The sequence below is a fragment of the Mesoplodon mirus genome (assembly GCF_964341445.2).
Source record: "Mesoplodon mirus genome assembly, chromosome: 2".
Classification (NCBI taxonomy): domain Eukaryota; kingdom Metazoa; phylum Chordata; class Mammalia; order Artiodactyla; family Ziphiidae; genus Mesoplodon; species Mesoplodon mirus.
In genome coordinates this window covers 219,314,644-219,603,001 of record NC_138977.1, presented here as the reverse complement: position 1 = coordinate 219,603,001, position 288,358 = coordinate 219,314,644, and the positions used below count along the sequence as shown (strand labels likewise).

General features: G+C 40.2%; 3 protein-coding genes and 2 pseudogenes across 8 annotated transcripts; 2 read left to right on the top strand and 3 right to left on the bottom strand.

Annotated features, from left to right (window-relative positions):
• Positions 1–56,656: 56,656 nt before the first annotated feature.
• On the bottom strand, positions 56,657–103,334 carry SEC23IP (SEC23 interacting protein). Of its 3 annotated transcripts, none has more exons than XM_082601676.1 (19): positions 103,108–103,334; positions 97,337–97,869; positions 93,726–93,948; positions 92,730–92,923; positions 88,256–88,345; positions 84,258–84,378; positions 83,179–83,268; positions 82,210–82,351; positions 80,780–80,988; positions 80,297–80,415; positions 79,746–79,898; positions 78,281–78,376; positions 73,712–73,906; positions 69,355–69,510; positions 68,867–68,969; positions 67,523–67,708; positions 66,677–66,839; positions 65,724–65,825; positions 56,657–58,182 (listed from the first exon to the last, which is right to left on the bottom strand). In XM_082601676.1, exons 1-18 carry the CDS (start codon positions 103,268–103,270, stop codon positions 65,744–65,746), a joined length of 3,018 nt encoding a protein of 1,005 aa, XP_082457802.1. In that variant the 5' UTR covers positions 103,271–103,334; the 3' UTR covers positions 56,657–58,182; positions 65,724–65,743. The 3 variants fall into 3 exon arrangements, with proteins under 3 accessions (XP_082457802.1, XP_082457801.1, XP_082457803.1); XM_082601675.1 differs by having other exon boundaries at positions 56,657–58,164; XM_082601677.1 differs by having other exon boundaries at positions 56,657–58,164; positions 66,677–66,836.
• Positions 103,335–106,573: 3,239 nt separating this feature from the next.
• LOC309798692 (metallothionein-1-like) lies at positions 106,574–106,849 on the top strand (annotated as a pseudogene). The gene has a single exon. The product of its transcript is annotated as a metallothionein-1-like (transcript).
• Positions 106,850–114,472: 7,623 nt separating this feature from the next.
• Positions 114,473–178,072, top strand: MCMBP (minichromosome maintenance complex binding protein). 2 transcript variants are annotated; one of them, XM_082601718.1, is made up of 16 exons: positions 114,473–114,823; positions 136,110–136,195; positions 136,810–136,950; positions 137,083–137,124; positions 142,282–142,383; positions 147,882–148,026; positions 150,689–150,840; positions 152,569–152,669; positions 158,666–158,838; positions 159,184–159,307; positions 160,481–160,598; positions 165,808–165,973; positions 166,920–167,053; positions 167,987–168,151; positions 175,455–175,543; positions 176,169–178,072. In XM_082601718.1, exons 1-16 carry the CDS (start codon positions 114,766–114,768, stop codon positions 176,293–176,295), a joined length of 1,923 nt encoding a protein of 640 aa, XP_082457844.1. In that variant the 5' UTR covers positions 114,473–114,765; the 3' UTR covers positions 176,296–178,072. The 2 variants fall into 2 exon arrangements, with proteins under 2 accessions (XP_082457844.1, XP_082457843.1); XM_082601717.1 differs by having other exon boundaries at positions 158,666–158,844.
• On the bottom strand, positions 152,679–155,379 carry LOC309792233 (Y-box-binding protein 1-like; annotated as a pseudogene). Its single transcript has one exon. The product of its transcript is annotated as a Y-box-binding protein 1-like (transcript).
• A 662-nt stretch (positions 178,073–178,734) lies between the features above and the next one.
• INPP5F (inositol polyphosphate-5-phosphatase F) lies at positions 178,735–276,341 on the bottom strand. The gene is made up of 20 exons (XM_082601673.1): positions 276,021–276,341; positions 255,428–255,508; positions 234,594–234,730; positions 213,656–213,784; positions 213,264–213,431; positions 212,196–212,252; positions 209,932–210,130; positions 209,209–209,388; positions 208,245–208,312; positions 203,046–203,170; positions 202,193–202,270; positions 201,169–201,289; positions 199,480–199,608; positions 193,648–193,765; positions 191,328–191,526; positions 185,116–185,187; positions 184,025–184,098; positions 183,474–183,602; positions 182,800–182,887; positions 178,735–181,001 (listed from the first exon to the last, which is right to left on the bottom strand). Exons 1-20 carry the CDS (start codon positions 276,115–276,117, stop codon positions 179,846–179,848), a joined length of 3,405 nt encoding a protein of 1,134 aa, XP_082457799.1. The 5' UTR covers positions 276,118–276,341; the 3' UTR covers positions 178,735–179,845.
• Positions 276,342–288,358: the final 12,017 nt, after the last annotated feature.

Sequence of the window (288,358 nt, the reverse complement as noted above, 5' to 3'; positions counted from 1 at the left end):
CCTGGGCATTTTCCAGTGACTGCCCCACTATTGCTTGGTACTTTGAGGAGGGTCTTAGAGGGGGCAACCCAGCAAAAAGGAAAAAATGAATGGCCAACAGCTGGGTTAACCCAGAAATTATTTTATGATACTTTTCTTATTATCACTCTGAGTGCAACCCCTGAACACAAGGAAGAACACAGTCTGACTCCACTTGAAAACTATTCCCTGGAATAACACATACCCCAAACGGCAAAGATGTTTGCTATATTCTGAAATCCACCCTTCTTTGGCAGGGAAGCTTATCTTACTTAAGGCTCACAAACACCATTTAAGGTGTGTAGCATCCTGCCCATTTTAAAGAAGAGGAAAGAGGGCCCAGGAGAGCCCAAGTCACTTGCCAAAGAGTGCAATGATGAACCTGTGACCTGCATTCTCACACCCCCCCACCTCCCATCCTCCCCCCCAAGCCAGGTCCCCTTTGTTCTGGAAGTGCCTGGCCAGCCCCTTCCTGCCCCACATTCAGTCCACCAAACTGGTAGTCACAAACGGTATTGTTTAAAACAAACATCCCAACAAATTTCCTGGGGGGGATGGGGGGCGGGTAGTTGGAGTGACTATAGATTTTTCTAGAATGAAAGCACCTCGGGTTCATGGACTTTGTAGTCACGTTCTCTCTGTTGGGTCACATCCCCGGAAGCACTGCTGAACATATTCTCCTCACTTTTGGACCCGTATACAGAAAGATGACCTTCAAAAGTTGCTTTTGTCACATTCGCCCAAATCTCCATTCACAGGGTGATGATTTTACAGCCCAGAGGATCCCAAATTTTTCCTCAGGTGGTGGAAATCTACTGAATGTCCAGTTTTGTTTTTGTTTTCATTTTTGTTTTTGTTTTTTTGCGGTACGCGGGCCTCTCACTGTTGTGGCCTCTCCCGTAGCGGAGCACAGACTCTGGACGCGCAGGCTCACCGGCCATGGCTCACGGGCCCAGCCGCTCTGCGGCATGTGGGATCTTCCCGGACCGGGGCACAAACCCGTGTCCCCTGCATCGGCAGGCGGACTCTCAACCACTGAGCCACCAGGGAAGCCCTGTTTTGTTTTTTTTAAGTAATTCAATGAGGAAGGCAGAATAATTCTTTATTTTATTTATTTATTTTTGCCGTGTTGGGTCTTCGTTTCTGTGCGAGGGCTTTCTCCAGTTGTGGCAAGCGGGGGCCACTCTTCATCGCGGTGCGCGGGCCTCTCACTATCACGGCCTCTCTTGTTGCGGAGCATGGGCTCCAGACGCGCAGGCTCATTAGTTGTGGCTCATGGGCCTAGCTGCTCCGCGGCGTGTGGGATCTTCCCAGACCAGGGCTCGAACCCGTGTCCCCTGCATTGGTAGGCAGATTCTCAACCACTGCGCCATGAGGGAAGCCCAGAATGTCCAGTTTTTTATGTTATGTGGTTTTCATTCCATCCAACTCAATAATAATTCTGTATGTATTAAGAGTTGCCCTCAGTCTTCAGGCTGCTGAATTATATTTTCTTAACAAAATTCATGAATTATGGTTTATATACAATGGATTTCTATGTAGCTATTAGAGTGCAGTAGATCTATGCATATTGAAGAGAAAATATGTCTATAGTAAGTATGTCAAATGGAACTAAGTAAGGATGAGAACAGTATATATAACATGTGCCTGTTTTTATTTACAAGACTCACACACAGCACAAAGCTGAAACTCGGGAAAGGAGCCCCAAAGGACAGAGGAGTTCGGTGGTCAGCTTTCAATAGAGCATCAAGGGAACATCCTGAGAAACTGCTACTTAGCCAATGGGCCAGCCAAACTGGCATCGTCAGTCTTCTGTTCACTAAGAATTTTTTTACCATGAACAGAAGTTTCATCAAATGCTTTTTTTGGCATGTGTTGAGATAATCCTAAAACAATTCTCCTTTAATCTGTTAATATGATAATTTATATTAATTTATTTTATAATGTTAAGTCAAACCCAACTTGTTCGTGATTTACACATTTAATTGATGAAGGATTTTGCTAATATTTTCTTTGGGATTTTTGTAACTATGTTTATGAATGATTTTCCTTTCCCATTCAGTCCTTATCCAAAGTTATCCAACTTTCAAAATGAGTTGAGGATTGTTCCCACTTTTTCTATATCTGGAATAATTTGTATAAAACTAGATTTATTTGTTTCTTGAATATCTGATAGAGCTTGCTAGTAAAAACCATCTGGAATATCCTTTTGGGGAAGATTTTTAACAAATGGTTCAGTTTCCTTAGATCATAAGCCTATTCAGTACACATTTTTTCTTGAATCAATTTTGGTTAGCTCTATCTTTCTACAAATTTTCCATTTCATCTAAACTTTCATTTTTATAGACTTAAAGTGGTTTATATTATTTTATTACATTTTAATGTCTGCATTTATAATCTTTTTCATTTCTGATACTATTTGTGTTCCTCTTGTTTTTTTCTAGATCATGCTTACAAAAAGCTTGAAAATTTTTTAGCCTTTTCAGAGAAACAAATTGACTTTGTTGATCCTCTCTATAAAAATGTTCTCCTATTCTTATTGTTATTCTAATGTTTTCTACGTTGTTAATATTTGTTCTTATGCTATTACTTCCATCATTGTGGTTCTTCCTATGAGTTTATTCTACTTTTCTTCTATTAACTTAAGTTCAATGGTTAGTTCATTCACTTTGAGCCCTCTTTTTTGTATATTAAATATTAATACATTAAATATATGATATATCACATATTATAGAAATATATCATATAAATAAACTATATTAATATATTATATTAAATATAGTATATTAAATATTAACACTATCAACTTCCTTCTAAGAAACACTAAGTCAGTTTTAATATTTTACCAGTTCCTCATGCACCACTTACCCCAAGTTGTTCTGGGGCAGCCTGCTGGGTAAGACTGACATCAGGGCATTTGGAGTGTCCATCAATGGCCTCCAAGCGCTTTGGCAGATCCTGATGCTTTCCCCCGCCCCTTCCTTGCTAATAGACCCCCAGTTTTGTTCAGGTATTGAGTGTCCTGGGCTTCACAAGCCATTCCCCAGCCCCAAGGGGTGAATGCTGATTCGTAAACCATAGTGGGAAACCAATTCCCTCTGCAGCAATTGGTACAACCCTGAATATGAGACTCCATCATGGTTGTTAGGATTGGAGGAAAGTCCAGGGTTGGAATGGGGGGATTCACAAAGTTTTCCTTCCCAATAAAAAGACATGCAAGGGAGAAAATGTTGCTCCCCTTTTCTGAATGTTGTTGCATTCAGAACCCAGACCTCCCAAGGTTAACTTGCAACTATGGGGAGAAATATTACCAACAAGCTGAGAATGGCAGAGCTGAAAGGTAGGAAGCAACAGAGACTTGATGACTTCACTGAAGCCCTATGTCTGCATTTCTTCTTATGTAAGATAAGAAGCTCCTTATTATTTAAGTTATTATTTGCAGCCAAAAGCGTCCTGCAGGTGCCACATGAGGCCAGCCTCCTGCCCGCTGAATGTCACTCGATGGCAGAGAGTTTTTCAGTGATACTGCACTGTGACCTTTGTATGCTTGCAATGGATCAGGCAACTGGACAAGACACTCATGTGTTATTACAGCACTCCTTCTGTCATCCTGGGAAAAGCACATCATTCTACATTTTTCCTTTGTTCTTAGGAAATCAAGAAAATTTTCTTTCGTAAATTCATATTAAAATGATAGAGGGTCAGATTAAGCCTGTGAGAAGAAAAGAAAAATAAATGAAATGAGGCCAGAGCTTGTGCTTGCTACTGTGGCGATCCAGAGCAAGTGGGCATCTCCACGTGGCCTGGAAGGTGGGAGCTGGCCCTTCACGCACACGTCACTACCTGCCAAGGAAACACAGGCACATTGGAGTGAACTTGGCTAAGTCGCTTTCTGGGAGATAGCGTTTCCATTTTAGGGTCCTTCCTCACAAAATCTTAGAACATCTTTAAATTGTATTATTTAGGGCCCTTTGGTTGAGAATGACTGAAAAATTATCTCACACTTTTTAAAATAAATTTATTTATTATTTTTGTCTGTGTTGGGTCTTTGTTGCTGTGCGCGGGTTTTCTCTAGTTGCGGCAAGCGGGGGCTACTCCTCATTGTGATGCACAGGCTTTCCATTGCGGTGGCTTCTCTTGTTGCAGAGCACGGGCCTCAGTGGTCGTGGCTCGCAGGATCTAGAGCCCAGGCTCAGTAGCTGAGGCACATGGGCTTAGTTGCTCCACAGCAGGTGGGATCTTCCCGGACCAGAGCTCGAACCCGTGTCCCCTGCATTGGCAGGCGGATTCTTAACAACTGAGCCACCAGGGAAGTCCTCAGACATGTTTAATGGCTCATGTGAGCAAACCAAGGAAAGGTGAGTCTGGATGTAATGATCTGAACATCGTCAAGACTGTCTCCTCCTCTCTCTGCTTTTCTCTGCTCCTGGGCTTCATTCTCTCAGACAAGTTTCTCCCCAGGCTGGAATCATGATGGCCAGCAGCATCATCATGTTTCTCTCAAGCAAAAAGCAAGAATGTCCCCCGAAGCTCCGATTAGAACCTTCAAGGGGGCGACTCCAACTGGCCCAGTTTGGGTACCATGATTATCATTGGACCAATCACTATGGGAAAAAAGGTGTGGTGGGTTGAATTGTGTCCCCCAAAAGACATGTTCAAGTCCTAATTCCTGGTATCATGTGAATCTGACCTTGTTTAGAAACAGGGTCATTGCAGATGTAATCAAGTTAAGATGAGGTCATACTGGATTCGAATGGGACCTAATCCAATGACTGGTGTCCTTATAAGATGAGGGAAATTTGGACACAGATATACACACACAGGGAGAACACCATGTGATGACAGAGGCAGAGATTAGAGTAATGAATCTACAAACCAAGGATTGCCAGCAACTACCGGAAGCTACATGAAAGGCGTGGAGCAGATTCTCCCTCAGTGCCTCCAGAAGGTGCCAACCTTGCCAACATCTTGATTTCCGACTTCTAACGGTGAGAGAGTAAGTTTCTGTTATGGTAAGCCACCTGGTTTGTGATATTTTGTTACAGCAGCCCTGGGAAACTCATACAGAGATGCAGGGCCCAGGTTGATCAGGTGCCCACTGCAGTGGTCAGGAAGGTGGAGTACTATGAAGGGCAGCCCTCAGTATTACGGTTGCAGGGGAGAAAGGGCTGTACCCCAAGGAAGGGGGAGGTGGTCCATTAACAGAGGAAGAGGTAAAGGGGGCAGGGCAGGCAAGTACAGCGGCCACTACATTAACATACACTGTCATCATTTTGGCTGGATTTCTTATAGGTGAAGAGAATGGAATACGGTCTTGCATTGCAGAAAATGTTTATTCCCTCTTCCAAAGACAGTACAGATTCCTTCTTCCAAAGTCAGGAATTTACAAGCCACTGCAATTTGAACAGTTTTATTCCTTAGATAAGGATTGAAGTAGTTTGATTTGCTTTGACACTCAGGGAGCTCATGAAATTGTGCAGTTGTGCAATTCTGCTGTAAGAAATGTTTTATTAATTACACCAAGGTATATAAAAAATTAAAATTTAAGTTCCTGTGAAGCACATATTCTATTTCAATTACCTATCAGATTTTTTTTAAATTTATTTATTTTATTTATTTATTTTTGGCTACATTGGGTCTTTGTTGCTGAACGCAGGCTTTCTCTAGCTGCAGTGAGCGGAGCGGGGGCTACTCTTCATTGAGGTACACAGGCTTCTCACTGCAGTGGCTTCTCTTGTTGCGGAGCATGGGCTCTAGGCTTGCAGGCTTCAGTAGTTGTCGCATACGGGCTTCGTTGCTCCGCAGCATGTGGCATCTTCCCGGACCAGAGCTCAAACCTGTGTCCCCTGCATTGGCAGGCGGCTTCTTAACCACTGTGCCACCAGGGAAGCCCTAACTATCAGATTTAAGCATTTATTTTGGCCATAAAATTCAAATTATGTATCAAATAAAATAAAGATCCATTTCAATGAATTAAAATTAGTTGTCCTTTTAACATGCTTTTAAACTATTTTTAATTGATAACATGCTTACATTAAATGGTCAGTTCAAAGATGGAAAAGCATTACTTATATAGAGTAATCTTCAAGCAGACGCTATGAGTCAGCCTTGTGCTTAAAGATTCTATTTCAAGGTAAGCCCCACTTAAGTTAGAATTCTAATGAGCCAGACACAAGTCTTTTTTTTTTCCCCACTTATTTTCTTTTTCTTTTTTTCTTTTAATGTCTTTATTGGAGTATAATTGCTTTACAATGGTGTGTTAGTTTCTGCTTGATAACAAAGTGAATCAGCTGTACATATACATATATCCCCATATTCTTTAACAGCCTGGAAAGCAAAGAGTGTTCTCCACAGCCAGGCTCACTTTTAAAATGCAAAGCTTGCAAGAGAAAGTTAAAGCGTAAGGGAATTAGCCATCTGAATATGCATTCAAATCAGTCAACATAGAATCTACTGAGACCTCACTCATAGCTGCTGATGTGCCATGTGTTGGGTGCTGCTGTATGCGATCTATGGGTATCGATTAATTCTCATGACACCCTTAGGGGTGGGCACTATTATCCTCCATTTTACAGAAGTAAACTGAGATCCAGAGAGGTTATGAGACTTGCCCAGATCACCTCACTAACAAAGTGCACAGCACCAGGGTTCCAACCCAGACGGGCTCCGGAGTCCATGATACTCACCTGCCCGGAACACGGTGGCCTGACATCCTGCTTCAAGGGTCTTACAAGATCTCTGATGAGATAAAACCCGTCCACATGAAATCATAGACAACGGTACTAGATGGCATAGGGTGAAATGATTTGTACAGAAATCGGTACTGCCGATCAGTGAGGTTTCTGGAAACCACTATACTGGTCAGGGAGGGTGGGAAAGGAGGTGACTGGGCCTGAAAGGACAGACAGGACTGGTTTTAGGGGAGCAGGATTTGGGTGCTCACAACCCAAAGAGAGTCACAGTTTGTCTCTTCTTTGCCATAGAACAGAGTCATCTGTTTCCTTTCATGTAGCATGGGCCAGAAGCCACATGTCACCAGGAAACATATGACAAAACCATTCAGGTGAAAAGCTCCAACCCTTGCAGTAGGGTCATCAAGTCATGCTGGTTTTTCTGGACTTCCCCAGTTTTAGCATAAAATCCTGAGTCCCAAAGACCCTGTGAGTCCCGGGCAAATAAGGATGGTAAGCCAAACTCTAATAGGAGAAAGATAGCTTTTTGAAAAGAAACAGTTTTAAACAAAGCCTATGCCATGCACATTTTACACAAGGTGAGGGAACCCCTAAAAAGACTAAAACCATGGAACTGAGCATCTCTGGCCACTGCCACGTAGAGGCTGTGGGACCTTAGGACAGTCACTTCATCACTCTGGACCATTTCCCTACCTATAAAATTAAAGGTTTTGGGCTTCCCTGGTGGCGCAGTGGTTGAGAGTCCGCCTGCCGATGCAGGGGACATGGGTTTGTGCCCTGGTCCGGGAAGATCCCACATGCCACGGAGCAGCTAGGCCCATGAGCCATGGCCGCTGAGCCTGCGCGTCCGGGGCCTGTGCTCCGCAACGGGAGAGGCCACAACAGTGAGAGGCCCGCATACCGCAAAAAAAAAATAAAAATAAAATTAAAGGTTTGATGTTAGGTGAACTTCAAGGTCAATTTCAGTGCTAATAACTAGCCTAATATTCTTGAGGTAACATCAGTGTTGGGGAGAGCCCCCTGACCGTAAACACACACACACACACACACACTCACACACATGCCCTGTACAAACACACACCTATGCACATCCATACGAAGTTTTTTATTTTAGGGGAAAACCTCATGCTACACATTATTTTTCATTTGAGATATAAATTCATTGGAAGTATACTCTAAGATAAATTTACTACTTGGGGGTTCTTTTTCCACCATGATTCGTTCAGAGTTTTAATGTTTCCTAATTTTACTTAGCCAGTCTTAATCAATTTCACAAAAAATGGGGGGTGGAAATGCTTTCAGAATAAACTGATTGATAACAATCAAAAGATAGTTTTCAGGAATGGTAACCCTCATCTCCCAGACATGCGCCTAGGGAAGGCTAGATAAGATAGGACAGGACACAAGCAAAAATGGGACTCTCTGCTCTAAAGAACAGAGCCCCTGTTAACTGTGCTACCACGTTGCCACTTGAAGACGGGGGTAGAATTTTGTGTAATGGATTGATTGGTGAAGGAATGCAGTGCAGGACAATTCAAGTCAACAAAAATCTATTAGCACGCTTCAGTAAGTGGAACAAAATGGTTGTGAATGCTCCATTTTCCATGTTGATGTTGGGGAAGGGAACAGCTGAGGCTCAGATAACTTGCCAAGTAGTATATCATGTGACCCGCCCACCTTTTCTGTGTGCCCTGCCGTGACACTCTTGCTCTGTGTTTTCCGAAGGAACCAGGGGCCAGCTTGGTTAATCATGTCTTTGTCTCCTGAAATAGACCATGTGCTCTGGGGAAATGGATTCAGACTATGAACACTGATGCCCTTCTGACCTGATTCAGCTTTGTACTCAGCTCCTGAGTTCAACCTGCTTCTATGAAAGGCAGGTGGCAAATAAATACACAATTATGTTGTCCTATCCACTGAAACTGGGATGCATCACAGGTAAGGGTCACACTGTCAATCAAAGACTGTAGAATTGGATCTTAGACATCTGGTAAACAGAGCAATAAATATTTTTACTTTTCATATCAGCAAGAGGGATACCTACCCCATCTTTCTTTACCTGATAAGAAGGAGTCCTGCAGAGAGGTTGAAATTTAACCCCTAACATGTCACCTCTGATGGGCAGCAAGCACTAACTTCCTGCCATTTCATATCTCCAAGCTCAGTGTCATTGTCTAAGGTTTGATTTATTTTAGGTGTCCCTAAATACACAGGTACCCCTGAGTTTGGATGTCACAGAGTCCCCTTATAGAAAAACTTACCTGAAGGTTTAATCCCAGACTAGAAATTCTCTTCACTGCAAATGAGATCATCAGTGTGATTTGGGATGCCCTGAAGTACACACCGGCCACTTGTCATTCATTCATTAGAGTTTTATTTCTGAGGTCCCTGAGGCTTTTTATTCTCCTGTTTAGTATCTTCCCAAACTTCAGTCATTTAAGATAGAGTAGCATTTACAAAAGGATAAACATAGATATCAATGAAATAAAATATGGTTCAGAATTATACATATACATATATGATCAGTTGGGTTTTAACAAAGTTGCCAAGGCAATTCAATGGGTAAAAAAGAACAATCTTTTCAGAAATGATCCTGGAGCAATTGGTCATCCATACGCAAAGAAAAAAAAAAACGCACACTTCAAACTTTACCTCGTACCACACAGAATAAAATAACTCAAAACATATCATAGACCTAAACATGAAGTCTAATGCTATAAAACTTATAAAAGAAAACAGAAGAAAATTTTAGGGTTTAAATTAGGCCAAGATTTCTTAAGACACAAAAAGCAGGAACTGTTTTTTAAATTTTAAAAAATCAAGGGATTTCCCTGGTGGTTCAATGGTAAAGAATTCTCCTTACAATGTAGGAAACTTGGGTTTGATCCCTGGTCAGGGAAATAAGATCCCACATGCCGCGGGGCAACTAAACCCACATGCCACAACTACTGAGCTCCACGCCACAACTACTGAGCTCTGAGCCTCACCTAGAGCCCATGTGCCACAAACTACAGAGTGAATGCGCTCTGGCACCTGCACTCCACAACTAGAGAAGAGAAAACCTGCATGCCACAACTAGAGAGAAGACTGCGCACCACAACGAAAGTTCCCGCATGTCTCAACAAAGATCCCGCGTGCTGCAACTAAGACCCGACACAGCCAAAAATAAATAAAATAAAATAAATAATAAATACATCTTTTAAAAAAATACAGCAAACCATTTTTTTAAAAATCGATAAAGGGGACTGCATCAAAATTTAAATATTTTGCTTCAAAAAACACTTTAAGACAATAAAAAGACAAGCCACAGGCTGCAAGAAAATATTTACAAAACTTATATCTCCCCAAAATATATAAAAGAGCCCTTACAACTCAATAAGAAGAAGACAAATGGTCAAAAGATTTGAATAGACACTTCACCAAAGAGGATATATGAGTGGCAGATAAGCACATTAATCATCAGGGAAATATAAATTAAAATCACAATGAGATATGACTACACACCCACTAAATGGCTAAAATTTAAAAAGATTGACAGTAACAAATGTTGACAAAGATGTGGAGCAACTTAACACTTACACATTGCTGATGAGAGTGTAAAATGATATAAGACAGTTTCTTATTAAGTTAATATACCAGATACTATAAGAACCAGCAATTCCAATCCTAGTTACTTACCCAAAAGAAATGAATGCATATGTTCACACAAAACTTGCATGCAGATGTTCAAAGTAGCTTTACTCACAAGAGCTCAAAACTCATAATATCCAAATAGCCATCAATAGGTGAACAGATCAACAAATTTTGGTATACCCATGCAAAAGACTACTAGTCTGCAATAAAAATGAGCAAACTTGGGAGTCTGGTTGCCTAGTGCTTAGGATTCCGGGCTTTCATTTCCGTGGCCCAGTTTCAATCCCTCGTCAGGGAACTGAAATCTGAAATCCTGCAAGCTGTGTGGTGTGGCCAAAAAAAAAAAAAAAAAAAAAAAAAAATTAGCAAACTACTGATACACACAGCATAGATGAATCTCAAAAATATTATGCAGGAAGAAAGAAGCCAGGCACAAAATACATATATCCTGCATGATTCCATATAATGTTAAATTCTAGAAAATGTAATCAAATCTATAGTGATAGAAACAGATCAGTTATTGCCTGGGGCTTGAGGTAGAGAGAGGAATTGACAATTAACGGCACAAGGAAGTTGGACGTGATGGAAATATTCTGTCTTGATCTTGGTGGTGGTTATTTGTATACATTCATAAAATTCACCGCAATTAAAATTGCTGCACTTTATTTTATGTAAATTTTTCTCAATAAAATTGATTTAATTAAAAGAAAACATTAAAATTTGAAAATTAAAATTATTTTTATGGTTTCAAAATAGGGTTTTTGAATAAAAACATTCCAAAGTGGTGGGGGAGTAGGGTATCTATAGACAAAATAAAACTTTTTTTTTTTTTTTTTTTTTTTTTTTTTTTCTTTTTGCGGTATGCGGGCCTCTCACTGTTGTGGCCTCTCCCGTTGCGGAGCACAGGCTCCGGACGCGCCGGCCCAGCGGCCGTGGCTCACGGGCCCAGCCGCTCCGCGGCATATGGGATCCTCCCAGACCGGGGCACGAACCCGCATCCCCTGCATCGGCAGGCGGACTCTCAACCACTGCGCCACCAGGGAGGCCCCAAAATAAAACTTTTAATTAATGAAGATAAAATTTTTAAGTCAAAAGTTCTTAAAACTAGTCATTTAATTTTTTGAAAATGTAATCAAAACATATTAAATATATTTTATAGAAGTAAAACTATTCATAATTCTAGCATTCAATTTCCATCTAGTTGCCTATATAAAAAATAGACATCATGCTTCATGATGTTATATCTAGACCGCCATATATACAAATTTAAGAATATATGCATTGTTTTAATATTGCAGAATATTCCTCAGCTGCCGTGCATAACTACTGCAAATACTGCGCTAATTTGTGAGTACCTCTGGAAGCAAGAATTGGAACACAAAGAGAAGCAAGAAAACAAATGCTGGCACTACTGGGAAACAATAACTCTTTATGCAAGAATCCATTATGTTAATTAAAGATAAATTAATTAAATTGTCTCTTCTTTACCTTACTGCTCTGCTGCTCAAATCATCCTTATGCAACAAAGCAGCTCCCACACAGGCAGCAGCACAAGCCTCACCCTTCCTGGCATTTGGGGGCAGTTGCCTTTGTTCAAGGGCAAGAGGCATGGAGAAGCGTTTCCCTGGGGCCTGAATGGAGCTAGTCACAAAAGCAGGTGTTTGGGTTTTTAATTAGCATTAAATCATACCATACCCATGTTGGGTACCAGTTCCTAAGTGGCAGAATTGCCCATGTGTTCTCTGAGATGCAGGACTCTCTAGAACACGGGGCTCAGGGCAGGATCCCCTCCGCCCAGGTCCAATGGCAGCCCTGCTTGTGATATATCTCTTAAATTTTTATTCAGGATATCTGCTTTTATTTTAAGATCTATTAAATTCCTTTTTAATTCTATAAGTAATTTGTGAACATATTTCCTTATTGCAAAAGTATTGAAACATTAAAGATCAGGCTACAGTCCAATCCATCCATCTACCCCACCCCACTGTTACAAGTTTGGCTACAAGTTCAGTACAAGTCATTCTAAATGCATTACATCATAGTAATAGCTAACACTTGTGACATATTTACACTGTGCTAGGCATTGTTCTAGGAATTTTATACCCATCATCTTTTTTTAATCCTCATAACAACCTCATGAGACAGCTGCTTTGCATACATATATTCAAGTATTTACTTATAGAGGATCTATAGCAGTGTGTGTGTGTGTGTGTGTGTGTATCATACTTAAGGCTTAGTCCTGAAACTTATTTTGTTGACTTAATATATCTTGGAGATCTACTTATGTTAGGACCTTTAGATCATACTTTCTTTCATAACAGAAAAAGGTAAAGGTAAGCAAAATTTGCCTAGGGAGGGAAACAAAAGTTTCCTAAAGACTTTCAGAATGTCCCATTTACTGAGATTTCTAATTAGCTTCAGCTTCTGAGATCCACAGGCAATTAGCCACCAGGTGAAAAGTTAATGGCACAGCTGGCCAGGGCAAAAGTTCCCCTGTGCAAACCTCTAATTTGCTGTGCATCATTTTTTCCCCCACCAGACAGCTCTTTAAATGAAAGGACAAAAGTCTCACCAGGCTATTTCAGGAGGATTTTCTAATAAACACACAGGATTACTATACATAGGATCTAATAAATACAAAGGAGCAGAAATTGTAATGTCCATACAATTATTTCTTAATTAAAGAAGCGCCTCTTACTCTGGACTAAATCACCAGCCTCCTCATCCCCCTCCCAGCGCCAGCATACCAGCTCCATCAGCAATTCTCTGGTGCCTTCTGACCTGCCAAAAGCTCCCCTGTGAGCCACAACGACCCCTTCCCCACTCACAAATAGATGAATCTCTTCCTAAGTGTAGCTTTCAACTTGGTGTTGGAAGAAAAACAGTCTAAGTGTTTCACACTCATAAGTGAGTGCCTGATACTTCCCTTTTCAGAACTGTCTCAAGGATGGCTTGGTTTTCTTGGTCTTTGTTTTTAGTTTTTTACTTTTATTGGAGTATAGTTGATTTACAATGTTGTGTTAGTTGCAGGTGTACAGCAAAGTGAATCAGTTTTATATATATATATATATATATATATATATATATCTCCACTTTTTTTTGGATCCTTTTCCCATATAGGTAAGGACGGCTTGTTTTAATCCAAAGCCTCTATTTGGTGAATTGAGACTCATTTGGGGAGACATTTAGAGACAGAGAGAAGACCCAAATACTTCCTCCTCTTCATTGTTTTCAGTAGGAAAGATTAGCTCATTAATATTTATGATGCATCAAACAAGTTGGGCCCAGAGAGAGGTACAGAGTGGAGCTCAAGATAAATAAACAAAGTGAGCATCAGGAAGTAATCAAGGCTGCTGGGACCATAAACCTGCAGGCAAGAGAGGAAGAGAGAAATGGGGCACAATATGCAGAGATTTATTCAAAATGGATATTTTTATCCTTTCTTCTTTGCAATAGCAAAGTAGAATTCAACCCCTTTATAAATCAGGGGTTTGGTTTTTAGCATGCTAGAACCTTTCTGTTTCTTCATGAAAAGAAGTACCAGGATAATTTTTTTAACACTTATTTGCCCCCAGATTCTCACTGGGGGCGTTTTCCACCCTCACCCAGAGTCAGTTAGGAAAAGAAAATTCCTGAACACCTCAGCCATCTAGGTCCTGTGTCTAGGTAATTCTCCATGGTTTTAAGGCTCTCTCACCTTTATGCATTGTTGGGGAGGGCAAATTTCCCCCTCTACCCCTCTTGAGTCCTTGTGGCTGCACTAATAATAAAATTGACACAAGACAGATTAACAGGAGAAAAAGAAACTAATTTTAATTTGTGCACACCAAGGTCTTATAGAAATGGGACCTAAGAAGTGGACAAAGCAGGCAGCTTTTATACTTTTTAGACGAAGAAACAATAAATTTGTGAGGAATTGACAGGACAAAGAAACTTAGGCTTTGGATGCTTAATGAGTGAAGAATCTAAACAGAATTGGGCATGGGGTATTAAATTAAAAGAATTATTCAATACTACCAAGCTGGGCAATTTGGACAAGTTGGTGAACTTCTGTACAGCTCTGTGAGAGAAAGAAAGAACACGAAGGAGAAGATAACTCAACAATACCTCAGGCTGCTTCCAACTCTAAAAACTCTACAATTCTCCATGTAGCCCTACCTAAACAGCTACAATCAAAAAACTCTTCCAAGTTTGGGGTTGATATGCACACACTACTATACTTAAAATGGATAACCAACAAAGACCTACTGTATAGCACAGGGAACTCTGCTCAATAGTATGTAACAACCTAAATGGGAAAAGAATTTGAGAAAGAATAGATACATGTACGTGTATAACTGAATCACTTTGCTGTACACCTGAAACTAGCACAACGTTGTTAACCAACTACACTCCAATATAAAATAAAACGTTAAAAAAAGGATTAAGCATAAAGTCAAGCAAGTAATAAACAGATTTTTAAAAATACTCTCCCAGGTAAGAATATATAACATACTTAATTGCAAAAAATTTGATATCTTACAAACATTTTTAAGAATGAAATTGCACCCTATTGAGGTGGTGCTAAAGAGAATGGAAACCAAAACCTCATTTTCAAGTGCCCTAACCTAGAGTTCCTCTAAAAGATTCCCAGGAGAAATATAGTTCTTTTTCTCGATATACAGACCATCATCCTAAAGTATTACACGTACTGTTTGAAATATTTGCCTTCAAGAATCCTGAGCTAATTTACATCACCATGTGAAGTAACCTTCTTTGTGCCAAGTCATAGTGAGAACCAGTGAAAAGAAATGCCTGTCAAATCTTTTTTTTTTTTTTAAAGTTTACAGGAGCTTTATTTCTTTTTTTTTTCTTTTTTTTTATTAGATTCTGCTTTATAACAAAGTGAATCAGTCATACATATACATCTGTTCCCACATCCCTTCCCTCATGCATCTCCCTCCCTCCCACCCTCCCCATCCCACCCCTCCAGGCGGTCACAAAGCACCGAGCTGATCTCCCTGTGCTCTGCGGCTGCTTCCCACTAGCTATCTACCTTACGTTTGGTAGTGTATATATGTCCATGCCTCTCTTTCGCTTTGTCACAGCTTACCCTTCCCCCTCCCCATATCCTCAAGTCCATTCTCAAGTAGGTCTGTGTCTTTATTCCCCTTTTACCCCTAGGTTCTTCATGACATTTTTTTTTAAATTCCGTATATATGTGTTAGCATACGGTATTTGTCTTTCTCTTTCTGACTTACTTCACTCTGTATGACAGACTCTAGGTCTATCCACCTCATTACAAATAGCTCAGTTTCGTCTCTTTTTATGGCTGAGTAATATTCCATTGTATATATGTGCCACATCTTCTTTATCCATTCATCCGATGATGGACACTTAGGTTGTTTCCAGCTCCGGGCTATTGTGAATAGAGCTGCAATGAACATTTTGGTACATGTCTCTTTTTGAATTATGGTTTTCTCAGGGTATATGCCCAGTAGTGGGATTGCTGGGTCATATGGTAGTTCTATTTGTAGTTTTTTAAGGAACCTCCATACTGTTCTCCATAGTGGCTGTACCAATTCACATTCCCACCAGCAGTGCAAGAGTGTTCCCTTTTCTGCACACCCTCTCCAGCATTTATTGTTTCTAGATTTCTTGATGATGGCCATTCTGACTGGTGTGAGATGATATCTCATTGTAGTTTTGATTTGCATTTCTCTAATGATTAATGATGTTGAGCATTCTTTCATGTGTTTGTTGGCAGTCTGTATATCTTCTTTGGAGAAATGCCTATTAAAGTTTTCTGCCCATTTTTGGATTGGGTTGTTTGTTTTTTTGCTATTGAGCTGCATGAGCTGTTGATAAATTTTGGAGATTAATCCTTTGTCAGTTGCTTCATTTGCAAATATTTTCTCCCATTCTGAGGGTTGTCTTTTGGTCTTGTTTATGGTTTCCTTTGCTGTGCAAAAGCTTTGAAGTTTCATTAGGTCCCATTTGTTTATCTTTGTTTTTATTTCCATTTCTCTAGGAGGTGGGTCCAAAAGGATCTTGCTGTGATTTATGTCATAGAGTGTTCTACCTATGTTTTCCTCTAAGAGTTTGATAGTGTCTGGCCTTACATTTAAGTCTTTAATCCATTTTGAGCTTATTTTTGTGTATGGTGTTAGGGAATGATCTAATCTCAACTTTTTACATGTCCCTGTCCAGTTTTCCCAGCACCACTTATTGAAGAGGCTGTCCTATCTCCACTGTACATTCCTGCCTCCTTTATCAAAGATAAGTTGGCCATATGTGCGTGGGTTTATCTCTGGGCTTTCTATCCTGAACCACTGATCTATCTTTCTGTTTTTATGCCAGTACCACACTGTCTTAATTACTGTAGCTTTGTAGTATAGTCTGAAGTCAGGGAGCCTGATTCCTCCAGCTCCGTTTTTCGTTCTCAAGATTGCTTTGGCTATTCGGGGTCTTTTGTTTTTCCAAACAAATTTTGAAATTTTTTGTTCTAGTTCTGTGAAAAATGCCAGTGGTAGTTTGATAGGGATTGCATTGAATCTGTAGATTGCTTTGGGTAGTAGAGTCATTTTCACAATATTGATTCTTCCAATCCAGGAGCATGGTATGTCTCTCCATCTATTTGTATCATCTTTAATTTCTTTCATCAGTGTCTTATAATTTTCTGCATACAGGTCTTTTGTCTCCTTAGGTAGGTTTATTCCTAGATATTTTATTCTTTTTGTGGCAATGGTAAATGTGAGTGTTTTCTTGATTTCATTTTCAGATTTTTCATCATTAGTGTACAGGAATGCCAGAGGTTTCTGTACATTAATTTTGTATCCTGCTACTTTACCAAATTCATTGATTAGCTCTAGTAGTTTTCTGGTAGCATCTTTAGGATTCTCTATGTATAGTATCATGTCATCTGCAAACAGTGACAGCTTTACTTCTTCTTTTCCAATTTGGATTCCTTTTATTTCCTTTTCTTCTCTGATTGCTGTGGCTAAAACTTCCAAAACTATGTTGAATAAGAGTGGTGAGAGTGGGCAGCCTTGTCTTGTTCCTGATCTTAGTGGAAATGGTTTTAGTTTTTCACCATTGAGGACAATGTTGGCTGTGGGTTTGTCATATATGGCCTTTATTATGTTGAGGAAAGTTCCCTCTATGCCTACTTTCTGCAGGGTTTTTATCATAAATGGGTGTTGAATTTTGTCGAAAGCTTTCTCTGCATCTATTGAGATGATCATATGGTTTTTCTCCTTCAACTTGTTAATATGGTGTATCACATTGATTGATTTGCGTATATTGAAGAATCCTTGCATTCCTGGAATAAACCCCACTTGATCATGGTGTATGATCCTTTTAATGTGCTGTTGGATTCTGTTTGCTAGTATTTTGTTGAGGATTTTTGCATCTATGTTCATCAGTGATATTGGCCTGTAGTTTTCTTTCTTTGTGACATCCTTGCCTGGTTTTGGTATCAAGGTGATGGTGGCCTCGTAGAATGAGTTTGGGAGTGTTCCTTCCTCTGCAAGTTCTTGGAAGAGTTCGAGAAGGATGGGTGTTAGTTCTTCTCTAAATGTTTGATAGAATTCGCCTGTGAAGCCACCTGGTCCTGGGCTTTTGTTTGATGGAAGATTTTTTATCACAGTTTCAATTTCAGTGCTTGTGATTGGTCTATTCATATTTTCTATTTCTTCCTGAGTCAGTCTTGGCAGGTTGTGCATTTCTAAGAATTTGTCCATTTCTTCCAGGTTGTCCATTTTATTGGCATAGAGTTGCTTATAGTAATCTCTCATGATCTTTTGTATTTCTGCAGTGTCAGTTGTTACTTCTCCTTTTTCATTTCTATTGATTTGAGTCTTCTCCCTTTTTTTCTTGATGAGTCTGGCTAATGGTTTGTCAATTTTGTTTATCTTCTCAAAGAACCAGCTTTTAGTTTGGTTGATCTTTGCTATCGTTTCCTTCATTTCTTTTTCATTTATTTCTGATCTGATCTTTATGATTTCTTTCCTTCTGCTAACTTTGGGGGTTTTTTGTTCTTCTTTCTCTAATTGCTTTAGGTGCAGGGTCAGGTTGTTTACTCGAAATGTTTCCTGTTTCTTAAGGTGGGATTGTATTGCTATAAACTTCCCCCTTAGAACTGCTTTTGCTGCATCCCATAGGTTTTGTGTCGTCGTGTCTCCATTGTCATTTGTTTCTAGGTATTTTTTAATTTCCTCTTTGATTTCTTCAGTGATCACTTCGTTATTGAGTAGTGTATTGTTTAGCCTCCATGTGTTTGTATTTTTTACATATCTTTTCCTGTAATTGATGTCTAGTCTCATAGCATTGTGGTCGGAAAAGATACTTGATACAATTTCAATTTTCTTAAATTTACCAAGGCTTGATTTGTGACCCAAGATATGATCTATCTTGGAGAATGTTCCATGAGCCCTTGAGAAAAATGTGTATTCTGTTGTTTTTGGATGGAATGTCCTATAAATATCAACTAAGTCCATCTTGTTTAATGTATCATTTAAAGCTTGTTTCCTTATTTATTTTCATTTTGGATGATCTGTCCATTGGTGAAAGTGGGGTGTTAAAGTCCCCTACTATGATTGTGTTACTGTCGATTTCCCCTTTTATGGCTGTTAGTATTTGCCTTATGTATTGAGGTGCTCCTATGTTGGGTGCATAAATATTTACAATTGTTATATCTTCTTCTTGGATCGATCCCTTGATCATTATGTAGTGTCCTTCTTTGTCTCTTCTAATAGTCTTTATTTTAAAGTCTATTTTGTCTGATATAAGAATTGCTACTCCAGCTTTCTTTTGATTTCCATTTGCATGGAATATCTTTTTCCATCCCCTTACTTTCAGTCTGTATGTGTCTCTAGGTCTGAAGTGGGTCTCTTGTAGACAGCATATATATGGGTCTTGTTTTTGTATCCATTCAGCCACTCTGTGTCTTTTGGTGGGAGCATTTAGTCCATTTACATTTAAGGTAATTATTTTTTTTTTTTTTCTTTTTGCGGTATGCGGGCCTCTCACTGTTGTGGCCTCTCCCGTTGCGGAGCACAGGCTCCGGACGCGCAGGCCCAGCGGCCATGGCTCACGGGCCCAGCCGCTCCGCGGCATATGGGATCCTCCCAGACCGGGGCACGAACCCGTATCCCCTGCATCGGCAGGCGGACTCTCAACCACTGCGCCACCAGGGAGGCCCTAAGGTAATTATTGATATGTATGTTCCTATTCCCATTTCCTTAATTGCTTTGGGTTCATTATTGTAGGTATATTCCTTCTGTTGTGTTTCTTGCCTAGAGAAGTTCCTTTAGCATTTGTTGTAAAGCTGGTTTGGTGGTGCTGAACTCTCTCAGCTTTTGCTTGTCTGTAAAGGTTTTAATTTCTCCATCAAATCTGAATGAGATCCTTGCTGGGTAGAGTAATCTTGGTTGCAGGTTTCTCTCCTTCATCACTTTAATTATGTCCTGCCACTCCCTTCTGGCTTGTAGAGTTTCTGCTGAGAGATCAGCTGTTATCCTGATGGGGATTCCCTTGTGTGTTATTTGTTGTTTTTCCCTTGCTGCTTTTAATATGATTTCTTTGTGTTTAATTTTTGACAGTTTGATTAATATGTGTCTTGGCGTATTTCTCCTTGGATTTATTCTGTATGGGACTCTCTGTGCCTCCTGGACTTGATTAACTATTTCCTTTCCCATATTAGGGAAGTTTTCAACTATAATCTCTTCAAATATTTTCTCAGTCCCTTTCTTTTTCTCTTCTTCTTCTGGAACCCCTATAATTCGAATGTTGGTGCGTTTAATGTTGTCCCAGAGGTCTCTGAGACTGTCCTCTGTTCTTTTCATTCTTTTTTCTTTATTTTGCTCTGCAGCAGTTATTTCCACTATTTTATCTTCCACGTCACTTCTCCGTTCTTCTGCCTCAGTTATTCTGCTATTGATCCCATCTAGAGTATTTTTCATTTCATTTATTGTGGTTTTAATCGATGCTTGATTCATCTTTAGTTCTTCTAGGTCCTTGTTAACTGTTTCTTGCATTTTGTCTATTCTATTTCCAAGATTATGGATCTTGGAAATAGAATCTTGGATCAGCTTTACTATCATTATTCTGAATTCTTTTTCAGGTAGACTGCCTATTACCTCTTCATTTGTTAGGTCTGGTAGGTTTTTATCTTGCTCCTTCACCTGCTGTGTGTTTTTCTGTCTTCTCATTTTGCTTATGTTACTGTGTTTGGGGTCTCCTTTTTGCAGGCTGCAGATTCGTAGTTCCTGTTGTTTTTGGTGTCTGTCCCCAGTGGCTAAGGTTGTTTCAGTAGGTTGTGTAGGCTTCCTGGTGGGGGGGACTAATGCCTGTGTTCTGGTGGTTGAGGCTCGATCTTGTCTTTCTGGTGGACAGGTCCACGTCTGGTGGTGTGTTTTGGGGTGCCTATGGCTTTATTATGTTTTTAGGTAGCCTCTCTGCTAATGGGTGGGGTTGTGTTCCTGCCTTGCTAGTTGCTTGGCATAGGGTGACTAGCACTGTAGCTTGCTGGTCGTTGAGTGAAGCTGGGTGCTGGTGTTGAGATGGAGATCTCTGGGAGATTTTCGCTGCTTGATATTATGTGGAGCTGGGAGGTCTCTTGTGGACCCGTGTCCTGAAGTTGGCTCTCCCACTTCAGAGGCACAGCACTGACTCCTGGCTGCAGCACCAAGAGCCTTTCATCCACCCGGCTCAGAATAACAGGGAGAAAAAGTAGAGAGAAAGAATTAGTAGAAGAAAGAAAGAGAGAGGGAAAGAAAGGAAGAAGGGAAGAAAGGAAGGAAGGACGGAAGAAAGAAAGAAAGGAGGGAGGGAGGGAGGAAGGATGGAAAGAAAGAAGGAAAGAAAGGAGGGAGGGAGGGAGGAATGAAAGCAAAAGGAAGAGTGAATGGAAGAAGGGAGGGAGGGAGGGAGGAAGGAAAGAAAGAAAGAAAGACAGGAGGGAGGGAGGGAGGAAGGAAAGAAAAAGAAAGTGGAAAGAAGAAGGGTGGGAGGGAGGGAGGGAGGAAAGAAAAAGAAAGAAGGAAAGGAGGAGCGGAGGGAGGGAGGGAGGGAGGGAGGGAAGGTAGGAAAAAAAGAAAGAGCAGGTAAAGTAAAATAGAATAAAGTATGAAATATAGTAGCGTTATTAAAATTAGAAAGTAATTATTGAAAAAAAAACGGACAGATAGAACCCTGGGACATATGGTGGAAGCAAAGCTATACAGAGAGAATCTTACACAGAAGATTACACATACACATTCACAAAAAGAGAGCAGGGGGAAAAATCAAAAATCTTGCTCTCCAAGTCCACCTCCTCAATTTGGGATAATTCGTTGTAAAAAGAGGAAAAGGGCGAGAAGTCTGAAATCTTGCTCTCTAAGTCCACCTCCTTAATTTGGAATAATTCGTTGTAAAAAGAGGAAAAGGGGGGAAAGTCTTAAATCTTGTCTTCAAAGTCCACTTCCTCAATTTGGGATGATTCGCTGTCCATTCATGCACTCCACAGACGCAGGGCACATCAAATGGACCGTGGAGCTTTAATCCGCTGCCTCCGAGGCTGCACAGAGAGATTTCTCTGTCTCTGCTCTCACAGCTCCCGGGTCTCCGCCTTGGACCTGGCCCCGCCTCTGCGCGTAGGTCGCCGGAGGGCGTCCGTTCTTCGCTCAGACAGGACGGGTTTAAAGGAGCCGCTGATTCGGGGGCTCTGGCTCACTCAGGCAGAGGGGAGGGAGGGGCGCGCAGTGTGGGGCGGGCCTGCGGCGGCAGAGGCCGGCGTGACGTTGCAGCAGCCCATGGCGCTCCGTGCGCTTTCCCGGGAAAGCCGTCCCCGGGTCCCGGGACCCCGGCAGTGGCGAGGTGCACAGGCCCCCCGGAAGGCGGGGCGGACAGTGACCCGCGCTCGCACACAGGCCCCGCGGCGGCGGCGGCGGCGGCGGCGGCGGCGGCCCACGCCCGTCTCCGAGGTCCGCGCCTTACCCGCGGCTCGCGCCTGTCTCCGGCGCTTCCCCAAGCAGCCCTCTTAATGCCCTCTCATCGCGCACCAGGAAACAAAAGGGAAAAAAGTCTCTTGCCTCTTCGGCAGCTCCAGACCCTTTCCCCGGACTCCCTCCGTGCTAGCCGTGGTGCACTAACCCCTTCAGGCTCTCTTCCTGCCGCCAGCCCCAGTCCTCTCCCTGCGCTCCGACTGAAAGCCGATACCCGAGCCTCAGCTCCCAGCCCCGCCCGCTGCCTGTCAAATCTTATAGGACTTAAATGTTTCCAAGAACAGCCTCACCCAGAGATGGAAACAACCTAAGTGTCCATCATCGAATGAATGGATAAAGAAGATGTGGCACATATATACAGTGGAATATTACTCAGCCATAAAAAGAAACGAAATTGAGCTATTTGTAATGAGGTGGATGGACCTAGAGTCTGTCATACAGAGTGAAGTAAGTCAGAAAGAGAAAGACAAATACTGTATGCCTACACGTATATATGGAATTTAAGAAAAAAAATGTCATGAAGAACCTAGGGGTAAAACAGGAATAAAGACACAGACCTACTAGAGAATGGACTTGAGGATATGGGGAGGGGGAAGGGTAAGCTGTGACAAAGTGAGAGAGTGGCATGGACATATATACACTACCAAATGTAAAATAGATAGCTAGGGGGAAGCAGCTGCATAGCACAGGGTGATCAGCTCGGTGCTTTGTGACCACCTAGAGGGGTGGGATAAGGAGGGTGGGAGGGAGGGAGACGCAAGAGGGAAGAGATATGGGAACATATGTATATGTATAACTGATTCACTTTGTTATAAAGCAGAAACTAACACATCATTGTAAAGCAATTATACTCCAATAAAGATGTAAAAAAAAAAAAAACACAGCCTCACATTCAACCCATTCCATCCAAAAATACAGATCTTAAAAAGCAGTACATTTCACAGTAATTCTTTGCTTCACAATGGGGCTCAACAAGCGTTTCTTTTCTTTTTTATACATTTATTTATTTATTTATTTGGCTGCATTGGGTCTTCGTTGCTATGTGCAGGCTTTCTCTAGTTGTGGTGAGCAGGGACTACTCTTCGTTGTGGTGCACGAGCTTCTCGTTGTGGTGGCTTCTCTTGCTGTGGAGCACAGGATCTAGGCACGAGGGCTTCAGTAGTTGTGGCACACAGGCTCAGTAGTTGTGGCCCACAGGTTTAGTTGCTCCATGGCATATGGGATCTTCCCGGACCAGAGATCGAACCCATGTCCCCTGCATTGGCAGGTGGATTCTTGACCACTGTGCCAGCAGGTAAGTCCCTAAACAGACTCTTCTGTGGCATGATAAATGAAATTTTTGGTGTAAACCACTATATTTACACAACCTTTCAGAAACGTAAACTAATAATAGCTAATATTTATTCAGTGCTTCATGAGGTAACAGCCTAAATCCTTAATGTGTTTTCATTTATTTAATCTTTAGAAGAACCTCCCAAGCCTGGTACTATTTTTTCCCCATTTTACAGGTGAGAAAAATAGATTCATAGCAGTTGAATAAATTTGAGTTCACACAAAAATTAAGTGGTAGAGTCAGGAGTCCAGAGTGTACACTGTTATATAACATAAGGTGCCTACAACAATAGAACCTAAGATACAAGATGGTAAAATAGGAAGCTAAGCTCAACAACTGACTTATTCTTTTCAGGCTCCATGTTAAATCATTAGGATTATCTATGTTAACCTTTGAGGTCCATCTAATCCTAATTTGATTGAAATTTTAAAGTTAAAAGATAGTATCATGCTGACAGACCAAGTGAGACTTCACTAATTCAGTTTCTCATGCTTCAATCATTTCTGAACCATCCATATGATTTTTTTTTTTTTTTAGGCTGCGTTGGGTCTTCCTTGCTGCACACAGGCTTTCTCTAGTTGCAGCGAGCGGGGGCTACTCTTCATTGTGGTGCATGGGCTTCTCATTGCAGTGGCTTCTCATGTTGTGGAGCACCGGTTCTAGGGCGTGTGGGCTTCAGTAGTTGTGGCACATAGGCTCAGTAGTTGTGGCTCGCAGTCTCTAGAGCGCAGGCTCAGTAGTTGTGGCACATGGGCTTAGTTGCTCCGTGGCATGTGGGATCTTCCCACATGACCAGGGCTCAAACCCATGTCCCCTGCATTGGCAGGCAGATTCTTAACCACTGCACCACCAGGGAAGCCCCATCCATATGATTTTTGCTGTATTTGTGTATCACCCAAACCATTATTTACTTAATAATTTCATTTAAATCATCTACTTTATGTCAAAAGAATGATATAAGATCTGAATTCACTGGTTTGGTGTGCTAGTTGTATTTTTTTCAACTACCTTAAAATAAATATATAGCCACTTAAATTTTAAAAAGCATTCATATATCTCCTAAGATTATTTCTTGTTATATTACTGGTAATATATATCACAGTAGGAACACACTGCAGTTGAAAACCTGTGACTTCTAGAACTATGATAGAGTTAAAAGAGCAACAACAAAGTTTTTATTGGACGCTGATAGGAACCTTGTATTTAGAGAATGTCTTTACCAATAGAGACAAGTTCAAGCACAAGTTCAGCCCAACCATCTGTGACTTTTAAGCCACAACTGATTGTCATGAAGAACTGTGAAAAAATAAATATGGTTCCAAGGAACAGGTTTTGTGACCCTCTGATATATGGTTTGTCCTTACATTAAATGTAATACGGCATATCATTCGGAATTAGATATTATTAAGCTCTACCCCCCCCAAAATTAGAAATTTTTTCTAATTGTAAGATATTCGAGTTGACTTTGGAAGGGAAACTTCCCGTTGTTCAATAGAGGGGCACAGATTCAAGGTCTCCACTGATCTGGGAACTGAGTTACTGACACATGGAGCCTCCAGACTCCTGTAAAAAGAAATTCCCATAAAAGAAATGGATTTTATCATAGTGTGTCACCCCAGTGACAAGAATATAAAGCAGTGAAGCCAGCAACTATCGCCAAATGCCATTCACTCATTTTTCTTATCATCCTACAGAATCAGCCTTCTTCTTAGTTCTTAGAGTCCTGAGAGCTGATTAATCCCTCCGAAGAAAAAGGCGATGAGCCAGAAAATAGATGAATCAGTAGTTAGTACTGACAGCTTGGAGACCACAATATATTTCCTGTGGACCCTGCAGGCAGTTTAGAACGTACTGAGGGGGACTTCCCTGGTGGTCCAGTGGGTAAGACTCCGTGCTCCCAATGCAGGGGCCCCAGGTTCGATCCCTGGTCAGGGAACTAGATCCCGCATGCTGCAACTAAAGAGTCCTCATGCCGCAACTAAGAATTCTGCATGCCACAACTAAAAGATTCCACATGCCGCAACAAAGATCTCATGTGCCGCAATTAAGAGAAAGATATGGGGGGTGGGGAGCAGGTAATAGGGAAAGCATCTGATGTTTTTCTGTATAATTGACATCTTTGTTCCACATAGAAAAAGGAGCTTTAGACTCTAATAATGGAGAAAAGAACTGAACAACCTTTTAATTTTGTCATGTATACTACCATTTTACTCTGTTCAAAGAGATAAATAGCATCATAACACTCGTAAATCAATGTAGGCTTGAATTTATATTATAGGAAGGTAAACATGCTCACTGATATTTCTATAATAAGTTTAATTTCCATTTAGCCTCTCTTTACAAAACCACAGAATTTGTTCCTTAAACCAAAATCCCTTTAGGGGCCTCCCTGGTGGCGCAGTGGTTGAGAGTCCGCCTGCCGATGCAGGGGATACGGGTTCGTGCCCCGGTCTGGGAGGATCCCATATGCCGCGGAGCGGCTGGGCCCGTGAGCCATGGCCGCTGGGCCTGCGCATCCGGAGCCTGTGCTCCGCAACGGGAGAGGCCACAACAGTGAGAGGCCCGCATACCGCAAAAAGAAAAAAAAAAAAAAAAAAAAATCCCTTTAGCATACATGAAAAGTATATCCAAAACAGCCACCTTTTAAGTGTTTTAAAGTCAGCCCCTTAATCCTCTTAAAGAGTAAGCTAAAGGGTGTTTAATATAACTACTTAGCTGACTGGCCTATAAATCACATGAGATAGGCAAGATAAGGACTTTGGGATTTCAGAGATAGATTTTTTTGAAATTATGAAAAGACAATGTAACTTGATGGGTAGGGTGGAATTTAGCCCTACCGTGCCATAGACGCCAAATGTAGCCCACAGATGTGGGTTTTTTCCACCTGCATGGAGTTTTGGAAAATTAAGTTAATGCCCTGCATTTAAAAATTGGGAGAGCATACAGAAAAATGTGGATTTCCAACTACACTAACCTCCAGCATGCCAGAGAGAGGCAGGGAGGGGAAGCAGGGAGGGGCGGGGGGCAGTGAGAGAGAGAGAGAAAGTCACCAGCTGGTGACAGAATTAAGAGAGCGCTGGGAATCACCCGTTCTTCTGTGAGTGGCCAAGCCAGCGTTAACACTTGCCACCATCCTTCTTAGGAGGTGGGTAATGTTTGTAAACAATGTGTTGCCAGGAGACATTAGACTGTCCAACTTGCCCATGCTTCCAGACACCACCAATACTTTTCAGACACGTTAGACGTCAACTCAGAAGCTATCTTTCCAGAGTTTCTGAGAAGCTGTACAAGTGTGGAATACACACGAATGTGCAACTACAAACGTTGAGACATAACATATCTTTCACTTCTTTAAGTCAACTTAACTGCAGGTAGCCTCTGCTAAGCAAGCCACAGTCACCACACAGAGGACCACTGTGACAGGGTGGGAATTACTGAGCACGACGGCAGTGCACAGGGATGACGGGGGTGGGGGAGCCTACCTTGTTCCTGGGGTCCTCTACAGACATCCCCGTGAGAAGTTCTTTCTCCCAGAAAAGAAAGTGGACTGTTGCTCTCATCTCGTGCCCTGGAAACCATCCCATCCATGTTCAGTGGCCAGGCCAGTGGGAGTGCCCTTATGGACTATGATTCCAAAGGGCACTAGCTGGGTATGGAACCAGTGGCCTCGTCTGCTCAGCATGGTGAGCTCATTAACTGAGCCAGTCAGGCACCAGCACAGGGAACTGGAAGAAGATACTGGAAATCTACGGCCAGGTGACTATGAGAAAGAATAGATAAGTGAATAAAATACTTTGCAGAGAGTACATGTGTGGACAAAATCTCTGGAAGGATTCACACCAAATGTTGACTCTGACCCTCCAGGAGGTGGTAGGGGAGACTGCTAGCTTACACGGTCTGCTCTGCTTGAGTTTTCTACAGCAAGCATGCATCGCTTTCATAATTATAAAATATTTATAAAATATTAAGTATAAGGTATTCTTATATAATATAATATATGCTACATGTAGGAATATGTGCATAGATAAAAGCTTATCTCTGGGTGGTGGAATGGTGAGTAATTGTTTTCTTCTTTATAATTAGCTGTATCCTCCAAATTTTCTACTTTTATTATCTGGGGAAAATAATAAACATTAACAGTAAAATTTAAGGTACATTTTGCACCTTAAATCATCTCTCAGCTTCATCCTCTCACTGCGAAATATCTTCATTAAAACGGAAAGCACCCATTGGCCTCCCCTCGCCCCATGCCAGTGATTTTCAAATCCTGTGTCCCACTACAACAGGTCATCATTCGCAGCTATCCGTCTCGTGACAACCTCTGTCGACATGGTCAGCAAGTGACAACTTTCAAACAGAATCTCAGTGTTAAGACAGGCTCAGAAGTAAAGCTTTAGAGGCAACTGGCTCAGGAATGTAGGGCTCATCAGGCTCTGTTCCTTGTCCCAAATGTCCACAGCCACTGTGTTCAGATCTGCGACTCAAAGCATATACTGAAGATGACTACAGACCATCAGTAAAGAGCATATCCCCCCAGAGCAGTCCTGTTTTGTGATATCCTCCAGTCAGGGGCTGTTGGAGTTTCACATGGCTTTATCTAGAGTAGATTCTGGATAAAAAGTGTATGGTAAACTTGCACTAGATAATACGGCTGAACGATGCACTACCCTCACTCATGAAACCTGTTGCTGGGACTTGTCCTACATTCTATAAAGCTCTGACGAATGTTTTTGGTATGAAAGATGGCCTATGGGTTCTTGGGAAAATGCCTCCAAAACTCTTTGACACAGAAAAATTCCTACGTGCTAAATCCTAATGGTTACAAAGTAAGAGAAACATATAGCCACACTAGTTTCTGTACAAAGCTGCGGGACTTGGTGGAATTTGTCTCATCATTTTAAGGATCCGTGAGGCAAAGGAAGAATTGAAACACACACACACATGCATACACACACATACACACTCCAAGCAAAGAAATGCAGCAGGATGATCTTGTGAGATAGGAATCACGTCCTTTGGCCTCATGCTCCCTCTATAACAGTCTCTTTGGATCATGAAAAGTGGCCCATGTTCATGTCCCAGGGGCTGTGACCAAGTCATGTCCAGAGAATGGAGACAACAAATTATTTGCTTCTAAGTGCACATGGCACAGTCCGAGTAAAAGAAAAAAAATTCTGAAAAGAGGTGCCATCTGGCAGAAGCGGTTCCCCATCCCATGCCCTCCCCAGCCCTCATGCATTCTCTTACCCTGGAGCTAGAAAAGGAGGGTGGCAGAGAGCCGGAGAGGAAGGAAGGGAACCGAAACAGTCTGGCTTTGGGCTTTGCTCCCAGAAGACAAGGTGTTGAAATCTGCTGGCAGAGACCCAGATGGATTAGAAATCCCAGAGTGGAGAGAACGAGCGTCACCTGTCCCACCTGAAACCCTGGGCACCTTCTACCTTGCCCCTTGTGCCATAAAAGCCAGGAAACAACAGCACAGGGAGGGCAGAGAGAATGGTTAGGAACTGAGAGGGTCCTCAGTCGGTCACAACCCTCCCAGAGACCCAGAAAGGCAAGAGAAAGAGAAGCATGCTTTCAAAGAGCTCCCGAAATGTGTGGTCAGCTCAGAGCCCTCTTCCCTCGATTGCAATGCTCCCAGTGACACCACGAGGCTGTGTGTGCCCCATGCTGGGAGACACCACAGTAAGAGTTCTCCCGCTCTAGCTGAGGAGGGAAAGGGGGTGTTTATCCCTAAATGACTTAGAGATGACCAGGGCCTGGAAGATCCAGGGGAATAGCCCCCAAGGGATCATCACAGGGTCTGGGATTATTTCGCTTGGGCACCTTCTGGGACAGTCGAAGGCTGTCAGAGGGGCAGGGGGGCTGCTGACACCCACAGGTGGGCAGGGACCTCCAGGTGAGGCAAGCTCACCGTCCACCATTCCTGCCTGGCTCCTTGGCCCTGCTACTGGCACTTCAGCCAGAACGAGACTGAACGGGAACGCAGAGAGTGTGGACAGTAAGTTCCAGGCCAGCTGGCTTACCTTCTCTGAACCTCACTTTTCTTGACCGTCAGAAGGGACACAGTCCCCTCCCAGGGCTTTGGTGAACCACAGAGAAGGCCTCAATAAAAGGCAGCTACTCCTATTTCCCTCCCCTGACACCAACTGAAATTCTCTGTACCTTTGCCGCAAAATCCTTACAAAGATCGCCAGTGCAGCAGAGTGTTTAGCCAAACACTTACTATTTCACTTGTGCCCATGGCTTCCTCCCTCCCTCAAGTCTGCATTTAACAAAACTGCGTGTGACTCCTTATTTGCCTTAGAAATACATAGGAAATGTATGGGGAAATATTGTTTGGAGACTAACTTCAAAAAGGGCTTAATAACGTGTTGATCCTACTGTTAAAACCTGGCATTTTGCGAAATGATAGACATAATCTTATGACCCTAATCTTATGACAAGAAGATTAGTATTATCACCTTTGTTTTACACACGCATAAAACTGAGGCCATTAAATCACAAGAAGTTATGTCATTAAAAACAACAGTCATAGGTAATATTCATTAAGTATTTACTATATACTATATACTATATATATTTACTATATATTTATATATTTACTATATACCAGACACTATTCTCTTTATATACATTAAATAAATATATAAATATATTTGTGTGCCTGGCACATACTAAACATTAAATATGTGTTAAAGACAATATTATTGGACTTCCTGGTGGTGCAGTGGTTAAGAATCCACCTGCCAATGCAGGGGACACGGGTTCGAGCCAATGCAGGGGACATGGGTTCGAGCCCTGGTCCGGGAAGATCCCACATGCCGCAGAGCAAGTAAGTGCATGCACCACAACTACTGAGCCTGCACTGTTAGCCCATGAGCCACAACTACTGAGCCTGCATACCACACCTGCTGAAGCCCGTGCGCCTAGAGCCCGTGCTCTGCAACAAGAGAAGCCACCACAATGAGAACCCCATGCATGCAACGCAGAGTAGCCCCCGCTGGACATAAATAGAGGAAGCCCACACACAGCAACAAAAAGCCAATACAGCTAAAAATAAATTAATTAATTGATTAATTTTTTTAAAAAGACAATATCATCAGGAGTTCTCACTTAATCTCCTCAACACTCCTCAACCAGTCCTAAGAACTGGGTACTTTTATCCCACAGGAAATCAGGTCACAGAGAGGTTAAACAAATTGCTGTAGTCACATAGGTCCTAAGTGGTGGAACAGAGATTTGAACCCAAAGAGCCAGATCTCAGCTCCTACAGTCTTTTGCTCACAGCTGGGAAGTAGTATAGGCAGAATCTAAACCCCAACATTTGTCTGACCCCAAACCTCCTGACCACCTCGATAATTTGTGAGGGCTGTAATTCATTTACCTAGAGAAAGCTCAGTCAGCCTCTTTGTCCTTGTGCAGGCTGAGTGCACACTGACACCCCCCACCCCACCCCAGACCCTCAGGAATATCTGTCTGCTTTTCCCAAGTCTGAAGGTGGCAACTCTGTGCCAGACAGACAAGGCAAGCCAGGCAGTTAGGGTACCATGAATAAGAATATCCATGGCCATCAGATACTAGAGTAATGCTGCTCTCAAAATTCAGATATCCTAGTATTTAAAGCACACCTGACTTGCTATCCTGATGGATGTGGACCCTCCCTCCTCCAAACCCTCAGAGCATTTACTGAACTCTCTCATGGAATTTCTCACATCCTGGCTTATATTATGGTTATTTGAGAACTTCTAACCCCTTCTAGAATTAAGTGCCTTGAGAACTGTATGGTTAAAAGACAGATCTGGCTGCTGCGTAAGAAACACCTCCAAATAACAATGGCTTTAAAAAGATGGGAGTTCATTTCTCTCTCACATAATGGTACAGATGCAGTGTGTGGGGCTGGAGAGCAGAGATCCAAGCACCTGCCACCTGTGACTCTGACATCCTCAGAGCATGGCCTTTATCTGTCTATAATGGCTCTACACCTTGTCTACATTCCAGCCAGTAAGAAGGGGGAATGGTGGCAAGGAGAGGGAAAGTCCCTTCCTTCTAAAGGCAGAGCAAGGGTAAAAGTTCTTTCACTATCAAAGAAAGGGAGAACATGTAGTGAAAGAAAACGAGCATCTCGTGCCATGGCTTAGGAAATACATTCAAAACGATGTTGTGTGCATGCAGACAATATTTTTTCATCCAAAAAATATGTATCCAATGCCACCATATGTCAGACACTGAGCTAATCACTGGGAATCCAATGTAAAGCGTTTACAGACAATGGGTGAATAAATGAATGAGACCTTTTATGGAAGAGCAATCTGAAAGTAAGGCTATGAAAATTTCATGAGGGCAAATAATTTAAAATACAGGCACATGTAATTTCTTCCCATAGAAGGTCATAGATAAAAACAGACATATTTAAAGATGAATTTTTGTGGCTTGCTGAAAAATATGGAAAATCAATTATAAAGAAACTAAACAAATAGACCTGATTTATTGGGCTATGCTGCTACTAGCAAAATATATTACAGAGTCCCAATCCTGAATTTTTACTTTAATGACTTTTCCTGTATTTTGCTCTGAAGCACATTTTTACTTTTTCCCTACACACACACACACACACACACACACACACAACAGACAAAAAGTGGTCACTCACTGCATTTAGATAAATATACAGGTCTAAAATTGAATTCTTTGTGTGTCTTCTATCAGATAAACATTAAACACTCAAGGGATTTAATCTGGGAGAGGAGCCAAAAGTTCAACTCCAATTTATTATTATTTCTGAATTATATATAAAGCACCACGTAAAGCTTTTCGTAATAATGTCAGTTGAGCTGCCACTGGAAAGCATTATTGTTTTCCGCCGTAGACATCACCAGCTCAGCTTTTCTTATTTCCCAATTCCATTAAGATGGAACTTCCCAGATGGTGCCATCAACCCTCCACTTCTCCCCACCATAAAAAAGTCCAACAAATGATATGCACTTATCATTTTAACTAAAATGCGAATAGTAATATGAATAGTAATACTAAAGAGTGAAATCTTAAAATTCAAATGTTAAGAGTTGGATGAAAGTTTTGCAGTGAATTAAAATGAAGTTGCATTTAATTAGAATAAAGTTTTCTGAACTTAGGCTTTAGGTTTCAAAGTAGCAGAGGTGAGTCCTAGGAATTTGTATTTTCTTCCCTTGTGTCATTAACTTGTGATGTTTTTCTCTGCATACATTGCTCCTGAGAAACTGACAATTTCTCCTTCTACTCCATGGCACCCAGACACACCATACTTACTCAGTGTGCTCTTTCTAGGAGAGCAGCCGCTGTGCCCATTCGGACATCTTTCTTCTCTTCAACTGCATTAGGCTTGACTGAAAGGAACAATTCATAGGCATTAAATAAGAGTGTCTCATCTGGAAGAGGCAGAGTATTGTCTTAGAATTTTGCAATTCTCATTTTATGTAACTTAATTTGTATGCTTATGTATTCAGCTAAGGTAGGTAAAGCATTTGGCAGTGGGTATGGCAAACAGTTATTATTTGTTTAGGACTTACTATAATTAAGGCACAATTCTAAGTCCTCTGAGGACTACTGAGACTCATTCATTCGTTAAAAATGCTTATGATGCGGGCTTCCCTGGTGGCGCAGTGGTTGAGAGTCCGCCTGCCAATGCAGGGGATACGGGTTTGTGCCCCGGTCTGGGAAGATCCCACATGCCGCGGAGAGGCTAGGCCCATGAGCCATGGCCGTTGAGCCTGCGTGTCCAGAGCCTGTGCTCCGCAACGGGAGAGGCCACAACAGTGAGGGGCCCGCGTACGGCAAAAAAAAAAAAAAAAAAAGATGATTATGATGAGATTTCCCTGGTAGTCCAGTGGTTAAGGCGTGGGTTTGATCCCTGGTTGGGGAACTAAGATCCCAAATGCTGCGTGGCCAAAAAAAAAAAAAACTTAAGGATCATTAACTCTGGATGTGTGTCAATATGTATAAGTGAACGTATTCATTCAACATATATTTATGGAGCAACTACTATGTGCCAGACATCATGTTGAGTTTACAAAAGCAAACATAGACCCTACCATCATGGATTTTACAGGTTACTGGGGAAGGCAGACAACCAAAGAATTGCACAAGTAAATATAAAACTAATTATCAAATGGGATAAGTGTTGTAATTCTTATAAAGCTTGGGTTCCTGTTGTTCATTTTCCTAGCAGTGTCACAAAGAGACACAACCCAACAAATGAAAGTAATTTCAATATAGCTCAGATCTCTGTCAAGGTGATGAAAAATAAGGAAAGATTGGGAAACTACATCTGGAGGCTGCGGGGATATGATAACTAAGTGCAATATGGTGTCCTGGATTTGGATCCTGGAACAGAAAGAGGATATTAATGGAAAAACTGGCAAATCTAAATAAAGTCTGGAGTTTGGTTAATGACAACGTACCCAAGTCAGTTTCTTAGTTTTGGCAAATGTACTGTGGCGATGTAAGATGTTAACAACAGTGGAAACTGGGTGAGAGGTATATGGAAACCTTCCCTGTCTTTGCAACTTTTTCATAGATCTAAAATTTTTCCAAAATAAAAAACTTAGTTAAAAAAATAGTTCATCTCTTTACTTGAATTCTCAAAAAAATTCATGATGGTATCTAAATACAGGGATAGTTAACATTTATAAAAGTCTCCATTTGTAATTTACCTCTTATATTAGTTGCCTGTTGCTGTATAACAAATCAACCCAAAACTTAGCAGCTTAAAATAGCAAATAATTATTACCTCACACAGATTCTGAGGATGAGGAATCTGAGAGTGGCTTGGCTGAGTGAATCTGTCTCAGTGTCTCTCATAAGGTTGCAGTCAAGCTGCACAGTCAAGCTGTACACTCATCCCAAGCCTCAACTGGGACTGGAGAATCAAATTCCAAGCTCATGTAATCGTTTTTAAGTTTCAGTTTCTTGCAGCTGTTGGCTGGAGGCATTAGCTCTTCACCACGCCAGCCTCTCCATAGGGATGCTCACAAAAATGGCAGCTGACTTCCCCCAAAGCACGTCATCCAAGAAAGCAAGAACACATATCCAAGACTGAGGCTACAGTCTTTTTATAACCTAATCTCCGAAGTGACATATCATCACTTCTGCCATGTTCTGTTTATTAGAGGCAAAATACTGAGTCCAGACTACATACGAGGAGAGAGGCATTCGGTTCCAACTCTTGAAGGGAACAGTATCAAAGAATTTGTAGACATGTTTTTAAAACTACTAGGTCTCTACTCCCTCCTGGTATCCTCACTAAAATTATAGAAAAGGATCCAAAAAAAAAAAAAACAGTATAAATCCAAAAGGACAAGGAAAACAGAAGAGACAACAGCAACAAAAATTCAGAACCAGGAAATCAAATCAAACAGCAGATAAAAGGAAGTTGAATCCTAAGTCAACACTGGGAGAAACAATGATGCCAGATAATTTGTGCTTCAGAACCTCAAGAAGTCTCATGAATTGGCAGCACCAGGTACTTGTGGAAGGGGAGTAGAGGTTGAAAGTCTGTTTAAGAACTAGTTAGGGTAGCTCCCACTCCATAGGCCTGGGCTATGCACGGTGCCTCCCTTCCCAAGTGCACAGTATGGAAATGGGGTGGGGCCAGCAGAAGCGTCACTTTACAATGAAGAAAGTTAATAGGGACTAGCTCATCCATGGGATCACGGGCAGCAACAAGAGTGACAAATCATGTTAATAGTACGTACGCTTGATATGATGCAACGAAAATGGCACGTTACCTGTGGTCTTCCTCCCAATAGCCAGTAACCCCAGCCTTATCATGAGAAAAACATCGAATTTCAATAGTGGGGCATCCTACAAAACACCTTATCAGTAGTGTTTATGCGAGATCATCAGAAACCAGGAAAGTCTGAGAAACTTCCATAGCCAAGCGGAGCCTAAAGAGATATGACAGCTAAATGTAACATGGTATTTTAAATAGGATCCTAGAATGGAAAAAGACATAAAAAAAAAAAAACTAAAGGAATCTAAACTATGGACTTTAGTTAATAATAATGTACCAGTATCAGTTTATTAACTGTAACAAATGTTCATACCAATGTAAGATGCTAATAGTAGTGGAAACTGAGTGCTGGGTGTAGGGAAACATTATACCACCATCTCAGTTTTGTTCAGATCCCCTAGATGCTCTCCCCGACTTGATGTATTTCAGCAGCTGCTCCTGCTCCACCCTGGCAGAAAATGAGAGGTTTATTCACTGGAGTGGGTAAAAAAGATGGAAGCACCAACCATAGTTGAGGGACAGAGTAAGATACTGAAAATAAGATTAAGTAAGAATTTACATATTAATGTTGAAACATTCAGCTCCCCTCCCTGACTCAGAACCCAGAGGAAACAAGGCTTCTACACCCCAAGAAGGAGATTTGAAAATTCTTCTCTGGCCAACTCAAGAGAAAAGACACCAAGATAGTCAGGAGAATAGGAGAAATTCCCCGATGAAATAGACCCTCCACCCACGGTGAGGCTCTCAATCAACAAGCCCAGTCTCACTGGGGTTCTTAGTGTCTCAATCTTCAAAATAATTACCAGATATTTGAGGAAAATCCTTAACATGAAAGACATCAAAAACAGTAAAAAGCAACTGAGAAGAAATAGACACCACAAGGACAAAAGCTTCAAAGCCATATTTAATATTCTCAGAGCAATAAGAAAATAGTTTGTCTCCATGAAATTAGAACAGGATGCTATAAAAATGAGCACAAAGAAGAAAAAAGGGGAGGTGCTCTTGGAAATTAAATTTTTAGCAGCCAAAATGAAAAACTCAGATGACAAAAAGCCAAAGGGATGAAAAAATATTAGAGAAATAGGAAAAGTAGTCCAGGAGGTTCAACACCCAAATGAGAGGGGTGCCCTCAGAAGGAGAGTACAGAAAAACCAAAGGGAAGAAAATGAATTTACTTCTGATTCAAGAACATTTTCCATAATTTAAAGAATGAGTCTGCAGGTTGAAAGGATCAACTGACAATGGATACAAATAGACCCACACCCAGACACAGGCTCATGACATTCTGAAACATGAGAGACATGGGCTAGCCAAACATATTAATTCCATTCCTCTCCTTGCCAATGACTGGCTCAGGACTGGGTGTACAGTGCAATTCTAGCCACTGAGACATGAAGGGAAGTGTGCATTAGCTTTCTGGGAAACGTCTCTTAATAACTCCCATAGATGCAGGAAGAAAGACTCCCTTTTGCTGCTTCTGGATGTTTGGAACTGCCTTAGCCATCTTTGAACCACAGAACACACAGCCCAAGAGGACACATTTGATAAGTGGAAGAGCTAGGTCTCAAGTCTACCTCCAAATCCCATGTTTTTTTTTCCCCCAAGGGGAAAAAAAAGGGGGAGCCTCCCCTTTTTTTTCTTCTTTGTGCTCATAGTTACAGCATCCTGTTCTAATTTCATGGAGATAAACTATTCTCTTATTGCTCTGAGAATATTAAATACGGCTTTGAAGCTTTTGTTCTTGTAGTGTCTATTTCTTCTAAATTGCTTTTTTTCCAAGCAGCATGTGGGAATCTTAGGTCCCTGACCAGGGATCAAACCCATGCTGCCTGCAGTGGAAGCGCAGAGTTTTAACCACTGGACCACCAGGGAAGTCCCAAATCCCATGTTCTTTATTTAGCTCATAGTCTACACTGAAAGACTATCCACAGAAAACAGCCTGAGGGAAAAATCATACCTGTGGCTCCTATTATGTCACAATAGTTTATACACCAAGTGCCTCTAATTAGCTGTTGGCACTTTTCTGGAACCTCTGCAACTTGAATTTGTATACTTATTAGTACTAGAAAGTAACCCTAGATCATAAATCTTTGAATATCAATAGCCTGGAAGTTTTAGCAACGGCAATTATCAGTTTAACCTACAACTCATTCAAAATGTCATCTAATAAACAAGTACATTAAGAAGGCTCTTTCACTTTCAAGTTCACTTATTTTCATGCCAGATACTGTATTCAGATATTAAGTCTCTGGCTTATTAAAGCAATAGTAGTAAAGAGGCCAAAGTCATGAATTTGAATCTCCAGGTAAACTGGTTTAATTATCTCCACCACTAACTTCAATCAGTAATATTTCAAAGAAATGAAGTTTGTTTGAAACAAGAGGCAAGTTTTATCATGTTACCAAAAAAAAAAAAAAATAAGGAGATGGTCAGATTGGGGGTGGAGGATCGTCGTATTCCGGCAAAAAAAAAAAAAAAAAAAAAAGAAAGAAAAAAAGTACTCATGCCAGTAATCAGAAAGCACCTTTATGGACAAAGGGAGCTATTGTGTTTTACGGTTCAGGTTACAGTCTCACTGAATCAATGGTGTTTACCACTTCCTATGGAGTGATGACACCCGTAACCAACACCTCTGTCTGGATCACCCTTCTAGATGCCAAGCCTTCATAGCCAACTGCAGCTGTACCTCTCCTCCTGAAGTTCCTATGGCTGTCTGAGCCTCAACATAGTCAACCCTGTTCTAGACTTTCTCCTTTCTCAATGCATGGCACCACCATGCAACAAGTTGCCCAAGACAAATCTTAGAAGCCATTCACAACCACTCCCTGCCACCCAACAAAGGTCTGTATATCCTTCCTTCTCTCTCAGTGTTTCTTCGCTTTGACCCCTCCTCTGTATCCCAATTCAGGCATCTCTTTCCTGGTCTATTTCAATGGTCTTCTAAGTAGTCATTCTTTTTCTCGTATCTTCTCTCTCCAATCTCCATAGTTATTAGAGTTATACTAAAATGCAAATCTGATGGGAGGAAGCAAAGGAGAAGACTGGAGAGGTGGGTGTGTGGTCCATCACACAGGCAACATGGGTGTGTGCTTTATCTCCTAAATAGGGAAACACTGAAAGCTTTTACACAGGGGAGTGAAGTAAGCATAAAGATTTTGTTTGTTTGTTTGGAGCTTTTTTTGCTATCAAATGGACATAGGATCCCATTACTATTTAAATTTGTGTTTTTCTGACTGATATTGAGCATCTCTTTGGATACTTATCATTCATTCAGGCTTCCCCCTCTGTAACTTGCCTATTCATATAATTCCCTTTTTAATTTTTTTCCCTAATATATTTCCCTTTTTTCCATACCGATTTTCAGATGTCTTTCTCCACACTCTAGAAGCTAAAGCTAATTTTTTTCAGTCATAGATATTGCACATACATTACCAGCTGTCACCTATTCATTTACTTTGATGACGGCATTTACCTGTTAACAGTAGCCAAAAAAAAGCCTATTTTTAATGTATTCAAATCTATTGTTTTCTTTATTGTATACACTTTGAGCATCTATTAAGAAATCCCCCCCACCCAAGATCACAAAGAATTATCTACATTTTTTTCTATAACGTTGCACTTTTATGTTTAAATTTAGGTCTTTAATCCACCAGAAGTTTACTTCTGGATATGGTAGAGATGAGGACCCAACTTTATTTTTCTCCAGATAACAACCCAATTTTCCCAAGATTATTTACCAAATCATCCAGCTCTTCCTTAGCTCTATAAAATACCAAATCCTCATTTATACAGGGTCAATTTCTGGATGCTTTTCTGTTCCATTGAGCCTGGTTTTATGCCTGGTTCTATATTAATACCTGGTAGTGCAAGTCCCCTTTCTCTGCTCTTTTTTTCTCCCCAAATGTCTTAGTTATTCTTGAAGTTTTATTCATCTATCTAATTTTCAGAATCAGTTTATTAAGTCCCCTTAGAATACTCTTGGAATTTTAATTGGAGTTGCATTGAATTTATAGATTAAGTGGAAATCAATAGTTTTATAATGTTGTCATCCCATCCACAGCTTTTCATTTATTCACATTTTATTTTATATCCTCTAATAGAGTTTCAGACTTTTCTTCATAAAGGTCTTGAGAATTTTTATTATGTTAATTCCTAGAAAATTTATAGGTTTGTGGAGTTTGAAGTTTTTTTCTGTATTTTAATTGGTTCTTTTTTCATTTTATAATGAGTTATCTCTAGAGTAAGGGAGATGCTATTAATATTGATTTTGTACCCCATTTCTTTCAAATTCACTGAGGTTTTCTTTGTGGTATGATACATAAATCTCTTTGTGCCTGCTCTGTGTGTGCTCAAAAGAATGTATATTCTGTGTTGCTTAAATTTATCTCTGCTAATCTGGGTTAAGTAATCATGTTATTAAACTCTTCTGTGTCCTTGGATATTTTTTCTGCTTAATTTATCAGCTTTTGAGTGTATGATAAAATCTCCGACTGTAATTCTTGATTTATCTATCTCTCATCTTAAATCTACCATATGTTGCTTTATATGTTGCAAAGGTATAATATTAGGGGCATATGTCTATGATCGTTAGATCTTCTTGGTCTATTGTGCCTTTTATCAGCATGCAACACCTTGCTTTGTCTTTGATTTTTTTTCCATAAGTTTGTTTTGTCTGACACTAAAATTGTTCCTTGAGCTTTATTTGCCTGGTGTATCTATTTTCACCTCTTTATTTTCGGTTTTCCTGTGTCCTTTTGTTTCAAGTGCAACTTGGTAGATAAAATGTCACTGGATCTCAGGATTCTCTCATTCAGCCCATCCCAGAGTCTCTGACTTTGGCAGTCATCCTTCTTTCACAGGGCTCCTGATCCTCAGATGTCAGTTAATTGTTCTTCTGAGTTCACCATTATTCCCTTAAGACTATTCATTGGCCAGTGATGGCTCTCTGGTAGTGAGAAGAGGCCCTACCTTGAGCTTCTCCAGGTGAGCTGGAGGTACAGACACAGAAAGCCCCAACTTGGGCTTTCCAAGCTCAAGCAATTCCTGGCTGGGCACCCGGTGGGGTGATAGAAGCTCTGGACACATGGAGGTGGGAATTCAATCAATTAGTGTGTTCATCTGCCTGCTAGTTTATGAGCTGCTTTAAATTTTAGGGTTTCAAGCACCCAAAGTTCTGGTCCAGCCATACAATCAAAGGTTTGCTATTGCCCTGGTTTGGTGATGTAAGAGTGAGAAAAAGCCCAAGTATAACCAGTCCCAGTCCAACCCTGGCTTTGGTTTCCTGCCCTGGACCCAACTCTCCCCTTTCTCCTGAGAGTTTAGGGTCAGTTGTAAAGTGAGGTTTTGAGCACCATTCCCCCCCTATCTCCTCTAGGAATCTCCAGTGTCGGAATCAGAAGTTGTTGGTTTCCCTAACCAGAAGATAAATTCTGAATAGCCTGTAACAGACATTTGTTTTTCTTGCAAGATATTGTGCAACTGTTTGTTGCCTATAAGTCAACTTAATTTAGATTTTGAGCCTTTCCCATGGTCAAGCTGGTGGAAAAATACAAGCCCTTTCTCTCTTGATTTTCAAAAGGTGATCTATTCACACGGCTCAGGAATATCTAAAAAGTGACACTGTGAAAACCTCCTTCCCACCCCCAAATCTAATCACCGATATTGGTTTATTATGCATATTCCAGAGTTTCACTATATATATACAAGAAGCATAAGAATGTATTATATGTACATGCATGCACTGTCTTATTTGCTCCCTTTTTCTGTGAAGGACAGCATACTATACAACCTACTCAGCATTTTGCCTTTGTTATTTCACTTAACTTTCTGGTAGATCTTTCTCTACCAAAAGGTTGAGCATCCTTTTTATAGCTCTACAGTCTCCCACAGCATGGAGGACTATGATTTATCTAACCTTCTACCCCTGACAGACACCAAGGTTGTTTACGGTCTCCGCTATTACAAACAATGCTGCGTTGAATAAAATAGAGCGTTTAAACAAAGGGGGGAAACAAAAAAACAGCCAAGGCATTTCATTTTGTGAGTGTTTCCCAGTAACTTATTTCTCCTGCTGCTGTTTCTTCCTGCTGCATTTTTATTTTCCTGGAAGCTTCATGTTGATGCTTGATTGCAGTTTCCACATCGTACAGGGTCATTTTAGCAGCTGGAATTACACAGTAAGATAGAAAAATGTGCATTTGTGGGTAGCAACAAGAGCAGCAAATCTTGCATTTGTCCAATGCCTTCTGCAGCCCCAAGTGCTGAGACGGCAGGCTGGTGGAGACTTCAAAAGCTCAACACACAGTGACAATCAGCTGCAGACACCTCCTTTCTGCCACAGAAGCCTAAGATGCCCAGGGTGTGCTGGTCAGGCCATTCTTCCAAAGGCTATGGAAACCACAGAAGGCACACAGGAATTTTTTTCCTCAGTGCTTTCAAAAATCCGTTGGCACATATACTGAAAAGAATTGAAAGCAGGAGGACTTCCCTGGTGGTCCAGTGGGTAAGACTCCACATTCCCAACGTAGGGGGCCTGCGTTCAATCCCTGGTCAGGGTACTAGATCCCACATGCCGCAACTAAGAGTTTGCATGCCGCAACTAAAGATCCTACATGTGGCAACGAAGATCCCGTGTGCCGCAGCGAAGATCTGGTGCAGCCAAATGAGTAAATAAGTATATTTTAAAAAAAGAATTGAAAGCAGGGACTCAAAGTGATATTTATACACCCACGTTCGAAACAGCTCTATTCACAACATCCAAAGGGCGGGAGCAACCCCAGTGTCCACTGACGGATGAATGGATAAACAAAATGTAGTATATACATAAAATGGAATGTTGTTTGGCTTTAAAAAGGCAGAATATTCTGGCAAGTACTACAGTATGGATGAAGCTTGAGAACATTACGTTCAGTGAAATAAGCCAGACACAAAAGGACAAATACTATATGTTTCCGCTTACTTGAGGTACATACAGTCATCAAATTCGTAGACACAGAAAGCAGAACAGTGGCTGCCAGGGGCTGGAGGAAAGAAAGGAGTAGGAGGTTATTGTTGATGGGTACTGAGTTTCAGTTTTGCATGATGAAAAGAGTTCCGGAGATGGGTGGTGGTGATGGCTGCACAATAATGTGAATGTACTCCGTGAGACAATATTGTACTTAAAAATGGTGAAGATGGTAAGTTTTTGTTTTGTTTTGTTTTTTGGTGGGGTCTTAGTTCCCTGACCAGGGATTGAACCCGTATCCCCTGCAGTGGAAGCGCAGAGTCTTAACCACTGGTCCACCAGGTAAGCCCCTAAGATGGTGAGTTTTATGCTATGTGAATTTTACCACAATTTTTAAAAAATTTAAAGAGTAAAAAAGATAAACTATTGGCAGCCCCTTGACTGATGTCAGTCTCTCTGTATCAGCAGCTGTAAGCAGAGCCTTTTCTGATCAAATCATTTCTCCATGGTCCATTTCTCCACAATCAGTGGAGTCACACAGAAAAAGATCTTATCCTGAGGATGATAGTAGTGAGACCGCAAGTTAATATTAATCAAGCCCCCACTAAGCTCGGCTCCTTTATCTCATTTAACCCTTATTAAAGCTCTGCAAGGTCAACACTATCTGCATTTTGCAAATGAGAAAACCGATGTTTGGTAAATCCAAAAGATAAACACTATTAGCACTCATTAGAGTGAGGAGTTAGACAAGGGACATGAGATAAATGAAAAATAATCAATACTTTCCCATGTACCAAACATTTCCACTCGAAATTGTTTTTAAAAAATCATCCCATTGGGCTTCCCTGGTGGCGCAGTGGTTGAGAGTCCACCTGCCGATGCAGGGGACATGGGTTCGTGCCCCGGTCCGGGAAGATCCCACATGCCGCGGAGTGGCTGGGCCCGTGAGCCATGGCCGCTGAGCCTGCGCGTCTGGAGCCTGTGCTCCGCAACGGGAGAGGCCACAACAGTGAGAGGCCCGCGTACCGAAAAAAAAAAAAAATCATTCATCCCACCCACAGCATTGACAAAACCTTCAGAATACTAGGGAAACATTGCAAAAAATCTACTGAAGAAATATAAATAAGAGAGGGATTGGGACAAGGGGACAGAGGGAAAAATTCACTTTTTACCTGGTGCAATGGACTGAACGTAAATGTTCCCCCCAAATCCATATGTTGAAATCATAACCCCCAATGTGATGGTATTAGGATGTGGAGCCTTTGGAAGGTGATTAGGTTACGAGGGTGGAGCCCTCACGAAAGGGAATAGTGCCCTCATAAAAGAGACCCCAGGGAGCTCCCTCACCCCTTCTGACATGTGAGGATACAGTGAGAAGAGAGCCATCTATAAATCAGGAAGCAGGCTCTCACCAGACACTGAATCTACTGACAGTTTGATCTTGGACTTCCCAGCCTCCAGAAATGTGAGAGATAAATTTCTGCTGTTTATGATTCATCCAGTCTGTGGTAGTTTGCATAGCAGCCCCAACAGACTAAAACACCCAGTACTACCTCTGTATAATTTTATATTCATGGGGACTTCCCTGGTGGTCCAGTGGTTAGGACTCCATGCTTCCACTGAAGGGAGCATGGGTTCAATCCCTGACTGGGGAACTAAGGTCCTGCATGCCATGTGGTGCAGCCAAAAATAATAATAATAATAATTTTATATTCATATTAAAATGAAATTTCTGCCTAGTGAAAAAAGCAAATGATGCCCTGGGCCTAAAGTAAAAACCTCTCCAAGTTGCTGTGAGGACCAGATTTCCAATCTTCTTCAATGTAGTTAAAATTACAATTTGATTTGTATAAATATGTATTTACCTAAGGAGAAGGAACACAATGAGAATAAAATACATTGCAGTAAAATAACTAGTGTGTGTATATGTAAAAAATTATAGGAAATATGTATGAATTCATATGGATATATTTAAAATGCATTAACCAAGAACTTAACAATAGTCAGAAGGCAGTTGAATCGGGAATACAGGAGTTAATTAATACAATTGTTAATAAAGAATTTTATGATAGAGAAAATGGTGCATTTTATGCATTGATTTTTTTTTTTAAGGCAGAAATAGTAACCAAATTTCAATTGGGTCAGGATAGTGAGAGTGGCAATCTACTCTAAGGGGGGAAAAAAAAAAAAGCCTTTAACCCATCCAGGTGTTTTATTTGATCCAATCAGGGTCTGATTTCTCTGGTTCTTCAGAAACTTTTCTAACTTTAATGTTTACTTCTTCCTTTGAAGGGCGAAGTCCACCAACTCTTGTACATACTTAAGGAGATTAATCTTTAAGCTCTCTCCTCTGATATAAAATGTACACCACCTCCTCTCCTTTCATGTTAGTTCCCACTGGGGCGAGCCAGGCACAAAAATTTGAAGAAGCCTCAGCTATTATTAAGGAGAAGGAATACATGGCTACCAATCAGGCTGAAGACATGGGTCAAGGAGATTTAAAAAGAAATTCATTCATTAATTCCATTAATTCCTGTATGTTAAACACTTTACATCCATGAGCTCATCTAATTCTCATAACAACCCTAAAAAGTGCAAGTAACTATTATAATCCTTATTGTACATTTTAGGGCTGTAAAGCTTCAAGAAGTGAGATTACATGATGAGTAAGTGGTGGAACCAACAAAGGCACTCTCTTTCCAGAGCCTGTGCTCTTAGCCATTACCTTATACCCCATCCAGCCCCTCAGTGGGAGACCTGCCAGGGCACACTAGGCACTGAGTGTTTTTCCCCTAGGATTATAGACAAAAGTGCAGCGAAAGGAGAACTCCAGCTCTGGGTGCACAGAGACCTTACTAAGGGCAAAAGCTGGTCCTTGGAAAATGTTCCCCCAAAGAGAGATGTGTCTGGTAAGAAATTAAAGGCAAAGCTATGTAAGCAATTGTGGAAATTCATAGCCATGGTGCTGCCCATTGAGGTGAAGACATTCCTGTCAAGTAGTGACTTAAGCAGTGATTTTAAGCCACCCAGCATTTTACCACAATGTGCCTTAGTGTGTGGTTTTCTTTGTATTTATCCGGCCAAGGGTTTATAGTGCTTATTGAAACCATTCATCACTTTTGGAAAATCCTCATTATCTCTTAAAATATTGCTTCTGCCCTATTCTCTGTCCTCCTTGCCTTCAAGGACTCCAATTACACATATTTATATCTTCCATCATATTCCATATATCTCTTACACTCTTTCCTGTGTTTTCTATCCTTTGCTTCTGTGAGCATAAGTCTATCTCTTTCTGACCTACCTTCCAATCCACTATTCCTCTCTTCAACTATGTCTTATCTGGTGTGAAATGCACTGCTGAATTCTTATCTTCCATTGCTATATTTTTCAGTTCTAGAATTTCCATTCAGTTTCTTGTATATCTCCAGTTCTGCAAAATAAGTCTCCAAATTGTCATCTAATTTCTTGACAATATTAATCACCGTTATTTTAAGTCTGTGTCCAATAACTCCAATGTCTGGATCTACTATACATCTGTCTTTACCATTTTTTTTTGTCTGTTTGGTTTTGGTTTTCAGTCATATAGATTGGTCATTAGGTATGAAAAATTATGCAGAAAATTTGAAGCTCTGGGTGATGTTATCTTCCTCTCCCCCAAAATGTATTTTTCTTCTTGCAGGTAGTTTGGAGAGAGGTAGATCACCTTACAACCAAGGATGAAGCTGATTTAAACCTGGGCTTTAGTCTTTGTGAGGGCTGCTCTACCTCTGGTTCATCCCTATCTGATGGAATAGCCTGTTAGAAGTCCCAGCTGAAATCCTGGGGGTATTTAGAAGAATCCCTCATCCTTGGTGTGCCTTAAGCTTTAATTGTTGTCTCCTCAGTCATAAGAATGCCAGAAGAGCTCAGCTTAGTAGCATCTCAGTTGGCACTTTCTGCATTGGCAATTACCTCGAGGGGAGAAGTGGCACCAAATGTCAGCCTTGCCTTCTCTCTGGGATCTTGATCTCTCAAGTCCTTGCTTCTGCTACCTTCAAACATTTTTCCCATCTATTATATTTTCTAGTTGTTTTTGGTGGAAGGGCTGGTGTACAATAAACTAGTCCACCATTACTGAAAGTAGAAATCTCCCTCATGGCATTGCAACTGAAAAATGTGATGAGTTGGGTACTAAAAAACTGGGTGGGAAAAAAAGCCAAAAAGTAACAAGAATATTCTGGAAGGTAAGATTTCTTGTCAAGAGGCAACATTGGATGGGCTACTCTGTTCCCCCTCTTCCCCTCTCATGCACATAATTTGGATTTAAAAGATTTTGGAAGGTAAATAGAGAGTCTGAACAGGTTTGTGAGGAAACAATACCTAAAGCCAATTATTACATTTCCTGAAATTAAACTTTTATGTCCAAAGGCAAATTTCATTTTTAAATAAGTGTAATGCCACAGGTACTACAAAAGGAATTTAAAATATTGCTAATGCTAACACTGGCTACATAAGTCAGACCAAGTTCTAAAGTAAGACATATACCCTGAATGAAAACAAATGAATGCAATACAAATCATATACACAGCATAAACAAGATAACTCAAAACTTCCTGAACTAGGGAGCCTTTCCAGAAGATTCAGAAAGGTTCAGAAACTGGATCATTAGGTTTACATGGCATCCACTGATCAAACCAGTTTGTGGTTTAGACACAAAATACCACCTTTTGGTTAAAAAAAAAAAAAAAAAGCCAATGTGTTCTAACAGAGAAATGCCTTCTAGAATTCACATTTCCTATAACTGTTTCATTTTTTTTTAATTCAGCTTTTTAGCAGGATTAATTTTGGGCTGAAAAATAGAAAAACCACTTTACTAGATAGCTCAGTGACTGAGAGTTAAATCTACTTGAAGTGTAAGTTTGGGGGGGATACCAACACTACCATTTAGGGAACAGAATCTTGAGGGTGATTTTGAGCCTGCAAAGAGGTTGTACAAAGACTCAAATAAAATCAAGTGAAGGAAAAAAAAATCAAGTGAAGAAAGTCTGATTTTCTTAGCAACTTCCTATTTCATTTGACCTCAGAGAAATCTTATATCTGTTCAGTGATTGAATTTAAAACCTAATTCAAATGTTCACAAAGCTTTCTCTGAAAGGAGATTCATCAAAAGGTTGATCTGATGTATCTTTCTATCCATACACACACACACTTATATATACATACATATTTGGAAAATTGGAAACAATAAAAAGATAGGTGCCTAAGTAAAAATTGATTTGATTTTATAGAAGATTGCTTTCATAATATAGAAAAAATTCAAGAAATAGTAAATGAAAAAAGCAAGTTCCAAATATTATAACGTGATCCCATTTTTATAAAGGAAAAGTGCAAAATGGTGAGGGTGGAATACGTGTGATTGTTATTTTCTCATTTATGCTTCTTTGCATTTTCCAAATTTTCAAATCCAACATAATGCCAAGAGCTATTTCATATTTATACTTTTTAAGGCCTGTCACAGTTACCCATATTGATAAATAATGTACTTCCACACAGAAAAAAAATGGTGCCACAGAAAGAGGACTGCACTTGGAGAAGAGTTGAGTTCAAGTCCCAGCTTCACCACCGCTCACTCCTCTGACTCACTTTGGACAAGTCATAGCACCTCTGGGAATCTCAGTTCTCTCATCTATAAAGATGGAGGGACTTCCCTGGTGACGCAGTGGTTAAGAATCTGCCTGCCAATGCAAGGGACACAGGTTTGAGCCCTAGTCTGGGAAGATCCCACATGCCGTGCAGCAACTAAGCCCGTGAGCCACAACTACTGAACCCATGTGCCACAACTACTGAAGCCCATGTGCCTAGAGCCCACGCTCCTCAACAAGAGAGGCCGCTGCGATGAGAGGCCCGCACACCACAAAGAGGAGTGGCCCCCGCTCACTGCAACTAGAGGGAGCCGGCGTGCAGCAACGAAGGTCCAATGCAGCCAAAAATAAATAAATAAATAAATTTATTTTAAAAAAAAAAGATGGAGATGCTTATCCCTGTCCCGCCTTCCTCCCTTAATTAGTGCGAAGGTCAAACACAAAAAGTTCATGAAAGCCTTCTGCCAAGAGGAAAGTGAGGTTCAATAAAAGGAATAATCAGGGCTTCCCTGGTGGCACAGTTGTTGAGAGTCCGCCTGCAGATGCAGGGGACACGGGTTCGTGCCCCGGTCCGGGAAGATTCCACATGCCGCGGAGCGGCTGGGCCCGTGAGCTGTGACTGCTGAGCCTGCGCGTCGGGAGCCTGTGCTCCGCAACGGGAGAGGCCACAACAGTGAGAGGCCCGCATACCGCAAAAAAAAAAAAAAAAAAAAAGGAATAATCAGTAACTACTAAAGATGCTCTTAAAGTTCTTGTGGATCTGACTCAAGCTTATAAAGTTAAAGGCTCTGTATTTTGCCTCAGAAAAAATATCCATCATTGCCACACACCTGTTCCCTCAGGTGGGACAAACGTGGGACCCTGACAAAGCACCAAAGCAGGAGTGTTGGACAGGTAGGTAGTATCAGCCCATAGAGGGAAAAAACAAGATGTTTCCACAAACCACTGGAGTGAAGAAACAGCTGTCCCAGGTCCCTGGTGGTACCTTGTCAACAGTTACATGAAGCAGAAGAAGACAAGGTAAGGATGTAGTGGGAGGGACATCCACGTATGAAGAATAGGGTAATTTTTTTAGATGGTAACACGCTCCTCTGCCTTCCAATTCCACTAAAAAAAAATAATAATAATCTTGGGACTTCCCTGGTGGTCCAGTGGTTAAAACTCCACGCTTCCACGGCAGGGGCACGGGTTTGATCCCTGGTCAGGGAAGTTCTGCATGCTGTGCAGTGTGGCCAAAAAAAAAAAAAAGAAAGAATCTTGATCAACAGGCTGAAAGAGTTTGTCCAAACATTGGAGGAAGAGTAAAAGCTTGAATTTTCATCTTATTTTTAAAATTTTGCTTTCTGTACTCTGACCACAATTCCACCAGTTACTTATTATGTGATCCTGGACAACTCACTCCATGTTTCTGACCTCTGTTTCCTTATCTATAAAATGGGCCTGTGCCATTCCTATGCCACAAATGTCAGAGTGACCTATGAAGCTGTTATTCCACTTGGGATTCAAGGTGGACACAAATGAACTTGGGCACAGGAGACCAGGACTCCAACGCTGGCTTTGTCATTATCTGCAACGGTGACCACGGCCCTTTCTCTTTAATCCTCAGACTGTTGGGAAGAGTTGGAAGGATTCCTGAGCTCCCAACCCAGCCACAGTGCAAGCTACGCACATCTGCTGTTCTCCCAGACTGGGCTGCTCATATACAAGTGGCCACCCTCCCCCTGCAGTGGCATCTGTGCCAGGACACCACCTCTGTCTGACAAGTTGAACTTGTACAGATAGTGCTGCCAGCCTGCCAGTGACAGCGATGCAACTGGGCTGTTCTTATAGTTACAGCAATACGTAGAGTTACATCGACCTGTCCACGGGCCCTTAGTGTCCGGTAAGGCTCCTTGTGGCCAAGACTAGAAATCTGTGAAATTCCAAGTCTTCCTCCCTTTTCTCCTCCAACTTCTTCCCAAACTGACCGTCTAATTTTAACAACACTGAACATCTGTTTCCAGATTTTCACTCTTTAACTCTCCCATGATGAACAATCCAGTGTATATAAATCTTTGTCTATTTTTTTAAGACTATTTCTCAAAGTGAAATTACTGGGTGAAAAGGTACAGACCATTTTAAGGCTCTTGATACATACTACAACAAATTGTCTTCTGGAAGAGAACAAGCAATTGATATTCCTGCTAGCAATGTATGAAGCTGTGGGCCCATCGTAATGTTTTGTTTTGTTTTGTTCATTTGCCAGTATGAGCAGTTTAAAAAAAAAGTCCCCCCTTTTACATTTTAATTTGTATTTTTCAGGTAAGTCACAAGGATGAACATTTTATTTCAAGTGTACTGGCTTGTTTTGTTCTGTTTCAGTAAATTATCTGTTTGTGTCCTTTTCATATTTTTTAAGTTCATCAAAGAAAATCTGTGAAGCAATCCCTTCCATAGCTAAACAGGGTGGGAGACTTAACTCTAAACACAAAAATAAAAATGTGAAATTGATTAATGTGAAATGAAAACTTTAGCTAAATATCCTGTTAACACACACATTGGTTACAGAAATTAAAGCATACACACTTCCATTTTTGTAAAATATTTTTTACCTTAAAGCAATTTTAAGAAAAATTGATCTTTTTCTCTACTTTGCCATTCTAAATCCACCTTATGAAAAACTGTGACTTTTCTTTAGATGTGACACTTTTAGTCAAAATGAAACAATATAAAATAAAATTCAAAAGCAAAGTAAAATAAGAAAAAAACTAACCACTTTAAAGTTGGCTGGGATCTGAACTATACAAAACTAAACAACATCCATAAAATGAAAACTTCTTTAAATATTCATTTCCCTTTGGGGCCTGGCAAATGGGAATTTAGTTCCAGTTTACTGCACACGATCACTCTTGCAATTCAAGAAAGTTCTTTCCGGAATTTTAAGATATGCCAAGAGTAGACGTGATGTTCCTCTTTTTTTAAAAAAAAAACAAAAAACAGTTTTCACATTTTTTCATTTAAATTTTATTTATTTACTTATTTACTTGTCCATTGCAGTGGCTTCTCTTGTTGCGGAGGACGGGCTCTAGGCGCACAGGCTTCACTAGTTGTAGTGCATGGGCTCAGTAGTTGTGGCACACGGGCTCAGTAGCTGTGGCTCACGGGTTCTAGAGCACAGGCTCAGCAGTTGAGGCGCATGGGCTTCGTTGCTCCATGGCATGTGGGATCTTTCCAGACCAGGGCTCAAACCCGTGTCTGCTGCATTGGCAGTCGGATTCTTAACCACTGCACAACCAGGGAAGTCCCTTGATGTTCCTCTTTCAGTTCCAAAGAAAGTGGTGACAGACATGGCTCTATAGTCCAGCCAGCGGAGTGGATTTAATTCTCTGCAGGCCAGCAGCACGTGTAGGACTGGAGACACCAAGGATTCAGAAACCTTCACCTTTACGCATTTCTTCTGGAGGAGACTGAGGCTCAAATTCATCAACTCAAAACTCATCAGATTTGACAACAGTCGAGGTAAACTATAATTTTCAGTTGGCAAAATATTGTCATTTTATAGAGAATAAAAATCCACAGGCCCCAGGCAATAAGAAGTCATGAAAGAGGGAGAGAATCATATACAGTCATCCGAAGACCTCGGCCCTACTAGAGATTCAGGGGTTGACAAAACTGATTTGGGAAAGAGGAAAAAATGTGGAGACGGTGAGGGTTTGATTCTGAAATTTGTTGGAAAATGAAAAATGGCATCAGAAAATGAATTTTGAAAGAAGTTAAATGAAAAGTATTTGAGCTAAAAGATATGAGGTATAGTCTCAAAAAAAAAGTAACTTCCTATTACAACTGTATGTTTCCAATATAAGACTGAAGAGTTTGCCTACCCAAATGCTGAATAACAAAATCTCTCCCTTTCACACACATGACCCAAACATGACCTAAAGAAGTTCTAATGAGAACTTCTAATGACAGAAAAGCTACTTCAAAACTGGCAAATTAAGAATTTCTGGAAGCCTGTCTAGTAAAAGCTATCATGGGTATTATTTGAAGAAACTAAGTATTTTGACACAAGATAAGAAGGTGGGGGTGGATTTTATATGTATCTTTCCACAGGGAAAGCTTTGTTCTTTTTTTTTTCAGAGGAACAAAAAACATTAAATACAGATCCTTAAGGTGAAAGTGAACTTCCAGCCTAAAAAGGACACCTCGCCAGGTAACTGCACGTTTAGAAATGGGCATCTCCCTCCGTCGCCAGCCGCTTGCTGAAATCTACTCATGCAGGTGCCTTCCTCTTACCTAATGGACGTCCACGAGGGTCCAGGTGTAACTATGAGAAACTCTCTCACGTCCCCACTGTGTTTGGGGAGCGATGCAGGTTGGGGACACCGTGGCAGAGGCTGTAGGTGTCAGGGAAGAGGATGGAAATGGGGTTCTTATTCGCGTTTCTGTGCCCTCAGGGTTTGCCTCCCTGTGAGGGCAGAGAATGGAATCCCGTGTTAGTCATTTTCCCCTGTTGAACGGTGCTTTTTGAGTTAAGACACCTGAGACCAAACCAGGGTAAAACAAATGTCAATTCAACATCACTGAGCAGCACTGGTACAGGGGAAGCAGGCCCACTCAGGGTTTCTGGAGGGTGGAGGCTTTGCGGAAAAGGTGGGAGCGCGAGGTTCTGGTCTGCTGCAGCATCTGGAAAGGATGATAATGGAAGAGCAGATTTGGGAGGATGAATGGCCAGCTTGGTTCATACAGAGGGAGCAGCAGGCAAGGCCGGAGAGAGGCTGGGGAAGCAGGGCAGGGAGGACAGGAAATTCTGAGCCAGGGAAAGCCACCCAGAGGTAGAGGGGAGCTGGAGATGGCTTCTGAGGACACGCTGGGAGGGCAGAGGATTCAGGATGGGCCGCAGAGTTAGGACGGTGTCTCAGCCACCTAGGCTTAAGGAAAGCCGGGGTGATGGCAGTGAGAATGGAGAATCAACCCCAGAGAAACAATAAAACCTGGGGGTGGTCACTGAGACTCAGGAGGGCACACAAGCTTGGACACTTCTACAAACACTCTTTTGTAAGGACAAAAGACCATTTTTGCATTTATCCCTTCCTTTTCAGTTCAAAGGGTAGCAAACATCTAGGTCCTGTTTAGACCAATATTTGGGAATCTTCATTAACACGAGGTTTTACGCCCCACATTAAAAAAAAAAAAAAGCACTTCAGGCAAAAACAGAGCAAATTAAAATCTACATCTCCTAAAACTTACCTTTTTCTTTCAAAGGTTATCCTTTGAAAATGCTTTTGCTTGTGAAAAAACAAGCAGGGGGGTGGGGAGCAGTGTTGTGACTGCCTAGGTGTTTCCAGAGAGAGGCAGACAGTCAATTTGCAAGCATCTTTCTACAGTAGAGGTTTCCCTTTAGTTTTGAGGCTTAAGCGCACTTTATTCTCCCCTGCCATTAACTGAGTGGCCCTGGCAAGATGGCTAGCTTCTATGAGCTTCAGTTCTCTCATCTGTAAAATGGGGAGAATAAACCTACCTCCATGGGGCTTCTGTAAAGATTACATGAAAGAGCTTGCACAGTGCCCGAAACACAGCTGACACCCCAAAAACACGAGTTCCCCTCTCCAGTTCTATTCCAGGGAGTAACATTCAGAGAACTACCACAGCCTTGTCCACCTGAAGTTTCTTCAGGAGTCAGAAGTGCTGTTCAAAACACCTCTTCACCTCCTGGGAAAGAGAAGCAAACGAGTCTCAGAGATACAGCTGAGCACAGGCTTTGAGGGGCACAGGAAAGGAACGCCTCTTAATTGGTAGTAAGCGCTTCCCAATATTCCAAACCATGCTCCTTTCAACAAGAGAGAATGCTATTAAGTGACTTACAGAAAGAAAAGGCACCACAAGAAATGTTGTCTTTAAAACAACTTTAATGAAAACCATTCTCAACACATTCAAACAGCTCTTTTTGTGTTTCACGAACAACTTAATCTCGTCCAGTTGCCCCAACAGGTGATGCTGTTTCCCACCTCAGGTCTTTCCACCTCTTGAATGCACTTTCTTTCCCACCTTGTCCCTGGTTGCCCCTGCTTATCTGTCTTTTAAGTTACAGAGAGGCCAACCCTGGCACCCCTACTGAGGCTAGGGGAGGGGTACAGACAGGCGGATTCACTACCCATTCTCCACACTTCTGAGTATTTGAAAATTTCCACAATAAAACCTTTCAAAGTTGCTCTTTAATGTAAGAAATGAAAGAAAAACATGGTGGGTCATCCCAGGTACACCAATTCCACCTGTCCACGAACCTGAACTGCAGCTCACCCCTAGCAAATACGCAGCACTGCCTACTTTCTCACGGATGCGTCCTTGCTAATCCCTGGTCTATTTTACAGGTCGCTCTACGTTTCCTATATTGGACACATATTGTGATAGTTTACTGTCATATTAAGTGTGAATACTGCCCAAACGTGTTTCACGTGCTCTGAGACTGAAAAAAGGAAGCACTAAATGTAGAGGCTGCACTATCTCACGAGCGCCCACTAGTGTCAACAACAACATAAAGTCATTCTCAGAGCTCTGTAGGGCTGACAGGTTTGGGGAAATCTGCAATAGCATTGATGTTTAAAGCAGGAAAACAAATATCAGGGAGAAACGAAGGCAGAATTTAGGAAGACAAACATGTTTTCTGGATCCTTACCCCAAAAGGAACTTAGAGAATCAAGGCATGTAGAAGTTACTCAAAGTTGCTCTCCAAGAGACCCACTGATCTGTGTGAAGACAGCCACATGAGCACCACCATCCCCCGCGCCCGCCCCGCCTGGCTCCACAGCTCCTGTCCTCCCTTCCGGTCACCTGCAGACACCTGGGCCTCTGTGAAGGATGCTCAGCCCTCTCTGGCAGCTCTCAGGGACAAGAGACCCGGCCAACTGCAACCCAGGGAGGACTGGAAGTGGCAGTGACCCAGCAAAAAAAGACGTGGGTCTTCCCTGAACCTGAGTGTTCGTGATAAAAAGAGTAGCAGTAGTGAGAGTGCTTGCTATGTACCCAGCACCGCTCTATGATCTTTACTCATATTTTCATTTAAGCCTCACAATAACTCTATGAGGTTGAGGAATTTCACGAAAAGGGAAACTGACCAAAAATCAGAAACACTTTGCCGAGAGGTCAGAGGAAGACGATCTTGCACGGGACCCACAGCTAAGAGGTAGAGTGCTTGGACACAAAGGCAGGTGGGCACCAGAGCTCTTCCACGTGCTGTCACGTTTTTGGTAAGCTCGCTTTCGGGTGAAATACCAGGACAAGACCGACAACCTGCTGCAAGTCTTATACAAATATCAAGGAGACAAGTCAACTGACGGTCCATCCAGCGCTTTGCAGGGAGACAGACAACAGCAGGAATGCCGTGTCAGCGCCTCAGCTGTAAAGAAATGAATTCTATCAACTCACCTTACAGGACCCGCCCTGGGGAACTAACTCATACTGACTGGTAATTATTGCTACAATGAGAACCATTAACTTCGAGGAAAACCGGAACATTCAGTGTCTGCAGCTCAATTCACCCTGTTCCCAGATGGCAAAATCTACATGGGAAACAAGTCACCACCAGAACGTTGCTCGGTAAACACTAAGGCTCAGCACTAAGGTATGACACCTCGAGTCATAAACATCTGAAACAACGGTAATATACCAAGATCAACCACTCTGGAATTTCCGGGGCAGTCCTGATCTCCAGCACTCTATTTATAATATTGTGACTTGCTATTTTGCATATACGATCCTCCCTGCCAGAGTCGTGGTATCTATGCTCTAATGTCCTCGTTTTCAAGGGTCTATGTAGAGCACACCTTTCCAATAACATACTTACGTCAAAAATCAATATCATGTTACATCCTTCTACTATAATCACGCTCTGGTTTTGAGAAAAATCCTTATCTGGTGGATTCATGAACCACACAGGCCCATCAGACTTGGAAAGGAGTTTCCTCTCGTTATGGTCACGTTAACAAACCAGGCCTAGGCTGACCTCATTGGTTTTACGAGGACTCTTTGACCTTCAGTTTCAGACACCGAGGCTTTTTAACTTTAGTCCCAAACTCTGCACAGGAAACAATTTCAGAATAACCAGCGACTTGACTTTCCTCATCTGAGGAAGATGAGGATATTAATGCAGGTTAGGGCTGGGCAGGAGGGTCCCAGGAGGGGACGAGCTACTGGGAAAAAGGAGGAGGTCAAGCTTTACTCAGCGGCTACGCTCTCATCTAGTTTATATACTGAAATGTGAAAAGGGTTCAGCTACTTTTTAAACGTTTGCAAACCACTGACCTGAATGGCCATTCTAAGGTCTGTAAGTATTTAATCCTATTTCTGATTTTAAAAATTGTTTTATTCAACAAATATTTGGAAAGTGCCTTACTTTGTGACAAGTCTATGGTAGGCATGGTGGTTACAACAGTGAACAGTACGCTAATAAATACAGACTCTGCCCTCAGACCTATTACTGTTTTGGCTTTGGTTTTGTTTGTTTTTTTTTAAGAAATTGAAGAGTGATATAAACTCTGTCCACAGCAGAGTTACCCTCTAAAATCCTATTTTATATTTTCCCAGGTGTTAAAATCACAAGATTCCTAAAACTGAGCTGGTACACGTTTCTACTCTGGACACTGGTTCAAGTGTTTCTTCCCCTCTGCCCAATATTCAGAAGATACAGGCTGAATAATACAGACAAAACCAGTTGTAAGTTGAAAAATCAAACTGGATTTTATTAAAATATACATAAATAACCCTTATTTTTCTTTATTTCATCAGTTTGGGGAAGTTAAGAGGAAATTGAGAGGTAACAGTACTGGTGTAGAGAAATGAAGGCCAAAAGGGAGTCAGGGAAACTGTATTCCAGCCCAGACCTGCCAGCCAGCAGCCTGAGAAAGGCATTTAGTGTCCTCGGCTGCATAATGAGGTGGTTGGGATATATGCTGTCCGGGGTCACCTGCAGCTCAAAAACTCTACTGTCCTAATCCTGTCCTAATTATTAGGAGCAAATGCTACGGTTATGTATTAACTACAGAGCAGGTGTTCACAATGAAAAGTAAATGACCACTGAACTCATAGGAATACTTTTAAGGAAGACAAGAAGAATACAGAAGGTTTCTGCTTTAAAAAAATGCATTGATGTTACTGTTTTATTCACACTAACTAGAATATATACACAAAAAATGTGTATCATATGTGGCTTTCCAAAAATTCTATGTTCCATGAGAACTATGTAAACAGTGTAAAATGTTCCTACTGCATAACAAAAGAAAATCAGCATTTCCACGTAGTATTAGGAAAATATTTAGATAATTTGAAGTTACAGTAAAACAAAATATCACAGAACAGTCTTTTCATGAAATAGAGTTATAGTCTAAAAGCCAATACAGTTCATACTTTCAAATACTTTGGTAGAAGTGAAATTAATACAAAGCAAAAAAACCAAAATCCAAAAAAATTCTCCTGTGGTTCTCACACTGATTGGAACTTCAGCAATGAGGCGACTGCACAGCTACCTTAGGTGACAAACGGAAAAACTTCTCGTTTGCTCCCCACTGCTGGTGGCAGTGATGCTGGGGGAGCACCTCACAAGTCTTCTGTGAAGTGCGGAGCATCTCACTTCCTTCCACAGCTCTGCTCTCAGCAACAGCCTGGAAGGCTTCTTAAAGACAGCAGTTCGGCTTGGAACAGAAGTGATCTTGGTTACTTCCGCTAACAGATACAAATGACCCCGCATTAAAGCAGCTCAGAACTATAATTCACATTTAAAGTAGAACATACATTTTTTTAAAACTGTATTATTATAGTTTCTCAAGAAGTCCATAGAACATACTACCTTAATTTTAAAAAAATGCAAGTTGAATAGCCCACTGACAATAGTTTTTTAAGAAAGAAACAACCGTCTGCATGCTACAAATATTTCTTCATTGATATCACATATTACTTGGACAACTGTACAACTAAACTGATCTGAGGAGTTTTTAACTGCATCATTTTAATACTTTCTTCTTCTCATCTACACAGTCCAAATGTGGTCCTGATTTATTTCACCGTCTTTTTGTTCTGTATGTTTTCTTTTCAATGAAGCCCTGCATCGGAGAGTTACAGCAGAGTAACCGTCGGTGAACCACATTCCTGTCATCCATCACAGGAGCAGGCCGGGGATGTCCTCTGAGGACTTTCTCAGCAATGTAATTTATACTCTGCAACTTTCTGTAAAGACAAGAATGTCTTTAAAAGAAGAAAAAGAATCCTCGGTCAGCTTTACAAACTTATAGTAATAACACAACAACGCACTGTCGTTCCTTTCTGAAGTAAAAGAACAAACACACTGTCAAGTGCCAAACAAACATTGCAAACTGCCTCTGAAGAACAGCCTGCGAGCACAAGTCCTCAGACAGGCCTTCTGGAGGGATGAAAGGGCATCAGGGAGTGTTTGGTGAGATGAACTAGCCTGATAACCTTCATAACAAAATGAGTATAGAAAATAAAAGACAAAATATAAAGTGAATTATCTGTTGGGTTAATCTGAGGCTTTTTAAAGAACAAACTTAAAAAGGGTTAAAGGGCAGAAAAAAATTATTCAGCAAAATTGTCTATGCTTCAATGAACCAAGTATAGAAGGATTGTTAATATTTTAAATTAATTATTTTATAGTACCAGCGTAACATTGGGCACTAACTTCTTGCCTAAATTTTATAACCACGTATAAGAAGTAAAACAATTACAGTGAACAAATCATGTGTGAAATAAAAGGTTCTTCATTTTTCATATCAGATGTATCACAATCCCAGGACTACTACTGTTTGGACTTTGTTTTGCTTTGTTTTGTGCAGAGAGAATGTCAGGGGAACTTAAATCATTTCAAAGTTCATTTGGAATAATAGCCAAGAACATAGTATACCAAGAACTTGCACTGCCAGATATTAAAAACTTTCACTGATTCTAAGACAGCATCAATTGTAAGATGCAATATTGTTTTATGTACCATGCAAAGAAAAGATGTCCAGGGTATGGAATCTAAAAGGAGACAGAGACCCTCACAAAAAGTGGGGATACCAAATGGCAACAGCCTCAATGAGGGGTTAAAAAAAATAATAATAACAACGCTTCCTCCAGAAGAGAAGGCAAGGAAGCCTGCATACCACTTCCCTGACAACAGGAAGAGGGGGAAATAATTCCTTGATATTTGCACTGGTACCTCCACCCCAACCTACCTACAAATTCTGTGCTCTGAGTTCACAATACCAGCAAAGGCCAAGAAAATCTCAAGCAGAGATATTAGCTTCAACAGACTCAGACCGGTAGTGCCCCCAAGTGACTAGCAGAAGAAAACTCAAACCCTCTCAGGGAGAACTCAACTTCCATTAAGGCAACAGCTGATTTTTAAGATGCACTCCATATTTAAAGATACTAAAATGTGGAAAATACATAATATGAAATCAGATAAATCAGTTATTTCTCTGGTAGGCAGATAAATAACTCAATAGAAGAGATGTCAGAAAGCCAAGAAAACAAATATTGGGCATATGATAAAAAAAAGGTCAAACAATAGCACATGATAAAAACATCAAGCCAACGACAAAAGGGTACACTGTTCAATATATGGCACAGGCAAAAAAGATTAACTATTTAAGAAAAAAGTTCAATCCCTCTCTATACCATATCCTTCTAACCTATAAAGTTAGATGAAAAAGCAAAACCATATAAGAACTAAAAGAGAATATATAATTATCTAAATAATAATTAATCTTAAAAGACTGACCTACATATTTTTAAAACATGCTCCCCACCCCACCCCTCAAAAATCCAAAGCATAAAAATAAAAGGCAAATGTCAAACTGGAAAAAAAATTTGCAATGACCAAAGGTTAATACCCTTAACTGTCATAATTATAAATCAACCAGAAACAGAAATACCCCACCCCACACCGCCAGAAAAATGCACAAAGGTCAAAAACTGGCAACTGATAAAAGTAGAAATGGCCAATTAAATTACATTAAACATGCTCAATTTCACTAGTAATAGAAATGCAAAATAAAACAATGATATAGGGCTTCCCTGGTGGCGCAGTGGTTGAGAGTCTGCCTGCTAATGCGGGGGACACGAGTTCGAGCCCTGGTTTGGGAAGATCCCACATGCCACGGAGCAACTAGGCCCGTGAGCCACAACTACTGAGCCTGCGTGTCTGGAGCCTGTGCTCCGCAGCGGAAGAGGCCGCGATAGTGAGAGGCCCACGCACCGCGATGAGGAGTGGCCCCCGCTTGCCACAACTAGAGAAAGCCCTCGCACAGAAACAAAGACCCAACACAGCAAAAATAAATAAATTAATTAATAAACTCCTACCCCCAACATCTTAAAAAAAAATGATATAATAATTTCTAGCTATCAAATTAGCAAAACTTTAAAAAAAAACAGTAATACCTAGTGTGGGCAAAAGGGTGCAGCACTCATATGGATGGCATATATATGGATGGCCGCTATGAAACTTCAGCAACCTTCCTGAAATGCAACTTTACAACAAATACAGATGAAAAGCTTTTTTAAAATGTGACTATCCTTAGATCTAACAATGCTACATCTAGGAATTTATGCCAAGCAGTCAGAGATGTGCAGAAAGTATGTACAACTACATGTCAGAATTATTTATAACAGTGAAAAGTTGGAAAATCACCTAAGTGTGCAACAGTGGTAGATAAATTAAGGATTTTAATAAATAGAACTATAAAATGAAATATAATGCAACTATTAAATATCCATGTATCTCTGAAGCACTGTTCATACTAGTAAAAGATTAGATAACCTATAGGCCCATCAGTAAGGGACGGTTAAACAAATTATGGTGTAACAGTCAATGGAGTACTATACAATCACTGAAAAGAATAAGGCGGCTCTTTTGTTCTGATATATATCCTTTCTGCCTGAGATGATCTTCCTCCCCCAGATATCCACCTGGCTCACTTGCTCAAATGACATTCTATCAGTGAGGATGTCCCTTGCCATTTTATACACAACAGCAGCTTGTTCCCAGCCCAAATGCACTCCCTCTCGTCCTTTTCCTGCTGCTCTATTTTTAACCATCCGGCACACTTCCATTGTTTATTTACAGTCTGCCCTCCCCCAGAGGAAAGAAGATCCTTGAGGGCAGAGACTGTTTGGTCCACTGCTGTGAACCCCGGGGCGTAGACACTAGTACCTGGCACTTAGTAAGTAAGGTGCTCAGCAAATGATGCATGGATGATGGGTGGATGGATGGATGAGTGGATGGATATGGGAAAATCTCAAAGATACAAACATAAGAAGCGTGTCTTATTTTGCTAGTATTTGTCTTTTAAAAAGGAAAAAAAATCATGTATGTGCTAGAAGGATACACAAAACCTGGAACGCTGGTTGCCTCCAGGCAGGGACACTGGGGAAGAAGTGTAAGAGGAAGAGCCCTCTCTTCTGTCACTTCTAAAAGGTGAAACAGGGACCTGGTGTTCCAGTGGATAAGACTGGAGTTCCAATGGGTAAGACTCCACGTTCCCAGTGCAGGGGGCACAGGTTTGATCCCTGGTGGGGGAACTAGATCCTGCCTGCATGCTGCAGCTAAGAGTCCGCATGCTGCAACTAAGACTCAGCACAGCCTAAATAAATAAATAAATAAATATTTAAATATTTTTTTAAAAAAGGAAGAGTCTCTTCCTAAAAAATAAATAAATAAAAGCTGAACCAACTGTATGCATAACCCACTCAGAAAAACAAAAATGGTAAATACACACACACCCCATGTTGTAGGCTAAGGTGGAAAAACTATACAATATACTCCCAAGTGGAAAAAAACAGGCAAAAAAAATAGCAAATAATATGAAATACACTGATGAGGTGGATGGACCTAGAGACTGTCATACAGAGTGAAGTTAAGTCAGAAAGAGAAAAACAAATACCGTATGCTAACACATATATATGGAATCTAAAAAAAAGAAAAATGGTTCTGAAGAACCTAGGGGCAGGACAGGAATAGAGAATGGACTTGAGGATATGGGGATGGGGAAGGGTAAGCTGGGACAAAGTGAGAGAGTGGCATGGACATATATACACTACCAAATGTAAGGTAGATAGCTAGTAGGAAGCAGTCGCATAGCACAGTGATATCAGCTCGGTGCTTTGTGACCTCCTAGAGGGGTGGGATAGGGAGGGTGGGAGGGAAACGCAGGAGGGAGGAGATATGGGAACACATGTATATGTGTAACTGATTCACTTTGTTATAAAGCAGAAACTAGCACAACATTGTAAAGCAATTATACTCCAATAAAGATGTTTAAAAAATATATAGGAAATACACCAAGACTTAGAAAAAGCTTAGAAGGATTAACTTCTAACACTTTTAGTTAGCAAGATTATAGGTGATTTCTGCTGCTTCTTTTCTACATTTTTCTAAAGTTTCTGTATGAGGCACTATCGTTTTATAATTTTTTAATGGTTTTTGAAGCACACAGAGCACTTGTTTAGCAGAGGGTCGCAGCACCCAGATCCCAGGGCACAGTGACTCCCTCCCAGCGCTGCCTCAGTGATCCTCATTGCGTCCCCCATCCCAACCTCTGGGTCACCACCCACTGGGAATCTCCTCACTCCTGTGATTCTCCGACCTCATCCTGCACTGACCTCTCGCTCTTTTCAGTCTCTATCACCTCCCTTAGCTCCCTTGTCTTTCTCCTCCTGTCTTAAGTCACCTGGCAAAACCCTAATCCTAGTAAACCCAATTATCTCTTACTGTGCACCTCAACCACGTAGCAGCACATGGCCGGAGAAAAGTCAGGCGGTCGTGCCAACTGTACTCACTTCAAATTTATGACCAAAATATCGAATGGGCACTCAAGCCTGCAATACACTCCTACCACACTTTGCTGGTAAATCCCTTTCCCCACACTCTGAGGGGAGTGTACTTCTGCTCCCCTCTCTCCTCACGTCTCCCACAGCCCTTGACCGTGACCTGACTGTCACACACTTAGGACAGGAGGCCAGAGAACCCCCGTCTACCCACCACCGCCGTTACCCACTACCCATACTGTGCCCTCACTCTCGGCCTTCCTCCGGTCCCATGGAAGAGGCAGCCCTGCTCTTTTTCTGAGACAAAACCCTTCGATGTGCCCTGGCCCTACCCCCCACTGACTTCTCAAGTCTTTCCTCCAATAATATCCCCTTTAGCTCTTGCATTATCAACTTCTCCCTCAATACTGGATCACGGTCGTTAGCAAACAAACGCACCTTGATATCATAAAATGTCTCCGTCTTACCTCTGTTACCCTTCACAGCGCAACTCGTTCCTCTGATCCCTTGCCTCCCCTCGGCCCACTGAACCTCTGCCGTGATATGAAAACAGCTTTGCTCACGGTCACCAATGACGTCCTGTGTCCTCTTCAAGCCAGTGGCCAATTCTTGGTCCTCCTCTTACTCGACCTCTCAGTGGCATTTCACATGGCTGACTGCTCTCTCCTTGAAACAATCTCTCAGCTTCCCTGAGACCACAAGCCCCTGGCTTTTCTTTCACTTCCCAGACTTCTCTCTTGTCCACTGACACACTCCTAAGTGACCTCATCCAGTTTCTGGCTTCAGATGGCAAGTATGTGCTGATGATTCTAAGGTCATTATTATCTTCAGACTAACATCATCCACTACCGACTCTCCATCCCCACAACCCCCAAAACCCTGCTCCCCCAACAAGCCTTCCCAGGAAAAGGTACCAGCAACCACTCAGCTGCTCACATCAAAACCCTAAGGGCCGTCCTTAACTCTTCTTCCCCGCACTGCCCACACTGAACTCATCCGTAAGTCCTGGACATCGCTACCCCCGCACTAGCCCTGAGTTCAATCATCTTTCACCATCCCTATCACTACACCCCTAGTCGGAGTCACCACCAGCCTCTGACCTGCTGTCCCTCCATCCTTGCCCAACAGCCCACCCTCCACCCAGCACCCAAAGCAATCTTTCTAAAGTATAAACCAAATGATGTCGCTCCTCTTCTTAAAAACGCCCAGTGTTTCCATTATGCTTAGAACAAAACGCAAACGTCCTGCCAGATCCCTCGCAGTCAGGCCCACCTACCTCTGTCCTCTTCTCCCCTCTGGCTACGCGGGTCTGCTCTCTGTCCCTCAAACACAACACATCGGCTCCCATCTCATGGCCCTGGCATTTGCCCTTCTCTCTGCCTGGACTCTTCTCCCCGTATCTCCAGGTGTCCACCTCCTTCTCACCGTTCAAATTTCAACTCACATATCATCAGCTTGGCAAGGCCTTCCCTGGAAGCACCCCCAGTCACTCTCAACCTCTTCCTATTTTGTCTTTTCCACAGAACCTATCAAAAGCTGACATTTACTTGTGAATTAGAGTACAGGCTTACTGTAATCTCCTCCCAGCAGAAGGCAATTTCCTTAAAGGTGAGAATGCAACCTCATTTACCACTTATCCCCAGGATGAAAACTGGCGTCTGGCACACAGTCGGTGCTGAATAAATATCTGTCAACCAACTGAATGACTATTTCATAATTGAAAATCTGGACTGAGGTAACTCTTGACATTACATTTAGTTTATTTTAATATTATAATATCAGAAATGCTGAGAACTGATAAAACTGTATCAAAAGTCTGATTACAAAATGGCCTTTTATACCTCTTACCTACTCTGTTAAGGTCTTCTAATACACATTAGGAAATGACCTAAATGTCCAGGAACAGGAAGCTGGCTAAATATGATGGGGCATAGCCATACAATGGATTCCTATGTAGCCATTAAAGAGAATGAAAAAGATCTACACAAGTTACTATGCAAGCTGTACGGCTGATCGACAACATCAAGCTGCAGAACAATACAGTCAATGAGATCCTTCTGTTTTGACATGAACACGTATTTGATTGGACACACGCACAGGAAAACTTCTTTAAGAAAATCCTACTAAAAGTGGTTACCTCTCCAAAATAGAAGGTGAGGACTGCACTTATCAATTATGATTAAAAAACCAAAAAGTGCCAGGAACTACTTTTGATTTCAGCAATCTAGAGCTCACCACTTTGCATTTCACTCTATCAAAGGCTATAAAAGTTCTAACTTTTTAAAAAACACATTATCTATTTTTTGAAGTGATGTATAATCTAGTGAGGAAAAACTGGCATCAGTTGTCTCAGGAGAACAGTCAGGTTACAGAGTGTGGCCAACTTGCAGATTGGTCTATGCATTATAGGTTTAACCCCCTTCTCTATTCCTTCCCTCGATAATGACTGGGAATGCTTAAAATAAAACCTTTACAATCTTTCAAGCAGTTTGGGGTTGAGGGGGGGACATGGGACATGTGACACAGGCTTAGTCAACAGGCGTGAGTAAATTTTTGGAGATGCTTCTGTTTTCCTAATTAAGATAGATATATATAACCAATACCACCCTTTCTCACCTTCTTCATGCCCCGAACGCAGATGTGATATCTAGAACTACGGGAGCTACCTAATAACCACAAGGCAACAAGAGCCAACAGGCAGGTGAAAAGATGCAAATGATCTAGTGACATCGTTCAATAGATGAACCCTTCCTGTTATGTATGAAAAATAAACCTCTGTTTTTTTAAGGTATTGTGAGTTTGGTTCCTTAATGTCTCTATTCTGAATTTTAAAAAAGAAAGAAAGAAAGAAAAACACTCAGAGGAAACAGAAAAAAGAAAAAATTATAGTCAACATCAACTCCATAAAAGAGGCTTCAGAATGAAACATTCAGAATTTATACACACAATAAAGATAAACTCACACAGTGAAGCTGAAGTCCAATCAATGCTGGGGCTGTTCTGGACTAATGCTCATTGTTCGATAAATTTCTTTAAGTAATAACAGGGCAGTATCTTCAGATTCCCTATTACAAAGAAAAGCACATTTACTTAAGAGATAATTAGAAATTAACCTCTAGGACTTCCCTGGTGGCGCAGTGGTTAAGAATCCGCCTGCCAATTCAGGGGACACGGGTTCGAGCCCTGGTCCGGGAAGATCCCACATGCTGTGGAGCAACTCAGCCTGTGCACCACAACTACTGAGCCTGTGCTCTAGAGCCTGTGAGCCACAACTACTGGGCCCGCGTGCCACAATTACCGAAGCCCGCGTGCCTAGAGCCTGTGTTCCGCAACAAGAGAAGCCACCACAATGAGAAGCCCACGCACCCCAACGAAGAGTAGCCCCCACTCTCCGCAACTAGAGAAAGCCCACAGGCAGCAATGAAGATGCAGCCAAAAATTAATTAATTAATTAATTATTTTAAAAAAGAAAGAATTTAACCTCTATGCATAAAGATGGAGAATGCAGCTTTGTTTCTATTCAATTCTACCTAAGAAGGGCAAATGAAAATAAAGTAGTGTAATCTCAGAGCTGTCCTTAAAAACTGGATGAATACCAATCAGCTCCAAAATAGCTATGCCGCAGTTCTCCTTGGTGACGGAGGATACACAAAAGGATGGCTTTCAAAGTCCCTACCATTCCCATTCTGTGAAAGGCATCCCTGCCAAAACGGTGTGCAAGTACCAAAGGCCTTTGGTCAAAGGCAGATGACATGCTGCCATCTTGTGGATAACTAAACTAAAGGGGGAAAATACTGATTTTGAATATATGGGCATTCAAATTGCAAATGGTAAATCAGCAAGAACCTCACTAAAACCGCTGTATGTGCTGCAACGTGAAGCCCACATGAATGTTATCCAAGATGAAAATACTTACCAATAGCATAAGTGACTCTGAAGAGCGAAAAGATATTCATTAAAACTCTCTATTGGCTTTTCTTGAAGAACATAGTCAATTCGGCGGCCTCCGTTTAACATTCCAACCTTTCCTAAGTAGTCCTCATCCTTGGAAAAATCTGGACTTTCAACAGTCTTTTCTGCTAGAATTTAAACCATTTCAATATCAAAGTCAATCACTTAATCATTATCCTTTGACTTTAGTTGACCTTCTGGGCTCAAGAGAATATTGCTTGACACACGTAGCAACCTGGGGAACTACCAGGCTCACTTCCCATTCCTCCAAAGAGCCAGGGGAAGAGGGGCTGGTTCCCCGAGAGAGAGGAGAAAGAGCCAACGAGCCGACAGAAGTTTTGAAGAAAAGGGGTGAGAGAGCATTGTAGAAAGAAAGGAAATAGAATTAGAATCTGAAAGAATCAAAAACATCATGGCACAACGACCTGACATTACGTGTACAGTCTACAACGACACAGTACAGTCAGACATAGTACCGGGAGAACATTTCTCACAGGGGGTCATTCAGATGCCTGAATACTAACTTAGTTCTCAACTCTGACATTCCACTCTGGCCTTATAAATCTCAACAAAATTTTAAGCCTGCAGAGTAAAAAGTTCAGCAACTATGAGCCCAAAACCTAGTAAAAAAAAAAAAAAAAAAAGATGACATGCATTTTGAAGTACAGTTTATCCTAACTGATTTTCCTTTATAGGAAAAGCCTCTACATTTCAGCAAAAAAGACTACAATGGAAAACCATCATCAAATAATTTATGTGTGCTATGTTCACAAATATTTGTACTGGAAAATGCCTCAAATGTCAAATTTACCTTCAACTACTTGCTTTTCTTCTTCTTCTTTGATTTGATTGGCTACCTTCTCCAATTCTTCTTGCAGCTGAGTTGAAGAGGTATGAGCACGGGCAAACTCATTTAATGTCTGCCAAGCACTTTTCAGAGAGCTAATGAAACCCTGCTTCAAATCAGATCCCATACGAGACAGACTTTCTTTCAACTCTAAAGAGATTAAGATGACATATCAAGTTATTAGTTACTGGGTTAAATTCTGCACCACAAAACTTAAAACAAAAGTTATACTATTCTCAGACAGGATAAGACCTCTTACTCTTCTCTTAAATGTCAAATATATGGAGTTTCTCAGCCAAGAACTTCCAACGTATTAAAATGTTTTGAGGAGTCTTATTCTGTCATTTTTTTTAACAACTAAACTTGATCCAGCCTAAACCTATACATTTCCTCTCTCCAAAAAAAAAGGAGTTCAAATACCATAAAAATGTAATAAGTACATTTATGTGCTTTTTTTTTTACTGTAAGTTAAAAAATGGGCCCACAAGGTTAAAAAGATGATTGTTTTTCTAATACGTATCGGTGAAATGGTTTTGAGAATTTGAGATTCTGATATAACCACAATTTAAACTTCTAATTTAAAAATGAAGAAACTCCTGCCCCTTCAGCTTTTCTGTTTTTGTCTAATAAAAAATATATGAATTCATAGCCTTAGCGTATCAAATTTCTCATTTAACTTCAAAAGAGTTAATTGTGTTTATAAAGCATGGTGCAACGTTAGAAAAAAAAGGAAGGTATTTAAAATAAGAGGGCATGATCACTGTTCCTTCTTTTAAACCTATGGATAAGAAGTACTATACACCATTAATAGGCATAAAGAAACCTAAACCCTACTTGGAATTATTATCAATCCATTTTGTTTAATGAATTTTTTAAATAGGAAAAGTTTGTTTAGTTAGCAAGGAAAAAACAGCTTGCTTGACTTATCATCAAATTTTTATTTCTTGATGGTTTGGTCATTAGTTCAAAAGTTACTTTGCTTCCCAATTCCAAAAACTATAACCAAATTCTATCAAAATCTATGCACCTCATCAATTTATTACCAACTTTCTCCATTCCTTATTATGTCAACAATTAGAATGTTATCAAGGAGAAATCATTAAGGAGAAGGAACTCATTCATAACTTTACAGCTCCTGCAAATAATTAGTAAACATGTTCTGAACAATGGAGGCATTTAAATAAATAAGAACTTAGTGTTAAAATTTTCATAACTCATTACCAATGACAGGAAGGACACAATTCATTACAAATGACAGATTACAAAATGACAGGAAGGAAACAAGTTTTTATAGTATTTGCTTTTTACCTAAGTGAAGTCTTTTTCTGCCTTTGTGATGTGGAATGAGAACTGCTTTTAGGTCCAAATCTGGTACAATCATAGGTTCTAATCTATATGCCACCGGATCAAGCTATAAATAGAAGAATTAGAAATCTATGAAAAGCTGTTTTGAGTTATATATCTTAGTTGAGTGAGAAAACAGGTATCTGGCAAACCAGAGATTTTGATTTTCTTCTCACACCTTATTCAAATACTGGTAATTATAAGAAGACTTTCAAGTCTGCGGGTAAAATTACTTGGCAAGCAAAGCAAGAAAATTATTTCCTTGAACAAAGGCTTTTTGGTAGAAAAGTTTATCGGAAAGTATCAGACTGTATTTTTTAGGTCAGAGAGCTGAGTTGTACAAAAGCAAAATCAGTATTAATTCCTAAGAAATAAGAATCTGAGAATCTATTAGGATAAAGAGGACGGGTGCTTCGTCGTCTTCAAAATAGAAGTAAACACAGTTCACTCACTGGATGATAAATATTGAAGAACCCTTTGCAGGTAGGAAGCCTGTAGTTCTCATCTATACTATCCACTCCTCGAATAGTGAGAAACATACCAATTGGAGATCCCAAGGCAAAGAAAATCTCTGGTTCAAAGTCTAAGGAGCTGTAAACAACAGAAACCTAGAAAGGATCAGAAAACAATGAAAGATGGTCATTCCAATGTCATGTAATACAAAATTCACAAGTTCAAACTGGAACTGCACTTAATTAAAAGCGTCCCAAAATAGATGATGCCCCTCAAGGTGTGGCTTACAGCGCTGATAACCAGTCACGGACAGCTGCTGCTAGCTGCAAAGGACCAAAAAATTTCCTTTTGAAATCTTTACATACTAATACATCCTCTGACTATACTTTTACTTACTGTATAAAGAAGTAAGTAAGAAGTAAGTAAAAAGTATAAAATATATAGTGTACGGAAGTATTATATTTATTTTAGTTATAAATGTGGTCAAAACTACAGACTCTAGAATCAAACTGCCTGAGTTTGAATCCTGACTCCACTCCTCACTGTGTGACTGACCCTGGCCAAGTTTCTTAACCTCTCTTGCCTCCACCTCAGTTTCCTCATCTATAAAATGGGGATCATAACAACGCCAAACTCATAATGTGGTTGAAAAATAAATAACCTAATCCACATAAAGTGCTTAGCATATTTTAAGCATCCAATGACTGTTACTTCTATTATAACTATCACCCTCATTCATTAGGCATGTTTCTTTCCATTAGAAATGTGAGGGTAAGCTGTGACAAAGTGAGAGAGCGGCATGGACACATATACCCTACCAAACGTAAAATAGATAGCTAGTGGGAAGCAGCCACATAGCACAGGGAGATCAGCTCGGTGCTTTGTGACCACCTAGAGGGGTGGGATAGGGAGGGTGGGAGGGAGGGAGATGCAAGAGGGAAGAGATATGGGAACATATGTATATATATAACTGATTCACTTTGTTATAAAGCAGAAACTAACACAGCATTGTAAAGCAATTATACTCCAATAAAGATGTTAAAAAAAAAAAAAAGAAAGAAATGTGATTTATCCCAAAAGAGCTCTTGTTTGGGGGAAACCTCTCAGTTCACTGAGAACTGCCTAGAGTGAGAGAAAGCACCCACATTCGGACAGCACTCTATAATTTACAAAGCTCTTTTGTTTGTTGCTCAGTGACAGAATATGAGTCTTCATCATTTTACTATCCTGAGAATGAAGAACAATGAATGGCATAATCCAAGTGCATGACAGAGGTCCACTGAGAGCGAAGGGCATGGCAGGAACCCTCGTGCCCACTTATCAGACGAAGACAGTGAAGCCCAAATAGGTGATGTCACTTACCCAGGAGCACACGTGAGTGGCAGAATGAGGATTTCTAACTCCAAAACCAATGCCCTTTCTACTAACTAGGCTGCCCTTCTAACAAAGTCTAGACTTCACATCCCTTTGTTTGCCCTTATATTTGCAAATTCAATAGTTTCTGCTACTGATGAGGGCCACAAAATACTCTCAAGATTACGTATCTTCCCCCAGTTCCAGAAAAAAAAAGAGAAGAAGAAAAAACAAAGTTAAAAAAAATTATAAACTGGAAAAAATATTTATATCAAGGGGCCAATATCCTTAATATATAAATTCTTAACTATCAGTAAGAGAAAAGCAACCCAATACAAAAATAGGTAAACCAGCACCTCACACACACAAAAAAGCCTAAAAAATAGGTGATAAAACATCCAACCTCTCTAGTGCTCAAAAAAATACAGTGAGATACAGTTATCAAAGATATAAATGAAATACTAAAAAAAAAAATTAAAATCTATTTTCATGTAAAAAATTATTTCTTTAGAAGAAGTTACACAAGTAAGAATACTACATATTTTTAAAGGAGAAAGATAATATCAGTACTAGTGAGGGAGAGGAGAGAGAGGCAATCTTATAAACTGCCAGCTGGAGTACAAACTGGCACAACCTTTCCAGGGGCAAGCAGCAATAACTGTTAACATTCTCATGTGTACGTCCTTTGACCCAGCTATAAATACTTCCAGTTATTTAACTGAAAGAAAGAATAAAAAATGTACACAGAAAATTGGTTTAAAACTGTTTATCACTGGATTGCTTAAAAGAATGAAAAACTGCCTACATGTCCAACATTATGGGTTGAATGTTCCCTCCCAAAGAGAAATGTATCAGTACCTCAGACCTTACTTGGAAATAGGGCCTTTACAGCATTACAGTGGGCCCTAAATCCAATACGACTGATGTTATTATAAAAAGGAGAAATTTGGACACAGAGACAGGCATGCACAGGAAAGATGATGTGAAGGCAAAGGGAGTGTGCCATGTGAAGATGGAGGATTGGAGTGATGCACACAGAAGCCAAAGGACGCTAACAACTGCCAGCAAACCAACAGAAGCTAGAAAGAGGCAAGGAAGGATGCCTCTATAGGTTTCAGAGGAAGAAGGCCCTGCTGACACCTCAGTCACGGAACTGTGAGACAGTAAGTTTCTGGCGCTTAAGACTACCCAGTTTGTGATACTTCGTTATGGCAGCCTATTATAAAATAGGCTTTGTATTAGATGATTTTGCCCAACTATAGCCTAATGTTAAGTGTTCTGAGCACGTTTAAGGTAGGGGAGGTTAAGCTATGACGTTGGGTAGGTTAGGTATATTAAATGCATTTTTCACTTTGGATATTTTCAATTGACAATAGGTTTATCAGGACATAACCCCATCATAAGTCAAGGAAGATATGTATGGTGTTCTAGTATTTTCCATTTTTGTTAAAATATTTATGTAAATGTATGCTCAAATAAAAGTCTAGAAGGCCTTGTTCAAACTGCTAATGGTGATTAGTCCTGGTTAAGAGAATTTTTTTTCCCCTCTTCTTTTGCTTAAATCAGTATTTCTTGGCTTTCTGGCAATGAATGATGCACACTGTGGATTACCACAACAACACTTTGGGTAACAAAGGAGATGGCATGTGACCTGGGCTGGGTCAATCAAACCATGCCCCATTCCCCAGGCAACAAGAATTGGTCCAGAATGGACTTGAGACTCAAGGCGAGGTCAAATAAAATCCCTCCCTACAAGTTTCCTAACTGGACCTATCAGGGTACATTCCTTTACCTCTTATGGTAATAAAGCTATAAGGAGATGAGCCCAGAGTCACTGACACCCACCATTCCAGGTTCACTGGAAGAGAAGGCCAACTCCCAGGGAGAGGCAGGCGGTGAGAGTGTCCTCATGGCGCGGAGCCCCTGGTTCCACAACTCTGACACTCCAACCTTCACAGGTAGGTGAAGAAATACCTGCCTTTAATTTGCTAGAATCTGTTCAAGTTTGCTCATGTTTAAAAAAAAGACATTTTTAAAATGCAAATTTTGGGCTTCCCTGGTGGTGCAGTGGTTAAGAACCCGCCTGCCAATGCAGGGGACACGGGTTCGAGCCCTGGTCCGGGAAGATCCCATGTGCTGTGGAGCGACTAAGCCTGTGCACCACAACTACTGAGTCTGTGCTCAAGGGCCCGTGTGCCTACAGCCCATGCTCCGCAACAACAGAAGCCACCACAATGAGAGACCTGCACACCGCAACGAAGAGTAACTCCCGCTTGCCACAACTAGAGAAAACCCATGCGCAGCAATGAAGACCCAACGCAGCCTAAATAAATAAATAAATAGATAGATAGATAAATAAATAAAATGCAAATTTTATGAATGAGTTAGGCTTAAAAGCTTGAACAGGCTATAGCAAACATCCAATAACATTTCCTGCCTTCTTTAAATCAGTCATGAACTCACTTAAGAGAACGGAACCATAAAAACAACTATAAATATACTGAAAGTAATAGTCTAAAAAGATTTTAATACTTTTAGCCATTGAGAAACAATATATCATTAAATGCAGCATTATCAACTACTTGGTAGGTTTTTACAGGAATATTTCCCCCAGGGAAGAATTATGAGTAATAAAAAACATAAGTTGAAGGAATGCAGCAAGCATCTCTCACAGAAGTTTAATTATATCCTGAAAATAATTTTCTAACTATCACCACTTCCATTGCTAGTGGCTAAGACACTAATGTTATAAAATTATGAGGGGTGAAAAATATTGAATAAGGACAATTTCAAAAGCTAGGTGATATGTTCAGTACACATTCAGTCCCTCATTTCGAACATTATGAAAGAAGCATACAATTTTTATTAAGAGAAATTCAGTTTTCTCCCCCCCACCAAAAAAGACTGTTGAATAAATATTTAAAGAATCTAAAGCTAACCCAAAAAATACAGATATGTGATTCCAACATAAAATGCATGGCCCAAGTCAATATGTTAACTTACCTGTCCAGTGCCAACTTCAAAAGACTCATAATCAATGTGCACAGAAGAAACGCAAACTCCGAGTGGGAGTTTCCTCTTGGACTCATTAGATTCTGAGGGAGGAGAAGCCATTTCTTTAGCTTTCTGAGCACTTTCCTCTTGTCCTTTTGTCGAAGCAGCCATCACTGCCTTCTTTTCTGATGCTTTCTTCTGTTCCTGTGAAATACCAAATTTTCATAATAGAACTGAGGGGAAAAAAGTTATCAGCTATCACTATGAAATATCTATATCAATATTAAGGAATGATTAGCAATTTCTTAGGCATAATAATGGTATTGTGATTATGAGGGAAATGTCCTTTTAGACATACATACTAAATATTTAAGGAAAAAAATACCATGATGCCTATAATCTACTTTAAAATTCTTAAGAAAAAGAAAATTAAGAACAAAAGCAAAATGTGGCAAAACAGCTACAGTTAAATCTAAATATTTGCTATTAGTATATTCTTTGCTCTCCACTTTTCTATGTAATTTAAAATTTTACTAAAGTTTTTAAAAATGCCAATTTCTTCCTTTGTGATCTCAACTTTAGCCAAATAATTTAGAAGTACTTTATATAACTGTAAAATATATACTTCCTATAAAGACGTGTAACTTAAGAGAAATTTATTCATTCAACATCTTTACACCATTAGGTCTACACGGAGCCACTGACAAATTTTCCTCAAAAGCATTCTGGGAAGAACAGATAAACACATTGTGGTACATTCATACAATGGAATAACTACTTAGAAGTAAAAAGGAGTAAACTGCAAATAAAACAACAATTATATGAATTTCAAAAACACTATTTTGAATAAAAGCAGCTAGATACAAAGGAGTGTACAGTGTTGGTTCCATTTATATAAACTTCTAGAACAGGCAAAACTATCCTATAGTGATCAAATTCAGAATAGTAGTTGTATGGGAGGGGGAGTGGACCAGAAAGAAGCATGAGAGAACTATCTGAGTGACAGAAATGTTCTAGTTCTTGTTTTAGCTGGTGATTACAGAGGTGCAAAAATTGTCAAAACTTACTGTAGTGAATACTCAAGATCTATGCATTTCATAAATAAGTAAAGAAAATCTTTGGGAGCATCTACAGAACAGGCGTACCTCTGTAGTAATGAGATAAAATCTGCTCGGGTGGGTTTATGATCACACCCTGATACAGCAGCAACAATGTCAGGGGAATGTGAACAACCATCATGGTGGATTCACGGGTTTCACTGGCCCTCATTCCCCAAGCTGTGAATGACTGTGTTAAGTCTCTGTTTAAATAGCTATTGACAGGAAATTCCCTGGTGGTCCAGTGGTTAGGGCTTGGCGCTTTCACTGCCGTGGTCCTGAGTTCAATCCCTCGTTGGGGAACTAAGATCCCTCAAGCCTCATGGCGCAGCCAAAAATTAAATAATTAATTTTTAAAAAAAAGAACAGCTACTGACAGTGCCTAAACAAAACAGCTGGCCAAACTGGTCTTGTCTATTAATAAATTCCAAACACCAGGAAACCTGGAAACAAGTCCAACTGGTTAATTCAAAGGCAATACAGAATAAAGAAAACTCTCCACCAGCCAGCTGGGAACCGATTCCACCGTTAAAGTCTTGGAAGGCTTCGTTATCTCGGCCCTTTGGAGGAACCACAAGATTAAACCTAAAACCCAAAATGAAGAACATGTTCAAGGTTCTTCAGTTTAAATTTGCTTTCTCACTTGGAAGTACCTCCCATTATACTCACAGAACTTAACAATCTAAATTGCTAAGAGAGCTGTCTAAACAGATCCTAAACTGTCCTACTGCAAACTGCTGTTCTGTTTCCCCTCCTAGACACATGCAATAACTTTAAAACAAAGTGAGCCAAAATACACATACTCGAGTATCAATATTCCCAGCACTAAAAATTATTCCTTTTCAAAGGAAAATGAATAAGATGGTTTTCAAAGGGGAAAGAAAAGCTCAGGTCACAAATATTTGACCTCTTTATTAAAATAACAGGCTAACTAACTTTGGTTCCATTATTTCGGTTACACTAAATCAATAGGACGCACCATTTTATCTTATTATTGATCGGGCAGCACCTTGTTAACTAGGAATAACAGAGCAATCAATGGCAACACGGCTGAGAAAGTTTCATGGTTCATCCAGAGGCAATTATTTTTGAGTTTAAAAAATAAGATGACTTTATAGTTTTACTCCTTTCAAAACATTCTTAAAATGCCATTACTTATATATCCAAGCTACTACAGGAGCCAAACCAGGCTCCTTCTAGAGATTTTTCAAGAACTATAGAATACTTTTCCACTTTTTTTCCTTTTATTTACAAAATAAAATCAGGGACAGATGTAGGACCTGGAAACATAGCTTCTCATTTGTTCTTTTTGTGTTTTTACAGGCCTGTGCTTCACTGATGTGCGCATGGAGATGAACATGTTCACACTTGGAGAACACAGCCTGGTGGAAAGGAACACTAGCACGCTTGTGTCCTGGTTTTGGTGTGACCACTGTGCTCACCAGAGATGTTGCTTCTCAACTCAATCTTCATTGTTGCCTTCAATCAACCATCAAAAACACTATTCTGTGTCTAAAATGTGTTTTGAGTTGCACCTTTCTTTTCCATTTCCTATTACAACCCTATCATCTCTCAATCAGTCACTGCATAATTTCAGTGACTAGGCCCGGAGATTCCTAACAGCCTCTAGCTTCATCCCCTTCCAACTCGATCCCCGCACTGTAACCAAGTGAACTCCCTAAAACACCAGCCCAGTCATGGAACTGCCCTCATTGCTCCACTGACCTACAGCAGTGGTTCTCACACCATGTCCCCTTAGAACTGAACCAGTGGCTTACACTGCTGCTAAAAATGTGGCCCAGTTCACACACACACACACAAAATTAACATAAAATTCAAGTTGATAATAGAATTGTCTCAACTTTAAGATTTGCTCCAATTGTTTTTTCCTTTAGTACTCCGTTATCAGCCAGTAGGCCCTAGCCAACAGCAAAAGACAGCAAATATTAATGGAAAAACCAGGAAGGAATCAATATGTCTAAAAAATCATTATAAGCACATTTGCTCATGGTTGAAATTTTATAATGTGGCTTACAGCACATAGTTTTAAATTTTAACATTTCTGAAGTAAAAATTAAACTTTAGACTAAACAGATGATTTGGTGCTAAATCATAATTTGTGATAAAAATTAGTAAGTAAGTAAGCATTTCATGATGTTAGGTTAAAAGCACCATGACTTTCACAGCCATAAAAACGTGTTTGAGGACCACTCCCTCATAACTGAAATCTGCCACATCTGCCATTCGGGCCCTCGGGACCCTGTGCTCTACCTTATTCTCAGCTCAACTGCTGTTTCCGCTGCAGAAAGACACTTGCCCACTCCCGGAAGCCCATTTCCCCTGGCCCTACCCTTCCTTCAAGCTCAAGTACCAACACCTTGGAGAAGTCTTCTCTCACCAACCCCAGCCCCTTCTCTCCCGGGCAGGCCTCACCTGGCTCTGACAGGCCAAGCAGCACTGATGCATCATCTGTGGTCAAATCTCTCCCCCTAACTAGACAGCATACCCTCAGTTCATCTCCAAATCCCAAGAACTCAGCACATGCCTGATCCAAAAGATATACTCATAAAATGCAGAACAACTCAACTGCTTAAGCTAATCATAACAAATCAGTCCTATGACTTTACAGTCATATTACATATAAAGAAGTGGCATATGTTAAGTTCCAAAGAAGTAACACAAATTAAAGAACCACCGAAGTTCAAAAGATGGAAGGATCAACGAAGACCATGTTAATACAATAAAAATAAAACAGCCACCCTAAGTGCTACCTAATCTTTCTAAGTATACAGAAAATCTCTGTAAAGTTAACTTAATGAAAATTAAACGAGTTATTCCCAATAGTTTTATTCTTTTGAAATGTTTTCTAGTTGCCGCTATTATTGCTCTGATTTGGATTGTTGACTTTTGCTTTTTGGTTATTAATTAATGAAATGTATCCGTGTTCCTTCTTATCTCTAGACGGTGAGAAGGACTGGGAAGACAGAAAATGCGCTAACATTTATTGGATGATAAGGTACACATGCATTACTTCATCCTCACTGCAATCCCATAAGGAAGGCATTATCACTCCCGTTTTATAAATGAAGGAAACCATGGACCAGAAAAGTTAAGCAAATTGCTCATGAATATGTGATTAATAAGTGGTTGAACTGGGAATCAGGGTGACCAAGTCATCTTTTTGTCCAGGACTTACCCAGTTGTTGCACTGGGAAATTCCCAAATACCAATTCTAATGCTAAAAGTCCTTCATCCCGGAATTTGCTCAGCCCCAGGAAAACCAGGAATTGGCATTTAATTGGAATTTGAATCCAGTTCTGGCTGACTCCCAAGTCAGGCCTTCCATCAACTCCATTACTGTGCCCTTGGGCAGGGAGCACAGTAGCTGACCTAACCATGATGGTATTAACAAAAACTTCCAAAATATAAACAAGCTAGTCACAGATGAGTTTTTTCTTTTAGGTACAGAGATGAACTTTACCAGTTTGACTGCTTTATGTTTTACGAAGTTAGCTATCTTCTTCCTGGGTCCAAGGGGTATCCCCATTTCCTTCAGGTCATCCACTGTACACATAAGCTTTAAAAGAAAACAAACAAGCACATTAATTAGTCAATCTAATGATACATGAACTGAAATTTAAAAAAAGGAAATTATGAAAAGAAACCGTATCATCTAAGGCAACCAAATATCCAATTTGTTTAATTTCTTTTTTTTTTTTTTTTGCGGTACATGGGCCTCTCACTGTTGTGGCCTCTCCCATCGCGGAGCACAGGCTCCAGATGCGCAGGCTCAGAGACCATGGCTCATGAGCCCAGCCGCTCCGCGGCATGTGGGATCTTCCCGGACCGGGGCACGAACCCGTGTCCCCTGCATCAGCAGGCGGACTCTCAACCACTGCGCCACCAGGGAAGCCCCATTCTTTTAATTTTTAACAGAAAATACATGCGTGTTGTACAGAATTCTTTCCTCATACACAGGAAAAACAATTTTAGATAAAAATGAATCAAACTATCATCAGTACCTATTTCCCCTCATCCTAACCACATAATATGTTAATATCAAACCCTTAATATTCTTGCCAAACTAATAGGTTAAAAAAACCTCACTGCACTTTTTTGTTTTAATTATTTATTTATTTATTTTTGGCTGCATTGGGTCTTTGTTTCTGCGCGCGGGCTTTCTCTAGTTGCGGCGAGTGGGGGCTGCTCTTCGTTGTGGTGTGCGGGCTTTTCATTGCGGTGGCTCCTCTCGCTGCGGAGCACGGGCTCTAGGCACGAGGGCCTCAGTAGCCGCGGCACCCGGGCCCAGCAGTTGTGGCTCGCGGGCTCCAGAGAGCAGGCTCAGCAGTTGCGGTGCATGGGCCCAGCCACTACACAGCATGCAGGATCCTCCCAGACTAGGGCTCAAACCCGTGTCCCCTGCATTGGCAGGCTGATTCTTAACCACTGCACCACCAGGGAAGTCCCTCACTGCACTTTTAATTTATATTTCTCTTAAGAGTTTTCATATGATAAGAAGTCATTTGCTATTTTCTTTTCTGAAAATCATCTGTTCATATTCTTTGCCTATTTTCCTATTGTGTTGATGGTCTTTGTGTAACTAACTTATAGAAACTTTGAATAATAAGAAAATAAGCCCTTTGTTTATAATGTGTCTTGCAAACAGTCTTCTTAACCTATTTTTGGCCTTTAGATGTTGTTTATGCCATCCCCTGCTATGCAATTTTTTTTCCTTTATGGCTTCTGGGTTTTATGTCATACTTAGAAAAGCCTTCCCAGATTATTAAAAAAAGTTCTCCTGTTTTTTTTCAATTTTTTTTAAACGTTTAAGCCTCTGCCTTATCTGAATGCATTGTGATGTAAAAGTGTTTAAATCTTATTAATTTTCAATCTCATACACAGGAAAAACAATTTTAGACAAAAATGAATCAAACTATCATCAGTACCAGAGATTCCATATCAATCTTTTCCTTTTCAAAAGTGCTAATGTATTCAGAGAGGCTAAGTGCTTCCAGAGTTTCTTGCAAAGTCAAGACTTCTTCATTTTCAACATCAAGGTCACAAGACTCATCCAACGTCAGCTTTGGCTCTTCAGGTATCTTTTAAAAAAAAAGTTGGGAGAACATTACAAAGTTCCCATAAAATGTCTTCTGATCTATGGAAAAATCTTAATTCTGTCCGATACACAAATCATAATTTTTGGCAGTTTGCTATCCAAAGTTTGAATATTCTGAAAAAGTATATAAACTTAGTAAATCACGCATGCTCCCATTTCCTACAATAATTTACTTTACTTCACATTTTTTAAAGAAACCATAAACTGTCTCTCACATTTAAATTTATAATACATAAGGAAGACGAGTGAGAAACTCAAATAATGAGCTCTATGATTCCATTGCACTCCTAAAGCTCAGGGTATTTTGTTACATAGAATCAGTTCAGATTGTGGAAAACTCTTCAGCTCCAACTCTTAATCTAGAGGTCAATTGGGCCATACCTGCTTTTCCTGAAAATGTGGCTGCTTCACAACTCCATTAGCAACAGCTAAAGGCTCAGGAGACTTTGATAAATTCAAATCTTTTTGATTAGACAGGATGTCAAACAATATCAAAGAACCTTAAAAAAAAAAAGAAGGATTTTGCTTTATAATGTACTAGGTGCTTTTATAACACTAAATATATTCTCCTCCTTTTTTTTGTTCAAAGTCCCAAGCAGAAGTCACATAAAGTTAGATGTTAATCAAGATCTGATAATTAATATTCTTGTTTTACCAAGTAGTAGAATAAATTAAAATATAAAGCATTCCTAGGTAACATGAAAGGCAAATAAGGCAGAATGTAAACTCAAAGCATTTATTTCTACCCTTTATAAAACTTAAAATCTATAATTCTAAATCTTGAACTAACAATGTCACCCACATTGAAAGCAGTGATGACTCAACAAAAATTGTATTTAAAATGTGGATATTTGGAAGTTTTACCTAAACTGTGACCAGCAACAGAGACCCCTCCTTTGAAGTCTGGATTCCGACTCATGAAGAGTGCATACAGACGGTTTATCTCCAACCCCACTTTCTCCACAATCCTCTGACAGTAGATGGGGCTATTGTAAAATAAAATGTCTAGCAAGGTTTCATTAGTAAAGTGACGAAACCGACCAATACTTGGTAAAGTGATTTTCTTAATATTCCTGTTTAGAAAGAAAAAGAAGTATGTTTAGTCAGTAAGCACCTTAAATTTATCGGTTTTTAAAAGTTTCAATTTTGAATCCTGAAAATACACTAAGTAAAAAAAGATCCCACAGACTAATTATGAGTTGATTTTATAGACAGTTACTGTAAACAAATCAAGATAAAGCAAAAAAGTTCTCATTTGTGCCTATAACTATACTATGAACTTGGGGATTCTCTGAAGTTATCATATAAAGTAAGGCCAAAGCGAAGATTTTTAATTCATTTTTAAAGAGGAACGCCTACTCTTCCATTTTTCTTCCAGTTTACTGGAAATCAGGATACCTGACAAAAATTGTGGGTGGCCAGGACAATAGAGAATGTAGCAAGAAGTAAAAAAGGAGCTTAATGGAATGAAAATCCTGATTTGAGAATGGCCATACTTCAGGAATACCCACAGACAGAGAAAAACACCCCCATAACAGGGCCTCACATGGAGAGAATAGAATGTTTGTAGGGTTAGTTTTATTAAAGCATGTGCCCTGAAACATCATGACGTTCACTAAAATCCAAGTATGTCATTAGCCCTGTGTCCCCGGCATAAATATTTTCTAAATCTGTGCTTCCCAACTGGAAGCATTCCAAACTGAGTGGAGGCATTTTTAGTTGTCACAGTGCCTGGTAAGTGCTGCTGGCATTTAGACTAAGGATATTAAATGGCCTACAATACATACAACAGTCTTACATGACACAGAATTGTCCTGCCAGAAGAGTCTCCACTGAGAAACAATAATCTACATCAGTGGTTCTCAACCAGGGGCGATTTTATCCCCAGGGGACATCTGGCAATGACTAGATACATTTTTGGTTGTTAAATTAAGGGTAAGGTCACGCCATTCTTATCTAGAGGGTAGAAGCCAAGGATGCTGCTAAACATCCTATAGTGTACAGGACAGCCCCATGTGTGAACCACTATAGATTAGTATTTTAAAACCAGCTTAAGTTTCTTAGATTCTCTTAAATATTTACAATAGGAATACACACATACATATGTACATATATACGTGCATGTGCACACACAAAGTAGCACATAAACTTAAGTGTTTAATCATATGTCAGAGCAAGTATATAAAGCCTTTAAGTGTATTTGTTGAAGTCATAATAAACTACTTTATATTATAGTTTAAAATTTGAATTGAAGTTTGACTAATCTGAAAACCAAGCTATCAAAATCCACAAACCTGTCAACACCTGTGGCATCCCCACCCAAGGAACTATGCCAATGAACCGGAAGGAATTCCACTCTGCTTACTTTCCGATCATCTAAAGATTTCTTGAAATGTGTCTGCAGCAATTTGAGAGAAACCACCCTAAAATCATCCACTTAAAAAAAAAAAATCAGGGAAGACAAATTAGCTTGATTAAATTTTACTAGCTTGATTAAGTAGTTAGCAATTACCTCATTTATGCCAGTATTTTTTATAATACAAACTTTTCAAGAAAAAAAAAATTGACAAAATTAGTCCAAAAAAGAAAAAAACCCAACCTTTCGGAAGTTCTTGTTCATGTTTCATTATTTTACAGGAATAAATAAATGACTGAAAAACATTAGCTCAACTACCACTACTGGGAGGCAGAGATACACTGTGGGTAGACTCTGGAATCAAATTACCTGCTCCAGAACCTACAGACTGTGACACAGGAGAGGTTAACTCATCCTCTGGGCCTCAGTTCCTCACCTAATAGTAAAGATTAACAGTAACAGCACCTATACCCCAAAGGGTTATTGTGAGGGTTAAATGATACAACTCATGCAAGATACTTGGTACATACCAAGTATTCAATAAATACGAACTATTACTAAACCAGGCAGAGTCACAGTTCCTTTAAACAACTTCTCACAACTAATTCAGCATAAATCAGTTCAACGCACAGGTGTTCCTAGTGGGTGGAAGTGCTCAGGCAGAGGCTGTCAAAAAGGCTAAATTATTTCCAAGATCCCTTCTAATTCTTCACAATCTAGGATTTTATGAGTTATAAATGTCATAAGAGCAAATCAAGTACAAAGTAGTATTGCCCAATGATCATTTAAATCTCCTCTCACAGTCCCTCAGCCAAGAGTATACAGCTGGAAACCATCTTAAAAATGAAGGTTTAAAAGTTCTAGTAGTTCTCCAATCATTTCATGAAATAAAGTGATTAACGCTTACCACATTCAATAATGCTTCTAAAGCGCAAGTCACACACAGGTCCAATGCCATGCACTATGAACACCAAATGGTCAACCGGAGGCATTTCCCCTGCAAAAGAAAGAAAGAAAGACATTCATCCATGCGTATATACATACATACATACATACATACATACACACACACAAGCTGGGGACTGTTTAGGTTTTCTTAATTGAATAGCAATATTCAATCCCCCTTTTGTCATCATAAACTTGCTAAAATCAGATGAACACAGTTCAAAGTCCACCTTGGCAAATAACAGTGAACTAGACCAAGGAGTGGAGGAAGCAGGCCATTTCTGATCCCAGAAGCTATGAGCCAATGACGATCATCAGTTTTGTACCTGTAGAGGCTCCATAACCTTGTAATTTCTTCAGAACTCCCCAGGGCACTAAGCCCCACATGGAGATTCAAATTCAATAAAACTTCAAAATCTTTTCCCAAAATCCTTCTCTTTGTTAGATTCATACATACTATACATGAACATTTCCAAGTTAAATCTACTATTTTACTCTGGTTATTTCATACAGATTCATAATATGAGTACATTTATTTCCAAATCCTGCTCACTGCCTGTTTTTATAAATAAAGTTTTATTGCAACACAGCTAGGCCCATTTGTTTGCATACAAATGCTTCCACACTACAACGGCAGAGTTGAGCAGAGATACAGCAGAGTCTGCATGGCTTGCAAAGCCTAAACTATTTACTACTTTGCCCTTTGCAGAAAAAATTCACCACTCCTGCACTAAAGTAATACAAACTAGTTGAGGCATGACAAAACAAGCCCAAAAATATTGCCAAAAGCCTAGTTTCAACAAGCAAAGTGCTTCTTCACAATATATATTTTAGAATCTATATTACATGGTTTGTGCACCTTCACCAGAATTCTAAATTAAAGAACAAACAGATATAAAAGTAATAAAAAGGAAAGATCTGTGCCAACCTGGCTGATTTCTGCATGTTATGGCAGGTAATCCTAATAACTGTTTCCTTTTTTCATCTTTCTAAAATAGAGAAGTCTAAAAATGACCTTAGTCCTAAACAAACTGTACGAACCATCAGGAATTTCATCAAGGTTATCATCAACTCCACGCTTTACAACCCTGGGCCTTGTCTGTCCATCTTGTGTGGTCCCCCATTCATCTGGTACTGATGAGGGCTGGAACTGAACAATAACCTTCAAGATACAAGAGAAGGATTATGACAGAGCTCACTACCAAATTCATTCCCACTATTAGCTAAATAATTTATCTCAATACATAATAAACTACTTCATAGTATAGTTTATAAATCAGATACTTGTACTGTTCCTCCAAAATCAATTTTGTAACAGTACTGCTACTGTTCAGTAACCATTAAAACTAAGTAAATCAATACCATTATTTCCAATGCTTATGTTGGAAAATAATACAACTAAATCAGAGGTAGTACGCCTTGATTTAAAAATATAACAAACAGGGCTTCCCTGGTGGCGCAGTGGTTGAGAATCTGCCTGCCGATGCAGGGGACACGGGTTCGTGCCCCGGTCCGGGAAGATTCCACATGCTGCGGAGCGGCTGGGCCCGTGAGCCATGGCCGCTGAGCCTGCGCGTCCGGAGCCTGTGCTCCACAACGGGAGAGGCCACAACAGTGAGAGGCCCGCGTACCGCAAAAAAACACAAACAAACACAAACATTCAGGTTTACACATAAGAAATAAAAGAAGTAGAGCAATCCTTGTTTTATAAATACATATAAGGCAAAATCCTCTAAATAACAATGTGCAAATTCAATGTCCAAAACGGATTTACCTACCACTTTTCAGGAAGACATATACTATTCTGTTAAATCAACTGTATTAAATTTAGTCCAGTGTTATATAGAAAAATCTCAAATAAACAACCTAACCTACCATTTAAAGGAATCAGAAAAAGAAGAGCAAACAAAGCCCAAAGTCAGCACAAGGAAGGAATTAATAAAGATCAGAGAGCAAATAAATAAAATTGAGACCAAAAAAAAAAAAACAAAAAAACAGGAAAGATCAATGAAACCAAGAGCTGGCTTTTTGATAAAAATTAACAATATTGATAAATCTTTGGCCAGGCTTACCAAGGAGAAAAGAGAGGACCCAAATAAACAAAATAAGAAATGAAAGAGGAGAAATAGCAACTGATACCACAGAGATACAAAAAAAAATCATAAGAGAATACTATGAACAGTTATATGCCAACAAATTGGACATATTAGAAGAAACAAATTTCTAGAACCGTACAACCTGCCAAGACTGAATCAAGAAGAAACAGACAATTTGAACAGACCAATCACTAGTAGTGAAATTGAATTTCTAATAAAAAGAACTCCCAGCAAACTAAAATCCAGGACCAGACAGCTTCACATGGGAATTCTATCAAACATATAAAGAAGAGCTGAGAAGCTGATACCTATCCTTCTCAAACTATTCCAAAAATTGAAGAGGAGGGAACACTTCCAAATTCATTCTATGAGGCCATCATTACCCTGATACCAAAACCAAACACACTACAAAAAAAGAAAATTACAGGCCAATATCTTTAATGAATATATATGCAAAAACTGCCAACAAAATATTAGCAAGCCGAATCCAACAATATATAAAAAGGATCATACACCATGATCAAGTGGGATTTATTCCAAAGATGCAAGGATGGTTCAACATTTGCAAATCAATTAATGTGATACACACATTAACAAAAGGAAGGATTAAAAATCAAGATTATCTCAACAGATTCAGAAAAGCATTTGACAAAATTCAACATCTATCCATGGTAAAAAAAAAAAAAAAAAACTCTCATCAAAGTTGGTACAGAGGGAACATATCTCAACATAGTAAAGGCCATTTATGAAAAAACCCACAGCTAACAGCACACTCAGTGATGAAAAGCTGATCATATTTCCTCCAAATTCAGAAACAAGACAAGGATGCCCACTCCTGCCACCTCTATTTAACATAGTATTGGAAGTCCTAGCCACAGCAGTCAGAGAAAAAGAAATAAAAGGTATCTAAACTGGAAGGAAAGAAGTAAAACTGTCACTATTTGCATATGACATGACACTATATATAGAAAACCTTAAAGTCTCCACCAAAAAAACTGTTAGAACTGATAAATGAATTCAGTAAAGTTGCAGGGTACAAGATTAATATACAGAAATCTGTTGCTTTTCTATACACTAATAATGAACTATCAGAAAGAGAAAGCAAAAAAAGTCAATCCTGCTTAAAATCTCATCATGAAGAATAAAATACCTAGGGGGAATTCCCTGGTGGTCCAGTGGTTAGGATTCTGGGCTTGCACTGCTGGGGGCCCAGGTTCGATCCCTGGTTGGGGAACTAAGATCCCACAAGCTGTGCAACACAGCCAAAAAAAAAAAAAAAAAAGAATAAAATACCTGCGAATAAACCCCAATGTTCATAGCACCACAGTTTACAGCAGCCAAGATATGGAAGCAACCCAAGTGTCCATCAACAGACAAACGGATAAAGATGTGCTACACATACATACATTCATACACACACACGATGGAATATTACTCAGCCATAAAAAAGAATGAAATTCTGCAATCTGCAGCAACCTGGATGGACCCAGAAAAAGTGTGTAGTGAAATAAGTCAGAGAAAGGCAAATACTGTATTTCACTTTATTTGTGGAATCTAAAAAATAAAACGAATGTATCAATAGGTAGCAAAACAGAAACAGACTCACAGATTAAAAAAAAAAAAAAAAAAAGGTAGTGGTTCCAGTAGGGACAGGGAAAGGGGTAGGGCAAGATAGGGGTACGGAATTAAGAGACACAAACTACTACATATAAAATAGGTTAGCAACAAGGATATATTGTACAGCACAGGGAATTATAGCCATTATTTTGTAATAACTTTTAATGGAGTATAATTTGTAAAACTACTGAATCACAATGCTGCTGCACACCTGAAACAAATATAATATTGTAAATCAACTATACTTCAATTAAAAAAATGAAATAAATTAATAGTTTAACATTAACCTTCCACCCCCCCCAAAAAAACGAATGCATGCAAGATGGTATGTAAAATTTTGTGTGCTTACATAAAAAACAAAAGTTAAAAAAAACAATTAAAAACAAAAGGATAAGTGTGGTTACCATTAACAGGCGAAACTAGGGGAATGCAGAGGTAAGAGGCTTTTGTTTTTCATGATACCCTTTTATACTGTTTAAACTTTGATGGCATATGAATGTTTTTATTTTTACTTATTTTAACATCAGTAAGGACTATAGAGGTGGTTAGAATATAGCTTGTTTTTGTTTTTCTTTTACACTTTTCTGTAATAAATAGCCTATGTTCTGAGAAACTACCATATTACTAGCATTATGCTAGATGCTTTTGCATAAATTACCTCACTTCATCAAAAATATGACCTTGGGAGGTAAATCTTATTTATTGCACGTGAGGAACCTGGAGCTTAGAGAGATTAAGAATGGTAAATGGAAGACTCTAAACACCACACCCAGTATCTTTAAAAAAAACAAGAAAGGTTTCCAGAGATGATACAAATAAAGAGGAAGAACTTATTTTTACTTTAAAGGTTGAAACAAACCATCATCAAGGGCAAGGTAGGCAAACTATTGCCTGCAGGTCAAACCTGGCCCACCACTTGTTTTTATAAACAACATTTTATGGAAAATAGCCAGGCCCATTGGCTTACATACTGCCTGTGGCTGCTTTCAGAGACTACATGGCCTACAAAGCCTTCAATATTTACTCTCTGGCCCTTCACAGAAAAGTCTGCTGAGCCTGGATCAAGTACAAAAATTTATCAAGCTTAACTTCAATGATGCATACTAAGCTTCAGCTAATGTGTTACCATAAACAGAAACTTCAGGAGACAAATTTAAATTTCATTTTAGTTTCTATCATCGATATGAACTGTAGTAAACTTAAAAGCAATGCACTTGTTATAAATATATCCCTACTGCAGAATAAAAATGAACATTTATCAAACATTCAGTAAAATAATTATTTTTAAAAACCCAAACACTTTAATATCTTAAACAACATCACTACCTTTGGATTGTGCATAACAATTGTCTCCCCACTCGGAAACTCTAATCTGCGGTGCCACTGATTCGTGGTTACAGCTTTTTTATATTCAGCCTACAAGGGAAACAACATACAATCCAGTAAGACAAATCTATTAAGAAAAAGTGTGGAAGAAAATTATAACTATGATAGTAATAAAAATAATAGTAATAGCAGCTCTCCTATACTAACTGCCTACCATACTTATTATCATTTTACATACAGTACCTCACTTAATTGCTCTCAATCAGCCCTAAATAATATTATCCCCATTACATAGAGGTGAAAACCAAGGTTTAAACAGTCTATTAATTTCCTAGGGCTGCCATAACAAAGAACCACAAACTGAGTGGCTTATAAAAACAGAAACTTATTGCCTCACAGTTCTAAAGGCTAGAAGTCTGAAATCAAGGTGTCATGTCAGCGGGGCCACATTCCCTCTGAAGCTCATAGGGAACTCCTTCCTCGCCTCTTCCTAGCTCCTGGTGGTCTGTCAGCAATCTGTAGTATTCCTTGGCTTACAGATGCATCACTCCAATCCTCTACTTTCACATGGCCTTCTTCCTCTATGTTTGTCTTAACATGACTGTCTTCTTATAAGGACACCAATCCTATTGAATTAGGGGCCCACCCTACTCCAGTATGATCTCATCTTAACTAATTATATCTGCAACAACCCTATTTCCAAATAAAGTCACATTCTGAAGTACTAGAAGTTAAGACCTCAACCTATCTTTTTTTTTTTTTTTTTGGTGGGTGGGGGAGGCAGACACAATTCTAATGCTAGCAGGCATCTTTAGTTCACAGTTGCACAAGACCACACAGTGATCACAAAGGTAAGGAGCAAAAGCAGAACTGTGGTTCACTCCCACCCACGACCTTCTGACTCCAAAGACTTGACTGTCCCACCACTTTCTTACTCTCCCTCCAGAGACACTATTCTGCTCTCTATAAAACAAAAGTCTGGGGGTCTCTTGGAGAGAGATTCAAGACCAGGTAAGGGGGAACCTCTGGTACACCCACTATCCAAAGTCTTTTTTTAAATGAGTAACAGTGGGACTTCCTTGGTGGCGCAGTGGTGAAGACTCTGCGTTCCCAATGCGGGGGGCCCGGGTTCAATCCCTGGTCAGGGAACTAGATCCCACATGCATGCCACAACTAAGAGTTCCCATGCCACAACTAAGGAGCCGGTGCAACCAAATAAATAAATATTTTTTTAAATGAGTAACAGTGATTATTTGACAATCATGTCAAAATAGAAGTGTTTCTTTTTGTCTCCTGGGCAGTCATTCAGTAACAATTCCTCTCCATCAGCTTCTATCCAGCTGACCCTCTTCCTCACTACTTTAAAAAAATTTTTTAATATATTTGTTTATATTTTTTTAAAAGATCACAAACAAAAATGTTTAAAGATTCACCACCTTAAGAATTATTTTCATTTCTTTGTATTCCCTTTCAATCCACAGCTTTATAATAAATTTTGTCTGGTAGAGTATGTTTCCACTTATCATTCTTCAAAATGGTCTTGATTATTCTTGGTACTTTGATCTTCCGTATAAAATTTAGGAGCAGTCTGCAAATTTTACTTAAAAAACCCTGATGTGACTTTGATTGGGATTACATACAATTTATAAAATAATTTGGGAAGAACTGACATCTTTATTATGTTGAGACTGTGCATCCATGAATGTAACATTTTGGTCTATTTCTTGGATGTCAACTTTTACATCCTTCAATTCTGCTTCATAGTTTATTCTCCATCAAGTTCATATATACCTTTTGTGGGACGATGTTTCTACTTAGCCTGTAGTTTTGTTAGTGTTATAGTCTTCTTTTATTATTATGGTTTCTAATTGGTTATTTCTATTGTGTAGGAATGTTATTAATTTTTTTTTTTTTTTTTTTTTTTTTGCGGTACGTGGGCCTCTCACTGTTGTGGTCTCTCCCCTTGCGGAGCACAGGCTCCGGACGCGCAGGCTCAGCCGCCATGGCTCACGGGCCTAGCCGCTCCGCGGCATGTGGGATCTTCCCGGACCGGGGCACGAACCCGTGTCCCCTGCATCAGCAGGCGGACTCTCAACCACTGCGCCACCAGGGAAGCCCTGTTATTAATTGTTATATGCTGATTTTATATCCACAGACTTGCTGAACTCTTACACTGGTACTAACGGAATTTCTAGAGGTTCTCCGGGTTTTCTATGCAGAGGTTGGTGTAATGATCAAATGAAGGTGTTTTTTGTTTCCAACTCTTCTATTGATTTGTTTTAGTGCTCTGATCGGATAGGCTCATCTACAACACTAGCAATATGGATCACTTGATTCTCATTTTCTCACCGGCTTTTTCATTTCCTGACCTCCTCTGCCTCTTCCCTGATCTGGCTTGCGTTTCCTGGGTAGAGGCTGAACAGGAACTAAGGTCTCCTGAAGTTAAGAACAGCTATGTGCTATTGAGACGGTCAATACATGAATTCCATCCTTGAAGCCTGTGTCACCCATTTATAATCAAATGTAGTATACACTTTCAAATACTGCTTAGACTTGAAAATATATACTTTAGCTTCAAAAGAATAGGACTAAACATTCAACCTTGGGATTTTATACCTTCAGTAGGGTCTTGTCAAGGGTACCAAAAATTACAGTACACGTTTGTTTGTGTATTTATTTAGGTCTAAAATTAAGCCAAAGGTATCAGCATTCCTTTACATATTTTATTCCTTATTCAAATGATTAAAATTGTTTTAGGAGACTGGTGCCTCCTGATATTTGGTATTTCCAGGAACAAAATTAATTTTATGCCTTCTTTTCAGTCTTTGCCCTTCTTACCTGGGTTCTGACTCGGCTCTAAATCAGTGTTTTTCAAACTGTGGGTCATGACCAGTAACAAACCGTAAAATTAGTATTTTCAGTGACATAGAAAATATCTAACTGAATGACACCTAGTGAGGTAAGTGTTGTTCCATGAACCTTTGATTCTAATGGTGCGTTAGAGCTCACTCATACCAGCTCACAAGAGCTGATCACACATACCGCTTCCCAACTCTGTGTCTAGTTACATCATGTTGCTAGCTTACTATTGGCCATGGTGGGAGTATTTACACCATGGAAATCAGCAAACACTATAAATCAGGGGCTTTTTTCCCTGCAGAGCCAGTTTACCAAACACCACTGCCTCTGATAAACAAACACACATACTCATATGTGTGTGTGTGTGTGTATAAAATGTGTGTACGAAATCTCAATCTAAAATGTATTCTTACTATGTGTTGAAATGAAAAACATTTGAAGCCTCTGTTCTCAACAAGCTTCTTTTCCAATTTACTTAACCCCAACTAACATCTGTCTTAACTTCAGGCCAATATTCACCTTTTTGTACTGATTTGGTTATAGAACAGTATTTCATAGTCACTATTATATAGAGATTAATATTTCTAGGGCAGGCACAATTGATAATGACTATGACTAAGGATTACATTTACAAATTTTCTTTTGAAAAAGCAAAATACTCCACAAAAAATCTGTACTATTATAGCTATAAGAAAAACATGAAAAAAAAAAACACGTATATGAATAAAGAACAGTTTAAAAAAATATTTTTTAAATGTAACATTTTATTTAAAAGGATAACAAGATTGTGATTTAATTTTTTTTCTTATTTCTATTAATTATATTATTATGTTCTTCAAGGACAAAAAAATTTAGTAATTAATAGTCAGTTGCTAAACTTGACTGTCAGCTCCTAAACAGAACATAAAGCCCAGTCCGTGCTTGAAGCTTTCAAAATATGAATCTAGGGAAGATTAACATTTTGGAGGTCCCTTTTAATGTCAATATTAGTATTGTTTTAATGTTTAACATTAGTGTTGGTTACATAAGTTTTAGTTAATACATTAAAAAATAGCAACTAAAATGTTCCATACTCCATTTCCCATGTATGCAGATGAATTCATTTTAACTTATTTGAAATATTTAATTACTCAATTATTAAGCAGAATTATAACAAGAAATTAACACAATTATGTAAAACAACATTAACCACCAATTTTAAGATGGCTAAAAAGTCTCACAATATTTGTTCCTATTCTTCTATTTGTTTTCATAAACCAGAGGTGAATTTCAAGCCTTTTACTGAATATTAATTTGAAAAGCATCCATCTGCTTGGCATGTGTTGTCAGCAGTGTATCACAGCAGCCTAAGCTCTTCTGAAGATTTGATATAAGTACCTTATTATATTAGATCTGCGATGTTCCCCCGAAAAACATTCTATCTTTAGACATGAGGCCACAATTAGCACCTCATAAAAGATGACACCAATTAAAAGGCAATCTTCTTTGCGCACAGGATCAAGATAGGCTGTCTTGTAAATAAAGTCTGTTCCACTGTGAGTGGTGTTACATGAGGCTCCAACGTATACAGTCTATGCGTTTTAAAGAAAAGCATAAAGGAATAAAGCCCACGTACCTCCAGTTTTTCACTGAACTCCTCTGTATAAGGAATAAATCTGCTGTCTGTGTCCCCTTTGTAAAACCAAGTACAGCGTCTCACTTCAGCTGGCTCCTCTTCCCAGTACACGGCTTTCCTCATCCGGTCATAGAGGTAAACGTCGTAGCGCCCTCCATCCGTGCCTAGAACCACACTCTCAGGGTCTGGCTGGACTGGAGCACAAAGACCACATTTTAACTCGACAGTTACAAGGTACATTTAAAAGTAATAAATAATGAATATGGTGACTCATCTATCCTTAAAGACAAAGAACTAAGCTCATTTTTTTAAAAAAACAGAGGTTTAAGATTAATTTGTGCTGCTCAAAATGATGATTCTTTTAAGTGGAGAAGAAATAACGAGGGTAAAATATAAAAGCATGATCATGAAATAAGTCAAATAATTGGTAGGTTTTTTTTGTTTTTTTTTTTAATCAAAGCAGCAATGCTCCATGAAGCATACTTCTAAAGAATAGGTGATTTTTAAGTCCCAAGATGAAATATCATCAGGATAAACAAAGAAAACTTATTTCTATACTGAAGACTTCTCAGAGTCTTAACACACTCTTGTGCACTATCTCAAGAGATGGATGTAGTTACAGCACTTCCAAAACTCATCTGACCATGGAACACTTTTTTCACAGCATCTTCAGGAACACGAATTCCATAGAAAATGCTTTATAAATGCCCTATAGCTACAAACAAATAAGGGAAATAAGAAAACTGACACCTGGGTTATATGAACGACTCTATTTCTTGGATTTAAACAAAAAAAGAAAATTACTAAAACATTTCTTCAAATACCTTGCTCAAATAACTCAGAACTTATATTAATATTATCATCTTAAGGTACAGAGGCTGGCAGGCTCTACAAGGATTAAAGAATTTGACATTCATAAAAAGTAGGCCATGGATAAATACTCTTCATTCCTCTCTTCCTAAAATCAGATACAAATGATGCAGGATCTGTGCTTACCTGAGTTATAGATTTCTTCAAGATTCAAAGAGTCAAACACACTGAAAGGCATCCATAGTTGTCTGTATTCTATCTCCTTGCAGTAAAACCAGTGGGGTTGGACAGGTTCATATTGGTTTTGAAGTAGAAAAAGAGATGACGCTTGCACAGAGGGACCCGCAGGTCTAGCAGGTGCCTGCTGCTGGGTTGGAGGGGACAGCCCTGGCTGCACTGAAGGAGGAATCTGGGGGGGACAAAAGTTAGGACCATCACGTCTGTCCAAAGGAACAATTCTGTATATGTTTCAGACACAAACTAACATAGTAATGATTATCCTAAATATTTCTCTAGACAACTATTTAATAACCAGGCTCCAAAGCAAGTAAAATTTTAAAAAATCTAACAAACCCCCAAATCAGTTGCAAAGTGAACAGGACTTTCTCACACTGATGGCAAAGTAAACTAATACCTTTACAGAAATCAACCTAGCAGTATGTCTCTTGTGATTTATTTAATCTTTAAAATATGCATATTCCTTGGGAATTCTCCGTAGGTCCAGTGGTTAGGACTTGGTGCTTTCGCTGCTGTGGCCCAGGTTCAATCCCTGATCAGGGAACTAAGATCCCACAAGCCCCATGGCCAAAAATAAATAAATAAATAAAAATAAAAATAAAATGTGCATATTCCTTGACCTAGACATTCCATTTCTAAGATATCCTAAAGATATAATTGTAAAAATGTACCCATAATATCAAAAAGTTATTTAAAATAGACAATCAGTGGATACAACCTAAATGTCTAATAGAAACCTGATTAAATAAATCATCTTTTACTCATATGCTGGAATTCTCTAGAACCATTAAAAACGTTTTAGAAAAAATCTTAATAACACCTAAAATATGTTCACAAAAAACATACATAATGCTTGCTTGCTTGTTCACAAAAAACATACATAATGCTTGTGTTGGGACTTCCCTGGGGGCGCAGTGGTTAGGCATCCCCCTGCCAGTGCAGGGGATACGGGTTCGAGCCCTGGTCCGGGAAGATCCCACATGCCGTGGAGCAACTAAGCTCATGCGCCACAACTACTGAAGCCTCCGCACCTAGAGCCCGTGCTCTGAAACAAGAGAAGCCACCGCAATGAGAAGCGCGTGCACCACAACGAAGAGTAGCCCCTGCTCAGGCGCAACTAGAGAAAGCTCACGCACAGCAACAAAGACCCAATGCAGGGCCTCCCTGGTGGCGCAAGTGGTTGAGAGTCCGCCTGCCGATGCAGGGGATACGGGTTCGTGCCCCGGTCTGGGAGGATCCCATATGCCGTGGAGCGGCTGGGCCCGTGAGCCATGGCCGCTGGGCCTGCGCATCCGGAGCCTGTGCTCCGCAACGGGGGAGGCCACAACAGTGAGAGGCCCGCATACCGCAAAAAGAAAAAAAAAAAAAAAAAAAGACCCAATGCAGCCAAAAATTAATTAATTAATTAAAAAAGAAAAAAAAAACCCCAAACACTATGCTTTTATCTAGAAAAAAGGATAAGAAAGACATAAAACAAAATAAAAACAGGGTTTTCTAGTGGCAATTTTTATTCATTTGGCTATATGGCATTTTTCAAATTTTCTGCACTGAAAATACTTTTTAAATCAGAATACAATTATTTTTTTTTAATTTTTATTAAAAATCATTTTAGGGCTTCCCTGGTGGCGCAGTGGTTGAGAGTCCACCTGCCGATGCAGGGGACGCGGGTTCGTGCCCCGGTCGGGGAAGATCCCACATGCCGTGGAGCAGCTGGGCCCGTGAGCCATGGCTGCTGAGCCTGCGTGTCCGGAGCCTGTGCTCCGCAACGGGAGAGGCCCCAACAGTGAGAGGCCCGCATACCGCAAAAAAAAAAAAATCATTTTAGAATATTCTATCAATGCAAATTTACTGAGGTTAATAACTGTACTGTGGTTATGTAAAAGAATATCCTTATTCTCAGGAAATACACACTGAAGTATCTAGGAGTAAAGAATCATAATGTATTTAACTGATCTTCAAATGTTTCCCCCCAAAATTGCATATATACAGAGTGAGAAAGGAAGGGAGGGAGGGGAGAAAGGATACTCCAACACATGTCAGTGTGCACGTTCACAAATGACAGAACAAATGTTCATGACAGGTAAATCTGGCTTAAGGTATTGGGGTGTTCTCTGTCCTATTTTTATTTTTGCAACCTTTTTTTATATTTAAAATTGTCATTTTAAAAATTCTTAATTAGGAATCTTTACAAAATTTCATCAGCAAACAAAGTATACTAACTTACATTACATGCTACAAATCTGGTTACTTTCCAATATGCTGAAATCCAACATTACCAAGAGTTTGTGTATTGGTAAGATTTAAATTAGATGGTAAAATGGAACCCATTCTCTATCCCCAAGAGAGAAGTCAGGTTACACTCTGATTGCAATACTATTATCTCTGCCACACTGTGCTGGGTTCTTAATTCTTCCTTTCAGTCATTTCCCTTTTTTTTTTTATTCAGTTCACTTCCCTTTGGAAGTCAGTTGAATAATGAGTGGGGAAAAAAGGCATAAAGGAATTTCATAAAATTTACCCAATGCAAAATTTACCCCTGAGACAGAGTTTGACTGTCTAGATCCAAACTCCATAAATGTAAATAAAATAAATTATTGGCGTAATCAATTTTAGTCCCACTAATTGAGTGTTTTGATTGAGTAGTATAATTAAAAAATGAGAAGCTGGCAGTGTGTTAATAACTGCTCCGACTCTCACACGTCCCTAGATGACGTTTGTTATTGGTATCTTACATTAAATCTGGAAATATTGGCATACGGTTAACTCATTAAAATCAATTACTACTTCCATAAATAGATAATATAAACTAAAATATGAACCATTCAATGAGCTATCTTTAAAAGATTGTTTAGGGCCTCCCTGGTGGCGCAGTGGTTGAGAGTCCGCCTGCCGATGCAGGGAACACGGGTTCGTGCCCCGGTCCGGGAAGATCCCACATGCCGCGGAGCGGCTGGGCCCGTGAGCCATGGCCGCTGGGCCTGCGCATCCGGAGCCTGTGCTCCGCAACGGGAGAGGCCACAACAGTGAGAGGCCCGCGTACCGCCAAAAAAAAGAATCTAGCTGCCAATACAGGGGACACGGGTTCGTGCCCCGGTCCAGGAGGATCCCACATGCCGCAGAGCGGCTGGGCCCGTGAGCCATGGCCGCTGAGCCTGCGCGTCTGGAGCGTGTGCTCCGCAACGGGAGAGGCCACAACAGTGAGAGGCCCGCGTACCGCAAAAAGAAAAAAAAAAAAAAAAACAAAATTGCTCCGACTCTCACACGTCCCTAGATGACATTTGTTATTGGTATCTTACATTAACTCTGGAAATATTGGCATACGGTTAACTCATTAAAATCGATTACTACTTCCATAAACAGATAATATAAACTACAATATGAACCCTTCAATGAGCTATCTTTAAAAGATTGTTTACTTGAAAGCATGTAGCTTACGAAAACATACCCTCTGAAAATAATGTCGTATTATGAAAAGCACAGTGTTTTCAAAACCATAGGTTAAGATGGGAGAGATTAAAGATTACAGTGAATAATTAGGATATAAAGACACGTTTCCATACCGACGGCAAGGATCCTGGAGGCGTCTGGTGCATCTGAACAGGGGGTCCCGGGGGCGGGGGATGGGTAGGGTGGGCCGGTGTTCGGCACTGCTGCAGCTGTGCGGGTGCAATATAAGGATCAGCCCTGCTGCTTACAGCTGTGTGGCGATATGGATTGTACCCTTGTTGGGGCGCCCCTTGGGGTGGGCTCCCAAACTCTGAAGGAGGGACACTACTAGGCTGAGAAGGCAGGTAAGTATTTACTCCCATTTGAGAAGCAGGTGGAGCACCATACCGAGCCTTCGAAATGGATGGTGAAAATGCATTCGACGTATCTTGGGATCCGGTTGTAAAAGGGAGAGCAGCTGGGGGCTTGGAGAATGCTGACTGTCCAGCCGATGTTGCCGCAGTTGCTAACGGTGACTGTCCAATATTCCCAAAAGGGTCACTACTGCTTGATACCTGAGAGAAGTAACTAAATGTCTGTGGGGTAGACGTGTGAGCAGAAGTCTGACCAAGGAAGCTGTCCTCCTCACCCACATCTGTGGAATCCTCTGAAAGGAAACAGAAGGGTACATGGTTTAAAGGTACGCCATCACTCTGTAGATAAGACTCTGTATCCCAGATCTAGCAATTATACCTCTTATTTTGCTGTTCAAACTTACATTTCTGCAGTAAAGACAATAATGAAAAACTTCTTTTTCTTTGAAATAAATAACTAGAAAACATGAATAAGAAACAAGAGGGAAAAATACTAACTCATTCATAAGCTCACCTCCCAGACACAATCACTGTTAACACGGTTAATATTTTGATACATACCTTTCCACACTTTTAAAATAAATATAAATAGTTATATACTATTTATTTTGTAGACATGTATAAATTATGTAGACATATATGTATATAGGAGAAGGTTTAAAAAATGGAAACAAGAGCTGCCCTGGTGGCGCAGTGGTTGAGAATCCGCCTGCCGATGCAGGGGACATGGGGTTCATGCCCCGGTCTGGGAGGATCCCACGTGCCGCGGAGCGGCTGGGCCCGTGAGCCATGGCCGCTGAGCCTGTGCGTCCGGAGCCTGTGCTCCGCAACGGGAGAGGCCACAACAGTGAGAGGCCGCAAAAATAAATAAATAAATATAAATAAATAAATAAAAAATGGAAACAAAATCTATACTCCTAGTTTTACATGTTATTTTGAATACTGGTTTTTCCTGGTAAAAAACAATTCAAATACTGTTCTGCTACCCAAACACACAAAACTTTATTTCTACAGTAAGGACAAGAAACTAAAGTACAGATATTAACTCTGTTGACAACAAGGGGTGTGTCAGGCTCTTACCTACAAAGCACTCATCATATAAGTGAACATGTGGTATTTGTATTCCTGAGGCAAAGTAGGTCAACCATTAATTGCCATCCCTAAAACCACACAGTATCACAACCAGATAGTCACTAGGGAATGCCAAATCACTGGAAAAGTCATTTTCTAACTAAGGGAAGTTCTCCTCACTTCCCTTTGCCCAACTTGATCTTCACTGTGGGTACTATTAGCACCAAACTATTTATCCTCTCTTCTGCTACCAAGTCGTAAAATAGTGATAAAAACATTTTCCTTCCACATGGCCTTGAAAGTCCAGTCTGGGCTTCCCTAGTGGTGCAGGGGTTAAGAATCCGTCTGCCAATGCAGGGGACATGGGTTCGAGCCCTGGTCCGGGAAGATCCCACAGGCCGCGGAGCAACTAAGCCCGTGCGCCACAACGACTGAGCCTGCGCTCTAGAGCCCACGAGCCCCAACTACTGAAGCCTGCACGCCTAGAGTCCGTGCTCCGCGACAAGAGAAGGCACCGCAATGAGAAGCCCGTGCACTGCAACAAGTAGCCCGCACTCACCACAACTAGAGAAAGCCCGCGTGCAACAACAAAGACCTGACTCAGCCATACATACATACATACATACATACATAAACAGAAATAAAAAAGCCCAGTCTACCTTTCCTCAGGAAACTTTTAGGAGGCCTTAGGTTCTAACATCATCTTCCTCTTCCTAATCTTTTCCTTCTCCCATCTCATTCCCTCTCATCTCCAATTCCCTCTTATCTCCCACTGCTGGAGGCATAGAGCAGATCAGAAGGGTGGACCCTCTCCCAGCACACAGGCACACTGGTCCCTGCCCTTGAGACCTGCCAAAGGGTGGCCTTTCAAGCTCTGAGCTCCTTCTTGACCTTTGCTGAATGAGGCCTTCAGCTCTTAGGCTGCTCTCATTATATTTCACACACATCAATCTAACTGAGATACTCCAGTATTCAAAATACTCGTCTGAGTTGTTTCTTTGTTAACTAAAAATATCTTCCTGCACAAGGCCCCCTGTCTGCTTATATCGGTCTACTTTTCTGATACATTTCCGATTCCTACCCTCTCTTTTCAGTCACATGAACCTCACTTGGACTCAGACTTCTTAGTTGATGGCTTAACATCTAAAAGCAGAGGAAAAAACCTCTGTGGTATCTTTCATCCTTTAAGACAACTTGGGATCAACCTGACCCAAGAGACTTTTTTCTGATTAGCATTCATTACAAACAAAATACTGATCTCAACAAGCTGCCAGCCTCACCTCAAGGGCACTTTCTAATTACATGTAGACACATCTGGCATCAAGACCCGTAACTTTCATGAGCACCTACTTGTGACACTCCCAACTCTGTCTCAAACTGAGACTGATCTTCTGTGTCCCAGAACCTATTTTCCAACTGCCTCCTCAATACTTTTTTGGCAGGTTCAGCCACATATACCTCAGACTTAGTAAGCCTGAATTCAATTTGTCATCTTAACTGTCCCCCTTCATGTCCCCCCTTTTACACATCTCACTAACCTCAACAGATGTCTGCCAACATCCATCCAGATACTCAGATCAGAAACCTCCTCTCTCAGACTGCTCCCTCCCCCTCACACCCTTCATTTAATCATTCAGATCCTCATTAAAGAAATATGTACACAGTATCCATTATATGCCAGGTGGTGCTATGTCTTGGGGCTGAAACTGAACGAAGAGAAGGGGACTCTGCACGGCACAGCCTGGACCCCCGTGAGTCACTAAGTCCCAACAATTTGACAGTGTAGAAATCTCTCATATCTGTTCCCTGCTCTTCACACCCAGTGTGGCTGACCAGGGCTAGAGTGCCACCGGCTCCTGCCTGACTCGCAGTGGCTTCCAGATCGGCCGCTCTTGCTACGGTCAGCTTCACTCCGGTGCAATCTCAGGAAACTCCAGTCTTTCTGAAACACACCTCTAATCCCACCGTCTTGTTCAGAACCCTTCAAGGGCACCCCCCACACCCCACAGGGTAAACTACAAACTCCGCAGTGTGGTGTATGAGGCCCTTCGTGATCTGGGCCCCGCTGACCACTTGAAGCACACCCTGGCATTCACTCTAGTCACATGGAGGGGTGCAGGTGGTGGAGGGACGGGGCGAGAGGGAAAAAGAGGGGGAGGGAGAGAGGATGTGAGCACCTACCACCAAATCAGCAGGTTCCTCTCACACCTCCAGACTCTCACCTGTCTGTCTCCCCAGACTCCCTAATTTCTATGTATCCTTCAATATTCAGCTCAAGAACTGCCTCCTCTGTGAGGTCCTCAAGGCCCGAGGGATGTCCTCTCCCTGGTCAGCCAGCCTGACAGCCACAGCTCTCACAGCAGCCTATCAATCCCTCTTTCCAGCCATCATAAACCCGTATCACAGTTCCTTACACAGCTGGGTACACTGCGTCTGTATATACTGTGCAGTCGTTGAGGGCATTGCTATCTGCTCCTCTGTGTCTCCCGGGCCTCGGGAACAGGGCCTGGCAAACGGAAGCTGCTCAATCCAGGTCTGTGGAATGAAATTGCTTCCTATGTGTCTCTTTCACTGACTTGATTTAACTGTTGCTTCCAATGTGACAGGTGCTCCTTTTGTCTCTGGAAATGATCTGAATGGGTTTCTAAGGATCAAATCTTGTTTAAAGGTAGAAAAATATGTGTTACAGGATTTTAGTTCTAAAAAGTATTAATTTTCTTATGAAAAAAATAAACCATCTCCAAGAAACAATGGTTTTCAAGACAGGTAAGTTATCCTGTACTTGGCAGTGAAGATGTTTAGCATTTACTGACAGTAACAGACACAAGCAAATTACATAGCAAGGAAGATGGGCGTGAACCAAACATCTGTGAAGCAGAGGATGACATGAAAACCCCACGTACAGCCCTATTTATTCCTGCAACCTCCCAAAGCATTCTGCTCCAGCCATGCTAATCCTCCACCAAAAATGGCAATGCTGAACCTTTCAGCCACACCATCAAAACAAGACATACATATTCCTGACTGCCACCCTTTCATTCATTCAACGAGTTTCTATTGAAAAATAGGTCTACAGCGTACCAGACACTGTTCTAGGCATAAGTTCCTGCTCTCATGGAGCTTACATGCTAGTGGGATGAGATAAACAAATATGGGACTTCCCTGGTGGCGCAGTGGTTAAGAATCCACTTGCCAATGCAGGGGACAAGGGTTCGATCCCTGGTCTGGGAAGATCTCACATGCCACGGAGCAACTAAGCCCGTGTGCCACAACTACTGAAGCCTGTGCGCCTAGAGTCCATGCTCCACGACAAGAGAAGCCACAACAATGAGAAGCCCGTGCACCACAACCAAGAGTAGCCCCCACTCACCATAACTAGAGAAAGCCCGCGCGCAGCAACGAAGACCCAATGCAGCCAAAAATAAAAAGTAAAATAAATTTAAAAAAAATTTAAAGATAAATAAATATTTGTACACATCAGGTGGTGATAAGTACCAAGAAGAAACATTACACAAGGGAAGAGGAACCATCATGTATTGTCCGATTTGCCCCTCTTCACTTCTCCATGAAACTTTCCTCAGTCTTCCAAACAAGAATAAATTATTCAACAGGAAAATATTCACCATTTACTGAGGACCTATGTGCTAGGCACTAAACAAGATCCTAGAAATAAAAAGGTAAATAAGTTATAGCTGCAAACTTCAAGAAGGCCACAGTCCAAATAGAGAGGCAGACATGTTTATTTCACAAACATTTATATAACACTATGTGCCAGGCACTATATTCAGTGCTTTACAAAAATCAGTTCACTTCTCATCACAGCCCATATGGAAAATGAAGAACAGAGAGGTAAAGTAACATGCCTGAGGTCACACAGCAAGTTATTGGCAGGGCTAGGGCTGGAATACAGTCTGTGCTCCTAAACACCAGCTCTGGGTTATGCCACGTAATCGTTAAAAAGCAATCTCCCTAGACAATAATAAAGATATGTACAAAGTGCTAAGGTGCTCACAGGAGTAGGGACTTGAGAACAAGCAAGGGCTCCTTAGAGAAAATGATGCACCGCCCTGAAAGATGACTGCGTTCTGTACCTCTACTTTGCAAATATTACGTGTCTATCCTAAGAGATATCCTACAGTATCCTAGGAGAGGAGATGGCACTGTCTAATTTTTTTGCATTCCCTGCAAGCACCTGGCACACCAGGAGGTGTTCAACAAAAATCTGTGGAATGCCAGTTCAGGAGTGTCCAGCACTGGGAACCGTTCCTTCCACGAAGAGCTTGGCCCCTGCCCCCAACATCCCAAAGTCCTCAGGCCACTCAAACCTGGCCACTGATGGCCCTGGCAAGGTACCAGAGGGTCGGGTCCAGGCACAAGGAAAACCTCCCGTCCGACCCTCGCCACCGCCCGCCCACCTCCCCGCACACACTTGCCCCACCGGATCCTCATCTCCTTACTACCTCCGGGCAAGAGCAGGGAGGCCGAGGCAGCGGCAGCCTGGGTGACTGGGATAAAGGGCACGTTGAAGCTGAACTCCGTGGCCGAGGAGGAGAAAAGTAAGTTAGTGCCCGACGAGGAGGTGGAAGCGGCGCTTCCGCCGCCGTTAGGTTTCCTCTCAGCCATGGCTGCGGCCCACCTTCCCTTACACGTCTACTGGGGGCCGGTGCGGAACCACCAGCCGGAAACCCGTCACGGTCGGGGCCAACACACTTCCGCACTTGCGCACAAGGGCCGGAACTCCGAACGGCTGGTCAGCCTCCCTCTGCCTTCTCCTACGAGGCCGCCAGGAATCAACATGGCGGCGCAGGCTTCACGCCCGGGTCCTAGCACGTGACACCCTCGGTCACTGCCGGGGCCGGAAGGGAAGCAGAGGTGGAGGCCGCGGCTGGGGTTGGAGCGTGGGAGAGGGAACGCTGGTGGTTGTGAATCAAAGTACAAATCGGCACTGAAAATCTCGGGTTGCGGGGGGCTCTCTAGGCTTCCTAAAAGTACCCACAAAAGCGTCTAACTAGATAAAATTTTGGAGGAACAGCGAAAGCCCGCAGGCGCAGGTAGCAGAGTGCTAGCTGCAGACAGCGGGAGGAAAAGGTGTGTGGGCCATTTGCAGCTAAAGTCTAGGCAAACTCACCAATTGTAACCAAGCACCCGCATCTAACCCGCCCACGTCGTTTTGGACTGAATTGAACTCTTGTCATTCGCCCAGAAATAGAAATGGTAGAACTTTTGAAGTTGTTAAGCCAAAGGGAAGAAAAAAAAGTTTAAAAGAGAAACCAGGGAATTGACATTTAAAATAGGTGTGTGACTTTTTTAATAGTTTTCTACACCTGTCTAAAATAATCTGACTAGTTTAATCCTAAAATGCACTATGGATAATTTGGATATAATTGTCATCTTTCACATAGTTAGAGATTATGAAAGAAAAAACAGATAATCAACTTCTTGGAGGGTGGGAGAGGGATAGAAGAAACCCAAAAGAAGCTTTCAAATAATGAAACTACCCTCTCCCCCAGCTGTTCACACCTATATAGTATCTGTTTATTAATTCAACAACTAGTATGCTTACTGTCAAAACAAAACAAAAGCAAAGCCAGATACTAGTTTAAAGCAATAAGGATAGATTTTTATTGCGTTAAGGAAGTGGGTTCGTCGTGAACTGAACTGAACTTCCCCAAAACAAAAGGCTGGAGACTTTAGACTGGCGTGTGCTAAGGCAAAGGCATTGAAGGGTGCCAAGGGGTGTTGGTCCATGTGACTGGGTTTGTTACTTGGCACTTATATGGAGCAGAAATTAACTTCTCATATCTTTATGACATGCAGTGGTACAAGCTAGAGCAAGGTACCTACCAGGCTGGGAGGAGACAGCTCTCAGGTCCTTGAGAAGGCAGTTCTGGGTGACAAAAGATTTATATCCCAAAGGGGTGGAGAAAGGATTTATAATCGCAAGCTTTCTAAAGTAACTGCTTTAAGGGAGGTTCAGGGCCTATATGCCTATCACCTGGTTTGGGTTGGAAGAAAAAATAAATTCTCCTGGCAGTGTCGAGCTTTCTCAGGCAGGCATTTTAAGGGGGACAGGGTTCATCCTGGGGACATGGCCTTAAGCTGTTGGTAGGCATTCTAGAGTTTGGTCAAGGGGGTCTTTGTCATTACTATGGGTGGTCGAAGTAGTATACTAAACACTGGGGGTACCATGGTATACAAGATAGACACAGGACCTTTCCTTCTTGGTGCTTACAGTCTGGTCAGGAAGACAGACAACTAAACACATAATAACAATAAAGTAAAGTGTAATGAAAATAATGTAGAATTTCTCAAAGTGTGTTGTGTGGAATATTGACACCATCAGGAGAGGGAGGTGTAACCCTTTTAGGGGAGGGATAGCAAGTATTTAGAACAATCAGACCATCAACAAAGGACCTACTTTGTCTGGAGTGACATGAAAGGCTTTCCTGAAGAAGAGATATTAAAGTTGACACCTGAAAGCCAATGAGTAGAAGTTAACCGAAAAAGCTTGGAGGAGAGGGATGGGAAGAAGTGGTGAGAGACAATTACAGATAAAGTTACAGTATGTAGGGTTACCTTAAGATGCCATATTTAAATGTTAAAAGAAACATGGGTTACAGCATGGCTGGAGCCTAGTGAGCAACTAGGAGAAAGCTGGGAGATAAGAATGAAAAGTAGACCAAGGCCAGATGATACAGGGTCCTTACAAGTTAAGAGCAAAAGGGACTGAAAGAAGGGTTTAAAGGAAGGTGGAGAAATAACATTTGCTCTGTAGAAAGTTCACTCTGTCTTCAGTGTAATAAAATAGATAAGGAAAGAGCAAGCCTCGGGAGCAGAAAGAACAGTTGGCAGACTGCTGCAGTGGACCAGCTGAACAATGACGGTGGCTCAAATTAGAGTGATTGGGGTAGGAATGAACAGAAATAGGAGTAATTTCCGGGGAAAGGTGTCAGATTGAACAGCTGTATCTTCATTTTCTTCTTCCTGAAGCTCTGTTGAAAACACAGATGGATTTGCTTGGTTTTTTTAGGCATAAACCCATAAGGATGAGGAAAATGGGAGAAGATTTGGCAGCAACAAGATTTTGGAAGGCACCAAAAAAATAGGCAAGTAGTAGATGATTTAGCAAACCAGTAATGGGGAAAGCTCAAAGGCAACATTATTTCCACCACAGGATCACCAAAAGATTTAGGACCTGATAACTTCAGGCACCTCTGGAAGTGGCAGTCCAGTGGAAGAGAGAGGTCCTATAATTAGGAGGATTGGTTAAAACTGTTTAAGAAACAGATCCCCTCCCCCACTCTCAGTAACTGGACTATTGACCATCCCCCTTAAAGGAAAAAGTCTGGGGCTTCCCTGGTGGCGCAGTGGTTGAGAGTCCGCCTGCCGATGCAGGGGACACGGGTTCGTGCCCCGGTCCAGGAAGATCCCATGTGCCGTGGAGCGGCTGGGCCCGTGAGCCATGGCCGCTGAGCCTGCGCGTCCGGAGCCTGTGCTCCGCAACGGGAGGGGCCACAACAGTGAGAGGCCCGCGTGCCGCAAAAAAAAAAAAAAAGAAGAAAAAAGAAAAAGGCTGAGTTTTCCCCTTCTGGAGAGGGTAAAACAGAAGGAAGATTAAGCAAATACGTACATACTGAGTAATAAAACACCCTGTTCCACAAACCCGGCCCAATTTCTTCACTCAGCTCCAAAAACACTAGCTGCTGGGTCTTCAACCTCTAGGCAGGAGATTAGAAGCATCTTGTTGGGGTCAGGGAACAAAAGATCTGGAGAGAATTAAATCCAGGTTTCCCAATGAGACAGCCCAGAGCAGAATCACCCCATAATTAAGCTCACAATCAACAAGCCCCAGGAACACACCCTCCACTAACCCAGGAACCTCTTCTTTGTCACTGATTTGGACCTCTGGCCTCAGCTCAGCTCACAATGGACCCTAAGTGCTCCTGAGCCACTGGTGGCTCCTGCGCCTATTGTAGCTCCTACAAATGCACCTCCTGCAAAAGCTGCTGCCCCTGCTGCCCCGTGAGCTGTGCCAAGTGTGCCCAGGGCTGCGTCTGCAAAGGGGCCTCGGACGAGGGCAGCTGCTGCGCCCGAGGTTGCGAAAGCCTGCTCCCAGGCGTAAATAGAGCAACATGCGTGAATCTGCACTTAAAATTTGTTTCCTACTACCCTGACCGGCTTGCTACATTCCTATTTCCATGAAATACTTGTATGAAAATAAACTCATCCAGACAAAAAACCAACAACACCCATGTATATGCTCTGAGCTCCCAATCACCTTTTTAGTCCCCACACTTTTTGTTTTGTTCAGATGTTCATTCAGCAAATATTATTATGTGAACCTGCTCCTATGCCAGACACGGGGGACACAAGAGTGGACAAACGGGCCTAGCCGTGACAGTTCACACTCTAGGGGACAGCCACCCTCTCTTGTCTTCCATACTCACCTCCACCTGGCAAGGCAGGTGAACGAGGAGGATGAGACACAGGTGACTGAAGGGAAAGTGTGCTAATTTCTGATTCAGGGAACACAGTGGAACAGGAGGACAAACTGGAACCTAAAAATGGAGATGCCTAGCCATTAGATTTATGGCTCTGAAACTGAAGAAAGAAGTCCAGGTTTAACATGAGATGTAGGAGGCATCAGCTCACGTGTAGGTGATTCAGAAATTGTGGGAAAAGAGCCTCGTGTTCTGTCACTGTCAGAAATGGCCATTATTTTGGAGGAAGGTTTGTGTTGCTTTCTGTACAAGGTGATGTGCTGGGCATCAAGTCAGGTTGACAGGTGTGATCAGAAAAAGCACAGGTGGGAGGTAGTCCCCACACTTCAAATACGATTACCACATACTCAAGAAGATTCTTTAACCTGGAAGATAGTGATTCAAACAAAACCCACAAAAGGAACAGGAAATGGCAATTTAGAAGAAATTACCGACACAGGAAGGCAAGAACTTTCAAAAATCTATCAATAATATCTTCAGGGCTTCCCTGGTGGTGCAGTGGTTGAGAGTCCACCTGCCGATGCAGGGGACACGGGTTCGTGCCCCGGTCCGGGAAGATCCCACATGCCGCGGAGTGGCTGGACCCGTGAGCCATAGCCGCTGAGCTTGCGCGTCCGGAGCCTGTGCTCCGCAACAGGAGAGGCCACAACAGTGAGAGGCCCGCGTACCGCAAAAAAAAAAAAAAAAATAATAATAATATCTTCAGAGGGATCTGCAACCAAGAAACAAGATCAGGGTGATGTTTAAGAAAGAAAAGAAAAGAAATATTTAGGGAACGAAAAAGAAAGTCAGTAGAAGGAAAATAAGTATGAGGAAATTTCTCAAAAAGTAAAGCAAAAAGACAAACAAATGGAAGCTAGGAGAGAAACCTAAGAAAATTAGATTGCCATGCAAGAAAATCCAATATCTGAATTTTAAGAGCTCTGCTAAGAGAGACAGAAAGTACAGGGGAGGGAATTATCAAGGAAAAAAAAATTTTTTTTAATTCCCAGAAATGAAGTATACAACTTTCTAATTGGTACCCAGCACAATAGTTGAAAACATACATACTGGAGCATTGGAGACAAAGATCCCTGAAGGTTCCAGAAGGATAAAAACAGGTCAAATGCAAAGAAATTCAGGTCCCAAAATATTTACCTCTCAAGCACACTTTCTAAGAAAATATGAAGGACTTGCTCCACCAAAAGTAAAAGAATAAGGCTAAGAAAGTCTTCCTATGGGGGATGCAGGTAACATGATATCCAACACAGGTGTACAGGGGAATTCAAGCAAATTCCCAAACAAACAGACCCGAAAATGCAAGGACTCAAACAAATGTTCTTGTCTCACTCACACAAAAGTACATGTTGGTGACCAGCTTTTGTCTTAAACATGGGGCTTCTGAGGCTGCTCAAGTTGTTGCCACCCAACGAAGTCCGAAGGGGTCAGGGCAGTTCAGGAACAAATGTCCCATCTTAACAAGTGAGACAGAAGTTGCACACATCACTTTTGTTCACATTCCACTATTGGGAACTTCGACAAAATGCACTCCTTCTGGGTGCAAGAAGAGCTGGAAAATACACTCCCCACCTGGGTACCCACATTATAACTACAATTCTGTAACTATCGAGGAAGAAGATTTTGGTGGGCAAATGGCAATTGCCATGGCAATCTGTCCCTCTGGCCATCATGTACCCACCCTTATTCCCAAATAGAACATACTCATGCCCCAAGGGTGGTAACCAACTGTATCCAGCTTAAAAGTCCAGGATCTCTAGGCAGCTCAGCCCTTTCCAATGAGTCTGGACGTGGTTCCTCAGGAGCTACAACTATAAGACACCCAATAGACAGTTGTGGAGCAAAAACAGGGTAACTGCAATGGAGACTCCCATGGAAAACACAGTAATCATGGTTCCATAGAAATGATTGAATCCTGCTAGGCATAAATTGAAAATACTCCTTGCCCTGACAGTGGAGAATGTTTGTGGTTAGTCCTGACTGTCTTTGGTTTGGTCCTCTGTAAATAACTCACCAATCCGCAGTTCTTCCTGGCCCTGGCTTTGCCCTCTGGGGGTTTCTCCTTGACCATGGTCATCCAAGGCCATATGTGAAGTAGCACTGGGAAGCATGTCCTCTTTGGGGGCTGTACAGCTTTGGCAATTTACTTCCTGCTGGTATGAGTTTAGCGCCTGAGACTTGCTTTCAGGCTTGAACAGTTGCAGACTTTTTCAGGCCAGGCTCCTGTTTTTTGTTTTTGTTTTTGTTTTTGTTTTTCGGTTCACAGGCCTCTCACTGTTGTGGCCTCTCCCGTTGCAGAGCACAGGCTCCAGACACGCAGGCTCAGCGGCCATGGCTCACGGGCCCAGCCGCTCCGCAGCATGTGGGATCTTCCCGGACCGGGGCACGAACCCATGTCCCCTGCATCGGCAGGTGGACTCTCAACCACTGTGCCACCAGGGAAGCCCCTCTCCTGGTTTTTTATTTCCAATAACTTCCATGTCTGACCTGAGCTCTTTTTTCTCTCAGCCTAATGTTGGTTAACTTGAGGTCATCTGAAACCAGGCTACAACCTTGATCTGATCTTTGCCACAGGGCTAGATTCTCTAGTTTACCTGAGGAGTCTTAAAGGATCCTTGAAAATACCTTTGAGTGAATCCTCCTAGGGTTTGAACACTGAATTGATTGGTTTTTCCAATCCTGGAAGGCCTCAGTTTCTCCTGTGCTGCCTAATCTGGTAGCAGTGGCCACCTGTGGCTGTTAATCATTAGAAATGTGGCTGTCTGAATTGAGATGTGTTGTAAGTGTAAAATACACTCCGGATTTTGAAGAATTAATTTGAAAAAAAGATCAATAGTCTTCATATCGATTATTTGTTCAAATTATAATATTTTTATATGTTGGGTTAAATATTTTATTAAAATTAGTGTTACCTGTTTTTTACTTTTTGTTTGTTTGTTTGTTTTGCAGTACGCGAGCCTCTCACTGCCGTGGCCTCTCCTGTTGCGGAGCACAGGCTCCAGACGCGCAGGCTCAGCGGCCATGGCTCACGGGTCCAGCCACTCCACGGCATGTAGGATCTTCCCAGACCGGGGCACGAACCCGCGTCCCCTGCATCGGCAGGCGGACTCTCAACCACTGCGCCACCAGGGAAGCCCTGTTTGTTTGTTTGTTTGTTTGTTTTAACTTTTAAATTACATACGTGACTTGCAAGGTATATCTGAGAGACTGAATACACAAACAATGGTCAGACCATATTTAACAATAGAACCTGTATCCTCTGACAGTAGAGCAATTGGTTCACAAAGGTCAGGACTTGGTTGATGAGTGCCAACTTTCCTATTTGTTTCCTTCACTCCCCAGAAAACAGGAATGGTTAAGAAATTCCTCCTTGGGAATTCCCTGGCAGTTCGGTGGTTAGGACTTGGCGCTTTCACTGCAGGGGCCCATCATGCTCGATCCCTGGTCTGGGAACTAAGATCCTGCAAGTCATGGGGGCAAGGCAAAAAAAAAAAAAAATTCCTGCTCCCTTTTGTATCCTAAGAAAGGGCTAACTGTAAAGGACCACCTTGCTCTTGCACATTCCAAAATAAGACTCACCCCTACCCATCCTCAATGACTCTCTTGTTTTATAAAACCTCAAATTTTACCCCTCTTCTTTAAAAATGTCCTGAACGCGTGTTCTCCCTATTGCAACAGGCTGAATAAAATCATCTCCTTCATTGCCTGAGGCAATTTGTCTTTCACCTGTTGTCATCCACTATCCAACCACTAAACTAGAGCCACATTACTTTCTATTTGTTACGACAGCACACCACTTCTGATAATACTTTTTGTATTATTTAGAGTAATGCTAGCAGCTGTTAAGAAAGAGATCTCGGAATGCAATGTTCCTATAAAAATCCAGGCTAACTTTAGGTCATTCTAGTCATCACCATCTTATCCATCAGGAAGGAGCAAAGAACATATCCAGGGCCAAATGTTTAAGAAATTGAAGTGGAAGTTCCAGATGTCACATTCCCTCATGTTTCTTTGGTAAACCTAATCACACAGCCCTACCTAGCATCAAAGAAGGCTGGGAAATGTAGTCCCTAGCCAGGCAACCAACCTCAGCTACACTTCTGTAGCTAGGAAGTGCAGTTCTTCCCTGGGAAAATTTTATATAGCCCTGGAAGGAGAGAACAGACTTTTTTTCAAAGTCTCAAGGAACAGATGAATCCTAAAGAAGAGTTAGGATAATGGTGGTAGAAGATCCTAAGAAGTAGAAGGCAACAAAGGTCAGATTGGAATAGGAAAAAGGGCTTTGGGAAAGATGTCCAAGAAAATAAAGTATATAAAATAGCTGATGTCTCTAAATATCTAGAGAGGAGATTTGGGCAATTGATGGAAAGTGTGCATTATCTATTCAGCAAATATTTATTGAGCATCTATGATGTCAGACACTGTTCTAGGTGCCGGGGAACAAGGCAGCATACAAATACCAAAATCATTGCTTTAAGGATCTGGTGGAAATTTTAGTGCAGCTGAGGCTGAATTTGTGATAAGTATATAGAAAACAAGCAAATGTTTAAAAGAAACTTGTACCCCATCCTGAGGCAACTACATTCAATTCTTTCTGCTGATTCTTTCTGTATTTCTATATTTTTAAATTAACACGATTACATGTCACTTCTGTTGCTTTTTTTCTCCTTTGCATTATGTGTTGACTTCTCAGATGAAAGATGAGGATTTTGCTCTTTTTGGTCTTCTTTGTCCTTATCACATATATGAATCCTATATATCCTCATCCCTCTAGCCTCCTAAAGTTAAATTATATGGACTGCCCTGGTGGTGCAGTGGATAAGAAGACTCTGCACTCCCAATGCAGGGGGCCCAGGTTCGATCCCTGGTCAGGGAACTAGATCCCACATGCGTGCCACAACTAAGAGTTTGCATGCCACAACTAAGAAGCCTGCCTGCCACAACTAAGACCCCGTGCAACCAAATAAATAAATTAAAAAATATTTTTAAAAATTATAATGTTGGTTAGATTACTATTCAAATTGTAACATTATTATGCTATTTAAACACTATTGATAGCCATGTCATGCAATAAATTGTGATTCTTTTAATTTTCTTTTCAAGCTTTTGTTTTCCTCCCTTTAAGGCTTGGAACACTTTTCCCTCATACTTTTCACCTAGCTAACTCTTATTTATCTTTCAAGTCCTAGTGTAAATGTCACATGTTCAAGAAATCCCTGAAGGATCCTTTCCCCACAAGACTCCCTCACTAGAATAGATAGTGCTGTTCATTCCTCTTATAGAACTTCACTTTTTCTTGCCTGGCACCTATCATGGTTGTAAATGAATAGTTATTTATTAATAAGTCTCTCACTGAACCGTACATACCATGAAGGCAGGGATGGTATCTCCCTTTTTTCACCCCAGTATTTCCAATGCCTTCGGTAATTACTTGTAGACAGGGTTACGTAACGTCCTCCTTAAAAATATGGACTTGCAGTGGGGGCAGAAGTGTGATTACCAGTGGTGGGAAGAGAAAACTTGCCATAGAGAAGTATTCTCATGGACCTGCCCTTGGCCTTTTACATTTTCATAACTACTTATTAGCAGTGTCAAAACATCTTGCCACAGGAAAATGAGAGGGTGAAATTATTCACATTATAAAGTAATTACATTTCAGTAGAATCACAGTGTCTCTTTAAGTAAAATCTGAGCAATTGTTTGCTTACAAATCACTGAATACAGAGGTAGAAACCAAAAGCTTAAGTGTTCCTAGCCACTGCTGAACTGGTATTCAGCTGCAATTTCATATAAAGTAAATCTGAAATGATCACAATTTAAAAGCAGATGTCCGGGATGTTCCCTGGTGGTCTAGTGGTTAAAAGTCTGTGCTTCCCATGCAGGGGGCAGGGGTTCGATCCCTGGTGGGGGAACTAAGGTCCCACATGCCCTGCCGTGCGGCCAAAGTTAAATGAATTAATAAATAAATAAAAGCAGATGTTCATGACATATATTTAATTTGTGTATTACTGGCCACAAAGCTAGAGAGGGGGTTTCTCCATTCAATACCAGGGACTTGGCAACCCCTCTGTTCAATGAATGAATGAATGAAGTGGTGGTCATGCTAAAAATTTGAAACAGCTCCCCCAAACTCACCAGAGCCAGATGTATGATATAGTACGCCAGTCATAGTTATCCCTGGGTATTAGTTGCAAGGAGTTGGTTCCAGGACCCCACGGATATCTGCGGATGCTCAAGTCCCTTATGTAAAATGGCATAGAACAGTGGCCCTGGGTGAGTGGCGCTCTATACCTGCAGTTTCTACATCTGTGGATTCAAACAACCTTGACCCCTGGATACCGGGTGCAGAATGTAATCAGTTCACGGTGACAAATGCAAAATAACCCCTTTTGCCCTAAGGAGGGCTTGAGACCTGAGTTCAGGTTCTCCAGCTCCCCACTTTCTAGACTCCATTCAGATCCTTCCATTAATACGCCGTATTTCAGCTGATGAGACTGGGATTTTCTCCGATATATTCCAGGCCTAGGGGCTGTTTCATTACAGAACTTGCATATTTCCCAAATTTCCTCATTCAAAGGTAACTGTTGACTTGATCTTTTGTGTGTGCTGATGCCACCGTCTTCATTCTGAGGGTGTCCTGACACACACGTCCTGTAGGAACCTCGCCAAAGCTCCTCGGCTGTTTCCAGCTTATAGGCAGACACAGGCCAGGGTATGTTTTCACAGTTATGAACTTGCCTCTCAATTAGGAACTACTCCCTCTGCAGTGCCTGGGATAACAGAAAGGGAGCTTGGGGTTTTTCAAAGTCCCCCTTATCTAAATGTACACCTTCCTCACTGGGGTAAGACTTGATCCATCTGACGGAAAGTCACTACATAGGGTTTCGGGCAGGAAATCAGAAAAAAGAGTTGCCATCAGCAAAAAAAAAAAAAAAAGGCACCAAGAGGACGCCATGAGGTGGGCGGACACCAAAGGCTGCTTTACATTCTAATTTTGCCCAGCGATAACTTTGAGGTCTCTTTGGGTTTGTGCTTTTGGGCTGTTGCAAAGCCTGTGTGTGCAAGGGCTCGAACTATAAATGTATAAACCGGACCTCGGAAGTTTCCCCGCTCGATCCTGCAGAGGGACACCCAGCAAAACACCTCCCTCGGCCCACGACGCCGGGCTCCGGATCCTGAAGCCGCGCCTGCCCTTCCTTTCGCCCGTTTCTAAGATGGCGGCCGCCCCGCCGCCGCGGCCCCGCCCCTCCCCGGCCCGCCCCCTCCCCCCTCCCCCCAGCAGGCCCGCCCCGCCTCCCCGCCGCGGGACCGCGCAGCGCGCTTCCGCCGCCCCTCCCCGCACGAGCTCCACCCAGGTCGCAGGCAGCGCGGTCGGCGGCGCCTATTTCCCGCCATTGTGCAAAGTGGCGGGTGGGAGCCCGTACGCGCCGCCTGCCCCTCTCCGGCAGCGCCTCGCTGCTGCCGTCACAACCGCTGTTTCTCTGAGGCGCGGGGAGGCCGGGCGGCCCGCGCCGCGAGGCTCACCCTGCGTGGGAGGGCGCGGGCGAGAAGCGGCCGAGCTAGCGAAGAGGAGCAGCGGCTCGGGACGCCGGGCCGCGCCGGCTCCGGCCCGTCTGCGAGATGCCCTGTGGGGAGGATTGGCTCAGCCACCCGCTGGGGATCGTGCAGGGCTTCTTCGGTGAGTGGCGGCGCCGGGGGAGGGCCGGGGGGCCCGCCGAGTTGACGGAGCCCCGGGCCCGGCCCCGCTGCGCGGCCCCACGCGGGGCTACCTCGAGGGCTCCCGCGGCCGAGACGGCCAGCCGGGCCTGCGCCGGCCGGCGCTCCACACCGCGGACTTCGGGATGCGGCTTCCCGGGCCCGGCCGCAGGTGCCTCCCACCTGCCCGATTCGCGATTAGCAAGCGGCCGAGGTTACGCCGCGAGGAGCGGGCGGGCGGGCGGCCGTGATTGACGGCCTCGCTTCCCTTCTTGGCCCTGCTGGCGGCCCGAGCCCCGCGTGCGGCAGAGCTCGGAGGGGCCCTTGAACCTTCGCGAGGGCCGGCGGAGATGGGGTGAAGGAAAAGCATTTTGCCTGGGGGAAGCCTGCAGGATATTTCAAAACTTCCGGTGTGTCGGGGGAGTACTCGCTCCCTCGCAGCAGAAGTTGGCTCTAACTCCTGTATTACACACATCCTCTCTTTTCGAGATAAGATTTAGTGTTAACAGCTTAATTTTTCTTTAAGGATGCCTTTAAAACCAGTCGGGTCTCCATCTCCTCTTGTGCCAGAGGTAGCAAGAAATGTTGAACTACTCAAACGCGCTCCTACATAGAAAGAGCTTAGAATGTGGCAGGCAAGCTTAGTAAATTTTAGCTGCAATTATTGTTAATGCCACTTTTCTGCTACGGAAAATTTAGGTTTGTTTGCAGTTAGTTAACTGGGCATTTTGGCCCCATCCCCCATGTCTTTTGCGCTTAGGAGTGGTGGACGCAAACCTGACCAGAAATCAGTGTGTTAGATCAGAACACCTGACGTGTCAGGAGGTAACTTAAACTTGTAGAGTGGCCTTCCTCACTTAAGTCGTTGTGGGATATTAGTGAGAACGCCTATTAAGAAGCTCAGTAGCCAAAACCAATGGCAGAAAATGTGTGTACTTCTTGCAGGAAGGGCTCACTCAGCAAATCTTCATTCATTTTCCTTATAATTTGAACTAGTTTAGTTAGCTGGTTTCCCAGGCTGCAACTAGAAGCTGCAAATTAGAAGAAGGCCTGGATAGGCAACCGGACTGTAGCCAGTGAACACCGACAACCTGATAAAGAAGAAATTTAAAACTATGCATATGTTAAAAAAAAATTTTTTTTTGAATCACTGTATATCCATCAAGGGTGCTTTTGAGGAAGGGGCATATATCTCTCCACTGAATCCTAGTGATTGATGTTCGTAATGAATACTGGAACTAATAATTGATTTCCAAAGTAATGGCCCCAAAATGTGGAGTGAAGATTAAGTTGCACAGTAGGTTTAAGAGGGTGCAGGGGCATAAATACTTTTTAGGAAAAATCTTTCAAAAGTAAGTTTTGGTGCTTAAAGGGTGAAGTTCCCGTTATTGATGTTTAGAAAATTTATTTATGAGAAATACCCCTATCCTAGTCTTGCTGGATCAATGAGATGATTTTATATTTGGTATATATTTGAATGTATTTGTGTCAGATTTTGTCTCCTGCGTGTATGATCCTAAGAGGCAGACGACTCATTATAGTACAAAAGGTGTAATTTGGATATAAAATATTGGCTTCACAGTATTTTGTAAAGTTTGTGTAGTGTTGTGGGAACCTGGACCTTGTGGATGTGTTTCCCTCCAGAATGTCTTATTCTCATACAGGTTGTGTCTTACAGAGAAAACAACTAATACTTACAGTCATGATGTTTTTGTAGAAGCTGTTCTGATGTATAGTATATATTTTTGCTATATTTTCCTATCACTGTGAATATATTGAATAACTTTATCATAACAGCATTTACAGGTATGTTTGTGTGAGAAGTAAGTGAGGTGTTAAACTTGTAGACTCTTTGGTTTAGTAGGAAATTGTTTTGAATCCATCTTTCCCCCAGATAGAAAAGGAATGCCCATCTGTTGTGGTTTATGAAGCCTTCTGGACCCCGCCCCTGCCCAGCTCTCAGACCTCATCACTATATTCCCCCTCATATTGAACCTTCTTTCAGTTCTTTGATTTTGAACCTTGCCTCTAGGCTTTCTGCATAGGCTGTTTCCTTTGCCTGGTCCCCACTTCCTCTCCCAGGGCCACTTTCCTGGCTAAATCTTACTCTTCCTTTGGGAACCTCAGTTAGGTACCTCCTGCTGCATGTAATTATGGGATCCTGTGTGGCCTGGAAATTAGCTTGTAAAGCATGTTATTGAAATCACTTGTTTCTTGGGTTCCTCGGCCGTATTTTAACCCTAGGAATTCAGGGCATGTAGGTGCTTTATTCACCTAGAATATACCTGTACATCAGAAGGGCTCCGTGAACATTTGCTGAGGAGAGGCAGTGGAAAGACTGATTAATCAATCAGAAATGGTATAAACTGTGGTGGTTACTGTGACCACAAATCTAAACTAAGGACAGTCCTGGTGGACATTGTATTGGTTCAGAGAATGCGATGTGATCGTACCAGGTATGAGTTACTCTCACATGCAAATCCTAATTCTTTTTTCTTGGTTTGGATAAGAAACTTTGAAATTCTCTTAGAGGCCAATCATAACTGTATGAATCATAATTCATCTTTGTGAACCAATCCATATTTTGAATTTGTATCTGCCATATTACAATTGTTCGTATGTAAATTTTTTCCTATAAGCCTTCATAAAATGCCTTTTATGTTTCTGTACCAGTTTCTAAAAGATTTTATATGTAGAATCTTGAGGTCCAAAGGCTTAAGATTTAGGAATATTTTATTGGGCTCTGTTATGTGCATAATGCTGATGGTTCAGTCCCCACAGTGATTGTTCATTTACTGACCCATATTAAATTGCTTCCCTTAAACAAAAGCAGGAATCTTAGATGAGAAAAAGTTTTGTATACTTCTTTTTCTTTTAATCATTTTTTATTTTAAAGAAGGAGTTTTTTTCACTTGAATTAATAACTGCTGTTAATTTCAGAAAAGTAGGAATGCTTATCAACTGATTCTTTATGTACTCTTCAGATTGCTGGTTGGGTCAAGATCATTAGTTTTGATTATATTCAAGGCACTTTGGTCATATCTAACAGAGCTAGAACTAGACTAGCTCATGAAAAAAAGGACATTGGTGTGTGGAGGAGGGAAAGGAGTAGTATTTTATCACTAGCATTTTAGAGAATTTAAAGCAATAATAAAATCATCTAAAAGTCTGTCTGCTTTTTTATTGTCACCATGACTCTGTACTGACAGTTCACCCCCTTTTGTCTGTACCCACCTTCGATCTCTCCTACCACCTGGCCCTTGTTAGACCACTGAAAAAAAATGATTTGTTATAAGGCTATAAAACCCAAAGGCAGGGAGCGTGGCTTGGTATCCCAAGAGACTACTGAATGGAATTGGAAAACTAGCAGGAATCCAACCAAGCAGCGCTTCGCAGTTTTTCTCCCTTAGGCTATGTTCATCTCTGCACGTAAACTTTATCTTTCTCTATTCCACAGCTCCCAGTTTCGCCTGTCAGTTCCAACCCACTCGAGCTAGCATCTTTATCTTAATCCCAGATTCCAGGGTTAGAGAATTTGATTGGCCCACCATGGAGTCAGGGGTCCACTAGTCAGCTATGGCCGGGGCAGTGTTATGTAGGATAGTCGTAACTATTGAGACCCATACCTCAGCAGTGGGGGACGTTCTCAGGGAAGAAGAATGGATTGGGCAGCTGTGGCAAAAGCATAAATACATATATATCTATACATGTGCATATGTGGAGATATATATACATGTACATATATGAATTTTAAAATTATTGAATAATAACTTGAATGGGGTTTAAAACAGCCGGCATGATAGTATTCAATGAAGAGTAGAAGTATACTGCTCTTCTCCCACTGAGGTCACCAGTTTTAACTGTTTCCGAGTACAGTTCTTTTTTCTTCATTGAGATATAACATAAAATTCACTGTTTTAAAATGTACAGTTCAGTGGCTTTTATTATGTTCACTGTGAGTACAGTTTATCACCACATCGTTTCCATCAGCCCAGAAAGAAGCCCCATATCTGTTAGCAGCCACTCCCAGTTGCCCCCTCCTCCCTCCTCTTGCAACCACTAATTTACTTCTGTCTATGGTTTACCTAATCTGGACATTTCATATAAATGGACTCATAACTTGTGGCCTTTTGTGTCTGGTTTCTTTAACTTAGCATAATGTTACCGAGGTTCATCTATGTTGGAGCATGTATCAGTACTGTGTTCCTTTTTATGACCAAAACTAATATTCCATAGTATGGATATACCATATTTTGTTGATTCATTTATCCATAGGTGAACACTTGGCTATTGTGAATAGTGCTGCTATAAACATTCATGTACAAGGTTTTGTGTGGATATATGTTTTCAGTTCTCTTGGGAATATGCCTCAGAGTGGGATGGCTGGGCCACCTGGTAATTTTATGCTGGAACTTTTTCCCAAAGTGTGTGCACCATTGTACACTTCCACCAGCAATGTATGAGGGTCCCAGTTTCTCCAGTCCACTTCCAACACTTGTTATGATCTGTTTTATTAGTAATAGCCATCCTAACGGGGGTGAACTGGTATCTCGTTGTGATTTTGATTTATATTACTGTAATAATAATAGTATAATAGTGTCTTTTCATATACATATAGGCCATTTATAGATCTCATTTGGAGAATTGTCTCTTCAAGTTCTTTGCAGGTTTTTATTGATATTTTTATTTTTCTTGGCCATGCCACGCAGCTTGCAGGATCTTAGTTTCCCGACCAGGGATTGAGCCTGTGCCCTCGGCAGTGAAAGCACAGAGCCCCTAACCACTGGACTGCCAGGGAATTCCCCTTTGCAGATTTTAAATTGGGGTTTTGTCTTTTACTGTTGAGTTATAAGAGTTCTTTATATATTCTGAATATTAGACCCTTATCAGATATATGATTTGGAAATATTTTCTACCATTCTATAAATTGTCTTTTCACTTTCTTGATAGTGTCTTCTGATGCAAATTTTTAATTTTGATGATGTCCAGTTTATCTCTTTTTCCTTTAGTTGCTTATGCTTTTGGTGTCATATTTAGGAAACCATTGTCTGATGCAAGGTCACAAAGATTAACACCTATGTTCTTTCTAACAATTTTTAAGTTTTAGCTCCTTACATTGAGGCCTTGGATCCATTTTTTTTTTTTTTTTTTTTTTTTTTTTTTTTTTTTTGTGGTACACGGGCCTCTCACTGTTTGTTGTGGCCTCTTCCATTGTGGAGCGCAGGCTCCGGAAGCGCAGGCTCAGCGGCCATGGCTCACGGGCCCAGCCGCTCCGCGGCATGTGGGATCCTCCTGGATTGGGGCACGAACTCGTGTCCCCTGCATCGGCAGGTGGGCTCTCAACCACTGCGCCACCAGGGAAGCCCTTGGATCCATTTTGAATTAATTTTTGTATATGGTATGAGTTAGGGATCCGAATTCATTCTTTAGCATGTGGATATCTAGTTGTCCCAGCACCTTGTGTGTGTGTGTGTGTGTGTTTTAACATTTACCAGTTTATTTTGAAGGATATCATAAAGGATGCAGATGAAGAGGTACATAGGGCAAGGTGTGGAAGGGTCCCTTGTGGAAGAGCTTCTGTCTCCATGGAACTTGGGTGCGCTATCCTTTCAGTATGTGGTTGTGTTCACCAATCTGGAAGCCCCACAGCACTGTTTGTTGAAAAGACTATTCTTCCCCTACTGAATGGGTTTGGCAACTTTGTTTAAAAAATGTGTATGTGTGTGTATCAGTTGACCATAGATGTATAGCTTTATTTCTGAACTCTCAATTTCATTCCATTGATCTATATGTTTACCCTTCTGCCAGTACTATGTTATCTTGATTACTGTAGGTTTGTAGTAAATTTTTTTTTTTTTGCAGAATAATTCTTTATTTTATTTTATTTTAATTTTTGGCTGTGTTGGGTCTTCGTTTTTTTGTGAGGGCTTTCTCCAGTTGCGGCAAGCGGGGGCCACTCTTCATCGCGGTGCGCCGACTTCTTCACTATCGCAGCCTCTCTTGTTGGCGGAGCACAGGCTCCAGATGGCGCAGGCTCAGTAGATGTGGCTCACGGGCCTAGTTGCTCCACGGCATGTGGGATCTTCCCAAACCAGGGCTCGAACCCGTGTCCCCTGCATTGGCAGGCAGATTCTCAACCACCGCGCCAGCAGGGAAGCCCTGTAGTAAGTTTTGAAGTGATGTGTGAGTCCTCCAAATTTGTTCCTTTTTTTTTTTTTTTAAAGATTATCTTGGCTCTTCAGAATCCCTTGTTTTTCCATATGAATTTAGGATCAGTCTGTCATTGCTGCAAAAAAAAAGCAGTTGGCATTTTGATAGCGATTGCATTGAATCTGTAGTGTGTTTAGTTCTTTTGGTAATAGAGAATAGTAAAGATCACAGATTCTATGGAATAGGGAGGGTGGGAGGGAGACGCAAGAGGGAGGAGATATGGGGATATATGTATATGTATAGCTGATTCACTTTGTTATAAAGCAGAAACTAACACACCATTGTAAAGCAGTTATACTCTAATAAAGATGTTAAAACAAAAAACAAACAAAAAAAAGATTACAGATTCTAGAGCCAGACTGCTTCTTAACTACAGGGCCATACCCAGGATATGTGTCTATAATCATTTTTTAATACCTCCCTTCTTTATACTACAGAATTATTTTCAGTAATAATCATGAAATAAAGCTGTATGCAGTGCTTAAGGTAATTACATATTTTCAAAATAGATCTAGACATTGCTTCTATCAACTTCTCCCTGCCCATTTTAGAATTTTTTCTTGTTGTTGAGTTCTGTTATGTTGATGTTGTTTCATGTTGGTATGGGTACCACACTTTAGATTTGAATAAGTTTGTATTAATTGTATAATTAATGAACTCTTTGTATTAAGAATAACTTATCAAGTTTCTGCAGACAAAACTCAACTGTTTACTTGGTAGTATTTATACCTACCTAATAGTTTGAATTTTGGTCTTTTAGTTATAATAGTTTGATATAATAATATTTTATATAAGTTTGATATAGTTTGATATAATAGTTTGATATAAATATATATATTGATATAATATTTTGATATATATTTGATATATATATTTGATATATATTTGATATAATAATATTTTATATAAAGAATTGTCCGATGACTAATAAGTGAATTTTGATAAAACTGAAACATCTGCAAAAGACACAAATTAGAGAGATACCAAATCTTTCCACTGATGTTACTAACATATTTTCATAATTCATTCTTTAGCTTTAAAACAAATAGACATTTAAGAAAAATACATTTCAATTTTAAGATATGATTCAGATTCAGTAAAATTTTCACGTATGAGTAAAATTTGCGCCTACTGCACCTCTCACTTCTCACTGTTTCACTGATTTATTAAACACAACAATTCCATCAAGTTGTCCCATGGAAGATAGAATTGAAGTAACTCAAGTTCTCCTTCTTCATCTTTACAATCACTGGGTTATTGTTTGTTTATTTAAAATCTTTTGTATACATGTAGGACTCTAGAGTACCACAGGGCTTGGGGGAGACTAACTGCTCTAACCAAGTTTGGACTGTTGTGTACCACTTAGAAGTTTACTATCCAAACATATTCATGTAGCTGTGTCTGTGTTGGGAGCCAAGTGTGTAACTGAGGATTCTTCAAATTAACTTCTATGTAGAATGCAATATTCATTAAAGGTTAAGTAGTAAAAATGTGCTAATTTGACACTACCACATATATTACTAAAACTCAGCAGTAGTTTTAGTTGCGTTCCCACAATTGTTTGGGATCAATACCAACAAAAGATTTTCCAAGGAAGAATATTTTATCACTGACATTGTTTAGAATTGCCAATTCAGAGTGATGGTAGAAGCAGAATGAATTTTAGTTGGTTTTATTATTTTGAAATTCTCTGCAGGAAATGTATCTCTTATTGCTAGCACTTAGGGTAGACTACTCCTACCACTTCTGTAGTAGGTCACTGCTTGGCCCCTCTTACTTCCTAACTTTGAGTGTGAACATGTCAAATTAATGAACCTTTCTTTACCTCAATTTTATCATCTGTAAAATGGGACTAATAAGAGAATCCATTTCTTAAGCCTGTTAAAAGGATTAAATGAGATAATGCATATAAAGTGCTTAGAATAGTGCCTGGCACAGTCTTTTAAGTGTTCACTAAACATTAGCTACTATACTTTGGTAAAATTTATAATTTACAACCATTATTCTAAACAATATATGTTTTACTTCCATTTGAGTCTCAATGTGTACTTTTCCCCCCATCCTCGTTTTTGAAGACTTCTTTAGAGCTGTTTTAAGTTCACCACAAAATTGAGCAGAAGACAGAGATTTCCCAAATACCTCCTGCCCCACACATGCATAGCCCCCTCCCTGTTACCAACATCTACTACCAGGGTGGTACATTTGTTACAATTGGTGAACCTACACTGACACATCGTTATCACCCAAAGTCCATAGTTTACATTATGGTTCATTCTTGGTGGTGTATATTCTGTCGCTTTGGACAAATGTATAATGATATGTACATACATGCATTCATCATAGTAGCATACAGGATAGTTTCCGTGCCCTAAAAATCCTCTGCGCTCTGCCTGTTAATCGTCCTCTCCCCTCTAACCCCTGGCAACCACTGATCTGTTTTTTTACTGTCTCCATAGCTTTTTTTTTTGCCTTTTCCAGAATGTTATATAGTTGGAATCATATACTATGTAGCTTTTTCAGATCGGCTCCATTCACTTGTGATATGCATTTAAGTTTCCTCCATGTGTTTTCCTAGCTTGATAAGTACATTTCTTTTTGGCACTACATTCCATTGTCTGGGTATACCACAATTTACTTATCCATTCACCTAGTGGAGGACATCTTACTTGCTTCTAAGTTTTGGCAGTTACAAGTAAAAACTGCTATAAACATTTGTGTATAGGTTTTTTGTGGACATAAGTTTTCAACTCCTTTGGATAAGTACCACGGAGTGCCATTGGTACGGGTAGAGTATGTTTAGTTTTATATGAAACTGCCAAACTGTCTTCCAGAGTTGCTGTACTATTTTGCATTCCCTCCAGCAAAGAATGAGAGTTCCTCTTGTTCCACATCCTCTCCAGCATTTGTTAGTATCCTGGATTTTGGAGTGTAGAGGTAGCTCATTGTTGCTTTAATTTGCGTTACCCTAATGACATACAGTGTGGTGTATCTTTTGCTTATTTGCCACCTGTATATATTCTTTTTTTTAAATATCTTTATTGGAGTATAATTGCTTGACAGTGGTGTGTTAGTTTCTGCTTTATAACAAAATGGATCAGCTATACATGTACATATATCCCCATATCTCCTCCCTAGTGCGTCTCCCTCCCACCCTCCCTATTCTACCCCTCTAGGTGGTCACAATGTATACATTCTTTGGTGCAGTGTCTGTTCAGGTCTTTGGCGCATTTCTTAATTGGGTTGTTCATTTTCTTATTGAGTTTTAAGGGTTCTTTGTTCTCCAACTTTGTTCTTTGTTCTTCTTCACTATTGCTGGCCATTCTGGGTCTCTTGCTTCTCTATAACTTTAGATTCAGTTTGTCAGTATGCACAAAATAACTTGTTGGGATTTGATTGGAATTGCATTGAATGTATAGATCAAGTTGGGAAAAACCAACATCTTGAAAATATTGAGTCTTCCTCTCCATGAACATGGACTGTCTCTCCATTTATTGAGTTCTTCTTTGATTTCTTTTGAGTTTTGTAGCTTTCCTCCTATAGATCTTATACATATTTTGTTAGATTTATACCCAAGAACTTAATTTTGGGGAATGCTACTACAAATGATACTATGTTTTTAATTCAAATTCTACTTGTTCACTGGGAATACATAGGAAAAGTGATTGACTTTTGTATGTTAGCCTTGCATTCTGTAACCTTGTTTTAATAGCTTATTAGTGCCAGGAGGGTTTTTGTGTTGATTCTTTTGAGCATTCTACATGGAAAATCATGTCATCTGCAAACAGAGTTTTATTATTTCCTTTTCCTATCCATATACCTTTATTTCCCTTCCTTGTCTTAGTGCATTAGCTAGGACTCCAGTAACATGTTGAAAAGGAGTGGTGAGAGAGGGGGCATCCTTACCTTGTTCCCGTTCTTAGTGGAAAAGCTTCTGGTTTCTTCTCACTTATACTATTTTTAATGCTTCTGTTGCTTTCCTTTTAGATTTACAGGCATGTTCTTTTTTCCTCCAACAATTTTAGATACTAATTCAAGTCTTTCACTGAGGAAATTAGTGTCTCTTTACTGCCCTCCATTGCTTCTACCCAATTTGTGTCAGTCATTGTATATTACCAAAGTTGATAATATTTATATTCTGTATGTGACTATAATTTGTGCTTTGTCTGATCATGTTAGAAAGGTTAAAAATCAGAGTAAATGAACTACTGAATATAACCAAAAAGAAATACATGGATATAGAGAGCAAACTAGTGGTTACCAGTGGGGAGGAGGAAGGAAGGAGCGACAAAATGGGGGTAGGAGATTAAGAGGTACAAACTACCATGTATAAATAAGTAAGCTGAAGTACAATCTTATCATTAAATTATTTTGGTTTAAGAATAGTCTTTTAAGAACAAGGTCAAATCATTTCTCTTAAACCCCAAGGTTTAGTATCAAGCGATAATTTACAGTTTTTCATAATAAAATAGATCTTGGACTTCATCAGATGCTTGGTTCTGTATCCCCCAAGAAGGTCATTTTTTTTTCTTTAATCTTTTAATGTGGCAGATTACACTAATAGATTTTCTAATAACAAACTGTTTTGCATTATTGGGATAAAAGTACTGCTTGAACATGATTTTTTAAATATATATTCCATTGGATTCAGAAGTTAATAGTTTATATAGGAGTTTTGCTTCTTTATCTTTTGTGAAGTTGTCCTGAAACTGCAGAGTTTTCTGGACTTGGGACTTCATGGGATTGGGAGGAAGGATTAGCTACTGTTTTTTTTTTTTGTTTCTCTCATTGATATCGGACCTACAATTTTTTTTTGACCAAATTGTGATAAAAATAAGAACTCAGTCTTCTAATCTGGTGCCAATTTTGGCAACTTGTATTTTTTCAGAAATCTATCCATTTTATCTGAACTTTCAAAATTATTAGTTCATACTTCATGATATTGTATATAGTTTTTAGTATTTATAGCATTTCTCCTTTTAAAGTTTTGTTATTTTTTCCTTATAGTTTTGTGTCTTATTTGTATCCTGTTCTTTTTATTTATTTGTATATTTTATTTTTCTTTTTATCTTTTTCTCCTGTACAGGCATGCCAGAAAATTTGTCTGTCTTAATATTAATCATTTGTATTGGTGTTTTTGTTCTCCATTCCATTGATGTCTGCCCTTAGCTTTATTTCCTTTCTTACTCTTTGGTTTGTTCTATTGCTCTTTTTTTTAATTAAAAATTTTTTTCTTTTAAATTAATTTATTTTTTGGCTGCATTGGGTCTTTGTTGCTGCGTGCGGGCTTTCTCTAGTTGTGGTGAGCAGGGGCTGCTCTTTGTTGCGGTGCACAGGCTTCTCATTGTGGTGGCTTCTCTTGTCATGGAGCGGGGGCTCTAGGCGCACGGGCTTCAGTAATTGTGGCAAGTGGGCTCAGTAGTTGTGGCTCACAGGCTCTAGAGCGCAGACTCAGTAGTTGTGGTGCACGGGCTTAGTTGCTCTGCGGTATGTTGGATCTTCCCGGACCAGGGCTCAAACCCGTGTCCCCTGAATTGGCAGGCGGATTCTTAACCACTGCGCCACCAGGGAAGTCCCTATTGCTCTTTTTTTAGTTTCTTAACTTGAATGCTAATAAACTCATCTATTTCCATTCTCTCTTGGTATTTGATTAATGTGTTAAAATCTGTAACTTTCTTCCTAAACACCACTTAGTAGCCCACAGATATTAACCTGTACAGCTTTCTTTGTCATCCAGGAGTATTTGATAATTATCACTCCATATTCCTTTCTAAACTGAGGATTTTTTAATAGTATAAGTTTATTTGTTTTTTCTTAAATCATCAAGGACATGAGGATGCAGTTGTTTTAAGCTTTCCTTTTGTTATTGAGTTCTTACCTTGTCACATTTTGGTCAGAAAACATATTGTATGTTTCATATCTATTGAGGTTTCCTTCGTGGCTAGTACATAGAACTTTTTGTGAATGTCCTGTGTACTTAAAAAATACACTCTCTGTTTGGATATTTATATATTTATTAGAGAACTTATTACTTATTCATATTTGCTATATTATTTGTTTTTGTGTTTTATGCTTAATTTATGTTTCTGAGAGAGCTGTGGAAAAGTCTAATTGTGATTGCTGTTTTATTTTTTTTCTCTTTAGTTTTGAAAGTTGTTGCTTTATGTGTTTTTGAGGCTATGTTGTCAGGTATGTATGTATCTTATTTTCTTAAGCAGTAGTGTGTTAAAATTTAATTTACTTATATTTGTATTATTGCATTTTCTCCCCATTGAAGAGAATTTTGACATCATTTTCACTAAGTTCTCCCAGCATTTTATTCACATCATTTTTTTACTCCAGACTGTTATCTTTTCGTGGATGTTCTTTAATGAGCCTGTTGAATCACTCCTTTAATTTGTGTCAGTTGCTTTTTAGGTTTGTTGCTTAGTTTTCATACTGGGATTTTTTTTTCCATTGCGTTCATGAATTCTGTTGTTTCTTGGATCCTGTGTCTACCTCTTTATTAAATTTTAAATTATTTTTAGGAAAGTTTGTGTGAGAAGAGAATAAGAGGCGCATTACATAATGATAAAATAGTCAATTCACCAAGAAGACCTAAATGTAAATACACTTAGCAAGAGTTTCAAAATACAAGCAGAAACTGACAGAACTAGAAGGAGAAATAGACAAGTCTGCAATTATAGTCAGACATGCTACTACTCTTCTCAGAACTGTACCAGAACTAGTGGAGAGAAAAGCAGCAAGGATATAGAACACCATCAGTCAAATAGATCTCACTATTGTAGAACCCTCTACTTAACAACAGCAGAATACACATTCCTTTCAAGTGCACATGGAACATTCATTCACCAAGGTAAACCACATCCTAAGTCATAAAACAAATATTTAACAAACCTAAGAGAATTGGAATCATCAAAGTATGTTCTCTGACCATAATGTAATTAGAATAGAAATCAGTAACGGATAACAAGAAATTCAGACTTGTGAAAATAACATTCTGAACAATTTGTGGATCAAAAAGAAGTCACAAGGGAAATTTTAAAATATTTTGAACTAAAGGAAAATGACAACACAACATATCAAAATTTGTGAGATAAGCCAAAGATATACTGAGAGACTTTAAGGGCATTTATTAGAAGAGAAGAAAGGTCTCAAACCAATAATTTAAGCTTATACTTCATGAAACTAGAAAAGAAGAGCAAAATAAACCCAAATCATACAGAACAAAGGAAATAATATAGAGCAGAAATGAATGAAGTTGAAAACAGAAGAAAAAGAAAATCAGTGAAACCCAAAGCTCGTTGGGCGTTTTGTTGTTTTTTTACCCAAAAAGATCAATAAAATTCATATGCACCTTCAGACTGGCAAAGAAAAAAAAAAGGAAGACAAAGATTACTGACATCAGGAACAAAATGGGAGATACCATTAGGGACATGTGAAAGAATAGTATAGACACGAAAAGAATAATACAGCTCTATGGATATAAATTGAACGACTTGGATGAAATCTACCAATTCCTTAAAAAACACCCTATTAATTTCCTATTTCTTTTGTAACAACCACAAATTTAGTTGTTTAAAACAACATAAATTAATTTTTTTATTACAGTAGAGTTGATTTACAATGTTGTGTTAATTTCTGCTGTATAGCAAAGTGATTCAGATATAGATATAGATATATATACATTCTTTTTTATATTCTTTTCTGTTATGGTTTACAAAAGATATTGAATATAGTTCCCTGTGCTATACAGTAGGACCTTGTTGTTTATCTATTCTATGTATACTGTTTCACATCTGCTAATCCCAAACTCCCAATCCATCCCTCCTCCACCCCCCTCCACCTTGGCAACCACAAGTCTGTTCTCTATGAGTCTGTTTCTGTTTTGTAGGTAAGTTCATTTGTGTCATATTTTAGATTCCACATATAAGTGATGTCATATGGTAGTTGTCTTTCTCTGTCTTACTTCACTTAGTATGATAATCTCTAGGTTCATCCATGTTGCTGCAAATGGCATTACTTCATTCTTTTTTATAGTCAAGTAGTTTTCATTGTATATATGTACCACATCTTCTTTATCCATTCATCTGTCGATGGATATTTAGGTTGATTCCATTTCTTGGCTATTGTGAATAGTGCTGCTGTGAATATAGGGGTTCATGTATCTTTTTGAATTATAGTTTTGTCCATATATATGCCCAGGACTGGGGTTGCTGGATCATATGGTAACTCTATTTTTAGTTTTTTGAGGAACCTCCATACTGTTTTCCATAGTGGCTGCACCAACTTTCATTCTCACCAGCAGTGTAGGAGGGTTTCCTTTTCTCCACACCCTCTCCAGCATTTGTTACATAAATTTATTATCTTACAGTTCTGGAGGCCAGAAGTCTGATTTGGGTCTCACTGGGATAAGATCAAGTTGTCAGCAGGACTGCATTCCTTTCTGGAGGCTCTAGGGTAGAATCTACTTCCTTGTCTTTTTCCCAGCTTCTAGAGTTTGCCAACATTTCTTGGGTTGTGGTCCCCCTCCATCTTCAAAGCCAACAACAGCTGGTCAAGGTTTTCTCACATCTTCTTACTCAGGCTTCCTCTTCTGCCTCCTACCACTTTTAAGGACCCTTGTAACTACCTTGGATCCCCCCAGATAATCTCCCTGTTTTAAGGTCAGCTCCACCTAAATTCCCTTTTGCCATGTAACAATATATTCACAGGTTCTGGGGATTAGAATGTGGACATCTTTGTGTGTGGGGGGTGCATTATTCTGTCTACAGCCACCTACTATCTAGACGCACTCAAGATAAAATGGAGTTCCCTCCTCTCAGGTCCACTCTCCCCTCCATTGCCCACCTGGAACCTCAGTTTTACTTTTTGTCTCTATGCATTTGCTTATTCTAGGTACTTCATATAAGTGGACACAGTATTTGTCTTTTTTGTCTGTATTATTCCACTTAGCATGTTTTTAAGGCACATTATTGTTGCCCTAATTGTCTTTTGACAAATATACAAAAGGCAATTCAATGGAAAAATAAGATTATTTTCAACTAAGATATTGGAACAGTTAGACATTTAAATGCAGAAATATTACTTGCAACCTAAATCTCATGCCTTATACAAAAACAAACTCAAAATGGGTCATAGATCTCAGTGTAAAACCTTAAACTGTTAAACTTTTAGAAATAAAGAGAACATCTTCATGACCCAGGGTTTGGCTATGAGTTCTTAGACATAATTCCAAAGACACAATGCATAAAAACAAAAATTTGATAAATTGGGCTTCATCAAAATTAAAAACTTTTGTTTTGCAAAAGCATTTTTAGGCAAATGAAAGGCTGAGAAAATATACCTGAAAATCATATATCAGATAAAGGACATATCTAGAATATATAAGGAAAATGTAATGATTATTAAGCCAGTTTAAAAAGGGGCAAAAGATTTAAGTAGATTTGAATGGACACTTCACCAGAGAGGATATAAAGATGGCAAATAGCCACATGAAAAGAATTCAGTATCATTAGTCACTAGGGAAATGCAAATTTCAAGCATAATGGGATATCACAACTACTGGTAGAGCTAAAATTTTTTTTAAAATTTTGACAATACCAGGTAGTGGTAAGGATGCAAACAGCTGAATCTCTTATACCTTGCTGGTGGGAATGCAAAATGGTACAGCCACTCTGGGAAATAAGCAGAATCTTAAAATGTTAGTCGTATATAATATATATATATATGTATGTGTGTACACATACACACATACATATATATATATATACCTAGCTGTGGCATTCTTAGGTTTTTCCCCTAGAGAAATGAAAGCTTATGTTCACACAAAATCTTGCATACAAGTGTTTATAATGGTTTTATTTATAGTCATCAAAAGTTGGAGACAATCTAAATGTCCTTCAGTGGGTGAATGGAGAAACAAATTGTAGTTCAGCTGAACAGTGGAATATTACTCAGCAATAAAAAGAAATGAACTATTGATACACTTAATGTGTTGGGGGTTCCAAAACCACCCCTATGTTTGGAGATTCACTAAAGTGACATATATGACTCAGTATGTAGTTGTACTCCTGGCTAAGATTTATTAAAGCAACATGGTAAGGATACACATCTGGATCATAAGGGGAAAAGACAGATGGAGTCTCTTGGAATTTATGCATAGGTTTCCTTATGGTCTCTCCCATGGGAGAGTTCATAGCTTGGAAGACTCGATATTGTTAAGATGTCAGTTCTCCTCAAATCTATACTCTGCAATATAAACCTAATCAAAATTTCAGCAGGCTTTACATAAAAGTCGACAAGTTGTTCCTCAAAATTATTTAGAAAACTTGAGGATCTAGAATAATCAAGACAGACTTGAAGACAAAGATGAAGAACATATCTACCTGATTTTAAGACTAACTATCAAGCTATAGTGATTAAAGCAGTATGGTATTGGCATAAGGATAGACAACTAGATCAGTGTAACATAACAGAAAATCTAGAAGTACATTAATGTAAATACAATGAGCTTAGATTGACAGTAGTGCCAAAGCAATTTATTTATTTGTTTATTTATTTAAAAAAATATCATTTATTGCTGCTGAGGACCAACCAGGAGAGTTTCCCCCAGCCACAACATCTATTTCTCATCACCGATGGACTTGGAACTATGATAGTTTGCTAATTCTATAGCAGGAAAGATTGGCAGTGTATGAGTGAAGTTCCTGTCTTTGACCATGGGTTTGTGGCATATGTTTAGTGAGTGGTTATTTTTTGCATATTTTCTCTTTGGTAGATGTGTGGCAGTTAATTGTTACTCTGTTTGCCAAAGCAATTTATGGCTAGAAAGTTGTTTAATTAAATAATGCTGGAACAAATGGATATCTTTTTGGAAAAAAATGAGCCTTGATGTCTATGTCACACTATAATCAAAAACATTAATTTGATATGGATTACAGACTTAAAAGTGAAAAACAGGAGAATATCTTCATGACCTTGGGGTCAGTAAACATAAAAGAAAAAATGGAAAAGTTGGACTTACGTCAAAATTGAAAACTTCTCATCAAAAGACACCATTAAGAATGTCAAAAAGCAAACTACAGATTAGGAGAAAATACTTGCCCTACATATATCTGACAAAAGACTTGCATCCAGAATACACAAAATTTGTACAAATCATTGATGCCACAACAAAATCTTTTTTTTTTTTAGGGGGCTGTGCTGCATGGATTGTGGGATTTTAGTTCCCCAACCAGGGAGTGAACCCTGGCCATTGGCAGTGAGAGCGTGGGGTCCCAACCACTGGACTGCCAGGGAATTCCCAACAAAATCATTTTTTTAAAAGATGGGCAAAATTAATAAGTAGGCACCTCACAAAAGGATTTATTAGAATGGTCAATAAACATATGAAAAGGTGTACATCACTAGTCCTTAGGGAAATGCATATTCAAACCCCAGTGAAATATTACTGCATACCCAGCACAATGACTAGGATTAAAAAGATTGACAAGACCAAGTGTTGGTGAGGTTATATAGAACCCTCATAGCTGTTGGTGAGAGTGTGAAAGCGTATATATTTTTTGTTCCTCAGTTCCCTTGACCGCTTAAACTATGGCAGGATTGAGTGCACTGGTGCCCACATTCAGATGGCCAGGAATTCTTGGGAAATAGAATAGAGTGATATGTGTGTGCTCAGCAGGTCTCTTGGTTGCAAATGGCCCAACTCGATTCTACTTAAACCAGAGACGATGAATACGTTGTCTCAGGTAACAGTTCCTGAGAGGGTTAATGTCAGGCTCAATTACAGCCAAATACTTCAGACTGTGTCTACAGAAATCAGCCTTTTTACTCCACTTTCCTCTGGGATGGCTTAGTTTTCAGACAGACCTTGGTCACTGTGGTCACATGCAGCTGCGGGATTATAACCTATAATGTTGAACCCAGCTACTAAGCCTTATTCCCAGGATTGTCTTTGATTGATGCATCCCTAAACTGATCATCAGAACCACTGTGAGGTCTAGGTCAGGTCCACCCTTGGGCTGGGAGTGACGGTGCTGTGGTTCCTCCCTCAAATAGAGGCACTGTCACTAGAAAAAGGGGAAATGGATGCTAGTCTTGCGAAACAACCTATTTTCTCTACATTGTACTTATTTAATGTTTATTTCTCTAACTCCGATAGCTATGTCCCAGGCCCTTGCTAGACCCTGGAAATGTAAAGGTGAATTGTTTGTGAATAGAGAGCAGATCTGTAGCCTGGCATTGAAAATTCTGGGATGTGTTTTGGCCTCCTCTTCCTTTTGTTCAGTAGCTTTATTCTTTTCCAGGCACTTTGTGCTCCATGTATTTGAATTTCTGGTAGTGTCCATCCTTGTCCTTGGTTTACCCCCAGCGTGCTCTACGTCTGGAATGTGCCCATCCCTCATACCTCAACATGTTTCAGTTCTACCCTTCTTCCCAGGCCTGGCTCAAACACCTCCTTCAGAAGCCCTCACTGAGATTTTTTTGACCTACGTTAGTTTCTCTTCTTTGCTTTTGCCTGTTATTCTATCCATAGCTTATCTTAGCTCTACGTTCCTTCAATTCTAAGTATCCTGATAGCACCTGGCAGAGTGCTGGGCACACAGTAAGCTTAATAAATAATGGATAGTTATTGTACTCTTTTTTTTTCTTTTTAAAGAAGATGTTGGGGGTGGGAGTTTATTAATTAATTTATTTTGGCTGTGTTGGGTCTTCGTTTCTGTGCGAGGGCTTTCTCTAGTGTGGCAAGCAGGGGCCACTCTTCATCGCGGTGCGCGGGCCTGTCACTGTCGCGGCCTTTCTTGTTGCGGAGCACAAGCTCCAGACGTGCAGGCTCAGTAGTTGTGGCTCACAGGCCTAGTTGCTCCACGGCATGTGGGATCCTCTCAGACCAGGGCTCGAACCCATGTCCCCTGCATTAGCAGGCAGATTCTCAACCACTGCGCTACCAGGGAAGCCCAGTTATTGTACTCTTGATAATTTTGGAATTATCTATTGCAGTCCTTTAACTGTCCAGCAGTACCAGATATTTGTAAGCTGGCCTTTACTTAAGAACATTTTGTATACATGTAAGTTACTTAGAAGTAACTTACTGCTTCCCAATCACTCTTTGATGTAGCTTCATCACCTGTGATGTGGTCTATTCAAGTTTCTTACACAAATGCAGTCAGCATAGTGGTGTTCGCAGTCATGGCCACATGTAGGTCTTTTCTTTAAACATCCATTTGGACTAGAAGCAAAAATACCCATTCTGGTCCCCTCCCCCCACCGTCCAATTCAATAATCATTTATTGGCATGTATCTAGTAGAGTAGTGGTTCTCAGATGTCAGTGTGCATCAGAATCACCTCGAAGGTATTTTAAAGCATGAATCACTAGGCTTCACCTCGAGTCTCTGATTCAGTGGGTCTGGGATGGGCTGAAGAATTTGCCTTTCTAACAACCACTCAGGTGGTGCTAATACTGCTAATCTGGGAACCAAGCTTTGAGGACTAGTTTACTAGTAGTAGATTTAACCCTCATTGCACATCAGAATCACTTCCTCGTTTTCCACCTCCATGAGTTCTTTTTAAGAACTGTCCTTTGCTCAGTTAAGTGAAAACATTTGGAATCTCTGCTGCAGCATGGTGTTAGCAGGATTTTATGAGTATTTCTAACGGAACCAGCTCCACAACAAATATAGACAAAATTCCTTTACGCCACATCTCCATAGCACCTGTGTGATGAGTATGGTACCTGTGTGATGGTGGAAGTACTGACCAGCTATGGTTAGGTAGTTCTAGTTCATGAAAACATATATTCCTAATTCTGTTGATGATTCAGTCTTTGGTCTTGACCAATTCCCATAATTTTTTCAAAGTCTGGTTTTCTTTAACATGACATTAAAAACACCTTTCTCTGATTTTGCAATCATCATTGCAAGAAGCATAAAATGGATGCTGATTCTTGGGAGCGGTGCACGTTTCATGAAAATTATCTGAGGTATCTCCTGTAGATTGCTTATTAGTTGTAAGGGGAAGAAAGTAACTACAGTGGAGAAATTGGCTGTCACTGTGGGTGATGAAAATTAACGTCATCAATGAGGGAAAATGGACATCTTGTCTCTAAATGATGTACCTACAAGGGCACAGCATCCTTATGTAGCACTCTGACTGGTAACACGTAACTGCAATCTACTCATAAGGAAACGTCAGACAGATCCAGTGAGGAGATTTCTATTTTTTTATAAAGGGTTTGTATTCTGCAGTGTCAGTGTCATAAAAGATAAAGATTGAGGAACTGTTCCAGAATAAAGGAGATTAAAAAAACTCGATAGCTAAAAGCAGTATGTGATTCTAGACTGGGTCCTGTACTGAAGTGGAAAAAGTGCAATAAAGGATAGTGTTGGGTCAAATGACAAGTTGGAATATGGATGGTAGATTAGATAAAAAGTACTGTATCAATTTTGAATTTCCTGAGATTGATAACAAGTACTGTGGTTATATAAGATAATCTCCTTATTCTTAGGAAACACAATGAACTACTTAAAGGTAAAAATAAATGATGTGTGTAATGTAATCTCAGGTGAGTCAGAAAAATATGTGGGAGAGAGAGCAAGCAAATAAAGTAAATGGGGCAAGGTTACAGGTGTTCTTTGTAATTATCATTGTGACATATTTTTCACTGTGACTTTATGAAAGTTTGAAATTATTCCCAAATAAAAACTTAAAAAAAAAACACACCACCACTCTCTGCTCTTCACTTCAGGGTAATTGTAAAAAAATTTTTAAATCTGTATAAAAATGTTTTCAAAGATCAGTCTGCTTTTCAAATGATGGTTCCTGTTTTGCTTTGTCTAGGGAGCCTCGTATCTCATTCTGTGGGTGTTCTCAGGAGATTTTTAGCTCCTGAGAGCCTGCAGGGGGTCAGCCTCGCCCTGATTGTAATATCCAACTCTCCAACAGGGCAGCTTCTGGTGTCTTGTTCAGTGCTTCCAATAAGGTGCACACTAAACTAATGTGTGAACGTTGTCTATTATTATAGATTGTACCTTCAGCTTTGAACAGTATATTTTTCTTTCAGCTCAAAATGGAGTTAATCCTGGCTGGGAGAAGAAAGTGATTGAGTATTTTAAGGAAAAGCTGAAGGAAAATAATGCTCCTAAATGGGTGAGCTCATTGCTATTGGGGGGGGCAGGGGGGTGGCGAGGGTTGGGCAGACTTGCAGTTTCTCACAGTAGAGCCGTAATCCACATACCGTTTAAATGTATATATAAATTACTGTTCACTGCCCTCTGCTTTAAGTGCACATGTATTAAAAGGTTTCGGTCTCTTCTGCAACTTAAACTTAAATTCAAGCAAATAAGTGCTTCTATATTGGCACCTCTAGGTGGCAGTAATTGACCATGAAAAAAATGGGTAGTTGTGAGAGCTTGGATTATCTTTTGTTTTATTACCTTCATTTTAAAAGAGTTGACATGTACGAGTTTTAAGAGAAGAGCTCAACAAAGCAAATGCCTTTCTGCTAATTGGAAAGTGTTATGAAGGAAAGCATCCTTTTACATTATAGTCAAATGTCATCACACAAACTTGCAAGAACACAGGAAGTACTTTTGTTTAGCAATTGTGTTGTATTAACCATTGAGATCATTTGGCTCCCTTGATTTTGTGTGTGTGTGTGTGTGTGGGAATTGCGGTTTGAGTCTGGATATATATGTCTATGTGTATGTGCTTAATGTTTTATACACAGAATATTTTGACTTGATTGTTTGTTTTCGTTAAAGGTACCATCATTGAATGAAGTTCCCCTTCATTATTTGAAACCTAACAGTTTTGTGAAGTTCCGCTGCATGATTCAGGATATGTTTGACCCTGAATTTTACATGGGAGTTTATGAAACTGTTAACCGAAACACAAAAGCACGTGTACGTATTGCTTTTTTCATGAAACTTACTGTTTACAATTAGTAGTGTTAATTTTGTCCTTGTGTTGTTTATGGTGATTTTGATTCTGATAGATTGATATAATACTGCTATTTTTTTTGCTTTGGGTTATAGGTTCTTCATTTTGGAAAATATAGAGATGTAGCAGAGTGTGGGGTATGTATACTTAAAATATATTCTCTGATATGATTTTTATTTGATCTAAAAATCTCTTAGAAGGTGGAATATTGTAAATGATAAAATTAATTCCTTTCTTTTCCTAATATCTATGTACTTGCTTTTTAAAATTACAGGTTATGATAAGTTCTTTTAAAATGAAAAGTAGAAGAGAAATGAAAGAAGATTAATTTAGGGCTTTACACGTGCTTAATTAAATTTGATTAAATCCTGCCCTCTTTTCCTGGGAGGAAAAAAGTAAACTTAAGCTTTCTTTGATAAAAGGAAGTAATAGAAACTCTCTTACATATCAGTAATGGGAAAGGGAAGAAGACAGAATCCTGGATATAATTATAGTTGTAAAATGGGTAGTTTTGAGATAGAAACTTACTAGAAAAGCAATTAGAGGAACCACAGTATATCTGCATTTTCTTTGGTATTGCTTTTCTGATAGTAGAACAACATGCAGAATTAAACTTAATTTCATTCAGACACCTGTTCAACATGACTGGCATTGTAACTGGGGAAAGTTTAAAACTTATTTCTGGTTTAATAGTAGAAGAAGATTACCAGCATGTCAAAATATATTAACTAAAAATATCTCTCATATTTTGCTTTTTGTGTTTTTCATGTGGTACTATTGAAACACAGGTGGTAATTTTCAATTGTTAGAAAGAAAACAAGTATCACAGGTGGGGATTGACCAGGCAGGTGCTGAGGCATGACCCCAGTAGAAAGGTGAGCCTCAGTAGTTACCTCCATTCTGGATTTATTAGATTTCTGCTTTGCAGTCCAGAATCTTAGTTTAATCAGGTTATTTAGGGCTTTTTACATTCTGGGAGTCTGACTCCTGCTTACCCAAACCTCAAGAGGTTGATTTATAAACCCTAATCCCAGCCTGTTAATTCACAGTAGAAATTGTTCCTGTTGAATAAGTGTTTTAGCCCAGCGGGCTGATCTGTATGGAAGAAAAGCCCTAATTTGGAAGGTTGCTATAAAGAAAAAACGATAACTTCCTATACTTATTTAGAGTAACGGACTCACGAATGATGGATTCGTTTAATCTTACACATGATGGCCTCCAGCTCTCCCATGTCTTTTTCCTTTAGGGTGCCCCATAGCATGCACCATTATGCAAGTCTAATGAATCAACTTTAGGTTTCCTGCATCCCTTGTCTGAGGGTCCCTAAGCCATATTAGGCTAATAAACTAATACACATTTTTTCCCCTAGTACACAATAATACAGTGTCTCTATAGCTCAATAATCTCAGCCTCTGGAAATGGGAAAATGAAATAGGTGAGACTGTCTATCTGTGACACTCCCAAAGGCAAAGAGCTTTTATTTTGTACCATGTTGCTAAAGAGTCGTAAGCAAAAGCACCGTACCAGGAAAAGGGAGCTTTGGCCCTGGAAAGAAAGACACAGAAAAAACTTAGCTTATATATATTATCTCAGGCTCAATTGATATCTCTGGGATTCTTTCTTTGTTTCTTTTCTTTCTTTCTTTTTCTCTTAAAAAACAGAATATAGATTTTATTTACTTTTAAGGGATTTTTTTGGTACTCTAAAAGTAGTATGTGTTTGTTGAAATAATTTTTTCAATATTACATCTTGGGTCCTCTCTGCCTCTTATCTCTAAGTATATTTGAAATAGAGAATATGCCTTTTCTAAGGAATAATATCTGACTTTTAAATCTCATCTCAGAGCTACCTCGTAATGAATATTTCACTAAATTCCTATTTAATGGGCTAATTCTGATAGCTTTCTATGAGAGAGACAGTGGGATTACCATGAGCGCTGTCTTTGAAAAAATTTAATAAAATAACATGTTTATTTAAAGGGAGTTAATTTTTTTTTCATTTTTTCTTTAACATCTTTATTGGAGTATAATTGCTTTACAATGTTGTGTTAGTTTCTGCTGTATAAAAAAGTGAATCAGCTATATGCATACGTATATCCCCATATCTCCTCCCTCTTGAGCCTCCCTCCCACCCTCCTTATCCCACCCCTCTAGGTGGTGGCAAAGCACCAAGCTGATCGCCCTGTGCTATGCAGCTGCTTCCCACTAGCTATCTGTTTTACATTTGGTAGTGTATATATGTCAATGTTACTCTCTCACTTCGTCCCAGCTTACCCTTTTCCCTCCCCGTGTCCTCAAGTTCATTCTCTACTTCTGTGTCTTTATTCCTGTCCTGCACCTAGGTTCATCAGAAACTTTTTTTTTTTTTTTAGATTCCATATATATGTGTTAGCATACAGTATTTGTTTTTTTCTTTCTGACTTACTTCACTCTGTATGACAGACTCTAGGTCCATCCACCTCACTACAAGTAACTCAGTTTCATTTCTTTTTATGGCTGAGTAATATTCCATTGTATATATGTGCCACATTTTCTTTATCCATTCATCTGTCGATGGACATTTAGGTTGCTTCCATGTCCTGGCTATTGTAAATAGAGCTGCAATGAACATTGTGGTACATGACTCTTTTTGAATTACGGTTTTCTCAGGGTATATGCCCAGTAGTGGGATTGCTGGGTCACATGGTAGTTCTATTTTTAGTTTTCTAAGGACCCTCCCTACTGTTCTCCATAGTGGCTGTATCAATTTACATTCCCACCAACAGTGCAAGGAGGGTTCTCTTTTCTCCACAGCCTCTCCAGCATTTATTGTTTGTAGATTTTTTGATGATGGCCATTCTGATGGGTGTGAGGTGATACCTCATTGTAGTTTTGATTTGCATATCTCTAATGATTAGTGATGTTGAGCATCCTTTCACGTGTTTGTTGGTAATCTGTATGTCTTCTTTGGAGAAATGTCTATTTAGGTCTTCTGCCCATTTTTGGATTGGGTTGTTTGTTTTTTTGATATTGAGCTGTATGAGATGCTTGTAAATTTTGGAGATTAATCGTTTGTCAGTTGCTTCGTTTGCAAATATTTTCTCCCCTTCTGAGGGTTGTCTTTTCATCTTGTTCATGGTTTCCTTTGCTGTGCAAAAGCTTTTAAGTGTCATTAGGTCCCATTTGTTTACTTTTGGTTTTATTTCCATTTTTCTAGGAGGTGGGCCGAAAAGGATCTTGCTGTGATTTATGTCATAGTGTGTTCTGCCTATGTTTTCCTCTAAGAGTTTTATAGTGTCTGGCCTTAACATTTAGGTCTTTAATCCATTTTGAGTTTATTTTTTTGTATGGTGTTAGGGAGTGCTCTAATTTCATTTTTCCTTTTTTTTTTTTTTTTTTTTGAGGTATGCGGGCCTCTCACTGTTGTGGCCTCTCCCGTTGCAGAGCACAGGTTCTGGACGCACAGGCTCAGTGGCCATGGCTCACGGGCCTAGCCGCTCCGCGGCATGTGGGATCTTCCCAGACTGGGGCCCGAACCCATGTCCCCTGCATCGGCAGGTGGACTCTCAACCACTGCGCCACCAGGGAAGCCCCTAATTTCATTCTTTTACACGTAGCTGTCCATTTTTCCCAGCACCACTTATTGAAGAGGCTGTCTTTTCTCCACTGTATATTCTTGCCTCCTTTATCAAAAATAAGGTGACAGTATGTGTGTGGGTTTCTCTATCTCTGGGCTTTCTATCCTGTTCCTTGGGTTTGTTTTTGCATGTCTTTTCCTTCTTGTGTTTCCTGCCTGGAGAAGTTCCTTTAGCATTTGTTGTAAAGCTGCTTTGGTGGTGCTGAATTCTCTTAACGTTTGCTTATCTGTAAAGGTTTTCATTTCTCCATCGAATCTGAATGAGATCCTTGCCGGGTTGAGTATTCTTGATTGTAGGTTTTTCCCTTTAATCACTTTAAATGTGTCCTGTCGCTCCCTTCTGGTCTGCAGAGTTTCTGCTGAAAAATCAACTGTTAACTTTATGGGGATTTCCTTGTATGTTATTTGTTGCTTTTCCTTTGCTGATCTTAATATTTTTTCTTTGTATTTAATTTTTGATAGTTTCATTAATATGTGCCTCGGTGTGTCTCTTTGGGTTTATCCTGTATGGTACTCTCTGTGCTTTCTGGACTTGATTGACTATTTCCTTTCCCATGTTAGGGAAGTTGTCGACTGTAATCTCTTCAAATATTTTCTCAGTCCCTTTCTTTTTCTCTTCTTCTGGGACCCCTATAATTAGAATGTTGGTGCGTTTAATGTTGTCCCAGAGGTCGCTGAGATTTTCATCTATTCTTTTTTTTTTTTTTTTTTTTGTGGTACGCTGGCCTCTCACTGTTGTGGCCTCTCCTGTTGCGGAGCACAGGCTCTGGATGCGCGGGCCCAGCAGCCATGGCCCACGGTTCCAGCCGCTCCGCGGCATGTGGGATCCTCCTGGACCAGGGCACGAACCCGCGTCCCCTGCATTGGCAGGCGGACTCTCAAGCACTGCGCCACCAGGGAAGCCCTGTCCTCAATTCTTTTCATTCTTTTTTCTTTATTCTGCTCCCTGGCAGTTATTTCCACCATTTTTTCTTCTAGCTCACTTATTCGTTCTTCTCCCTCAGTTATTCTGCTATTGATTCCTTGTAGAGTATTTTTAATTTCAGTAATTATGTTGTTCATCACTGTTTGTTTGCTCTTCATTTCTTCTAGATCCTTGTTAAATGTTTCTTGTATTTTCTCCATTCTGTTTCCGAGATTTTGGATAATCTTTACTATCATAGCTCTGAATTCTTTTTCAGGTAGGTTGCCTATTTCGTCTTCATTTATTTGGTCTTTAGGTTTTTACCTTGCTCCTTTGTCTTTAACATATTTTTTTGTTGTTTCTTTCTTTTTTTTCTCTTTTTGATGGGTGGTGCTGTATTCTTGTCTTACTGGTTGTTTGGCCTGAGACATCCAGCCCTGGAGTTTGCAGGCAGTTGGATAGAGCCGGTGTTGGTGCTGAAATGAGGACCTCTGGGAGGCCTCACTCTGGTTAATATTCAAAGGGGTTTAATTTTGTAACGTAGGGTGCTGTATATTTGGATTTGAAGGAAGGTACTATATTGATTATTGCATTTGAAATGTTGTATGTCTGTTTTTCAAAAATGATAGTTTGGATTTAGTAGTTGCTTGTTAATTAACTCTTAATATGAAAGTATTTACTGTGGTTTTATAAATAACATGGAAATATGGTTGCTAATTTTTAAAGTTTTTGTAATAAATTTTTTTAATAAGATAAAATTTTGTATACGTCACAGCCTCAGCAAGAAGTTGATTTAAACTCTCCACGAACTACCACTTTGGAAAGACAGACTTTCTATTGTGTTCCAGTGCCTGGAGAATCCACGTGGGTGAAAGAAATATCCTTTATCTGAACCTTCTTATGTGTTGAATGGTTACTGATTATTTTCTTAATTGAAGAGACCACAATTCATATTTTGATTTTTTCTTTTAAACTTAGTCTTTTTACCTCAGTGAAGGTAGCTGGAAAAGAAAATTATTCTTCATTTATAGTGCTTGGCTTTATTTTTATAAAATGTGTTTCCTTTGTCCTAAACAAGAAAATCTATAAAACAAGCTTCAGTATTCATCACTGAGAAATGATAAAATTATGGTGCATTCTGCTAGTGAAAAACTGTTTAAAAGATTGAGGTGGATTTAAAGGGACTGAAAAAGAGAGTTGCACAATCATTAAGTAAAAAAACTGGTTTTAAATTAGAACTCGTTCTAATTTTATTAAGAGAAAACAACGTTTGTTCTTTTGAGAGATTGTGGAGACATCTCATTCTCATTTTTATTTTTTTTAGTTACTAATTTCTTTAGGCATAGTTCACATACTGAAATGCACGGATTTTAAAGGTATACTTAAGTGGTTTGGATAAATGCATACACCTGTAATTTGCACACCCATCGAAGTAAAGAACTTTGTGCCTTTTTCCCATCACCACCTCCTCCCCACGACTGCTCTGATTTCTTTCACTATAGCTTAATTTTACCTATTGTTGAATGTCATACAAATGGAATCATATAACATATAGTCTTTTGTGTCTGATATCTTTTATTCAGCATAATGCATTTGAGATTCATCCATGTGTATCCATAGTTCATTCCATTTTATTGCTGATGGTATTTATTTATATAATATCCAATTGATGAACATTTGGGTTGTTTCCAGTTTGAGGCCAGGCGTTTTTTGGTGAGATTTTAACTTACTAAATCAGTTTTTTAACAGATACTTTGTGTCGGTTGTGATAAATTTGTGTATCTCTCAAGGAATGTTTCCCAATCATTGAATCACAGTTCTTGAATTTATTGACATAAAACTTTCATAGTATTTCCTTATTTTCCTTTTAATGTCTAAGGGATATCTAACAATGATCTCCTTTCATTTCCAAAATGTTAATTTATTTTTCTCTTTTATCCTTGATTAGTATTGCTAGGGGTTTGTCAGAGGATCAACTTTTTACTTTAATTTTTTGTTTTCTATTTCATTGATGTTTGCTCTTATTTCCTTCATTTTTAGTAATGGTTTTAATTTTTTTTAAAACCTTAAGGTTAGTGTGCAGATCATTTCATATCTTCCTTTTCTAATATTAACATTTAAGGCCATAAAATTCGCTCTAATCACTGCTTTAGTTGGATCCCACAAATTTTGACTTGTTTTTACTCTCATTCAGTTCAAAATATTTTCTAATTTCCTTTGTGATTTCTTCTTTGATCCTTGAGCCTCACTACAATATACTTCTATTGATCTTTTAAACAGTTGTCTCCTACATAAATTTAGAAATAAGGGGGAAAATTACATCTTTTATGTTGCAAAAATATTTATCATTTCTATCTCTTTTTGTCTTTGTTCTTGTCTGGAATCATATCACTGAGCCTTTTTTTTAAAGTACTGATCCGTTGGTGATAAATTTTCTCAGCTTTTTTTCAACTGAAAATGTCTTAATTTCACCCTTTTGGGGTGTGTGTGTGGGGGGGGTGTGGGGTGTGCTGCATTGTGCAGCATTCCGGATCTTAGTTCCCTGACCAGGGATCTACGTGCCCCCTGCATTGGGAGCATGGAGTCTTAACCACTGGACTGCTAAGGAGGTCCCTCACCTTTATTTTTGAAGGATATTTTCAGTGGTTGTAGAACCCTTTTTTTTTTCTCCCAGTGGTTATAGAATGCTTGATTGACAGGTATCTCCCATCTTCAACACTTTAATGATATTGTTCCATTGTCTTCTGGCCTCAATTGTTTTTTGATAAAAGGATAGCTGTCATTTTTATCATTGTCACCTGTATGTAATGGGTCTTTAATTTTCCTCTGGCTGCTTCTAATATTCTCTGTGGTTTTCAGCAGCTTGACTATGATGTGTCCATGTCTGGGTTTTTTGTGTTTATCTTGCTTGGGTTTTATTGAGCTTTTAGATCTGTGGGTTGATATTTTTCAGAAGATTTCAGCCATTATTTCTTCAAATATTTTTCTGTCCCAGTCTCATCTTTTTCTCATTTTCTGGGGCTCAAATCACATGATTGTAGACTAATTATTATTGTTCTCAGGTGATTGAGGGTTTTTTTCCATTTTATTTTTTAGTTCTAGATTTTTTCATTTGTTTCTTTTTCTTTGTTTCCATTTTTCTGATGATAGTCCTCATCTTTCCTTTTAAAATTGTAAATTTGGGAATTGCTTTTTAGCCCTTGTCTGCTAATTCCAATATCCAGGTTGTCTCTGGGTTGTTGTTTTTTTTCTATTGATACTGTTTTTAACCCTGCTTATAGGCCATGCTTTCCTTCTTCTTCACATAATTAATCATGTGTTATGATTAGTTATGCTGACATACAACACTGTTGAAAGTGTACTTTTGTCTTCGAAAATGTTGAATTTTGTCCTGGCAGGCAGGTACTTTAAGTGGACCGCTTTGATCTTGTCAAGGCTCGGTTTTGGGATTTGTTAAGGTAAGTATGAGTGGCACTTACAGTGTAGGATGTAGTTCTTACTTGCGAGATGTGCTATTTCCGGGTCTCACCTAAGTGCTCGTGATTCTCAGCAGGGTCCAGTTCTAGTATTGTACAACTTCCAGAATCTCTGCTAAGCTCCCAACCAAGCAGCAGCTGTTCTCTCCTAGGGCTCTATCTGAAGCTACTTCCTCTCTAACTGTTCTGCAAATTCCAGTTGCTTCCGTAGCCCTGAGCTGTGTGCTCTGTTTTCTCTACCAGCAAGAGCAGAACCTCCACTTCTCTTTGCTGCAATTTGGATAATGCCCCTGAGAGAGCTGGGGAGAATGTGGAGTTTACCTGTGGTGTTTCTTCTCATTCAGGGATCATAACCTTATGTTCTTTGTTGTCCAAAGAATGAAAACAGTTGCTTCATGCCTTTTGTCCAGTTTCACAGGTTTTTTGTTTTTTTAATTGAAGTATAGTTGATTTACAATATTGTGTTAGTTTCAGGTATACAACAAAGTGATTCAGTTATACATATGTATATCTGTATTCTTTTTTAAGGATTCTTTTCCATTATAGTTTATTTCAAGACCTTGAATATATTTCCGTGTGCTAAGCAGTAAGTTCTTGTCATTTATCTATTTTATATATGGTAAGTGTGCATCTGTCAGTCCCATACTCCCAATTTATCCTTCCCCATCCAGCCCCTACCCTTTGCCTTTGGTAACCATGAGTTTGTTTTCTATGTCTGTGAGTCTGTTTCTATTTTATAACTAAGTTCATTTGTACTACTCTTTTATATCTCACATATAAGTGATATCATGTATTTGTCTTTCTCTGTCCGACTTACTTCACTTAATATGATAATCTCTGTGTCCATCCATGTTGCTGCAGATGGCATTATTTCATTCTTTTTTATGGCTGAGTAATATCCCAGTGTGTGTGTTTGTGTGTGTGTGTATGTATGTGTATACACACCACATCTTTATCCATTCATCTGTTGATGGACACTTAGGTTGCTTCCATGTCTTGTTTATTGTAGCTAGTGCTGCTTTGAACATTGGGATGCATGTATCTTTTCAAAGTAGAGCTTTTATCTTTTCTGTATATATGCCCAGGAGTGAGATTGCTGGATCATAATGGTAACTCTATTTTTAGTTTTTTAAGGAGCCTCCATTCTGTTTTCCATAGGGGCTGCACCAGTTTACATTCCCACCAACAGTGTAGGAGGGTTCCCTTTTCTCCACACCCTCTCCAGCATTTGTTGTTTGTAGACTTTTTTTAGTATATGTGCTGCCGAAGCAAGCACTATTTGTAGACTTTTTGATGATGGCCATTCTGACCAGTGTGAAGTGATTATACCTCATTGTAGTTTTGACTTGCATTTCTCTAATAATTAGCGATGTTGAGCATCTTCTCATGTGCCTCTTGGCCTTCTTAATTCTGTCTTTGGAGAAGTGTTTGTTTAGATCTTCTGCCCGTTTTTTGATTGGGTTGTTTTTTTCTTATTGAGTTGTATGAGCTGTTTGTATATTTTGGAAATTAAGCCCTTGTAGGTCTCATCTTTTGCAAATATTTTCTCCCAGTCCGTAGGTTGTCTTTTCGTTTTATTTATAGTTCCTTTTCTGTGTGAAAGCTTTAAGTTTGATTAGGTCCCATATGTTTATTTTTGCTTTTATTTCTGTTGCCTTGGGAGATCAGTTTTACAGTTCTTTACAGCAAGGTAGGGGGCATAAGTTTGAGCAGTTAATTCTTATGACCCAAACTGGAAGTTCAGCCTTCTTTTATTGAAAAGAAATTTTTGTTATTCTGGGTTTTTTTTTTTTTTTAATTGGGTACTGTCTCAGTTATCCTTTATTTGTAGTTTACCTTGAATTACTCTGGTAACCTATTGAGGGTTTTTTTTTTGTGTTTTTTTTTTAATGGCTGTGTTGGGTCTTCGTTTCTGTGCGAGAGCTTTCTCTGGTTGTGGCAAGTGGGGGCCACTCCTCATCGCGGTGCGCGGGCCTCTCACTATCGCGGCCTCTCTTGTTGCGGAGCACAGGCTCCAGACGCGCAGGCTCAGTAATTGTGGCTCACGGGGCCAGCTGCTCCATGGCATGTGGGATCTTCCCAGACCAGGGCTCGAACCTGTGTATCCTGCATTGGCAGGCGGACTCTCAACCACTGCGCCACCAGGGAAGCCCCTATTCTGGGGTTTTTTAAAAAATTGAGGTGTGGTTGATTTACAATAGTGTTTTAATTTCAGGTGTACAACATAATGATTCAAATTTTTGATAGATTATACTCCATATTTATTATAAAATATTGGCTATATTCCCTGTGTTATACAACAGGGGTCCCCAACCCCTGGGCCGTGGCCTGTTAGGAACTGGGCTGCACAGCAGGAGGTGAGTGGCAGACGAGTGAGGGAAGCTTCATTTTGCCGCTCCCCATCACTCTCATTACCGCCTGAACCATCCCCCCCATACACACACACACACCCGTCCGGGAAAAGTTGTCTTCCATGAAGCTGGTCCCTGGTGCCAAAAAGGTTGGGGACCGCTGCTATACAATATATCCTTATAGCTTATTTATTGTATACATCAACCTTTTTTTTTTTGGCGATACGCGGGCCTCTCACTGCCGCGGCCTCTCCCGTTGTGGAGCACAGGCTCCGGACGCGCAGGCTCAGCGGCCATGGCTCGCGGGCCCAGCTGCTCCGCGGCACGTGGGATCTTCCCGGACCGGGGCACGAACCCGTGTCCCCTGCATTGGCAGGCGGACTCTCAACCACTGCGCCACCAGGGAAGCCCACATCAACTTTCTTTTAAAAATACATTTTTATTTTAACCAAACTGCCAAAGTAATAGTCTTTTATTAGTCACCTAGGTAGGGTAACTTAACGATATTCCCCAGTTCATGAAAATCTTTCCTTAACCTTTCATTTAACGCCTATGTTAATACAAACCAAGCTCGAGTCAGCCCTTCAACATCCTACACTCCCAGTCGTCACAAGAGGAGCTATGAAGATGATGAAGATATGGACCTACAGCCGAATAAACAGAAAGAGCAGCATGCAGGTGCCAGGCAAGCAGGTAGTGTGTGCCATTGGGCTTTCGGTAGACTTCTGGTCTCTTGCAGTAGATTCGTATTCACAATTAATTGTTGTATAACATAGCTCTAGATTTAGGAGCTGGCAGTGATTTGACAACTTTGCTTTGAGGTTTATCAGAGTTATAGTCAGTTTTGAGAGTTTGAACAGTTACTCTTTGGTCAGACTGTGCTTCATAATTGAGCAGTTAGGCATCACTTAGTGAGAAGTGGCTACTCTACTGTCAGTTGTTGAGGGTCGCAATTTGGGTAGCTGGAAAAGGTCTTTGATCTTTCTTCATATTTTTTTTAATCTCAGCTTTTAAGAAATATGAAGTACTCTACCCTAAAAGTGACTTATTTATATCTGAAACATCTTTTCTTATTTTCTTTTTGGAATAGTGATGCTTTAATTAGTAAGACTGAAAACATTGGAGGAAAAATGTGAAATTGTGGTGTACTGGATTACTTACTCCTAAACTTTAAAGCAAATAACCCTTAGAATAGTCACAGTTCTGTTTGTTCTATTTATGTAAGTTTGTAGTGGTTTATGTATTAAAATTAATTAAAATGCAATTCTGATTAAAACAAGGAGACCAGAAGTTGAAATTTTCTAAGAGAATAAGATAATTTCAAAATTGGTGTATATCATTATTAATTTCTCCAGTCACAGTTATTAGGAGCACTGAATTCCTTCATACGGCAGGTAGATAAGTTTGTTTTTATTTCTCCTTTTGTGTCCAGTCATTTTTCTTTAGCATCTTTAATCCAAGGACAAGTTAAAGGCAGAGGAGGTAAAAACAAATTAGTCTAGTTAATTTGAATGTGAAGGATGGGTTGAGAGGGCAAATATAACACTCAGTGGTAAACAAAGATATACTACTGAATTTCATTTAATCATATATTATTCTACTTTATAAGTTCATATTACTGTATTTCTTTAATGCTAAGGCATATTTTAATGTTTTTAAAATTGGAATGTTTTACAGTAAATGTATACAAATGTGATAGTATTCTTTTTCTCCACTCATCCCAAATGTTTATTAAAATTAACAGTGTATCATAACAAATAACATATTAGAATCCAAGACATATAGTGATTCTCTTATCATTTAAGCTATTGATGCTTCTTTCTATTTCTTGCCCCTTTTGTTTGAATATCATACTTTTCAGGGTTTTTGAATACATTTGAGTGCATTATTTATGTAAAGTTTACCTTGTTTGTTGGTTTCTAGGCAATCTTTCAGGCTGTATATATATTTTAAGCTGTTTTGGAGATAAGTGTAGATTCACATGCAGTTGTAAAACATAAGAGAGATCCTGTATATACTTGATCCAGTTTCATCTGGGTCAACATCTTGCATAATTAATAGTAGAATATCATAACCAGGAAATGGATATTGATATAGTCCATAGACCTTATTCAGAATTCACATTTTTACATGCAGTTATTTTTGTGCATGTGTATGTATTTAGTTCTGTGCAGTTTCATCACATGTGTAGATTCATGTGACCACTACCACAGTCAGGATACAGAAGAGTTCATTACCTAGATCTCTCATGTTGCCCTTTTATAATCATACCCACCTCTCCTGCCTCTCTACCTCCCCCTGGCAGCCACTAATTTGTTCTTCATCCCTATAATTTTGTCATTTTAAGAATGTTACATAAATGGAATCATGTAGTATATAGACTTTATAGATTGGCTTTTTTCATTCAGCAAAATTCCCTTGAGATCCATTCAAGTTGTTGCTTATATCAATAGTTTATTCCTTTTTATTGCTGAGCAATATTGTGTGGTATGGGAAGCTATATTTTAATTCTAAGTAGTTATCAGCCCTAAACTGTGACTACTTTAGGGGTAGAGATTATCTTTATGTTTTTATTTTTAATTAATTAGTTTTGGCTGTGTTGGGTCTTCATTTCTGTGCAAGGGCTTTCTCTAGCTGCGGCGAGTGGGGGCCACTCTTAATCACGGTGCGCGGGCCTCTCACTGTTGCGGCCTCTCTTGTTGCGGAGCACAGGCTCCAAACGCACAGGCTCAGTAATTGTGGCTCACGGGCCCAGTTGCTCCGCGGCATGTGGGATCCTCCCAGACCAGGGCTCGAACCCGTGTCTCCTGCATTGGCAGGCGGACTCTCAACCACTGCGCCACCAGGGAAGCCCCCGAGGCTATCTTTAAATGATATTTTGTATCCCCAGCAGCTAGTCTGATTCCTGGTACATAGTGGACATTAATAGATGTTTGGTAAATGAATTTATTGCTATATGGTTTTATTCTACTTAATAAGTAGAAAGAAGTATGTTCTACAAAGGTGTTTTTGTTGTCAGTAGACCCGTGTACTCCTTGGGTCAAAGATGTCAAGTAACGATGTTAAATATTAACTTTTAAAGTTACTTACATGAAATTTGATTGGAGGGGGAATTTGTTGCCATTTTATTGCAGGGGGAAAGTGATTACACTTTCGGATCTTCATAATAATCTTTGTTCTCTTGATAGGTCAAAGGGCTTCTAGTATGTGTTATTTCCTTAAAAACTGTAACAACCTGAAGTCTGCAAGCTCAGAAGCATCATTTCTATCAAATTCAAAAGGCTGTTTAGGAATGTTCTTTATCTCCAGGAAGCCTTAGCAATGACGACGTGCAATGCTGTCCCTTTGAATTTAGGGAGTGTTGGTGGTCTTCAGTGGTGTGGAGAACCAAAACGTTTAGAAACGGAAGCTTCTTCTGGACAGCAGCTGAACTTGCTAAACCTCTCTTCTCCTTTTGATCTGAATTTTCCACTGCCAGGAGAGAAGGGTCCTGCATGCCTCGTGAAGGTAATAAAATCTTTCATAGACCTGATGCTGACAAAGATGTGTTAAGTGTCTCAGAAATTAAAACAGAAAACTCTTAGCATTTGTATTAGCAAGTTTTCTCTTGCTGCTATAACAAACCACCACAAGCTTAGTGGCTTAAAACAACAAAATTTATCATTTTGCAGGCTTTAGGCCAGAAGTCCAACATGGATCTCACTGGGGGTAAAATTCAGGTGACAGCTGGACTGGTTCCTCTCTGGAGGCTTTGGGCGGGGGGGGAATGTGTTTTCTTGCCTTTTCCAGCTTTTGGAGGCTGCCATTATTCCTTGGCTCGTGGCCCCTTCCTCCATCTTCCAAGTCAGCAGTAATGCAGCCCTCTGACCATTTCTTCATAGTCACATTTCCCTCTGACCTTAGGTAGGAGAGATTCTCCAATTTTAAGGACATGTATGATTACATTGAGCCCACCCATGCAATCCAGAATAATCTCCCCATCTTAGGGTCCTTAATTTATACAAGTTCCTTTTACATGTAAGGTAACAACATACTCAAGGATTCCAGCGATTAAGAAGTGGATATTGGTCGGAGTGGTGGGGGGACATTATTTTGTCTACCACAGCATTGTTTACAAAAAATGGATATTTCAGATAGATGTGGAACAACTTTTAAATTAATATCTATTTCCTTCCTATATCATTTCTAACTTACAAATATCTGCTTTATTTTTTAATATTTATTTATTTATTTATTGGCCACGTCGGGTCTTAGTTGCGTGGCATCTTTGTCGCGGTGCGCTGGCCTCTCTCTAGTTGAGACACGCAGGCTATGTAGTTGCAGCGCAGGCGTAGTTGCCCCACCACATGTGGGATCTTAGTTCCCGCACCAGGGATTGAACCTGCGTACCCTGCACTGGAAGGTGGATTCTTAACCAGTGGACCACCAGGGAAGTCCCTATCTGCTTTACTTTCATCATTCTTCCTTTTCTTATCAGAAGCCATTTCTCACTTAGATTTAAAATAAGGTAGAAGGAAAAAAATCTGTTAATAGTTTGTTCCCCTATTCTGCTTATTCTGATTTTTTAATCATGAGAGGTGAACAAGTGATACAAGTTTCAGAAATGATCATTGAGAATTTCTGTTCTTAGTTGTTGTGGCTTTAACTTAAATGGCACTTTAGTTATGTAGCACAGGAGCAAGAATTAGCACGTTTTTCCTTCCATGCTTCTCTTAGGTCTCACCAGTAGGAGGCTTTGACAGTTTCTAATATCCATCATGATAGACAGCTTTGAAAGTTTGGCTCTTTACCGTGAGAAACCTCATGGCCATTCTAAGTTTGTGTTAATCCTGCTAACACTACATAGCTTGTGAATAAGTCCAGAGTTAATAATCGTGGGTTTTTCCCTTCTCTTGATGTATTTAATAGATTTTGAGATACTGCATGTTTCTAGTTTTAGTTGACCATCATCCTTGGGGGAAAGCCTTTTCTCTGAATGTAGTAGGGAAACAGACATTGGCCAGGAGTCAGGAGGTCCCATGTTTTAGTTAACGTATTTGCTCATTGCAGAATGACTTCAGGTAAGTGCTTTACCTCTCTTGATCTCAATTTATCAAATAAAGGAGTTGCTTTGAGGTTCATTTTCTGATTTAAAATGCTAAGATATTATTATTACTTTAACTTTAAGACTAATATCGTATGCTCTTTTGGTGTTATTTAGTCCTAACAATGTGATTTTGTGTGGCCTCTTGTTAGGTCTATGAAGACTGGGATTGTTTTAAAGTAAATGATGTTCTTGAGTTATATGGCATACTGTCTGTGGATCCCGTGCTAAGTATACTGAATAATGATGAAAGGTGAGTCTATTTTGACATAATTACCCTCCAACTTTTCTGAAAGTTTGAAATTATAAAGAACTCCCTATCTCCCTTCACCCGAATTTACAAGTTGTTAACGCTTACGCTCCATTTGCTTATTTTTATATACACGCATTTTTATATATACGTACACTTTTTGGAAACACTTGAGAGTAAGTTACGTATGTCATATCCTAAATGCTGTTGCATTTATATTTCCTAAGAACAAAGACCTCCTTGTATATAATCAGAGTATAGCTACAAAGTTTGGAAATTTGCTGTGAATACACAATACACTAACCACAGACCACACTAAATTTCACTAATTGTCTCATTGCTGTTCTTTCTGACAGTCATTTTCTTGGTCCAGGATCCTCAGGATCACTCGTTGCGTTAACCTGGAGCAGTCTCCAGCTCTTTGTTGTCCTTCAAGGCCTTGACAATTTTTTCTGTTCTTTCAGCTTATACAACAAACAATTCATTTCTCACAGTTATGGAAGCTGGGAAATCCAAGGTTAAGACGCCAGTGTCTAGTGAGGGCCTTTTTCCTGGTTTGCAGATGGTTGTCTTCTTGCTGTGTCCTCACATGGCAGAGCAGAACCTTGACACTTGAAGAGTAGAAGCCAGTTATTTTGTAGGATGTCTCTCAGTTTAGGTTTGTCTGATGTTTTTGTGTGATTAGATTCTGGTTATACGTTTTGGGCAGGAAACTACAAAGTGATGTATCTTTCTCAGTGTATCACACCAGCAGGTACAATATCCCCTTCCTCGTGAAGTTCTTTTTGACCACTTGGTTACTTGTGGTACACACGTACATCAGTCTTTATATTATTTACAAGTCAGTATATCAGAAACCATGAGCTCACACTGTCTTCCTGGTTCCAGTTCAGTTCAGCTCCACAACTCGGTGTCATTCTAGTCTTCCTCCTTTCCGTATTTGTAATCCCCTTTTCTAACAGAAAGAAACTTGACTCCCAGTATCCTCAATATATTCTTTTGCTCAGGTTAAGGTGGTGTCTAACAGGTTTCTTTACTGTAAAGGTACTATTTTTTACTTTGTAGTTAACAGGTAATTTAGAGAGAGATACTTCAAGACCATATCATTTCAGTTTCATTTAATTTTCACCCACTTATTTTAGCATTCATTGATTATTCTTGTTAGACTCAATTGTTACTCTGATGGTGATTTTCTGTTCAGTCATTCCTTCTACATTTATTCATTGGCATTCTACTGTAAGATTTCTCTCTTTATTCATTCAAGTAATTTTTGTTTATGTTTGTGTGGATGTTGATCTGTTATTTATTTTGAGCCTCAAATTTTCCCATATTTGGCTACTGGGAGCCACTTTAAGCAGGCTCTGGGTTCTTTTTTTTTAATTATTATTATTTAAGACCTTATAACTGGTGCTTGCAGTTTGTTGACTTTTTTGAAAAAAATCAAGCGGTAAACTTTTATTGCAAATTAAAAATGAGATTTTTAAAAAATCTCAACTTGACCAGATAAGAAACAATTTAAAAACCTTTAAAGGTGTATTGAGAAAAAACAAGCTTTTTTTTTTTTTTTTTAAACACGTTTGTCATTACCAAAAAGAGACGTCTTTAGGTAAAAATAATAAAAACCCCTTGCTGCTTAGATAATGCAGATAGTTCTAGTTATGTGGTCAGCAGCCAAAAAGCAAGCACTTAAGGTCTTCATCTCCAATCTTTTGTTCATTTCTTATTGCTGGAATTTCATATTCATTTCTTCTTGTTGGATGACTAAACTGGGTGATGGTAGAGATGGTAAGCCGGCATTTTCTCAGCCCTGCCCTGCTCAGCCTCGGGAGCGGATGAATTCTCAGCTGGTGGATTGGCTGCTTTTGTCTCTTTGCCATCTTGCGGTTCAGGGTTTTCTGGGTGTCTGCGTTGGTAGTTGAAGTTGCTGCGGTACCGAGGTCGAGGTGGCTGCTGACGCTGGGTCTCATCTCCTTGATTTTCCTTCTCTTCTTCATTGCCGTCCTCTCTGGGCATCTTTGGCAAGTAGGGCATATTCTGTCTCACTCCTCTACCTTGTTCTCCTTGCACCCTGGTGGTCAGCACCCTCCATCACTTCTCTCTGCACAGGAGGGTTGGAGTGCCGTGGTCGACTCCCATTGGGTCTCCACATGCAGTAAGGTGGGCGCCTTCGCCTGCGGTAGGGCCGGCGCTGTTGGGCCAGCCCTTTGGGAGCACTCTCGGATCCCTCATTCTTCTCCCCACTCTCACTGTTCTGGTAATTCTGCGGGTGATTGTGTGGAGGACCCTTGCGACGTGGATAGTGTCTATGATGGTTACGGTATGCTGCATATTTACTGCCTTGCGCTGGAACTCCACCAGGGCCTGTAACATTTGCTGCCTGCGCACCCTTTTCTCCTTCAGCAACATCGAACTCCACAGTCTCTCCATCTGCTACACTGCGAAGGTACTTCCTGGGGTTCTTCTTTATGGCAGTCTGGTGTACAAATACATGTTCCTTGGTGTCATTCCTGTTGATGAAACCATATCTGTTTCTTACATTGAACCATTTTACTGTTCCCAGAACCTTCACTGTAATGACTTTTTTGTCCCCGCCGGCAGGCGCCGCTGGTATGAGGCCTCCGGGGCCACTGCTGCCTGTGCCGCTGCCAGTCCTGCGCATGCCCGTCTTACCGGGCTTGGCGGTGGCAGCAGTGAGGGCGGGGGGTTGGGCGGCAGGTGGCTGCTGGGTCTCGGCCTCGCTGCTTGTGGTTGTGGTGATGGTGAGTGGGGCCGGCGGCGGCAGTGGGGCTGCTCCAGGCTCTCCGGGGTCCGCTCCTGCTACTGATCGATCGAACTCTGGGTTCTTTTTGACGTGACCTTATCTTACCATTTTTGAACATATATTTTCTGATGCATTAAGCTGTTTCAGCCTCATCTTGTACTTCCCATGCTTCAGCCTCAGTTTCAGCCCTTTTTCCAAAGAGCACCTGTTTCTTTTAGTGAAGAATTTTATTTAAAAAATCAAGATTTGAGTACTGGTGTGCTCATTGGTACTGAGCTGGCATTGCTTCTATGCCGTTTCAGCAGAGCTAGGAAATATATACATACTCACACACGCACATGTTTATATACACACATCTACGTATATTTTTATATTATTTACAATATCAGAAACCATGAGCTCACACTGTCTTCCTGGTTCCAGTTCAGTTCAGCTCCACAACTCGGTGTCATTCTAGTCTTCCTCCTTTCCGTATTTGTAATTCCCTTTTCTAACAGAAAGAAACTTGACTCCCAGTATCCTCAGTATATTCCTTTGCTCAATTCTATGATGTAGTAGGGTCCCCCTTACTTTGGTTTTGCTTTCCATGGTTTCAGTTACCTACAGTCAACCGCTGTCTAAAAATAATAACTGGGAAATTCCAGAAATAAACAATAAGTTTTAAATTGCATACCTTTCTTAGTAGCGTGATGAAGTCTCGAGTTGCCCCACTCCGTCCTGCCCAGGACGTGAATCATCCCTTTGTCCAGGGTATGCCATCCGTTAGTCACTTAGTAGCCATCTCAGTTATCAGATCGACTTTCCAGGTATCACAGTGCCTGTATTCAAGTAACCCTTATTTTACTTAATAATGGCTCCAAAGCACAAGAGTAGTGATCCTGGCAATTTGGGTATGCCAAAGAAAAGCTGTAAAATGCTTTTTTTAAAGTGAAAAGGTAAAATTTTTTGACTTGTACGGAAAGAAACAGAATCGTATGCTGAGGTTGCTACGATCTACAGTAAGAACAGAAGATTCTGAGAAATTGTTGAGACGGGAAAAGACATTAGCGGTAGTTTTGCTTTGGCATCCCAACATGCAAAAGTTACAGCCACGGGATGTGACAAGCGCGTAGTTAAGATGGAGAAGGCATTAAATTTGTACAATAAGATATTTTGAGAGAGAAACCACATTCACATAACTTTTATTGTAGTATATCATTGTACTTGTTCATTTTTATTATTAGTTATCATGGTTAATCTCTTACTGTGCCTAATTTGTAAATTAAACTTGATCATAGGAATGTATATATAGGAAAAACATATTATATATGGGGCTCAGTACTATCCACAGTTTCAGGCATCCACTAGGGGTTTTGGAATGTATTCCCTGCTGGTAAGAGGAGACTGCTATGCAGAGAAGGTAATTTCGGAACTGATAACCCATACCACTGCAAAAAACAAACCTAGTAACTTGAGTTCATTATTTGTTTCCAATTTTTATTTTAGAATGAGAGTGTATTTATAGTCAGCGGTGTTCCAGAGTTACCTGGGTGACTTCCTCCCACTTCAGTGCTCTGCTGGTTGTTAGTCATTATACATAGTCAGGTTCATTTGTTTCCACTGTGTTTCACTGCAGAGTTTTCCCTCCGTCCTTATTGGTTTCTGTACTTAAAGGTAAGTATAGAAAACATGGAAATTGTTGCCCAAATCAAAACTGTATAAAAAGGACGTAGGCATGTCATTCCCCACTACCCTCATCTCTTCTACCCTGCTGCCAGCCATGCTCTGTAGGGCAGGAGAGCGAGGCTTCATCTGCTGCTCCCCTTGCTCGCGTTACCACCTGGACCATGCCCCCAACCCCTGCACCCGCCACTCCCCTGCCCATCCGCGGGAAAATTGTCTTCCATGAAACTGGTCCCTGGTGCCAAAAAGGCTGAGGACTGCTGCTGTAGGGAACCAGCCTCAGTTCTGCTTTTATCGTTCCTGTATCTCTTTTTTGCAAAAACAGATACATATGTATTTTTTTCCTCACTTAGCCTTATATAAAAGAGGGCATGGTATCTGTGCTCTTTTACCTATTTTTTCCCCTCACTCAACCTAATATATTCTGAAAATCCAGACCACCCTCATTCTTTTTTATTTTGTCCTGAGGTTGGCAAAAGAAAGGAATTATATTCTGCCCCTGCAGTCGAGTTTTTTGTTAAATATTGGACATTCATCTTGGTTTTCCATAGGAAGAACTTATTTTTTCACACTTAAAAAATGATGCAAAACAGACATTTTAAACAACTTTAAATAAACAGTTCCATAATAATGGCATACAAAATTGCTTGTCTTGGCTGTTTCTGGTTATGGTGAATTTCCTGCTTGAGTTACTTCATCTATGGAGGCATTTTAGGACACAGACTGAGCCAGAGGGCCTGGGTTGGGATCCTGGTTTGGCCACTTACTGGCTTTGTGACCTTACACTTAACGTCTGCAGTGGCTTGGTTTCCTCATTATACATGAGGGTGGTTGTGAGGTTTTAATGAATTTGCGTGTGCAAAGTGAAGAACATTGCCCGGCACAAGGTACACACTATGTAAAGGTTGTTGGTATCATTCTTGTATTTAAGGAAGATGGTGGTACGAATTGATGACTCTCTAGAGTCAGTCTGTAAAGTCTAAAAACACTGTAGTCATTTGTTTCAGTTATCTCACAATAAATCTGTCATCTGCTAATTTATTTAGCAAATCTGAAAAACTCACACTTCCTTTTCACTGCTTGTCTATTCACTATTCAAGAGAGGTATCATGTAAGAATAAAATTTAGGAAAAGAAATTAGCAAGAGAGATGAATGAATTCTTCACACTGAATAGCAGACACCTGATGGCTTTTAAGGAAGAGACCCCCATTTTTGAGACATGCGATGAAGTATTTGATGTCCCAGGTAGTAGCTTAAGAAAGGGCGTCTGCATTGTGGAGTGACTTGATGAGTGATATGCTGTACCCCATTTGCTGTAGTTACAGCACACTCAGTAAAAATGTTATAGATTTTGAAGAATAGAAGAAATACTTTATCTCATCATATGACCGAAGTAGCCTGAAATCTGTGATGTAACTGCGCACCAGGAAGAGGAGCGTTTTCTGCTCTTTAAGGGGACGTGCAGGTGAAATTGTTCTTGGCTTGAGTTCTCATTTGATTTTCAGAGATGTGTGTTATTTTTACATCTGTGCAGCCGCCGCCTCTGTGAACTGAAGCTCTGTCATCTCTCCGCAGGGATGCCTCTTCGCCGCTGGATCCAATGGAATGCACGGACACAGCCGAAGAACAGAGAGTGCACAGCCCTCCTGCCTCCTTAGTGCCAAGAATCCATGTGGTTTTAGCCCAGAAGTTGCAGCACATCAACCCTTTACTGCCTGCTTGCCTTAACAAGGAGGAGAGCAAAACCTGTAAGTGTAAGTGCTGAAGCCTCGTGGCCCAGAGACTTACCCAGCATGTGAGAGCTGCGTGGTGGAGCTGTCAGTCAGGTTCTTGGTCGTCAGAATAAATTTCTCCAGCGGTCACCATTTCTTTGCCCCATTTTCCTTTGTGTTAATTCTCTTCATTAAAATGAGGCCCCCCAAAAGGTATACACGCTGTCTTATTTTGACAACTGGCATCACTTACTGACCAGTATTTTAAGTCCATACTAGTCATCTACTGACATGCAGTGCTTTGTTCCAGTTACTTTTTAACCTAAGAGACACGAGAGGACCTGGTTTGTGTTCTGAATCTGGTCTCCCTTCTCTCTGCAGTTGTTTCCAGTTTCATGTCTGAATTGTCTCCAGTCAGAGCAGAACTGCTTGGGTTCCTCACTCACGCCCTTCTGGGAGACAGTTTGGCAGCTGAATATCTTATATTACATCTCATTTCTACAGTGTAAGTGCTCTTTTCCCGGTGGGAATTAAGGGAGTTTGGTGTTCTGTTGAGAGGGGGAAAGAACAGAAAGGGTTCTGTTTTTGTTTATTAGGCTTCATCACCAGATGGTTATTTGTTCAGGGTAACAGGTGTTATACCAAATCACAGAAATTCCTTTTTCAACTTTTCTCAGTGTCCCATGTAGCATTTTGATTGTATCTCCTTAAATTTAAGAGCAAAAGTCAGATAAAGAACCTGGCCAATGAGTAAAAATGAGCTGTTTTATCCTTTTGGCATTCTGAATTCTCTATTTATACATCCCAAGGCTCTGTGAGGTCCATTGGGTATACATTTCACTTGTATGTGGACATGTGCCCCTCTCCCTTTCCCTTCACTACAGCTCTTTGTTTTCTGATTTCAAAATAACATGGGTGCCTTCAACAAGTTCCAAGATCATAAAGAAGAAAATTGAAATTGTCTGTAGTCTCACCACTTAAAGATGATCTCAGTTAACAGATCTTGGTACCTGTTCATGTCATCTTTGTTTGTTTACAGATGTATCCATCCCTACTTAGATCTCAATTATACTCTAAACAGATCATTATCTTGCTTTTGTCATTTCTGTTCAGCGTTTCCTATCATCATTCTTCTTGAACCTCTTAATGGCTATGCAGTATTTCCTTACAGACAGTTGTATTTTTTCCCTCAATGTTAGGTTTTCCTACTTTTTCTGTTTCAATAACCCTCCGGTAAACATCTTTGTACTATACATCTTTCCTCAGGTAGGATTTGGGACAGTGGGACATGATGGTTGAGAGCATAGACTCTGGAACCAAACTGCCTGGGTTCACGTTCAGCTCTGTCACTTCCTGGCTATGTGAACGTGGGCGTGTCTTTTAAAATCTCTGGGTCTCAGGGTTCTCATCTGTAAAAGGAAAAGAATAATACCTACCTCAGAGTGTTTGGGAATTAAATGAGAAAACATTTAAGTACTTAGAACGGTACCTGGCACGTGCCCAGCACTTAAGTAGTGGCTATTATTTTTATTGTTGTTTCTGCTTAAAAAAACAACTGATCAGTGATCTGCTTTAATTTTAATGACAGTATTAAGCTAATTTTTATTCGTTTGCTTTTTGATGGAGATCAGGAAATCACCTGAGTATCTTATTGGATAATATCTTTTTTTTTTTCTAGATACACAAGAAGAGATGTTCTTCCACTAGGAAAATTTACAGTTAACTTGAGTGGGTGTCCACGGAATAGTACCTTCACAGAACACTTATATCGAATTATTCAACATCTAGTTCCAGCAGTAAGATCAATATAAATATGTATTATAAGCTTAAGTATACTTTAAAAGTCCATCTGATTGTCTTTCATTCAACCCAAATATTTAACTTTGAGATGTTAACAGACCTCATTAAGGGGAAACAAAGCCTGCCTAGTTTCGTAATTTAAAATGTACTAACTCCTAAACGTTTCACGTTTCCTTTATTGCCTTAGCACAGGTTTCTTTAAGTAACAACACAACTGTAGTAACTCCCTTAACATTGTACTCTCCGTTGATGCCAGTTTGTTTGTACAATTTGGTATCCTTTGTGTGCTTTAAAATCGTAAATCTAAGTAAACTCTAAATTATAGGAGCATAATTCTTTTAGTTGAGGTAATAACTTTATCTCTACTGCCCCAGTTTTAATTCCTGTTTGGAAAGTCAAGCTACCTTTATTTGCCAGGACATCTGGAACGCAGTGTTTGTGTGGTAGTAAGATCTTGGGGACAGGGGAATAGCTTCTGATTAGTTGTGTGACTGGCAATGCCGATCACTTCTTACTTTGGAAATTTAAGAGGTTGAAACAGATCATTCATTTAACCAGTGTTTATTGAGTGTCTTCTGGGCTCTTAAGAAACAGCAGTGGACTAAATAGACCAATATTTCTCACTCTCCTTGACTCACTTTACACTGTTAAAAAATTATTGAGAACTTAAAGAGATGTTGTTTGGGTTTTTATTATCAATTTACCATATTAGAAGTTAAAACTAAAAACATATTAAAATATTCATTGAAAATAAATCAGTTACATATGAGCAGAAGTAAAATATTTTTGTAAAAAATAGCTATTTTTCCAAACAAAAAAATATTAGTGATAAAAGTGACATTGTTTTAAATTTTTGCCAGTCTCTGTAATGTCTGGATTAATAGAAGACAGCTGGATTGTCATATCTGTTCCTGCATTCAGTCTATTGTAACATGATGTTTTGACTGAAGTATATGAAGGAATGCTGGCCTTACACAGATGAAAAAGTAGTTGGCAAAGGAAGGACTTTTTTTTTTTTTTTTGCGGTACACGGGCCTCTCACTGTTGTGGCCTCTCCCACTGCGGAGCACAGGCTCCAGACACGCAGGCTCAGCGACCATGGCTCACGGGCCCAGCCGCTCCGCGGCATGTGGGATCCTCCCGGACCAGGGCACGAACCCCTGTCTCTTGCACCGGCAGGCGGACGGACTCTCAACCACTGCGCCACCAGGGAAGCCCAGGAAGGACTTTTAATGGCATTTTCAGATAACTGTAGATATTCTTCTGATACTATACCAAAACTGTCCACCTGGCATTTTCTTCAAGGATAGTTGTGTGAAAATCTGTAATCTCATAAATGAACTTTTTATACTCTGCTATCGTAAATTCATTGTTCTGTCTTGCACATTGAATGGATTTTTTATCCATGTGTGATTTTGACCTCATGAACCCCATAAAAGGGTTTCAGCAACTCCCTGGGAGTGTCCTGGACCACATTTTGTTGGTGGTGGAAGACCAACAAATAATAAATAACATATATAGTGTGTCACTGAAGTGCCATGGAGAGCAGTAAAGGCCCAGGGGAAGGGGATAGGGAGTGCTTGGGGGTAGGCCAGGGTGGAGTTGCTGACATCTACAGCATGTCGGGGAAGCCTTCTCCAGGGTGGAGTTCAGGGAGAGACTTGATGCAAACCCAGGATCAAGACACAGGGCCATGTTGGGGAAAGTGTCTGTCCTGTGCAGAGAACAAGTTCAGGGTCTGAGCGCAGCGTGCTGGGCATGTTGAGGAACGCCAGCCCGAGGGGCCGGTGTGCTGCCATGGAATGAGTGCTGGGGAGGAGCGTAGGACGTGAGGTCTGAGTGGCAGCGTAGGGCCACTCAAAGCTTGAGGCCAAGATTTAAGTAGCACATACTTGGGACATGAATTATATTTTTAAGTATGAAAGTGATATGAGGAAAGTACTCAAGGTTCTTGCATGGTAAGGTATTTCCTTTTTCTTTTTATTCTACATCACTTTGTAGTGGTTTGTTTTACTGTTTCATTTTTACCATATCCCACTTCCATATATTACTCTTGTTTGTGTCTAGCTAGCACTGAACTTTTTCTAAACACTTGCCTTTTTAATAATCTTATTTAGTTTTCACAGCAGTAAGTGTGAGTGACCTGCTTTTGCTTATATGGAGCTGCACCCTGCTCTATGCCACCTTTTGTTTCGACAGACTCTGTTTCTTTCGGGGTCATTTCCTTGTATCTATAATATGACACACACACACACACACACACACACACACCCCGCTTTCTTTGAATTACTGAGCCAAAGTACAAAAATCCTCTGCATTTTGAAAATACGTCTTCTCTCTTCCATGATATCCTTCCCCACCCCAGTCTCCACCCGTACCACACATACTTCTTTATGGTCCAGAGTGATCGTAGATTGGAGTACAACGCAGGGTGCAGAGGGCACACTGGGTGTGGTGGGCTCAGGAAGACGGAGGGAGGTGCAGGTGGGCTTAACTGATTTTCTACTGCTGAGACTGGGTGAGGAGGCAGCATGTCCCGGGTGGAGCAGGTTCCGAGACCCACAGCGCTGATGACAGTGTGGAGTCCTCCACACCTCAGGCCTCTTGGAGCAATTTGTTTAGAGGTCTGCAGCTGTCTATGCTGAATGAATATGGTTTTATTTTATTTTCAAAATTTATTAAAAATTTTTTAAATGGAAGTATAGTTGATATATAATATTATATAAGTTACAGGTGTACAATATAGTGATTCACAAATTTTTTAAAAATTGAAGTACAGTTGATTTACAGTGTTGTGTTAGTTTCAGGTGTACAGCAGAGTGATTCAGTTACACATACATATATATCTATTTTTTTCTCAGATTCTTTTCCCTTATAGGTTATTACAAAATATTGAGTATACTTCCCTGTGCTATACAGTAGGTCCCTGTTGGTTATCTGTTTTATATGCAGTAGTGTATTATGTTAATCCCAAACTCCTAATTTATCCCCCCACCCCCCAACCCTTTCCCCTTTGGTAACCATAAGTTTGTTTTCTGTGTCTGTGGGTCTATTTTTGTTTTGTATATAAGTTCATTTGTATCTTTTTTTTTTTTTTTAAGATTCCACATGTAATTGATATCATATGATACTTGTCTTTCTCTGGCTTACTTTACTTAGTATGATAATCTCTAGATCCATCCATGTTGCTGCAACTGCCATTATTCCATTGTTTTTTATGGCTGAGTATTCCATTGTATATATGTACCACATCTTCTTTATCCATTCATCTGTTGATGGACATTTAGGTGTTTCCATGTCTTGGCTATTGTGAATAGCGCTGCTGTGAACAAAGGGGTGCGTGTATCTTTTTGGTTTAGAGTTTCGTTTGTATGCCCAGGAGTGGGATTGCTGGATCCTTTGGTAATTCTATTTTTAGTTTTCTGAGGAAACTCCATACTGTTTTCCATAGAGGCTGTACCACTTTACATTCCCACCAACAGTGTAGGAGGGTTCCCTTTTCTCCACACCCTCTCCAGCATTTATTATTTGTAGACATTTTGATGATGGCCATTCTGACCAGTGTAAGGTGATATCTCATTGTAGTTTTGATCTGCATTTCTCTAATAACAATGTTGAGCATCTTTTCACGTGCCTTTTGGCCATGTGTGTGTCGTCTCTGGAGAAATGCCTACTTAGGTCTATTCCCACTTTTTGATTGGGTTTGTTATTTTGATACTGAGCTGTATGAGCTGTTTGTATATTTTGGAAATTAAGCCCTTGTCAGTTGCATCATTTGCAAATATTTTCTCCCATTCTGTAGGTTGTCTTTTCATTTTGTTTATGGTTTCCTTTGCTGTGCAAAAGCTTTTAAGTTTAATTAGGTCCCATTTGTTTATTTTTGTTTTTATTTCCATTACTCTAGGAGATAGATCCAAAAAGATATTGCTGCCATTTATGTCAGAGTGTTCTGCCTATGTTTTCCTCGAGGAGTTTTATGGTATCCAGTCTTACATTTAGGTATTTAATCCATTCTGAGTTTATTTTTTTATATGGTGTTAGAGAATGTTCTAATTCATTCTTTTACATGTGGCTGTCCAGTTTTCCCAGCAACACTTATTGAAGAGACTGTCATTTCTTCATGGTATATTCTTGCCTCTGTTGTTGTAGATTAATTGACCATATGTGTGTGGGTTTATTTCTGGGCTTTCTGTTCTGTTCCATTGATCTGTATTTTTGTTTTGTGCTAGTACCATACTGTTTTGATGACTGTAGCTTTGTAGTATAGTCTGAAGTCAGGGAGCCTGATTCCTCCAGCTCCATTTTTCTTTCTCAAGATTGCTTTGGCTATTTGGGGTCTTTTGTGTTTCCATACAAATTAAAAAAATTTTTTTCTAGTTCTATAAAAAACGCCATTGGGGGCTTCCCTGGTGGCACAGTGGTTGAGAGTCCGCCTGCCGATGCAGGGGACATGGGTCCGGGTTGTGCCCTGGTCCGGTAAGATCCCACATGCCGTGGAGTGGCTAGGCCCGTGAGCCGTGGCCGCTGAGCCTGCGTGTCCGGAGCCTGTGCTCTGCAACGGGAGAGGCCACAACAGTGAGAGGCCCGTGTACCGCTGAAAAAAAAAAAAAAAAGGAAAACCGCCCTTGGTTATTTGATAGGGATTTCATTGAATTTGTAGATCACCTTGGGCAATATAGTTTGGTGTTTGTCCTCTCCTCTCACAATTACTGATTTAGATATCGTATTTGTGTATGGATGATTTCCTACTTTTACTGTATGTTTGCCTTTACTGGTGAATGTGATTTTAATTCAGGGAGTACAGAGGAAAATTAAGCTTTTCTCTCTCGGTCTTGATGTGTAAATAAACATTTTATTTTCTGTTTTGTTAGCCTGTGGTCGGTTAAAGAAGTTAATAAGCCTCTGAATATTTGATATATGTATCAGTTGTCTATCATTTGTTTCTGGTTCACTGGTAAAATAAAAAATATTCTTTAAGAATACTGAACAAGACAGCTGAGAATAAAGCAGCTCATAGAATCAGAAATTCTTATGATGGAGAAATTTTTGTTTCTAAGAGCTCAAGAAACCATGAGACTGCTTACTTCCTTAGAAATAATAAGCTCTTTCTTTCCATTATAAAATGTAGTGTTTAATTCCAAATATATATTTTCTTAAAAGAGGGAAACTTAGTTCCTTGATCATTAAAAAAATTTCTCTTTGCAGTCTTTTCATCTGCAGATGACTATAGCGAACATGAACCACTTGAAATTCATTCCCCACAAAGACTACACAGCCAATCGCTTGGTCAGCGGGCTCCTCCAGCTGCCCAGCAATACTTCTCTTGTAATTGATGAAACTCTCCTGGACCAGGGGCAGCTGGACACGCCAGGTGTGTGCATGGACATTGTCCTTCCATTTCTAACTCCCAGGAAAGCCAGGCGTGGTAATGATTTTCTAAGGAATAACTGAACAAAGACAAATTCACACTTCACAAGTATTTAAGACAAAGGCTTGCTCTGTGAATTTGTTTAAAGCATATATCATTAACAAATAAATTGTGTACATCAACTATGTTTTGTGATAGTTTGAAAATGGTATGATAATACACCAAGTAAGTAGCAGGTAGCGTTTTAAAGGCTGAAAAGGGAGGAGGTTTTGCCTTTAGTCCTATATTACCTCAAAAGAAAAGTTGTAGAAAAGATCTAATAAAACATTTTTTACCAGCCAGTGTGATCTAAAAAATTTTTTTCGAAGAATCTCTGAAAAACTATTGAGTAGATCAGATGGCTTGCATTAACCTCAGTTATGGAACATGTTATAAAATTACAAGAAAGCAGATTGCTTTATCTATGCTCAAATGAGAATTAAGACACTTTGCTGGTGGTAAGTTCAAGAGGTAAAAATTGAAAAAATAGTGTAGACTGGGTAGAATTAAGGCAAAGGTGAGTATAAATTCAGTAAAATTCAGTAACCTTATCTCTGTATAAAAATAGTTTTGGTTCTACCAGATTATTTTAGCCCTGTGAAGATGCCACATACAAAATAATCATACTTTTATTGGGAACTACTTTATATCTAATTGCACACCAGATGCTTGGTATTAGATTTGGGGTGGGTGGGGGAGGAATCTTGGCTCCAGAAATATGTTTGTCTAGCTTGACAGATATTATCTTGTGAAGCCTATTAATTAATGACCATTTAGAAGATTGAGCAGTGCCTCATATACTTTTTTTAAAGCAGTAGAAATCTCATGTCTTAATATCAATGTCAGCAAAACTAATTTGGTTAGGTGATTAAAGTCAAGTTACTGAAAAATTATTCCCTTGTTTTTGTAGGTGTTCATAATGTGACTGCCCTGAGCAACCTAATAACTTGGCAGAAGGTGGATTATGACTTCAGCTACCACCAGATGGAATTCCCCTGCAATATTAATGTTTTTATTACTTCGGAGGGGAGATCACTCCTGCCGGTAATGAAGGGTCATTTTAAAATGGACGGAGGTTATATTGGAAAGATATCTGTATATTTGCTTTGTTTCTTGGTACTGATTATTATTAATAAGTTAAACTTGTTCAAGGTTGTGGCTGCTGATTATTAATGAGGGAACTGATTATTTTGTTCTCTGGGATGAAAACTTTGTAAAGAAAATCACAAGAGAAGCAAAGAAAACTCTTGGCAGCAGAAACTCCCACATGTAGGGAGAGAAAGTAGAAACTGTCTGTAAATTGCCTGATTAACATCCAGACCTTTGTTCTTGCTGCTTCTGTTCCATTGTTTTCTGCCAGTCCTACGTGAGAAATATTTCAGAGTTTCTTTTAAAATGTTCCTAATCATCTGGTAATTATTTCTATGCTTTATGGTGAAATGCTCTGGTGAATCATCAGTGACTAATGAAGAGAGCTTTTACATCTGAGTCATTAATGTTGAGAAGTATGCCCAGTTGTTGAAAAGGCATATAGTTGCTCTGTATAATGATGTTCACCCTTGATATATGAGGAACTGCCTGTGAATAAGAATGAAATGGCTCAATGGTAAATTTCTGTGGGAAAGTGTGATTTGCTCTATGTGGTTTCTAGAAATGCAGTTCAGTAAGAAATAGAGTACGTGTTCCGTGATTAAGGAAACGTCTAAAACATTTTAATTAGCTGCTTTTTAGAGGTTCACTATCTTTTTATATGTTTACTGATACCATTGAGGAAACATAAGTAACCAAGAAAAGGCTAACTTCTGTAGTTATTGCTGAGATAGTTATAGTGCATATAAATTAATATTAAAAACTGACCTCCCCCTACTAATGAATTGTATTTAATCCCCTTAGGGGCTGATAGAGATGATGCATCCCCCTGAAATTCTAGGTTGATTTAGGAACTTGGAAAATAATGTGTACTGTTTCTCATTTTAGGCAGACTGCCAGATCCACTTACAGCCACAGCTAATTCCACCAAACATGGAGGAGTACATGAACAGCCTTCTCTCCGCCCTGCTGCCTTCTGTGCTGAATAAATTCCGCATTTATCTGACCCTTTTGAGGTTCCTGGATTATAGCATATCTGATGAAATAACAAAGGTGTGTTTGGGTTAAAACAAAGGATTTCCCTATGTTGAATTGGGATATTTAATCAATTTACATTTACTGTAATTACTGATAAGGTAATCTTGCTATTTGTTTTCTGTGTCATATGTCTTTTTTGTTCCTCTCTTCCTCCATTATTGTCTTCTTTTGTTTGAAATAGATATTTCTAGTGTACAATTTTAATTTCCATGTCTTTTCTTTTATGACATATTTTTTTTCTTTAGTAGTTGCCCTGGGAGCTACATTAACATCTTAACTATGATAATCTGGGATTACTTTAGGATTATGCCAGTTTAATCACAATAGTATGCAAAAGCTTTACTCCTTTATACTTCCATTCCTTCTCCGCTCCTTTGTGCTTTATTATCATTCACATTACATCTTTATACACTGATACGTTTGTCAACACATTTATAATTATTGCTTTATGCAGTTGTCTTTAAAGACATTTATACTACCTTTTATATTTACCTGTGTAGTTTACCTTTACCAGTGATCTTCACGTGGATCCGAGTTACTTTCACTTTAGCCTGGAGAAGTCTCTTTCGTATTTCTCAGTATTTTTTATGGGGGAGCTCTGCTTGTGACACATTCTCAGTTTTTGCTTACCTGGGAATATCTTCATTTCTCCTTAATTTTTGGAGACTAATTTTGCTGGACGTAGAATTCTTGATTCATAGGCTTGTTGTTTCAGCACTTTTAAGTCCTCCAACTGCCTTCTGGATTTTCTGAGGAGAAGTCAGTTTCCAGTGAGGGTTCTTTGTACACAGTGAGTCATTTTTCTCTTGTCCTTTCAAGATTCTCTCTTTGGCTTTTGACAGTTTAGCTGTAATGTGTCTACGTATGGATCTCTTTGAGTTTATCCTACTTGCAATTTATTGAGCTTCTTGGATGTGCAGATTAATGCACATTTGGGGGGAGTTTTCAAGACATTTGGTAAGTTTTTGACCATTATTTCTTTAAGTTTTTTTTCTGCCCCTTTCTCCTCTGTGGCACTCCCATGTATGTATGTGGTACACTTGATGGTGTCCCACAGGTCTTTGAGGCTCTGTTCAGTTTTCCTCATTCTTTTTGCTTTCTGTTCCACAGACCAGATAATTTTGGTCAGCCTATCTACAGATTTGCTGAATCTTTCTTCTGCCTTTCAAGTGAATTTTTAATTTAAGTTGTATTTTTCAACTTCAGAATTTCTGTTTGCTTTTTAAATAATTTCTTTTGCTTTACTGGTATTTTCTATTTGGTGAGACACCATTCTCATACTTAAAGTTCTTTATTCATGGTTTCCTTTAGTTCTTTGAATATATTTAAAATAGGTGATTTAAAGTCTTTGTGTAGTCATTCCAATATTTAAGTTTCCTCAAGGACTTCTTATTTTCCAATGAAGGGGGCTACACATTCTTGTCTCTTTGTATTTCTTTTCTACTTTTTGTATTGAAAACCAGGTGTTTTATGGATGATTTTTTTTTTAATCTAGTTACTTTATTTATCTTTGGCTGCGTTGGGTCTTTATTGCTGCATGCGGGCTTTTCTCTAGTTGCAGTGAGTGGGGGCTACTCTTCGTTGTGGTGCACAAGCTTCGCATTGGGTGGGTTCTCTTGTTGCGGAGCACGGGCTCTAGGTGTGCGGGCTTCAGTAGTTGTGGCTCGTGGGCTCTAGAGCACAGGCTCAGCAGTTGTGGCACACGGGCTTAGTTGCTCCGCGGCATGGGGGATCTTCCTGGACCAGGGCTCGAACCTGTGTTCCCTGCATTGGCAGGCGGATTCTTAACCACTATGCCACCAGGGAAGCCCAAAGCCAGGTGTTTTAAATAATATAATTTGGCAACTCTGCTCTGGCAGATTCTGCCCCCTCCCCGCCTGCCCCCCAGGGTTTGTTGTTGTTGCCCTTTGTTGTTTAGCCACTTTTCTGAACTGATTTTTAAAAGTCTGTATTCTTAGTTGTATGTGAGCACTGAAGTCTTGGCTCGGTTAGCTCAGTGGGCAGTGATTGGATAGAAATTTTATTTCCTTAGATGCCTGGAAGCAGTCTCCCAGTCTAAGCTAAGGGACTCTGTATCCATGTTGGGGCAATCCTTTAACACTCAGCCATGCAGTTTACAGCTGCCGCCTAGCCTTTGCCTTCTGCTTGCACAGAGCCTCAAGGTTGTTCAGTGGTGAGAGCTTATGGCCTGCCTGCTCAGGCTCAGATCTTCTGAGCATGTGCCCAGCCCTGTGCATGCTTGTGACCTGCTAAATTCCTGGTGGTTGGGGATAGATATACACACCCACACACACATATATGTGTGTGTCACTGTGTATATGTATATGTGTGTAGATGTATATATACGTGTGTATATATGTATATATACATATATATGCATATGTGTGTATATATATACATATGTGTGTGTTCCTCCCCCTCCAGATATCTCATTCCCCAGATTTTGTCTTTTTTTCTTTTTTCTTTCTTTTTTTTTTTTGGTTTGGTTGTTGTTGTTTTCCACAGTGACTTTTTATTTTTTTATACAGCAGGTTCTTATTAGTTATCCATTTTATACATGTTAGTGTATATATGTCAATCCCAATCTCCCAATTCATCACACCACCACCCTGCCACTTTCCCCCCTTGGTGTCCATACGTTTGTTCTCTACTTCTGTGTCTCAAATTCTGCCCTGCAAACCGGTTCATCTGTACCATTTTCTAGGTTCCACATATATGTGTTAATGTACAATATTTGTCTTTCTCTTTCTGACTTACTTCACTCTGTATGACAGTCTCTAGATGCATCCACGTCTCTACAAATGCCCCAATTTCGTTCCTTTTTATGGCTGAGTAATATTCCATTGTATATATGTACCACATCTTTATCCATTCATCTGTGGATTGGCATTTAGGTTGCTTCCATGTCCTGGCTATTGTAAATAGTGCTGCAGTCAACACTGGGGTGCATTTGTCTTTTTGAATTATGGTGTTCTCTGGGTATATGCCCAGTAGTGGGATTGCTGGGTCATATGGTAATTCTGTTTTTAGTGTTTTAAGGAACCTCCATACTGTTCTCCATAGTGGCTGTACCAGTTTGCATTCCCACCAACAGTGGAAGATGGTTCCCTTTTCTCCACACCCTCTCCAGCATTTTTCTTTGTAGATTTTCTGATGATGCCCATTCTAACTGGTGTGAGGTGATACCTCATTGTAGTTTTGATTTGCATTTCCCTAATAATTAGTGATGTTGAGCAGCTTTTCATGTGCTTCTTGGCCATCTGTATGTCTTCTTTGGAGAAATGTCTATTTAGGTCTTCTGCCCATTTCTGGATTGGGTTGTTTGTTTTTTTAATATTGAGCTGCATGAGGTGTTTATATATTTTGGAGATTAATCCTTTGTCTGTTGATTTGTTTGCAAATATTTTCTCCCATTCTGAGGGTTGTCTTTTCATCTTGTTTGTAGTTTCCTTTGCTGTGCAAAAGCTTTTAAGTTTCATTAGGTCCCATTTGTTTACTTTTGGTTTTTACTTCCATTACTCTAGGAGGTGGATGAGAAAAGATCTTGCTGTGATTTATGTCAAAGCGTGTTCTTCCTGTGTTTTCCTCTAAGATTTTTATGTTGTCCAGTCTTAGATTTAGGTCTTTAATCCATTTTGAGTTTATTTTTGTGTATGGTGTTAGGGAGGGTTCTAATTTCATTCTTTTACATGTACCTGTCCAGTTTTCCCAGCACCATGTATTGAAGAGACTGTCTTTTCTCCATTGTATCTCCTTGCCTCCTTTATCATAGATTAGTTGACCATAGGTGTGTGGGTTTGTCTCTGGGCTTTCTATCCTGTTCCATTGATCTATATTTCTGTTTTTGTGCCAGTACTGTATTGTCTTGATTACTGTAGCTTTGTAGTATAGTCTGAAGTCAGGGAGTCTGATTCCTCCAGCTCTGTTTTTTTCCCTCAAGACTGCTTTGGCTATTCGGGGTCTTTTGTGTCTCCGTGCAGATTTTAAGATTTTTTGCTCTAGTTCTGTAAAAAATGTCATTGGTAATTTGATAGGGATTGTACTGAATCTGTAGATGGCTTTGGGTAGTATAGTCGTTTTCACAACATTTATTCTTCCAATCCAAGAACATGGTATATCTCCCCATCTGTTGGTATCATCTTTAATTTCTTTCAACAGTGTCTTATAGTTTCCTGCATACAGGTCTTTTGTCTCCTTAGGTAGGTTTTTTCCTAGGTATTTTATTCTTTTTGTTGCAGTGGTAAATAGGAGTGTTCCCTTAATTTCTCTTTCAGATTTTTCATCATTAGTGTATAGGAATGCAAGAGATTTCTGTGCATTAATTTTGTATCCTGCAACTTTACCAAATTCATTGATTAGCTCTAGTAGTTTTCTAGTTTTCTGGTGGCATCTTTAGGATTCTCCATGTATAGTATCATGTCATCTGCAAACAGTGACACTTTTACTTCTTTACCAATTTGTATTTCTTTTTCTTCTCTGATTGTCGTGGCTAGGACTTCCAAAACTATGTTGAATAATAGTGGTGAGAGTGGAGATCCTTGTCTTGTTCCTGATCTCAGAGGAAATGCTTTCAGTTTTTCACCATTGAGAATGATGTTTGCTGTGGGTTTCTCATATATGGCCTTTATTATATTGAGGTAGATTCCCTCTATGCCCACTTTCTGGAGAGTTTTTATCATAAATGGGTGTTGAATTTTGTCAAAAGCTGGTTTGGTGGTGCTGAATTCTCTTAGCTTCTGCTTGTCTGTAAAGCTTTAGATTTCTCCATTGAATCTGAATGAGATCCTTGCCAGGTAGAGTAATCTTGGTTGTAGGTTCTTCCCTTTCATCACTTTAAGTATATCATGCCACTCCCTTCTGGCTTGTAGAGTTTCTGCTGACAAATCAGCTGTTAACCTTATGAGAGTTCCCTTGTATGTTATGTGTCATTTTTCCCTTGCTGCTATCAATAATTTTTCTTTCTCTTTAATTTTTGCCAGTTTGATTACTATGCGTCTCGGCGTGTTTCTCCTTGGGTTTATCCTGCCTGGGACTCTGTGCTTTCTGGACTTGGGTGGCTATTTCCTTTCCCACGTTAGGGAAGTTTTTGACTATAATCTCTTCAAGTATTTTCTCTGGTCCTTTCCCTTCTCCTGGGACCCCTATAATGCAAATGTTGTTGCGTTTAATGTTGTCCCAGAGGTCTCTTAGGCTGTCTTCATTTCTTTTCAGTCTTTTTTCTTTATTCTGTTCCACAGTAGTGAATTCCACCATTCTGTCTTCCAGGTCACTTATCCGTTATTCTGCCTCAGTTATTCTGCTATTGATTCCTTCTAGTGTAGTTTTCATTTCAGTTATTGTATTGTTCATCTCTGTTTGTTTGTTCTTTAATTCTGCTAGGTCTTTGTTAAACATTTCTTGCATCTTCTCGATGTTTCCTCCATTCTTTTTCTGAGGTCCTCGATCATCTTTACTGTCATTATTCTGAATTCTTTTTCTGCAGCGTTGCCTGTCTCCACTTCATTTAGTTGTTTTTCTGCGGTTTTATCTTTTTCCTTCATCTGGTACATAGCCCTCTGCCTTTTCATCTTGTCTATCTTTCTGTGAATGTGGTTTTTGTTCCACAGGCTGCAGGATTGTAGTTCGTCTTGCATCTGCTGTCTGCCCTCTGGTGGATGAGGCTATCTAAGAGGCTTGTGCAAGTTTCCTGATGGGAGGGAGTGGGGGTGGGTAGAGCTGGCTGTTGCTCTGGTGGGCAGAGCTCAGTGAAACTTTAATCCACTTGTCTGCTTCTGGGTGTGCCTGGGTTCCCTCCCTGTTGGTTGTTTGGCCTGAGGCAACCCAGCACTGGAGCCTACCAGGGCTCTTTGGTGGGGCTAATGGCGGACTCTGGGAGGGCTCACGCCAAGGAGTACTTCCCAGAACTTCTGCTGCCAGTGTCCTTGTCCCCGAGGTGAGCCACAGCCACCCCCCCACCTCTGCAGGAGGCCCTCCAACACTAGCAGGTAGGTCTGGTTCAGTCTCCCCTGGGGTCACTGCTCCTTCCCCTGGGTCCTGATGTGCACACACACTACTTTGTGTGTGCCCTCCAAGAGTGGAGTCTCCGTTTCCCCCAGTCCTGTTGTAGTCCTGCAATCAAATCCCACTAACCTTCAAAGTCTGATTCTCTGGGAATTCCTCCTCCCGTTCCCGAACCCCCAGGTTGGGAAGCCTGACATGGGGCTCAGAACCTTTACTCCAGTGGGTGGACTTCTGTTGTATAATTGTTCTCCAGTTTGTGAGTCACCCATCCAGTGGTTACGGGATTTGATTTTATTGGGATTGTGCCCCTCCTACCGTCTCACTGTAGCTTCTCCTTTGTCTTTGGATGTGGGGTATCGTTTTTGGTGAGTGCCGGTGTCTTCCTGTCGATGATTGTTCAGTTAGTTGTGATTCTGGTGTTCTCGCAAGAGGGAGTGAGTGCATGTCCATCTACTCCGCCGTCTTGAACCAATCTCTCTCATTCCCTAGATTTTCTTTTTAATGGTTTTGGTTAGCCTGCTGTTTGCTCCAGCTGTTACCCAATGTCTGGGATGGCTAAGATGATCAGTAGTTGCTTCTGATTGCTTTTGATAAACTCTCTGGGGGAATAGGCTATTCACAGTGGGCAAGTGCCAAGTCAGGTTAAATAAAGACAGGCTTGCAAATGGATTCCTCCTGGGAACCACCAGACAGTCAAATAAGAACAGTTTTCTGGGAATGGTGATTTGACAGAGCTCCAGCCCCACAGCCCTCTCCAGTGGTTGCCAGGCTGTCTGTTTTCAGGGCTGCTTGGAGGTGGGTAGAGGAATAGGGCAAATTTAAATGCCTCAATGCTCACTGTTCTTCCTATCTTTCTTGAAAAAATGCTCCCCGAATTGTTTCAAGCATCTGGTTAATGTTTAGAGTTTTGAAGAAGCTGATTTTGATCATTTTGCCAGTGTTCTTGTTCCCTTTAATGGTGGTGAGGATTTTCAGAGGTCCTTACTTGGCGGTTTTTGCTGACGTCTCTCTTCCCTGTGTTTAAAGGCATCATGTTTGCTATGCAAGTTGCTGGCTTTTATCTGTTTGCCTGGTGTTCTCAAATGAATCTTGAGTTTTGTTAACTTTGTTTAGAGTACTTTCCTCAGTGGTATAACTTATGTGTAAAGTTTGGTTTTCAGGCCTTTTACCCATATTACCTCATTTGTCTAAGATGCAGGGTGACTTCCTCATTTTCACATCAGGCAAGGCACCATGTTACCTTCCTTTTCCCTACAAAATGCAAATGTCGTTTCCTCATACGGACTAATTTTAAAGTTCATTTACTGTTTTGATAAAGGCAGTTGAAGATGATTTTGTGGAGATGCGCAAGAACGATCCTCAGAGCATCACTGCCGACGATCTCCACCAGTTGCTCATTGTAGCTCGGTGAGTGTACATGTCCACGATTGCCTTTTCAGTGAGCTGTAGATAAATCTGCTTATTTAGGATAACTGAGGCAGACTTATAAAAATGGAAATGAACTTTTTCCTTCTAAAAATCCCTTGTGAAATGACTCATTGAGGGGGAATCAGTGGCCAGGGATCACCTCCGTGGACCAGGCACGCTCCCTGTTCTCCACACACTTCAAAGAGGGAATCACTCTCCAAATATGACTCTTCAGGTGTTCCTTTGTAGAAGTCTAACTTGGTTGTTGAGTTCTGTAGTTACCAGATGTTCTTGTCTTCCACAACAGTATTAAAAAAAAAAACTTAGGGGCTTCCCTGGTGGCGCAGTGGTTAAGAGTCCGCCTGCCGATGCAGGGGACACGGGTTTGTGCCCCGGTCCAGGAAAATCCCACATGCCGCGGAGCGGCTGGGCCCGTGAGCCATGGCCGCTGAGCCTGCGTGTCCGGAGCCTGTGCTCCGCAACGGGAGCGGCCGCCAACAGTGAGAGGCCCGCGTACCGCAAAAAAAAAAAAAAAAAAAAAAACTTAAAAACCAGTAGGTTTTTAAAAAAAAAAAAAAGTCATTATTCTAGATCTAGACTTAAATTTGTTTGTATTTCAAACCAGGTTTCTGTCTCTCAGTGCTGGTCAGACAACACTGTCAAGAGAACGATGGCTAAGAGCAAAGCAGCTGGAGTCTCTAAGGAGAACCAGGCTTCAGCAGCAGAAATGTGTGAATGGAAATGAACTGTGAAGGTACTGACATCTATGAAAGAGTAATGGGCAAATTGTAGCCACATTATTGTAAAATTCAAATATCATTTATACCACACTGTTTTGTAGATAATTTGTATCAAAAAAAAAACAATGTCTTTTCCTGAAATCACACCCGGTAACATCTAAAGTTTATATAATATTCAGTAAGGGCTTTTTCCTTACTGATTTTATGGAGCTTTTGAAGTTTGTTTTATAATTATATAAATTAGTAATGTACAAAAATGTATTTGATATTAAAAGTTTAATATTGATAATGTTGCTGATTATACCATTTCCTTAGTTTCCTTAGCTTCAGCTAAGTCATAGGCCAGACTCTGTTGAAATGCTAACATCAACATCATTTGAAGAAAATTGTTGCAATTCCAAAGTCAGAGCAATTGTTCACTTCAGATTTTTATGTCTTTCCAATGCACAGTGGCTGTGTGTACAGTGGTCCAGGTTTGGGGAGTGGAGCATACTTGCCATAATTCACATGATCCTGTGAAATTCTGTAATATCATTTCCCAGACATCTAACCACAGCTTTCTTCCATTTAACAGTTGTTAACAACATGCAAAACAAGTCTTTAAATGGCAGTGGTTCCCAGACTTTTTGGGTTTCATGGACCAGTAATACTTCCAAAAATTGTGGGGATTGACAGAGTTGCCAATTTATTTTGCCAAGTAATCTGAAAGAAGTCACTGTATTCTCTCTTTTTTTTTTTTCATAAAAGGACAATCTCAGAACAAGAGATGGTCCTTTAAATGGAATAAATGTAGCTTTTTGAAAAAACACTACATTGTCCTTATTTTTCTCATTTCACTCCAGTGCATTTGGGAACCACTGTTTTATGGACTCGCTTAAGGGAATGCTGTCTGCCCTGTGAAGTTGTTTTGCCCAAATAGGAAGAGGACAAAATTTATTTAACTTTTTAAAAAATGCCTTCTTTAGAAAAAAATGGTTTTTAATTCTTTTCCTTAATAAATATCATTTAGTTGCTGTGATTACATTGGATTTTGCACTTTTTATATAAATTTATCAGTTAGTTCCAGATGTATTAGATGAACTAATATTATCTGCTAGTCCAGGAATGCCCTGATACAACTGTATGTAGGTAGGTTTTCCCCAAATTACAGTTTTAATACAGATTTTCAAAGGAATAAAAATACTATCCATAGCTAGAAAGTGAATTGATACAGTATAGTAGTATAAGTGGCATCAAGAATCTTTGGAAAGGTTAGAACATTACTTTTAAGCTATCACTGGTTATATATAAAGATTAGTTTCTTTTAGTTAGTAACTTACTTAGTCGGAAACATTAGGGATCAGTTAAATGATGACTTAAATTCTGCATCCCCCTGGCCCCCCAAGGCCTAAAGTGATATTGCTAACCAAGAAAACAGGGTCAGCCTTGAAAATGGAATTTATTATGCCTCATGAACTGAAGTGAACATTACTAGTTGTTTAACTTTTCCTAAACTCAAATCTATTTTTATAAACTAATGTAAATAATCTGTTTATATTTAGAATTCTAACTGGTTTTCATTTTTATAACTGGTAGACTAGACCTTCCTTAAACTTTTAGAAATAAAATGAAGGCTCAACTGGATTTGTGGGAATAAAATTCAAGAGTAGCTGAGTTCCTGTGTGTTTACTGTGCCAGTGTGAATCGTACTTTACCAAAGAGAAGTACGTCATTTGCTTGGTCTTACAGAGAAGTCCCCCTGAAAGGAAAACCCCCTTTCAGATAAATAAAACTTCCTAAATTACTAGTACTTTGGGCTGTTTTTCATGAATTATGAGACTCACCCCATGTGATCTCCTGTGTGGAAAACCATTACCAGAGGTAAACTTCAGTATGAGAGCTGGTGCAGCATAGCGTCCTCCCTCTGAAGTCCCACTCAGGTAAGAGATTAGTACTCTGGGCTTCAGAAATCCTTTTCTCCTTGGACAGTGAAGTTTGTTGTTCCAATGCAGTGTTAATCCTATTTGAAGCACCGGGAAACTGAACAGACATCTATATATTATCACCTTGATTGAAATTAATTTAGTTTTAATTTTAATTCCTTAATTTTAGTTTTCAAAAATCTCTTTGGAACTACTTTCTTTGGAGCTTAAAACACATACTTTTTATCACCTGACCTTGACTATTTTTCTCTCATGTTGTAGGACATCTAATAGTTTCAAGAAAAGGTGGTAAGAGAAAAAAGCATTCAGTTTCGATGTTTGGTTTTTAAAATTTGATGGTTTGTGATCCATTTCATCATTTTTAAAGTCATGAAAACACTTCAAATGAGTAAAGTATTATTAGGAAAGGCTGGGACCAAGTGTTCAGTTATGGCAAACTTACCTTGCTTCCAAATTCTTTAGTCTGACATAAAATACCAAACCTTTATCTTCAAAATATTATTCAAGGAATTCTCATAGACATTGTCACTTTAAATTATGATGATATTTTATTTTAAATAGTCACAACATCTGACACTTCAAAAAAGATACCACTGATAAATAACAAAAGTGGAAATATCAAAGATACAACAGACATAATGTTTAGCTGAGAATCATTTCAACAGAGTAAGGCTCTAAAGATATCAGACAAACCAGTACTTGTTTGGAATAAGGTGTGCAACTTTCTTACTGTATAGGCTTGCAGACAAGGCCCTGGTTCCATGTGGTCAAGGTTACAGTCATAAAACCTAAAGTTTCAGCACAGTTGTGCTTCAGACTAAACTTTCAATAGTTGTGCTCGTCTACACAGGATGTTACGGACTGCCCCCTGCAAAAAATTACAACTTGAAAGACTTCTTTCAAACATTACCAGTATCCAATATGTATACAAATTAATAGGTGCTGGTGTTCACATCTGACAGCTCAGGTTTTATGACTGACAAGTCTTAATGCTCCTAGATTTTGGGGTGTACAAGGTAGCAGTATTTTAAATTTAGGTACAATGTGGGGAAAATTAGGATCAAATGGGCATTCATTTCTTGACTGTAGCGCCATTAGCCCTCAATTAACTCTTTATAGGGAATGGTTAAGCCATCAAAAACTTAAACCAACAGTTTTTATATTAAAATGCTTCGCCATACTAGTAACACTTTGAAGTCACTAAAAACTAAGTATTTACCTTGTAGAGGAAGCACACAGAAATGAACTGACAAACAGAAAAACAAGTTATGAAAAATGCTAATCACCTAAATGGATCCATGTCCACCGTTTGTGTCTACTTCATACATTCTACCCACCCACCCCACTCCAAAAAAGGTTCAGGTTGTAACGTCCCAAAGTAATCTATTCCTGAATTACTTTTAAAGAGACAAACTGCTCTGTAGTGTATAAGCTACTTAGGTCTACACATTCTAGGATGATGCACTTCCACTGTCCTAGCTCTCAAATTTGGAAATCTGCTCAGGTTCAGTCTCCTTCTAAAACCTTTCCAAAATAAGCATGATTAGAATTTGTGATCCCTAGATTCAAAGACAGTACAGGTTATATGACACCTTCTTTTTGGATTAAATAAAAGCCACAGGATTCTGTGTGGCTAAAAACTAAATCTGAATTATTCGTGTCTGGCATTGAGTAAACATATTTTTAAGTTCATTCTGCTGGACTTCATTAATTCCTTCAGGTTCTGCAGGGCTCTTCTGAACCTTTGCCACTGCAAAGCTTATCCCCTGGGTTAATCCAGCTTGGGTAATATTAGCAACCTGGACCATGGAACTTCGAATCTTTGCAAAGGGAGAGACCGCTCTGCTGCTACAGCTCTCTGAAGGAGAAGGAGTTACGTGAAGCCCTCTCTCAAGTTCAAGTGTGCCAGATTCGGAGCCGGGGGTCTTTTGAGATACGACTGAATGCACTGGTTCAACTGACAAAAGCTGTGGGCCTGCTGCAGAAAAAGACACATCTAACTGAGATGGTCGAGAAGGTATCTGTTCCGCTGATTCAAATTGAGTTTCTTCGTTAGAAACTTGATTGGTCATTTGATTTCCTTCCTCACTAGCCTGCTGAGAAACAGACCTGATTTCCGATAGCTGGGTCATTTTGTTTCGTGCATCTTGAACAAATCTGTGGCAATAAATATCCACGGGCTTGGCAAAGCCAGTCAAGGTGTGTATGTTGTCAGCAGAAGGACTTCTCTTCAAAGAAGACTCACAGCCTTTTCCAAGCCCACTTTCATGAGCAAGAGTAACCTCTGAAGGAACATGAATGCTAATTTCAGTGCTGCTAATAGACTGGGATCGACTGCCTAACTGAGGTCTTGAAGCAATAATACCACAACTAGGAAGAACATAGTCCACTGGCCCTACATTCTCTAAAGAGTTAGCTAGCTGCCTGTCTTCATCAGACTTGGAATTTGTAAGGAATTCATCAGAGTGGTATGAGTCATTATCTGAAGACATTTCCCCATCTGACTCTGCCTGGGCTTTATTGTCCATCACACTAGTGTTTTCCATGGTTTCAAGACTACTATCTGATTTCCAAAGATTTACTTTTAAGTTTGGTTTTAGAAAGTTAACTTTCATTTCAGGTTTTGTAAAGTTTCCTAGCTTTCGTAGATTGCCAATATTTACATTGGATTTGGTCTGTTTCACTTTTTGATTTAGAGATGAAAATTTGCTCATTAAAAATTTTTTTCCCTGGGCCAAAGAGCCTTGATTTTGAGATCTGATGCCGATGATGTCTTCATGAGGTTTGCTGCTCTTCCTACAAATTAGAAAAGAAAAAAGTTAATTTCCCATGGAATCCAATTATTAATGTAAGTGAAAACTCTTATTTAAATTGGCCCCAATTTCTTAAAAACAGTACACTGCTAAATGATAAACCCAGATAACCCCTTGGACTTGATGCAAGAACATTAATGTCCAATACAAATGTGAGCTATATACAATTTTACATACAAAATATTGTCATTTCAACATATAATCAGTATTAAGAGATGATTAATCAGATATCTTAATCTTTCTTAAACTAAGTCTTTGGAACAGCCAATGCATAGTATTTTATATTTTACAACAGGGCAGCAGAAGCCTTTGTAAGTGACATTGACGAGTCACCCCCAGGCACCGAATGGAATGGGTGGCCTGGCTGTGTGACTTTAACCCCAAGTTCAGCAAGCAGGCCACAGACATCTCCCGCACGTGCTCTCATCTTTCTCAAGCAGGCCACCTGGTGCACTGAAGAACCACCCTGTGGAAACACTACATCTGCAATACTTTAATCCTACTTAATGAAGCGCTTCACAGTAATTAGATGAATTATGTTGAGTTCTTTGGCATTCAGGGAGGAGAGGGAGGTAATGGAGGAGGGGAGGGAGGCTTCCTAACAGTAGCCTCAACCTCTGCTTTTGCATTATTCTGAGAATAAATGTTTCCAGAAAAACCCCACACCCAAAATTTAGACTAGTCCCATTTCAAAGGCTCCACAGCCATATGTGGTGACTGACTACAATTTGGGGCAGCACAGATAGACCACATCAACAATCTAAACCACCAGCAAAGGCAACACTAACTATAGACAGGTATCTACAGCATCTTAACTAAAGTGTCTACACATTCCAATTTTGCTGAATTCAGGTAGAGCGGGGAGGGGAAAGAATGCCGTTCCCTTATGTTTCCTGTGGGCTACCTGGATTTAGTTTAGAAGACTTGGGACATTTAACATAACTGCACTTAGTGTTTTCTTCTCTGGCATCCCTCATGGCTGCTGTAAATAAGAAAAAAGTCAGTGCTATTTACCACACGTCTTAGTACACTGGTTCCACACTTGGTCATGCAGGATCACTGGTCATGAGAATATTTCATAAAAATTATGATGTTAAAGAGCTACTTACTAATAGTAGCTCTTTAGAGATTCTATAAAATTTAAATAATCTCATTCAATTAAAAAAAAGAGCTACTGAAATAATTATTTCTAACAGAAGACAATTTTCCTCTAGATGACCAAATGACTCTCTTTTCTAGTGGAATGTGGACTTTAAAACCTGCTCATTAGATGGAAACCCCACAGATTTTAAATGTAAAATAATCTGTTTACAGGCATTCTTTTCCAAAATTCAAAAACCTAGTGTTCAAAACATACTGGCTGGTTATTTTCTCTAAAAAGTTATTTAAATTTGAATGTTCCCTCTCTTAAGGGTATATTTAAGCGTTTCAAAATATATCACTTGTGGCCATAATTTATTTCATTTATTATTATTATTACTATTTTGGCCACACTGAGCGGCATCCAGGATCTTAGATCCCTGACCAGGGATAGAACCAGCAGCCCCTTGCAGTGGAGGCACGGAGTTTTTCTTAACCACTGGATCGCCAGGGAAGTCCCATGGCGATAATTTAAACAAAATTATTACTTTCTGATCCACGAAGATATGATACTTCTCCCTCTAAATACCGGCACAGTATCATAATGTGATTTCTCTCCCTTTTGCAAATACTTTAAAAGAAGTAAAACTTTAATTTTCTCTGAAGAATAAAGACATTACTATCCAAAATAGTACACTTACCTCTCAAGCTTTTTCTCTATTATAGGCACATCTGATCCCATGGCTTGCTTGGTGATCTGCAGCATCTCTGCAATGCACTGAAGGGTATCTGAAACCCAAATATAGTTGCTTGCCAGTTTCTCCAAAAACATATTTAAAAATTAGCAGTTCTCAGAACTCCAAATGAAATTTGTAATCTTGTAATTAGATACAAATTTGTTATAATTTACAGAAAAATGCTACTTGTTCATCACTCCCCTAATTCAAAATGTTCTAAACTTTTAACAGAAGACTAAAGAACAAAAGAACCAAATCAATTGGAATTAAAAGTTTATTCTGAAACCCTCATCTGTCCAAATACTGCTAGATGCTGAGGCAACAGCCGTGAACAAGACAGGTGTTGTCTCTGACTACACTATCCATGAGAGGCGTATGTGGTAGGAAAAGCCATGACACCCATAAGGCCAAACACACTGAGAATTCCCATAATAAGATTCCCTTGCCCCAGACTACATCATCAGTTCAAATAATGTCCCTGCATTGCTGGGAACAAAGCTGCTATTTCACGATCTCAAATCACAAAGCTATTTTCCTGGATCATTCAGTTGGTACTGGGTATGTACAGTCCCCGAGTCCACTTGGGCTTATAAGAGCAGAGAAAAAGTTATCACTGAATACTTTCATCTCTCCGTTACCTTTTCCATCCTCTTCTGGGTTGCGCATTACAGCCCTCAAGGTGTGGAAATAGCCACTTGCTTCTTTATATCTGTAGTGCAGTCGCATGCAGGAGAACTTTGCCTTACCAAAAAGAGTGGGTTCAGGACCTAAAGACCCAAAAGAATACATGTAAATCTTTCACATAACATTCACTTTCTTCTGTATCTTCAAAAGACTGACAAACATTCATCAATTATTTAGCACTTTTTTCTTCATAATCTAAATGAGAGCTCATGCTTATGATTTGGTTTCATGAGATTATAAATAAAAATTCTTCAGTCTCAAATATTTAAACTGTCTCTATCCCAGGGTTAATCTTCACAAGGCAAGTAATGAAAGAAATATAGTTATTATTAGACTATATCCATCACTAATCTCTCAAAATCAGAAGGGAATCCTAAGAAATGGACTACTTAGACTATCCCCTTCTGATTCTAATAAGATGTTATACCACGTGCTTAAATAATGACCCACTCTTAGAAGAAACAGTATTTGCTTTCTATGACTTGGTTAGTATGTTAAAATTTACCTATTTCAATTTTTTCCAGGTCTTCTAGACTTAGTCGTTGATACTGGTTTACTTTGTCAACTTCATCATCATAACTAGACAAAGGGAAAGAGAGTAAGAAGAGGATTAAAATCAAAAGCGTATTTGGCTTGTCAGCTGAGGTATAATAGCAGCAACTACTATGCAGTTAAAATCTTCCACAGTACAATACATTCTGGGGTAAAGAGTTAAACGAAAATATTTTAAAAACTAGATGAGATGAGTACTGTGTATATACACACACACACACACACACACACACACACAAATATATAGTTCAGCACCTAAAGGAAAATCAGTTTATACATCTTACACTAAAAGAAATCAAAACAACACACCTAAATCTTAACCTAAAAGGAGAGAAAAACATACATATACTGAAGCTATGTATTCCTGATACAGCAGATAAATCTGATATCCAAAATCAAGAATAAGAAATCCATATGATCAGTGCCAATAGGCATCTGGGCCAATGACTGAAAAGTGACAGTTCACGCAAGGCCAAAAAGAAAGTGAATATGTATTTGAAAAACATAAACCTCAATTCTGGTGAGGCTGTGAGGAAGCACTTGTATTTCTGCTAGTGGCATTGTTAACTGGTAGTCTTTCTGGAGATCAATCTTGCAAGAAGGCACAAAAGTCATACAAGTCATCATACCCTTATAATCAGAGAAGTGCATGTGCACACACACTTATCTGCACACACACAGCTGTATTATTCGTAATAGCAAAAAAGATGGGGTATTTTAATGCCTAACAGTGGGGACACGTTTAACTAAGGTATAGTAATAAAAAACAATGCTATATGGTCATTCACAATAAAAATATGTGGAATACATCAAAACCTGAGATCTATAGGAAATAATACTAAAAGAACACTTACATAACACTGATTATAAAGCACATTTTCAAACTGAAGTCAGTGATGCAACAATTATGTAAGGTAAAGGGGTTCAGTGAAATGTCTTAATATACATAACAAAACTAGATTCTTTTTTGGTTACAGATTCTCAAAAGGAAATGTACTCGCATTAAAAAAAAAAGTAAAAGCTTTAAATCAATAAGCAACTTACTAGGCCACGTAGTAGGCGGAGTTAGAAAGCAGTAACAGCACATCGACATCTCTGTGAGTAGCATCAATGAGGCTAAACAAACATGACACAGGGAATTAAATATTTTTGCTTTCATTTACCTTTTTTTTCTACAGCAGATGCACTTATGATAAAAGATTGGAGGGGCTGGGGTGGGGGAAAAAATCAAGTAATCAATGAGTCCTACTTCCTCAGTTAAATATATACAATCTATCCATCTGGAAATTTTAAACCGAAAAGCCAGGAACCCAGTTGAGGAAGGTGGGGTAGGTGAAGGAAAGGACTGGAGCTGAGAAGAGGTCCCTTCTCAGACAGGTAGCCAAGGAGGAGAGAGCGCTCAGGGGAAATGGGATAATGGGGGCGGGGGATTGGATGATGGTAGAGGGGGTAAGGGTTGGAAAGAAAGGAAAATGTGAGGCTGAGAAAAGAGAAATGGTCCAGGTCATCTCACATGACCTAACCTTCAAAATGACACTGCACATTTAGGGTATTTTTACACTCGTGTAGAATGCATCCGTTGAAAGAACTTTACGTAAACGTAATGTTTATGTGCAAAAATGGAACCCAGCCCAAACTACTTTGCATTTTTCTTACTACAGATTTACTCAGCTTTTAAGGAATAAGTAAACATTTCTTTATTCTAAGTCCATTTTGCCATATTTTATTTCCACTCTAAAATCAAGTATCAGAATAAGGGATTAACCATTAAACCAAATACTAATTTTTTTAAAAAGGTCAACACAGAAAATCTACACATAGTCAACAGATAACACGGGCAGAATCCAAACTCAAACTTTCATCTACTATTAAAACAGCTTTTCCAATCAAAACGTGAAATTAATCCACACCTCTTATACTGTTTCTCAAAATTCCACTGTTGGAGTGGATATTTCTGCCTTAGAATTTCATAGCTATTTGCAAAGACTTACCAAATGCTACTGAAAAACAAATGGAAAACAGGAGGGAGAAAAAATCACTTCTAGATGGAATTTAAGTCACGTACATAATCTGCGTCAGAATGAGGTCACTGTTTAACGTACTGCAGAGACGACTTCACCAAGATCTTCAAGTGCAGGATTTTACCTCGGCAGCACGTTGCTGCAGCGTTAACTCTTAACAGTCTTAATCTAAAATAACAAACGGACCTCAATTTTCACCAAAAATGTGCCCCCAAAATACAACTAATTAGGTCAGAAGCCAGAACCCAATGAATACACAGTTCCAAAATATGAGCAATAACCAACCAACCAACCAACGGTAAAGAAAAAACCATAAATTCTATGATTTGGGCAGGCTCACTGAGAAGAACACAGACTAATGACGGAAAACGTAATTGAGTTGTGCGCGTTGCTACTTACGTGCACTCTTGAAAATGTCGCTTGAGCCAAGCTATAAAAATTACGTCACGACACGTACTGTAATATGAAATAAATCCTAACCCTACTAATTAGTGTTACTTAATCTTAGCTTCTATTTTGACACTAATATTTACATCGGTCAAACAGGATCTCGGTCAAAAGCATCCTGTCCGGACGAAAAGCACTTGGCACGTGACAGGCAGTCGAGAAAAATGTCAGCCCCCCCCACCCCGCATTTTTATCGACGTATAAGCTGCAGTAAATACTTAATTTCCCTCCCCGCCACCCTCCGCCCCACTTAAACAGAAAAAAAACTCAGAAAACAGAAAACCCACACTTTTTTTTTTTTTTTAAACACGGACAAGAAAAACACGAAACCCCGTTTCAGGGCTCCCCGCCCCCGCGCCTGCAGCTGGGAAGCGGGCGCTGTGCTACTCGCTTTTCTCTTCCCACCAGTCAGGCGTCCCCTCCTTCCACACGATGAACACGAACACCGCCAGCACCACATGCAGCCCCACCACCGCGACGATGGTCGCGTAAAAGCCACTGTCATCAGGTGACATTAACAGGAGGCTTTGAAAAAGCAGTAATTTGCAGGAAAAATACAACCCCACGGGAACTTTAACCATAAGTCCTGCAAAAAGGAGAAAAATCTTGAAAGTCATCGCCAGGCTGCCGCCTTCGGGCTTGGGCTCGGCGGCGTTGCCGGCGGCACTGCCCGTGGCATTCGCCTGCCGCTGGGTGGTCGGAGGAGGCCGGTGGGAGCGCGGCATCCCGTCAGTCTGTCCGTCCGTCCGTCCGTCCACGAGTCGAAGCTGTCAGAGCCGCTGGCAGCAGAGAGAACACCTGCAGCGACTGCGCTGACTGCGGCAACTGCAGTGCGGCCGTGCCGGGTCACGCCCAGAATCTCAGCCCGCTTCCACCGCCCGCCTCCGCCGCGGCGCGCGCCCAGTGCGCAGGCGCGGCCGGTCCGGCACCGCCCTCGCCGCGAGGAGGGTGGGTTCCCGGGCCGCCGGAGAGGGGCGCCGAGGTGGCCGCGGGCTCTGGTCCCCCAGCCTGGCTCCCGTGAGAGCGCACGCACGCCTTTGCAAAGGGCCATCCCTGCTGGCCGGAGGGCTGCTAGTGGGCGGGCTGCAGCGCGCCTCACTAGCCCACTAACGCGGGTACAAGTGGTCATGTGCTCTCGGTGAAAGAAAACGTGAGTCCAAGTGGGACAAAATAAAGAGTTGGCTTTGTGCTGATGCTGAAGGGCACCTGGACGGTACCGCCGATTTCCCGTCGCATTAAGGATTCCTCCCCCGGCCGCAGCGCGCCAGCCGGCGTTTATCGGCTGTCATTCAAGTCAGCTTTCCTTGCAGCCGCTGCGGCCGCTTGGAAGGGAAAGGACACAGAACAGCCCGAGAGGTCTGATCTGTATGCGCCAGGGGCTGTCCGCGGGGAACAAACTGAGCAGTGCTCCGTGTTTAACAGAAAAAGGCTCGGGGCCGGGGGTGGGCACCGGGTAAGCACGAAGGAGGGCAGAAACCAAGCAAACGGCACAAAGCTGTGCTGGACAGTTCCAGCTGGGGTGCTGGGAGGTAAAGAAAAAGGGAACAGCAGCCATTCTTGCTGAGCGGCGCAGGACGGAGCATTTGTAACTTTTTCTGCCAGGTATTTAAACAGGGCGGTGACTGCAGTGAAGTGAGTGAGGCACTGGTCCCTGGCGCAAAATTTAAGGGGATGCCAAAAAAACTCAGCCATCAAGGTAAGTTTTTAGTGCAATATTTTTTAAAAATCAAAATTAATGCAAACATATCATGATAAACAAAACATCAACATTTCAAATAAAGATAGGATCTGACCCTGCAACCTGTACAACCCTGTCTCACTTGCCTCACCCTAATCCCAGCCCTGGTTCCTGCAAAACTTTACAAAAACATGTAGCCCAATTCACCAAGAAGACACACAGCCCAATTTTTTAAATGAGCAAAGGATTTGAACAGACATTTTTCTAAGGAAGACATACAAATGCCCACCAAGCACAAGAAAAAAAAATGCTCAACATCATGTGTCACTAGGGAAATACAAATCAAAACCACAGTGTGATACTACTTCACACCCCCTAGGATGACTACAGTAAAAAACCATGGAAAAAGTGTTGGTGAGGACATGGAAAAACTGGAACCCTCCTACATATCTGGTAGGAATGTAAAATGGTGCAGCCACTGCGGAAAACAGTTTGGTGGTTTCTCAAAAGTTACGCATTGAATTATATGTGGCCTGGCAATTTCCCCTCAGGTATACACTCAAAAGAAAAACAGGTACGCAAACAAAAACTTGTACGTGAGTATTCACGGCATCACTATTTACAACAGAATAGCCAGAAGGTGGAAACATAAATGCCCAAAGGAAGAGTGAATAAACAAAATGCAGTCTATCCATACAATGAAATACTATTCAGCGATGAAAAGTAATGAAGTTCTGATACATGCCACAACGCCCATAAGCCATGAAAACATGCTAAGTGAATGAAGCCAAGTCACAAAGGCCACATATTACATGATTACATTTATATAAAGTGTCCAGAATACACGAGTCCAGAGAGATAGAAGTATCAATAGATTAGTGGTTGCTTAGGGGGTAAGGGTGGGGATAGAGTATGCGGATTCTCTTTGTGGTGATAAAAATGTTCTAAAACTGACCAAAGTGATGGTTGCACAACTCTGTGAATATTCTAAAAGCCACTGAATTGTACGCTTTAAATGGGCGAATTGTATGCTATATGAATAACATCTTGATAAAGGTGTTTTTAAAAACCACACACACAGCCTGAGGCAGACAGGTGCTGACTGCTGAAGCCTCCAAGCCCAAGGGGCTGAACTCACCGCTGGCTGTCTGGGGACCTGAGCCCCCAAAGCCATTCCCGGAGCTACCTCTTGCTGTCCTCCACCAGGGGCTGCCTGGGTCCACATCTCTGCCTCAGTAGACAGACTGTACAAAGGCTCTATAGCAAACTCAGAGAGCCAAAGAGCAGGTTTCCAAACATCTCCCTTCAAGATAAAGGGAAAACTATCCACCATCTGGAAAATCTTTAAGCCTTGCAAATGAAGATAAATACCAGTAGCAAATGTAAAGAAATCTTAGCAGTGTTAGAAAGGATGATAACCACAAAGTATCTCTAATAAGAAGGACAGTTCTTGGGACTTCCCTGGTGACTCAGTGGTTAAGAATCCGCCTGCCAATGCAGGGGACACGGGTTTGAGCCCTGGTCCGGGAAGATCCCACATGCCCCAAAGCAACTAAGTCCGTGCGCCACAACTACTGAGCCTGTGCTCTAGAGCCCGTGAGGCACAACTACTGAAGCCCGCGTGCCTAGAGCCTGCGCTCTGCAACAAGAGAAGGCACCCAATGAGAAGCCTGCACACTGCAATGAAGAGTAGCGCCCGCTTGCTGCAACTAGAGAAAAGCCTGCAGGCAGCAACGAAGACCAAACGCAGCCAAAGATAAAAATAATTTTTTAAAAAACCCACTTGATCTAAGGAAAATGATATTGAAAATCACGACACCTTCAAAAAAGTGAAGTGCAAAGTTAAAACTCAAGCAAAATGCAGATGTGATACCTGCAGTTATTTCTGAATGGGAATTCAAAGTACTACCTTTTGGGAGTTTTTGTTTGTTTCATGCTGCATTAAGTTGGACTGCTATTTTAAAAACAAGTAACGTACATGAATAAAAATTTTTTACCAAATGGCTTATAGGAGCACAGAAATTTTCTGCTAAGTTGTGTGTGAGGAAAACCTCATCTTTTAAGAGTCCAAAAATTGCATCCATACATATAATACTAACTATCAAAGCGAAATAATCCGTGGAATTAAAGTCATGGAAGGTTTCCCTATGAACCTACAGTCAATGTTGCCTTTCGCTCATTTTAATATATGTATACTACCTTGCGTCCTACTGTTCTTTCAAGCTTATTTTATATGCCCCTTTTATTAAAAACATATGAAATGTAAAATAAAATCTAAATAGAGCCTTTTATTCTCAGAGCTTGGTCTAGAATTTTCTGAAGTGTTTCTGATTCGTAATATTGAAAATTGTAATTTTAGATTTTAGCCTGAAAGCAAGCATTCAATCTGGTGGATAAATTTGGATCCTGCCGTTCAGTTGATTATTTTAAAGAACCACTTGAAACTGGATGGTTTTTGTTTAAAAAAGAACGTTAAGTATTAGTTGCCCTATTTATTTTATGAAAGACCAGGACCACTTTACAACCCAAAGTAACTAGCATCATTAAACCTCTTGGTACACTCAGTTTTGTGCATTAATACAATAAACCTAGATTCTGGGGCATGGAGTGGGGTTGGGGGCAGGGGAGAACTCAAGAAACAAGCTTTGAACTGTAGTTTCACAATTTGGGTTTTTAAAAAATCAAATATTGCTAGTGCCCCCTTAATTTTACGGCCAAGGTGAGTGCCTTAGCTTGCCTTGCCAGCCGTGTGTTTGAGAACTGCCATGAACTATACGCATCCATGCTCACAGCTCTACAGGCAATTGCTAGCAATAATTAGGACAACTTAACAACATCAGAAAGCACGTTAGGGCTTCCCTGGTGGCTCAGTGGTTGAGTGTCCGCCTGCCGATGCAGGGGACACGGGTTCGTGCCCCGGTCTGGGAAGATCCCACATGCCGCGGAGCGGCTGGGCCCGTGAGCCATGGCCGGTGAGCCTGCGCGTCCGGAGCCTGTGCTCCACAAGGGGAGAGGCCACAACAGTGAGAGGCCCGCGTACCGCAAAAAAAAAAAAAAAAAAAAAGTTTAAAAGAAAGCACGTTAGTTACCAGGACACCACTCCAACTCACCTGGGGTCACAGTCAATGAGGGCCCAGCCCCCATGGAACTTTTCATTATCAGGCAGCAGTAACTTCATGTAACTTTGTAAGAGTTGACTAATTAGTTCCTGGTGGCTTCTCTGATTTTCCTTATGCAAAGCTTCATGCTCTTTCTCCTTGGTAAATATGGAATAAAGATCTTCTGTCACTGGAATGCCTTGCATCAAATCTAGAGTAGAAAGTGTTAATATCTATCATCTTCTTAGTTTACTAATGCATTTTTAAAAAGCAAAAGAGAATATAAGACCTAAAATAATAAGACTCATTAAAAAACATAGGCATAAATCTTTGTGACCCTGGACTAGGCATGGTTTTTTTAGATATGAAACTAAAATCACAAGCCACAAAAGAAAAAACATAGTCAAACTGGACACCATCAAAATTAAAAACTTTTGTGTCTCAAAGGACAATGTCATGAAAATTAAAAGGCAACCCACAGAATAGGAGCGAATATTTAAAAATCATCTATCTGATCAGGGACCTGTATCCAAGACTATATAAAGAATTCCAACAACTCAATAATAAAAAGACAAATAAGCCAGTTTTAAAATGGGCAAAGGAACTGAACAGACCAAGCTAACTTCTTCCTGGTACAGCACGCAGCTCAAGGCTTAACAAAATCATCGTAATCCCATTCCCTGTGCTTGTTTGGGACTGTAAGACTGGAGGAGGCTTCTGGGAGAGATCTGCCAACCACTGACCCTTTACAGGGAAGCAGTAAGCCCAGACTGCTACTGGCCCCTCTCTCTTAAACTTGAAAAGATCCAGCTTCAGGGTTAGGATGAAGCTGATGCGACTGATCGTCAAAATGAGAGAGGAACAGAACATGCCTCCTCAAAAACATAACTGAGGCGCTAAATCAAGCAACAGAAAGAAAGGTATCTTATTCTTCCTGAATAAACTGCTAAAATCCAATTTTCCTATCAGCATGCACCCTATGTGTGGCAAATTAACCAAACTTAATTACACCAGACTTCTCAAATTCCTAACTTGCCTGTGCATAGGCCCTACTATTTCATGTATAATAAATAATCAGGTTAAAAAAATAGGATTTAAAAAATATTCTTAGAGACCATATGACAAGCTGTTACATTTGATTCTAATCCAGAATACTGTACATTTACTTTAATCCTAAAAGGTGATACTTTCATGAAAATTAAAGTTAAAATATGCCAAGGCATGAATTCCACTGGGCAATCTACCCTCCATTTCTTTTCTTAAATAGTGATAGGAATTGGTTAGAATAATCTCTAAATCTGATACCCTAATACCCTGTTAAATCATGCTTATAAGAAAGGATGCTATATTTGTCCATAGCAAGAACACATGATAAACATTATACGAAGAAAGAAAATCATCTCGTTTTTCTCTCTCAGCCTTGAGTAATGGAAAAACAAATAGAATATGGAGTTCTTAGTTGATGAGGTTTTAGGGCACCTTATTCCATACTCCAGGAGCCTCAACCCTGCCTTCTGTTACATGAATAACAAATTGACAAATACGTATGGAAATGAGCAGTTTCTTTTGCTGCTCCAGCCTAAAAAATTTGTCAAATTCTAATCTTGTAGGGACTTCCCTGGTGGTCCAGTGGTTAAGAATCCGCCTTCCAGGGACTTCCCTGGTGGCGCAGTGGATAAGACTACATATTTCCAATGCAGGGGGCCTGGGTTCGATCCCTGTCAGGGAACTAGATCCCATATGCATGCCACAACTAAGAGTTCGCATTCCACAACTAAGGAGCCTGCATGCTGCAACTAAGGAGCCAGCGAGCCGCAACTAAGGAGCCCATCTGCTGCAACTAAGGAGCCTGCAAGCCACAACTAAGGAGCCCACCTGCCACAACTAAGACCCAGTGCAACCAAAACAAACAAACAAATAAATATTTTAAAAAAAAAGAATCTGCCTCCCAATGCAGGGGATGTGAGTTCAATCACTGGTGGGGGAACTAAGATCCCACATGCCATGGGGCAACTAAGCCTGCATGCCACAACTACTTAGCCCGCACACTGCAACTAGAGAAGCCCATGCACCACAACGAAAGATCCTGCATGCCGCAACGAAGGTCCCACATGCTGCAACTAAGACCCAATGCAGCCAAATAAATAAATAAAATATTTTTAAAAAATTCTAATCTTGTAAAAATTTGATTTATTGGGTAAGATGTTCAACACAGAGACACAAATATATTATACAACATATGAACTATGTTAATGAAGTTGGTTACTGTAAAAGGTTAGTCACAGAAAGAAGAACAAATTTGAGAGAGGAGAAAGGCATTTATGTTCCTTACCTATAACAGCTTGCCTATAAGCATCCTTAAATCGATTCAGGTAATACCTATTTGCCGAGTTAACACCATCTTTCATAACTCCTGCTAACTTCCTTTCTCCTGTCCTTGTAAAGTCACCCTGTCAAGGAAAAAGTCACTTTAACAATTTATTCAAGAACAAAAATGTTCCTGAAGTCAATATGGGCTTTTGATTCAAGACTGGAATTCTATAGGGCTTTATAATTTCCAAATAATGTAATTAAAATATCTACTAGTATTTGACGCAGATCCAAGCATGTCAAACAATTAAACATGCTATTGGTGGCATAAAGTCTCCACAGTTAGATTGTGCCTTAAGGTAAAGCCATTCTTGGCAATCTGTAGAATATCTAAAATTTACAGATCAAAACTTATTATATAATAAACAAAACAAAAAGACCTTTAAACCTCCAACTGGTATGCTATTCAAAACACATAAATTTCTGATGTGGGAAAATGTAGACAGTTCCCTAGAGCTTATTATAATGGAATTTAACCTGCATGTGTGGTTGTGTGTACATATAGAGAGAGCAGAGGTTTCCATACCTTGCTGCACATTACAATCCCTGTAGAATGATCCAATGAAGATTTAATTGTTTTGTTTCTCTTGGTTTTCACAACAAAGGTGTCAGAGCAAGTCCCTAGAGAGGTAGTGACTTAAACTTAAGGCAAGGAAAGCATAGTCTCTTTCTCCCCCATCCCAACCCCACTATTTCTATCCAAGGCAATCTTGGAAACAAGCCTGGTCCTAAAATTGACAATTTAGGAAGAACACGTTGCCAATTAGGTCATTCACAGGAAATATTAATTTAGCAACATGAATCTATTATAGAAGAGAGAGGCATGAATGCTGCATCCAAAGAATTTTAATATCAAAGGAAAAAAGTGTTCCTCTTTTTTTTCCAGCTTTGTATAATTGACAAGTACCATTGTATAAGTTTAAGGTGTACAATGTGATGATTGGATATATGTGTGTATATATATATATAGTACTGTTAACTATAGTCACCATGCTGTACGTTAGATCCCCAGAACTTATAACTGAAAGTTTGTACTCTTTGACCAATATCTCCCCATTTTCCCCATCCTCTGGTAAGCACCAATCTACTCAATGTTTCTATGAGTTTGACTTTTTAAAATTCCATGTATAAGTGAGATCATGCAGTATTTGTCTTTCTCTGTTTGCCTTATTTCACTTAACATAATGTCCTCAAGGTTCATCCATGTTGCTGCAAATATCAGGATTTTCTTCTTTTTTATGGCCGAATATTCCATTATATATATACACACACATTTTGTATACACACACACGTTTTCTTTAGCCATTCATCCACCGTCAGATACTTAGGTTGTTTCCAGGTCTTGACTATTATGAATAGTGCTACAATGAACACAGGAGTTACAGGTAGTTCTGTGACATACTGATTTCATTTTCTTTGGATATATACTCATAAAATAAGATTGCTGGATCATATGGTAACTCCATTTTTAATTTTTTGAGGAACTTCCTTACCATTTTCCATAGTGGCTATGCCAATTTACATTCGCACCAACAATGTACAAGGGTTACCTTTTCTCCCTTGTTATCTCCTGTCTTTTAGATAACACCCATTCCAACAGGTAGGAGGTGATAGCTCACTGTGGTTTTGATTTGCATTTCCCTGATGATTACTGATGTTGAGCACGTTTTTATGTACCTGTTGGCCAATTGTATATCTTCTTTGGAAAAATGGCTGTTAAGGTCCTTTGCCTATTGTAAAATCAGATTATTTGTTTTTTGCTATTGAGTTGCATTACTTCGTTACATATTTTGGATATTAACCCTTTCTCAGACATATGGTTTGCAAATATTTTCTCCCATTCCATGGGTTGTCTTTTCATTTTGTTGATTATTTTACTATGCAAAAGCTTCTTTTTTTTCGATGTAATCCCACTTGTTTATTTTTACTTTTCTTCTTGTGCTTTTGATGTCATGTCCAAAAAATCATTGCTAAGATCAATGTCATGGAACTTTCCCTATGTTTTCTTGTAGGAGCAAACTAAAGTTTCAGGTTTTACAGTCTTTAATCCATTTCGAGTTAATTTTTGTGAATGGTGTAAGATAGGGGTCCAGTTTAATTATTTTGCATATGAATATCCAGTTTCCCAACAGCATTAGTGAAGAGACTATCATTTCCCCATTGAGCATTCTTGGCTCCCTTGTCAAATTATTAGTTGACTGATAGCGTGAGTTTTTTTCTGGGCTCTCGGTTCTATTCCATTAGTCTATGTGCCTGTTTTTATGCCAGTACTATGTTTTGATTACTACAGCTTTGTGATATAGTTTGAAATCAGGAAGTGGGATATCTCCAGTTTTGTTCTTTCTCAGGATTGCTTTGGCTATTAGGGGTCTCTTGTAGTTCCACATGAATTTTAGGATTTTTTTTTTTGTAGAAAATGCCAATTTTCTATCAAAATGGAATTTTGATAGAGATTATATTGAATCTGGAGATGGCTTTGGGTAATTTTTTTTTTTTTTTTTTTTTTTTGCGGTACGCGGGCCTCTCACTGTTGTGGCCTCTCCCGTTGCAGAGCACAGGCTCTGGACGCGCAGGCTCAGCAGCCATGGCTCACGGGCCTAGCCGCTCCGCAGCATGTGGGATCTTCCTGGACTGGAGCACGAACCCATGTCCCCTGCATCGGCAGGCGGACTCTCAACCACTGCGCCACCAGGGAAGCCCTGGATAATATTTTAATGTTAATTTTTCCAAGCCATGAACCTAGGCTATCTTCCATTTATTTGTGCCTTCAATTTCTTTCATCAACATCTTACAGTTTTTAGTGTACAGATCTTTCACCTTCTTGATTAAATTTATTCCTTACTATTTTATTGTTTTTTATGCTACTGTAAATGGGATTGTTTTCTTTTTTAGATAATCTCAATTAGTGCATAGAAACGACAGATTTTGGTAGCTTGATTTTGTATCCTGCAACTTTACTGAATTCATTTATTAGTTCTAATAGTTTTCTGGTGGAGTCTTTAGGATTTTCTATATAAGGTTGACCCTTTAACAATGTGGAGGTTAATCTTTGTATAACTTATAGTCGGTTTTCTGTATCCACATTTCCTCCACATCCAGGGATTCAACCAACCAGACTGTGTAGTATTGTAGTATTTACAATTGAAATATATCCACGTATAAAGTGGACCCGTGTAATTCAAACCCATGTTGTTCCAAGTCAACTGCATAAGAACACACCACCTGCAAATCACGACAGTGTTACTTCTTCCCTACCAATTTGGATGCTTTTTCTTTCTTTCTCTTGCCTGATTGCTCTGGCTAGGACTTCCAGCACTATGATGAATAGGAGTGGTGAAAGTGAGCACCTTTGTCTTGTTCCTGATCTGAGAGGAAAGCTTTCAGTTTTCACCACTGGGTGAAAGGATGTTGAATTTTGTCAAATGCTTTTTTTTTGCATCTATTGAGATGATCCTATAATTTTTATCTTTCATTCTATTGATGTGGTGTAACACATTTATTGATTTTCAAATTCTGAACCAGGGGTAAGTCCCTCTTCCTCATGGAATATGATCCCTTTAATGAGCTGCTGTATTTGGTTTGTTAGTATTTTGTTGAGAATTTTCGTATCTATAATAATCAGGGACATGGGCTCAGAGTTTTCTTGTTGTGTCTTTGTCTAGTTTATGTATCAGGGCCTCATAGAAACAGTTTGGAAGTGTTCCCTCTTCTATTTTTTGAGAAGAGTTTGAAAAGGACTGCTATTAATTCTTCTTTAAATGTTTGTAGAATTCACCAGTGAAACCACCTAGTCCTGGGCTTTTCTTAGTTGGGAGCTTTTTGATTACTGATTCAATCTCCTTACTCATTGGCCTATTCAGATTTTCTGTTTCTTCATGATTCAGTCTGGTAGGTTGTATGTTTCTAGGAATTAATCCATTTCCTCTAAATCGTTCAATTTGTTGGCATACGCCTGTTCATAGTAGTCTCATAATCCTATATATTTCTGTGGTATCAGTTGTAATATCTCTTTCATTTATAATTTTGAGTTCTTTTTTCCTTGGTTAGCCTAAGAGTTTGTCAATTTTGTTTCTCTCTTCAAAACAGCCAATTCTTAACTTTGTTGATCATTTTCTATTGTTTTTCTATTTCACTTATTTCTGTTCTAATCTTTATTACTTCCTTCCTCTTGCCAACTTTAGGCTTAGTTTCTTCTTTTTCTAGTTCCTTGAGGTTTAATTGTTAGGTTGAGATCTTCCTTTTTTCTTAATATAGGCATTTATAGCTATAAAGTTTCCTCTTAGAACTGCTTTCGCTGTATCCCATAAATTTTGGTATGTTGTGTTTCCAGTTTAATTTGTTTCAAGATATTTTTTGATTTCCCTTTTGATTTCTTCTTTGATCCATCTGTTGTTCAAGAGTATGTTAATTGCCACATATTTGTGAATTTTCCAATTTTCCTCCTGTTACTGATTTCTAGTTTCATATCACTGTGCTCAGAAAAGATACCTGATATAATTTCTATCTTCTTGAAGTTGCTGAGACTTGTTTTGTAGCCTAACATAATCTATCCTGGAGAATGTTTCACTTGTGCTTCTGAAAAATGTGTATTCTACTGTTGGTGGATGGAGTGTTCTGTATATGTCTGTTAAGTCCATAGGCTCTGTAGTGTTGTTCAAATTCGTTGTTTCTTTATTGATTTTCTGCCTGGATAATCTATCCATTGTTGAGAGTGGGCTGTTAAAGTCCCCTACTATTATTGTAATGCTGTTCATTTCTCATTTTAGTTTTATTAGTATTTGCATTATATATTTAGGTGCTCTGACGTTGAGTGCATAAGTAGTACTTCTCTTTAAACAATAACTTGCACAAGGATTTCTAAAGTTCAGTTTCCTTAATTAACAAAAAGCTTTTTGACATTCATCACCCAACTAAAAGATGGATAATCTGATGCTTGTTGAGCTCTCAATGGTACAATTTGTTGTAATAAATATCCTGGGGTGAACTATTACCTTGAAGGAAAATTAACATAAACCTAATTTAAGCTAATTCAACCACTTCCTATTGCCCACAGAGGGAGTATTTAGTGACCAGTGACTACAGTTTACATTTACATTAAGTTCTGTGAAGATCAGCTTGGTGGGATCCGCAAAAGACTTTAGGTATAACAATCACAAAAGATAATAAAACTTTTCTTCAACATTTACTATGTGTCAGGGAATGGTCTAAGCTCTAACATGTTATTAACTCATATAATCCCATGCCAAATTTTTGAAGTGGGCCTAGTATTATTCCTGTTTTACAAATGAAGAGACAGACACAGAGAAGTTATGTGACTTGCCCACAGTCACAGAGCTAGTAAGAGGCAGGGCTGGGATTCAAGTTCAGAGGAGGCAAATTATACCAGGGACCCAAATCCCACCAACAGAGACATGTTTTATTTTGTCTGTATAAAGTTTTAACCGTTATACATAAAATTCCAACTTTCCAAACTCCCTTGAAAACTGGGAGATCTAGCAACACTGGGCCTCCATCCCCATTAGGAAGTAGCAGAACAGCACCTTCCTAAGACAACATATGCTCTTCCTCAGGTCCACACAGCCCATCTCTCCCTTTAATCTAATGGGTCACATTACCCAGCATCTGTAGAATTTGAATGTGTGACCCCTGCCTTACCCAAACATTCCAGAAAGGAGTCAACTACATACACCTACCACCTGAAACCCATGTACTTTTCTCTCAAAAACCAAGTTGGTTTTAAACTATACCCTGTGTCCCACATAATGACCCACAGATGCTGGCTGCAGGTACTTACCTTCAGGGCAGCTGTCCCAGCATACTGTCTGCTAATGGAGTCACCGTTGTTGGCCCACATTATCTGATAAATTCGATTGCATTTCACCGGTAGTGGCTGCTCTGGGGGCATCACACCTAATTTTTTCAGCTAAAATTAATACATTGGTAGATTAACTGCATATAAGCCAGGACACTATAGCATAAAATGTATACTGCAGAGAAAGGAAGCATATGCATGTACAATTTAGGACCCTTAAATATAAAAAAATGATGTTTTCAGACTTTTTCAAAATTAAGCACCACTTGAAAGATAGCTTTATGAATTGCTACATCTGAATAAATAGAATAAAAAAATTATACTGTTTTGCTGTAATTTTTAATGTGTAGGCTCATACTATTATATTTTGTCTTTCTTTTAAATTTGGCTATGAAGTGAAACTAACCATCAAAAAGTCATATAGAAACAAACAATATTAATAGTAGCAGAGCAGTAAGTGCCCAATAAATGTTAAGTCTGGTGCCACATTCTAAGAGCTTTTTTTTTTTATAAATTTATTTTATTTTTGGCTGCATTAGGTCTTCGTTGCTGAGCGTGGGCTTTCTCTATTTGTGGTGAGCAGGGGCTACTCTTCGTTGTGGTGCGCGGGCTTCTCACTGCAGTGGCTTCTCTTGTTGCAGAGCACAGGCTCTAGGCATGTGGGCTTCAGTAGTTGTGGCACGTGGGCTCTAGAGCGCAGGCTCAATAGTTGTGGCACACGGGCTTAGTTGCTCTGCGGCATGTGGGATCTTCCCGGACCAGGGCTCGAACCCGTGTCTCCTGCAGTGGCAGGTGGATTCTTAACCACGGCGCCACCAGGGAAGTCCAAGCTTTTAAAAATAGATTATCTCATTTACTCCTCATAACCATACTATGCAATCAATACTCTTGTTACCCCCATTTATAGATGAGGAGATAGAAGTTTAGAGAGGTTGAATTCTTTGCATGGGGTCAACACCTTGTATGTGCTAGGGCCAGGGCTTGATCTCCAAAGCCTGGCTGCTTCAGTGTGACAGTAGAAGGCATCCCCAAAGGATAGTCACAAGGTTCTATCAGGAGAAAAAAACATGCTAGGAATGTCAACCTTGGGAATTCATTACCCAGGTGTTACAGGGCTGAAAGATCTAAAAGGGGACACTGAGATAAGAGATATAGTGACTCCAGGAAACAGCAGGGTTGGGGCACAAAGGGAAGAGGCTGGTTCTGTGGTGCCAAAGGAACCAAAGCCACAGAGAGGGTGCTGATGATGGGAATACATAACACGGGTGAAGGGACTTGTCCCCTTGTCCTCCTCCAGCCTCATGGTCTTCCTTTAATGCCCTCTATTGGCAGAGCCTGACATGGAACCAGCTGGTTGAGCAGAAAGGTGGTGTGCAGACCCCATGCCCCAATACAGAAGCGAGTGTTTGGAGCTGAGAGAAAAAGGTAAATGACTACACAGTGCCACCCAGTACAATTTTAAATGCTGGGCCTCACATTTTTGAAATGAGTACTTAAGAAAACGCCCCTTGATTCAACTGATTTCTAGGAAAGGCTGTACTTTCCAGGTTTTAAAGCAACAAGGATGTTTGCATGCTGTAAATGTTCTGTGGAACAAAGATTTTAGTTACTGGTTTACATGTGAAAAAAAATTAAAAATGAATATTTACAATCCAGGGGACTCCAAATTACCTGCTGTTCCATGACCACTCGTGCAATGGCAGCTTGGACCACATTGGTGCGATCCAGGCAGTCCATGCAATTAACTCGAAAAATCCCTTCTTGTTTACATATTACTCCAGCTTGATCAACCCTTTTCAAAAACAGTATGGAATTACTTTACAATATGAAATACCTTAAAGTTTTCAAAACCCACAATTCTTCAAAGTGTAATAATAACAACAGCAACATTGGTTATCAATTTGCTTAGAATATTATTATGTGGCAGGCATTACTGAGACCTTTGTAGACATTATTGTTAATTTACACAATAACTCAACAAGGAAGATATTATCCCCATTTTGGGGAAAAAAAAAAACAGGTATACAAAGAGTGACTTGCCTGAGTCACACAACTACTAGGCAGAGCTGACACAACCCCTAGTCATGCTTTTCTACACATTTAAAACCAGAAGGCACTTTAAAACACCTTCCTGTTCCTCCTTTTTGACTTCAAGTAGAAATGCATGTAAATTAGCTTGAACAGACTAATTCACTCTATCACCCAGTGAGAAGTCATGCAGCATGCCTCACTCATCTAACTTCTCTAGCCACCTGTGGCCTTAAAAACTAATCAAATGTTCTCTCCTGTCCTTTAAGCCAACTTCTTCTTCCTACATCTCCCCTGAAGAATCAACTTCCTTCTCTGATAATTTTTAAATGTCTCAAAACTGGGACCAAATACCTCTAAACCTTCCTTCCCATGTTAGGGACCAAGAAGAAATGTAGATCATGGAGCGTTAGAAGGAATTAAAGAATAGTCACAGAGCACTTCACTCCATTTTGCTGACCACCTGACACCTTTTCCCTGTCCAAAGCTAACAATGCCTAATGACTCACACTCTTTTGAAAAGGAGAATAGGAATTGGGAAGCAAAGCAAGAAAACCAAAAATCCTTTCTCAGCCTGCTATTATTTTAACACTTAGTGATACTAGACAAATACATATGATTTCACAGACCAAGAGTCTGTCAAACTGATTTCTTACGAAATACCTACCAACACCACTTCATGTCAAGAATAATGTCATAAATGGCATCTGTTAGTGTTTGAACATTCTCAAACTTCATTCCTCGGCTAAAATACATGCCAAAAGGAAAAAAAAAACTTTAATAATTTTTTTAAGCTGAAGATATGATATCTAAGGTTACTTGGAAAAATGAAAGAACATTATTACTATAAATATGACAATAACACTACTTTAAATAAGCAATTATATAAATATTTATAACTAATCTTCATTATTAAAGAAAATATGCTTAAGAATACACTGAAACATATCACAGCCATCAGAAGCTTCTTTCCCCACCAAAATTTTCAATACCTAGGTCAATGAACCCACATTAGAGTCAGGATTATGACAGAAGAAACTTGCTTTCAGAATACACACAAGTTAAAATTACCATCAAAATGATTGTTGTTTTTCCAGAGCAAACTCCAGTGGAGTTATCCCAAGGGAGAGCAGTATTACTAACAGTATAAAGATGAGCCAGCAGGATGAGTTTTAAGTAAGGGAACACTATTATCCTGCCAGGCTCAAACTCAAGCAGAAAGGGAAAGTTCCAGAAATTCTTTAACTGAAGGATAAAAGGAAAAAAGGAACTCTAAGTCCCCAGGTCATTTCGGAACAAAAAGACTGTAAATATTTCAGGAAGAATTAACTTAAATTTTTAGGCAAAATAAAACCCGTATGAAAATGAAACTAAGTAAACAAATGATAGTCCTTTCCTTTCTAACAATGAGGAGAACAAGATTTTCTTCCCAATAAAGAGAAGAGAAACTAAGGTCCCTGTGGCAGTGTCTACCACAAACACTGGAACTGATCAAACCTCACCTCAGGAAGCCATCTTACCAGTGCTCATGGAAGTCAAATGAAACGTAAGTGAGGTGTGAGCTGTTAAAGAGCAGCACTTGTTTCAGGTAAGCGTCGCCAATTATTTTCTCTCTTCCTGCCTGGTCTACCAAGTTAATAATAACCTGTGAGAGTAAAGAAAAGGAAAAAATTTAGCTTAATCAGACTTGAGACTCATGATTTTTACTGAATTTATTTAGAATTATGTTTTAGAAATAATTTATAGCCAGGCTCAGAAATTAATCTACTCAAGCATCAATTTTTTTCCCTGTAAAATAAGATTTTCATTTGTTACATTTAGGTTTATGAGAATTTACATCAATGGTATGAATAGCTTTTTCACACATTATACATTTGCAATAATCTCTTAGAATATATAATGAAAACAAATTCCTTTATAATAGCAGGTATTTTAGATCTCTAGAATAATTTTTAAAGAAATATACAAGACCTACATACTGGACACTATGAAACTTTGCTGAAACATGTAAAAGAAAACCTGAATAAATGGAGAGACACACCATGGTGCCAGATGGCAAGATTCAATATTGTAAAGATGTCAAGTCTCCCTAGGTTAACCTATATACTCAACAATCCCAATCAAAATTCAATCAGGATCTTTTTATGGACTTGGAAAGTTAATTCTAAAGTTTATCTTGAAGAGTGAATAATACAGGAAAATATTTGAATAATAATAAAGGACTTGTCCCATTGGAGAGCAAAACATACTTTAAATGTATAGTGATTAAAACTGTGGTACGAGTGCAGAAAAATGAATGACTCAACAGAACACGACAGATGGCCTAGAGACAGACATATGTACATTGAGGAATCTAAGCTATGGTTACATCATTCTGAGAGAAATATGGACTATACTATATGTGGACTACGTATGGACTATACTATAGTGGTATCCTACAAATGGTATTGGGATAACTGTCTGTTTACATGGGGGGGACTCAAGTTAGCCCTCTACACTTCATTATAGACAAAATAGATTCTAGATGCATTAATGATCTAAATATTTTTTCTTCAAGTTATAAAAAAGCTAGACGAAATGTTGGGATGATTTTTTCCTAATTGAAGGATGGCACTGACCTTCTAAGCGTAACAAAAACCAGAGAGCGTAAAGAAAAGATGGACAGATGTGACAACATAAAAATATAAAACCTCTGTGTACTAAATGACAGTATAAGCAAAGGTTAAAAAAAAAAAAAGGACTACCTAGGGGAATATACCTGCAACATAAAAACCATTAACATATAAAGAGTGCTATAAATTCAGTAAGGAAAAAAATGGGTAAAGCATACAGAGGATATTCACAAGAGAAGATAAACAAATAGCCAATAAACATGAGACTACAACTTTAAAGAAATCTAAATTTTAAAACAGGAAACCAGTTTTCACCTATAGACAGGCAAAAGCTGAACACTAAATGTAGACAGCATTAGTGAGTATAGGGGTAATGGGCACTGGCTCCCACTGACACTGAGAGTGTGCACTGGTGTGATCTTTTTGGAAGCAACTGAGTGGTAGGTATCAACCTAAAAGAAATGTAATGTTTGATCCAGCCATTTCACCTCTAGAACTTTATAAAGCACACAAGTGTTCCAAAATATATAAAGGATGTTTTCTGGAGAATTTTAGAATAGCAAAAACTATATCCTAAAGGTCCACCAATGGAGAAATGGTTAAATAACAGCCATGAGCTATTAAGTGAAAACAGTTGCACAATAGTGTATATCCCATAGCTTATAGCCCTCTTTTGACTTAAATTTTGAATGGGTATATATGCATGTGTCAAGATGTTTTTTGCTGCAAATGACAAATTACTGACTCAAATCTCAGAACGGAAATCTGTTCTAAACCTCAGAAGTCGAGGCTGCACGGTTCCAGAACTGCTTCATTCACTGGTGACCAAAACCAGATCTATCTTTTTGTTCCGTCACCCTCGGCATATTAGTCAATCCTCAGGCTAGTGACCTAGGCTTGACACAGCTGCAGCAGTACCAATGAAATCCAGACACAACCCCCACAGGGGCTGACTGTGGGTTCCTGTGTCTCTTTTTATTAGAGTAGGAAATCGTGCCCAGAGCCTCCCAGCAGACCTCCCTTCACATCAGACCTCACTGGCCAAAGTGCCAAGAACGTACACCAAATACAGGCAAGAGCCACAGTAGAGACACCAAGACTGAGTCAGACCGACTGTAGGCCACCTCCCAGAGAGCAACTGCCCAGCAGATGAGGGTGGATAAAAGAACACTCTTGGGGCACTGTTAGAAAGGAACAAGCGTCTGCTCAACACATACGCCTATAAAGTTGATGTGCATGATGTGTACAAACAGGTTGTGAAAGTCAGCAGGGAGCAGGAATGAGGGTGGAGAGGAGGTTACTTCTTCTACTTCCTTTACATACCTCACTATTCAATTTTTACAGTGATTATGTGTGACATTTAAATTATGGTTTATTCTCTTCAATGCTACTTATAATTACACATATTGCGAATACATGAAATTGACTTACATTGTAAAAAATTCAAACGTGGATAAAGGTCACACCCTTCCTGACCACAACCTAAGTCCACAGCCTTCCCTGAAGGTAACTCCCACTACAAGTTTGACGTGTACCCTTTCAGGCCATCTAAGTGCGTTCCTATATAAATGTGCATGCCGTATGTAGGTGAGAATACACATATATATGAAAGAGAATTACATATGACACAGTTTTGTTTTGTGGGAGTTTTTAAATGGTAACGTGCCATATGCTGTTACGCAGTTTTTCTCACTCCACTATATAAGATCTTTTCACATTAGTACACACAGATGTACCTCATCTTTTTTTTTTTTTTTAAGAAAATGTTGGGGGTAGGAGTTTTTATTAATTAATTTATTTATTTTTGCTGTGTTGGGTCTTCGTTTCTGTGCGAGGGCTTTCTCTAGTTCTGGCAAGCAGGGGCCACTCTTCATCGCGGTGCGCGGGCCTCTCACTATCGCGGCCTCTCTTGTTGCGGAGCACAGGCTCCAGACGTGCATGCTCAGTAGTTGTGGCTCACAGGCCTAGTTGCTCCGCGGCATGTGGGATCCTCCCAGACCAGGGCTTGAACCCGTGTCCCCTGCATTAGCAGGCAGATTCTCAACCACTGCGCCACCAGGGAAGACCCCTCATCATTTTTAAGCATTTGTATTCAGCACTTTAGATATGCTGTACTTTATTTATCCACTGACCTCCTGATGATGAACAATTAGGGTTTTTTTATGCTGCAATAAAGGACGCTTATACATGCCTCCTTGATTGAACACGTTTCTCTCAGGGAGATTTAAAGTTTTTTGTCTTGTATTAGAGTTCCAGTTGCTCCACATCTTTCACAAAACTTGTACTTCCCGCCATTTTTAGTCATTCTGGTTTTGTGAATGGTGGTTTTAGTTTGCATTTCCCTGATGATTAATGACGTGGAACACCTTTTCATGTTTATCGGCCTTTGGACATCCTTTTTCATGAAGAATCTGCTCAAGTCTTTTGTCCAGTTTTCTTTTGGGCTGTACACCTTTTTTATGGATTTATAGGAGTTTTTAATGTACTCTAGATAAAAGTCCTTTGTCTTATATATGTCTTCTCCTGCTTTGTGAATTGCCTTTCCATTCTCTTAATGGTGCCTTTTAATAATCAGAAGTTCTTTTATTTTAGTGAAGTCAAATTTATCAATTTTTTCATTATGGTTGGTGCTTAAGTCCTATTTAATTTTAATAAATAATATTTATAACATATAGTAGTATTTTAATATTCAAAATATTTGATCATTCAATAAAGTTTCAGTAAATAAAGTTTTAGTAAAAATTAAACATTTAGTAAAGTCATTTTTTTTTCATTATGGTGAGTGCTTTTAAAGCCCTGTTTAAGACCCAAGGTCAAAAGATGCTCTATATTTTCCTTTAAAAGGCTTATTGTTTAACCTTTCACATTTAGATCCACATCCATCTGGAACTGATTTCTATATATGGTATGTAAGATATCAATAGACAAGTTACTGGATTAACAGTATAAGCATATTTTACTTTATTTATTTATTTTTTTGTGGTACGCGGGCCTCTCACTGTTGCAGCCTCTCCCGTTGCAGAGCACAGGCTCTGGACGCGCAGGCTCAGCGGCCATGGCTCACGGGCCCAGCCGCTCCACGGCACGTGGGATCTTCCCGGACCGGGGCACGAACCCGTGTCCCCTGCATCGGCAGGCGGACTCTCAACCACCGCGCCACCAGGGAAGCCCAAGCATATTTTATTTTGATTGATAATACCATTCAAAATGGCTATAGCGACTTATGCTCCTCCCAGCAATGTGTGAGCATTCTCATTTCCCCAGTTACCTGCCTTTATCTCTTACTACAAAATTTATATTTTTTTTCAATATGAGGGTTTGCTTTTTATTTCCCTGCTGGGACTTTCTTTGAGATTGCACAAAATTTATATATTAACAACTGAAATCTATTCAATATTGAGTCTTTCCTTCCAGGAACACGGTATTTTCTCTCCGTTTATTCAAGTCTTCTTTTACGTTCTTCAGTAATCCTCCCCTCCCAATACCCTTGCCCCCATATACATGCTATCTTTTTTGTATGTTCAGTAGATTTCAGGTTATTTCTTCCTATTTTTGTTATTGTTAGAAAAATGCATCCCATGGCATTACACCTTCAGACTGGTCATTGCTAATGGATAAGAGAGTTACTGATTAGTCTATATTAATCTGTATGAAATCTGGTCATCTTATTGAACTTGTATTTCACCTAAGAGTTCTCAAATGATTTTGGTTTATATGTTCACATACCTACATATGAGTGTATGAATAAATAAGAACGGTGGGCCGAGAAAAAAGATATTGAAGGATACATACCAAATTGTTATCTCAAAGAGATGGACCTATAGGTGGTACTGAGAGATGCCTTTCCTATCCTACTCCAGATACTTCTCAGATTGTAGCAACTGACAGTAGATTAATCTCATCTAAAAACAGTCTAAAGTAGCTGACTCAATGATAATTCTTAAAGAATATTAAGAACACTCTTAGCTATGTGTTCTTTAACTTCACAAGAAATGCCATTTTGCTTAATTATGAATAATATATTATTTTCATGAAATTTAAAGAAACAGATGCATAACCATTTCTAAAAATATGAAGGAACACTTATTACTACAGATCAAATCCCACCTGTTTTTTGTAAATTTTCAGTTGTTCTTCAAAATGGGCACAGAAATAGGCGACAGTGTCCTTTTCACCTACAAAGAAGTGATACAAAATATTTTTTTCCTTCCCATGTGTAACACAGAAATTAGTGCCTATTCCACCTTTACGTTTACTTTTACATAATTTATTGACAGCCCAAATGTAACTAAGATTGTCTAAAACCAATATTTTAAAATGAAATGCTAAGCAGAAGATCTCTGATTTTTTTCCCCCAATTAGACTAAACTGAAATACTGAAGGTGGCAACTATGAAATGACATTTATTATTTATATAACCAGCCAACTTGTCAGAAAAGGTTTCATGTAGTTTATAATAAATTAATAAAAACCCCTTTAAAACAAGGATGTTAAAAACTGAAGTTTTACTGAATTCTCACAAATATAAATTGTTTTGAGAGAAAAATATTCTGAAAACAATTTTTAAAATCAGCCTCTTCCAGTAATCTAATTAGATTGATATGACTTAGCTATTCCAGTGCTAAAGTTAAAATACTGGAAGAAATTAAGTCCTTAGTATTTAAAACAACAACAAACGTTTCATAGCAAAACATGTGAGTAAAGGCATCCTATCTATTCCCTGTAGATGCTGTCTTATTTAAGATATTTCCTGCTTCTATAAATATGGCCATATTTACACTTTTCCAAAATTAAGCATGTAATAAAGTATTCTTTAAAGAAACAACAAATTAAAATCTGTGAATTAAGGTCTGTTTTGCTCTATTTTGGCATCTTTTTATTGTTAATTACTTAAATTATCAACAACCATTATTACTTTTGTGATTATTATATCACTATTAAATTTTACCATATGAGTTATTATTTTAAATGAAGTATCTGGCAAAACAAATCCAAATCTATGAAGTATCTAATATTTTAAAAAACTCCCTCTGAAATCATCGTCCGCAAAGCAAGTAACTGACAGGCTTACTTCTGTCCAGCCGAGGTCTTGGATTATATCGATACCCAACCTGGCTCCAAAACACAGGCACAGAGCCTCGTGTTTGAATAAATGACAAGGTATGATTATGCACATGAATTAACTGCTCAGTCTCCACATAATTTGCAACATTTCCATTTTTATCCACTCCTCTTCGTTTATAACGCATTCCTAAAAGAAAATTAAAACAAAAGAGCAACATTGAAAAAAAAATTAGTCTCACTAGATATGCTTCTTAACCAAATCTGTGTCTTTCAGGACAGCCTTGGGGATCTAATGTGCAACTGCCAGGCAGAACAGTATCAACTTACCCCAGATCATGCCTGTATTCATCGTTTTTTAAAAGTTGAAGCTGAGATAGTTCCTGTGAACTGAAAGAGGAGGTTTTTCCCAAAGGTACTAGCACTCGGGAAGGATTTATTACTGTGATACAGGCTGTCAGTAGGAACAATGGTATCTAGAAGCACATCCCAAGTGACTTTCTGCTCTTTTCCACATATATACCTCCTTTTCTTTTCCCTTTTGTTAACTCTCTCCCATTCACTTCTCTCCAAAAACTTGGTCCCCAATTATATCACACTACTGGGAGTCACTGAGCACTTTGAAGCCAACTGTGTTTCCAAATCCATTATTGTCATTACCACTTCAGTACATCTGCAGATGTTCCATTCTCGCCTGGATTTAATTTGTACACTATTACAGCCCTCCACTCACCTGCTCTGTGTCTACTTCGGCGTGAAATGAGAGCCACTAGAAAGCGTGGGTGAATGTCATCCACGCAGGTGGACTCCTGAGGGGGTGTCTCTGGGCTGCTTTTCTCATCGTCAGATGACTCATTATAATTAACCACAAGTTCTTCAATCTGCACAAAACCTTGAATAATGGGGATAATCCAAAAGTCCACATCCGGTGTCTGAAAATAATATGAACATCATGTTGCTCCTATTCTGTACAGCACTGCTACTTTCTTAAACCCAAGCAGTAGTTAGCACATACTTGTTGTTAGTTTATTAGGAGCAGAAACCTTCCATCCTTTAACTATATTTTCTGCTTTTTGGAGAACACTAAGGAATGGAGGCAGGGAGGGGGGCGGAGGTGAGAGCCTTTCCTTTTGTTTACAGTGGTCAGCCTGAAAGGGACCACAGCTGCTGGGTACTAATTCAAGCTCCACCACTTAACTCCTGACACAGGTGAATCACTTAACCTTGCCGTGCCTTGGCATTCTGCTTTGCGAAATAAGAAAAACGACAACCTCATAAGATTGCTGTGAAGATTAAATGAGTAAAATCTAAAAAGTGTTTGGCACAGTGCCTGCCTAATAGTAAGGATTTAACAAATGTGGCTATTATGGTTATTCCTGCTGGTATAGAAGAAAATAAAGCTTAAAGGTTGATTTTCAACTCCCAATTGTATTAAGCCTTTAATTAAATACAACCAACTCTGATCACTTTATTATGAAACATAGAGGTCTATTCTTTCTAGTTTAGAAAAAGTCTTGCTCTGCCAAGCTAAAATCCAAGTAGTCAATGAACCAAAAAAAAGAATCCTTTCCATAAATATCTTATTTTAAAAAGTCATCCAATGTAATTAGGAGAGTATTAATTAAAGTTAGAGAGTTCCTCTTAGTCTGAAAGACTAAGAATACTCAGATTTCTCAACTGACTGTATGCAGGGACAGTAAAGGATGAAAAGTGCTCCAGAGAAGCTGTTCTTAGTCCCTCCTTCCCTCCTATCTCCGTATCTGTATCTAGCCTTAATCTCAGAATCAACTTCAAATCCACCCCTTCTTTCACAGTCTAAAGTAGCTGTGAAATATACTACTTATATACTCCAGGTCCTATCTCACAGTTTTGTTTTATGGAGACTGCAGACAGGATCTTAGGAAGGTGGTTAGAGTTGAAAATAGTGAAGCAAAGGATCTATCTACATTCATTACTTTTATCACCATTCTCATTATTTATATTTTTGTTTTAGCAATAAATACAAAACTCTCAGCAGGAACAGAGATAGGTATGCTACCAAATACCACCTTTATTGTAAGTCATCAGTTTTAAATGGTAATGCTACGTGTCTGACAAAAACTCTGCAAAACACATTAGAGCTCAATATGTCAGCAAACAGGACAAATACTCATTACAGACACCCTTATTTTTCTCCCCCTATCATTAAGTTTTGGTGGTCATGGTTTGATCAGCATCCTCAAGAGAGGCAAGAACATTTTAGAGAGGTGAGCCATGATAGATACCTAGTTTCAGACATCACCGATAAATAGGTCAAAATCATTTATACTAACCACCACCAATAGGGAGAAACAAAGAAAAAAGGTTTGAACTTTCTGAAAGATTAAGAAAAAGATAATCTGTGACCTATTCAACTTTTTGCTCAATTTGTGTCCAAAACAGTAACTGGCACATGGCAGGCTTTCCATAAATATTGGTTAATTGACCGAATAAATGAACTGTCTTTGGACAGTCATAATTCTCCAATATACATGACAGAGTAAAGGAAGAAGGTAATCATTAAACCTGAAGGAATCTCATGCAATAATCTCATGATATCCCCTGTCTTCTCTGATTCGAATACTTGTAGTACTGGAACGTTCTTAGAGATTTGTCTACTCCAATTTCCATATGAGGAAACAGGAACATTAAATGACTGGTATCACTAAAGGAAAACCGGGCTTCAACACTTCCAATGGGTACAAACAAAATATCTTTTACAGGAACTCTATGGATATTAGTTCCACAGCCTTAAATTATGACTGTTCTATGGAAACCTGCTGAAAAGATAAGCCTGTGGCTATATAGTCAAATTATGAACTGCCTTAAAGTAGTGCCCTGGTTTTCCCTAGCTAAATGATTCTCTTTCTACAGGGGAAAACATTACGTGAGATTTAAAATTTTAATTTTAGTACAACTTAAAAATATTTGCCTAACAACTATAAACTACCTTAGAATATTTCAGAAACAACTACTCACACCAATCTCAGTAAGGTCTTGTATCATATATTTATTCCAAAAAAATCGGTCATCGACCTGGAAAAGGTAGAAAACAAACAGTTCAGAAACATGTTGTTTGCAAATCAAAACTACAATGAGATATCATCTCACACTGGTCAGATGGCCATCATCAAAAAATCTAGAAACAATAAATGCTGGAGAGGGTGTGGAGAACAGGGAACACTCTTGCACTGCTGGTGGGAATGTGAATTGGTACAGCCACTATGGAGAACAGTATGGAGGTTCCTTAAAAAACTACAAATAGAACTACCATATGACCCAGCAATCCCACTACTGGGCATATACCCTGAGAAAACCATAATTCAAAAAGAGTCATGTACCAAAATGTTCATTGCAGCTCTATTTACAATAGCCAGGAGATGGAAACAACATAAGTGTTCATCATCGGATGAATGGATAAAGAAGATGTGGTACATATATACAATGGAATATTACTCAGCCATAAAAAGAAACGAAATTGAGTTATTTGTAGTGAGGTGGATGGACCTGGAGTCTGTCATACAGAGTGAAGTAAGTCAGAAAGAGAAAGACAAATACCGTATGCTAACTCATATATATGTAATCTAAAAAAAAAGGTCATGAAGAACCTAGGGGTAAGATGGGAAGAAAGACACAGACCTACTAGAGAATGGACTTGAGGATATGGGGAGGGGGAAGGGTAAGCTGGGATAAAGTGAGAGAGTGGCATGGACATATATACACTACCAAATGTAAAATAGATAGCGAGTGGGAAGCAGCCGCATAGCACAGGGAGATCAGCTCGGTGCTTTGTGACCACCTAGAGGGGTGGGATAGGGAGGGTGGGAGAGGCAAGAAGGAGGAGATGTGGGAACATGTGTATATGTATAACTGATTCACTTTGTTATAAAGCAGAAACTAACACACCATTGTAAAGCAATTATACTCCAATAAAGATGTAAAAAAATAAAATAAAAAAGAAACATGTTGTTTCAGTTCTCCTATAGAAGCCAAACGGGTCCATAAACTGTTCTGGTGGCAAACCCTGCTCTGAGCTGTGAGAGGTACCTTTTGCCAGAGAGGACAGGGGTCCCTCTCCCCAGCACTCTGCCTCTGCACTGAATTGGTCAGGTCATAGGTCAAGCTATAGTAAAAGGATTCGGAGTCCATGAACATCTTCAGCAACTCCTCAAGTAATCTTCTCTCCAACTTCTCCTTTTCTTTACTTTCCTTAACCTGTAAGAAATTAATCTACTATTACTGCAGGAATTAAATGTAAAGCATTGTGTGGATACCACACAATTCCCTAGGAGCAAAGTAAAACATAATCCCAAGGATATGCAGAGATGGTGCTTTAATATGACACGTAGTTTGAAAGTAAGTTTATTAGCAGGAAAGTCACCCCTCAATTTAAAACTAATCAAAGATGAATTCCAAGCCCATATCAATTAAACTCTTACTTTCTTTTTATTAGGAGCAGACACATTGGATTTAATATGCGTAAAGGTCTTCAGTAGAAACTTTGAGTCATCAGGAGATGGTATAATCTTCTCTGGTTTGTTAATTCCAAAATGATGCTTCTTACAGAGCTAAATAATAGGAGGAGAAAGAGAATTCATTATTACTAATATCTGCTTGCTTAGTGTTCAAGTGTGAGTGCAGAAGTGTCACTACTCCTCAAGCATTGTGGTTAAAACCTCAAGAGCAGGTAAAATGACCCAGTAGACAACTGATATTAGAAAACACAGCTGTGGTTTTAAGGATTAGAAAGCTACAGTAGAGGATAAGCAAAGAATACAGGGCAGGATATACTTAGGACTTAGGGGTAGAAAATTCAGGTTAGGATCATAGTAAGTTCTTATGTAATATAACTGAAGAATAAAATGCTCTGGTAGGGATTCATTAACGCTTTAAAAATTGGCATCAAAGATTAAAAATAGTGCAAAATACACATATGCTATGCTCTAGTCACATTTCTTTAGAGCAATATGTGCTAAATATTCATGCTAGTTAACTGAGTGTTTTGGGTGAGAAGTTGCCAAGAGTCTGCTCTATTGGGAATGGTAAAAGCTGGACGTTTCAACCACTCTCTCTCCTCCTGTCCTCACACACACTAATGAAATCAGCATAAAAACATACTCTTTGGGTCCAGAGATTAAGTTTGAAGCAGAAAGTAGGGGCTGCAGGAAATATGCAGTCCAACCAACAAAGGTGATGAAGAGGATTGGAAGGTGTTAAGACAAGAGAAGGGCACAGAGGTTCTACAGAGGACCACCTGGTTAAAGTCAAGCGTTTTACATATAATTTCATGTGGCTCAACACACAAAGCAAATATTCTGAAAGGGACATAAGGATTCTATTAACCATATGCAGACTAATTCCATTTTTTCAATACACTGGTCTTATTGCTATGCTAAGTGGTAGACCCCTATTAAGAGCTAACACTTACTAAATGGTTATCATTAGTAGTGTCTTACTTACAAAATAACTATTACTAGATTATAAACAGGATAAAAAAACTTAATGAGGAGAAAAAACTAATTCAAGATTGTGGGGTTTTTAAAAATATTTATTTATTTATTTTTTGGCTGCATCGGGGTCTTAGTTGCAGCACACAGTATCTTTTTTATTATGGTGCTCCGGCTCCAGAGAGCACGGGCTCATTAGTTGTGGCAGGCGCATGGGCTGCAGAGCAAGTGGGTTCGGTAGTTGTGGCGCATGGGCTCTCTAGTTGTGGCGCCCGGGCTCAGGTGCCCCGCGGCATGTGGGATCTTAGTTCCCCGACCAGGGATCCAACTGGCGTCCTCTGCATTGCAAGACGGATTCTTAACCACTGGACCACCAGGGAAGTCCCCTGGTTCGAGTTTTGATTATAAATTTTTTTTTAAAAGTTAGGGGGCTGGACTTCGCTGGTGGCACAGTGGTTGGGAATCCTCCTGCCAATGCAGGGGACACGGGTTCGAGCCCTGGTCCCAGAGGATCCCATGTGCTACGGAGCAACTAAACCCGTGCGTCACAACTCCTGAGCCTGCATGCCACAACTACTGAAGCCCATACACCTAGAGCCCATGCTCCGCAACAAGAGAAGCCACTGCAATGAGAAGCCCGCACACCACAATGAAAACCCAATGCAGCCAAAAATAAATAAGTAAATTATTTTTTTTTAAAAGAAAGGGGGCTGTTCCTGTTTTATCAAATTGGAAGTGGAGACTGAACGAAGAATTCAGATGTACTGCAATCTTACGGGTTTTATGTCTTTTCAAAGCTATGGCTACCAAACACTCTATTCACATGGGTTTCACAACATGATTACAACTTTACACTCCTCCTGGCCTACCCGTGAAGACAAGGGAACCAAAGGTGAAGTAAAAAAAATCTACAGTCATCCTGCCAAAACCAGGTTAACTTAATTTCCCTTCAAGTAAGCAAAACTAACCAGATCTTGAGATAATGGGGAAGGAGCAAGAATCAAGCATATGGACGTTGCTCCAGCAATTCTCTCCTGTCCCCTCTTTCTGCCTGATCATTCCCACCAGCACAGAAACACACTGATATTTCTCTCCTCTAACACTCCTCCTGTGCCAGCCAGGGCCCTGCTTCTTTGTACTCCTCACTGCCTCCAATCCCTCTCCTCCCGTCTCTCTCCAGCCCACTCCAACTTGGCTCTGGCCCCCACCACTCCACCTAAACCTTATCTTCAGTGTGACCAATGGTCTCTACTTGGCTAAATGCAGTGGTGGATTCCTGGTCCTTATCTTAACCGCTTAGTAGCATTTGACACAGTTCATCTCTCCCTCATGCTCTCGGATACACTGCCTTACTTGGCTTCCAGTGGTCACTCTTTTCCTCTTTTACTGGTTCTTTCCTGACCATTTGACTTCTTATTGTCTTGGCACCTCAAGGTTCAGTCCTTGACTCCTTTCTCTATCTGCATTAACTCCCTCAGCGATTTCATCCAGTCTCATGGTAGGTAAATACCATCTACATGCCAACCCTTCCTTCCCAGTGGTACATTTCCAACCCCGCTCTTTCCCAAAATTCTAGAAGCACATATCCCAACGTTTCCACTTGGATTTCCATCAGGTATCTCACACGCAACATGTTCAAAACTAGACCCTCATCTTCTCTCCTCTGCCTTCATCTCCTGTGGCTCTCCTCTCCTTGCTTACTCCACTCCACCCATATCAGCCTCCTTGCTCTTCCTCAACAAGCCAGGACTACTTCCACCTCAGGGCCTGTGTTCTGGCTATTCTCTCGGCCCAGACATCCTTTCCTCAGATATCTTACCATAATCTCCACTCCTGTGCACTCCACCCACCACCCTTACTGCACTCAACTTTTATTTCCCGTAGCGTTCACTACTTTCCAACATATGACATAATATAATTATGTTGATGTTTACTGTCTGCCGCACCCCCATCATAATGTAAGTTCCATAATAGCAGAGATCCTTGTTTTACTGACTCATATACCTCCAGGGCCTTAGCAGTACCTGGTACAGGAGGTCTCAAAAAACCTTTGTTAAATGAATGGATGGACTCTGACGCTACAAATGTAAGTGGTAACCTCCAGATTCACACATGGGGCATAAAAGTAGTCCTAGAAAACCATCACTTCCCTTCTTCCATGAATACACCTCATACCCCCTCCAGCCTTGGTTACTATAGAATTATTGGGGCAGCAAAGGAGCTCTCCTGTCGCCCCCTGCTGCTGCTGCTGCGTGCGGCACTGAGCAATTGCTGGCCAGTGATTTTTATGCAGAGTGTTAATAATCATCTAGTCACATTAATAACACCTTCTTTAAAAAATCTGAAAACGTGCCTTAAACCTAGTTATAGATTGTTGCAATTTTAATATTCAAACAGGATATTACGCCTCTGTCAGACACAGTTATTCCTTAAGAGCATTCAAGCCAGCAAGACTCTCCCCCAGGAATATATCAAAGATGATTCTAAATATCTAGCTGTTCTAAAGTAATCTTGCAGCAGCACACCTAGTCTGCACCCACTCTCCTCAGTCTCAGAAGGATGGGAGTTGTTTTTCTCTGCAAGGCTAGTTTCCTGCTGTGTCTCCTCTAGGATCAGGACCTTGCCCCGTCATTCACCACCACCCCCAATAGCCCCTTTCCTACCACCTTTTAACATTGTTCACGTTTACCAGAATCGTTTTTCTAAATCCATCCCTCAACCCTGAAATCTCCGTGAGTTAGCAGGGTACAGTGTCACAGTCACTGGACCTGTGAGGACTATAGTCCGACTGGGGTAGGTCAAAGAGTGAGGGCCAATGAAACTGCTCAGGCGGAGTGAAGCAAGGACCCCCTCGCTCTGAAAAGGATGAACCTTATGTCTGTCTAAGAATGTGGCATTAATGATCACTCTGCCATCTCGTCACCCGGCCCCTAGGACACCCGTCGCTCTGGGCTCTTCCCCCACCTCCAGCTGTTCCTTCTGTGTCTTCTTTGTGGGCATCTCTATCTCTAAAGGTAATGGTGGCTCCCGATGTTCCACCCTTAGTTCTCTTCCCATTCTTCATGCTCTGCCAAGAAAGTTTCATCCTCTTTCCTCATTTTTAAGTACCATTACGTTGAACTCCACATTTCTAACTCTGCTCTTTTGCTCTGAGCTCATGACCCCAAGATACATCTCCCCACTCATGAGACACTGGTCTCTCAGATTCGGCATCTCCAAACCTGACCAACGCCTGTTCGGCAAATCTTGTTCCTTCGCCGGTATGCCGTATCTCAGGCAACGACTACATCACCCACTGGATTACTGAAGCAAGAAACCTTGGAGTCATCTTCCATTATTCTACCTGCTAAAGGCTCTCCTATCAACCCCAACTACTTCATGTTGATTGATGTTGTGTTAATTCAGATCCTTATCTTTTGCCAAGACCAGTGTTTCTCAAGGGAGGTGCTACTGGCTTAACAGACAAGAGAATTCTTTTCGGCACAATTATCTCACTTAGAACAGATAACCTAACAGCCTCCTTTCATGAACTAGGGGGTCCCACTCCACCAGCACCAGGCTTAAAGTACTGAACATGGCTCCAGACCCCCATCTCCAATATAGCCCTTTTAGTTCCCTTTATTGTGTAGGGGACCAAATCTCCACCCACCACTGCCTGCTTATGGATGCAGAAACTAGAAGGCCTCTGTCTGATCCACTATTCCATTTATGGTCCATGAAGATAAGATGCGGTTTCCCTCTAGGCCTGGCAATGTCTTGTTTTTCTTTTCTTTTCTCTCTCTCTCTTTTTTTAAAAATCTATCCTCTTCCTGGGCTTGGAACAGAGTTGATATAGGCCCAATATCCCTTAACTCCCAAATCCAAAACACTCTGAAACCTGAAAGTTTTTTAAAAGTTTGCTACAAGCTCATCTAATGACAAAATAATCCCTGAACTGATATGAGGCAATTTATAGTCATCATTTACTTTCCTTAGAATGAATATTCATATGATTCTTTAAGAAGTATGAATGTGTAAAATTGTAGGGTCATGTCCCAGACTCAGTGCACATGTATCAAGTACATGGAATAACCTTTTAGAAAGTCCCCAAAACCTGAATTCTAAAACAAATACAGCCCCAAAGATTTCAGATAAGGATTGTGACCTGCATTACAAAGCACAAAGTCACCACACTATCTTATCCAGAAGTCTGTCTCTGTCTCTTAAAACTGACTTTTCTAAATAGAAATTTAAAATACTTTAAACATAAACACTTTCAATGAATATTTAAAAATCTTCCATATATAAAGTTAACTTTAGAAAAGAAAGTATAGACCACTATCTTTTAAAATAGGTTAAATTTAGGCCTACCAAGAAACAGGAATACAGAAAACTACTTCTTGGGATCCCTTTCAGTCTTAAGATGCTTTGTTTACACAGAGCTCTAGGGATTACGACACAAAGCGTGGACAGTGGGATCACCTTCCCTTTTCCAGAGGCCCAGCCAGTCCTGTGTAACATGTGCTTAGGCACTTCTCACGACATCGATACACACCATCTCAAAAAGAAAAGCACCACTGCAAGCTCCCCCAGTTTTTCTACTACTCTAGCAACTTACATTTCACAACCAAGATTAAGGGCTGATGTTGCTGCTGCTGTACAGGAAAAGGAAAATAAATGATTTTACTTTAAAGGTTGGTAGCTATCTATGTCCATCTGGAGCTAAAATTTTAAACAGATGTCTAATGGGAAACCAAATATGGAAAATGATACAGTTATCTATTAAGGCAATGAGATACAGCAAATAAGATATGCAGATATGGAACATAAGCCTATAAAACTTTAAAGGATGTTTTTTCAAAAGAAAGAACATCTATGTCCTCATTTATTTGAAACCCACAGATTCTTCACAACCCTGTAAAGATCTTTTTTTTTTTCCTTTTTTTTCGGCCATGCTGCACGGCATATGCGATCTTAGTTCCCCAACCAGGGATCAAACCCGTACCCACTGCAGTGGAAGTGCAGAGCCTTAACCACTGGACTGCCAGGGAAGTCCCTAGATCTTTTTTTTTTTTTTCTCTTTAATGGCACATTGCTTTGAAAAACAGTCTGGCAGGTCCTCAAGAGGTTAGACACAGTTACTATATGACCCAGCAATTCCACTCCTAGGTATGGAATTTCTCTTTCTCCCAAGAGAAACGAAAACAAATGTCCACCCAAAAACTTATACAAAATGTTCACAGCAGTATTACTCATAACAGCCTCAAAGTGAAAACAACCCAAATGTCCATCATCTGATGAATGGATAAATAAAATGTGGTATACAATGGAATAAAAAGGAATTAAGTGTTGACACATGCTACAATAAGCATGAACCTTGAAACATGGTGATAAATAAAAGAAGCCAGTCGCAAAAGGCCACATATTTTATGATTCCATTTATCAGAAATATTCAGAATAGGCAAATTTACAGAGAAAGAAAGTAGATTAATGGTTGCCTAGGATTTGCCTGGGGTTTGGGGGGAAATGAGTGACTACTAATGAGTGCAGGGTTATTTTTAGAGTGATGAAAATGTTCTAACATTAATTGTGGTGACAGTTACAAAACTGTGAATATACTAAAAACCACTGAAATTACGTGCTTTAAATGAGTAAACTGTACACTACGAAACTTATTTTAAAAACTGGCAAACAAGCCATATAACTAAAGCAAAAAGTCAACTGGGGGGCAGGGGGGACCTTCAAGATGGTGGAGGAGTAAGATGTGGAGATCACCTTCCTCCCCACAAATACATCAGAAATACAACTACATGTGGAACAACTCCTATAGAGCACCTACTGAACGCTGGCAGAAGACCTCAGACTTCCCAAAAGAGCCGTGTGGCTGACAGGGTCTTGGTGTTCTGGCCGGGTGTCAGGCCTGTGACTCTGAGATGGGAGAGCTGAGTTCAAGACATTGGTCCACCAGAGACCGCCCGGCTCCATGTAATATCAAACGGTGAAAGCTCTCCCAGAGATCTCCATCTCAATGCTAAGACCCAGCTCCACTCAACGACCAGCAAGCTACAGTACTGGACACCCTATGCCAAACAACTAGTAAGACAGGAACACAACCCCACCCATTAGCAGAGAGGCTGCCTAAAATCATAATAAGGTCACAGACACCCCAAAACACACCACCGGACACGGTCTTGCCCAGCAGAAAGACAAGATCCAGCCTCCTCCACCAGAACACAGGCACTAGGACACTCCACCAGGAAGCCTACAGAGCCCACTGAATCAACCTTAGCCACTGAGGGCAGACACCAAAACAGCGGGAACTATGAGCCTGTGAAAAGGAGACCCCAAACACAGTAAGTTAAGCAAAATGAGAAGACAGAGAAACACACAGCAGATGAAGGAGCAAGGTTAAAGCCCACCAGACCAAACAAAGAGGAAACAGGCACTCTAACTGAAAAAGAATTCAGAGTAATGATAGTAAAGACGATCCAAAATCTTGGAAACAGAATGGAGAAAATACAAGTAACGTTTAACAAGGACCTAGAAGAACTAAAGAGTAAACAAACAATGATGAAAAACACAATAAATGAAATTAAAAATTCACTAGAAGGAAACAATAACAGAATAACTGAGGGAGAAGAATGGATAAGTGACCTGGAAGATAAAATAGTGGAAATAACTACTGCAGAGCAGAATAAAGAAAAAAGAATGAAAAGAATTGAGGACAGTCATAGAGACCTCTGGGACAACACTAAATGAACCAAAATTCGCATTATAGGAGTCCCAGAAGAAGAGGAGAAAAAGAAAGGGACTGAGAAAATATTTGAAGAGACTATAGTTGAAAACTTCCCTGATATGGGAAAGGAAAGAGTCAATGAGGTCCAGCAAGCACAGAGAGTCCCATACAGGATAAATTCAAGGGGAAAAACACCAAGACACATATTAATCAAATATCAAAAATTAAACACAAAGAAAAAATATTAAAAGCAGCACGGGAAAAACAATAAATAACATACAAGGGAATCCCCATCAGGTTAACAGCTGATCTTTCAGCAGAAACCCTGCAAGCCAGAAGGGAGTAGCAGGACATAATTAAAGTGATGAAAGGGAAAAACCTACAACCAAGATTACTCTACGCAGCAAGGATCTCATCCAGATTTGATGGAGAAATTAAAACCTTTACAGATAAGGAAAAGCTAAGAGAATTCAGCAGCACCAAACCAGCTTTACAACAAATGCTAAAGGAACCTCCCTAGGCAGGAAACACAAAGAAAAGACCTACAATAACAAACCCAAAACAATTTTTAAAATGTTAATAGGAACATACATATCGATAATTACCTTAAATGTAAATGGATTAAATGCTCCAACCAAAAGACACAGACAGGCTGAATGGATACAAAAACAAGACCCATCTATATGCTGTCTACAAGAGACCCACTTCAGACCTAGGGACACATACAGACTGAAAATAAGGGGATGGAAAAAGATATTCCATACAAATGGAAATCAAAAGAAAGCTGGAGTAGCAATCCTCATATCACACAAAGTAGACTTTAAAACAAAGACTAGTTCCAGGGAAGATGGCGGAAGAGTAAGACACGGAGATCACCTTCCTCCCCACAGATACACCAGAAATACAGCTACACGTGGAACTCCTACACAACACCTACTGAACGCTGGCAGAAGACCCCAGACCTCCCAAAAGGCAAGAAACACCCCACGTACCTGGGTAGGGCAAAGCGGAGAGATTCCCGCACAGAGGATCGGTGCCGAGCAGCACTCACCAGCCCGAGAGGCTTGTCTGCTCGCCCGCCGGTGCGGGCGGCGCTGGAAGCTGAGGCTCGGGCTTCAGTCAGAGCGCAGGGAGAGGACTGGGGCTGGCGGTGAGAACTCAGCCTGAAGGGGGCTAATGTGCCACAGCTAGCCGGGAAGGAGTCCGGGAAAACTCTGGAGCTGCCGAAGAGGCAAGAGACTTTTTCTGCCCTCTTGGTTTCCTGGTGTGTGAGGACAGGGGATTAAGAACGCTGCTTAAAGGGGCTCCACAGACGGGCGCGAGTCGTGACTGAAAGCGCGGAGCCCAGTGACGGGCGTGGGACGCTGGGGCTGCTGCTGCCGCCGCCACGAGGCCTGTGTGCGAGCGCAGGTCACTGTCCACACCGCCCTTCCGGGAGCCTGTGCAGCCCGCCACTGCCGGGGTCCCGGGATCCAGGGGCGGCTTCCCTGGGAGAACGCACGGCGCGCCTCGGGCTGGTGCAACGTCACGCCGACCTCTGCCGCTGCAGGCTCGCCCCGCACTCCGTGCCCCTCCCTCCCGCCCGGCCTGAGTGAGCCAGAGTCCCCGAAGAGGCTGCTCCTTTAACCCTGTCCAGTCTGAGCGAAGAACAAACACCCTCCGGCGACCTACACGCAGAGGCGGGGCTAAATCCAAAGCTGAGACCCGGGAGCTGTGAGAACAAAGAAGAGAAAGGGAAATCTCTTCCAGCAGCCTCAGAAGAAGCGGATTAAAGCTCCACAATCAACTTGATGTACCCTGCATCTGTGGAATACATGAATAGACAACAAATCATCCCAAATTGAGGAGCCAGGAGTCAGTGCTATGCCTCTGAGGTGGGAGAGCCAACTTCAGGACACTGGTCCACAAGAGACCTCCCAGCTCCACATATCAAACGGCAAAAATCTTCCAGAGATCTCCATCTCAACACCAGCACCCAGCTTCACTCAACGACCAGCAAGCTACAGTGCTGGCCGCCCTATGCCAAACAACTAGCAAGGCAGGAACACAACCCCACCCATTAGCAGAGAGGCTGCCTAAAATCATAGAAAGTCCGCAGACACCCCAAAACACACCACCAGACGTGAACCTGCCCACAAGAAAGACAAGATCCAGCCTCACCCACCAGAACACAGGCACTAGTCCCCTCCACCAGGAAGCCTACACAACCCACTAAACCAACCTTAGCCACTGGGGACAGACACCAAAAACAACGGGAACTACGAACCTGCAGCCTGCAAAAAGGAGAACCCAAACACAGTAACATAAGCAAAATGAGAAGACAGAAAAACACACAGCAGGAGAAGGAGCAAGATAAAAACCTACCAGACCTAACAAATGAAGAGGTAATAGGCAGTCTACCTGAAAAAGAATTCAGAATAATGATAGTAAAGATGATCCAAGATTCTATTTCTAAGATCCAAAATCTTGGAAATAGAATAGACAAAATGCAAGAAACAGTTAACAAGGACCTAGAAGAACTAAAGATGAATCAAGCATCGATTAAAAACACAATAAATGAAATGAAAAATACTCTAGATGGGATCAATAGCAGAATAACTGAGGCAGAAGAATGGATAAGTGAGGTGGAAGATAAAATAGTGGAAATAACTGCTGCAGAGCAAAATAAAGAAAAAAGAATGAAAAGAACAGAGGACAGTCTCAGAGATCTCTGGGACAACATTAAACGCACCAACATTCGAATTATAAGGGTTCCACAGAAGAAGAGAAAAAGAAAGGGACTGAGAAAATATTTGAAGAGATTATAGTTGAAAACTTCCCTAATATGGGAAAGGAAATAGTTAATCAAGTCCAGGAGGCACAGAGAGTCCCATACAGAATAAATCCAAGGAGAAATACGCCAAGATACATATTAATCAAACTGTCAAAAATTAAACACAAAGAAATCATATTAAAAGCAGCAAGGGAAAAACAACAAATAACACACAAGGGAATCCCCATCAGGATAACAGCTGATCTCTCAGCAGAAACTCTACAAGCCAGAAGGGAGTGGCAGGACATAATTAAAGTGATGAAGGAGAAAAACCTGCAACCAAGACTACTCTACCCAGCAAGGATCTCATTCAGATTTGATGGAGAAATTAAAACCTTTACAGACAAGCAAAAGCTGAGAGAGTTCAGCACCACCAAACCAGCTTTACAACAAATGCTAAAGGAACTTCTCTAGGCAAGAAACACAACAGAAGTAAAAGACCTACAATAATGAACCCAAAACAATTAAGAAAATGGGAATAGGAACATACATATCGATAATTACCTTAAATGTAAATGGACTAAATGCTCCCACCAAAAGACACAGAGTGGCTGAATGGATACAAAAACAAGACCCATATATATGCTGTCTACAAGAGACCCACTTCAGACCTAGAGACACATACAGACTGAAAGTAAGGGGATGGAAAAAGATATTCCATGCAAATGGAAATCAAAAGAAAGCTGGAGTAGCAATTCTTATATCAGACAAAATAGACTTTAAAATAAAGACTATTAGAAGAGACAAAGAAGGACACTACATAATGATCAAGGGATCGATCCAAGAAGAAGATATAACAATTGTAAATATTTATGCACCCAACATAGGAGCACCTCAATACATAAGGCAAATACTAACAGCCATAAAAGGAGAAATCGACAGTAACACACTCATAGTAGGGGACTTTTAACACCCTACTTTCACCAATGGACAGATCATCCAAAATGAAAATAAATAAGGAAACAAGCTTTAAATGATACATTAAACAAGATGGACTTAATTGATATTTATAGGACATTCCATCCAAAAACAACAGAATACACATTTTTCTCAAGTGCTCATGGAACATTCTCCAGGATAGATCATATCTTGGGTCACAAATCAAGCCTTGGTAAATTTAAGAAAATTGAAATCGTATCAAGTATCTTTTCTGATCACAACGCTATGAGACTAGATATCAATTACAGGAAAAAATCTGTAAAAAATACAAACACATGGAGGCTAAACAATATGCTACTAAATAACCAAGAGATCACTGAAGAAATCAAAGAGGAAATCAAAAAATACCCAGAAACAAATGACAATGAAAACACGACAATCCAAATCCTATGGGATGCAGCAACAGCAGTTCTAAGAGGGAAGTTTACAGCAATACAATCCCACCTCAAGAAACAAGAACATCTCAAATAAACAACCTAACTTACACCTGAAACAATCAGAGAAAGAAGAACAAAAAAACCTCAAAGTTAGCAGAAGGAAAGAAATCATAAAGATCAGATCAGAAATAAATGAAAAAGAAATGAAGGAAACAACAGCAAAGATCAATAAAACAGAAAGCTGGTTCTTTGAGAAGATAAACAAAATTGATAAACCATTAGCCAGACTCATTAAGAAAAAAAGGGAGAAGACTCAAATCAATAGAATTAGAAATGAAAAGGAGAAGTAACAACTGACACTGCAGAAATATAAAGGATCATGAGAGATTACTACAAGGAACTATATGCCAATAAAATGGACAACCTGGAAGAAATGGACAAATTCTTAGAGAAGCACAACCTTCTGAGACTGAACCAGGAAGAAATAGAAAATATAAACAGACCAATCACAAGCACTGAAATTGAGACTGTGATTAAAAATCTTCCAACAAACAAAAGTTCAGGACCAGATGGCTTCACAGGCGAATTCTATCAAACATTTACAGAAGAGCTAACACCAACCCTTCTCAAACTCTTCCAAAATATAGCAGAGGGAGGAACACTCCCAAACTCATTCTACGAGGCCACCATCACCCTGATACCAAAACCAGACAAAGATGTCACAAAGAAAGAAAACTACAGGCCAATATCACTGATGAACACAGATGCAAAAATCCTCAACAAAATACTAGCAACAGAATCCAACAGCACATTAAAAGGATCATACACCAGGATCAAGTGGGGTTTATCCCAGGAATGCAAGGATTCTTCAATATATACAAATCAGTCAATGTGATACACCATATTAACAAATTGAAGGAGAAAAACCATATGATAATCTCAATAGATGCAGAAAAAGCTTTTGACAAAATTCAGTACACATTTATGATAAAAAACCCTCCAGAAAGTAGGCATAGAGGGAACCTACCTCAACGTAATAAAGGCCATATATGACAAACTCACAGCCAACATTGTTCTCAATGGTGAAAAACTGAAACCATTTCCACTAAGATCAGGAACAAGACAAGGTTGTCCACTCTCACCACTCTTATTAAACATAGTTTTGGAAGTTTTAGCCACAGCAATCAGAGAAGAAAAAGAAATAACAGGAATCCAAATCGGAAAAGAAGAAGTAATGCTGTCACTGTTTGCAGATGACATGATACTATACATAGAGAATCCTAAAGATGCTACCAGAAAACTACTAGAGCTAATCAATGAATTTGGTAAAGTAGCAGGACACAAAATTAATGCACAGAAATTTGCATTCCTATACACTAATGATGAAAAATCTTAAGAGAAATTAAGGAAACACTCCCATTTACCACTGCAACAAAAAGAATAAAATACCTAGGAATAAACCTACCTAGGGAGACAAAAGGCCTGTATGCAGAAAACTATAAGACACTGATGAAAGAAATTAAAGATGACACAAACAGATGGAGAGATATACCACGTTCTTGGATTGGAAGAGTCAATATTGTGAAAATGACTATATTACCCAAAGCAATCTACAGATTCAATGCAATCCCTATCAAATTACCAATGGCATTTTTTACAGAACTAGAACAAAAAAATCTTAAAATTTGTATGGAGACACAAAAGACCCCGAATAGCCAAAGCAGTCTTGAGGGAAAAAAACAGAGCTGGAGGAATCAGATTACCTGACTTCATGCTATACTACAAAGCTACAGTAATCAAGACAATATGGTACTTGCACAAAAACAGAAATATAGATCAATGGAACAGGATAGAAAGCCCAGAGACAAACCCACGCACCTATGGTCAACTAATCTATGACAAAGGAGGCAAGGATATACAATGGAGAAAAGATAGTCTCTTCAATAAGTGGTGTTGGGAAAACTGGACAGCTACATGTAAAAGAATGAAATTAGAACACTCCCTAAAACCATACATAAAAATAAACTCAAAATGGATTAGAGACCTAAATGTAAGACCGGACACTATAAAACTCTTAGAAGAAAACATAGGAAGAACACTCTGTGACATAAATCACAGCAAGATCTTTTTTGATCCACCTCCTAGAGTAATGGAAATAAAAACAAAAATAAACAAATGGGACCTAATGAAACTTAAAAGCTTTTGCAAAGCAAAGGAAACTACAAACAAAACGAAAAGACAACCCTCAGAATGGGAGAAAATATTTGCAAACGAATCAACGGACAAAGGATTAATCTCCAAAATATATAAAGTCATGCAGCTCAATATTAAAAAAAACAAACAACCCAATCCAAAAATGGGCAGAAGACCTAAATAGACATTTCTCCAAAGAAGACATACAGATGGCCAAGAACCACATGAAAAGCTGCTCAACATCACTAATTATTAGGGAAATGCAAATCAAAACAACAATGAGGTATCACCTCACACCAGTTAGAATGGGCATCATCAGAAAATCTACAAACAATAAATGCTGGAGAGGGTGTGGAGAAAAGGCAACCCTCTTGCACTGTTGGTGGGAATGTTAACTGATACAGCCACTATGTAGAACAGTATGGAGGTTCCTTAAAAAACTAAAAGTAGAACTACCATACGACCCAGCAATCCCACTACTGGGCATATATCCTGAGAAAACCATAATTCAAAAAGACACATGCACCCCAATGTTCAGTGCAGAACTATTTACAATAGCCAGGTCACGGAAGCAACCTAAATGCCCATCGACAGATGACTCGATAAAGAAGATGTGGTACATATATACAATGGAATATTACTCAGCCATAAAACGGAACGAAATTGGGTCATTTGTAGAGACATGGATGAATCTAGAGACTGTCATACAGAGTGAAGTAAGTCAGGAAGAGAAAAACAAATATCGTATATTAATGCATATATGTGGAACCTAGAAAAGTACAGATGAGCCATTTTGCAGGGCAGAAATTGAGACACAGATGTAGAGAACAAACATATGGACACCAAGGGGGGAAAGCAGCAGGGCGGTGGGGCTGGTGGTGTGATGAATTGGGAGACTGGGATTGACATGTACACACCAATGTGTATAAAATTGATGACTAATAAGGACCTGATGTATAAAAAAAATAAATAAAATTTTTTTAAAAAGAGTCATGTACCACAATGTTAATTGCAGCTCTATTTACAATAGCCAGGACATGGAAGCAACCTAAGTGTCCATTGACAGATGAATGGATAAAGAAGATGTGGCACATATAATACAATGGAATATTACTCAGCCATAAAAAGAAACGAAACTTAGTTATTTGTAGTGAGGTGGATGGACCTAGAGTCTGTCATACAAAGTGAAGTAAGTAAGAAAGAGAAAAACAAATACTGTATGCTAACACATATATATGGAATCTAAAAACAAAAAAGTGGTTCTGAAGAACCTAGGGGCAGGACAGAAATAAAGACGCATACAGTAGAGAATGGACTTGAGGACACGGGGAGGGGCAAGGGTAAGTTGGGACAAAGTGAGAGAGTGGCATGGACGTATATACACTACCAAACGTAAAATAGATAGCTAGTGGGAAGCAGCCACTTAGCACAGGGAGATCAGCTCAGTGGTTTGTGACCACCTAGAGGGGTGGGATAGGGAGGGTGGGAGGGAGGGAGACGCAAGAGGGAAGAGATATGGGGATATATGTATATGTATAGCTGATTCACTTTGTTATAAAGCAGAAACTAACACACCATTGTAAAGCAATTATACTCCAATAAAGATGTTAAAAAAAAAAACCATGCTTCTAAACGCACCTTTTAACTGGAGTTATATGGAAATTGAATTAAAGGTACCAAAGATTTAAATTAATGTGTCAGAAAATAAGCAGTTTGTGATTTTCAACATAGCTGTTCTTTCCCTTCCTCCTATTGTTCACTGTAAAGCTCCATTACCATAAAACAGGATTAAAGGAAAGGGAAAAAAGGCTTAAATGCAAATTTCTAAAATTCTATTCTCGAGAGAAAGGCATGACAAACTATCAGTAAAATGGGATCTGGAAATACTTTATCTATAATCATGTTTACCCTTAATTAGCAAGGGTCATTACATATTTCCAACTCTTAATGTGGACGGTACTTTTAGTACCCTGGCAAATGCCATAGCTCAGACTGTTCAACTGTGCTGTAAAAATACTCAGCTATGTGGGGGAATATCTCATTTTCACCTGTATTTGAAGATAATCTCATTCACTTAAGAGTATCAAGAGAGAAAAGGAAAGGTCTTCAGAATAAAGACACTTTAAAAGCTTTCGTCATATTCACATTTTTGGGTCTTAAAATTCCATTAAATGTTATTTCCTAAAGATTCCTCCCCCTCCACCCCTGCCATTTACACAATAGTCAGCTACTAATCTCAAATGTTATGGATTGGTGGCCACAAAGGGCATAAGAAAACCTTTCTGAAAAGTCCAGCTCCTGTTCTCCGATGAGGACAGCTCATTTCCCGAGGGATGGCAGTACCAGATGCGCAAACTGATGACTAGCAGGTGACCAAGGTGCTGGATAAGCTGTTTCTTGCTCTAAATCTAACTGCCAGGGCCCCCAGGCTTAATGCTCAAACCAGCATGCTTCCCAAGGGGTGCTCGCCCTCAAGGCAAAGGCTGGGGACAAGAAGCCACACTGAACTTTCAATTTGTCAGCAGTCATCCAAAGGACACAAGTTTATTAGCTTAGCAAACTGACACAATTTTTTTAGTCTGGCTGTTCTTCACTAAAATAAAATGCAAACAAAACCTGTCAATACCTGCTTTGAATAGGCCCACCTGCCACCTAAGGTACTTGTCTCAGATCAGCAATAGTAATAGTATTCCACCTCTAGTACCAATTAAAGGAAATAAGAAGTACTCTAATCTCTCTCTTTTTTTTTTTTTTTTTTTTTTTTTTGCGGTACGCAGGCCTCTCACTGTTGTGGCCTCTCCCATTGCGGAGCACAGGCTCCGGACGTGCAGGCTCAGCGGCCATGGCTCACGGGCCCAGCCGCTCCACGGCATGTGGGATCTTCCCGGACCAGGGCACGAACCCGTGTCCCCTGCAACGGCAGGCGGACTCTCAACCACTGTGCCACCAGGGAAGCCCTCTAATCTCTTTTTGATACCTGTAACAAATAGAATATCAATGTCCTCCTAAGTTCATTTTAATGCTGGTTTCTTAAAATTAGATTGTCAAACTTCCAGCATAAAAATAACTATATTGTCACAGGCATACCCATTTTACTGTGCTTCGCAGATATTGCTTTTTCGTTTTGGTTTTTTTTTTAACAAATTAAAGGTTTGTGGCAACCTTGCATCAAACAAGTCTATTGGCGGGATTTTCCAACAGCATTTGCTCACTTCATGTCTCTGTGTCACACTTTGGTAATTTTCATAATTTCAAACTTTCTCATCATTATTATATTTGTTATGGTGATCTGTGATCAGTGATCTTTGATGTTATTGCAAAAAGATTGACTCACTGAAAACTCAGATGGTGGTTAGCATTTTTTAGCAATGGTATTTTAAAATTAAGGTATGTACATTATTTTTTTAGGCATAATGTCCTTGCACACTTAATAGACCATAGTATAAACATAACTTTTATATGCTTGGGAAACAAAAAGATTCATGTGAATCATGTTATTATGATATTTGCTTTATTGCAGTGGTCTGGAATTAAACCCACAATGTCTCTGAGGTATCTCTGTACTTATTTTTTTAAACAATTTAACCCTGTCCCCAAACTTTCTTCCTAAGAACTCACCTTAGGAAAACACGTATTTGAGTTGTGGGGCAGTGGGAACTATGTTACCTGTTACCTGCTGTTCAGGTAACAGGGAGGCAAGCTCAGCAGAGTGATACAGGACCAGACGGCCTGAGTCCAGGTCTGGACACTACCACGTGTCAGCTGTGATTACTTCCTCGGCAAGCCTTCTTTCTTCACCTGTACAACATGGACTGTAACAGTGCCTACTTTATAGGATAGTCCAAAGGATTAAATATGATAATCCATTTAACCCTCAGGGCCTGTCTGGCACAACACACAGTGACCAAAATAGGCTAGGACTATGACAGAGTGATGACATCCCTAGATGCCACATCCCCACACCAACAGCAGGCATGATACAAATGCTTTCATGGGTTGCTTCAGCCAGGCGGTGGCGAGGCACAGTGTGGAGACAAACACTGGCCCTGGGCAATCTCATTATCTTGGCCCTAAGTCACTCTATTTGAAGGCTTGATTTCCTCTTGGAAATTGAAAAAGTCTTACAAGATCAGTGGTTTTTCTTTCTTTAAAAAAAAAAAAGAGTCCCTCCCATCAGGAAACATGCACAAGCCTCTTAGATAGCCTCATCCACCAAAGGGCAGATAGCAGAAGCAAGATAAACTACAGTCCTGCAGCCTGTGGAACAAAACCCACATTCACAGAAAGACAGACAAGATGAAAAGGCAGAGGGCTATGTACCAGATGAAGGAACAAAATAAAACCCCAGAAAAACAACTAAATGAAGTGGAGATAGGCAACCTTCCAGAAAAAGAATTCAGAATAATGATAGTGAAGATGATCCAGGACCTTGGAAAAAGAATGGAGGCAAAGATCGAAAAGATGCAAGAAATGTTTAACAAAGACCTAGAAGAATTAAAGAACAAACAAACAGAGATGAGCAATACAATAACTGAAATGAAAACTACACTAGAAGGAGTCAATAGCAGAATAACTGAGGCAGAAGAACGGATAAATGACCTGGAAGACAGAATGGTGGAATTCACTGCTGTGGAACAGAGTAAAGAAAAAAGAATGAAAAGAAATGAAGACAGCCTAAGAGACCTCTGGGACAACATTAAACGCAACAACATTTGCATTACAGGGGTCCCAGGAGAAGAAGAGAGAGAAAGGACCTGAGAAAATATTTGAAGAGATTATAGTTGAAAACTTCCCTAACATGGGAAAGGAAATAGCCACCCAAGTCCAGGAAGCACAGAGAGTCCCATACAGGATAAACTCAAGGAGAAACAGGCCGAGACACATAGTAATCAAACTGGCAAAAATTAAAGCCAAAGAAAAATGATTGAAAGCAGCAAGGGAAAAACAACACATAACATACAAGGGAACTCCCATAAGGTTAACAGCTGATTTCTCAGCAGAAACTTTACAAGCCAGAAGGGAGTGGCATGATATACTTAAAGTGATGAAAGGGAAGAACCTGCAACCAAGATTACTCTACCCAGCAAGGATCTCATTCAGATTCAATGGAGAAATCAAAAGCTTTACAGACAAGCAAAAGCTAAGAGAATTCAGCACCACCAAACCAGCTCTACAACAAATGCTAAAGGAACTTCTCTAAGTGGGAAACACAAGAGAAGAAAAGGACCTACAAAAACAAACCCATAACAATTAAGAAAATGGTAATAGGAACATACATATCGATAATTCCTTAAACGTGAATGGATTAAATGCTCCAACCAAAAGACACAGACTGGCTGAATGGATACAAAAACCAAGACCCATCTATATGCTGTCTATAAGAGACCCACTTCAGACCTAGGAACACATACAGACAGTGAGGGGATGGAAAAAGATATTCCATGCAAGTGGAAATCAAAAGAAAGCTGGAGTAGCAATACTCATATCAGATAAAATAGACTTTAAAATAAAGAATGTTACAAGAGCCAAGGAAGGACACTACATACTGATCAAGGGATCAATCCAAGAAGAAGATATAACAATTATAAATATATATGCACCCAACATAGGAGCACCTCAATACATAAGGCAGCTATAACAGAGGAAACAGCTATAAAAGAGGAAATCGACAGTAACACAATAATAATGGGGTACTTTAACAACTCATTTACACCACTGGACAGATCATCCAAACAGAAAATTAATATGGAAACACAAGCTTTAAATGACACAATAGAGCAGGTAGATTTAATTGATATTTATAGAACCTTCCATCCAAAAACAGCAGATTACACTTTCTTCTCAACTGCACACGGAACATCCTCCAGGATAGATCACATCTTGGGTCACAAATCAAGCCACGGTAAATTTAGGAAAATTGAAATCATATCAAGCATCTTTTCTAACCACAATGCTATGAGATTAGAAATGAATTACAGGGGGAAAAAACGTAAAAAACACCAACACATGGATAAATAACCAAGAGATCACTGAAGAAATCAAAGAGGAAATCAAAAAATACCTAGAGACAAATGACAATGAAAACACAACGATCCAAAACCTATGGGATGCAGCAAAAGCAGTTCTAAGAGGGAAGTTTAGAGCTATACAAGCCTACCTCAAGAAACAAGAAGAATCTCAAATAAACAATCTAACCTTACACCTAAAGGAACTAGAGAAAGAAGAACAAACAAAACCAAAAGTCAGCAGAAGGAAAGAAATCATAAAGATCAGAGCAGAAATAAATGAAATAGAAATAAAACAATAGCAAAGAGCAATAAAACTAAAAGCTGGTTCTTTGAGAAGATAAACAAAAATGGATAAACCATTAGCCAGACTCATCAAGAAAAAGAGGAAGAGGACTCAAATCAATAAAATTAGAAATGAAAAAGGAAAAAAAAAACTTTAAAAAAAACTACAAGAGAAATATAGCCTGAGAGAAATTTCAAGAAATATAGATAGAAGATATAATAAAAGTTAAATCTCACCTTCTTGACTTCCCCTACCCCAAACCAATTTTTGAACTGTGCTATGCAGAGTCTTAGGGATTCCTAGAAACAGAAGGTGGCTTTCCAGCAGAAGCCAAGTAGGCAGGGCCCCAAGAAACCCCTCTTCTCCCATCACTACCTCAACAAAAGCAGCTCTGGCTTCTACGCATTTTATATACTGGATTTCACAGATTTTAAAACAAAGGTTCCACTACCAAAGTGAGACTTGAAAATCACAGGATTAAATTACTCTAAAGATATTATCCAGCTCTAAAACTCTATGATTCTGGCCTATTAAACCAAATCCCCATAGTTGCCATTACATCTGTATCAAGTTTCCATAAAATTTCCTGAGACTTTACCTTACCTCTAGCTCAAGATCCTGAGGTTCCATTTCAGAAAGTGATAGCACAGCAATTTTGGTAACTTTACAGACCTCATGGTCTCCTGGAAGTTTGCCCACCAAAGCTTTCTGCCGAATTAAAATAAGCCACCATGGTAGATCTGAAAGAGAAAAGTCATATTTAATGTCTGGCTTCTATAAAGTGGTACTGTCCCAGCAAGCTGAAGGTGAATAATCAAACACAGTGTGCAAAAGATACAACCCTTTAAAGCAGCGGTCCCCAACCTTTTAGGCATCAGGGACCGGTTTCGTGGAAGACAATTTTTCCACGGCCAAGGCAGGGTGGGGTGTCGTTCAGGTGGTAATGTGAGCGGTGGGGGGAACATTTCAGGTAGCAACGCGAGCAATGGTTCAAGCAGTAATGCAAGCGATGGGGAGCGGCAGATGAAGCTTTACCTGCTCCCCCCTCCTCCCCTCCCCGCTCACCCTGTTGCGTGGCCCGGTTCCTAACAGGCCGTGGACTGGTACCTTTTAGAGCACAACAAAGATATAAAAATGACCCTTAAATGTATGAAAAGATGTTCAATGGAGATGTAAATTAAAATGTTGCAATACCATTCTCACCCATCAGCTTGGAGATAATAAAAAAGTATGACAGCACATTTGCTGGCCAGGCTGTGGGAACCAGGCACTCTCCTAGTGCTGCTGGGAACACAAACGCACACAACTTTTCTGGAGGGAAATTTTGTGATAACTAATAATAAAACATACACACTTACCTTTTAACCTAGCAATCCCACTCTTGTGAATTTACCCTGAAGACACACCTCAACAACACAAAAGTACACATACTCAAATCTATTCATTGCAGCAGTTTACAACTGTAAAATACTGGAAACAACTAGAATGCCCAGACATAGGAGAATGGTTGAATAAACTATGGCACATCTATGCAGTAGAGTACTATGCAGCTGTAAAAAAAAAAAAAAGACTTAGAAGCATTCTGTAAACTGATAAGAAATGATTCCTAGATATATTAAGGGGATAAACTGGATATTATTAATATACAATAAGGGTATTACATAATAAGGTATAGTATTAAATCAAAGCACAAAAGAGTATCTAGAGTGTGCCACCCTTTCTGTAAGAAAGATGAGAAAATATGCACATATCTGCTCATTTGTACAAAAAAAAAGAGGAAAGAGAAATTAGAAATTAATGAAATTGGTTACTGAACAAGGAGTAGGTGGAAATGACATGGAAGGAAGAGAAAACAGGAATGGGATAAAAGAGATCAGGGGGATGACATCTCTCCAAGTATACCCTTTCACGTAGTTCTGACTCTTAGAATCATGGTAATGTTTCACATCCCCTCAAAAACAAGTAGTTCAAATTAACCAGAATGTGAAGGGAACCCGAAACAAAATGCAAAGAGTCACCCAACTCTGTTACAAATGGAAAACGTAACCATAATGTAGGAGATAAGGAAGAAATAAACTAATCTAAGTAACTTTGGAAGACAGTATTTTGCAAGGATAAAGACAAAAAGAACTGTATACAATATTGTACTCTGGTTAGTGAATTATTTTTCAGAAGGGTATGAGTTAGCAATTCCAAAACTACTTTATGTGTACACTAGGACTGAGCAAATAAGTAAACATATTGAAGAAAGTCGGGGAGGGGTGTAAAACAAATGAAAGAAATATTTAATAATTACAAGAAAGAAAGGAAAGAAAACACCTAGAGGCCCAATAGTTATCTTTCCAATCCAAATTTCTACTTCTCACAAAAGATTTCTATTTAACTGAGAAATGGTCTATGAGAGACAACATCCAAAAGCAATTTTTCATTTTATGAGGCTACACCCTTTAAAAATACTACCTAATTAGTACCAAAAATAATTGAAAACAGTGTTTCAGGAATTTCTTACTATAGAAAAATAGCATGATGGATATATATTCCCCTTATGAAACAATATTCTTTAAAAGATATATAGTATTTTAATTTCCCCTATTTTTCCCCCAAATATTAGTCAACTCTCATTTTAGCGAAAGTGCTCTGGAGATGTGCTTAAAGCATTTCATAAATGCAAGTATTTGGAAACGTTTCATTATTCTTTATAAAATAGGGTAGAAATCTACTCCAAAGTTTCAAGGCTTTTGCAGGTTATTTCATTAATATCATTAAACTTTAACCAAGAACCTACCATGTGCTGGGAAGTACGTCAGGCATAGATTAAGGTTACCAAGCACCTAACACACAATAAACCTAACACAAAATAAATAAAGCACATAATACATAATAAACTGTTGAATGCTAATACAGTCTGCTGAATAAAAAGAAATTCTTACCACAGGTCTCTTAACCTCACAGGAATAATTTCTATTTTACACTGAACAATTTAGTGTTGGCAGATGATCAGACAAGCCAACATTAGGAAGCCCTCTTCCCAGTTTACGCCTTCTTGCTTTCATATTAACATTAAGAATTGCGGTTTTAAGAAATTACAGCAATGACAAAAACACAATGTGCACAATCAAATGTAATAAATGTCTTTCCAATAAGCCATCCAATGGTATAGTACCGAAAATATAAAAATATTAAATTTCAAACACAGAGGTGTTGCTTCACACATAGACTCACTTGGGAAACCAAAGGCGTGCTTTTTTCCACAAAAACATTGGTATTGTCAATACTGAAATTCAACTTACAAACTCAAATACATTTAAAAATAAAATATGCATATTTTTAGAGTTTAGCTAGCTACTCATACACAGAAACTGAAAAACTGAGGTGCTTCTATAAAAAAAAAAAATGACAGACTTAAGTTCAATAGGCCTGAGGGATTATAATGAAGACTAAATCTGAGAAAATACCACGTATATGATCTCAAATAAAAGAGAAAAAATTTTGTAAACAGTAGCTTTCCCTTTTCAAAGAAGCCTCAGTGTTCTGGACTTTGAGGTCAGAACTCAGACTCAAATTTTAGCTGCCTTATTTATTTACATGTACTTCAGCTTAATACTTAACTGCTCCAATTCTTGGTTTCCTATCTGTAGAATGGGATAAAACCACCTATTTCAGAGAGTATCTATGAGGACTAAATAATTTTTATAAATCCTGTTATTATTACTAAGAGCTAATGTTTACCAGGTAGCAAAACATATGATAAACCTATGGTAAATAAAACAACGTGGTGCCAGTACAAGAATGGACAAATGAATACTAGAAAAGAACAGAGAAGACAGACGCACACCCATGTAATTATGGGCATCTAGTAAATGATAATAAAGAGGGGCAAAGCATGGTGTGTCAATAATTAGTGTTGAAATACATACTGAAGTATCTGCAGGTGCAGAAAAATATCTGGAATCTGCTTTGAAATAATTTAGACGCTGGGAGTGTGGGGACCATGAATAAAAATGTCTTTTTGTAGTTGACTTCCAACCAGCTCTACAGATTGCACTGGGTTAATATCTCCTAAGTCTTTTAATATACAGTTTCCTGTCTTACTGTTTTCAGTCTTACACACTGATCAAAAAAAAAAAAACTAAGAGTAAGATAGATAAGGAAATCGATATTTACTAGTTATAATCTAAGTAAGGTGGGATGATGAAAATGTCCTGGAATTGGATAGTGGTGATGGTTGTACAACCTTATGATGATACTAAACACCACTGAATTGTAATTTAAAAGAGTGAATTTTATGGTGTGTGAACTACGTCTCAATCTTTTTTTAAAAAAAGCTCCTTCTAAAGAATAAAAGAACTTGTTAGGAGTCTTACCTACCAGAGCAGAGAATAAAAAACTAAAAAGTGGGCTTCCCTGGTGGCACAGTGATTAAGAATCTGCCTGCCAATGCAGGGGACACGGGTTCGAGCCCTGGTCCGAGAAGATTCTCACGTGCCATGGAGTAACTGAGCCCATGCACCACAACTACTGAGCCTGCACTCTAGAGCCCGTGAGCCACAACTACTGAGCCCGCGTGCCACAACTACTGAAGCCCATACACCTAGAACCCGTGCTTCGCAACAAGAGAAGCCACCGCAATGAGAAGCCCGCGCACCACAAGGAAGAGTAGCCCCCCCGCTCACCGCAACTAGAGAAAGCCCGCACTCAGCAATGAAGACCCAACACAGCTATAAATAAATAAATTAAATAAATAAATAAATAAATAAGAAAAAACTTTCCTGCCAAACACAGAGACACAGGTATTTGAAATAGTGTTCAAAGGAACAATTAAAATCATAATGGAAAGAAAGTGAAAAATTTGAATTGGACACTAAGATATTTCTAGGCTGACCCTAGAAAACAAAACAAAACAAAAAACCTCATGAGAAATAGCAATATGTATTCCTGTAATTATTTTGCCTTAGATGAAACAAAACACAATTATAAACACATAGAAGCCTGGATGTTCGGCAAGAATGAGCATGTTAGTTACAGGGTTAAATGATCCAAATATATTTTCTCTAGTTTGTGCTTTAAGCCAAGAAAAGTGTAAAAGTATTGATATATAGCATCACTACTGTTTAGCAATCCCAGTATCCAGTCAGGCATAATTTTGTAATAAAGTTTTTAAAAGCACAAATGCAGGTTACTGCATTAATTTATATCACCCACCAGGAAAAGAAACTTGGCTCAATTAAAGCTGCCACACTGAAATCTGGATATGCAGTACAACCATGTGTCAAAGGTAATTTAGTCTAGCAAGGTCTTTCGGCATAAAGATATTTTTTCAACTTTTTAAACATTTTATAATGGGAAAAAAGGTCAATTTTGTAACCCTGACTCCTTCAGGAAAAGACAGACAGGAAAATCTGACTTCCCCAGCAAGATAAGAAAACTGATTAGGAAGTGATTATCTTGAAAAGCATGACCAGTTAGGGCAAACTAAAACAATAGTCCTGGAAAAGATTCAATTGCTTGCCCTATACAATAACTGACTCAGTTAAAAGAGGATAAGTAATGGCAGGATAAAGATTTTCATTAAAAAAATTTTCTTTCCCTAAAATTGGATGAAACTCTTTTCTCCCTACTCATGACCTCACCTCTAGGAAGTACTGCATCTTTCTCAACATGACTATCCATCCTACTGACATTTAGAAAAGATAAGCATTCGATCCAACAACGAATGTCTAGCAATCCTTTTCATTTTTATTAATGTTAATTCGATAGGAAATAAAGGAATACATTCCATTTGTTTAAAAATGTAAACATTACATATACAATTAATGTTCCCTTTGACCATTGTTCCCCACTCCATGGCAATTCTTTTTTGTTTGTTTTTGTCTGCTTGTTTGTTTTGCGGTACGCGGGCCTCTCACTGCCGTGGCCTCTCCCGTTGCGGCGCACAGGCTCCGGACGCGCAGGCTCAGCAGCCATGGCTCACGGGCCCAGCCGCTCCACGGCACGCGGGATCCTCCTGGCCCGGGGCACAAACCCGCGTCCCCCGCATCGGCAGGCGGACTCTCAACCACTGCGCCACCAAGGAAGCCCCATGGCAATTCTTTAAATCTAATCCAAACCCCACCTAGTGAGTTCTCTCATATAAGGAGGGATGGAGAGCAACTGGTTACCATTGTTGGCATTAGTCCTTTTAATCTTACTTGAGGGTTTAACAATGAGCTTTTAAACACACATAATTTAGGGAATTCCCTGGAGGTCCAGTGGTTAGGACTCTGCGCTTCCATTACATGGGGCACGGGTTCGATGATCCCTGGTCAGGGAACTAAATTCCCACATTCTTTGAGAATGAGCCCCTAATAAGTATTTGGTGGTATAATTTACCTTTTTTTTTTTCTTTTGCTGCAACACAGCTTTATCTAGTCTTTCCAAAGCATTCAATTTAGCCTTCATAGAAACAGGAAGTCTTTCTTTTTGTATCAATACTCATAGTTGATGGGCTTATTTAATTATGTAATTACAATATCGAGTAAAACAAGTATGAACAGGAATGGAAATAAACACGATCCACCAGAAGAGAGAGGGCTTCCTACCCAGTCTCCACTGGCCTTCAGAGCATCCAATGCATCTACCAACAGACTCTGCAGAGGCAGTGAGGCATGTTGGGTAATCTGGCAAACAGGTTAAGTGAGATTCAACTAAAAGAGCCCCTAGTGATAGAAATACACAGGCAGTACATATTCTGTGGGCCAGACACTTGAAGTGAATGAAATATTTGCGTGAAAATGATTTTGCTTTTCTGATTTTTTTCTTCTGGCTCACCTTTTCCAAAGACTGGTTCTGATTTGAACTGGTTCAGTGGGATTTTTTTTTTAAGACTTAATTCTTTTAGAGAAAAAAAAACTTATTTACTTTTGTAGCATACAAAGGTTCTGTTTTCACTGCTCTTTTGGACACTTTCCAGTTTCTCTGTGTCCCTCTATAAACATTCACGTTATGACCAAAGGCAAAAATAAAAAAGAAGGTGGGTCTGATAATGACTCTCATATGTTTTCCTCCTTTAGCTTGCCCCGATCCTGCAGACTATATTCCTGAGGACAAAGCACTTCCTTCACCTCTCCTAGGCCCACGTCACCTGGAGTGTCCAACAGGAGAAGCTGGGAAATGACAAAGCAGAGAGAATCCTGCTGCCTTAACACTCGAAATCAGCACAATAGAATTTATCATTATATCCGCATGCCAATAAATACTAACCCAGGTGGTTACTACATACTCCGAAGTTGTAACATAATATTCAAATAACAAATATTTAAATTCTTGAAGAGCGTCTGTAGATTACGCCTCTAATAAATGCTCGGAGTCTGCATTTGCACCAGATGAATCAGAGAATGGAGATGTGTTGGTAAGAAGGAAAAAAGAGAATTAGGAAAGGGCATTATAGTTGGCTCACCTTTCCTTTCTTCTGTGTCAAGCTGATAATAAGAATACTCATATGTTTCTCTGCCGTTTCAAGTTGACAGTCTAATAAATTTAAGCCAAATGACTCATTGCTCTTTTTATATTTTAAGGCTTAGGTGCGTACAAATTTAAAATTGCTATATCTTTCTGGTGACTTGAACTTTTGCTATTTTTGAAATGTATATCTCTTTATGCTTCTTGCCTTAAAGTCTGTTTTGATATTGGGATAGACACATTATTTTTCAGTAGGTTAGGATATGCTTGGTTTCTTTTTTTCTATCGTTTTACTTTGGACCATTCTATATACATATACATATACCTAAGGTATTTGTCTTAAAAGCAGCTTGTAGATGAATTTTATTGTTTTTGCATTATGAAAAGTTGTGTTTTTTAACTGAGTACTAAGTCCATTTGTATGTAATGTAACTGCTGATAAACTTAAGAATCATTCTACCGTCTTACCATTTGTCCCACCTGTTCTACATGCTTTCTTTTCTTGCCTTCTTTTGGATTATTAAGTGTTAAAATTATTATTATTCCATTTCCCCCTTTATTAGTTTTTACAATCTTTTATTATGCTATTAGTGGTTATATTGTAGGGTCTGATAATACGAGCCCTAACTTACAAAAGCCCAATGTAAATGAGTATTTTTGCCAGTTCCTGGACAGTGAAAGGACCTTAGAACACCAGCCCTTTCTAGCTCACTACTGTTATTATTATTGTTGTGTGTTTTCATTCTGCGTTAATTTTAAACCTCATGTAAAGCCAACTTTACTTAAATTTACCAACACATTTACCCTTTCCACTGAACTTCACTCCTTCCTACAACTCCACACTCCCATCTGGAATCATGTTCCTTTTACCTGAAGAATTCTTAGTATTTTTTAGTGCAGATACTGCTGATGACAAATTCTTTGTTTGTTTGGCTCAAAATGTCTTTTTTTCCTTAATTTTTGAAGGTATAAAATTCTAGACAGGCACTTTGAAGACAGCATTCCACTGTCTTCCAGCTTCCATTGTTCCTATCAAGGCTGATTGAACGCCCTTGAATTTAATGTGTGGTTTTTCTCTGGCTGCTTTAGGGTGTTTTCTTCGTCTTTAGTTTTCATCAGTTTTACTACAAGGTGCCTAAGTGTGGTTTTCTTTGTATATTTTCCCTTGCAGTTCAAAGTATTTCTTGACATTGTGACTTGTATTTATAGCTGGTTTTCGAAAATTCTTGGCTATTATCTCTTCAAGTACTGCTAGACTCTTGGTGTCAGAAACAATCTGTCTAGTTTCTCTTGATCTCACTTTTTAAAATGTACGAAGTACCTTTAAATGATCCGTTATATAATATATTAACACACTATGCATTTTAAGAGACTCTAATAATTGGGTAATGTCTTAACGGCTTATCTCAAGATAAATTATGTTCCAATTTGAAGGATCCTGCTTTTCTTTTTTTTTTAAAACAAATCTTTGGTAGGAATTTAAATTCAGTCCAATGTGTGATACCTACTGCATAAGCTATTAATTGGCCATTTAGTACTTTTAAATGAATAGGAGCATAAGTCTATAGGTTTTATGCAAACTTATGCATGAAATTAAATTTCTACTAAAAGATATGGATTCATGGTATGTTTAGTATCATTTTTTGCTTTATATTTAAGGTTATTTCTATTTTTTTTTAAAGGACTTATTATTTCCAGTTTTTTTTTTTATTTTTTATTTATTTTTTTTAAACCCACATTTGTTTATTTATTTATTTTTGGCTATGTTGGTTCTTCACTTCTGTGCGAGGGCTTTCTCTAGTTGTGGCAAGCGGGGGGTCACTCTTCATCGTGGTGCGCGGGCCTCTCACTATCGAGGCCTCTTTTGTTGCTGGAGCACAGGCTCCAGATGCGCAGGCTCAGTAGCTGTGGCTCACGGGCCCAGTTGTTCCGTGGCGTGTGGGATCTTCCCAGACCAGGGCTCGAACCCGTGTCCCCTGCATTAGCAGGCAGATTCTCAACCACTGCGCCACCAGGGAAGCCCGGTTATTTCTATTTTTTAAAACTACATTAAGAAAAATGCTTTCCTTACCTACTGGAAATAGAGCACTCTACATCTTTGAATATATTTCAGGGAGAAACGTACACCGTTGTACATCAGGTAAGTAGAAATAGAAGCAACGGCAGCAGCACACCAGAGCTATTTTCGTCAAAGTACATCACACTGGGCTTCTAATACTCTCAGTGACCAAAGAGCCAATTATTAATTTGTTCATCTTCCGAGCATAGTAGCTACTCAGTGTTTCCTGATGGGTTGCTCTGTTGCCTACCGAAGTTTCCTAAGTCTGGGTATATAGAAAACTGACAATGACTCATAAGGACAGCACCTAGGGCAAGAGGTACACTTATTAGGCTCCATTTCAAAGGTACCAAATGGTGGAATCAGAAGCATCTTCAGCTTAACCTATGAATTTAAATTCATCCTAATAATAAAATCCCTAATAATGACCTGCCATAAAATGAAATAATCTATTATATGCCATAAAAATATAAAGTCTTTTCTATTTATAATAGTCCTAGAAAACGATAAAAGTCTAACTTACAGAGTATCAATGGGCAAAATGAGTTTCTATATAAAAGTACATTTTCCAGGGAGTTCCCTGGCAGTCCTGGTTAGGACTCCACGCTTTCACTGCTGAGGACACGAGTTCAATCCCTGGTTGGGGAACTGAGATCCCACAAGCTTCATGGTGCAGCCAAACAAAAAATAAAAAGTGGGGACTTCCCTGGTGGCACAGTGGTTAAGAATCCTCCTGCCAAAGCAGGGGACACGGGTTCGAGCCCTGGTCAGGGAAGATCCCACATGCCGCGGAGCAACTAAGCCCGTGTGCCACAACTACTGAGCCTGCGCTCTAGAGCCCGCCAGCCACAACTACTGAAGTTCGCGCGCCTAGAGCCCGTGCTCCGCGACAAGACAAGCCACCACAATGAGAAGCCCGCGCACCGCGATGAAGAGTAGCCACCGCTCGCTGCAACTAGAGAAAGCCCATGCACAGCAACGAAGACCCAACGCAGCCAAAAATAAATAAAATAAAATAAAAATTTTAAAAGTCAACATTATAAAAATAAAAATAAAAAATAAAAAGTACATTTTCCAGATAACTATATCTTTATCTTCCTAAAGTGCTAAGATGTTTTCTTACATGTTTATTTAAAATGTTAATATATTACATACTTTCCTACCTATCAAACCCAGGCATACTAAATATAATTGGGATTTCTATTTATGATGAAGGTTTATCATCATGAAGATAAATTACTGCTTTGGGGAGGTGACATAAGTATGCTTCAAGGTTGGAGGTGACTGACTCCTGTGCATGAAGGGACCCAAGGCTACCGGCTGTAAAAAACCTGATAGCCAAGAACGAAGAATCTTCTTTCTTAAACACAGACCCGATAATAATTTGATTGTAATCACTTCAAAATGTTCAATAAGAATATAAAGGAGGAAATAAATATAGGAAGCACGTTTATAGCTGGCCCATACAGTCAGTCAGTCAATCTTACCTTAACAAGCCTCTTCTCTTTATGGAGCAAAAAAACTTTTAATATCACTGCCATAGGGATCACTGAGGGAAACAACTAGAGTTTAAGAACAAATTCATTTATAACTAGAAGATGGAACGATCGTGAAACAGAAGAGGCAAGTTGGCTTGCCTCTAAAGTTTCTCTCTGCCTGAGGATATAAAAATCTGCCAGTTAGAGGTACGCTCAGAACTAAGCAGCATGTTTATCTGATGACCCTTGGGAGAGCTCAGAACTATGGGTCACCTTCATGTGTCTAGTTCAAGTACTGCTCCTACCAGGGAGGTGGAACCATCTGCACCAAGGAGATTGGAGCTCAGATCAGGGACAAGGGAGGTGATGGAAAATTCTGAAGCATAAAGTAATGGAGCAGGCTGAGGGGAGCAAAGAGAGGAGGAAAGGGTCATTCAGCACTGAGGTACCTGGGAAGAGAGTAAAAGGAAGAGGGAAGCAAAAACCAGAGACAAGAAGATGCCAAAGAAAGGAACCAATTGTACCACTTAACTGCCTGCTTCCAAGACCCAAAGCTATTAACAGAATAGGTCAGCTAAACTACAATTAAAGAATCTTTTAAGGATTAACCAGGAACCTAGTCACCAATGTAAATCTTACCTCCAAAATAAGTAGTTCTGAGACCCCCATGAATGAAAAAGTGAATATAAAATGACTGTTTTTAAATTACATTTTAGATTATTTGGTAGAAATGTTATGTTACGAATAATACTGTTTCTTTTTTTTTTTTTTTTGGCTGAGTTGGGCCTTCGTTGCTGCCCGCGGGCTTTCTCTAGTTGCGGCGAGCAGGGGCTACCCTTCAATGCGGTGCGTGGACTTCTCATTGTGGTGGCTTCTCTTGTTGCAGAGCACAGGCTCTAGGCGTGTGGGCTTCAGTAGTTGTGGCACGTGGGCTTCAGCAGTTGTGGCTCACGGGCTCTAGAGTGCAGGCTCAGTAGTTGTGGCACACGGGCTTAGTTGCTCTGCGGCATGTGGGATCTTCCCTGACCAGGGATTGAACCTGTGTCCCCTGCATTGGCAGGTGGATTCTTAACCACTGCGCCACCAAGGAAGTCCCGAATAATACTGTTTCTTTAAAATACTTCCTTCAAATCAACTTTAGTACATGAAAAAAGTCACCTTTGTCACCAAAAGGTAGATTACTTAATTTTTAAATTAAGTTTAAATCAGAAGTAATGACAACAGGATACAACAAAAGCTATTCTCTGACTTAAATATTTTCAATGGCTTTACTGAGATATAATTTACATACCATAAAATTCACTCATTTTAAGTATAACAAGTCAACGATTTTGATCAATTTAGAGTTGTACAACCATCATCGCAATCCTTACATGTTTTTATTATATGAGTTGTCAGTAGATAATAAAACAATCCACTTCTCTCAAGTGCAACTGTACGCAGACAATTAAACTCGTATTTAAACAGAAGCACTATCTAAAGACCGTGCCTGAGAAGCAGGTCTCCAGCAGAGGCTGAGAGCTCTGCAGGGACCCTGTCAGGCTTCTCTTCCTTTTTCTCCAGTGCCCTTGAGCAGTGGGGTTTTCTAATGGCTTTTTAGGAAACTACTAAGGCAATGCTGGTGACACTCCATTCATTCATCACTAAAGTATAAAAGTATTTCATGTCGTTGAGTGTCATAGCAAGGTCTCCACTGACAGCCACGGACTAAAATCAAACGTTTCAAATCATACGCATAATACACTTTAGCATTTTAATGATCGTGATATCCTCACCACTTTAAAAGTGAAGAAACGGCAGATGGTGTGTACTGTTTGAATGAATGGGAGGGACCTGAGTGAACTGTCTGTAGCTGCTCAATACTAGGAGTAGTAATTCACTTATTACTACTAACCTAAGAGCCTCTATTGCTAAATTAATCAAGACTCCTGACAATTCTCTCTTCAAACTATTTCTGAATATATCGTGGGAAAAATACGTTTGCATTTTATATTCAGATATTTCTTACCCTAACGAGCTTATCCTTTTCTCAGTCTTCAAAACACGTATCCCCCGGGGATACGTTCCAGGACCCCAAGTGGATGCCTGAAACCACGGATAGAACCGAGCCCTATATATACATTCTTTCTTGAACACTGGGATCATTACTAAGTAAAATAAGCATCACTTGAACACAGCACTGTGATACCTCGACAGTCGATCTGATAACTGAAACGATTACCAAGTGACTAATGGGCTGACAGCATACAGTGTGGATAAGCTGGACAAAGGGACGATTCACATCCCAGGCAGGAGGAAGCAGAACAGTGAGATTTCATCACACCGCTCAGGATGGCGTGCAATTTAAAACTTATGAATTGTTTGGAATTTTCCATTTAATATTTTCGGACCATGGTTGACCGCAGGTAACTGAAACTTTGGAAAGTGAAACCACGGATAAGGGGGGGACTACTGGAGATTTTAATTTAAAGAGTTTTTGTAATCCATTTAAAGCCTCCAGCCTCAAGCAATCTCTTCCTGGCTCTGTGATGATACAGCTATCTCCTGGATGGAAGGCATCCCTAAGGAAGTGGTGTTTGGGTTGAGGCCTGTAATATTAGTACGATAATCTGGACAGGGCCAAGGCGAGGGGTGGGGAATGAGAGGAGAGTAGTCGTTGGCAGAGTTAGCAGCTGTGCAAAAAGACTCGCGTGATTGAGAAAACACATTTCAGGCCTCAACTCATACATCACTTCCTCAGGGATGCCTTCCATCCAGGAGCCCCCGCTACCACCAGTCAGGCCCCTCTGCTATGTGCTTCACAACATCCTACGTTTTTCTTTTTCAGAAGCTTATGTTTAATGATAAAACTCTGATGGGGTAATTAATGTCTATCTCTTGGCTTCGATTCTATGTTCCTGGAAGCTTTGAAATTTGTTCATCCTGCAGCCCCCAGCACATAATAGGCATTCCGTAAATATTTATTAAATAACTATTTGCTGAATATTTTTGAATAGCCACTGCACAGGGGGACACAGCAGTGAGCAAAACACACAAAGCCCCTGTCTTGGAGCTTATATCCTGGGGAAGGAGGATGGGTGGAAGAGGACAAACGAAAAAGAAAACAAAAAATTAATGTGTGATTACAGCTGTGGTAAGAATGTGACTATCATCCTTACTCCCCCCTGGACACTACAAGGAATAGAAGACAATGATTTTTCATGAAGCTTTACTTTTCCTTCATCTATTTAGCACATTACATGTCCCTTCCACTTTCTGTTCCTCATCTTAATAAATCCCAAGTGATCAAACCAAAGTCAGACACCTTCAGGTTGTCAAAAATAGACTGCATTAGACCCTGGCTGAAAGTCCACCTGCCTGTAGATGTCTGGGGAAGACACCTTCCAAACTGAAGAAAGGCTAATGGTTCTAAATTGTTTTTTTCTAGGCACCAGGGTTAATAGAACAATCTTGGGGACAGAGCTTGCTAAAAGGAAGGGCAATTATCAGCAAAGGATACCACAACCAAATAATACTTTTAAATTCTTCCACCACACATTTTTCTAAAGGGGCAGATGGGTTATAAAATATAACCTTCACTAATGCTACTAATATTTCACTTCTAAAAACATTACTTTTACAATCCCCACCATGTCACCTTGTAGTGACATGTTAGTATCATTAGTTTCAGTAAACATTAATATTATTGGGAAAAAAAGCCTAAGTTTAAAATTTGTTCAAAATTGTATAGCTAGAACTTAAGTGGTTTTCTAGTGATAAATGTGACACCTCTAAGTTACCTTTAAAACTAAGGAAAAAATAGTAATAGCCAGCATCTATTGAATGCCTACTATTAACAGGAGCTATGCTAAGCACTTCATGTGAGTTTTATTAAATCTTACAATAAACATATCTAGGAGGTGTCATCATCTTTGTCTTATAGTTGGCAACTGAGGCTTGATGAAGTAACCTGATCCAAGGCAACTGTGTGATCTTAAGGTTAGTCCACTGCTGGGGCCAGTGCCTACCTACTTAGTGACATTTGGGGAATGGCCTATTCCACTGTAAAACAAAGGGTCAGAAGCAATGGGGGCAATTCTCTTTGACATGCTTTTGCAGTGAGCTTTCCAGTGGATGTTAGGCTCCTGTTAAGGGCTGAATTATGTTCCCTTAAAATTCATATGTTTGAATCCTAACCCCCAGAGCCTCAGAATGTGACCCTATTCTAAAAAAGTGGGATCTTTAAAGATGTAAATAAGTTAAATGAGGTCATTAGGGAGGGCTCTAATCCAATATGACTAATCCAATATCCTTATAAGAGGAAATTTGAAGACAGACACTACACAGAGAGAAGACAATGTGAAGATGATGTGAAGACACAAGGAGATGACAGCCATCTACAAGCCAACGAAAGAGGTCTCAGAAGAAATCAACCCTGATGAAACCTTGATCTTGGACTTCAAGCCTCCAGAGCTGCAAGAAAATAAGTTTCTATTTAAGCCCCCCAGTCTGTGGAACTTTGCTGCAGCAGCCCTAGCCAACTACTAACGGTTCCTAAGTCACGACTGCTTACATCCCATGAGCTTGATGACAGTCATGGCTCACCCACGCCGTTTTCAGACTGTCAATGACAACTATTCAAGTAAACTTATGTTCCCATCTCACTAGGCAAGAACAAAAATTCGTGCATTAATATGTAGAGGCTAAGTAGGAGGGAAACAGCAGTGAGAAAAAGTTTAATCACAGACATTTTATTCCCCTCGTCTTCTACTCCCGGAAGGTAAGATGCCCCCGTAGGAAAACGCACATGGAGTGATCATCTCGGCTATAACACATACCAGGAACACACTGCCCATGGGCCAAGGTGGTAGTGTGATCAGAGCAAGAGCTTTAATGGGACACAGGGAGGGGAGGAGATGAGGCATGCCCAGGACAGAGGATGAAGAAAGACAAGGTGACAAGAGTAAGATGGATGCTCAGGGGGTGGGAGCTGGGGGTGGAGTGATACACAGGGCGCGGCTGCAGTTCTCTTGTGGGTGAGGGGAAGAAGAACAGCAGGGGGCCCAGAAAAAACTTTCCTTTGCTTCCTCCCCACACCCTTTCTTAACGGCCAAACCTTAGAAGTGATAGGGCAGGAGGAAGAAAAAAAAAAAAAAAAAAGGGACAGGTTAGGAGAGAGAAAAACGGAGACCTTCCCTGCCCTTCTATATTTCTTTTAGTATTTTTTTCTCTAGTTCACTCTATTCCCCACCTTTCCCTCTTCCAAAATATCCTATATAACAGATATCTACACTGCCTACCAACTTCTTGGTTTTGGTCCAAAGAAAGGCATGTGGTGCAAGGAGAGAAAGTGCATGTAAACAGGGGCTGACCACAGGAAATGCCCACACCTCCGCTACCTCCTAATGACCATACTTTGACTGCATCAGACTCATCAGCCAGTAACATATTTGTACATTGCTTGACTTTGGTTGTCTGCCAAGTACAAACCCTCCTGCTTTGCTTGCCCGTCCCGCTTAAAGCAGTGGGCATGTTTGAACTTTGTGACCAGGGAAGGTCCCTGGTCAAGGAAAGCCAAAAAGTCTCTTCCCTAGGGGTCTGAACTAGATAGCTAGTCAGTCTCCAGGGGTTGTAGGGAACATCAGATGTTGGTTGGCTTGAGGGCTGAGGTTGGTTTGAGTACCACATAAATGCATAAATTCTGTCCCATGTAACACAGAAACAGAGACAGCCAAAGGAAGAGAAGACTGTAGGAGCTATACAGGGGGAAGTGGTGGTCAGATACCACCTGCCACAAAAGTCATCTCAGATCCTGAACAAATCCATTTCTTGGTTTTGTTCCCTTGAATTCCTAATAAAAATTTGTTTGCAAAAACTGATAGGTTTGTATTTGCAACCAAAGATCTGATGAAATAGTGATAATTTACTAAGCACCTTTAGGTATATTATCTTATTTGAGACTCACAATACCCTAAGGAAAAAAAGCGGGCAGTTAGTTTTACTCTTGTTTTACAGTTTATAAAGTAGGGGCTCTGGGGTGTTGTGGCCCCCAATGAACCAGCCTTCTGGGATGGAAACCCTTGTGAAGCCCCTTCCCACGTTAGTTCTACGTTTGGATGTGTGACCTCCTTAGACCAATGGGATATTAGCAAGCTCAGTGACACAAGCAGAGGCTTGATAAGCCCTTATACATTGGAACTTGTCATCTTAGCACCCTGAAAGGATGCCCAGGTATCCAGGAGAGAGAGAGGCCCCAAGGAGAGGCCTTGTGAGATGAGACACACGGACAGAGATGCCACAGGAAGGAAAACTGAGACGCCCCCAGGCAAACCCCCAGCTGAATGTTGCCACATGGATGACCCCAGCCAACAGAAGAAAAGGGCAGAAGAGCTGTGTGGTTGACCCATAGAATCGTGAGCTATTATACGTTGTTGTTGTTTTAAGGTGTTAACTTTTGGGACAGCTTGTTACACAGCAACAGATGAAACAGATGTTATGTAACTTCTCCTATATCTCAAAGCTAATAAATACAGCCTGAATTCAGGTCTCTTGACTCATGTCAGTGATTATTCACTGTTTCAAGATGTAACTGAAATTGGAGAAAAATAACTCCGAAGTTTCATAAGCTTCACTTAAACAATAGAAAATGAATTTTAGCTCAGAACATTCAACTGTGAAATTATCCTGTCAGCATATAAATGAATTAAAGATATACATATGTAAATGTGGACAGGTAGGAGAGTGTGACTAAAATACTTAGCATGTTACACAATGTCTAATGCTTTTCTCCTTTGTATTGAAAGAATTTAAAAACTACCAAAGACAGAACGTACAATAATGCTCACAGTGGTATTATTTCTAATGGCAAAAAAACAAACAACAATGACAAAAATTATCCAATGACATGATATATTCATGCAATAGTGAAAATAAGGAACTAAAGTTTCCCACATCAATGTGGATAAATCACAAAGCATCAAGTTGTGGGAGTGGAGGGGAGAAGTGAAAGAACACAAACAGCTTAATATCATTTATATAAAATTCCCCAAACACAAGGCTCAGCAACATATTGTCGAGGGATATATATGTAAGAACAGCAATAATGAAAATCAAGGGACTAATAAGTACAATACTCAAAATCACAGACTCTCTTGAAGGGAAGAAGGCAGGAGAGGATATACTTGGAGAAAGGCAGTGAGGGCTCCAAAGACATTCATCATGTTTCATTCCTTAATCTAGGTGGTAGATAAATGTGTGTGTGTTTTTCAGCAAGCTATACTGCGTATCCGTGATAAATAGCTTTTTGTGTCTATAAAATAGTTAACACATTTTAGAAAATAACCACAAGAATCTAGCAAAAGAAAATTAGACTGTCTCTGGCAATTTGTGCTTTATATCATCCAGAAATCAACCTAGCTTCCAAACGCTCAATAATTTTATTTTTAAAGCATTTTTAAAAGCACACTACAGAGGTAGCCACACTCCCAATAACACAGCAATAACAGCAAAGCTTCCTATAGCTCTTAACTCACATTAAAATTGATACCAAAGGAAAAAACAGATATTTAAATTCAGTGCTTAAAATATTTCATTCAGTCCTTTTCATGACTTTTTGGGACCTGCCTACGTAACACCTACCTTCTTACAAACAAAATTCCCTCTGAACTCAGCACAGGTGCCTGTCCTTCAAAGGGAGGGCTTAGTGAATGAGGTAGACCTTCCATGAATTTGCCTGTCCTGGATACAGCTCCCGGAAAGGACTGCACTGTGTACTAACAGATCCATACTCCTCCCTGGCCAGAGTTGACTATACTAGGAATGGACAGCTAACCCAAAGCCAACCAGTCCTAGTCTGACACCTGCCTACCTCTCCAGCCTCATTCTTACTGTCCTCTCCTTCAAAATCAGTATCGTTGGTGGATCTTTCTGTCAGAGCACCTAACACAATTAACAAATAATTATACATTTATTTCCATGATTACTCACTAATGTCTAACTTCCCTCTTAAACCATAAGCTCCACTCATGGTGGGAACAGGTCAGTTATTGCTCATTATTGTATTCCACTGACTAGCACAGTTCCTGACACAATTCCTAAAAACAGGCATTTAATAGCTTGTGGGGGGTTTTTTTAAGAGGAAGAGAGGATTTTAATATTATGCCCCCCTTTCTCTAAAGCTTTTTGGGCATCCCTTGGAGATACTGTGGGTTCAGTTCCAGACCACTGCAATAAAGCAAATAAAACGAGTCACACAAAATTTTTTGGTCTCCCAGTGTAGAGTTGTTTACCCTAAACTGTAGTCTATTAAGTGGACTGGCATTATGTCTAAAAAATGTACATACCTTAATTAAGAGTACTTTCTTGCTGAATATACAGTGGAGAAAAGACAGTCTCTTCAGCAAGTGGTGTGGGGAAAGGTGAACAGCCCACGTAAATCAATGAAGTTAGAACACTCCCTCACACCATGCACAAAAATAAACTCAAAATGGCTTAAAGACTTAAATATAAGACATGACACCATAAAACTCCTAGAAGAGAACACAGGCAAAACATTCTGACATAAATAGTACCAATGTTTTCTTAGGTCAGTCTCCCAAGGCAATAGAAATAAAAGCAAAAAGAAACAAATGGGACCTAATCCAAACCTGTAAGCTTTTGCACAGCAAAGGAAACTATAAACAAACAAACAGACCATCTACAGACTAGGAGAAAAATCTTTGCAAACCATATGACTGACAATCGTTTAATTTCCAAAATATACAAACAGTTCATACAACTCAATAACAAAAGAACAAACAACCCAATCAAAAAATGGGCAAAACACCTAAGTAGACATTTCTCTAAAGAAGACAAACAGCCGGCCAACAGATACATGAAAAGATGCTCATCATCGCTAATTATTAGAGAATTGAAAATCAAAACTATAATGAGGTACCACCTCACACTGGTCACAATGGCCATCATTAAAAAGTCTACAAATAACAAATGTTGGAGAGGGTGTGGGAAAAAGGGAACCTTCCTATGCTGTTGGTGGGAATGTAAATTGGTGCAGCCATTATGGAAAACAGTATGGAGGTTCCCTAAAAAACTAAAAATAGAGTTGCCACATGATCCAGCAATCCCACTCCTGGGCATATATTTGGAGAAAACTGTAATTCAAAAAGATACATGCACCCCAATGTTCATAGCAGCACTATTTACAATAACCAAGACACGGAAACAACCTAAATGTCCATCAACAGATGAATGGATAAAGAAGATGTGATATATATATACATATATGATTATATATATATTTAAAAAATCAATACAGTGAAATATTACTCAGCCGTAAAAAAAGAATGAAATAATGCCATCTGCAGCAACATGGACGGACGTAGAGATTATCATACTAAGTGAAGTAAGTCAGAAAGAGAAAGACAAATACCATATGATATCACTTATATGTGGAATCTAAAATATGACACAAGGGAATTCCCTGGCAGTCCCATGGTTAGGACTCGGCGCTTTCACTGCCAGGGCCCAGGTTCAATCCCTGGTCAGAGAACTAAGATCCTGCAAGTTGCGTGGCGTAGCCAAAAAAAAAAAAAAAAAAGAACTTATTTATGAAACAGAAAAAGACTCACAGACATAGAAAACAAACTTATGGTTACCAAAGGGAAAGAGGGGAGGGAAGGGATAAATTAGGAGTTTGGGATTAGCAGATACAAACTACTATATATAAAACAGATAATCAACAAGGTCCTACTGTATAGCACAGAGAACTATATTCAATATCCTATAATAAACCACAATGGAAAAGAATATGAAAAAGAATAAATATATACATGTATAACTGAATCACTCTGCTGTACACCAGAAAGTAACACAACATTGTAAATCAACTATACTTCAATCTAAAAAAATACATTCTTGGGACTTCCCTGGCAGTCCAGTGGTTAAGACTCTATGCTTCCACTGCAGGGGGTGCAGGTTTGATCCCTGGTGAGGGAACTAAGGTACCACGTGCCACATGGCACAGCCAAAACAAACAAACAAACAAACAACACCAACAACAAAATATTTTCTTGCTAAAAAATGTTAACCATCATCTGAGCCTTCAGTGAGCTGTAGTAGTAACAAAGATCACTTATCACAGATCACAATAACAAATATAAAGTTTGAAATATTGCAAGAATTACCTAAATGTGACACAGAGACATGAAGTGAGCAAATGCTGCTGGAAAAACGGCACCAATATATTTGTTTGATGCCAGGTTGCCATAAACCTTCAATTTGTAAAAAAACGCAACATCTGCAAAGGACAATAAAATGAGGTATGCTTGTATTTTTGTTTCACTTATGTGGAAATATACCCACTTTGGGCAGACCCAAAATTAAGGTAAAGGAATCAAAGCCATTACAAAGCCATTATCCTCAAAGAAGAAAATGTCATAGAATGCCACATTAAATTTGACAAGTTTAAGGAGTTTACAGAAACATACCTGAGTGAAGCTGAATTTTGCCAATAACACCTTCTACCAACCCCAGACAAATGGGATTCCAGGCAAGAAGTAGATCAGTAGCTAAAATAAAATAAGAAGCAATCATGAAAAAATATTCATCAGAAAACATATTAAAACAGTATCTTTATAGAGAACAAACTAGTGGTTACCAGTGGGGAGAGGGAAGGGAGGAGGGGCAATATAAGGGTGAGGGAGTGGGAGGTACAAACTGTTGGGTGTAAGATAGACTCAAGGATGTATTTTACAACACGGTGAATATAGCCAGTATTTTCTAATAACTGTAAATGGAAAGTAACTTTTTAAATTGTATAAAAAATTTAAAAATTTTAAAAAGAAATGTCACAAGACGATTAAAAAAAAAAAAAAACGGCATCTTTAACAGTATATTAAAAAATGATCAGCTTCCCAAAAGAGCAGTTTTCAACACCCAGAACTGAATACATTACTATCGAGCACTTTGTGGACAAGTATTAATTCCGACCTGAATAAGTCTTCTAATATACGGACAGTTATGGGGAGATAACTGAAATTCTAAAACTCCACTCAGATGGGAGGCAGTACTCTGGCGCCCTGCAGTGGAGGAAGGAGGCTGGTACACTACAAGAGGGCAAACAAGAGGAGTTATCCAAGGTGCTGTCGCCATGGCCAGTCCCAGATCCAAAGACAAGGATCTGAGAAACCACCGCAGAGATGTGCACTTACTGAATCACACTCTGGAAAACACCCTTTCCCAAAGAAGCTAACACCAAGCAAAGAAACCCAGAAAGCAAGTGCTCTTTTATGTGACTTCTATGGAAAAAACAATAGGAATCGCTTCCATTTATATTGAGTGCCTAATATGGGCCAGGCATCCAATCAGGGTTCCTTATCTGAACCACAGAACGAGACAATGATTTGGATGACTGTTTTCTCAGTTCTCCCAAGGATGGTACATAATTTGTATCATTCTAGACACACAGAAGAGAAGCTAATTCATTACATACAAAGGATGCCTGAGGACATTAGGGCATAATTCTGTTGTGGAACCCAGGCTACAAAAGGCTGTTATATCCATGGAGATAAAGGTAACATTAGTGATGGTTCAATAGCAGCAAAAAATTAGCAAGAATGAAAACAGCATTTCTCTTAGCAGAAAATTAGAATTACATTTTAACTATTACCATTTAAATTCTATTTTAATGAAATGTATAATCAATCTGTAACTCATGTGGGTAATTACAGAAGACTTAATAGTTTAGTCTTCAAATTCATTTGAGTTTTGACCATTGTATCTTGAACATCTTTGTTGTTAATGATACATTCAATGGGAGGCAAAAAAAAGTTAACTTCTGTTTTTATTTCAAGAATTAAAGTAAAATAGGGAATTAATTTTTTTAAAGGCTGTTATACACATTATCATTTCTAACCCTAACAATTCTATGAGTTAGGTATTAGGAGTCCCAATTCACAGATGAGGAAATGGAGCCTCAGAAAAGTAAAGTGGCCATGTCATACAATGGATCAAGGGCAGAGCTGCAATTCAAAGCCAGGTCTGCATGGCTCATGGCCTGTGCTCTTAACCATCCAACTACAGTGCCTCCCTCAGAATTTATATATGGAACTAATCAGTAAGACAACATTTACATTTTAAATAATATGCATTCTTACTATAAATACTGTATAAAATTGGAAAAAAATATTTTATCACTTCCATCCCGCCACCCAGAGATAACATTATTTTGCTACATTTCACGTCTGTGTGCATATCCAACTGCAAAGCTGCAAACACAGCACTATATGTTCATTTTTCTTACACCGTTGCGTATTTTCTCACATCTTTAAAATATTCTCCAAAATTATAACTTCATGGCTAATTTTCCACTTAAGGAAGCACTTCCTCACTCTTGGACATTTAAGTGATTTCCAGTTTTTCCCTATTATAAACAATACTGTGATCAATGATAAACATTATGCAAATACTTTATTTTCCTCCCTAATTAATAGCTTTAGAACAGCTCCTAGGAATGAAATTAATAGGTGAAAACATCAAGAAAAAAAATGAAAGCTTTCAAATATTACCAAAGTGCTTTCTGCAAAGGTTAGGCACCAAGTTAGATTCCTGCCAGAAGCATATGAAAATGCTTCTTATGCTTGCCATCATTTAGAATTTCTTTTTAAATTCTGCTAATTTGATGGCATCCATTGCCTAAATGATGTTTATTTTCTTTTCATTGCTGGTAAGATTAAACATTTAATTATAAAACTGACTGCTTATGTTTCTTCTTCTATGATTTTCTTATTCATATCCTCTAACAATTTTTCTTTATGTTCCTTATTGATTTATGATTCTTTTTATATTAAGAACATCAACTCTTTGACATGTTTGTAAATATTTTCAGTTTTAAATTTTTATACAAATCTGTTTTTTCATTATTTTTTCGCTTATTATCTAAGTTGTTCCTTACCCATTATCAATTATGTATTTATTAATTTTACCTCTTTGTTAATTTATAAAAATCTAACTCTAACTCTGGAATTCATGTTGGTGTACAAACTAAAAGTACCCTGATTTCTTTTCAAATAACCAGAATCCCTGTCAGGCAGGCCAAATCTCAACATCTGCCAACACAGGTGCCCCTGCTAAGGAAATAGCTCCAGCTACTCATAACCCCACCCTGACTTCAGAGGAACCACCACAGTTTTTAAAACTCTATCCCTTGGGTTTCAGATGAGCTCTAGGAATACGGAGGAGGATGAAAAAGTTAGAGCTAAAGCAGTCATGGACAGTTACATAGAGGAAGTGGAACTTCAAGCATAAGGAAATCAGAAAGAAAAATGATGCAGCAGAAAGAAAGTACAAGGTTTGTTTTGGAAACTGTCCCTTCACTGGGGAAACACGTATCAAGCACCTTCCAAGAACCAGGCACTGTTATCATGCTAAGATATAAAAATAAAGGAGCAAACAGTATGGATCAGAAGACCAATGAGTATCGTTAGTGTGGTGGAGGTCTTTATTGATAAGACTGGAAAAAGTAAACTGAGGCCAATAAGGAGAGACTTGAATAAAAGACTAATGAGCCTTACTTCCTGGAGGCCTTGGCAGGCAGATAATGACAAAAGTAAAACAAGACTGCAGCCAGGGATTAGGTGACAGCACTGAAAGGGGGTGGAGACTGTGAGTAGGGAAAGGAGCTAGAAGGTTATTTATTACAAGAGTCTTGGCTTGAAAGGATGTGGTAGCTTGGGGAGCAGGGTGGGCAGTAGGTGAAGAATGTACAAAAGGAGATTAACATGAAACACTGCAAAAGAAACTACACAAAGGACAGGAAGAGGGTAAATTTTGAAATGACAGTGAAACATCTATCCTCTCTTGAGAGGGATAAGATAAGGACATACATGAGTAAGAAGGAGGAAGGCAGAAAAAGCAGGGTATACCGCAGCAGGAGAAAGGGTGGGCGAGAACCTCTTAACTCAGTAATACCCTTTTGCACCTTTGGCATTTTGAACCATGTGACTATAGCAGCCATTCAAGAAAATTAAAATTTCACTTAAAAAAAAAAAGAAAAAACTATAAAGATGACTAAGTTTTGTGGTCTAACGACTAAAAATAATAGTCACCACCAGGGACTTCCCTGGTGGTCCAGTGGTTGAGGCTCTACGCTCCCAATGCAGGGGGCCCGGGTTCGACCCCTGATCAGGGAATTAGATCCCGCATGCCACAACTAAAAAAAAAAAGATCCCACGTGCCACAACTAAGACCCGGCGCAGTCAAATAAATAAATAAATAAATAAAAGTAAAAATAATAGTCACTAATAATCTTTGAGGTTATTTGAGAGAGAACTAGTTAGGCCATTAAGACTGAGTTCATGATAGGGTGGTCAAGGAGAAATGTCTAGGCATAAAAACCAGGAGCTATTTAAGGAGGAAAAGAAAACAAAAGAAAATGAAATCAAAAGTACAGGAGTAAAAGTTAACCTTGCAAATGAAAGATATTACTTTCTTCTAAGTCTAGAAGACAAGATGAAAAGGCTAAATATAGAAATGGAGATGAGAAGCAGATGGATGTATCGTATGGCCTTGACTCAGTAAAAATAGGAGTCAAAGTCATCTTTGCTTTAGCAGGGGGAAGGACAAGAGGCAGAACAAGAGGAGTACCGGATGCTTGGTGTGGTAAGGGGAATCATCCAGAAAGTCAGTTTGTAAATGTTCTGTGTGTACTTGAAAAGCACGTATATTTTCTTAGTGTTTTCAAGAAAAAGGGTGTCAATTCAATCCGTTGGTGGGTCATTATATCAATTTTGTACAACGAGATCAGCACTAACAGCAAAGAAACAGAAAAGAGAAAAACTGTACCACGTAAGGGGAAACACTTCACAAAACTTCTGTTTCTGAAGTTATAGGTATATACATATATATATGTCTGTTCAAGTCATGCTTTTAAAAGTATTTCTTACTTCAAACATATGAATACACTATTAAACTCTGGGGTGAGGGCTCATTATCAACTTTATTAATTATTTTATTCAACTGCTCTATGTACTTGCTAATTTTTTGACTGCTTAGCCTAATACTTTGACAGGGTTCTTTTTTTTTTTTTTTTTAATCTCATGCTTTGTGTACTCTTCCTTCTTAATTTCTGCCTCATTTTTGAGACTATGTTGTCAGGCACATACAGATTCAGGATTATTATATCTTCCTGGTGAATTGCTCCATTTATCAGGATGTAATAACTGCCTTTATTTCAAATAATGCTCTTTGTCCTAAAGTCTAGTTTGTCTAACATTGATATTGTAAAAGAAATACGTTAGGCATGAAAAAAATACATATAACATAGAACATTGTTAATCCAGTCATATTTCTTCTCCGACTCCCCAGAGCCTGAGAAACAAAGTCCAAGTTCCTTGGAAAGGCTCTCAAGGCCCAGCGTGGGCTGTTCCTGTCTACCCTCTTCCCGCCTCCCCACCCCAGCATCCTTGCCTTCCTACAGTCATCCAGAAGTGTGCACAGGCTGGGCCTGGAATGCTGCTCCCCACCCACTTCGGCATGCTGTTCATTCCAGACTCAGAACAAGGGTCACTGGTGTTCCCTGACACATTCCCCACTCCACCCACCCAGCAGAACTGATCAGGTTCTCTTTTGTGGTCCCCCTGAACCCTGCTCGTATACGCATCGTGGCATCTCATTTTGGTTTAATGCACCTGATTACTGACTTTCCTGTCTCCCTGACTGAACAGGAAGCTCATCAAGAACAGAAAATTCATTGAGACCTGATCTCATTTAGCTTTATGTCCCAAGTGCATGACATACAGCAGGCTCCAAATGCTGAACAGACAAATGAACGAATGACACAGAATGGAGAAGCAGGTTGGAGTCAGATAATTTGCACTGAATCACGTTAGAAGGGTTCAGTATTTGACGTCACGAAGTTAAGGTCATCTGCTCTATTTCAAATAAAGATATCATGGCTGGCAGAGGTGAAGTGTCCAATACTAACTACACAGCTTGTTCAAATCAAAACCCCATACCCCACTCTCAGTCCAGGGCTCTATCCTACCTCTAACACCACAAGTTACCCTACCGTGTGTAATTACTCAGATATAATACTCTCATTTTAAGTTCGTATGGGGCTTTCAGCTCACCACCATCATTCCAGCCACACAAGCCAGAACCTGGGAGACATTCAAAATGCTTTCTTCCTGGGAGTTCCCTGGTGGCCTAGTGGTTAGGATTCCGGACTTCCACTGCTGTGGCGTGGGTTCAATCCCTGGTTGGGGAACTGAGACCCCACAAGCTGCACGATGCAGCCAAAAAAAAAAAAAAAAAAACAGCTTTCTTCCTCACCAAGTCCTGTTGATTCTACCACCTCATATCTGATGAATGTTTCACTTCTCTCCATCCCCGCGGCCACTATCCTTGTCCAGGGCCAAGACCTCCTCCATCTAGATCATGAGAAAACCCTGGGCAGGCCCACAGGCAGCAGACTGTTTAACACATAACAGGCACTCACATGTTTACTGAATGCAAGGAGGACTCTAAACGGTTTGGTACTGGAAGCCCTTAAGGTAAAAGGCAGGAAGCTGTAAGAATGAGGCTGAAAAACCAAACAGGGACCAACTCAGGAGGACCACAGGCAGTAAATTCAGGAGACATTTCCTCCAGAGAGGGCAGATTTGCATTTGAGATTGAACATTGGGGCTAGTATGCAGAGGATGGATGGGAGAAGGCAAGCCTAAAGCCAGAGATCCAGGTGACAGGAGTGTGCATGAGGGTGACCTGGTTCCAAATCTGCAACTGGAAGGCTGGACAGAGTCAAGAGATCCTGAGTGACATGGGCACAGCCTGCGTTCCATGTCCTGAGGGAAAAGTCCCAGCTCTGCTACAGTCTTGGAACCCCTTTCAACTTCAGGTCCCTCTTTCATAAGCGGGAATTCCATCTAACTTACAGGATTTTTATGAGGATTAAATGGAAGAATTATGTGAAAGTACCCAGCACAATGCCTGGCACATAAATGTTCAATAACTTTTACCTCAAGTTGGGAAAGGTATATGCATTTAAAATTCCAGGTTCCTAGCACTCACTAAATCTCTCTATAGATTTTTATTTCAAGGGTCTACATACGGCTTTTTATTTAAAAAGGAAAGGATAAAAAAGGAAAAACCCAACTTCGATTGTGTTTTACATTACTAAAGGCCATAATCCCTAAAAGCCTTCTGAGAGTAATAAATGTTTTATGAAAATATCTCAATGCTTAAACATGCCCCTAAAATTCTGTTTCTTCAAAATGTGAAACAGATACAGGGCAATGATGCAGCTCAAAATTAGGCACGCAGAAACAGTCCTAGCAACCCAGTTCAGATCCAAATGGCAAATCAAGCATAACTGCCAGCTTCCTCCCCTCCCCTAAAGTCCCCTACACTGGAGAGGGGAAATCTAGAAGCAGTAGAGTCTAAATGAAGGTTAAAATATACTTGGGAAAAAGACACAGACATCAGTAGACTTTAGTTATATACATGAAAATAAGTACTGGGGTCCTAAGTTTTGAGAAATCACAGAAGAACAAAAAACAGAATGGGTAGCTTTTAATCAGCAACAGAAAGACATCTGATAAAAATTCATACCATCCAGAAAATTAAAAAAATTTTAAAGTAAAAATAAAATTCATACCATCCTATGGAACACAGTAAAAGGTGATAGACCAAAAAAACTGAGAAAAGCACAATAAATGGAAAACATGAATAAAAGGTAGAAATAACTCATAATATATTAATAATTATAATAAATGTAAAGTTTCAACTTACCAATTAAAAGACAGACTATTAAGTCTCAACTCTTCTATCCGTTTATTTAATTCTAGGCCTATTTTGTTTACCACTGTATGCCTGCAGCCTAGCACAGTGTCTGGCACACAACAGGGACTCATTCAATAGTTACTGAACCAAATCAATAAATGAGTAGAAGCAAGCATGAAAGAGTAAGTTGGAAAATTTCTCCTACCAATTGCTTATTCTCTTCAACTTTTAATAAGACTAAGATTGTTTTTAAAGAAAGTCCCAAAACACAAGTCCTTGCTATATAGGCACTTTTAGTAATAAAAGCATTTCCCTTTCAATAAATATAATAAACGATGAGCATGTGAGTTCTCACAATGAAAGACTTAACTAAAAATTCTGGGAAACTTTAAATTATGTTAAAATCTCTAGCAGGTGCCCACAGCTTCTCACACCAATATAGCGACAAGCCAGTGGAGGAAGGCCTGAAATAGGCTATATATAACGGGCACAAGAAGGGAGGCTGAGTGTGTCTTTTTGAGCCGCTATGACTTTATGCCTGGTACAGCTCCTGGCACACAACAGACACTTCAAAATATGTGTGTGTGTATTTTTTAATCTGTTACTCTTCATTAAGGAGATACAAATAAATAAAAACATTAGCAGAGTGTTTGTATAGAGAACATGTATGAACCATACTGGTCTCGGCATATGTAGCAACTATGCTTAGTAATGGACACTCTGTCACCATTATTAATGCCTACTCTGGAGGCAGAAGGCATTGGAATGGCAGGGAAAATGGCCAGTGGGCTTGTCCCTTCCTTCCACAAAGAAGAGCCATGTAACTGATCTCCTCCAACAAACATATTGCTTTCTAATCCTTCCTTCAAAAGGGATATTCCAATGTGGCACACAATTTCAAAAGAGAAACATCTGAAGTTTGCAAATAGGTTTTTTTTTTTTTTTTTTTTTTTTCTTTTTGCGGTATGCGGGCCTCTCACTGTTGTGGCCTCTCCCGTTGCGGAGCACAGGCTCCGGATGCGCAGGCCCAGCGGCCATGGCTCACGGGCCCAGCCGCTCCGCGGCATATGGGATCCTCCCAGACCGGGGCACAAACCCGTATCCCCTGCATCGGCAGGCGGACTCTCAACCACTGCGCCACCAGGGAGGCCCGCAAATAGGTTTTAAAATTTAGGATTATCAAGGTTATCTAGTAAAGAGTAGAGCTGCTTACAAATTACAAAAGCATAGTATTTTAGAAATAATGCCAAATTTCAATTAGTGAAACCATTAAAGTAACATACACCCAAAGACATAAGTAGTTTGTCATAAGCTCAATTGTTTGACCCATTAGGTCAACATTTCCACTCTTATTTCAGATCCATTTGGCAGTACATGGCTTCTATTTTCATATGCCCTCTTCTTCCTGGTACACAGAAAACAAGTGATTAAGTACTGTGTGCCTGCAGAGAGCATGACTCACTCATTCCAAGAGGCCAGAGTGATGGCGCTCCCTCAGCTCAAGAACAAGTCTGGGTTTTGCACAGCTGCTGAAGTTTACAGGCAGTTTCACTTGTGTCAAAAAAAAAAAAAGGTGCTAGTGTATGCATATATAATCAGACCCAAGTTTCATTTCCTGCTAAAGACAAAAGGACATTATTGCTCTGAAAAGACAATTACCAACACCAAAGTCAAACAGATGAGGAAAAGGGTTCTACAATGAGGAACTAAAAGTTCCAATGGTTAGCTCATCCATACTTAAATTCTCAAAATTTAATTAGGCCAGAAAAAAAGGCTAAGGAGTAATTTGATTCAGATGCCATCTTATAAATGCAAAATTTGATACATGTTTCTCTGAACTCTCTAATAGTAATTATTTTCCAGCATTCAGCAAGCTAAAGAGCTAATCCACTTTAGAAGTTCTAGCAGCTGCTGCTTTCCCACTGTGAACTCCAGCTCAACGGTCCTGGATCCTGGCTGCTCAATATCACCATCTGGAAGCTTTACAAATACTGATGCCTGGGCCCCACTCCTCGAGAGTCTGACTGTTGGGTTATGGTGGGACCCAGGCACAGGTATTTTGTAAATCTCCCCCAGGTGATTCTAATGTACAGCCAGGTTGAGAATTACAGGTCAAAGTGATTATAGGTTACTAGTTGGAACCTGCATTAGTAGCTTTAGTTTTATCCTACCTGAGTGATTCAAAGATGACACCTGTGCCGTGGACAGCTTGAAACCCTTTCAGGTAATTAAGAACCATAAAGTGAATAAAGAGCTCATAATATACGGTGAATAAGCAAAAAGTTGGTGTAAGCTAGTATAAAAAAAAATACGTTTAAAAAAATAACCCTACGGGAAAAAAAAAAAACAACCAAAAAACCCTAAGAATAGTTAAAAGATGAGATATACTACCTAGGAAAGGGATCCTAAGAATTTCTAGATTTTTCTATTAAAACTGGGATCTGGGCTTCCCTGGTGGCGCAGTGGTTGAGAGTCCGCCTGCCGATGCAGGGGACACGGGTTCGTGCCCTGGTCTAGGAAGATCCCACATGCCGCAGAGCGTCTAGGTCCATGAGCCATGGCCGCTAAGCCTGCGCGTCCAGAGCCTGTGCTCCACAACGGGAGAGGCCACAACAGTGAGAGGCCCGCGTACTGCAAAAACAAAAACAAAAACAAAAACAACTGGGATCTAATTACAGAGCAGCATGAAGGATATCAGAAATTGTTTTTTGGGCAGAAGACCTAAATAGACATAGCTCCAAAGAAGACATACAGATGGCCAATAGGCACATGAAAAGATGCTCAACATCACTAATTATGAGAGAAATGCAAATCAAAACTACAATGAGGAACCACCTCACACTAGTCAGGATGGCCATCATTAAAAAGTCTACAAATAACAAATGTTGGAGAGGGTGTGGAAAAAAGGGAACCCTCCTACACTGTTGATGGGAATGTAGATTTGTGCAGCCATTATGGAAAACAGTATGGAGGTTCCTCAGAAAACTAAAAATAGAGTTGCCATACGAACTAGCAATCCACTCCTGGGCATATACCCAGATAAAACTATAATTCAAAAGGATACATACACCCCTATGTTCATAGCAGCACTATTTACAATAGCTAAGACATGGAAACAACCTGAATGTCCATTGACAGATGAATGGATAAAGAAGATGTGGTATATATATACATAACAGAATATTACTCAGCCATAAAAAAGAATGAAATAAAGCCATTTGCAGCAATATGAATGGACTTAGAGATTATCATACTAAGTGAAGTAAGTCAGAAAGAGAAAGACAAATACCATATGATATCACATATATAGAATCTAAAATGCAACACAGGGCCTCCCTGGTGGCGCAGTGGTTGAGAGTCCGCCTGCCGATGCAGGGGATGCGGGTTCGTGCCCCGGTCTGGGAGGATCCCATATGCCGCGGAGCGGCTGGGCCCGTGAGCCATGGCCGCTGGGCCTGCGCGTCCGGAGCCTGTGCTCTGCAACGGGAGAGGCCACAACAGTGAGAGGCCCGCATACCGCAAAAAGAAAAAAAATAAAAAAATAAAAAATAAAAAATAAAATGCAACACAAATGAACATATCTATGAAACAGAAACAGACAGACATAGAGAACACACTTGTGGTTGCCCAGGGAGAGCGGGTTGGGGAGAAGGAAGGACTGGGAGTGTGCGATTAGCAGATGCAAACTAATATAGATAAGATGGGTAAACAACAAGGTCCTACTGTATAGGACAGGGAACTATATTCAATATCCTGTGATAGGACTTCCCTGGTGACGCAGCGGTTAAGAATCCGCCTGCCAATGCAGGGGACACAGGTTCAATCCCACATGCTGCAGAGCAACTAAGCCCATGCGCCACAACTACTGAGCCTGCGCTCTAGAGCCCGTGAGCCACAACTACTGAGGCCGTGTGCCTAGAGCCCGTGCTCGCAACAAGAGAAGCCACCGCAATGAGAAGCCCGTGCACAGCAACAGAGTAGCCCCCACTCGCCACAACTAGAGAAAGTCCACACACAGCAACAAAGACCCAACGCAGGGACTTCCCTCGTGGCTCAGTGGTTAAGAATCTGCCTGCCAACACAGGGGACACGGGTTTGATCCCTGGTCCAGGAAGATCCCACATGCCACGGAGCAACTGAGCCCTAGCGCCACAACTGCCAGGCCTGCACTCTAGAGCCCGCCAGCCACAAGTAGTGAAGCCACGCACCTAGAGTCTGTGCTCCGCAACAAGAGAAGCCACTGCAATGAGTGGCCCGCGCACCACAATGAAGAGTAGCCCCCGCTCAACACAACTAGAGAAAGCCCGCAAAGCAACGAAGACCCAATGCAGCCATAAATTAATTAATTAATTTTTTTAAAAAAGACCCAGGGCTTCCCTGGTGGCGCAGTGGTTGAGAGTCCGCCTGCCGACGCAGGGGACACGGGTTCGTGCCCCGGTCCGGGAAGATCCCACATGCTGCAGAGCAGCTGGGCCCGTGAGCCATGGCCACTGAGCCTGCGCATCCGGAGCCTGTGCTCCGCGACGGGAGAGGCCACAACAGTGAGAGGCCCACGTACCGCAAAAAATAAAAAAATAAAATAAAATAAAAGACCCAATGCAGCCAAAATAAATAAATAAATAAATCTTTAGAAAAAGACAAGAGAAAGAAATAGGATTCTGAAAGCTAAATAAGAGCACAGGTGAGCTAACAGTTGGTATTTTCCTTAACTCATTTTAGAGCCGGTAACTGAGATGCATAAAATTAGCACTTCGAACATAAAATAGATGCAACCTTTGTCTCTGTTGGCGTTTAAATAATTTCCTAGCTTTTCCTGAAACCTCTGTTCAAAACTTACTCTCTTCCAACTAGGTTCGTCTGTATAGTCATTCTGATACCATATGTCCTTACCAACAAAAAGCTCTACCTTCAAACACACCATCAGGTCTAGGGTCTGCCATTTTAATTGCCCTCAAATGTAGAACTGTTTCTAGATCAAACGAGGGCCACAGCAGAGTGACCTGTGGGGTGGGAGGTACAGGGGAGAACCTGTACTATTTCAGTCTGGCCAGTTAGGCACTATTCATTCTCGTAAACTTTTTTCTTTTTCTTTCTTTCTTTTTTTTTTTTTTGAGTACTTAATTAGAAGCAAGGCACTGTGCATACAAAGTTATTTCTGGCAAGGCAAGGCAAAAAAATATATATATCCATTAAAGTCCACTAGTCACACAGCCAGTTTCTTCCAGGACTTTCCACTCTTAAATAAGACAGAAACAATCACAGACAATTTACAGCTGGAAGGAACTTCAGAGAATCAAATAAAAGAACACCTTTCTTCCCATTTCTTTATTAGGAAGAAAAACAGATTTTCACTATCTTGGGAAAAAACAGAGACTTTGAACTTCAGGACCCAGCTCAAATCTCCCACAGAACTCAGCTCTATCACAGTATCTGTCACTCTAGAATCCTCTGTATGCCTTTCCCTTGTTGGACCACTACCTGGGCTAGAGGGTAGAGACAGTATTTTATCCATCTTTTTACCTTGGCACAATGCCTCGCAGACAGATCTTCAATAAATGTTTGTTGAAATAATAAATAAATGACTTCACAGAATTTCAGACTTAATATAATTTGGAAGGAGAAAGGAATAGAATACTAAATTAGTTGTCGGGGCGGAGGGCTGCTTCTTTGAGAAAAGGGAGTATTTGAAAGGTGCAAAGGGGGATAAATGCAATAGCTACTAGAGGTGAATCCTGGAAGTCAAGAAGAACAACTGCCCAGAGGGAGACTAGCAAACTAGAAACTCTGCCAAACTCTTTGGTCTACTCACCACAACTGTCCCCTGGGGGAGGGGAGGGTTATTATGCTGGAAATAGGGAGAAGAATGTTTATTTCTGGCATAAAAGCAATGTATAATGACACCATGAAGCATCATTAATATTATACATGCAAACTACTAAAATTAAGAGCACTGTGGCATGTTTAAAATGTCCCAACATTTCAGTTACATGTTAGGACTATTTCAAATTATATATGTTGACCATTGCAGAAACTGGAATTTGAAGTTTAGTATAAGTAAAAAGAGGTTTCAAAGAATAAGATTCATAAATTTTCATAAAGAAAAATTAATGTACTTTAAATGTATTTTTAAATATCCCACCATGAAGTTAAAGAAATTCAAGGTTAAATGTGAAAGAATCAGCAATTAAAATGAGGTAACCTGGGCCTCCCTGGTGGCGCAGTGGTTGAGAGTCCGCCTGCCGATGCAGGGGATACGGGTTCGTGCCCCGGTCTGGGAGGATCCCATATGCCGCGGAGCGGCTGGGCCCGTGAGCCATGGCCGCTGGGCCTGCGCGTCCGGAGCCTGTGCTCCGCAACGGGAGAGGCCACAGCAGTGAGAGGCCCGCATACCGCAAAAAGAAAAAAAAAAAAAAAAAAAAAAAAATGAGGTAACCTAAAAAGAAAAAACAACAAGGAACACTGACCTAAAATCAACCTGTACTTCCCTCAACAGCCTTACCAAAAAGTTGGCAGGAGTGGATGCTTTTTTGTGAATGAGAGCAGTTCCTTTAAGGGTCTCACAGCAACCAGAAAATGAGTCATCTTAACAGAGCATGGGATTTAATTGAGATACTACCAGTATGTGTTCTGATAGTACTATAATGCTAAATGTGCAGTACTCACCCTCACTTGTTAAATACTACTTAAATATTACTTAATGTATTATCAACAGCTACTGATAATAAAGTAATGTATTATTTCTCTATTTTGGTAAACATACTCTAATTCAAATATTCTTCTCAGATCATTTATGGTCGTCTGACACATATGAATGATTATGACTTAGCCCAGCTAATGAGGAATTTGTTACAGGTTCTATAAGATTGCTGTTACTTCTCAGGTTTGTGTTTGCAAGACTAGATTTTAGAAGTTTATATTTTAAAACATATTTGAACAGGAATAGAACAGTTTACAAAAAGGTTTACGGAGAGATAGTAATGCAGCTTATAAAGATCTAACACATTTAAATCCCCATAAAACCACATCAAGGTCAGACTATGGCTCTGAGAATGCACTGACTCAATACTATAGCTAAATTAGTTTGATTTTCCAATAGTCTAGTATCTACCTGCAAATATATCAGCTAATTTTGTCATAAATCATAAGAACCAAAATCAGCCAACAATCTTTTTTTTTGGCATAGGGCCAGTTAGAGAAAAATAAAAATGTCTTTGGGTCTCATTTATTTTCATTAAAAAAAGAAAAGATTTATTGAATCCCACAGAATTAAAAGTTAGATTCCCCCGTTTCCTGAATAAAATGACAATGAGAAATTAGCACATTTTTTAAAGTTGATAAGAGATGCAGCTTTTTAGTCTTCTGTTCTTCTGTTCTCCATTTAATCCTCCCAACAACCTCTTTGCTGCTCAAGGTACACAGAGTCAACCAGAAACTAGAATTATTTCAATTCATTCAATACAATTTTTACAGAAGACCTGCAGTGGGCCAGGTGCTAGGGATATAGTAATGAATCTACATCTCCTTCTCCCTGCTTGGGCTGAGTTAGGCTGGGCAGGTGGGATAAGGGAAAGCCGTGCTGCTGGGCATCCTGGAGCAGCACCAAAGTAGCCACGTTCCCAAAAGACCAAGCTGTCAGGGCACCTTGGTTTCTGGCACCTGCATGCTCTATCCTAAAGGCCTGGATACTGCCTCTCCTCTGAAGCCAGCCTTTGGCAAGTCCTGGCCTCTGCTGGCATGGCCAGAACACAAGCATGTAGGAATCAGCGATGCTACAAAGGTCCCTCCCCTCTCCGGAAGTGGCTGCCCTGAAGACTTTTTCTCCTCCATTCCCTCTCTGCTTTACGTGCTCTGAGAGGATGTCTGTGAAACTGGATCTGGAACTCTTGCAAAGTTAGACTGAGAAGGCTTCAGGTTGCTCATCACTGGCTGAAATAGTTCCCATCCAGTACATATCAGTGTTTCTGCTCCAAGATCTTCCCTCTCTCTATTCCCTCCACAACCTGCAAATGTTCTAAAAACTTAAGAAGAGAAACCTTACAAACTGACAGTAGCTGGAAAAACTAGTCAACCTATTATATAACGATATTCCCTGTAACTATATAACTAGTTTTGCAAGAAAAGAGTGAGGACAGGTGAAAGGTCAAAGAACAAACCAATAGTCCCACCATCAGCCTTTTCATTCTACGTAGATCCTTCCTCAACGTGCATACTTTGACATTTCAGAGGCTGTTTTATTCTCTACATAGGCTACACTATAATGACTATGACAGCTAAATACATTTCAGATATTAGCCATAAAAATATAAATCCTACAACTGTGGTCAAGAAGGTAGAAAGGTTTATAAAACATTTTTGTCAATATTGAGAAAAACTTGGCTTTGGAGTCAATATGGGGTTAGAAGTCTGGCTCTCCCTCTTATTCTTTGAACTTGGACAAATTACTTCTCTGTGCCTGTAAAATAATAATAAAACCCCTCCGCCTAAGTTTTATTGTGAGGATGACATGAAACAGTACACATAAAGGGCTTAGAACAGTGTCTGGTTCAGAAAAATGATTAGTAAATAAAAGCTGTTGTTATTACCTACTATTAATCTCAGCTGACAAAGCAGACAATATGCACAAAAACTTCCCTCTAGCTGTAAAACCTGATTCCAAAAATTGTCATCATTCACCCTACAAAGACTATCTTTTTTTTTAAGCCAAAGAAAGGGCGAAATTTTTTGGAAAGATGTGTTTTGTATCTTGCATGCATAACAATAAATGTTCACAAAGTAAGTTTACAGATCTGTTCAATCCAACTGCTAGCCTGTTAGAAATATAAAATATGGGGTAAGAAGTGTTCAAGGTATAAAACTGGTAAGCCATTTAAAAGAAACTGAAAACTAAAGACACTAGGGGACAAAACTGGTTATTCAACAGCAATAAAAATGGTTAAGAAGATTTTTACAATATATTTAATAACTAATTTTTAAATTAAAATGCCCTATTACATTTTGTCATGGTAAGCGGTGAATTTTTAGCAAACATGATTTTTTTAAAAGGTGAAGTTAAAAATTTTTTTCAAAGTAAATACCAAATAACACAAAAGTCTAAACTGGATATAGTTGCATAAAATATGATTCCGCAAAACAGATAAAAGTTCCATTCAGATTTCAATTCTGTAACTAATTTCTCATTCAAAAAAGTTTTCATATGACATATTAAAAATAATTTCATTATCAAAAAATAACTAAGAAAAACAGGAATGCATTTTTATGTTTCTGTACATTCTGATAACTAGCATCCCCCCCAAAAAACTGTTCACTGGTATGTATCATTCAGTGTTTCATCTCTCTCCAAATAGTTTACATGCTTATGAATGTTATGTGTACGACAGATGCTCTACCATCTTTTCATGGTCAGTCTCAGAATAGAATGAAGCAATACGCAGCAGTAATTATATAACACAGACAAAGCTACAAGGACAAGTGGAAGCAGTTTTAAGATTAAAGCGATAAAACCATATCAACCTTGCTCAACAGTGGACTATATTATATTGCTTTTTAAGTCTTTAAATTACAGCCCTTATTCTCAGATAGTGAAACTCCACTCTCAAGAGATTACTGAATGTTTACACAGTGCTTTATCATTTTCCCTGGTTGAAAATAAAACAGTCTAAATATTTTCCTCTGGTGGTCATTACCCTGCAAGCGATATAAGCATCCACCAAAAAAGCAGTTCTAAGTATGAATACAGACTACTCACTAACCTTAAAAAAATGGAAAACCGGAAAAAATACTCAACTACTTAGAAAAAAAAATTTAAACAATGTTAAAGAAGAAAAGACGGAATACCATCACAAAGATTTTTTTTTAAATGACGTTAAATCAGATAGAAAAACAACATAAGTGGAAATGCACCTTTCCTCACATTTATTTCCTTATCCAGCTGGACAGAGATTTTCCACCCCAATTAGAAGACATTTAAAACAGGGCCTAAAATGAGTAATAAGCATAACACAACATCCTATATTTGTGGCAATGACAGTACTGAGAGAAAACCTGGACTTAAATTTAATTTGGCTCAACTCAACCAAAAATGCCTTCTGTGTCCTAAGCACTCTAAAGCTCAGAGATACCAAGATGAGTAGAACGTGGTCCTTGCCTTGAGGAATGTTCTGTCCACTGGGGAAGAAGGAAGCAAACTATTATTATATGATACAGTCAGGGCTATAACTAACGTGTGTACCAAGTGTCTAAAGCACCTGGAAACACAAAAAGGTGACCAGTGATTCTGCCCCAGGAATGCAGGCTATGGTGAGCACAGAGTAGGGGTGGCATCTGAACTGGGTCTTACAAAATAAACTAGGCAGGAAAAGAGACTGACAGTAACAAACATTCCAGACCAAGGAAATGGTCACTTTAGACTTAAATATCAATACTGATCCTTCTGATGTCACTAGAAGAAAAGTCCTGTTTCAAGTTGCCACAAACATAAAAATCACAAGGCTCACAGGCTTTTTTGGTCTTATGATACTGCCCTTTAGAAAGAAAAGGACTTGGCCAGTAATTTATTCAGTTGAATAACCAGTAAGAAACTATGGAAGATTTTAAATGCTTTCATTACAAACAATAGCAAAACTGGCTGTAAAAGCAGAGGGAAATGATCCAATAAAATGGAGAATTTTAAATAAGTCTACAGAAAAAGGCCTGGAAAACATTTAACAAGTAAATGCCATTATTCCATAGGCATTCTTTAGAAAGGCTCTTGAGTATTGGATAGGATAAACTATTTGGTAAACTCAGGTGTGTGAGATTCTTTATTCATTGGCTATATGTACTTGAACACCTGAAGATCAAAAACAGCCTGTTCTGAAAGATAATGGCCTCTTCCTTCCTCTATATTTTTGGTCTACTTTGGTCTGTGGTAGGCTGTATCCTAAGAAGTGAGATAAACTTAATTGCAAAAGCTACAACCATTTTATTCAGAAAAAAGTTAATTTGCCTTCTGATATGGACTTTGGATATATAAACAGTAATTCAAGCCACATGGCTTAATCCAAAATCTAGGCCCAGGTTTCCCTGTGAATATTCCTTAAAGGCTTAAGCCTGTAGCACGATCATCTGAGCTTCAGCTCAGAAGTACGGGTTTATGTATCCTTCCATGGAAAGGTAAGCTACTAGACAGCACCCTAGAAGAGTTGATTTACTTCTCTTGAGGGGAGTAACATCCCTAAAGCTGTTAGGACTGGACGGGTTCCTGTGTACAAGAAATGAACACAAACCAAACAGAATGACACATAATTCATTTAAAGCCATCTATTCAGAGGACTCCTGGAACCTTACCTCCTTCCATGTAATTCCACCAGCTTGGTTCATCTCTGTCAATCTTAGAGGCTAAGAGAAAGGAGAGAGTATAGCCCTAGAAATGGAGACAACCACACCCACCTCTATCTACATATGCTTCAATTCACTGTCCCAATACACAGGTGACATAGAGATTTCCTGAGTGTTTTTCATAAAACACATCAATTCTTGTCCTCAAAGAGGTACACTGAACAAACACTTAAATTGGCACTGTTTCAAAAACATTTCATTATGCACAAGGACCAAAAAGTCCAACCCTCATTTTATAGCTGAGGAAATGAAGAACAGAAGAGCGTTCTGTCCAATGAGTTAGAGATGATGTCAAGTTCCACCCAGCTGCCATAGTTAATTTTAAGCTCTTAGAATCCAAAGAGTCGGCTCTTTGACAGCCTGGGGAATTTTGCAATCCACTTTTCTTCAGTCTGCACTTGAAGCCTTATCCAAACATTGTGGGTGGGGCGAGGGGAGAAAGACCAGGCAAATGATCAAATCAGGAAAAACAGGGAGAAGAGAATGACTGGAGACTGGCCAAAATTAGCCTATCTACAACACCTCCTGTCTCAAGATTATCAAAGAACCTTATCTGGGTGCAGTAGTTTCTCTTCCATTCTGAATAGAGGAAATAAAATGTAATAGCAAGAAAATACATCCAAAACCTAGAAAAAAAATAAGTTCTCCTTCACTGCTCTAGCAAATCAACGAGCAGGCCTTCCTAGGCAAGCAGTGGGGCGGGCCAGAAAGTGTTCTGGGGGCCAATTCTAGTCTCTGTGACCTCGGTCAAGTTACTCAACCTTTCACACCTGTCTCCTCACCTGAGAAAGAGGATATCACCACCTGCTTTGTAAGGTTGTTGTGAGGACTGGGAATAATATATTAAGGGACCAGATCCTTGGAAACCCTCCTATAAATGGTAACCGCTGTGATGTATATGAAAAGTTTGTTTGTGCCTTTCATACTTTCAATTCATACCACGTAAATTCTTTTGTCTAGATTACATACAAGAATTACAAGTAAACTTGAAATGCTCTGGCTATTTCTTTCAAGAACTCTGTTCTCTTACTTCTCCTAAAATGAAACATCTGCAGTGATTAGGAAAAAGGACTGGCAACCTCAAAGGGGGGAGGTGCTCCTGGGCCCCTCAAGGGAAACCGCCGCCCCCGGACTGTCAGCTCTCTGAGGGCAGCGACTGCCCTGTTTAACTCACCACTGTGACCTAGTTTTCCTAATGCAGACTAATCGTTGTAGACTTAGACATCTCATGACAGCTTACATGATACCCAAACATGGACCCACAAGAGTGTATCTCACAATACTGAGTCACACAAAAATATTAAAAGTTGAACATTACGATACAGTTTAACTGTAATACTAAAAATTTTTTAAAAAGGCGCTGGAAATCGAGTGCCTATGAGGTAACCAGAATGAAGTCACGCCTTTAATGATAAAGGACCACCAGAAACACATAGATGTCCACAGGCACTGAAGCTTCGGCAGGATGTTCCACTTAACTGGCGCGATCGCCTCTGGCCTGAGATGGGGATTCGAACCCAGAACTTGTCCCGAAGGACGGGCAGAGGCCACTCCAGAGAGGAAGAGGCCTTTAAGGCCAGGCGCACCTCGCTCGAACTTTCTGGTGGGCGCCGGCCCGACCCGACTGTGGGCGGCTCGACTCGCGCGTCCCCTCTCCCGGGCAGCGGAGCAGATCGCGACGCGGAAGCGCGCTCGGAGGGACGAGGGTCGCCAGTCCTTTGTCCCCCGCGGAGGGGCAGGGGCGACGGCAGCGCTCCCTCCGCTCAGGAAATAATGACAGATCGCGCGCCCTCGCTCGAGCCCGCCCCGCCCCGCCCGCCAGGGCCGCAGGAGGCGCCAGATCCGCAGCCCCCGGCCGAGGGGCCCCGGCCGCGCCCCCTCCTCGCCCCCCACCCGCCCAGGGCGACCCCGTGCCGCCAGCCTCACCCGGTCGGAGATGGAGGCTGCCGTCACGGCGGCTGCACCACAGCGCGCGTTCGCCCTGCTGCAGGATGTAGTGGTCCTTGGCTTGGAAGAGCTCCATGCCGGCCCCGGACGCCGAGGGAGGCGGCGGCGGCCCGGGCGCGCCAGCGGCTCCGCAGCCCCGCGACCCCGCGACCCCAGAGGCGGCGGTTCGCGCGGGGCGTCCTCGTCGGCCGGGGTCGCCAGAGCCCGCGCTTCGGGGAGCGGCGGCTGAGGGAGCGCCCCGGCTGCCAGACCCGCGGGAGGAGAACGCGCCCCGGCGGCGGCGGCGGCGGCGGCCTTGGAGGCCTCTCCCCCAGCTCCGCCCCTTGATCGGCCCGCCCCCGCTCCTCCTCATGGCTCCTCCCCCTGCCCCACCCCTTCCCCTGCTTCTACCCCGACTTCTCCCAGGCTCCACCCCCTCCCCGTCTCCTCCCCGCTTCTTTCTCCTTTCCGTTCCTCTTCCTGCCCATTCCCGCCGCCTTCTTCTCCAGCTTTTCCTGGGTTTCTCCGCCTGGTTCCGCCCCCGAGGCTCTTCCTCCTCCTTCTTCCCTCCCCATCCAAGCCCCCTCCTCCTCCTCCTCCCGCTCTTTCCAGGCCCCGCCCCTGGCGGGCCCGCTTTCCCAGCCCCGGGCGATTGCGGGCAGAACACTGGCCTGGATGAGATAGGCTGGCCGCCTTACTGCCCTGCGGCCTTTGGAGCAGAAGCCCACTTCTGGGGCCTCCCCTCCCATGCCAGCAGGTTATTCGTTACTTTCACCAGCCCTGAGAAAAGCCAGGCCGACTCCCTAAATCCAGCCTGAAACCCTCCCCCTCTTCCCCCGGGCCTGTGCTGCCCACAGAGACCCAGACTAGGAGAGCTGGGAAATGCGACCTAAGGGGCTGGTTTCAGGGGTCTGTCACCAGCCAGACTCTCCACAGAGCTGGGGCGTCTTCTGTTTTGGAATTTCCTCTTAGAACCTTGCAACATTTGACAACAGCAAACATTCAATAAATGCACATCAACGAGAAGCATGTAACAATAGAAATTAAACAAGTATTACCAGCACGGGGCTCTAAATAACGAGAAGGAAGAGAGCAAAGTCCATAAGCTATCCTGTCCCGAATTAAGCAGGACGCGTGTGAGAAGACAATAAAATGTCAAGGAAGTAAAAGGGGTCTAGTTTGACAAGGATAAGATGGCTGGAGAACCTCTTGTGGAAGGAAGACGCCCTCCCAAGTATCTTCGAGCTATCTTGAAAGGCCAGGTGATATGTTGAACAGAATGGGGCTTGGGAGTCAGGACCCCAGTTCCAGTCCCCACGCCAGGGGTGATCTAGCTGTGTGATCTTGGGAAAGTCTCTTGGTCTCAGACGGCGGCTGAACTAAATGACCTTTAATTACACTCCCAGTTTTATGAGTAAATGAATCTTTCTACCCCTATCTCCTGCCTTTTCTAATGCCTTAGAAGGGAAGAAGGAAAAAACAAACAAACAAACAAACAAAAAATGAGGTAGAAGTCAAGAAAAGCAAGGCAATGCTTCTAACCTTCTGCTAGATAAAAGTGAGAGGGCCCCAAAGCAGGAAGGAGTTCCACATTACTAATTATTCCAGCCCACACTGGTTTCTCAGTTGAATTTCCATAGCACAGGAAGTCCCATGATGACAAACTGTCCTGGAATCTGTGATAAGTACTATGCCTTTTGGACTGTCCAGACAGCTCAACCTAAAGGTCAATAGGAGCAATTACTATGGCAAATGAGGTGAGTTGGACAAAGAAGATAATGGCAATACGATGGTGGAAAGAAGATTCAGTGGAGCCATCAGTTTCGGATTTATTGTTGAATTCAGCCATACGTTGACTTTCCTTAGCAAAAATGATAGATAATGAGAAAGTCTTATGAAGACAGGATGTTCTGCAAATTACTTCTTTATTTTTTAATGAATCACATTGCCAGATGTGAAGAAAATAATGCTATTGTAACTTTTGAAACAATTGATTAGTTGATTGAAACTTTCCCTGATGTTTTAAATCAGTGGTTCCAACCGTAGCTACCTATTAGAATCACTTAGGGAGTTTTTCAAACATACCAATACTTGGACCTCAGGCCAATTAAAGCAGAATTTAATTGAGATGGGCTCTGGCATCAGTTTTGTTTGTTTGTTTTTCTAAGCTCCCCAGAGTATTCTGATGTGCAGCCAGGATTAAGCACCACTGTTTTAAATGAAATTAAGTGGAAAAATCTGCCTGACAGCAGCTTAGTAGAAAACACCAGTCGGTCATTAACTCAAACCAGTGTATGCGGTTGATGACCTGTAAATCCAGAGTTAACAAGCAGAGCCCTTAGGAGAGAGAAAACCTGAAGATGTTCCTGGAATCTATCTGACCCAGATGCACAGTGCTCTCTCCCTCTCACTCTGAATGCATGCTAGAGCCCTGGCCTGGCGAAGCAGAATGAGTGAAAAGAGTAAATACTGTGTCCCTAGCAGATATCACATCCTCAGTCTCCTGCCACAGGTGTCTTGCCTTGCTCCTGCTAAGGACTTCCTGAACCTCAAATACGCTTTACCTGCCAGGTGCTCCAGACACTGCAGCTTCTCTACTCCCTGGCTGGCCTCCCCATCCTTGGCCTGTGGCTATCTGCCAGCCTTCATCGCTCTCTTCCAGCTTCCTAATTCAAGGTCCTCCTGCCCTTGAATGGTGTCACCCAGTTTATGGTAGAAAGTTCATGTGATGCTGTTCTATTTTTTAAACATGAATGACCATCATGTGTATTATATATCTTCTTTTACATGTATTGTATATTTATACTGGTTTAAGTATATCCACTAGGAAGTTAGGTTCTAGCCTGTTCTATCTGATCTTAGTAAAGTCACTTAATCTCTTCTAGTGTCAGTTTCCTTATTTATTAAAAGAGATGATCACTAACGTTCTTCCAGCCCTGAAATCAGTGAATGTGAGGAAATGTGTCCACATAGTTAAAACTTAGGCAAATAATGATGGTAAATGACTCAACTCTGATTATCGATTTGGCCTTCAATGTCACGTTTATTTGTTTCTGAGATTTGGGGGTTATGATTAGATTCTAGTGTCCTGTGGTGAAATTTGACTTTTAACATCATCTCCCATCTACTTGTCTACAGTCTTGTATGTTGTTTGTCTATGAGAACATTTTTTTTTTTTTTTTTTTTGCGGTACGCGGGCCTCTCACTGCTGTGGCTTCTCGCGTTGCGGAGCACAGGCTCCGGACGCACAGGCTCAGCAGCCATGGCTCATGGGCCCAGCTGCTCTGCGGCATGTGGGATCTTCGCGGACCGGGGCACGAACCCATGTCCCCTGCATCATCAGGCAGACTCTCAACCACTGCGCCACCAGGGAAACCCCAAAGGAGATATATTTTTTTAAATACATGTTCTGCCTGCCAGGAGGCTGCTGATTTCTTCAGTCAGCAGTCAGAGTGGTTAAGAGCCCAAGATAGTCACAAGCCAAATTTTCACATTTGACCAATCATCAGCCGATATCTCCTGGACTTGACTGCCATACCTCCTCCCATAACTTCATGAAGTTACATCTGGAAATTGTAACAACCATTTTAGAGCTTTGACATATGTAAGATTGTTCATTTGAGAAGCACCACAGAACAAAAAGGGAAAAGTCTGTTGCATTGGTCTAAATGAGAGATACTTTTGTTTAATAGACATCATCTCTCCTCCATTGTTATACTTTGGGGGTTAATAAGTACTGGCTTTTTAGTTGTACAGTCTGATAAAATTGTCAAGGACCCAAGTTATTGTTTAAACCAGCTATAATAATTCTTTTGCGTGTGTGTGTGTGTGAGAGACAGAGAGAAAATGAAATGTGTTTTCTGCATCTAATCTTTCTCCTTCCAGAGGAAAGATAATTAGCCTTTTACAGTGATAATTTCATGTTTGTCTAAAGCCAGCTGTCTCTCACTTCCTCTGTGTTATGTATTTACTTTTCAATTTTAAAAATAGCTTAAAAATTAGAGAGTTCTAAATGAGCTAATTTGAAGAAAAAAGTGCAAGGTATACTGTTAAATAGCAGAAGTCCTAGCTGCAGAGTAGTATTTTAATGTATCCCATTTGGGTTTTGAAAGGGGAGAATGGGAGAGATATTATGTTTTTATAAGCGCAGAACATTTCTGAAACAAAACACAGGAAGTGTGGTTACCTCTGAGGAATGGAAATGGGGGTGGGGGGATACTCAGGAATGGCAAGAAGGAGTGTAGAAACTTCCTTTTCACTTTATATTCCTGTGTGCTGTTTTGATTTGTGTGTGTGTGTGCTTTTATTGCTTTAAATTTAAAAAATAGTTAAGTATGTGTGTGTCTAAAGCACATTCTTCCACCGCACACAAAAACATATTTTTAGGTAACTTATTACCTAAGGGTTTAGAACCTTTTGTATTGACAAGCCAGGAGTCCAGGACATAGCTCATTTTATTCTTCACACACTGCTTAGTATTTTTGAGCTTTCCTAAAACCTTAAATGCTGTCAAAGTGAGCTATAGTTAAGTATATAAGCCATTTTTCTGCACTGTATCCTCTTTTACATGGAATATAAGGAAGAGTATTTTTCTTTGACACCTTTTCTAAACCACAGCAGTAGCTGTGGCTTCTCCTTCCTCTGCCAATTGCAACTCTCAGGCTGATGGCCTGTTGGGGCCTGTACCATCAAAAATCAATAACAATTGTCAAAAATGCCTTCTGTTAGATAATCATTTTAGAGATTTTTCAGAGAATGCTTTGTGCTGCACCAGAAAACAATGGCGGGGGTGGGCTGGAATTACTCCTGTAGAAACTTGGTACATCTTTGGAAAAGCTGTCCAGTGGATTTTAAACCCATTGTTTCTTCTCCTGGTTAAAGAAAAATAATAACAGCTCACAGCGTTTCACCATTTCATAAGAGTAGCACTTAGTAACAGGAAATATAGGGTTTTGGTTTCCCTAATTCTACTCCATCGTTTTTCCTCAATTTTACAGCAATTCTTAAATTTACTTATTATTTATTGATTTATTTATTTTTGGCTGCATTGGGTCTTCGCAGCTGTGCGCGGGCTTTCTCTAGTTGCAGCCAGCGGGGGCTACTCTTCGCTGTGGAGCGCCGGCTTCTCACTGCGGTGGCTTCTCTTGCTGTGGAGCACGGGCTCTAGGCACACGGGCTCAGTAGTTGTGGCTCACAGGCTCAGCAGTTGTGGCTCGCGGGCTCTAGAGCGCAGGCTCAGTAGTTGTGGCTCACAGGCTTAGTTGCTCCGTGGCATGTGGGAACTTCCTGGACCAGGGCTCGAACCCGTGTCCTCTGCATTGGCAGGCAGATTCTTAGCCACTGCCCCACCAGGGAAGCCCCTTACAGCAATTCTTCAAAGAGCCTGAGGAAGCACAGTGAAGGGTGTGTGTTGGGGGAAGGGTGCTGGGCTGCTCCTGACCAGGTGAGCATAGGGAGTGGGGGGTACGTAGGTGGGGGAAGCGAGCGACGCAGTGTGATTTGCAAAGTCTCCATGATGAGGCCCATGATGGGTAACCAGAGACCAGCTGCAAATGTGGCAAATACATCTTCAAAATTTGGCCATCACTCTAACAGTTGCTGCTTCTCGAAAATGGTGAGATACTGGCATTGAGGTTGCCTGTGAGCAGTGGACCACTGCTCACGGTTTTTCACATCGCTCTTCTGTGATTTAATCAAGCAGGGATTCTAGGTTGTAGGGGTGATGCTTATAAAGCCACAACCCAAGCGGTTCAGTCCAGGGCAGCATCAAAGCTGAAAAAAGATCCATTCCACACAAATCTGAGAAAGCTCCAGTCCTTTGAGTATTTCTCAAATACTGTAAAGCCCTCTGTAAGTTTTTGTTTTGTTGTTTATCTTTAATCTTATTTCTTTTCTGCTCATCATAATCCTATGGCACAGATACTCCCATACCTCTCCTCTCCAACCTCCTCTCCAGCTTCCTTTCCCCTTTTCAGCTCTTTGCTGTGAAATCTGACCAGTCAGGGTTATTTTCCCCGGAGAGGCCTGGCCCCTCCTTGGAGGATGGGAGAGGGGAAGAAATGGAAGACTACGCCAGAAAGCTCTCCAGCTGTGGGGAAAAGGGGACGGGCTGGGAACACTCAGACACTAACAAGTCTACCCCATCACTTCAGCATGAGCCTATTTCTCCCTTGGGATTTGGTTAAACTATTTTCATTTTTTATTTTATTTATTTTTTTTTTTTTGCGGTACGCGGGCCTCTCACCGCTGTGGCCTCTCCCGCCGCGGAGCACAGGCTCCGGACGCACAGGCCCAGTGGCCATGGCCCACGGGCCCAGCCGCTCCGCGGCATGTGGGATTTTCCCGGACCGGGGCACGAACCCGTGTCCCCCATATCGGCAGGCGGACTCCCAACCACTGCGCCACCAGGGAAGCCCACTATTTTCGTTTTGAATGGGAAAAAAATATGGCCTGTAAACAATTTTACTTGGGGCCCTTACATTGAAAAAGCCACAGGTTACTATCTGGACTTTTCTTCCCTTATGATTTCACAATTGGAACCCAAGTGTCTGGCTCAGAGGAAGAGAGCAAGCTTCGGGGAACTGGCATCTGCCAGCAGAGATGGACAAGCACTGGATCTGAAGGCATTCCCCAACGCAACACCAGTCCCTTGTTTTCTGCTGACCCGGCCTATTTGGAGCAAATTACTTACTGTTTTGCCTGTCGAGCTTGCAGCTGAGAAATCCAGGGGTGGGGGGTGGGGGGGATGAAGACAGACAGGTAGGAAGCATCAGTGCCAGGAGGCAGGCAGTTTAGATGGACCCTCTCGGCTTATTCTTCCTAGCCCCTCCCCCATTCCCAGCAAGAGGCTGGCGGAGCCCTGGGTCCCCGCCCACTTCCCCTATTTACCTAAGCCTGAGGTACTTGGGCAAATCTCCAACTCTGGAAGGTCAGTTTCCCTTATGTAAAATGGAGATAAAATAGAAAACTTTCTTCACAAGTTTATTATCAGGATTAAATGAACTTGTCTTTGAAAGGGTGTCCCAAACTATGAAGTGTTAAAGAAATGTAATTGTATAACTTTTTTTAAATGTACTTTATGTGTAAAGTTTTCCCCTCTAGATCTCAGCTTATTTGACGGATTGCTAACATATTACATAGATTTTTAACATATATATTACATACCTAATACGTATATATTAATATATATTAAAGAAGAAATATGTTAATATGTATGATTCAGATGTTTTACCTCAAATCACGTCATTGGGAAATAAAAGTAATAGATATTAATCATATAACTAGAAGGATGTTAGTCTTGATTCCTTCTGGGCTGCACCCCGCAGGCCTGCAAGCCCTGTAGTGACCCAGCCTTGAGACTGAAGAAAGAACCCAGAGACAGTGACAGAGACATCAACAATTTATTGGATAAGAGATCTCACGCATCCAAAACAAAGGTCCTAGAGGGACACCCACACTGTGGGTGGTGAAAGGCAGTAATCTTTGCTACTCAGGGGAGAATAAGGCTACCATTTATAGGGAGATTGATGTCAGGTTGGTTCATCAGTTACCAGGGAAACCAACAGCTGGGGCAGGGGGCAAGCATGTAGACAGTTACTAATTAAGCCCTACAATTAAGTGGATTGGATAATCATGTGAGAGAAGCAGGGCCTGGTCAAACAGGGGATGTACAGGGAGCAAGAGAACAGCCATCTTGAATGACCTGACCACACCATTTCCAACCAGAGACAGAGGATTCGCCCTGAGGCTAATGAAACCTAAGCTTCAGGAGTTTTGTTTGTTTTAATACTCCATTTAAAGTTATTACAAAATAATGGCTATATTTCCCTGTGCCACAAATATATCCTTGTTGCTTATTTATTTTACATTAAGCTTCAGGGCTTTGGGATTTCATCCAAAGCCCTGTACATAATTCTGTATTCATTATTTTGTATTCTTCTTTCTAAAGAGGACCTGCCATATGTTAAAAAAGCTTCAGGTGCCATAAACCTTGATCCCAACACTAGCATAAAAGAATGTTCTGTGCTCTACATCCCAGGAGAATTTGGGGCCTGCTCTTTGTCTTCTCTTGATTTGTCCTTCCCTCTTCGGTCATCCTCTTGTATCATTTTAGCTCCTCCCTTCTTTCTAACTTCAAATATACTTTCTGTTACCCCTAATTCACTAACACTCACGTAGCTGGGTGAACACACACACACGCACACACACACTGACTTCTATCAAGAGATAAATTTAGAGACTGGAAACAGTGTGTTCAAGGATAGCACCATTCATCCCAAATGACTCAGAGCTATTCCAGTTCATGTGGAGCCCTTATCGTGAAAATAGATCTAGGAAGAATTCTTTCATTCAATAATGCTAAGGTTGTACATGTTCCAAGAGTGGATTCAAAAGTACTATAAATAGGAGGAAAGTGTTTTCATCATGTGATATTAGACTAGGCTGTCTTTGGAAGAAAAGTAGCACTCTATGTACCAGGTGTGCTTAACTTTGAGGGATTCAGAAGGAACCTGGCTACACCACACCTAGTCAAGGAAATCCCCGGAAGCAAGCAAGGCACCACAGTCCTTCCCCCGTTCATAGGAACCCTGGCTCACTCCCCCACCTGCTCCCACACGCAATCCAGAGCCAACAGAGGAACATCCTCAGTCACATCAGGATGAAGCCTGAAGGGACAGGTATTTGGGCAGATAAAGCACAGGTCCTAACCGTTGGAAGGGTTGGAATTTTCAAAATTGGGGTTGGGAGACATCAGACTGCAAGGGGAATTAAAGGAGGGCAGGCGACAGACCCTCAAAAATGGGAGATGGAAAGGAGGAAACAGGTAATAACCATTCAGAATATTCCTTGAAGGCCTAAACTGAGAGGGTGTGCCTCACCCACCCCAACCCTGAGTGGCCGGAGGAAAAGAATAAGTTAGATGAAGGCAAAGCTTCCAGCCCCACTACTGGACGGCTTCAGGTTGCTTATCTGACATTTCCATAAAAGCTCAGTCTAAACCCCTGTAGCCAGCAGAATACAGAGAACAGATATCAGAGCTTAATCCCTGGAACCTGTAAATGTTACCTTATACGGAAAAAGTATCTTTGAAAATATGATGGGATATCTTGAGATGTGATTAAGGCTCTTAACCTGGATTACTCAGGTGGGCCCTAAATGCAGTCACGTGTAACCTTCCAAGAAGGAGGTTGAGGTAGATCTTAAAAGTTCTCATCACAAGGAAAAAAAATTTGTAACTCTGTGTGGTGATGGATGTAAACTAAACTTATGCTAATCATTTCACAATATATACTGATATCAAATCATTACATCATACATCTAAAACTAACACAATGTTATGTCATTTATATCTCAATTTTAAAAAGGGGGATGCTAAGCGAGATTTTACACACACAGAGAAGGTGACATGAAGACAGAGCTGAGAGACACTTGAAGATGTTGGCCTTGAAGATGGAAGAGATATGCCCACAGCCAAGGAATGCCAAGCCACCAGAAGCTAGACAGGCAAGGAGCTGATTCTGCCCCAGAGCCTCCAGGAGGGAGCAGGGTCCGGCTGACAACTTGATTTTGACCCAGTGAGGCTGATTCTGCACTTCTGAGCACCAGAACTATAAGCGAACAAAGTCGTGTTGTTTTTTTTTTTTTTTTTTTTTTTTTTTTTTGCGGTATGTGGGCCTCTCACTGTTGTGGCCTCTCCCGTTGCAAAGCACAGGCTCCGGACGCGCAGGCTCAGCAGCCATGGCTCACGGGCCCAGCCGCTCCGCGGCATGTGGGATCTTCCCAGACCGGGGCACGAACCCGTGTCCCCTGCATCGGCAGGCGGACTCTCAACCACTGCGCCACCAGGGAAGCCCAGTCGTGTTGTTTTAAGTCATAGGAAACTAATACAATCTCCATTAGAATTCTGCAGGTGTTCGGTCTGGCAAAGATTGGCAAAGACAGGCAGCACTGGCTTCTAGTCATCAGATGCAGCAATGATTCCTCATGGGTTACCAGGGAAGGGGACTACTGTGCCAGGACCCCTCCTGACCTGCAGGGGACTGTATTCGTTTCCTAGGGTTGCCATACCAACTACCACAAACTTGGTAGCTTAGAACAACAGAAATTTATTCTGTCACCGTTCTGGAGGCCAGAAGTCCAAAATCAAGGCGTTGGAAGGAGTGTTTCCTTCTAGAGGCTCTGAGGGAGAATCCCTTCCATGTCTCTCTCCTACTTTCTGGTAGATTCCATGATCCTTGGCATTCCTTGGCTTGTAGCCGCAGAACTCCAATCTCTGCCTCTGTCTTCATGTGGATCTTCACATGGCCTTATCCCCTGTGTCTCTGTGTATCTTTTCCCTTTCTGTCTCTTATAAGGATACCCGTCATTGGATTTAAGGACCACCCTAATGCAAGATGATCTCATCCAGAGATCTTTAAATTAATTACATCTGCAGATATCAAAAACAAACTTATGGCTACTAAAAGGGAAAGGTGGGGGGGATAAATCAGGAGCTTGGGATTAACATACACACACTATATATTAGATAACCAACAAGAACCTACCGTATAGCACAAGGAACTCTACGAAATATTCTGTGATAACCTCTATGAGAAAAGAATCTGAAAAAGAATGACTATATGTATATGTATAACTGAATCACTCTTCTGTACACCTGAAACTTACACAACACTGTAAATCAACTATACTCTAATAAATTTTTTTTTTTTTTTTTTTTTTTTGCTGTACACGGGCCTCTCACTGTTGTGGCCTCTCCCGTTGTGGAGCACGGGCTCCGGACGCGCAGGCTCAACAGCCATGGCTCACAGGCCCAGCCGCTCCGCGGCATGTGGGATCTTCCTGGACCAGGGCACGAACCCGTGTCCCCTGCATTGGCAGGCCGACTCTCAACCACTGTGCCACCAGGGAAGCCCCAATAAAATTTTTAAAAATAAAATAAAATAAAAATCAACCTAAAAAATTAATTACATCTGCAAAGACCCTATTTCTAAATATGGTCATATTCACAGGTACTGAGTGTTAGGACTTGGACTTATCTTTTTGGGGGGACACTATTCAACCCACTGCAGGAGTCATACCCCTCCCACTCAGTGGGGGAATGACAGAGAACTCTGGCAATCATCTAGCCTAATGAAGGCTCCACAAACTGGAGCAAATTGCCATAGGATCAGGCAGCACATTACTGACATCAGGCCTCATAGAAACCACCTATGAGGAATTTCTAATCCAGCATGATTCCCACCACACTGCCTAGCCTCTCTCTAATTCCCTACCTAGGAACGATGCTATTTCATTCCCAATCAGCTACAGATATACACCTCACTCCTCTTCACACAATTGCTTTTGGCAGAAAAGACAAGCATACCATACACTAAACATTAAAACCAGAACTTCATGTTTCAAGTTTACATCTGAAAGATGTAAGAAAACACTGCAGTTCCAATACTTCCCTTTCTGTACCTTTTGCTAAACGATCATTCTTCTCATAAAGGGAAAGATTTCTCTCAAAAGTTAGCTGACTTTATGTCCCAAAGCAGCTATTCTCTATAAGAGTAGAGAAGATTCTTTACACTGGAGCTGCAATAATCACCTCCCAGCTTATGAGGCATTCTGGTTTTAAAGCTCTTTATACGTGTTATCTTTTTTTTTTTTTTTTTTGCGGTACGCGGGCCCCTCACTGTTGTGGCCTCTCCCGTTGCGGAGCACAGGCTCCGGACGCGCAGGCTCAGCGGCCATGGCTCACGGGTCCAGCCGCTCCGCGGCATGTGGGATCTTCCCGGACCGGGGCACGAACCCGTGTCCCCTGCATCAGCAGGCAGACTCTCAACCACTGCACCACCAGGGAAGCCCGTGTTATCTTTTTTGAGACAATGGATACCCTCAAGCTATCCTCATGGAACTTCAGTCGGCAGTTTCCATTTACAATACGTGTGTTGAAAGGAAGGGCAGAACTATTTCTGAGGGTCTCTGCTAGACACTTTCCCACTTATGTAATGCTCACCACAGGTTTGAACTCTCTCATTGGGACCTGTAGCTACACTTACAAGCCATCAAGCACTTGTCAAGCACTGTGCTTGTCCCTGCCCTGCTCACTTTCTGTATCTGTTTCCTGGGGCTGCTGTAACCAGGCCCCACAAACTAGGTGGTTTAAAACAACAGAAATCGCTCTCTCCTGATGCTAGAAGTCCAAAATCAAGGGGCTGGCAGGTCTACACACGTCTGAAGGCTTAGGGGTGGATCCTTCCTTGCCTCTGTGTAGCTTCTGGTGACTTCTGGCAATCCTTGGCATTTCTTGGCTTGCAGCTGCATTACTCCAATCTCTGCCTCCTCTGTCACAT

Excerpts from the sequence above, each read along its gene's own strand:
- INPP5F (XM_082601673.1), bottom strand. The coding sequence starts at position 276,117 with ATGGAGCTCTTCCAAGCCAAGGACCACTACATCCTGCAGCAGGGCGAA. Across the intron at positions 210,131-212,195 it reads AAGACCTTACTGAGATTGGT|ACACCGGATGTGGACTTTTG; the intron begins GTGAGTAGTTGT and ends TATTATTTTCAG. Across the intron at positions 185,188-191,327 it reads CTCATTGACTGTGACCCCAG|CCTCATTGATGCTACTCACA; the intron begins GTGAGTTGGAGT and ends ATGTTTGTTTAG.
- MCMBP (XM_082601717.1), top strand. The coding sequence starts at position 114,766 with ATGCCCTGTGGGGAGGATTGGCTCAGCCACCCGCTGGGGATCGTGCAG. Across the intron at positions 136,196-136,809 it reads AAAATAATGCTCCTAAATGG|GTACCATCATTGAATGAAGT; the intron begins GTGAGCTCATTG and ends TTTTCGTTAAAG. Across the intron at positions 137,125-142,281 it reads GAGATGTAGCAGAGTGTGGG|CCTCAGCAAGAAGTTGATTT; the intron begins GTATGTATACTT and ends TATACGTCACAG.
- SEC23IP (XM_082601676.1), bottom strand. The coding sequence starts at position 103,270 with ATGGCTGAGAGGAAACCTAACGGCGGCGGAAGCGCCGCTTCCACCTCC. Across the intron at positions 83,269-84,257 it reads CCTTGATGAAATTCCTGATG|GGGAAATGCCTCCGGTTGAC; the intron begins GTTCGTACAGTT and ends TTTCTTTTGCAG. Across the intron at positions 80,416-80,779 it reads TGTTGCTGGTCACAGTTTAG|GTTCTTTGATATTGTTTGAC; the intron begins GTAAAACTTCCA and ends TTTTTTTTTAAG.